Source organism: Onthophagus taurus, chromosome 7 (genome assembly GCF_036711975.1).
Source record: "Onthophagus taurus isolate NC chromosome 7, IU_Otau_3.0, whole genome shotgun sequence".
In the NCBI taxonomy this organism is placed as follows: domain Eukaryota; kingdom Metazoa; phylum Arthropoda; class Insecta; order Coleoptera; family Scarabaeidae; genus Onthophagus; species Onthophagus taurus.
The window spans coordinates 37,932,910-38,189,885 of record NC_091972.1 but is presented as its reverse complement, the minus strand read 5'-3'; the positions used below and the strand labels follow the sequence as shown (position 1 = coordinate 38,189,885).

At 32.8% G+C, this 256,976-nt stretch overlaps 9 protein-coding genes and 1 long non-coding RNA gene across 12 annotated transcripts; 7 read left to right on the top strand and 3 right to left on the bottom strand.

The window, feature by feature from the left end:
* Nucleotides 1-34,731: 34,731 nt before the first annotated feature.
* Nucleotides 34,732-50,556, bottom strand: LOC111416401 (UBX domain-containing protein 4-like). Of its 2 annotated transcripts, none has more exons than XM_071197264.1 (5): nucleotides 50,356-50,556; nucleotides 50,104-50,238; nucleotides 43,399-43,551; nucleotides 42,342-43,341; nucleotides 34,732-35,166 (listed from the first exon to the last, which is right to left on the bottom strand). In XM_071197264.1, the coding sequence occupies exons 1-5, from the start codon at nucleotides 50,435-50,437 to the stop codon at nucleotides 35,037-35,039; spliced, it is 1,500 nt and encodes a 499-aa protein (XP_071053365.1). In that variant the 5' UTR covers nucleotides 50,438-50,556; the 3' UTR covers nucleotides 34,732-35,036. The 2 variants fall into 2 exon arrangements, with proteins under 2 accessions (XP_071053365.1, XP_022904174.2); XM_023048406.2 differs by having other exon boundaries at nucleotides 42,366-43,341.
* A 218-nt stretch (nucleotides 50,557-50,774) lies between these two features.
* On the top strand, nucleotides 50,775-64,918 carry LOC111416402 (uncharacterized). The gene is made up of 3 exons (XM_023048407.2): nucleotides 50,775-50,887; nucleotides 57,060-57,591; nucleotides 57,649-64,918. The coding sequence occupies exons 2-3, from the start codon at nucleotides 57,415-57,417 to the stop codon at nucleotides 57,922-57,924; spliced, it is 453 nt and encodes a 150-aa protein (XP_022904175.1). The 5' UTR covers nucleotides 50,775-50,887; nucleotides 57,060-57,414; the 3' UTR covers nucleotides 57,925-64,918.
* A 7,936-nt stretch (nucleotides 64,919-72,854) lies between these two features.
* On the bottom strand, nucleotides 72,855-241,560 carry LOC111416400 (uncharacterized). 2 transcript variants are annotated; one of them, XM_023048405.2, is made up of 6 exons: nucleotides 241,372-241,560; nucleotides 127,893-127,946; nucleotides 92,164-92,234; nucleotides 91,516-91,617; nucleotides 74,428-74,730; nucleotides 72,855-73,503 (listed from the first exon to the last, which is right to left on the bottom strand). In XM_023048405.2, exons 3-6 carry the CDS (start codon nucleotides 92,230-92,232, stop codon nucleotides 73,417-73,419), a joined length of 561 nt encoding a protein of 186 aa, XP_022904173.1. In that variant the 5' UTR covers nucleotides 92,233-92,234; nucleotides 127,893-127,946; nucleotides 241,372-241,560; the 3' UTR covers nucleotides 72,855-73,416. The 2 variants fall into 2 exon arrangements, with proteins under 2 accessions (XP_022904173.1, XP_071053459.1); XM_071197358.1 differs by lacking the exon at nucleotides 241,372-241,560 and adding an exon at nucleotides 231,293-231,368.
* LOC111416403 (serine protease inhibitor swm-1-like) lies at nucleotides 106,859-107,403 on the top strand. Its single transcript, XM_023048408.2, has 2 exons — nucleotides 106,859-106,921; nucleotides 106,984-107,403. The coding sequence occupies exons 1-2, from the start codon at nucleotides 106,888-106,890 to the stop codon at nucleotides 107,364-107,366; spliced, it is 417 nt and encodes a 138-aa protein (XP_022904176.2). The 5' UTR covers nucleotides 106,859-106,887; the 3' UTR covers nucleotides 107,367-107,403.
* LOC111423118 (zinc finger MYM-type protein 1-like) lies at nucleotides 123,792-125,279 on the top strand. Its single transcript, XM_071197561.1, has one exon. The coding sequence runs from the start codon at nucleotides 123,792-123,794 to the stop codon at nucleotides 125,277-125,279; it is 1,488 nt and encodes a 495-aa protein (XP_071053662.1).
* Nucleotides 152,627-153,818, bottom strand: LOC111416399 (uncharacterized). The gene is made up of 2 exons (XM_023048404.2): nucleotides 153,129-153,818; nucleotides 152,627-152,854 (listed from the first exon to the last, which is right to left on the bottom strand). Exons 1-2 carry the CDS (start codon nucleotides 153,736-153,738, stop codon nucleotides 152,742-152,744), a joined length of 723 nt encoding a protein of 240 aa, XP_022904172.1. The 5' UTR covers nucleotides 153,739-153,818; the 3' UTR covers nucleotides 152,627-152,741.
* LOC139430498 (uncharacterized) lies at nucleotides 183,746-184,957 on the top strand. The gene has a single exon (XM_071197560.1). The coding sequence runs from the start codon at nucleotides 183,746-183,748 to the stop codon at nucleotides 184,955-184,957; it is 1,212 nt and encodes a 403-aa protein (XP_071053661.1).
* Nucleotides 216,044-216,826, top strand: LOC139430657 (uncharacterized). Its single transcript, XR_011641047.1, has 2 exons — nucleotides 216,044-216,597; nucleotides 216,667-216,826. It is a non-coding gene; the product is annotated as an uncharacterized lncRNA (long non-coding RNA).
* LOC139430497 (piggyBac transposable element-derived protein 3-like) lies at nucleotides 221,601-223,128 on the top strand. The gene is made up of 3 exons (XM_071197559.1): nucleotides 221,601-221,996; nucleotides 222,056-222,186; nucleotides 222,245-223,128. Exons 2-3 carry the CDS (start codon nucleotides 222,066-222,068, stop codon nucleotides 223,126-223,128), a joined length of 1,005 nt encoding a protein of 334 aa, XP_071053660.1. The 5' UTR covers nucleotides 221,601-221,996; nucleotides 222,056-222,065.
* On the top strand, nucleotides 231,369-232,393 carry LOC111416398 (farnesol dehydrogenase-like). The gene is made up of 4 exons (XM_023048403.2): nucleotides 231,369-231,523; nucleotides 231,574-232,026; nucleotides 232,075-232,227; nucleotides 232,280-232,393. The coding sequence occupies exons 1-4, from the start codon at nucleotides 231,428-231,430 to the stop codon at nucleotides 232,334-232,336; spliced, it is 759 nt and encodes a 252-aa protein (XP_022904171.1). The 5' UTR covers nucleotides 231,369-231,427; the 3' UTR covers nucleotides 232,337-232,393.
* Nucleotides 241,561-256,976: the final 15,416 nt, after the last annotated feature.

Here is a 256,976-nt window from a genome sequence, read left to right as displayed (position 1 = left end):
AATTAAAGTATCCTGTTTTTGATGAACAAACCCGTTTTGAAAAATAACTTTTAGTTTTTGAGAAAACAATATTTGAAGTTTTGATAAAATTTTCGATGTTGCAATTTTCATCGATAATTTTCAAAATTCGCTATAAAATTAACTTCTTGAAGGATCCTTATGGAAATATCACCAATTATTAATTAAAGTATCCTCTTTTTAATGTAAAAACCCGTTTTGAAAAATCACGTTCAGTTCTTGAGAAATAAATTCTTGAAATGATCAACAATTTTCTCAAATTTTACAATTTTCGCCGATTAAGTTTTAATAATTCGTATAAAATCCAGTTCTTGGAATATGAGTATGAAAATTTCCCAAAGTGTTAATAAAGCTGTCCTCTTTCCAATGGAGCAACCCGTTTTGAAAAATAACTTTTAGTTTTTGAGAAAACAATATTTGAAGTTTTGATAAAATTTTCGATGTTGCAATTTTTATCGATAATTTTCAAAATTCTCTATAAAATTAAATTCTTGAAGGATCCTTGTGGAAATATCACCAATTATTAATTAAAGCATCCTCTTTTTAATGCAAAAAGCCGTTTTGAAAAATCACTTTTAGTTCTAAAGAAATAAATATTTGAAATAATCCACAATTTTTCGAATTTTGCAATTTCCGCCGATTAAGTTTTAAAAATTCGTATAAAATTCATTTCTTGGAATATGAGTATAAAAATTTCCCAAAGTGTTAGGAAGAGTGTCCTCTTTTCAATGAACCAACACGTTTTGAAAAATAACTTTTAGTTTTTGAGAAAACAAAATTTGAAGTTTTGGTCAAATTTTCGATATTACAATGTTCATCAATAACTTTTAAAATTCGCTATAAAATTTAATTCTTGAAGGATCCTTGTGGAAATATCACCACTTGTTAATTAAAGTATCCTCTTTTTAATGCAAAAAGCCGTTTTGAAAAATCACTTTCAGTTCTTGAGAAATAGATTTTTTAAATAATCGACAATTTTTTTGAATTTTATGGCAATGTGTGGTATCACTTCAGAAATGCACCAGAAGTTATAACCATAATGGCCGGAAGATATGCCGGATATCCATCACTAGTACCTACTATGGCTCCTAAGCGAAAATGGGTAGTTTTAACATGGTGAAAGTGTCACTTTGCTAGCTAATGAGTCGATTCTACGATTTAGTGGAATAGCATCCTAAATTAAAAAAGTTTGAAAAATTAGCTGGACCTTAGGAAGACCCATAGAAAAACAATGAAGTCGAGTCCGAACTTTTAGTCAAGTCGAACGTGTGTATAACTTGTTTTCACAGTGCGTTAAAAGCACGCCAAAAAGATTGTTTATTGTGATTAAGTTTTCTTCCATTGAAATTTTACGTAGCTTATTAAAAGAACTGCAAGAAAAGCAATCATGTCGACTTATTTATTGAATGTTTGCTTGAGACTGAAGCATGTTGCGCAATGTTTTAAGATGGCGCAGATAACTATGCTTAATTGTTTGAAAGATTATTGTTAAAACATCATCAACATACCAGATTTCTGGTATGGATTTCGCAATCACCATTCTACATAGAATAGATCAAATGCATAAAGTGACCACCGTTATTAAGAATGCTGTTATTGAAAAATTCTGTTTTAACAGGTGTTTGACATCAGCAAGAAAAGTTGTCTATAAGTTGGGAAAGTGTTGTCAACTACTAGAATCATATCTTCCTGAGAAGTGAGTTTGGAGTCACATGAAGAGGAATACTCAACATTCCAACCGATCTTGGCTGAAGTTCCACAAGATAGTGTCAAGATAGTGTTAGACATTCCCTGATTATACAGTTGTTATGATAAAAGACTCAACCGAAATGAAAGCCGTGGAAAAACTTGCAAAATACTTTTCTTCACCATTTCTCAAGCAGAATCAACAAAATATTTCGGTCTCCACCTTGATGGCAGACTGAGGTTGAAGCATCATGTTAGACGAAAGCTGAGCAGATCAGACACAAAAGTAGACAAATGTCAGTAGATGATTCCAACATGATCTGCGATCAAAGAGACAAGTTTATCAGTCCATAATTAAACCATCTGGTCTTCCAGATACCATCCAATTATTTAATCATCCAACGCAGTCAAATAAATTTGTTACCAACACTTATCTTTATGTACCCAATCAAGAACTGTATAATGACCTCGTAATCAAATAAGTCTATGAAGTAATGCAAGATTTCGCAGCACACTCAAAAGATTGAAGAAAACTAAACTTTACAAACTTTTATAGTGTCAAAACTAAATTTAGTTTAAGTATGATTTAATTTTGGAATAAAGCATATTCCAAACATTTTCGTTGGCGATCAATGACAAGTTTGCCTTTGACAACCTAACAGTAAATAAAATGTCGCCTGCGGATAATTCGTGTAAAAAGTATTCATGGAATCCATGTTGTATATTGAGTTGAAATTATGAAGATTTTGCTACCAGCATAAAAGAATCGGAACAACAATATTTAACAAATATAGGTGAAGAAAATATTGGTACTCCTTCTGAGATATCCAGTATTGAAACATAAAAGGCAAAATTGTCCCCCATTTTCTTCAAAACTGCTTTAAAATCTCTAACTCTTTAAATTTGTAAACTTTGACATAGTTTTTTAAAAAATAATAAGAGTAAATAAAGTTTTAGAATTAAATTTTACATGAAATGAGGTAATAATGTATTAAATCCGCCAAAAGGTTAAAAAAGTCTGTCCAACTTTTGGAAGCCATCACCCATAATCAACCCTATGAAATGCCTCAATTGAACTCAACTTGCTACCAATTATTATTTTTTGTACATTCATAACGTATATCAAATTTCTAGCTTAATATATTATTAAGATATTGAATGTTTTAAAAATTTAAGAGCCAACTTTGCAGGCCTATAACTCCTCATGGGTAGAACTTAGTATAGAGGTAAGTTGCGTTAAATCACCTTAATTTATTGTCGCCGTGTATATATGTTAACAAAAATTAGGTATCAAAACTAATTAAACAGATCCCATCACCTATTGTTAATACATTTTGGGCATTTATATGTTGAGAGGTTAGCATTATTTCTGATGCCTTCACACTTATCATGCACACATTTTGAACAAAATTTACATAAAGACATGATCTCCGTAACTGCAACTCGTGTCCGTGGTTGTGCTTGGCTGAAAATCAAATTCTTCCCTTCTGGTGTTGTACATTCAGAGCTTTTCTTCGTTCTTGTTGCTGGAATTTGTCAAGATGTTTTCAGGGCCTCGAAGCAGTGAAGTAGTGATTACGTTCGCCTTAGAGTTATATAAGTTATACTGTCTTACGTCCAATAGTATGTGTGTTTTTCCATTCTAGTGTGGAGAAAATTGCTGAAAATGGTGTTAGACTCTTGATTCATCAGACGTTGGTCTGTTACCATTTTGGTTGAAACTGCTATGAGTTAATTCTGGAGTCTCTTGTGCATGTATATTGTATATTTCTAATAGTACTATTTCCACCAAAGAGGAGACACTGAGATTATTTTTAGATTAGGTAAACTTAGAAGTGACTTTCATCTTTTCTTGAAGTGAAACATGTTGAAGGAGCAAAAACAGCCTTAACGTCATAACGTTATTTACAGTCAAAGCTCTTGTCCAAGTGGCTCTTTCTCAATTTGCTGGTTTTGATCCTATCACAGAACAACAAAATTTCTTCATCACAAAAGGATTTAAATGGTTTGAAGACTGCTTTATCCACAAGTTGCAACTCATGAGTTAAATTACTTGGAAGGTAAGACAACGTGATGCCATGTTTACGATGTTTTCATCCAGATGAGATGACTCCATCAAATGGTTGCATCACTTTTCTCTTTCTCCATTTTTCCACTCATTTTTTTTTATAGTTTTCTCCTGTTGGCGTTGCATTTCTTGTGTTTACTTTTTACCAGCAGATCGCGAGGTATTTCGAATGGGTGAGATATATTGCCAAACTCACTCAATCGAAATATACCAGCACAGAGTTCGTGTTCCATTCCGATACTAAGATATGGATTGCGACCAAGCTTTCTGACCTGTGATCAGAAAATGATTGTTAATATGTTCGCATAGTGTTTTCTCCTTGAATTAGGTGCATGTCAGAAGCTCTTTTAACGCTCATTTCATCATCGCTCAAAAGCCTTCAACTGCTTTTCTTTCCAAAGTGGTCTTTTTGGCATTTTCATTAAACATTAAATCGTATATAAAGATCATTAACACCAGCCTGACTCATATACACTAAATGATACGATTTTTTCTATACCATATTCATTTTTACAAATACCTGCTAACTTCTCTGCCTAATAGAATCTTCTGCACTCATATCTGAGCAGCATTATAACCTAAAATTTGATTTTTAAGTATAATTCAACAAATAAGTTTGTGTTCTTTAGGCATCATTTTCCAAAACTGGTTGTTCATTTCGATTCTTCTTTCATACAGTCTTATTTTACATAGTATTTTGTTACCTTGTTCATATTCTGCACATCTGCTCCTTCTTCTCTTTCTAATTGAACATAATCTGGACCATTTTTGAACTAGCAAATATACGTAAGCAGTTCCATGCACGTTTAGAATACTAACTTTTTGCTTCTAGAACAGTGATGAAATACATAAACTATAATGATTTAACGTAACTTACGTTTATAACGAAGTATACATTTCTAAAAATAAATAACCTAAAAAGCAACAATCAATACACTTATTATCAACAATTTCAATCCTAATTAATCTTGATTAGGAAATAATCTCCCTCTTTATACAAGTTAAATACATACGAATCATTCAGCACGTAACCATTTTACTCTTAAACAATCTTCAAATTATTGTTTATCTATCGAAATTATTTATATTATCACGTGATGTAATTTACTTGGTTGACGTTAATCCACGATTACTTACAGGTGTAATTTACGTTCGATAATGACTTTATAATCTTGTTTTGAAACCGACGATAATCATTTATTAATTTTTTAACGTTAATTTATAATTTCAAGAAGAATTTGAAGGTTGTTTGTTTTATTTTGGAAGTCGAGATCAAGGTTACGAAGAACAGAGATAAGAGGGGATTTAATTTGATCCGTTAGGAAATGTAGTAACTGGCATATAAGTTGTGATAAATTACATCTTTATCTTGTCCAATAATAAAAATTTGGGTTTTATTATTGATTATTTGTATTAATCCCGGTATTATATTTCGATAACAATATTAAAAATCGCTAAACGAAATATAACCTCATTAAGTTTACCTATGATTTTATATTCTTATCTATTTTGTGAAACTAATTCGTCAATCATTTATTGCTTATAGTTTTTTAAACGCAAGATTAAAGTTTTTTAAATTTATACTGGATTATAGATAGTATTGAATGTAATCTTGTTTAATTTTTTTAATATACCTAATACATAGCCCATAATGGGTTTTTATACTTTTTTTCGTGTGAAAAAAAACTATTTACCGTATTTCTTGATAGTGTCATTAGGAGTGATATGAACAAACAGAATTGGCGTCAAAAAGATAGGAGGATTATAATCGAAATGCATCAGCCAAAAACCCGCTTAGATAAGATCAAGGAGAGGCACCCACTCTATTATTCGGTATCTCGACAAGAGAGACAAGTAATTATTCTGTAATTGACATATAAACACCGTGCGATAAAACTTTGGTAATTGATTGTTATAAAGTAATTAATCAAGTTCAACCGAAACGGTCCACACAATTCACAAACAATAAAACGTTTATTTGTCGCATCAACGCCTTTCGATCAACTCTATTTTCGTCATTATTGTCCTGTCAAATGATTTTCTCCTTTTTATCTATATTTTTAATTTATTTTTTTTTTAAATAACATCAAGATTAAAAATAATACGAATGCACTTTCTAATGCATCGTTTAAACGCGATAGAATTTAACGAGAAGTATTTCACGGATTAACGTTTATCTTAAACGGTGATAATGTTTTATTTTGAAACTAATTTATTTCGTGTTAATAAAAGAATTTTTAAGATTTTAGATAAATTTTTCATAACATATTTTACCTAGTTTAGAAATATTTGGAAAAACTCATAACATATGATGATGTGAAATCACGATTTAATCATTGAAAGCGAAAGTTGTCACCAAGTCTCTCTTTTTACTGGCATTTCTGGTTGGAAATTGTAGCGTCCAAGGTACTAAAAGCTTAATACGGTGCTCTAACACATCAGTATCTTAAAAATATACTCAGAATTGAATAACAGACATTCAGGGGAGTGTTCACAAACAAGGAAGAATATCATGAAACTCATTCTGCACAATATGCTTGTAAAGCATTTTCAAAAAACTAATACATATGTCATAATGAGATAACAGCATACATGAAGATTTAATGGCCTACAAGAAAGACAGCTGGATACAACATATTGTATATAAGAAAACGTAATATAGGATCTAATCCTATATTACTACATCAGAACTGTTGCGTAACAAACCCACAACATATACAACACTATACTGATACCTACCAAACCTTTATGGTTAATCATTATTTAATAATAATTGAATAAACTTGAAGTTACTGTCAATACGTTACACTTTTAAAATTTCATAATTTGGTCCGAATAGTGTCTAGTAACATGCACTTACTCCGAATAGCTCCTAATTGGCTCCAATACCTCTCTCTTACTTTCACTATCTTCTAGATATTCCCTTTACATAGTCCATTTAAGCCTTTTCAATGCTTTCTGATTGCTTTTACCGATTGTTGGTAGGTCGTGAAAAATTAGCAATGGCTGTCGGTATACCCCAATTACTCCCAATGTCTCGTATTATGCAAAGATTAAGGTGCTCTTAATAAGATTCAAATTTTGCTCTGAATGGCTTCTAATTCTAATATACAGGTGTCCCGCAACTATTGTACAACACTTTACCAGCGTATTCTCTGATCGAAAATAGACAAAAAAAGTCTAATAAATATCTATCAATAGGATGATCTAAAGATCTTCTGCCGCGTGTCAAATCCTAGAGATTGTTCTTCTCTTCAGCGTGATCCATACGAACTTGCTCAATATTGTTGCACAAACTTCATCACCATGAATCATAGTAAATACTTTACAATTACTTTTACAAAAAAGCCTGGTCCCATACGCTTTGACTACATCATTGGAGGGAAGTTGTTGAACAGGGTTACTTCTATAAGAGATTTGGGCGTGACGTTTGATAGTAAGCTATTATTCAGTGAGCACGTCGATTCGGTGGTTAGCAAGGCTTTTCGTATGCTTGGTTTCGTCATGAGATGCTGCTGATTTTACCGACACTAATTCATTAATGACTCTGTATTATACGTATGTATTTAACATTTTGAATTATTGCACTGTTGTATGGAATCCACAATATAATATATTTGTGGAACGACTAGAGCGTGTCCAAAAGAGATTCGTTCGTTTTTTATGCTGAAAATCTCATACTACCTATGCTGACTACAACTCGGCGTGCCAATCTTTCCATTTGTTACGACTCGGCCAACGGCGACTTGCTAATGATATAATACTTTTATATAAAATAATTCGCTTCGTTTTGATTTTCTGTTCTTTACTACAACTCCGCGCACTAACTCCTATCAGCAATCGCCATTGCTGCGCTCTGCTCGCTCTGCTGACCGTCTTGCCATTGATAGATTTGCATACGATGCCTTAATCTCCTTTAAAAGAGCGACCCTCGCTGCTGTTGGGAACATGCCGTATATAGATTAATTTATATAGATTGATTTATACTTACAATTAGTTCTTGTCCTTTCACGTGCTGATTGTTAGATACCTCGGTTTTTTTCTTGTTTTTTTCTGTTATTTTTGTTAAATTACTTATGCAATTTGAGATACTGATTTAAGTTTTTTGTGTCCTTTTTTTCTTTCTTATTGTATTTTTTAGTGGCACAGCTTGAATTGGGTTTGTCCTGTGCTGTGTCCTGTGAGCGTAAATAAATAAATAAATTAAGTCAATTCATACAGTTTATTAATAATTTAACAAAACAAGTAACAAAGATTGTCGAAGAAAATCTTTCAACCAGCAAAAAACAACAAATATTTAACAAATTGGAAAAGAATCATGTCATAATAAATGTTCAATATGCAAACCATTTACTTCTAAGCACAAACGGATGCGTTTTTTAACTGAACTTCTAATGCGTTCCAAGATACTGGGAATTTGTTTTACTGCGTCAAATGCATTACTAATTTTATTTTTTAAATCCTGCACATTTTGAACGTCTTCAGAATAAACTATTTGTTTTAAATGTCCCCAAAACCAAAAATCTAACGGATTTAAATCTGGTGAACGAGGTGGCCACGGAACAGGACCTCCTCGGCCAATCCACTTATTGCCAAAACTGTTATTTAAGTATGCTCGAGTAGCGCGTGCATAAAGTAGCAATCTTCTAGAATTTGTTGAGGTAATTTATCAAATGCCTCTGTAAGCTCATTTTGTAAAAAAATGTATGAAAGAATCGGCTGTCAATCTTTTTAGCAGAAAAAATGGATCTAATAACTGATCACCTATAACTCTAGCCCATACATTAACACTGAATCGCCACTGATGATGAATTTCTAGTATTATATGGGGATTTTCATCACTGCAAACGTGCGCATTGTGAATATTAAAAATTCCGCTTTGAGTAAATGCTGCTCATAGTAACCACTTAATTATTATAAAAACAAATTAAAATTCATGATGTTAACAAGTAGTATAGATTCGCCGATTCTAGAAGCGTTCTAGGAGGAGGTTCTTGAATCGGCAAATTTTTTGGGGGTCAGAGGAAGTTATATATATCAACTTATGAAACTAAATCTATTTTCGGGACAACCTGTATAAGGTAGTGCCACTTTTCAAGAGTAGTGACAAAGCGAATTGCGCTAATTACAGGCCCATCGCAATACAAGCAACACTATCCAAGGTCTTTGAACGAGTAATAAAGAAACTCACAACATATTTAGCACCGAACAACACGGTTACCGAAAGCTAAGATCCACTGTTAACAGATGTTACGGGTCGTTTGGAACTGATAGCGAATGGCTTTTGATTGCGTCGACCACCAGATTCTGCTTGCTAAGCTAAAGTACTACGGTATAAGGTTATACTTCTACTAGAGTACTACGGTATATACTTCACTTTCACTCTTCAGGACATATCTGCAAGATAGAATACAAATGGTTTACTGGAAAGGAAGATTCTCGGCAAGAAGACAGATAGGACAGGGAGTGCCGCAGGGATCTGTTCTTGGTCCAGTTTTATTCCCGATCTATACCAATGACTTACCACAAAACTTTCATTTACATTCCTTTAAACGACACAAAACTTAATGGCTGATTTGATGTGCCTTTTCGGTGATGATACTTCGCTGTCCTCGGAAGGTCCGAAGAAGCTGGAAGCGAAAGAGTGGTTCGCCAGCAATAAGCTAAGACTGAATGGAAAAAAGACGCAATATGAACATTTCCAATTGAACTTCCAGCAAAAGTTCCAGCAAAAGGAAGCCCTTAGAGTTCTGGCGTGTGCAGAACTGCGACATAGCTGCAGAAGCATATTTAAAGCGATGCAAATATTAACTGTCCCTAGCGCCTACATATTGACGGCAGTTACCCTTCTGCATAAGAACAAATTGAGATATTCATTCCATAGTGATATCTACCAACATGACACTAGGTAGAAGAACAGGATCGTCATTTCACAACACCGTATCAAAAGAGCATAACAAAGCACTAATTATATGTGCATAAAATTATATAATAAATTGCCACCAGCCTATTCTGAGTTGCCGTTGCCCATTTCAGAGGGAAAGTGAAGCGATTGTTACTACAATACTCCTTCTACTCAATAGAGGAATACTTAAATTACATTTTTTATTGAATATTATTTTCTTGTATTGTTGACTATTGTTTGACTACACATTTCTTTGCGACAAATAATATTTCTCAATTACATTCATTATCTATTTCTTGCAATCTTTTCACTATTTTTCAATAATTATAATTTTCAATCATTCAACAATTATATTGGCTTATAAATGTTCACAATGACTGCAAGACATTATCTTTCACAGACTCCGAATACCTTGTAAAATGTTGGCAATATATTCCATTATGTCCCAATTATTCCCAATATTTTTTATTTTTACTAGCATTAATCTCACCGACTCCGTACATGTCGTAAAAGCTGGCATTAACTCCTAATAACTGTATCACAATTGGATCCAATGTATGTTATTATTACAATCTTGACACTGCTCCACTACTCTATTAAAGGTTCCAAGATTGCTCTGAATGGCTGCTTATATCTCTCCGAATCTCTTCCTCTCTTTATCCGATTACGTTCTTATTGCTCTCAATACCTTTTGTTAACACTTTTCATTCTTTTTAAGCCGTTCATTGTATGTATGTAGGAAAGCGGAGGGTATGCTACGCACACAGCACCTAGGCCCCAACGGGCCCCTTGTACATCCTCCTACACTGTCTCCGGCTACATCAACCAGCCTAAGGAATTTCCGAAGGCTAGGATACAGCTCAGAGGTGTGTTCCTGATGCCATCTGTGGTCGGCCATTCCTCTCCGAAGTCTCTCATTCTGAGGTCTTGCAGAGTGGGGCATTCACACAAGATGTGTCGGACCATCTCCTCGCTCTCTTTACAGAGGCGACAGAGAGGACTAACAGCAAGCTTAAGGTTATAAAGATGCTTGTTTACCTTACAGTGACCCGTGACGAGTCCCGTTACAGTTCGTAGAGCGTTTCTACCAAGCCTTACGAAAGACAAGGCTGCCTCTGCTGAAGGATAATGTAATACTTCCTTAGACAGATGGCAACCCTTAACCCTATCCCACCAGTTCATGAACTTTTTGTGGGTAAAATCTTTAATTATCTCAATCTGAGTTGATAAGGACGGAGCGATTATCGGTTCAGGCGAACATGGCGCTCGCTTGGCAGCCCTATTGGCAAGCCTATCAGCGTGCTTGTTACCTGAACAAGTCGAGTGTCCTCTTATCCATTGAAGTATGACACAGTTATGCACTGCAGCCTTCTCCAATGTCAGATGACAACCCATAACAAGTCCTGAGGTAATTGTTATTCTACTCAGGGTTAAAATAGCTTGTCTACTGTCAGTATAAATTATAAAAGTCTTACCTACCAAGTTGGATCTGACAATAACGTCAGCGGCAAGTTGTATGGCGATTAACTCCGCCTGTATGACGGTGGTACTTATACCTAAAGGTTCAGATACGTGGAGTCGGAGATCGTACGAGAAGACTCCGGCTCCAGCTCCTTCCCGTCTCTTTGAACCATCAGTGTAGATTTTAAGGCTGTTTTTTACCTCTACTTCTGTGGAGCTTGGGTGGGTGAGATATTTCTTCGTAAAAATGTGTTGTAGGGGTGTAAAGTCCGTTACACACTCCAGAATTGGTGAGTAATCCACCATTTCATACCAGAGATTGGCATTTTTACTATTTCTCTCACCCATTAGAATTCCTGCTGCTCGCAGTCGAGTCATGGTCACCAATGCCACCTCTTGGATGAACAAATGAAGTGGCGTTAGGTTTAACATGTTTTCCATGGCTGCAGTGGGGGTAGTCCGCAGCGCACCTGTAACGTGCAAACACGCAAGTCTCTGTACTTTATTAAGTGCAGTAGTGGATGTAGACTGTAGGGTTTTTGACCACCATACTACTGCACCATAAGTAAGCATAGGTCGGATTACAGCCGTGTAAATCCAGAGGGCATTTCTGGGTGACAAACCCCATGTCTTACCTATAGCCCTCCGGCATTGACCGAATGCAACGTACGCTTTTTTTACTCTATTATCTAGGTGGGCTCTCCATGTCATTTTATTGTCGAGTGTGATGCCCAGATATTTAACTTCTTTTGACAATACCAATGGAGTATCAGCAAGGGATGGCATTCTGGGATTGCCAACCTTCCTCATCCGTGTGAAAAGAATCAACTCTTTCTTCTTAGGATTCACAGAGAGTCTTTGTTCGTCACACCAAGTCTCTATCAGTTTGAGAGCTACTTGCAACTAGTCAAACAGCACGTTTATATACTTGCCTTTGACGAGAATGGTTAAATCATCTGCGTAACCAACTGTGATAAAGTTGGCTTCGACGAGGCGGTTCAAGAGGCTATCCAGGGTGAGGTTCCACAAAAGTGGGGATAGTACACCCCCTTGTGGACAGCCTCGAGTAACTCCTCCTTGAAGACTGACATCGCCAGCCCTAAGCTTAACTATCCTATGTTTAAGAGTGTTCTCAATCCAACCACAAAGAGTCGGTGGAACATTATGCTCTAACAAGGCATCGTTAATACCAGAGAAAGTTGTTTTATCAAAAGCTCCCTCTATATCTACGAAAACCCCCAGGGCGGACTCCTTTAGGTCCAGCGCCCCACCGACAAAGCTGGTCACTGAGTGAAGAGCCGTTAGTGTGGACTTGCCCTGAGTGTAAGCGTGTTGATTATGATTTACTGGTTTAGTTGGAAGACAGAAATCTCTAATATAGCGATCACACAGTCTCCCCAGAGTTTTCAGAAGAAAGGAGGAGAGACTGATTGGTCTAAACGATTTCGGTGTGAAATAATCAAGCTTACCCTACCTTTAAGGTTTTGGTATGAAGTTCACTGTGACCTCACGCCACCGACTGGGTATATAGCGCAGCGCCAGGCATGCCTGGAAGATTTCCACCAGGTGAGGTACTAAATCCTCCAGACCCCATTGTAAAAGGGCTGGTATAATACCATCTGGTCCTGGTGTCTCGAACGGCGAGAAACTGTTGATGGCCCACCGTATTTTATCCTCCCTGCAGATCTCTTCGGCTGAAATCCAATCATCTGCAGTAGGTTCATGGTTGGTGTCCTGTTGTATTTGTACGGAACTTCCGGAACCTGAAAAATGCACCTCCATTAATAAATGAAGACTCTCCAAAAGGTTGTCGGTATAAGAACCGTCAGCCTTTTTTAGTAAGCCAATTCGTCGTTCAGGGTCTGAAGCCAGAACCCGATTTAGCCGAGAAACTTCGCTGCATGAGGAAACTTCCTCACAAAATTTCCTCCACGTTTCTCGTTTTCTGTGACGAACGCTTTTTTTGAACTCCGCTAATTTTCCTTTATACCCTTCAAATCCGTTCATTATCTCTCCTACAAATTTGAGAGGTCAACAAGCTGTCGGGTACCATCTTCAAAGGAGGCGGAAGGAGCAGAGTCGTGGACTACGCGGTGATCTTGCAATTGTATTATAGGAAGCAACAAATTATGCAATAATTTACAAAGCTAAGTACTCCAACAAAAGAGTCGAATGCTTATAAAGTATGGGCCTCAAGTGGAGAAATCAATGACAGAGGTGGTTATTTTTGAGGGGAGAAGGAAACAATGATATTACCATTAAAGTGCATGATACAACATCTCACAATAAAAACCAGTAAAAAGAACTTTTAGCCCAATAACTTGTAAAAAACCAACTCCATTGTTTAAATACTACAACAAATTTTTTGAATTTATTGTTACAAGCAATGTGGAATTACACGTTATTCATTAATACGTATTAATACACATAATATTTCATGTTATTTTTCAACGCATTTCATATACACATAAAGTTAAGTGTAAACATTAAGATTTATATGAGTCATTTATATAAACTACATCCATTCGTTCAAAAATTCAAAAATGGGGTGATAATAAATAACCTAAAGTCAAAATAAATGTGTTGCAAAATACAAAAATTTAAAAAAGCTCGAATTAATCAAGATTTAGGAAAGCTAAAGTTTATAATTTGGGAAAGTCGTCGCGTATAAATAATTTCTAGCTGCCGGTTGCACCGGATTTAATTGGACTGTAATGAAATAGTCGGACAACGAAATATTTACCTCCCCCATTCCCCCGTATAGAGCCAACAAATTAATCAGGCATTAAACATTTTACTAACCGAATTAACAACTAGTAATCGACTGCGCTATTCAAATAAATTTATGCTCGTGAAATACTTAATTACAACCGGGTACGGCTGTTATTTGCACACAAAAGCCGGACTCGAACGGCACTCCGAGAGTTGGAACTGTTTTGGTCGAAATTCTCTTCATGATGTTGGGTGCGTAATTTTAACTATTTGACCAATTTGTTACAATATGCGTTAGAAATGCCGTTGTCATTTTGTGGACGCCAATTTAGCGAGTTTAAGTTTTTGGTTAATTAAGTTTCGATAATAAACCGTGTTGCTAATTGAAAATTGATACAATATATTTTTTTCCTTTTAAAAGCTTTTAGTAATAGATATAAGTTACATTAATAACCATTAATACTAATCTAACCGATGAAGTTTGCCTTATAAATTAACCAGGTAAATTTGACATCAATAATTTTCCCCCCCAGAATGCGTTTTCGAGAGCCACTAAATTACTCTATTAAAATAATTTCAATGTGACAGATGGACCATTCCACCAGTGTCAACAATACATCAGATGCTACCGTTCGCGTTCCAATCGTCCGTCGATGTTTTCAATGCGATAACAAAGTGGCCGACGCGTTTCAACGTGATTCGAACGATTGGACGGGTATCGGATGTTGATAACGCGTATTTAAATGACACTTAGGTTTTAATATACCTATAGCACCTACCGCCCGATTACATTTCCCTTGTTTCCAAATGGGAAATGTCAATACAACGATAATAATAATATATTTTCACACAGTAGTCGTTGTAATGGTGGATTTTGTACTCAAAACTTGTATTTGTTTAAGAGTGTTTGTCGATGCTTCCGTTAATGCATTAATGGAATAATATTTGATGTTATTTTTTTGGGTGGATAAGGAGTTACTAAGAAGTTTTTATTAATATAGAGCGGCGTAGAAAATTATTTTGAAACGATCGTAAATAAATATTAATAAACACAAAGACCTAGCTTATTTCAAATTTTCAAGCTGTTATATAAACTTGGCATAATCTATTAGATATGATAGTGCCTTTTTAAATTATTTAAAATTGATATCTTAAGTTAAATATTTATCTTATTGAAATAGGTATCTTAATATATTTTATATAAAATAAGTAATTTCTTTAGAAGAAACAAAATCATATTTTAGTAAAAAAAACTTATTTTATTATATTGTGTACCCTGTTTTATGACTGTTGTACTATCAGGCTATTTTTAATGTTCTTCATTAAGGCCCGCTTTTACCACCTTTAGTTAAACTGGTCGTTAGTCTAACTATCGGATAACGTTTATCTATTAGTTAACTGCGAAACGACTTTTACCATTTCGATCTAACTAATGGATAGGCTATCTAGTAGTTAACGTAAAAATCTAGTGGAATATTATAATGACTGTTGGTGACTACGTGTAAAAGAGGTATTACAGGTTTCTATCTCCTTTGTCCGTCAGTAATTCGTGGGTAATTCTCATAAACCTGTCAGTTCTGTTAGTGGCAATTAACAAATTTTTAACCTGAAGAAATAACACTTTTACTTGACTTGGTGGCGGATCATAAAAATGTCCTCTAAAATAAAAATAGCCACGTTAGTACGTGGAAAATAACGTTTGGGTTTTGCAAACAACAAGGAAAAGTAAAAGTACAATCAAAATACTAACTAACCTACTATGTATTTATAAAAAATTTATCTGCTTCATATGGTGTAGTGTCCAATAAAGGTGTGCACGATACCTATAATAATTTATTAAAGAAAAGATTAGAGTTAACAACATTAATGTTAGAAAATGAGAAGGAAAGAGATGGATAAAATTGAAAAAAGAAGTCGAGATAAAAAATTATATATACAGGTAAACGTCGTTTTGCGCCGGTTCGGTTTACGCCGATTCACAATTACGCCGGTTGGTGCCGGCGTGGGATTCCCCGGTTCGCCTGACATCAGACGACAATAAAAAAATATAGAGAAAATGGAAAAAATGTTGGCATTGTGGGTTGATGATGCCAATCAAAAGAATATTCCTGTAACACAAGCAATCATATGCGAAAAAGCACAGTTGATTTTTTCTGATTTGAAGGCGCAAGAAATCACTGACGAAACTTTCTTGGCAAGCACTGGGTGCTTCACGAGATTCAAATCTCGAACCAATATCCGTTTAAACCTCGAGCTGCGAGCGCTGATGTAGAAGCAGTAGCAGCTTACCTTTAAAAGTTTCAAAAAATTGTGGAACAAGGGAATTACCCTGTAGATCTAATCTTCAATTTTGATGAAACAGGCCTCTATTGGAAGAAGTTGCCACCGAGAACATTTGGAACAGTTGCCAAGGATAGACTGACTGTTCTCTTGGAATCAAATATTTCTGGTTCTTTAAAATTTAAGCCAATGGTAGTGTACCATTCCCAGAATCCACGGGCTTTTAGAGGTCTTGACAAAAGCTAAGAGGGACGAAGTGACAAACAATTGTTTAAACGGCGTTTGGTGTAAACTTCTTCCTGGATTTATACAAGGTGCAAGTGTAGAAGTGGTAAATAACATTAACATAAACGAAGACATTATCAAGTTTACACGCGAATGTGGATTCGAAGACGTAACAACTGAAGATGTGACCGGACTGTTAGACGTGCATGAATAACCAATCTCAAATCAAGAATTAGAAGAGTTGATGGAGGCATATGATCGCCCTCAATCAGAAAATCCCGAAGAAAAAGAGGAGGATGAGAAAGAAAATGATAGGAAAATCCTAAAAACCGACTATCTAACTCGTATCCTTTCGTCTATAGAAAAGTTAACAGGTGAGCTCTGTGACATAGATGGGGATTACAATCTAAGCGGAAATGTTAAAAGAAGTGTCATAGCTGCCCTTCGACCTTATGCTATGATTCTGCAAGAAAGGAAGCAACAATCAAAGCAAATGAAACTGGATTTTTGGATTTATTTCAAAAAATTTATTATTTATATCAAGAGATTATTATTTATTTTGAATATATATAGGATATGTATTAAATAAACATAACAGGAACCTAACCTTATACTGTCCATTATATTTGTGTTCATTTTACGGCGATTTTGTTTACGCCGGTGTCTCTCGGAACAGAACCCCGGCGTAAAACGACGTTTACCTGTATTGATATATAAATAATAATAATGTACATATTTATTGTAAATAATGTTTTCTTTTATTATTTTTTATAATTATAAAGTTTATTTTTATAAGTTCCGAAAATAATTGATAACTACTAATCTTCTATTATTGACCTGAAGCTAATGATTCGCTGATTCCACAAAAGTCGGCTACATCCAATAACATGTTGCCTGTAGCAAAAAATCTTAAAGTAAGCAACAATCTATTTGAAACAGGCAATGCAGAATTTCTAAAAAAAATTAATTATTAATTCTTCTACTGATAAAAACTAGGTGCTATACTACATTATCAATTTGTGCTAAAATGTGGTGAAAACACACATTCCTTTGATAATCGAAATCTTTTAATAAATTCATCAGTTTGATGGTGGTCTATTCTGTCTTTCTGTCTTTTATTACGCGTCCACCCCGAATGGGAAATAGATAATTAATTTTCTCCAAGATTTCTTGCTCATCAATTTCAAACCTTTCGAAATCCAAGATTTTTTATTCTATCGCTGTGTAACACTGTTATAACACGACAATAACACTGTTTTAATCACTATTATGGAGTTTTGAGCGAACGTAAGCGTTTATTATGATTTTAGGTTAGATTTATGTTACGCCATCTGATTAAAAATACCTTCAACCAAGTTTATCAATGAGGTAAATATTTAACCCGACCCCCAAACCGATAGTTACGGATAGACCGAAAATAACTATTAGTTAGCGCTATCAACAAGGTAAATACAGTGGTAAAAGCCAATTTTTGCGCTAACCGTTAGTTAAAGTTAACAACCACTTTAACTAGAGGTGGTAAAAGTGGGCCTAACTAAGGTTATCTCTCGAAATGGTGATTTCCAAATCTACGGATATTAAAAACTTATTACTTAGTACTCCACCATTCACAGGAATTAGTATTTCTTTTAGGTGTTGGACACTGCAGAGAATAATCAAGTTCAACCTCAATAGAACTTTTTTCATTTAATACAACTTTATTTACATCAGGTTTGTTATTAGCAACCTCATTGTAATAATCCCAATACGATATATAAAATCTCTTGTTGCAGTTTCGTCTAGTTTTCTTCTCTTCGCTTATAATTCATCATCACATTCATAACTAACAGAACTGTCGCTGTTATCACTATCGATTAATAATTAAAGTATCCTCTTTTTAATGCAAAAAACCGGTTTGAAAAATAACTTTCAGTTCTTGAGAAATAAATTTTTGAAATGATCGACAATTCTTTCGAATTTTCCAATTTTCGCCGTTTAGCCAGCTATTTAAAAATTCGTATAAAATCCATTTCTTCGAATATAAATATAAAAATTTCCCAAAGTGTTAATAAGAGGGTCCTCTTTCTAATGAACCAACACGTTTTGAAAAATAACTTTTAGTTTTTGAAAAACAATATTTGAAGTTGTGATAAAATTTTCGATGTTGCAATTTTCATCGATAATTTTCAAAATTCGCTATAAAATTAAATTCTTGAAGGATCCTTGTGGAAATATCACCAATTATTAATTAAAGTATGCTCCTTTTAATGCAAAAAGCCGTTTTGGAAAATCACTTTTAGTTCTTGAAAAATAAATTTTTGAAATGATCGACAAGAAGAAAAACAAATTTTATTCTGTACCCACTACATAAAACAAAATAAGAATAACAATAAAAATATCTATATGTATATACAACAAAAATAAAAAAAGTTAAGGGGTGAGAATAGGGCTACCGACCAAGGTCTTTCTGCCCGTGATTTTTGTAGTCGGCGGCTTGTTTCAGTCTTCTTTGACGGCTAGGAGTCTTTGGAAGAGAAGAGGTGGGTTGTTGCGAGGGTGGAGTAATCGAGGCGATATAAGCGTGTGTTGCAAGGCGTTGGTAGGAAAATTTAGAATGGATTTATCGGACAAAGATTGAAGACGGGTATGGATAGGGGGTATATCGGTAAGTTGGTATAGCAGACCATTGCTAGGGTTAAAGAGGGGATTACGGGGGTTCCTAATTCGGGTGATGGATCTCAGTGCAGATCTTTCCGCTACTTCCAGGTGGTACTTCGTTCTTCTTGGTGCGTTGCTTAGCAGTATTGATCCATATTCTATGATGGGCCTGCATATGGTCTTGTAGATGTGCGAGGCACATGAGGTAGAGATTCCGCGACCGCTGAACGAGAGAGATTTAAAGTGTTAGGCGCGTGTCTTTACTTTCATCTTCACCTTGGTTGCATGAGTGGAAAACTTAAGCATTCTGTCAAGTATTATGCCAAGATACTTGCAGGTTGGTGAGACGGAGATTGCCGTTGATTGGATTGTAATTGTGGGAGAGGGAGCGCGGGGTGAGAGGAATGGGACAAAAAATTGTGTTTTTGTGGGATTGAGTAAGATGCGCCATTTTCGGTACCAATTTTCCGTTTCGTTTATGAGCGCCTGCAACTTACGGACCGAGGAAGTGATATCCCTACTGTGCGAGACCAATGCTGTGTCGTCGACGTAAAGAAGTGCGTATGCAGTGAGGTTAAAGGCGTCTGGGTTGTCGTTGTAAAGATCGTGGCAGAATAGATTGTATAGAGCGGGAGAGATAGGCGAACCCTGAGGAAGGCCTTGCTGAGCGGAGAAGCTGTGGGAGAAGTGATTTTTCAACTTCACGATGGAGGAGCGATTCGACAGGAATTGGTTTATCAGGGTTAGAAGGTAGTATGGCGTTTTTAGCTTATTCAGTTTAAATAGCAATCCTTTGTGCCACACGGAGTCAAAGGCCTTTCGGACGTCCAGAAACACTGCTGCAGATTTCAGTTTTACAAAACGTGCCGTCTGGAAGTTGGAAACCAGAATAGTTAGTGGCTGGGACGTTGATTTGCCGGATTGGAAGCCAAATTGGTAAGGCGGAATTTTCTTTGATACCGCAGCCAGGAGCTTGTTCTTCAAGTGCGTCTCGAAGAGTTTTCCAATTACGGGGAGCAGTGAGATGGGGCGATAGTTGGCTGGATCAGATAGAGAGGAATCCTTCTTGGGAATACAAGTAATAATTGACGTCTTCCAGTCGCGCGGGAAATGCTGAGTCGTAAGGCAAAAGTTGATTATTTTTCTGATAAAGCCATGGATGTTAAGATCTAGCCTTCTAAGCAGTTTCCTTGTGATGTTATCATAGCCGGGAGCGGTATCTTTTCCCTGTCCAAGAAGAGTAAAATATTCGTCTTCCAACATGAGAGCATCTTCGGGTGTCTCGAACGGTGTCAAAAATGCGGATTCGTACCAATCATCTATAATGCTTTTGTTGTGGGAACAAAACGAAACATCCTCGGTAAAGGTGAATACACCTTCTAGGTAGTCAGCGTGTATGTTGACAATCTATTCAGGGTTGGAGTGCACACCGCCATCGGTAGGATCAATGAGCTCCTCCGTTCCAGGTGTCTTTTGGTATCTTGATAGTTTTCGAATTTCGTGCCAATAGTTTCTTCCTTTACACAGTTTTATTTTGTCACAGGCTTCCATGTACTTTTCCGTTCTGTATTGCTGAATTAGTTTCTGTATCTTTTTGTTGAACTCATTAAACTTCTTTTTCAACTCAGGCACTTCATATACCCTGAAGTCTCGATATAGGCGTCTTTTCTCTTTGATGAGTCTGATAATAAATGGAGGTAGCGGAAAACTGTAGTGTTTGGTGGTTCTGGATGGGCTCGCTTTGTCTATCGACTCCTTAAGACATTTGTTAAACCTTGAAATCGTGTCAACTGTGATTGTCTGATGTGCTTCTATGAAGTCTTTCATTATTGGGTTAACTGTCTCCATGTCGCAAAGCTTATAGTTTTTAATTAAAGTCGAAACAGGTTTAGGTACGTTGGTTGTGACGTTGACATAAACTAAAATGCCCAAGTGATCGGAGCATAAATCCGGAACAACTTCTACCTGTGTAATTATACCGCGGATGTTTCTTGTGCAGAACAGTAGATCAGGAGAAGAGTTCGGATTGTTTTCCATAACGTACGTGGGAGGAGTCGTGATTTGTACGAAATTGGACATATTCAGGAATTATGAACGACAATTTTTTCGAATTTTGCAATTTCCGCCGATTAAGTTTTAAAAATTCGTATAAAATCCAGTTCTTGGAATATGAGTATGAAAATTTCCCAAAGTGTTAATAAAGGTGTCTTCTTTCCAATGAAACAACCCGCTTTGACAAATAACCGTGGTTTTTGAGAAAACAATATTTGAAGTTTCGATTAAATTTTCGATGTCGCAAATTTTCATCGATAACTTTCAAAATTCGTTATAAAATTCATTTCTTGAAGGATCCTTGTGGAAATATAACCAATTATTAATTAAAGTGTCCCCCTTTTAATGCAACAAGCCGTTTTGAAAAATCACTTTTAGTTCTTGAGAAATAAATTTTTTAAATAATCGACAATTTTTTCGAATTTTGCAATTTCCACCGATTAAGTTTCAATAATTCGTATAAAATCCAATCCTTGGAATATGAGTATGAAAATTTCCCAAAGTGTTAATAAAAGTGTCTTCTTTCCAACGAACCAACCCGTTTTGAAAAATAATTCTTAGTTTTTGAGAAAACAATATTTGAAGTTTTGATAAAATTTTCGATTTTGCAATTTTTATCGATAACTTTCAAAATTCGCTATAAAATTCATTTCTTGAAGCATCCTTGTGGAAATATCACCAATTATTAATTAAAGTATCTTCTTTTTAATGCAACAAACCGTTTTGAAAAATCGCTTTTAGTTTTTGAGAAATAAATTTTTGAAATAATCGACAATTTTTTCAAATTTTGCAATTTTCGCCGATTAAGTTTTCAAAATTCGTATAAAATCCATTTCTTGGAATATGAGTATGAAAATTTTCCGAAGTGTTAATAAGAGTGTCCTTTTCCAATGAACCAACACGTTTTGAAAAATAGCTTTTAGTTTTTGAGAAAACAATATATGAAGTTTTAATAAAATTTTCGATGTTGTAATTTTCATCGATAACTTTCAAAATTCGCTATAAAATTCATTTCATGAATCATCCTTGTGGAAATATCACCAATTATTAATTAAAGTATCCTCTTTGTAGAGTTGCTTCGTAGCATCAAAAATGTTCATTTCGTATCTTGGATCCAAATAAGTTGACATATCTTATCAGCTTTCTTATTAATTTCATTTTTATTCAAATATCGCAACAATGTGACAATGTAGGGTATCACTTCAGAAATGCACCAGAAGTTATAACCATAATGGCCGGATAGATATGCCGAATATTCGGCCGAAGGAGATGCCGAATATCCGGTATCCGGCTTTTCGCAAAATCACTATCCGTTCCATCACTAATTATAACTATTCAACAACATTATAACTAAACTACAACTTCAAATCAATTCAACCACATAGTAACTTCAAATTTACTTACCGTAACCCTAAAGTAAGCCAATCCAACACATTCGTGCTTTTGTGGTCTTCCACATAATATCCAGGTAATTTTTACGTCGCTAGAAAGATATCACTTTCTTATCCTAAGGTCTATCTTTTTGAATAGAGGTAAATAATAAATTAAACAAGCATATAATGTCTGTATTAGCAATTTTGAGCAAGAAGTCTGCTCTAACTTCTGGTTATTTATTAAGAATCTGAATCAACAGTGTGAATTATACAAGGAGATCGCCATAGCGTTCGGAAAGTATTTTTTTGTCGGTGTTGAGTGATGAGCATTTATATCAGTTTTACAAGAGAGCGAATCAGTTTTGGCATGAATGTTAATGACGAAATAACTGACAATGATATATTTTCCTGTAAATGCATTCACTAATAAGTTAAATTTTGTACTTCGAAACGCCAACAAAGTATGAATTCTCTACTTTTAACTAAGTAAAGTATGTTGCAAAAATCATAACACGGTATAAATAGATTTGTCATTAAATAACACTGCTCAATATTCTTTTCCAATTGTATTAATAAGCACGAGTGTAAATGTTGCCCGGCGTAATATGTCTCGCAGGACAGATGATGTGGCAGATGTGTACACACAACGTAAAATAGAAGCCAAGAATATTGATCTTGAAATAAATAAAGAAAAGGTGAAGATACTAACGCAAGCGAGATCAAGAAGCCGAGGAAAATGTTGAAGAAGTGAGGAGTCAAACTCAATAGAGAAGGATCGGAGAAACTAAAAATACAAAATAGAATAATAATATATAAATAACCGCGAAAAGAACTTACTTTGCTCTATCAAAGGGATTCCGCTCTAAAATTGTACAGTCTATAAAACCAACCTCTACTGTACTATGGATACGAGATATGGATTATGACAGAGAGCGCAAAGAATAAGCTGGAATTATTTGAAAGAAAAATACCGAACAAAATAATTGGTCCAAATGGGATACAACGTGGTACAGTGTGATACGTAACCATCTGTTCAAGGAAGCCCCGATCTCAGAATTCATCAGGTTGCAAAGACTGCTATGGGCAGAGGATAGAATGCCAAAAAGTTTCTTAAACAGCAGAATACAAGGCAAGAGGCCACACAAACAAAGACAGGACGAATGAAGTAGACAAAACGACTCATGAGCGTCAGAACCTTGATGAGAGTACCTCTCGATCGGCAGTATTGGATGCAAAAATGAAGGCCAAAGCTCAATTTGGGATGTGGCATCGGTGGAGAGAGAAAAATAATTTACTCAAAGGATATGTAGGGTAGATTGGGTACGGTTGTGCCAGGGTACGGTTGTGACAGTCGCAATTTTAGCGAAACTATATGGACAACTGGGGTGGTTCAAAGAGGAAAGAGGTGCGATTTGAATGTCTGAACGTGTTTCACAGTACTTCGTCAGCCATCGCGCGACATTAACGCTAACAGAGGCCTTTATTACTTTTTAACGGTCAAATGTAAGTATTTTGATTCAATATCTTTTAATAACTGTTGTAATATGTGTACAGATAGAGTAATGACTGTTTTTCCTCGTTATAAGCTAAACATTAGTAGCTATATAGCAGTAATTACTTTGTACGTAGATTATTTTGTATTGTCATGGCGATTGTTTTTTTTGCGAAGGAGTGCGTTGGGTACGGTTGTGACATATTTCTTGGTTTGGGTTGTGACACGTAAAATTTTGTTTTTTTTTGCTTTTAGATGCCGAGAAAACGCTTGAGGAAGACCGAAAGAGGGCAGTGTGGGATCACAATGAAGACAGCATCCGTATATACCCCATACGTCGCTCATAATAAAGTATTCTCTGAGAAACAAGAACAGCAGCTGTCAAGATATATAACACATTACGCAGAAATATATTTTGGCCTTTCTCCTAAAGAGGTACGTAAGTTAGCTTTTGAGCTGACTACCAAATACAATCTCAAGCGGCCTGGTACTTGGGATGAGAATGAAATGGCAGATGAGGAATGGTTTCGTTCATTCATGAATAGAAATCCTTCACTGTCTGTTCGTGTGGCTCAAGCTACTAGCCTTCCAAGAGCAACAAGCTTTAACAAAACAAATGTGGAAGCTTTTTATGACAATTTGCAAACTGTTATGGACAGGCATGAACCACAGGATATATACAATGTTGACGAAACAGGCGTCACTACCGTCCAAAAACCTGATAAAGTCGTAGCTAGACGTGCCATACGATAAGTGGGATCCCTTACTTCAGCTGAACGAGGCACACTAGTGACGGTTGCTTTTGCAGCAAATGCCTTGGGCAATACTATGCCTCCTTTATTTGTATTTCCACGAGTCCGTTATCACGATCATTTTGTTCGCAATGCATCGTTCCTAGTATTTCTCGAACATTTTAAGAAGTTCTCTAATGCTTCTCCAACACATAGAGTCTTGCTAGTATTGGATAACAACCATTCCTCGCATATCCATATTAATACATTAGATTTTTGCACAAAAAATGGAATCACTTTGCTTTCATTTCCTCCAAACTTCAGCCTTTGGATCGATCTGTTTTCGGACCCTTGAAGAAAACTATAAATACTGCTTGTGATGGATGGATGCGGAGTCATCCTGGAAAAACAATGACAATCTACGATGTACCAGGTATTATCAAAACTGCTATTGCAAAGCTGGTATTCCGTATAATCGTAATACATTCCAAGAAATTGACTTTCCACCATCTTATGTAACTGACAGACTAAATCCTGACACTGGAAGAAACAATCCTGTAGCTAACAATGAAATACTGCCGCATCTAATACAAGAATTTGGCTTTTCACAATCCTTCGAAAGAAACGGACCAAGCCTTCACGCTGGAGAGAACAATCCTAACGGTGAAATACCGCCACTTTCAGCTTCCTTATTGAGCGAATCTTTAATTTCAAATCCAAGTAAAGTTCAACCAGTTGTGTCATCCTCAGGCATGTCACCTGTTTTTTCTCCTGAAATTGTTCGACCTTTTCCGAAGGCCATCTATACAGATACGCCTGAAAAGGAGGCTGTCAGGCAAGAATATGAAGAAAAAGAAAAACGGATGAAGGCGAAGCAGGTAAAAAAAATCTTACTGAACCAAAAGGAAAGCAAAGAAACGGAAAATATCACCACCGTCATCGGACGAAGAAGAGTATTTCTGTCTGGTTTGTGCAAGCGCATAATATTCTGTAAGTAGGGCTGGCGAAAAGTGGATCAAATGCGAAGGAAAATGTGAGCTTTGGTCACACTTAGAGTGCACAGGTGGTAGTCGCCATTACATTTGTCATAACTTTGATGAGTCTGACTAGATCTCAGTATCTTAGTTTTCAGTTTTTAGAACCAAGGATCAACCTTAGGTTTCTTCTGTTTTTTTTATGTTTATTTTTTCTTGAAGGAGATATTTTCAGCTCTTTGTTTCACTGATTTTGATATACCATTTATTAATATTGTTTTGCATTTTGACACAGTTACTATGATGTATAATTAGATATGTTTAGTTAACTCATCGTAATATGAAGACTGTTATAATAATTATAGATAATATATATTACTCGCAATAAAAGATTTTAGACAATTTTGGTGTATTTTTGAACTTGTCACTACCGACCCCAAGCACTGTCATAACCGCCCCTGGGATGTGGTCGGTTGTGACATTTTTTCTTTTTTTTCTAATTTGCTCCTATGAGTTAACCATTGTACTTAGTGACCAGATTTTAGTATTTACTCGTTGACAAATGTACACTTTACTATAAAAACTCCTTTCTGTCAGCTAACTGAGATACTAACAAAATTATGCGCGATCAAATGAAAATTGTCACAACCGTACCCAGTCTACCCTATACTTCGTTACTTCAAAGCAATGACGAAACAGATTTTTTTGTGATGTGCTTCTTAAAATTAGATATCATCTTCTGGTCCATAAGCTGTTTGGTTGAGGTTTCTGTCAGAATTTTGTAGTTTGATCTTGCCCTCATCGCTCTTTTTTGTCATTACCACACACTGCAAGAGTTAGCGTATTTCATTTTGATTGTTAGATTGAATGGTACGTTTATCACCAAGCATCTTTTACTGTTATATGACTTTTCAATTCTTTGGTGGTTTCGTTCGCTTGATAGAATCTGTGTACTTGTCTTTGCAAGCCATCCTCAGCTTTAAAGTTATTAAATAGGACCTTTTTCCAACAAATTTTTCAGCTTCTATAATTTCAGCAAAAATTTTAAGAGAACCTTCATCTAGTTATCCAAGCTTATTGTACACATAAATATACCAATCTATCACATAAGTGAGGAACGAATTTTCAATACGATTACGGAACCAGGAAGAATGCTTATCAGGTTCTAAGATATCTTGATGATATTTTTCCATCTGAACGGTGTTCTTTGACAGCTTCCACTATTCATAGTTTGTCGAATACACGATGGTTCTCGTCAACCGTTAATCTGGTCGAAATAAAATTGTTTTTAAGTATGTGTTTGTGCAGAACAGATTTGTTTACTACTTTTATGAAGATAAAAACTCTGAAAAATCAATAATTTCGTATGATTTTGTTGTTAATTTAAATTGAAATGAAAGCAATAAACCGAATGAACGCGATAAATCCAAACAAATTAGCAGATTACGAGAGCAAACTGAGGAATAAAATTCTGGTCCCCAGCTACCAGTACCATTAATCCGGAAGTAACTCTCGCAAGATGGCGCCGTAAAAACAGTTGATTGTTCATTTAACTTTAATTAGCAACCGGTGAAATCATCTTTACGCCCCTCTCGCTTCGAGTACACTCGACGCGAAAATCTCACCATTCAACCGAGAAAATCCATTTTCAAATTTTCGTCCCCCTTAATATTTAACTCAACTCATCCCATTTCTACTAACATCCAACTTTCTTCTCAGTTATAAATTCACCTCGACGCGGCGATGATTATTAAATAAAAAATGGAGATCGTCTCGCGTCGCGTCTTCTTTTTTAATCTCGGGTTCGGCGTAAAATTAAGACCGCGACGCTAAGATATTGCCCTGGTGGGAGTAACTTTCCGTTGAGCGTCCCATTTCTCATAATTGCGTCTCTGGATTGTTTCATTAGCGACGTCGTTAAACTAACGACTCCGTTGTCTTCTTGCCCTTGTCGCACCAAATTGTCTCCGCAGTTCTTGCGCCCTCGAGTTTACGCCTTGGATGGCTTTATCCCCTCGACGAATTCATACTGCACCTTAGAACAGTGTCATAACTACTTTTGGGCAACTTCCAAATTGGTCAAATCTCGTATGGAAATTTATATTAGGAATAATTTATAATAATTATAAATCCATAAGAAATTATGTAATTTTCAATTCTGCCAACAGTTGATTTAAATAAAGTATGACCTATATGTATGAATCAACATTACTGGGATACATAAAAGTTGGTAAATTTCGAAATCGTGAGCTTGCTTTATGGGGTTATGAGCCATTATTCTAGGAATAGGACCCCCACGGGACCGTGAAACGCAAACGTAACAGGGTTTTAGCCCCTAGTAGACTGATTACCACCGACCGCAATGTTAATTGCAGCTATAACGCTCTAAGGCAGAACTGAATACTAAACGCTATATTATTATTTGTTTTCTCAGGAACCATATCCCTCAACATTAATGTATTTCGGTTAAAATATATTCTAATTTCGTAATTCATATATTCATTTAGAAAAAAATAATTGATCAATACGATTAAAACTAAAATCGTATGGATATAGAAAGGGAGGGTTAGAAAGAGAGAAATTTCGATGGTTGTGTGTGGGGGGCATCGAAAGAGGATGATCTTCACCGCCACCGTAGCGAGTGGAGCGCCCCCGGTGGCCATTTGTCTAACTGCTCCATTCCGCCAGGCGCACTACACTTTTAATTAACAGAGCTAAATCGTTTAATGTGTCCCCTGACATTACTTTAATCTGGTGCTAATTATAACATCCCCTCCACGTTGCTCGGCCCGAGTATGGCCGTCCCGGATGGACCCCATTCCGCTGCCCCCGTAGCAGTTTAATGACTCCTCCACTTCTCCATGTAGACCCCAAAATTCGAACCGTCTTTCATTAAAATGGACGCCATAAAATGTCGAGAATGTTTTTTTGTGTTTGTTTGTTTTAGGGTTATTTTATTCATTTAAAAATTTTCTTCCGAATATTTCTATTTATTTCAGGCAACTTTTCTATGTTTATCATCTAACATAGCAACATGGAAACGAGCACGTATAGGTGTGCTCAAATCCTTCAAATTTTTTATCATAAATAATTCAACTTTTAAGCGTAAATATAAATTAACAAAAATGGTGAAATTTTTAGCATGGTAATATGAATTTAAAAACATTGTAAAAAAGAACTCTTATTATATATTTTTTTAATCCTGAATGTTTTTCATATACACCATACTTCACAGAACAAGAAAGTGAAGGAATAGCTAATTATTTTTACAAAATCTAGTTTCCAAGTGACTTTGAAGTTGAACGTTGCCATAACGCAACATTGGAACCTAGCCACTACCAGTAGAATATACATATGAATTGCATTTGTAAACTTGTTTGAAGTTGTTTTTGTGACTGCAAACAGTTGGTTATGGTGGCATTCACAGTCGTTTATTAATTAAATAAAAATTAAAAATTACTATCTATAATAGAAAGAATATAATATATATTTTATCTACGACTGCTTGGATAAGTCATCATTACCGCACTCATTTGAGGTGATTTGAGTTACGTAATGAAGTTCATTACCGCACTGGTTTCATTACGTAACGCATTTTTAGCCTAATCAGAACAGACTTAATTTATTGAAACGAGCAACAATACAAAAGAAAAAGTGCTATCTACTTACAGAGAATCAATACTATTTATTATAAACATTAATTGTTATGTTTTTACATTTCAAAACACTTATTCCAGATGAGTAAACATGTTGTTGAAACTGACAATTCAAAATTGTCAATAATCATTTCAAAATATTTTTATAAATGTCAAATAGACTTCTAAAGAAATTGATTTTTTAGTAATTTTTAGCAGTCGTGGATAAAATGCTGTATATCACACGTGTGATTACACGACTCGGTCTACGACCTTGTCGTGCAATTCTCCACACTCGTACTGTAATTATGTTTCTAGCCCACTTGTAATATAAATAACTATTAATTATGTTTATTCGACGAGCCGGGTTTCATTTATGCCTCAAATTACAACAAAATTGGGAATATTATTGCTAGTAATAAATAAAGCATTTAAATACATATTTTACTGAATTTAGGTAAAGAGAAGAAAAAGATTGTTTACGCAAATATAATTTTTGATACCTTTTTGATCTTTCCAAAGTAATGCTTAAAAAAAGTTCACTATGTACATGTAATATTATAACTTTTGTAATAAGTGTGGAAAAGTGAGTACATCACAATATTGTGACTCAAGAACATTTTATAATAGTATGTACAATTTTATAGTGGTGTAAATATATAGGGTGGTTCAGTTTTTAATCGGGAAACTTTACTAGGACGTAGTACTTGCCAAAATAACACAAGTTTTTTATATAAACATAGGGTCGCAACTCTTTTGTTTTCGAGCTATGAGCGATCAAAGTTGAGCTAAAAATTTACATTTTATTATTTATTTCGGCTATAAGTAAACCGAAGAATTTGAAATTTGGTATGTATTTACTACTGGTTAACATCTTGTTTTCTAGCATACCTTAAGCTTCCCTAGCGCCCTCTAAGGGGATGAAATTCACCACCCCCTTGGTTCTTTTTAGAAGAACTTTTTAACGCCATGGAGTATTAACATAAAAAATATTGGTTATAAAGCTCATTCTTTAATGGTACTTTTTTGTCTCTTTAGTTTTTTTCCTAAAATTGATAGTTTTTGTGTAAAAAAATGGAATGTCGTGCCATGTACCGCCATGCTTAGCTAAAATTACTCTAAAAGTTGGCTTTGATTTTCAAAAAACAATTTATGTTTGTATTGAGACGAGCTGTTAGTTACGTTAAATCCTCTTAATTGTTGACAATTATTGAAAATATTTCTTGATTGTTATTAAGTAAAAGTATCATTATTTTTTTATTGTTGATCATTGTTTAAAAAACTAGGAAAAATTGATCATGCCACGATTATTTTCGACAGAAGAATACGCAGACATTCATTTTATTTATGGTTTTTGTGATGGAAATGCGGAAGCAGCATCTAGAGAATACGCTAGAAGGTTTCCTAATAGAAGATGTCCTGATCCTCAGGTATTTATCAATACACATCAACGTTTTCGACAATATGGTTTAAATACCCAGCAAGTACGAAATAATCAAAATAACAGAAACCAAAGAGCAATTTCAAACCTTTTTGATAATGACAGCACATTAAGCAGTCGCATAGCTGCTAGACTACTTCAAGCTCAAAATTTACGAGTCTCAAGAAGTACAATTTTACGAACTCTGAAGAAGGACCACAGGAAACCCTATCGTTTTCAACCTGTACAAAATTTAAGACCTGAAGATGGTCCTAAAAGAGTAACTTTCTGTAGGTGGTTTGTACAGTCTGTTGAACGTGACCAAAATTTTTGTAAGAAGATTTTGTGGACAGATGAAGCCACGTTTACAAGAAGGGGTGTCGTAAATTATCATAACTTACATAGTTGGGAGCATGAAAATCCCCATGCAATACGTCCAAAAACCTACCAAACAGAGTTTAGTTTTAATGTGTGGATGGGTGTCATTAATAATAACCTCTGTGGGCCTTATTTTTTGCCACCTCGTTTGAACGCAACGATGTTTTTAAATTTTTTGCAAAACGATTTGGCGGAATGTTTATCGGACGTTCCTCTAGGTGATCTGGAGCAACATTGGCTTCAGATGGATACGTGCATGGTGTAACGCACGTTATGGACATAGACGGATAGGACGACTAGGTCCTGTCAATTATCAAGAGGCAAACCGAGGTCCCGTTGCCTGGCCACCAAGGTCTCCTGATCTTAACGTTTTAGATTTTTTTGTGTGGGGCTATATGAAAAATCTAGTTTACGCCGCTCCAATAAACACTCGGGAAGAACTGTTGGGAAAAATAAAAGACGCTGCTAACACTTTAAGGAACAATCCGTTTCAAATATTAGCAGCAGTTAATTCTGTTGTTACAAGATGCCAAAAATGCATTGATAACAATTTTTAAATTAATTGTGTTTATTTTTGTAATGAGTTTTTTTGATAAATTTGTTTCATTTTGATTCTTAATTAGTTTTCTGTTTGTTTTTTAACATTTTTCTTTTGTAATTTCCATTTTTTTAGTATACTATTTAATTTATTATTAAATGTTACTTATCTTTTGAATGATTATTTTAACTTAAATTTAATTAAATTTTTTATTACTTTAATGAGAAAACAAGTCAAGAGACAAAATCGTAAATAATTTGTGTTATTGTGTTAGCCCAAAATCCTGGTAAGTTTACATCTTCCATAGCCAACTTAAAATTTTGTTTTTTATTTGTAGGTAGCGCTTTGCCGCGCAATGTAACATATTTTATTTTTTTACGCAAAAACTATCAATTTTAAGAGAAAAACTAAAGAGACAAAAAAGAACCACTAAAGAATGAGCTGTACAACCCATATTTTTCTATGTTAATATTGCATTGCGTTAAAAAGTTCTTCTAAAAAGAACCAAGGGGGTGGTGAATTTCATCCCCTTAGAGGGCGCTAGGGAAGCTTAAGGTATGCTAGAAAACAAGATGTTAACCAGTAGTAAATACATACCAAATTTCAAATTCTTCGGTTTACTTATAGCCGAAATAAATAATAAAATGTAAATTTTTAGCTCAACTTTGATCGCTCATAGCTCGAAAACAAAAGAGTTGCGACCCTATGTTTATATAAAAAACTTGTGTTATTTTGGCAAGTACTACGTCCTAGTAAAGTTTCCCGATTAAAAACTGAACCACCCTGTATATGCGTCAGGGTATATTTGCGACTTTAGAGTAGCGTCAAATATCAATATAATCCCAAAAGGCCTTTAATGCTGAATGAACTTGAAGCAATTTTTGAAGATCTTGATCTTAACGAAGTAATTGATATTGGTTATGTTTCACACGAAGTTGACAACTTGAGCAATGAGGAGGATATTTAGAAGAAGCTATCGGTGGAATATAAGATTTGCCATTTGATATTGTCGGAACATTTGAAATACTATTACCAGGGAAAAAATGGTGGTTGCCATTTATAAATATGTTAGACTCCGCCATAGTAAATGTTTGAAAAATGCACAGGCAAACAATATAATGACAAACCAATTTCTCAGTTGGGAACTTGAAGGAAGCCTTATTAGTGTCAACAACAGTTGACATGGTTCCACAATTTTTGGAACTATAATGTGTTATACATAATTCAAAAAACATTGAAAAGTGGAGACGACGCTGCAGGGTATATCAAAGCACGACAGTATTTATGTGCATCAAATGTAAATTTCCAAGGAGTTGGTTCCAATGTTGTGTTAACGCAACGTTCAAAAAATCTACCAAAATGTATTATGTTGTATTTTATATTTTAAAGATTGTTTCTAAAGACCTAAAAAGGTTTATTGACAAAAAAATTAGAATTTTTCAATTATTTCTATCACTGATCCTTAATGAGTTAATATGAATAAACTCAGTGCAGAAAGTCTATGATTACGTCTGATTAAGCCGAGGTTGCTTGTGGACAAGACTCTACGATTAATATCATAGTCACCATCGACTATAAATAATCTCGGTGATATTATTATGTTGAAGAATATACTCTAAATTAATACCTAAGGAAAAGACTTACAGTTAAATACGCTACAATGGAAGTAGTAGGGTCGTTTAAGGAGTTGGAAGTTAAGAAGAAAATCGCCGAAGACATCATACTCAATGTGGTGCTGAAATGCTGGTGTATAGCAGGCCAGGTTTCCAACAATTTACAAAGTGGCCGAGATTCTCGTACAGCAGAAACGGGAGCCCAGGGACAGAATCCTGCCAAGATTATTTGAACCAATGTGCCTGGAAAAGCTTCTGAATGACTCCATGTCCACAAAGAAACGAATGATGGGCTGTATTCTGGGCAATATGTTTATAGAAAAGGTTGATTGACGGAAGACGTTAATAACAGAGCAATCAAAGTCAGTGAATAATTTCAAGCTAGGACAGCTTGGTCCAATTTACAGATATCTCGGTGGTTTGGAAATGAAAATCCCAGAATGAATTTGTATACTAAGTAGTGTTATTAATGAGAAATTATCGTAAATTATATTAATAGCAAAATTTGTGACAAGAAATACTAATCAGCAACATCAATTGAGCATTTAAAGTGGGAAATAGCAAATATAAACAAGGTATCTTATAGATGGATTTGCAAATAGCAAATACATGTATAAAACGCATCTGTCTTCTAATACGAAATCCATTTGAATATTCTATAGTATTCATTCCTTGCAAATATAATCTCAGGAACAAATTTCGCTCACAACAACCGAAGATAATCGTACATAATCCACATGATTATGATAATATTCTATTAACAATCTTTGATTGATCTAGCGATCAATCTCGAATCATTAAGGTTTTTGATTCATCATAAATCATCGACATCTTCCGTTTAATATCCTTATTGAAATGATAAAGTTAATATTTACTTTTAGTTTTCATTTCGTGTATAACAATTGATTTATCCGTTTTCACGGATATTAGACGGGCATTAAATTAATCAAACGGAATCGAAACAGGGACCCTCAATTAAGAGCCGCCGGTCGAATCGGAAAATATTCCGGGAAAACCGCCTCAGCCCCATCGTTCGGATCGTACGTCTCGCCTCGCCCCCTGCGCCTCGTTTTTAATCAGCGTGGCCCCCGGGTTCGGGGGGAGGGCGCTCCGCCTCAGTTTTTCAGGCCGCCGGACAATTATAAGCTCCCCGACAGACTAGTTAGTACGTAGTCCGTCCGCAGCGGCGCTGCAGGCCAAATTAGTCCCAGATTAAAACTGCGATGTCCCCCAACGACCATTAACGGTACAGTCCCGGGCAGCATAATCTCCAATTAAGGCATCCGACGCTTTCGGTCGTCTCGTCTCTTTCTCGTTTATGTAGACGTCGACGTTTCTGTGGGTTCTCTTTGTCTGATTCGTTCTATGGCTACGAGTCCTTTCTTTTTGTCCATTTCGGCAAACGCCCCGGTTTCCTCTCGAAATTGAATTTAATAGATACCCACGTTACAACGAGATTTACTGCTAACTAAGGACCATTAAGAATTCAAACTTTGGGGGGATCTTAAGTTAAGAGGACAATCACCACCATAGTTATTAGTTGCAAAAAAAACATTTATTTAATTCATTATTTACAACTTCCAATCATTGCATATTAGCAGCAAACAACTAAATAATCGAGATAAATGAAAATTAAATAATAATCTCTTTTATAAAGTAGTTGATTGCTGATAAAATTATTATGAAATAATGCTAATAAATATCTCTTAACTTGAAGATTTTTTTTTCATTAATTTTAGGAATAAAATAGTAAGTTGCATCACACTCGAATATAGTAAGGCAATCTTCAAACAATGTGATAATCAGCAAGATGGATAAATTCAATTATTTAGAAAATTCTACATTTGTTGGGTAGAATTTCCATTCCAGGTGTTGTTATCATCATCGCTGTCCGTTTTATCAGTTAAACGATGAATGTTTCCTTGTCTTCTTATAGCGGTCGTTTCTCCAGCTCTTCGTTTCGGAGACCTAAATAATTTAATAAACTTTTAATATACAGGTTGGTCCATTTAACGTGTGACAAGCGATTATCTCGAAAACGCCAAATGAAAATTGTTTTGTGCGAAGGGGAAACGATATGACGATAGCTTTTTTGACCTTGACCTTATTTTCAAGGTTATATGAAGGTCACCACCAATTTTTTAAATGGCACCCTATACAGGGTGATTTATAACATACGGAGGAGACTAAATGGGTAGGTACTTGAGGTCAAACTGAAGAGATTTTCTTAATAATGTTTTGTTAAAATCTTAATAGTTACATAGATATCGCAAGTTAATTTTTTAAATAAGTTAGCGTTAACTTTTAAGAACCGCTGATATTCACTAAAGAACAATTAAAATACTTGTCAACGCCATCCTCATTTTTGAAGGAGCTGTCAAAGTAGACAATTTAATTGTTTAGTTTTAATACGTAATTTATGAAAAGAAATAATAGATGTTAATTTATGAAACGGATAATAATAATGTTTTAAATGCAAAATTACAAAATCTCTAAAACAAGAAAATAACATAATAATAATAATAATAATCTCTTTATAACATATGTTCAAAGTGCTGTCCTTGCATTTCGACGCACAACTGCGCACGACGAATCCAATTTAACGATACTCGAGGAAATCGTGGACTTATGTCGTAGTTCGTCGATTGTATTAACCTCGGTGGCATATACTCTATCCTTCATGAATCCCCATAAAAAAAGTCCAATGGGTTAAGATCGGGACTACGTGATGGCCATGGAATAGGTCCACCTCGACCAATCCATTTTTGCCGAAAAGGATTATCGAGGAAATCTCGTACATTACGACTAAAATGTGCAGGACAACCGTCGTGCATAAATCACATCTCACGTCGCATAAGTAGCGGAATATCTTCCAGGAGTACTGGCAGATTTTCTTGTAAAAACTGTAAATAAGAAGTTCCATTAAGAGTTCCTGGTAATTCGAAAGGTCCTATTAACGTATTGTTCACAATTCCCGCCCTTAGATTCACTCTGAATCGTTGTTGAAAAGAGCCTTGACGAATAACGTGTGGATTTTCGTCCGACCACACATGGGAATTGTGAACATTTAGAACACCATTTCTGGTAAAACAGTATTCATCCGTTACCAGTATACTGTCCGCAAAATCTGCTTCTCTGTTGGTACGATTTAGTAGCCACTCGCAAAATTGCAACCGCAAAGGATAGTCAGTCCTTGCACTTTTTGAAAATGATAGGGGTGTAAACCGTTACTTTTCAACGTACGCCAAACAAAATTCTGGGATACCTCGAGTTGGTGAGAAATTTGACGAGTACTCGTGCTTCGATCCGCTTCCACAATTTCTAGAATTTCTTCTTCCACATTCACTCCATGTCTGTTTAGTCTACCGCCACCAAGACCTTTCTTAGGTTCCAAATTTCCTGTCTCTCTTCCCCGCTGGATTAACCGAAGAAAAGTGTTTTTAGAAGGGATCTGTCGATTTGGATATCGTTCTAAATACAGACGTCTTGCGTGTGCAGCGTTTTCTCCAGCAGCTCCATAAATAATACGCATATCTACGTATTCTTCGTTACTGTACATTACCATTGTATTTTTTGATTAGTAAAAATTCTAATTTTGACGTTAAATGACATTGATTATTAAAATTAAATGACATGTCCGTTGCTAGGTAACCAAGTCAACTGGATTGACAGCAATAAAAACATGGTATCAGCGGTTCTCAAAAAACAAACACCAGTTTTTGAGTGATTTAACAAATTTATAAATAGCCGTAACTGCCATATTACAAAGATTTTATTATTGGTGCTAATCAGGCATTGCTTAAGTAACCCCGAAATATTCGCAGTTTGAATTTAAACGTAGTGTAATACCGTATATCGTAAGAAATGCTGGGCAATTAATTCAGCTTTAATGCTCTATATCTTTGTGATTATTACGTTGTAGTCAAAACATTATTAAGAACATATCTTCAGTTTGGCCCCTAGTACTTGCTCTTTTAATCTGCTCCGTATGTTATAAATCACCCTGTATATTTTAATGTAAAATCTCAATTCTTTTGAAAAAAATTGAAACTTTTTCAGAAACAATTAACTAACGTTTATAATCTAGCAAGAACAAATAAGATTTTTGAATTTTTAAACATTTTCCTACCCGTTTATATAATAATAATAAATGCCTTTATGGGTGACCCTTAATGTGTTACAGAATAAATCAAATTAAATTACCCAAAATAAACTAATCCACAAACTACATCAAATTCAAAATTAAATCGTTCAAATTTAAAACTATTCAAAACTAAACTAAACTATATAAGTTACAATAAGGGTCCAAATGGTGTATTATCAGGCGCAGTGCCCGGTTTTCGTATCGCACCACGAGAAAAACAAAAAAAAAAGAACAAAAAGAAAGAAAAACAATAATTAATGATAATAAACTATTGTGTGAGAATGTCATTATACAGCCTGTTTCAGAGTAAGTGCCTTATTTTTTTTTTACGCACTATGTGTACTACTTTCAAAATATTTGGCAGTAATATGTTTTAGGACATTCTCTACACGATGGTGATACCAGATTTTCAATTGGGCGAATTATTTCAAAACGGCGACTTTCAATTTTTTTTTTTAAATGGAATGCCATAATTTTTCTTTATTGTTGAGATCCTAAAAACATTCTTTTTACGATAGTATTTCGTTTTCCTTAAAAAATCATGTCTATCCTCATCAAAAAGCTACTAACATTTTAATCTAGTAGCGCATGAATGTTTTACTCGATGTTATTTTTGTAGCCGTTGACACAAAAAAAAACAATTAAACTTTATTTTGTAATAAACATCTACTTTTTGAAACTCAAAATTAAAAATTTACATCAAATGAAAATTAGGTATTTACAAAAAATTCTCGAAATGTTTTCCTTCTTTTTCAATACATAAATTGAAACGTCGTTCAATGGAGTCAATAGATTGATAGCATTGGTTGACGTTTGACTACTAGATTAAAGTTCAATTGTTCTTTTGTGTCTACCGCTACTTGATATTTGGACAAAAATAACATCGAGTGTAAAACATTCACGAGCTACTACTATCCGTGCAAAAAGTCAAGGATCCTCACTTTAGAGATCGATATCTTCGCAACCGCTCGATAAAAAAAATTGCGACAAAGTTTGCTGTAATCACTGAACATTTCTACGTAACATATGTTAATTTGAAAATTTATCGGGAGTTAAATGAAACAGAAATAAGCTCTGCGGTGTGACGGTGGTTCTGTCCAATCGGAACAGATGGTGCGTCCCAGACAGGACGTCGCGCCTTATTTCTTTATGTAGGTAAGATAAAGGCGCGACGTACTGTCTGGGACCCGCCATCTGGTCCGATTAGACGGAACCTTCCTCTCCCCGCATAGCTTACTTCTGTTTCTCTTTAATTTTTAATTCCATTAAATCGCTCTTAAAAAATTAGGGAGCCTTAATTTTGAAAAACTGATAACGGAATCCGACAACCGATATTATTTGACATATTTTGGTAAAAATCGCGTTGAAATCCGTCAGGCCGTTTTCGAAATAACCGCATCCTACTAAACCGCACTTTTCCAAAAAAATTATTGCATTCCATGTAAAAAAAGAAAGTTGAATGTCGCCATTTTGAAATAATTTATCCAATTGAAAATCTGGTATCACCATCGTGTAGAGAATGTCCTAAAACATATTACTGCCAAATATTTTGAAAGTAGTACCCATAGTGTGGCTAAAAAAAAATAAGACGTTTACTCTGAAACAGGCTGTACACCTGCTCAACCGTATAGGAAAATATCGCTTATATAACTTATGTTTCGGTATAACAAGAAGTGATTTCCTCCTAATGTTCACATTATGAACGTCCATGCGATGTCTAATAGTTTGTGTATTAAGCAAGCCGTATGTAGTCGCCTCCTGTTAGCCATGTTCAACCAGTTAGCCATAGACAAGGTATGTGAGATCCTATCGTACTTCCTAACCCCATATATGTATCGCAGACATGAGTTTTGAATTAACTGAACTCTCCTCGATGTTGCTACAGTCAAGCAAGGTCCATAAAGTACATCGCAAAACTTAAAATTTGATAATATTAATGCTTCACGTAACATCTTTTTTACATCGCGCGCCAACAAGCTGCAAGCAGGATACAGCGCTTTAAGTCCTCCCACAGACTTCCTAATCAGACCGCTGACGTGAGTATCAAATCGCAGAGCAAGATCAAGCACCACTCCCAGACTCTTCGCCTCAGATCCCATATGGAGCACTGTATTGTTAATGGAGATTTTACCGTTACTAGGCCCGAACAACAAAATTTGTGATTTGCTAGGATTAAGGTTTAAACAATGCTTAAAGGCGGTATCCGTAATTATACGTAGGTCATCATTGACCATGCCCACTATGCTTGAAGTATCTTTGGGACTGAAAGTATGATATATTTGAGAGTCATCTGCATATAAATGGTAATTGCCGGTTATATTAAGAAAAAGTTGAGATGTATACAGGGTGATTCCCAACTTATACGCATAAACTTGGGGATTTATTCCTCGAGACACATAATGGGTAATAGGTGAAAAAAGGTTTTAGTAAAAAATTTTTTGTTTCAGGTACTTCCCGGAAGATGGACAGGTCAAAGTAGCTCATAGGCCTGGCCATCTCGATCGCCCGACCTCAACCTCAGTCTCTTGAAGTTAATACTGAGCAAGGATTGCGAAATCAGGTACAAACTGCTGCCGACAATCCACCAACACCCTGGTTTAGGCCGCGCTATCATATCATCTTCAAAGCGTACAGTCTTTGCTTCCAGAAATCATCTTACACAGCAACACCAAACAATCTCATCTGTTTAGAACTGCCACCACCATACTTATTTCATCTTCTGCAAAAAATTTTTACATACATTTGAATGTATCGTTTGCTCACGTCCTTGTGATTGCACGAGTTTCCTACACAAATGATGCATGGCGAAATTTAGTAACAAGACAATATTTAAGACAATGTTTAATGACATGTACGGATCAGACAATGTTGACGAAAATGTATCAAAGAATCAGATAGAACTCCGGCGAAAAAACGTCAAGCAGCCTTCCTCTGTTTCAGTTTAAAAGAATTAGAACAGGGGAAACATTACAAAGTATGTAATGTAAACTATGGTTAGACTATGAACGATTACAAAATCAAGATTGAGTGCTATGCAGACGATGCCGTCCTCTTGGCTGATACTGCGGATGGCATACAGTGATTAACACAGGCATTTAACATTGCAGCGGAGGAAGTTAATACTAAGCAAGGTAAGGCCGCGCTAGTGGGACATCGTGGATTCGGCGAGCCCAATTGTGTATAGAAAATATTGGAAACAACTTGGAACACTTACTTTGAAGTCATTATTATTATTATTATAATTCCCCAAGTTTATGCGTATAGGTTGAGAATCACCCTATATATGATAAAAAGAAGCGGTCCATTTATACTTCCCTGAGGCACTCCCCTAGAAACCCCCAAAGAACCAGAGCAGCCCACTGGAAGACTGACATACCGACTCCTATGACTCAAATAATTTTGAAAATATCTTATAGCAACCGGCCCAAGGCCGCTATAATGTAACAACGATAATAGCATTTTATGATTTATGGTGTCAAATGCCTTACTGAAATCAAGCAACGTTAACAAAGTACAATTAATTCGACAAGATGTCGTCTGTGATGTCAAGTAATGCCGTCTGGCAGCTATATCCGGCCTAAAGCCTGACTGCTTATCAGGGAGAATACTGTATGAATCTAAGTGATAGCGGACCTGTAAATCAACTACTCTCTCAAGAATTCAAATCTTTAAAGGATTTCGGGTTACAGGACTTTGCTAACGGTACCACTCGACCCTGCGTCCAATAGTCAGGAAAAACATTTTCTCGCAGGCAAAAATTAATAATGTGCAAAATAATTGAAGCACAAATGGGAAGCAAAGCTTAATCATTTGAAGATATATATTGTCGGACCCGTATGACATAGATTTTGTATCTCGAATAATATGAAACAACTACTATCCGTGCAAAAGTCAAGGCCCCTCACTTCAGAGATCGATATCCTCGCAACCGTTCGATAAAAAAAATTGCGACAAAGTTTGTTGTAATCACTGAACATTTCTACGTAACATATGTTAATTTGGAAATTTTCGGATTCACGGTTTTCTTTTTATCGGGAGTTAAATGAAAAAAGTACCCGATTTTTTACGGTACCGGCAACTTTGTTAACTTTACGTTTTTTTTTCTCGAAAACTATCGTCCGAAAAAATTTTAATTTTGAACAGGTGGTAGCCTGATGTGTTCTTAATGAGTGGCATATTTTATTTTTTCGATATTCCATACAGTTTCGCGGAAAATCGCGATTTAGTAGGACGCCGTTATTTCGAAAACGGCAGGGTGGATTTCTTCGCGAATTTGACCAAAACATTTGTTTATCGTACTCAACATCACAGTACACAAGATTATGATCTGATATATCAGATGCGTCTACTGTGCCATGTGAGATAACACTTACCTCGGTGCAAGAAGGGGGTAGCTCCATTTACCAAGAGAAGGAGTTGTACCCTTCTTGCACCGAGGTCTTCAATTACAAAATGTGAAGCTTTAGATCGGGATTATGCTGGGCGATGGATTGGAAGGTGAGGTCCAATTTCCTGGCCTGCCAGATCACCTGATTTAACACCTCTCGATTTTTTTTTGTGGGGCGTCCTTAAAGCTAATGTTTATCGCGAAGTATCGACTACGCCAGAAAACATAAAAGAGCAGATAAGAAATGCATGCAGAAATAGTAGCCAAGAAAACCTTTTAAGATGTAAAGAACGTTTTAGTAGAAGGGTTTATAACTGTATTGAAATGGGTGGGGAAATATTTGAACATTTATTATAAATTTTATACTTGCTGTTAATTAATAGTATAGTTTATTAAAAAATTGGTCGTGACCTTCATATGACCTTGTTGTCGTTATATGTTTTCCCCTTTCGCACAGAACAACTTTCATTTGGTTCATTTTTATATAAAAAGAATCATTTTCGACATAATCGCTTGTCTCACGTTAAATGGACCATCCTGTATATATTACAATACATGCAGGATAAAAGTGGATACACAAAGGAAAAAATGATTTGGATTACGGGATCTTACTTGATAATACGTAGTATTTCTAACCTTGAAGATTCTCCTTGTTCAGTCGACCGCTTACCATTTCCACTACCATCATTTTCCTTAGGCCTTGGCGCTCCAAACAACATTCCCTTAATATAACTAAACAAATTTAAAATAGGGCCTATAACCGACCAAATAAACGCGCTAAATATTCCTGTATTAGAATTTGTAGACACAGCCCCATGAGAAAGTGGCAAAATTAATAAAACTGCACTTGGATACAACTCTAAATCTTTCAACGATTTTTCATCATCTTCCTCTGAAAATTCTTTTCTTGGAAACATCGTTGCCAATAAGAAATTGTTAAACGTTAATGCTATATTTGAACGAATATAAGCTTTGAGATCGCTTAATTTCGTATCTGGGGTAAATTCGTGATTATGGGAGCTTCCATCGGGGAGTTTAAATTGTATACGAACGATGTTGGAGTTACACGGAGGTGTTTTTTGGGCTGGAATGTTTACTTGGGGAGATGTTGGAGATTGATTGGAAAATTTTGCTGCCCTATCCGCTTTATCTTGTTGGATTTGCTCTAAAACTCGTTGTCTGGCCGCTTGTTGTTCTTTCTTTTCTTTTTCTCTAGCTTCGACCATTTGTTTAAATTCTTGGTCTTCTTGCCAACGTTTCATTTTTTGGACATCCTGTCCCATTTTACGACGTTCAATTTCTTTTGATTTTTCTTTTTCTTCTTCCTCTTTTTGTTTCATTTCTCTATTTTTTTCAATCATCTCTTTCGCTTTTTCAATTCTTTCTTCTTTACTTAATTCGGGTTTTTTACATTCTTCACCTTCCATTACACTCTTAACATTTTCTTCATTCGAAACTAGATTTGATGAAGTGGTAGTGTCTGGCATGTCGGAACTAGAAGGTTTTTCGATTTTAGTTTCTTTTTCTATTTCTGGCTTCATTTTACAAACTCCGTTTTCACATTCGACAGCTTGTTGTTCATTTGAAAGGAAATTGGAAACTGCGGTGTTTGCTATAAAATGTTTTCAAAGTATATTTTAATAAACAATTTTTATACATTATAATTTACCTTGAGAATTATTAGTAAATTTAATACCACTTTTTAATTTAACACTTTCAATTTTTTGGAGTAAATCATCAAGATCTTGAACAGTTTCAATGATTTCTAAAGGAACTCCTCCAGCGCCAATAAAAAATATTGAAGGAGCATTAACTTTTTTATCTATTATCAAATTAAGGTTCTTATAAAACATCAAGAATTAAAAAAACTGATTAAAATTTAAATCTTTTGAGTGCTAATAGAACGCTATTCCAAGCAATATCTTTAAACTAAGATGACGATAATCGTTTTATAAAATATAGTTTTAATTCAATGCCACCAAACCAAGTTTATTAACGATATAGTAACATCATGCTAACCACTGATTAGTGTACAATCATGGTTTAACGTGACGTTAATCGACCTTTGTAAAGCTGTTTATAAATGAAGGTTCAATTACACTTTTTTAAATTTATATTTGAGATTTAATGCGATATTAACCTAAAATTAACATTCGATTAACTTCACGTTAAGCGCTGATTAGTGATCCAGTTTGATTGACGCTGAGATTATGTTAATTATTTGATTAGCGAAGATTTAACTGGTTTTAATTAAAAAGTAAACGATGCTTTTGCTCAATTAACGTTCAGTTAAATATAACGAGATGTTATACAGGTGTGTATAAATTGGTGGAAAAGCTACACGTGACGACATTCTTCGTTTGCTTCTGAAGTGAAAATCTTAATGCCAAAATGTTGTATCGCTTCAGAACTCATCACAGAACTGTTCATAGTCATCCTGAAAGGTCGCAAAAGTGTTGAGGTTGTAGAGGAAATAGAAAACGAAGGATTGCTGGACGATGCTCAAGAGGGGAGGAAGGTTTGCAAAATGAGATGTGGTTGAAGCAGCTAGTTAGAACAAAAAATTAAATAGGATTTTGACGAGGGAAGGGTTCGTTAATAATATTTGTTTTACAAAACAGCGACTAAATAAACAATATACAGGAATTCTGTACGAAAGACTGGGGAAGAAACCAAGGAGAGTTTGTGCCAGATGGACAAACAGCTTTTAGAAGAAAATATTTCAAGACGATGTTAGACGTAAATGGTAAATAAGCGAAAACCTTTGAGCGACCAAAAGACTGAGACTGGGATAATTAAACTCAAATATCAGATTTGAGTGTATACTGGAGATTTAGAAGAAGGGATTCAAATTAGTTGACATGATAAAAATAGTAGTAGCCATTAGCAACTGTGGTAACCAATTATTTTAAACAATTTCTTAAGTGTCAAAAAGTGATAAAAAAGCTTGTTGAAGTGTGGTGGTGCGCCATCTTGTTACAATAACTGCCGTTGGATTTGACTTGGGTCAACATTATGATATCGTTTCGAAAAAATCTGAACATCTCTCCCCAGTTAATGTTTCCTAAAAAAAGTTAAGACCCAGGGCAATACTACTTTGTTGCACACATTGATCTATTGCGGATATTGGTTGTGCAACTCTCTTGTCCACTCAATGTAGATGTTCCCTCTTCGGAAAAAATTATGTTTTTGACAAAGTCTTCGTCATCGTTGCAAAAACTACGACTCATTGGTCGTGAATGAGGTTATAGGAATAACATTTTGCGGTTTTTAAAATGAGAGTTTTCTTGTGCCACCAAAACCAGGTTTAGATGAACCTCCCCGGAAATATTTGGTCGGCCAGACTTCGAGACGAGGTGCCTATGCTTTTTAAACTTAATCGTAGCTAGGCTTACTATACTTTGGCTAATGCGTTGGCGATCAGGATATGTTCCATTAAAGAGGTCAACTACTTACTAAATCAGTATTCAATTTAAGTATTCATGGAACTACTTTCGAGGTGTACTATATTTTAAAGAAAATGCAGCTAAATCATGTATGGGTTGTAATCAAAACCCTTATCATCAGTTGTTCTGAACATCTCATTGATTACTAAAAATCATGGCAATATTGAAATGTAGTCAACAGAAGTCTGAGTATTATGACTCTTTCCCAAATCAACAAACAAGTAATTAACTGTAAGAATCTGAAGTCATGAAAATCAAAATTGCCAAAACTTCCTTACAGATCAAAATATGGAATACCCAATAAAAATAAAAATTGCCCAATGGCTTCTAGACAAGACCAATAATCAAATCAAAAGCTAGCAAGAGTAAATCAGTAGGTAGAACTGAATAGATTAAATTATTTCTGAAACAAAACGAGACCTATGCAGTGCCCAAAGAGAATAACTGTAAAGACAACAGGGAAAATCCTGCAAAAGTTGTGGAAAATTACAGGAAAATGTAATATGAACTAGACTACAACAGATTATTTGACTTTAATGCAAAATTACAGGCAAAGATTTAATGGTAATAGGTTTTAAGTTAAAAATGTTATCCATTACATCAAGTACATTAACCATAATTTCGTGATTCCGCCATCAAACCGAAGAATAAAATTTCGAAAAATCCATAACAAGATCTATAAACGTTGAGAATCTTTAAACATAACAAATATTTCAAAGTGGATATGTTTCGTTCTGCAAAACTATCAACAGGATTTAATGTGGTTGAAGTTAGATTCAGATTCGAATCTATAGCTGATTCAGATATTGGGCCAACCATAGATAGCGAGTTGTATAGAAGGGACAAAAACAGATTACGGAGAGTGCAGAATTCGTGCCTTCCAATGATTCACGGGATTCGACGCCAAAATTAACATTAGCTACATGAGAAAATTTTCAAGAAAAATTGCCTTAAGGGTTCATGACTCATTTGAGGTAGAAAAATAGTAGTAACCATGATAACCAGTTGCTTCAGATACTTTATTAAAACAATGATAAATTTTTGATATCTGAAACAGTTGGTTGCCATGGTTACGCATGGCTAGTGCTATTTTTCTACCACAATGAATGGAAAATAATGGAACTTGACAATGATAAATTTTTGATATCTGAAACAGTTGGTTGCCATGGTTACGCATGGCTACTGCTATTTTTCTATCTCAAATGATTTGTAAATAATGAACTTTCTCGAAATTTTTCTTATGTAACCAATATTAATATTGACTGTACTAGATTTAGAAAATAGTCCTCTTTCATATTCCGTAATAGAAATGGGGTATTGCTATTTGAAAAACATATCGATGACGTCATTACTCGTTTAAAAATGGCGGAAAAAACTTAAAATCTATACCAAATAATTGCAAAAAAATTATATCTTTAGATCCGTCTCAGCGATTTTGCCATAAACTGAATACCGAATTTTAAAAAATTTTTTAAAATCCAGCTAGATAGCGGATAGTTACCAAATATCAGCCTTTGGCCAGATATTAAAAACCTATTACTCAGTACTCCACCATTCACAAGAATTAGTATCTCTTTTAGGTGTTGGGCACTGCAGATAATAATCAAGATTAACCCCAATAGGACTTTTTTCATTGAATACAACTTTATTTATATCAGGTTTGTCATTAGCAACCTCATTGTAATAATCCCAATATGATACATATTATAAAATCTCTTGTTGCAGCTTCGCCTAGTTTTCTTCTCTCCGCTTATAATTCATCATCACATTCACTACTAACAGAGCTGTCGCTGTTATCAATTTTTGTTATTAATTAAAGTATCCTCTTTTTAATCGTTTAACCGTTTTGAAAAATAATTTTAGTTCTTGAGAAATAAATTTTTGAAATGATCGACAAATTTTTCGAATTTTGCAATTTTCGCCGATTAAGTTTTAAAAATTCGTATCAAATCCATTTCGTGGAATATGAGTATGAAAATTTCCCAAAGTGTTAATAAGAGTGTCCTCTTTCAAATGAACCAACACGTTTTGAAAAATAACTTTTAGTTTTTGAGAGAACAATATTTGAAGTTTTGATAAAATTTTCGCTGTTGCAATTTTCAAAATTCGCTATAAAATTAATTTCTTGAAGGATCCTTGTGGAAATATCACCAATTATTAATTAAAGTATCCTCTTTTTAATGCCAAAAGCCGTTTTGAAAAATCACTTTTGGTTTTTGAGAAATAAATTTTTGAAATGATCGACAATTATTTCGAATTTTGCAATTTTTGCCGATTTAGCTTTAAAAACTCGTATAAAACCCATTTTTTGGAATATGAGTATGAAAATTTCCCAACGTGTTAATAAAAGTGTCCTCTTTCCAATGAATCAACCCGTTTCGAAAAACAGCTTTTAGTTTTTGAGAAAACAATATTTGAAGTTTTGAAAAAAATTTCGATGTTGCAATTTTCATCGATAACTTTCAAAATTCGCTATAATATTAATTTCTTGAAGGATCCTTGTGGAAATATCAGCAATTATTAATTAAAGTATCCTCTTTTTAATGCAACAAGCCGTTTTGAAAAATCGCTTTAAGTTTTTGAGAAATAAATTTTTGAAATGATCGACAATATTTTCGAATTTTGCAATTTTCACCGATTAAGTTTTAAAAATTCGTATAAAATCCATTTCTTGGAATATGAGTATGAAAATTTCCCAAAGTGTTAATAAGACTTCCTCTTTCCAATGAACTAACACGTTTTGAAAAATAACTTTTATTTTTTGAGAAAACTATATTTGAAGTTTTGATAAAATTTTCGATGTTTCAATTTTCATCGATAACTCTCAAAATTCGCTATAAAATTCATTTCTTGAAGGATCCTTGTGGAAATATCACCAATTATTAATTAGAGTATCCTCTTTTTAATGCCAAAAGCCGTTTTGAAAAATCACTTTTGGTTTTTGAGAAATAAATTTTTGAAATGATCGACAATTATTTCGAATTTTGCAATTTTTGCCAATTTTAGCTTTAAAAACTCGTATAAAACCCATTTTTTGGAATATGAGTATGAAAATTTCCCAACGTGTTAATAAAAGTGTCCTCTTTCCAATGAATCAACCCGTTTTGAAAAATAACTTTTAGTTTTTGAGAAAACAATATTTGAAGTATTGATAAAATTTTCGATGTTGCAATTTTCAGCGATAACTTTCAAAATTCGCTATAAAATTCATTTCTTGAAGGATCCTTGTGGAAATATCACCAATTATTATTAATTAAAGTATCCTCTTTTTAATGCAACAAGCCGTTTTGAAAAATCACTTTTAGTTCTTGAGAAATACACTTTTGAAATGATCGACAATTTTTTGGATTTTTGCAATTTCCGCCGATTAAGTTTTAAAAATTCGTATAAAATCAATTTTTTGGAATACGAGTATAAAAATTTCCCAACGTGTTAATAAAAGTGTCCTCTTTCCAATAAACCAACCCATTTTGAAAAATAGCTTTTAGTTTTTGAGAAAACAATATTTGTAGTTTTGATAATTTTAATTTCTTGATCCTTGCGGAAATATCGCCAATTATTAATTAAAGTGTTTGTTGTTTCTTAACTTTTTGTCGCCACTGTTCTTTACAGCTTAGGATGTCTTTTTCATTTTAGTTGAACTTCTTACAACTGTGCTTTTTTATATCTAACACTAGTTCTTTGATATTATATGAATAATTTTTTTCAAAGTTCGAACAAACCTTCCATCCAACTTTTAAATATGTGTTGCTGGCTAAAACGTTCTTTTTTACAATTGTAACCCAACATTCTACATTAGCATTCAATGACACAACCTCTTCTCAGGGAACATAATTTAAAATCTAAATCTAAAGAGGTACAATTTTGATGTTCAATGTTAATAATATGATTTTAAAATTTTTACTGTGACAAGCCAACCTTTTAACTTGTGTTGTCACTGAAGTTTTAATGAGTTTGTCTGCCCTTTTGTATAGTGGTACTACCATCAGTTAAATTTTCTCACATAGTTCTAGGGTGCTACACTCTCTACACATTTCAGATTCAAACCTACATCTAACTTCAACCATATCAAGATATAAAACTTTACACATTTGGTTTATTATATTATTACGCCAGATTTTAAGTTAACTAATTGAAACAGATATAACCAATAACAGAACTGGGAACTTTGGAATTAAACCAAAGATTTTTGCAGCAAACATATTTAAAAATAAGTACTAGGTAATGGTTTGATTGTGATTAAGTACCACTTCCCATTGAGATTAAACTCAAAATTTGTTACAGATTTATGATTTCAATGCATACTAAATTTAGGCACCACATTTATGTATGTAGATAAACACACAGGGATAATACTAAAAATAGTTAAAATAGATTTAGGGTCACTCAAAATGTGTTGATGCACAAAAATTTAAATATTGAACCTGAAGCTCAAAATATGGGTCACCATTCTGTTGAAATATATCTTCAGTCCCTGGAAACTATGACTCAAGCAGTTTCTTAACAAAGCATCCTGTTGAAATTATCATCATGAAGTTTGTGAATCATATGAACCTGGTAAAGTAGCAAAAACATACTTATGTAGCATAATAAACCATAAAACTTAGAGATAACATACCTTATATGAACCAAAGTTTTCATTCTTTAAAATTTTGTTAACCACATACTCTAAAGAGAATTGTAGCAGTTCTTCTTGAATTATGAAGTGAATATTTGTACTCAACCCAATTGATTTTAATAATCTTAATAGTTATACCCTTATTGAACAAATTGTTTCATTTTCACAGTTTATAAAGAATATTAAGCACTCAAAAGATTAAATATGATTTAATTTCCAAAATTATTCTAAATTAATTAATTTCCCGAAAAAATTACATAACACACTTTTTATTTTCACCCAAACACCTTAAATTCTATAGAAAGGATACAAATTTCCGCAAATTGTTGATGAGCAATTGATCCGGCATCGATTTTAATACTCACAAAGTGTTCACCGCTCAATTCATTCGTTACTTGTTCCTCATCGATTAATTTCGTTATTTTTACAGATTCATCACATTTACCTAAAAATGAATTGTTCAAACCAGTATAACTTACAATTTTGTTATAAAGAAAATAATACGGAAGATGTCACGAAAATAATTTAACGTTGACGGTTAAAAGTTAGGTTAGAATCGCACCTTCAACGTAAACGACGAATATCGAGCCGTTTTTTCTAGATATCGTAACGGCTTCGGCTATATCTCCTTGAAACCAATGCATCTTTAAAAAATTCTTTTAAGATTTCTTGAGTAAAACGGTTTTTGCGAATGGAATTTTTTGTATATAATGACAAAACAGTTAAAGTAATGACAGTTTAAAATGTTTTGACGTTTAGAACTGACGTGTGGTTTCAATAAACCTAATGTTTAAAAGACCTAAAAGTTACTACTTATGTATAAATAAAAATTATTTATGAATAATTAATAAATTTGCTTTGTTATTTAAGGTTTTTGGTATTGAAGAAATTAAGTATGTTGTACTTTAAAAAATAAATATGAAATATTTTTTGGTGATACAACACTAGCGACGCTATGACGTCTAACGGCAAATAACCGAACATTCTGCGACGCATTCTTACCTAATGTTCGAAAATTTCGATTTTCGGCCAAAATGTGCGTGTTTTTTACTTAAAAATTGCATCATTACAACAGCTGTTACTTTATTTTATAGGTAAGTGTATAATTTTTATGTTAAATACCTAATTATGATTGAAAATGTTTAAAATCGGTTTCCATAAATGATTTTTTTTTGTTACTTAAACTTGAAGTTTTTAATGAAGATTAAATAATTAAGATTAAATTTGGATTAATTTTGATTAAAATTTTGAGAATAATACAATTGTAAGAACAGAATTATGTAGAAATTACCCCTACTCTAAGGAAAATAGATCAATACTTGCTAGGGTTGGGTTTGCACAGCTCATGTGCTGTACATTTTCTATTTATTTTATTTTTCTGCACGATTAAATTACAACTGGATGTAGAGTTTATTGACTCCTTAATGATTAATAATATAGAATGCATCAAAATTGTAATGTTTAAACGAATCTTGCATACCGAGAAGTTAATGTATTTAAAAATAAGTATTAATCTTTACTTTTTGATAAATTTAAAAGCGGAAATAAAATTTTCCGCTTATATTGTGTATTTATTTATTATTTCAATAAAAGTGTTATGATGAATTTCGGTTTTGTAAGATTTAGATTTCATAATTTACATAGAAATGCTAAAAGAATGAGTAACTCTGGCACAGAAACGCTTGCTGAGGTATTTAACAAGCATGGAGAGAGGAAACAATACGGAAAAATGATGCATAATTCCATTACATAACAGAGGAGATAACAAGGATTGCTCAAATTATATAGATTTTCGATATAAATTGGGCAAAAGGTTGTAGAACCAATATTATCCGAATCACAAAGTGTATTCAGGAATCAGGACCATGTATTTACCACAAACTAACTGGCAAAAAAAGAAACACTTCGATTTTTGAATCAAAATGCTTTTGATAGAGTACTCAGAGAGAAAATTTGACAGAGACTGCAACGTAGAGGACACCAAAACCTGCAAACAGTGTATGCATTTGCGTATGATGTGCAAGCAATATTAAGGTGTAAAATTAGTAGCCAAACCCAGCAACAAAGGCACAGAAGTGGAAAACTTAACATTGAAAAACTGAAAAGACTGAAACATAGAAGTAAGGATAAATGAACCAAACGATAGACGACCAGTGGAATAGGCATCGTAGAAAGTCCTGGGAATCGCGGAGAAGCACAAAAGAGCGACCTGGTTTAAAAACGCATGTGCAGAGAGCATTGCAAGAAGAAATGAGGAACACAATAAATTGATAGCAAGACTAGCATGATACTAGGAGTGCGTATAAGTTTGTTAAATTGTTAAGACAAGGATATAAACCCCACACAGCTCTATGCAGAAACGAAACAGGCAAGATAGTGAGAGGTGAGGATGAGGAAAAAAACACCTGGAAAGATTACTTCCAGAACCTATTAAATATGGTATCCCATACGGAGGTGTACAATGTTACAATAAACCAAGAAGAGGAGAAGACCACGGAGCCCATATCCATCGATAAGGTTCAAGACGCAATAGCGGCGCTTAAAAAACGGGAAGGCACCAGCGATCGATGGCATATCAGCTTAAGTGCTGAAGGCTGGAGGTGAGGAGTTGGCAAGGAGAATTTATACACTGTGGCACTTCAGAGGGTTTGGGAAGAAGAAAGTTTGCTTGAGGAGTAAAGAAAAGCGGTAATATACAAGGAAGGAGACAATTATGCTTGTCGAAACTACCATGGGATTGCGCTGCTATGTACGGGTTATAAACTTTTGATACATATCCTGAACCAAAGACTGCAACCTTTTGCCGAAGACATCATAGGCAAGTACCAAATATTTACCATTAAGCAGATACTAAATAAAGCCTGGGAATATGATGTAGATGTATATAATATATTTGTGGACTTTAGGCAGGCTTACGACTCCATTAATAGACAACATCTGTTCAAGATCATGGAACACTTTGAAATCCCAGCAAAGTTGATGTCAGAGCGTGTGTACGCACACAGGGCCAACTGACAGACGACTTTCAGGTTTCGTAGGGTTTAAAGCAAGTAGGGCTGGCCCAAACCCATTTTAACCTGGTGCTGGAATATGTAATAAGGAAAATGGGGTTGGAGGGGACAGGTTTGATAATCAACAAATCAGTGCAGTTGGCGGCGTATGCGGGTATAAACATAATGAGTCAAACACTAAGAGCGGTAGAGGGGACGTATGGATGCTGAAGGATGGTGCTGAAGCGGTGGGGCTTAGGATTAACACGGAGAAGACAAAGTTACTGCTACAGACGAGGAGAAATATCAACAACATAGAAGTGTTGTGCTGTTATTAAAGTACATTGAAAAACAGCTTACATAACAAGGTCACGTTCAGAGCATGACTTGAAAAAAGTATTGTATAATAAATTTAAAAAAACGCGATGGAGGAGAAGAAGATCGAGAAGGAGCTGGATTGAGGTGATTACCGTAGGATAACGAAAAACTTGGCATGAAGCAAGGAAGATGGGCGAAAACCGGATATGTTGTAATTGATTATGATGACGAAGTTTCAGCAACTGCTGTAGAGAGGAATTTCGACAATTTAGATCTTTTCATTTGAAGTATTATTGTTCTTACGTTATTTTCAAAATTAGCATTGATGTTCCGGAACATCAAGAATTTGATATAATGAATATCATATCAATGAAAAACTCATCAACATATTGACACGCCTCTGAGGCTGAGGCTAAACTTATTGCAGAGAATTTGTGACATCGTCTGATTAAGCCGAGATTACTTGCGTCCGAGGTTCACAATTAATATTATATCAATCTGAAAGTGATAGAAATATTACAGCGCCTTGGTCGTAAATGACCTCGGCTAAACTTAGAGTATCTTAGAGAATCTATGATTTCGGCTTTATTAAGCAGAATTCTCTTACCTGATTAAACCGAAGACGCTTACGGCCACGGTTTTTCAACTGATTTCATATGAATATAAACTGACCAACCCATTACAGCATTTCGGCTAAACTTAGTATAATACGCCTTTAACTTTATGATTAAGCCGATGCTCTCAAATTAATTAATATAATATTAAATCATATCAACCCAAAATTGGTTAACACCTTGTAGCGCCTTGACCGCAAACGACCTCGTCTAAACTTAGAGCAGGGAATCTATGACATCCCCTGGTTATACTGAAATTGCTTGCGGTCGAGTCAAGGTTGATCAACATATTGCAATGACTCGCCCACAAGGGACTTCAGCTAAACTTAGAGCAGAGAATCTATGATATTTCCTGGTTAAGCTGCGTTCGCTTATTGTCAAAGCTAATAATTAACATCGTATCAACCCGAGACTCAATTTTTCTCTTGCATCCAACTCTGTTCTCTGATGCTCTTTTCCAGTTTGCAGCTTTTCCGCATCTCATCCCCCCATTATGTTCTGGGTTTCCCAATCGGTCTCCTACCTCCAGACTGTTCTTGTAGTGTTTTCTTTGGTACTCTTTCATCCGGCATCCTCTGGACATACCTTGCCCATGTCAATCGTCTGAGCTTTATATATTCTAAAACTCGTGGTTCCTCATATAGTGGTACAATACGTGGTTAATGTCCGTTCTTCACATGTTTCCATCCCTGGATTGTGCCATTATTTTTCTTAAAGTTTTCCTTTGTCTCTCTGTGTCTCTTCCATACGTTAGTACTGTAGGGATCGTGGTTTCATACACTCTAATTTTGGTTTTTCTGTGAATGTATCTGGATAGTAGTATGAGTAGTGCGCCATAATATGTCTTATTTGCTGCATTTATTTTCTTAATTACCTCCTTTGATTCGTCGTTGTTAGGTGACATGTTAGATTCTGGGGCTGTGAACTCCTTTACAACTTCAAAGTTGTATTTGTCTATTGTGATGTTTCGCTCTACCAGATTTCGTAGTTGCTTGCTCTGCACTAGAAGTTTGGTTTCTTTCTCATTCATTTTTAGGCCTATTCCCTTTGCTACACTTTTAAGTTCCGTAAAGCACTCATATCTATTACCTTTTGTGCTAATATGCTGATGACTCATATTATCAGCATACTCTATGATGTCTTATCAAAAAGGTGCCAAAAGGCGTCTTTAACGATGTTTGTGAATACAATACAGAGCGTGCTAAGTAGTGATATGCCTCTATAGTTTTCGCATAGTATTTTGTCTCCCTTTTGTGTATTTGTGTATTTACATATCCCACTTGTTTTCCATTCCTTTGGAATCTATGTATAGTAACCATATTTTATTTATTAGACTGTGCATAGCCCTTGAGCCTTCCTCATACTTGAAGAGTTCTGCTGGGATATTATCTATTCCTGGTGTTCTTCCATTCTTTAGCGATCTCAGTACTTTCTGGATGTCTTCCGATGATGGTGGATATATAGCCAGTTCGTCTACTTTCTGATTTATCCTATAGTCCATATTCAGTTCAACTTGACTGTCTGTTGAGTTTAATAGTTCTTGGAAGTAGTTTTTCTACCTTTCTCAAATACTCGCGTCATTCGCTAATACTTTCTCCTACTTTTTGCAAAGTGACGTTTTTGGCAAGTCTACCTCGGGTCATTGTCTTTAAAATCTTCTTAAATTATTATGTTTTCTTTTCCTTCTTTTCAGCATCCTGTTAGTTTGTTTTCTCGGTTCTTGATGTATATCTTATTTGGCTCTTATTGGTCTCTGTATATATTAGACTGTTAAATCATTTCTTTTTTCTATCACTTTACGACAATTCTCATCAACCAGTCACCAGCCGCTTGACGTCTTCTGCCCCAATGTTACTTCCTTCACTTGCCTCTCTTCATTTTCTATATTCCCCGCATTGCTTTCTCTCTCCAGTCTTGTTCATTATGCTAGAGGCATTTTTTGTCTATGGTTATATGGTCGATCTGGTTGTGTGTGTATTCGTTAGGTGATGTCCATGTCCATTTATGTATATCTTTCCTTGGAATATATGTGGAGCTTATAATCATGTTTCATGACATCACATATTCAATCATTCTTCTGCCAGTATCGTTGCTGTGGCTATGTAGGCTGTTATTTCCAATTACATCTCTGTATACTTCCTTCTTACCTACTTTGGCGTTGAGTTCCTCGACTATCATTTTGATGTTTGAGAGCAGTGTGTCCTATATGTATTTGCCAATTGTCTATAAAAACTATCCTTTGTTTCCTCGTCCTTTTCCTCTATTTCTCCATTTCCATTGATTACAGCGATGTTAAAGAACTGTGTTTTTATCCTTAGTACGCATATCCTCTCACTCATAGGTTTGAAGTCTAGAACATTAGGTTTGACTAAATTGTCCACAACAAAAGTGGAGTTTCTTTAAAGTTCCCGTTCTATAGAGAGTGTGTTCCAAGTTCCAACCGTAACATATAATTCTTTTTTTGGTGTTGGGTTGTTAGCATCATCTGCTAAATAACGTGCATCCGTTGCACGACATGCACTAGGATATCATGGGACAATTGTCTTTGGAAACGTGAATGTAGGGTTCGTTGACAGAGCTGCTATCGATTTCTTGAACGCTCCGAGTAGAATCTATGGCTTCGCCTAATTAAGCCGAGACAGTTTGCCGAAAATTGTCCAATACCTAGTAAAGCCTCGGCCACAAGCAAACGGTGTGATGGTATGTTTACGACCAAATAAGTAGGTATAGTCTGTTACTTGCTCTATTATGTGCCTGGTAACTTTTAGTATACATGCGTGGTTTTCTAGCTATTATCATAGCTTTTATTTTGGTATCATTTATCTTGATATTAACATTTTCAGCCTGTACTCTAAAATCTTGCGGTAGCCTTTGTAGTTCATCCTGTGCGTCTGCAATCAATGTTGCGTTGCCCACGTAGCATATGATATTTAGTTCGTCTTGTATCCATGTTTTAGTTTACGCACTTGTTCTATGATCCCATTCATTATGATGTGCAACATCTGCTATTTCTTCTGTGCTAAGTGTCTGTAATTATATTCTTGTGATGTTGTTTATATCAATAACGTATTCTGCACAATGTTGCATTAAACTTTTAATATTTTCAGATGCAAAATAACTATATATTATTAAAAGTGTAAAGTTAGTCTTTCACTTTATTTTACTAAATGAACACAACCCTGCATTGGTTAAGAGATTTCTCACCGGATTTACTAATAATAATATTTTTTAATCTGCAGTCTCTAAGAATGATTTCATAAAAAATTGTTCTAATAATTATACAATCTAAGTGTGATCTTTTTTATAATAACTCCTTAACACATTTTTTTATTAATCTTTTTCAGATTCGACAATTTCTATAAATGAACAGTTAAAGATAACAAAACCCAGGTTATATATAAATCTTCATCTCTTTCTATCTAAATCCCAACTCTATAAACCCAACTTAATCCTTCACATTTTATCCATTCCTTTTCTCAACTTCAATAATCAAAAAAAAAGAACGACTTAAAAGTGAAGAAAAGATAAAAGTAAGCAAAAAACTATCTTTGAAAAGGGAATTAGGTCGGTGAAATAAAAGAGGGTGGTGGGTGTTAATCACGTGTTGAGCTTCTGGGCATCGCCGCCAGGTGAGCCGAATCGATTTTCAACCCCTCCATAGAGTACAGCAAAGTGGCTCCGTTCAAGTTTAAATTCAGGATGTCCAAGAGTAACTCCTCGACGAGGAGTAACTCTGTGGAAAGTCCCGATCATTGTGAATCAGCGGGAGATTTGGGGAGTCCACAAAAACAGAACGTTCCGGCTATTTTAGAGGGTGCAGAAGGGCAAGAAGTACCATCGAGTCCTCCACCATCCTACGAGTTCGTTCTTGAAGAGGTTAGTTCTATCAAATTATTAAATAATAATATACTTAATTTTTTTTTTAATTTTTAGACCAGAAAAGCTCAAGCTGAAGCGACAACATCTCCAACAAAAGGACCTCAAATTTTGCACAAATCAAGTAAAGAACTTTATAAGGCAGTGGCAAAACAATTTGGAATTACTTGTAAGATGAGCGATCAATGCCGATGTGTTGATTGTCAAATTCATTATTTCGATTGTGATTCTGACCAAAATGAGCATCAAAAATCTGATGGAGGATTATCCGCTGGAACTCCGCTATTCGTTTCGGAACTAATTCATGGATCTACTCCGTGTTCGATATTGTAAGTTAAATCCAAAAAAAAAACACAAATAACTTTGAATTTTTGATTATGTATAAAATTTATGTAAATAAAAACTGTGGCAAGAAGTACTTAACAAAGTAGAACAAAAAAAAATTAAAATTAACAACGTAGGATAGTTTAATAAGCTTTCTTACGATCTCATAACATATTAGAGCTAGCTGAGGGCTTAAATGTAAATAAAAAATTAAGTTTTAAGAAAAAATAATCTCAAAAAAAAAATCTGTTGCAAAAAATTAATTAATCGAAAACAATAATAATAGATTTTTTTTCTTAGTTAGAATAGTGGTGTTACATAGTTGATACAAAGTTTAAAATCAACTTAGATCGGGTAACGTGGAACCAACATATTTTCATAACTGCTACTGAACGTGTTAGATACGAATTAAATTAACCGAAAAGATTAAAAAGGATGTATAAGTATTTAAAGTTCTTCTCCAAAAATAAGATCGATCAAAAACACCGAACGGAGAGGAACAGTTTTTGCTGTAAACCCGAAACTTCGATGACATATCATGTATATGCCTTATATTTCTTAATGGGTATTAATTAAAAAAACATTTTCAATCGTTTTATTTAATTTCGTTAGTTGTTATATTTTTGTTATAACTACTTACATCAAAATAAAAGTAACCGTTCATGCAAACAAAAATAAGTAATTAGTTAATGAAAAAAAATTTAATAAAGGTTGATTTAAAAGTATTAGTGTGCCAAACAAAAAATGTTATTCAATAATTAAGGAAGTAACCAAGAACAAGTATTATTCAAGCGTTACAACTACTAATTGAGTCCTCGGTTTTATAACTATAGCAGCTTTTGGTGAGTCAATGTAAATGATTTTGCTGTCAATGAGTCAATGGACTCTTAATAAATGTAGCAAAAAGCAGTGTTTGCTGGTACAAACACTATGTTTGTACCAGCATGAACAAGACTAATCAATAAACATAAAAGTCTTTGAAAGGAAAATTCTAAATCAAGCACAGTGTCTAAAAGAAATCGCTTCCAAATACTACACCTGCAGCTCCTTGCGGATGAAAGTTAATATTTATCTATATCACACAACATAGCAGCAACCATAGTACTCTGATACAATTAATGAATAACTAAAACACTCTGGTGTTGACTTTGCCTTCAAGGTTGAATGGTCTATGTAATATTAAATTCTATGGTCTAATAAATATTGATGATGTCTAACCCCAGGATCTATAACCGTTGGGGTAGCTCAGTTCATGAATGGCATGGGTAATCAACAGCTTTTCTGGATTTTTGCGCCAGATTAAATCTTCATGGATGATATATTAATTTGTGAATATTTACTTAACTTGTTTTTTTGTGATCTGGTGCGATGATTTCCTGGATAGGAAGTCTGGCTACTCGAACATTTCTCCAGGAAGCTGTTCCATTGTGGATTTAAACTCATAGAAATCGAAGAACTGAAATTCGATGAAAGAGGAGATTTGTTAACAATTGCCTCTCCAGAGCTTTTACAAAACTATTCAGTTTTGGTATCGATATGTTACGAATGCACTATCTAGGCTGCAAATGACCTGTGCTTAATTACTACACTATCTGCCAAGAAGTACTTTGACACATGTAATTGAAAAGAGATATAACCTTTATTAATATTACTTGATACAGTCTTAATTCTCCTTGGCATGCTTTCCACAAGTCCTTGTGCAATGGCTACTGATATTTTCTTCCACTCGGCTTGGAGAATACAAACAGAGGGAGGATACAAGCACTACGTTAGTACCAGCATAAACAAGACTAATCAGTACATATAAATGTCTTTGAAAGAAAAATTCTAAATCAAGTCCAGTGTCTAAAAGAAATCGCCTCCGAATACCACACCTGCACCGTCTTGTGGATGTGATAATGTACTGTTATAGGAATCAGTAACGTGTGTCTGACCCATGAAAGTTTGAATACTTATCTATATCCAACCAGATTGAATATTAAGGTGAGGTATTAGAAATGCCAACAGAACATAGCAGCAACCATAGTAATCTGATACAACTAATGAGTGACTAAAAAACTCTGGTGTTGACTCTGCCTTCAAGGTTGAATGGTCCGTGTAATATTGAATTATATGGTCTAATAAACATTGATGATGTTCTGTGTTTAACCCTGGAATCTCTAAACGTTGGGGTAGCTCAGTGAATGAATGGCATGACTAATCAACAGCTTTTCTGGATTTTTGTGCCAGATTAAATCATCAATGATGATATATTCATTTATAGATATTTGCCTAATATGTTTTTTTGCGATTTGGTGTGATGATTTCTTGGATAGGAAGTCTGGCTGCTCAATCTTTAAACTCCTAGAAATCGAAGTCCTGAAACTCGTTGAAAGAGGAGATTTGTTAACAATTGCCTCTCCACAGCTTTTACAAAACTGGTCAGTTTTGGTATCGATATGTTACGGATGCACTATCTAGGCTGCAAACAACCTGTGCTTAATTACTACATTATCTGCCAAGAAGTATTTTGACACATGTAATTGAAAAGAGATATAAACTTTATTAATATTACTTGATATAGTCTTAATTCTCCTTGGCATGCTTTCCACAAGTCCTTGTATAATGGCTACTGATATTTTCTTCCACTCACCTTGGAGAATACAAACAGAGAGAGGATAAAAACACTACGTTTGTACCAGCATAAACACGACTAATCAATACACATAAGTGTTTGAAAGGAAAATTTTAAATCAAGTACAGTGTCTAAAAGAAATCGCTTCCAAATACCACACCTGCAGCGTCTTGTGGATGTGATAATGTACTATTATAGGAATCAGTAACGTGTGTCTGAGCCATAAATGTTTGAATACCTATCTATTATATCCAACTAGATTGAATATTAAGGTGAGGTATTAGAAATGCCAACACAACATAGTAGCAACCATAGTAATATTATACAACTAATGAGTGACTAAAAAACTCTGGTGTTGACTTTGCCTTCAAGGTTGAATGGTCTGTGTAATATTAAATTATATGGTCTAATAAACATTGATGATGTGTAACCCTAGGATCTATAAACGTTCTGGTAGCTCAGTGCATGATTGGCATGGCTAATCAAGAGCTTTTCTGGATTTTTGCGCCGGATTAAATCATCACGGATGATATATTCATTTGTGGATATTTACTTAACTTGTTTTTTTTACGATCTGGTGTGATGACTTCCTGGACAGGAAGTCTAGCTACTCGAACCTTTCTCTAGGAAGCTGTTATACTGTGGATTTAAACTCCTAGCCATCGAAAAACTGAAATTCGTTGAAAGAGGAGATTTGTTAACAATTGTCTCTCCACAACTTTTACAAAACTGTTCAGTTTTGCTATCGATATGTTACGGATGCACTATCTAGGCTGCAAATGACCTGTGCTTAATTACTACACTATCTGCCAAGAAGTACTTTGACACATGTAATTGAAGAGAGAGTCCTTGTATAATAGATGCTGAAAATGATATATTTTTTCGCTCGGCTTGGAGAATACACTTAAATTCTTTCACCGATTGCCGTGGTGCCATAATTTTCTTAATTCAGCGATTTAAATCGTCCCAGAGGTTCTCGATGGGGCTCAGGCGCAGGCCAGTCCATTCGGGTAACTCCGAATAATTCACGTTTGGTACAATGGATTCGGAAAGGAGGTGTTCTGTAGGATAACACCAGACCTATACCCGGCCATAAGAATGATAGAGGGCGAACCTTGGTTTATAGCTCCAGAGAACCTGTTTCCACTTATTCACAGTCCACTGTGATGTTTTGCAAAATATTAACCAAGTAACTCGGTTAAATTCACTGATCTAAGGGTTATAGGCTGCAGATGTGTTTCCTTACGGATGGTATTCATCGAAGTAACATCAAGGGATAATTGTTGAAACTCCTTTGAATAGTGCTTGCTGGTCTCTACTTCCCAGTTTTGCGAATCTGCCAACTTGATAACAGACAACTCTGTACTGCGTGGTATCTTGTATGAGAATTAAGTCGATGTTCTATGCTACACGATACGAAACGGTAGAGAACGTGACGGGCATCTGAACCACAGAAATCAGCATTGGCATAGGTGTCCAAAGTAGCGATCAAATATAAAATGTTTTAAAAGCTGATTCATAGTCAGTATGGGAAAGAATGAAGTTATGTGATAATCCTGAGTCATATATAGTGGATGTGTTCTCAGGGCAAACATCTATTCTAACTGTATTTAGACATTAGTCAGGTCTTTCTTGAAAATGTGGATGTCCCAAGTGTTTTTTATGAACACAAATATTATGTTTTCGATATCTTTTAATAGAATCATAATGGAACGGCTCCAACTGAGCGGATTGAAGCGACTCTGAAGTTGAGCGTCCATAATGACTTTCAAGTACTTGACTTAATTGTGGCATGCGATAATTTCGCAAAATATTGTGAGTCGGGCAGGTTGATTAGTCTTTTATATTGTTCTCGAGAAAAGCAGCGTTGTGCTTTTTCTTAGATGGATGTGGATTGTCTATCTTCAGCATCATGCCCCATATTCTGTAAAGCTTGTGTATATGTACAACAGAGAACAGTATCGGTGAAATTTGTCAGTGATACTATGATATCATATGATGGCTGGAATAAAAGTACAGTTTCCCCCTCTTTAACTAGTTTGTATAGAATGATATTGTCAGCAGCCTTGTCTTAGGTGAGAAAGAAAGTTAATCTTCGATAACTTTCCAGTTGGACTGGTGATTATGCTGGTTGTTTCAATACAATGATTTCGTGATTTTCAGCATTTCTATGAGTTGACAAAAAAAACTCACTAGCTTTTGCCTATGGTCGCTTAATGACTTCTGCTCAACAATCGCATCTGAAATGTTTAAATCTAGTCCTAGGCTTCATTGGTTAGGTTTTGGGATAATCTTTATGCCATTGAGTCGATAGATTTTTATAAGAATTTCGTGGTTGGAGATCGAACTTCTTTGAGCAGCTGGTATTGCAATGTTAAATGTACTTCTGTGCTTTTGAGGCATCATTGAGCAGTGTGATTATTTTCCATTACACGGCCTTTTGAGATTTTATACAGCTTTTGGGTGTTCTTGGATTCTAAAGTTGATACAATAGAGGTGTAATATCTCTCTCCCAGAAAGATATTTCTCAACTGGATACTTTCTGCGATTTCTTGGTGAGCAGTAGAGAAGCATGTCTCGTAGCCTCGTATGTCTTGTAGCTTTTGAGACTCTTGGGTCTGATTGATTGTTCATTGTTCCTTTTCTAATCGTGATCATTCGAGTATCTACACCGAAGATTGTTGTTGTTGTTATTGTAGCTCAAGAGAATACTAATTAAGCTTATTAGATTTGTATTATGATACAGAGATCTTTCAAGACATCATTTTTAAGTGTAACATTAGGTTTAAAAAAAGTTGGAGGGTCCTCTTTGTAAGGGCAGGACAGATTCTTAAGTGTCAGGATGTAGCAGGTCTTGGTAAAAAATTTTTTTTTTTAAGAAATGTTTTCTGTTGAAACATTTTTTAAATAAACAATTTCCATTTGACACGCAACTTTTAAATCATTCTTTATAACCATAAATGTTTAAATGTAAAATTATAATCAAAATTTAATTTTAGAAAAGTAGATGTAGTGAATGTAAAATGTACAAATACATATTTCTTGATTCGCTTTTCTAAAATAATCATCACAAAATTCTTTGTATTCAAAACTAATGTTATTTTTTTTGCAAAATAGGCAGGGACAAATTAAGTAACATTCATTTTAGCAATATATTTATTTCTAATGCGGACAAAAGACATGTAAATATTAAAATAACATGAAATTAAATTCAATTAAAATCGTATCGCTGCAACAAAACACGCCTGTAGATCATTGAGATCGCCTGATTTGTAAATATTAAGAGAGCAACAAAGAGAAGAGATCGTTAAATTTATTGGTGACATATTCGCATAACCAAACCAAATATTTATCGTACAATATATTTAATTAAAAAGCAAATCCATACTTCGAGAAACATTCCAAATAAAATCCAAATCAACTCAAACTCAAAGTCGAATAAGTAGTTGAAAATATTAAATTAATATCGACTGATCTAATTGTACTAATCTAAGTAGTATGTGTAATAATGCATTAATATCTAGTTTTAGAGGAGAAATTGTATATTATACAACATTTAAATTTGTATATGTATAGATAGAAATAGATAGGAGAAACAAATTACATCAAAACAAAAATAGCATCTTTTTAAAAATTTCGTTTTTATGTTTGTATTTAAATTTGTGTTTATTGCAAAAGAATATGAAAATATTTATGTAAATAAATATATTTCCCCAAAAATAAAACAACCCAACCTGTATCCCAAATGTGTCTTATATAAAAAATATAAAAGAGATAACATTAAAATTTAACTAAAATAACTATATTACTATAATGTAAAATGTAGAAAAAACGAAAATAATAACATTGGCAGAAAGCGACAAGAAACCAAAACAATTTATTTAATTTAAATAGAAATGTTTTGGTAAAAAAAAACGAAAAGAAACAATTAAAAAAGAGGAAATTAATAACGAAATAATTATTGTACATACTATACGAGAGAAGAAGGCCTATTAAATACTCATAAATATATTTATGATCCTATATACAATTTACATGTGCGTAATCATTCTATATAAATGTATAGATGTCTTGGCACAAAGCTAAATTTTTTTATTGGAACGTGTATAGCAAAAAAAATTAAAACGATGGAAAAAAGACTAAAATACATGCGGTGCGACGACGTCGGAAAACGATTCGAAATCTCTAATAAGAGAATATTTTTTGTAACGTTTTACAAAAGAAAGAATTTTGCACGCGAGGCAAAATCGAATTTTTGCAAATTAGAAATGAATTATTAACTTGTATAATAAAAAAAATTGTTTTAGCTCTGTACGATGACTGTGTATTGTGTATATATGATGTAATAACAAATAAAAGTAAATAAAGAAAATAGTATTGTGTCCTAAATATGATGAGTTTGTTTCATAATCCTAATGATAAAACAAAATTTTTGGTTCCATTTGGTTAACTCCAACCAATCTTAATATCGTAAAAAAGATTACAGATTTTTGTTGAATGTAGATCTAAGTCTGCAAAGGGTTGGCTCTGTTTTTATATATAATATTGAATAATAACACATAAAAGGATTGTAAATATCAATAAAAATTCGAAATTGTTGTTGAAATTGGGACAGAAAAGTCATAACGCGAAAATCTAAAAAATTCACAACTTCCTTCATGATTGCATTGGAGTCATGAAATTTTTATGAGTGGTATTAAAAATGTAACTACACCAAAAGGATTTCAATAAGAAATACGAAATTGTTAAAGAAGTTAGGATAAAAAAGTTGTATGCCATAATCTAAAACATGTGGAAAATGAATGAAATTTATAGTTTTAGGGATTAAAAGAATTCACAACTTCCTTATTGATTGAATTAGAGACATGAAACGTTTATGAGGTGTGTTAAGAATAAAGTAGATTCTGATAAAGAATGCCACTTTGGATGATAAAGCGAGGTAAAATATTTAATGGCAGACAAACTTAGAATATTTAAAAATGGATAAAGTTGCGATTAAGTTTTAAATTAAAAAGTCATAACTTCTTTAAATATAGAATTGAAGTCATAAAGTATTCGGTAACTAAACTAAAAGGGATGGAGTTTTAAATAAGAAATGTGAAATTGATAAAGAAATTGGAATAAAGAAGTTATAATGTAATAATTTAAAAGAGCGAAAATAAGCATAGTTTTTGGTTTTCAGGAATAAAATAATTCATAACCTCCTTACTGATTGAGATGCAGTCATTAAATTTTTATGAGTTGCATTAAACATAATGCAGATTCTGATAAAAAATGTTAATTTGGATGAAAAAGTGAGATAAAATAGTTGTTGGCACTTAAAGTTAGGAATACCCAAAAATGGATGAAGTTGAGTTTGAGATTTAATTAAAAATTCATAACTTCTTTAAAAATAGAATAGAAGTCTTGAAATATTCGGTAATTATACTAAAAGGGATGCAGATTTCGATATGAAATACGAAATTATTAAAGAAATTGAGATAAAGAAAGTTATAATGTAATAATTTGCAACATGTGGAATATGAGCAAAATTGTTGGTTTTTGTAATTAAAAGAATTCACAACTTCCTTAATGAATGAGATGGAGTCATGAAATTTTTGCGAGTTGTATTAAAAATAATGTAGCTTCTGATAGAGAATGCCAATTTGGATGAAGGAGCAATAAAAAATAGTTGTTGGCAGTTAAATTTAGGAATACCCAAAAATAGATGAAGTTGAGTTTGAGATTTAATTAAAAATTCATAACTTCTTTAAAAATAGAATAGAAGTCTTGAAATATTCAGTAATTACACTAAAAGGGATGCAGATTTCCATATGAAATACGAAATTAAAAAAAAAAATGAGATAAAAAAGTTATAATGTAATACTTTGAAACATGTGGAAAATGAGCAAAATTGTTGGTTTTTGTAATTAAAAGAATTCACAACTTCCTTAATGAATGAGATGGTGTCATGAAATGTTTGTGAGTTGTATTGAAAATAATGTAGCTTCTCATAGAGAATGCCAATTTGGATGAAGGAGCAAGACAAAATAGTTGTTGGTAGTTAAATTTAGGAATACCCAAAAATGGATGAAGTTGCGCTTGAGTTTTAATTAAAAACTCTTAACTTCTTTAAAAATGGAATAGAAGTCTTGAAATATTCGGTAATTACACTAAAAGGGATGCAGATTTTAATATGACAAACGAAATTACCGTATTTTCTCGAATCTTATCCGCACTCGAATCTAATCCGCACCCCGATTTTAAAAAGGCATAGTGGTAAAAAAATTTGGTTTGCGAATATAATCCGCATCTTTCTTTGAGCAATTCGACAACACCAAAACGATGCGATGCTTGTTGTTAACTATAAATATATATTTTTTCTGTTGACTGACGCTGATGTACCTAAAGAAACCTTGCTTACGACGAGTTTTTATTAGACTAGACTTTAAATTTACCAAGCCAGAAAAAATTGGAAAATAAATATAATTTTAAAAATATATAGTAATGCCTAGCACGAATTCCGTTCATATACTTCCCTCGTAGTAGCTCGAACGTGGTGTGTACTTAATTATACATATAATAGCGTAATTATAAAAAAAAAGTAGCAAAAATCTAAAAGGTTCTTCTAAACAGCAAAGTTTAAAGAGATGTTATTAAGTTAGCGTTAAGGAAATCGAAAAGCTGGTATAATTTTTGCTGTTAATGAGAGTAACGTTGCGGCTGTTGCGGAAAGACAAGGTAGCTATTGTAGACTGTGAGGCATCGTGCAAAAAATTTACCGGGCCAAAGAAGAGATGATTTCATGAAATTGACGAGGCAGTTTTCTAGTTCTCTCAAGAAAAACGAAAGGAGGGACTAAAAAATTTTTAATACTAGCTAAGGTTGGACTGTGGGATTTATGCGCCGAATGGTGTTATCGTTGAGGCGCAGAACTACAATTTTCCAAAAGCTCCTAATGATTTTCAAGAAAATTTCAATTTGTCTCAAACTTAATTACACACTGGAAAGAAGAGGTGTGTGGGAAATTTCTTTATAAACGAGTGGTTCCGACAAATTGCGCATAACATTGATGCTAGCAGTAACAAGTGATAGGGAAAAATTGTCGACATTATTAATATTGAGAAAAAAACCATTCTGAAATCTGAAAGACTTCCTGAATGACGTCCTAGTTAGGGCACAACAAAAAGGATGGATAATGGAAAAGCTGATGATGGAATGATTAAGACAAGTATGGAGTCTTATACCAGGAGGATTATTAAATAAGGATATTAATTAATCATAGACTGATTGCCCTTGGTTTAGACTTCTTGTCATAATAATAATACCTGGTGGAATAACATCCATACTACAACCTGTGTATGTATATGTATATTAACAAACTCGAGAATTAACAAAACTGGGAGCAATTAAAGGAGCTTCTGAACTTGTTCAGTGAGTGTAGGCGACATGGAAAACGATCCCTGAAAACAATATTATAATATCATTTAAGAAGTTTTGTATAATCCGAATTGATCCGTATTGATCCGAAGATGACGTAATATGGGAAGAAAATGATACATAAAAATGTAAATATCGTTCTAAAACCCTTAATAATGTGTTATTGTTATAATGTGATTTTATTTTACTATTTTCCAAATTGCAACTATGCGACTGCGAATCTAATCCGCACCCGATTGTAATCCGCATTTGATTTTAGAGCACATAAAATTTGTAAAAAAGGTGCGGATTACATTCGAGAAAATACGGTATTAAAGAAATTGAAATAAAGAAAGTTATAATGTAATAATTTGCAACATGTGGAATATGAGCAAAATTGTTGGTTTTGTAATTAAAAGAATTCACAACTTCCTTAATAAATGACATGGAGCCATGAAATGTATGTGAGTTGTATTAAAAATAATGGAGATTTTGATAGAGAATGCCAATTTGGATGAAGGAGCAATAAAAAATAGTTGTTGGCAGTTAAATTTAGGAATGCCCAAAAATAGATGAAGTTGAGTTTGAGTTTAAATTAAAAATTCATAACTTCTTTAAAAATAGAATAGAAGTCTTGAAATATTCGATAATTATACTAAAAGCGATGCAGATTTTAATATGACATACGAAATTATTAAAGAAATTGAGATAAAAAAAGTTATAATGTAATAATTTGCAACATGTGGAATATGAGCAAAATTGTTGGTTTTTGTAATTAAAAGAATTCACAACTTCCTTAATGAATGACATGGAGTCATGACATTTTTGTTAGTTGTATTAAAAATAATGTAGCTTCTGATAGAAAATACCAATTTGGATGAAGCAGCAAGACAAAATAGTTGTTGGCAGCTAAATTTAGAAATATCCAAAAATGAATAAAGTTGCGATTGAGTTTTAATTAAAGACTCATAACTTATTTAAAAATAGAATAGAAGTCTTGAAATATTCGGTAACTATACGAAAAGGGATGCAGATTTTAATATGACATACGAAATTATTAAAGAAATTGAGATAAATAAGTTTTAATGTAATAATTTGTAACATGTGGAAAATGAGCAAAATTGTTGGTTTTTGTAACTAAAAGAATTCACAACTTCCTTAATAAATGACATGGAGTCATGAAATTTATGTGAGTTTTTTTAAAAATAATGGAGATTCTGATAGAGAATGCCAATTTGGAGGAAGGAGCAATAAAAAATAGTTGTTGGCAGTTAAATTTAGGAATACCCAAAAATAGATGAAGTTGAGTTTGAGATTTAATTAAAAATTCATAACTTCTTTAAAAATAGAATAGAAGTCTTGAAATATTCGATAATTATACTAAAAGCGATGCAGATTTTAATATGACATACGAAATTATTAAAGAAATCGAGATAAAGAAAGTTATAATGTAATAATTTGCAACATGTGGAATATGAGCAAAATTGTTGGTTTTTGTAATTAAAAGAATTCACAACTTCCTTAATGAATGACATGGAGTCATGACATTTTTGTTAGTTGTATTAAAAATAATGTAGCTTCTGATAGAGAACACCAATTTGGATGAAGCAGCAAGACAAAATAGTTGTTGGCAGCTAAATTTAGAAATATCCAAAAATGAATAAAGTTGCGATTGAGATTTAATTAAAAATTCATAACTTCTTTAAAAATAGAATAGAAGTCTTGAAATATTCGATAATTATACTAAAAGCGATGCAGATTTTAATATGACATACGAAATTATTAAAGAAATCGAGATAAAGAAAGTTATAATGTAATAATTTGCAACATGTGGAATATGAGCAAAATTGTTGGTTTTTGTAATTAAAAGAATTCACAACTTCCTTAATGAATGACATGGAGTCATGACATTTTTGTTAGTTGTATTAAAAATAATGTAGCTTCTGATAGAGAATGCCAATTTGGATGAATAAGCAGGACAAAATAGTTGTTGGCAGTTAAATTTGGAAATACTCAAAAATGAATAAAGTTGCGATTGAGTTTTAATTAAAAACTCATAACTTCTTTAAAAATAGAATAGAAGTCTTGAAATATTCAGTAATTACATTAAAAGGGATGCAGATTTCAATATGAAATACGAAATTTAAAAAAAAAATGAGATAAAAAAGTTATAATGTAATACTTTGCAACATGTGGAAAATGAGCAAAATTGTTGGTTTTTGTAATTAAAAGAATTCACAACTTCCTTAATGAATGAGATGAAGTCATGAAATTTTTGCGAGTTGTATTAAAAATAATGTAGCTTCTGATAGAAAATACCAATTTGGATGAAGCAGCAAGACAAAATAGTTGTTGGCAGTTGAATTTAGAAATATCCAAAAATGAATAACGTTGCGATTGAGTTTTAATTAAAGACTCATAACTTCTTTAAAAATAGAATAGTAGTCTTGAAATATTCGGTAATTATACTAAAAGGGATGCAGAGTTTAATATGACATACGAAATTAAAAAAAAAATTGAGATAAAAAAGTTATAATGTAATAATTTGTAACATGTGGAAAATGAGCAAAATTGTTGGTTTTTGGTATTAAAGAATTCACAACTTTTTTTTTTGGTATCCTCAAAAATGGCGATTCCTATTTTATAAAAATAAAACCGTTCCTCAACTTTCCCCATTCAACCATAGGTGGAAATTTTACAAAACTTTAATTACTTTAATAATAATTTTCCAATAATTCTCCAAATTTTATTCAAGATTTTAGTAACAATTATAAATTTTTATTTTATATAAATATTAAATATAACTTTTATTAAAATTTGTTCTAAAACGTGCAGTCTAAGAAATGACGTTAAGACCAAATTTTTGTTAGTAAGGGTATATAAGAAAACCCGGATATGCTTTCATTCTGAATTTTTCGTCAACGTGATAGTATCGATTGTGACAGAATAATTTGTTGGTTTCGACATCATTAAAAAATTTTATAATAAATTTTGAGTCGTGAAGACAAAACGCAAGATAGCGGATTAATTCACAATAATTAATTTTCTTCTGATAATAGTAATTATCATTTACGGAGTTTTCCGGAATTTTTTTTATCACGAAATAAAAATTTATTCGACGTAAAACCTCGTGGAAATTGAGGTAAGATTTTTGTCATTCTTGTTAAATAAAATCATTCATTATTCTTTTTGCTGAAACTTAATATTAACGCATAGAATTTTCATTTTTCAATATAGGCTTTTTTTTTTGTTCCACCATTTTCTCTGAGAGCAAATTATCATCCTCAAATTTAATCCACCGCCATCCAGAGGAATTAAAAGGCTGAGGATTCTGAGATCTTTCGATTTGAAGACGATACCATTAACGTCAGATCGATTTAACGTATTTTTATATATATATATATAAAATATATAATATTATAATATATCCCTCAGAAGTGGCTCACCCCTATATTTTTTTTTATTATTAGTGATATAAGAAAACTATTTGGAATGCATAATTAGGCCGTTATTAGGCCGGCATTACAAAATAAATTTTCTATTGCCTCACGCGTTTATTCGCGTTTTTCTTTTAAAACTAATTTAATACAACTGTTAACTTATACCATTATTAAAAAAGAACCACTGACTAAAGCATAACGTTAGCATAACTAAGCGTTACGTTTAGTAGTTTAGAAGGGTAGGTTGAAAGTACAAACAGGGTCAAAACATGCCCTATTATGAGTTAAACATATTCCCCAAATTTCATTTTCCTAGCGTTTATGGTTTTTGAGAAAAAAAAATGTACCCAAAATTTTCCGCCATTTTTAGAGGGGTGTAGCTCCTTAGGGGAGTCGAAGTCGCCCATAGTTCATATATCAAAGTACCCTTAAAATTCACTAAAGAATCACCCCTTGAAGTTTGTTGCAGTCATTCAGATACACCCTGTATATTTTTTTTATTGTAAAAAAGTTCTGTTTGATTGAAAGACAACATATCTATTATTTTTTTTTAATCTTACTCGTAGAACCCAAGCTTGTGTTAGAGAAGGTTATTAGTAATTTTATTATATTTTTTTCCGTAGAATACAAACAGACTTCGTCAAAATAACAATATTATATAAATAGAATTTATAAAGAAAAACATTGTTTAACATTTTATACATTGTCACTTCTTAAATTTTTTTTATAAATCATTACCTTACAGTGTCTCAAAACATTTTCTTCGTTTTCCTTATACCGCCCTGAGAGTGTAGCAAAGTAGTAAAAGTAGTAAATTTAAAAATACCAAAAAATGAGTAAAGTTGTGATTGAGTTTTAATTAAGAATTGATAACTTCTTTAAAAATAGAATAGAAGTCTTGAAATATTCGGTAATTGTACTAAACGGAATGCAGATTTCAATATAAATTACGAAATTACTAAAAAAGTTGAGATAAAAAAGTTATAATGTAATAATTAGCAACATGTGGAAAATGAGCAAAACTGTTGGTTTTTGTAGTTAAAAGAATTCACAACGTTTTTAATGAATGAGATGGACTTTAAAAATAGAATAGAATTCTTGAAATATTCGATAATTATACTACAAGGGATGCAGATTTCAATATAAAATACTAAATTAAAAAACAAATCAATAAAAAAAAGTTATAATGTATTAATTTGCAACATGTGGAAAATGAGCATAATTGTTGGTTTTTGTTATTAAAGAATTCACAACTTCCTTAATAACTTAGTTGGAACTATTAAATTTTTATGAGCTGCATTAAAAAAATGTAAATTCGGATAGAAAATGCCAATTTTGGTGTAGTCATGAAATCATGAACGAAATGATGTAAAGTAATTACACTAAAAGGAATTTATGTTGATTTCAGTAATAAGTACGAAATTGTTAATAAAATTAATATAAAACAGTTTTAATGCGATTTTAAAGAGTGTTTAAATAAAACGCTGTTTAAATGCAATATTTTATTACATATACAATATAAGTTTTACAAGTAAATATTTACACAGTTAACATAAGTATATTCAAAAATCATTAATTTAATTCTATTCGATTTTAATCAACATTCGAATTATACAAACACACAATTTTAATTTAATAAATTTTTAATTAATTACAAACATTCCTCCTCTCGTACACAATAAACCTTGGTAACTTTAACAATATAAATAATTTATTTCCTCTCTCGGTTTTATTTGTGTTACTCTCATTCGATTTGTCATTCAGCTTTAGCGGCAAATTTAATTTATTTAGCATTATGTTTACCTGTATCCCAAAAAAAAAAAAATTAAATAACAATTTTATTTCATTTAGCGATTTCCTATTTTGTATTGAACAAAGCAAATTTTTAACGGTTTTTATTCCCTTTTATTTCTCTTTTTTTTGTTATACAGGTTTCGAAAAATCGGCCTATAATGGTTCTTTTCAATATATTTTTTTGTTTTATTTTAAAAAATCCTCTTTTTTCGTATGGTATATAAAATAACAGCCTTCTTCGTGCGCGGGTTTTTGTTATTGGATGGAACATGTTGAGTTATGATCCACCATGTATTCACCACTCGAAAATTCTAAATCTTCTTCGAAATCAAAGTAATGGCACTGAAATAAAAAAATAAAATAATACAGTGTTTTTCTTTTTTTGAATTATATCTAAAATAAGTTTTGTGTAAACTCTTGAGACCACGGAGAAAGCTGAAAGCTTCGAGAGAGGAAACTTACTTCCTCGAAGATAGACATAAGCCAACTCAAGGCCTGTCACGCGTTCTGGATAAAATTTAATGCAACGATGCCTCTCGGGGAGTTGCTGTCCGGGGATCGGGATATTGGAAAAGTTAACAGGATTCCTGGTTATTAAACGGGAAGGCATTCCGGGGCGTCGACGACGTCGTCGTGGGACTCCCGAGATCTTTCGCAGGATGCGCTCAGGATATATCAGACCAACTCGTGTTGTAAGACCTTCCAGTTACACGTCAACGCCGAATCTTTTCTCCTTTAAACTTATTTTTCTCTTTAACCAGTACGTTGTTGCGAAGTTTTCACCTTAAATTAAGATATGTAACTGGAAAGACTTTTCATTGATTTCATGTTGATGTTTTTGATAACAATTTGTGTAGGTTGCATGTTTTAATGAACGAAACTTTTAATGAGTAGCTTCATCATGGTGAACGTTTCGCTCATTAACCCGAAATAATTTACTCGGTGAGGCTGAGAAAAACGTTCCGACTCAATTTCGACAAAAGCGATAAAGCTTCAGGACAGCTTTAGGACTATAATATAGAGGAATAAATTAAGCGGATATCTAGTCAACGACGACGAAAGCCATTCTGGCGTCTGTTGGCCTCCTCGTCGTCGCGACGGCGACGCTTCACGTAATTAAAATGTAGACATAAACGACATTCCAGAGGACGCCGATTCTGACGACGGTACAGCGTAAACATCGCCTTCAGACTAAAGGTCCTTCTCTTCCTGATTAATGCAAATTAAGAACTTGATTTGATGCGAAAAAAAAATTTGATTACTAACCTGACATTCTATACATTTGCAATTATCGGTTTGAGAACAAGTAAGTCCCAAAATCGAAGCAGCTTCTTCGTATAGATCTATACTGTTTCGTCGACTTCTTTGCCCATTTTCCGGGTGTATAGAGCTGCAGATGTCGCTGCTACATCTGCTACCACTTCCGGATGGATTACCGCTACTTTCGGGGCAAGTTGTGACGGTGGATGTCGACGTCAGGTTCTGGTTAGAAACGCATTTGCTCAACTCCAAGTTCGATCTGCCGTCATCTGGCGTCGCAGTCTTTTTCGTTTTGTTGTGTATGAAGAACTGCAAAACAAGTGTAACATATGAAATATAAGTCAACTTTATACGGATTTAAAAAACTTATTTCACTAAAATATATCGGTCAAATAATGGTTTTATGGAAACTCACTGGCGAATCGTCCAAATATGTAAATGTGCGGCAGAAACCGAGATGGACAATTTAACCCAGGGAAATGGTCCCATACATGGGAAATTGGGACTCCCAGGGACGAGGAGACCAGGAAAATGGATGTCGGCGCGAAAGGAAAAAGGGACGGCGTTTATCGTTATCTAGCCATTTTTCACTTCGTTCGGCCTCGACCGCCTCCCGGTTTTACGTATGTGTGTGGGTATAGTCGATAAAACGAAATAAGCTCTTCTGACCGAAAATTGAGTCGGGAAAATCCGATTGAAGAATGGGAGATAAAACTTTATGGTAGTTTGAAGATAGATTTCACTTAAAAAAATCATAAAAAAACACTTCTTCATTAAATTTGCTTTTTATTTCAATTTCGAAATGTTAATTACATCCCAAGGAAAAGAAAATCGAAATAATCGAGAGATGTAACAAACAATCTTATAAAAACATAAAATACAATGAGTATATATGATAGAATAGCAACATGTCCAAAAATACGGCTATCGACTTTGGTCTTTCTATTTGGAAATATTAGGAAATCTCTGGTAGATTGTTAAATGGTTACTGTAGGAATGACGGTGATTCAGGAGTGATAACAAATGTTTCAAGAGGTTTAATGGAAAATTTGTGGAAACTAGGGGTGGATAAAGCTTGTAAGTGGGAATGGATAGGGGTAATTTTAGTAATGATATAAAGGAGTTCGTTACTATGATTAAATAATGGCTTATGAAGATGCAACTTTCTGTAACTTATAGGTAGTACTTAAATCCTATGGGCGCGTCTTGAAGTACAATCGATGCGTATACAATAATTGGTCTGCATATCACGTTATAAATGTGTGTAGTGAATTCAGTTGATAATCCGCAACGTCTGAATATTAGGGATTGAAAGTGCTTTGCGCGGTTCTTGACTTTCATCTTTACTTTGATGGCGCGATCAGAAAATTTAAGGGTAAACATATTTGCAGGTTGATGTGGGAGAAATGGTGAATGATTAGATTGTTATTTCTGGAGAAGGAGTAATAAATTGAGATGAAAGGAACAAAAAACTGAGCTTTCGATGGCTTGACTTGTATACGCTATTTATAAAACCAGATTTCCGCGGGATCAATAAGCGACTGGTATTTTCGAACTGAAGTATAAATGTCCGGACCATGCGAGACCAAAGTTGTATCATATATCAAGCATATCAATATGTCCCCAGGTTGAATACATTGAAGTATAGATGTCCAGACCATGCAAGACCAGGGTTGTATCATATATCAAGCATATCAATATTTGTCCAGGTTGAATACATCTGGGTTATCGTTGTATATATCCTGACGAAAGATATTGTATATAGAAGGTGACATTGAAGATCCTTGTGGTAGGTCCCTATTTTAGGGCGTATTGTAGTTTCAGCATTTTTAGCTTATATAGAAAGCCTTTGTGCCACATCGGATTGAAGAATAAATGAAGGAATGTAGATCTTTCCGGTAGAAAACCGAATTGATGTTATCAGATTAGTCAGCAGCCTGTTCTTAAGGTATGATTCAAGGAATTTTCTTATTACTAGCAACAGTGAAATGGGGCGGTAGTTTGCTGGCTCGCATAATGAAGTGTTTCAATTTTGTTGGAGCTGTTGGCTTGTCAGAGAAAAATTTAATTTTTTTATGGTGTAAGACTGGATATCTAGATCCAGACTTCTTCTTTTTCTTGAGATATTATCATGTCTGAGGACTGTATTCGTTCCTTGGTTTAAAAGGGCGAAACAGTTATCTTCTTATATAAAAGCGTCCTAAATTGAAGAAAAAGCAGATTCATACCAGTCGTTTATAGTTCTTTTGTTGTTGGCGCAGAATAAAGCATCTTCAGTGAACTGATATTATATTTTCAAGATAGTCAACATGCAAATTAACAATTTTTTTCACCAGGATTATAATGCCTACAACTATCACTCTATCACTGGAATCAATAAGTTCTTGTGTTTTTTGCGATTTTTAGTATTTGGAGAATTTGCGAACTTTTTGATAGAAATCTTTCCCTTTATTTTGGTTGATGTTGTCGCAGGTTTTCTTGCACTTTTCCCTTCTGTATTACAGTACTAACTTTAAAATTTTTTATTAACCTCGTTAAACCTTCTCTTCAGCACAGGGATCTCTAACACTATAAAGTTGCGCTATAATCTTCTTTTTTCTTTGATAAGGCTATTAATAATAGACGGCGGCAATGCTTTAATGTTCATATAATGCTTTTAATTTAATTCAAATAAAGCAATTATATTATGTGTGTTGAGATGAATTATTATTTACTTTACTACATATAAGATAACACGTAGTTTTGAGCTAAAGTAGTTAAAGCTATTTTCTGCATTATACTTTTCAATTTCCTTCTTGTTCTTTTATGTCCTTTTTTTTGTTCTTTCTGTTTATTAAGATTGGCCACCACGTTGATTATTATTTTTATATTGAAGGTTATTTTGAAAATCTGTGAAGTTAGCTGTATATTTTAAATTTAAATTATTATTATAATTGTGGAATGGTAAGGCAATTTATGTAAATATTTTAGAATTGAAAAGGAATTATATCAGATGTAAGAAATTGAAAGGAAAGGGATGTTGGTTGCCAAGGAACCCAGATTGTTGCGATTTTCAAGCTGCAACCGTGATTTCAATCCTCGTTCTTCTGGTGGTTTTCGAGGAGGGTTGTAGGGGGTTCGTAAATATGTGTATAGTGGCTTTGTGGTTGTTGTAATCCGATCATTAAGACATATCTTATCTGGATTGTTAAATTTGAACTTATTGATTTCATAGTTTTCAAGAGTTTCCATTAGGTTGCCTTTGTTCCTGTAGTGTATGATGAAAGAATTTTTATTTTCGTTGAATTGATGGTCGTTATTGAAAATTAGGTGTCTTCCGAAGTTCAATTTATTTTGGTTTTTATGTTCTCCTATTCTTGTTTTTAGAGACATACCTGTTTCACCTATGTATGTTGCTTGGCATGTATCACATACTAATCTGTAGACTCCATTGTTGACGAGTTTGTTAATTTTGTCCTTATTGTTCATTATTATTTCATTAATTGTGTTGTTGCTTTTAGAGGTGAACTCTGGTTTATAATCATTATTTCTACATATTTGTTTCGTTATTGTTGATTCCTTCTCTGTCTCGTTTTCTTTTAGTTTTATATCTAGAGTTCTGTTTATGTATGCTCTACAAGCTGCTAATTTGTGTGTGTAATCATGATGTAAATCTTGCAGTATTACTGTGTCTGTTTGCGTCTGTTCTCTATAATTTCAAATTGAAGTTCATCGATGATCTCTTTTATTGTCATGTCTAAAAAGTTTATTTTATTATTATGTTCTACCTCCAACGTGAATTTAATGTATTTGTGTAGTGTGTTAATATATGAGTGTAGATTCTTGATTATGTTGTGGTCTCTTGTATTTAAGATAACAATAACATCGTCTACATACCTTTGCCATAAAATTATGTTGTTTCTATAAGGATTTTTGTTGTTAATGATCATTTCGTTCTCAATATTGTCAAGAAAAATATCTGCTATCAGTCCATCTTCGGTCTCCTTTATTACATTTTTGACTTGTTTGTGAAAGGTGTTGCAGGGTTCTTTGAAGTAGTTTGAAGTACTTTATCACTTTCGACACCACATACAAGAAACTTGCCTTAATGCAACGGGAACTTCGGGTATTCTACCATTTCCTTGAGCTTGATGAGATAATAGTAAGGGCGAAGAATGAAGCGATCATTTATGGATGCGAGGACAGGAGGAAGAAAAACATGAAGTTTGAAAGTCTTAAGAAGAGAGAAAGAAAAGAAGATGTTGTAACAAATTTTAAACAAAATAATTTAAAAAACGTTAATGTGAAGAAACTTCCTTTTTAGAAAGAGGTCACAAATTTGCTCTTCCCCCTAAAATTAATGTTTCCGAGGTCTCTATCGACTTTGACATAATTATTAAAAACCACCCTAATTATAACGAAATAAAACCCGAATTAATGCATTTCTTAAATAAAAACAATAATGTTATAAATTCAAATAAATATAAAAATGATCATTTTGATAAATGGAAATTAATTAAATCTATTAAAGAAAAACTTAAAGATAATAATGCTATTTTTGTCAAAGCCGATAAGGGTGCAGGTTTTGTGATCCTTGACAGAGATGTTTATATTCAAAAAACTTATGAATTTTTAAATAACAATAATTATACCAAATTGAAAACCAATCCTGTAGATAAAATAATTAGAAAAAGTAAAGAAGTAATGAACCACTATAAAGATACTCTAATCGAATATACTCCACACCTTAATAATTCTAAAAATAAGTATTTTTCCACCTCATTGTTTTTACACGTGAATTCTAATATTCCTAAACTTTATTCACTCCCTAAATTGCATAAAACTGACATGCCCATCAGGCCTATAACTGCTTTTGGTAACTCCCCCACTCAGAAACTCGCTAATTTCATGTTAAAAATTTTTTAAAATATTAATTTCATTCCTAATTTTACTGTACGTAACTCCATTCAATTTATTGATTCTATCAAAGATGTTAATAATCTCATGATATAATTTGATGTGACTAATCTTTATTCTAATGTCCCTATTGATTTCACTTTGGATATAACTTCTAAACTTTTTAAATCCTTTTTCAAGAATAAAAATACTACCATCGAACATCTTAAGATAATTCTAAGGCATATAGTTATGATTTCTTTTTTGTTGCCGATGGGCTTCCTATGGGAATGCCATTATCGGGACTTCTGGCTGACATTTTTCTGAACCACATTGAAAATAATTTCATTTTAAACAGTGTTAACTCTTATTTTGGGAGAGTTACCAAATGGCTACGTTATGTTGACGATATTTTTTGTTTGTGGACGGGAAGTGATGAGGAATTGGTATGTTTTCACGAATATCTTAATGATTTGCACAAAAACTTGAATTTTACTCTTGAAATAGAGAAAGATAAACAGCTAAACTTTTTAGATTTAAATCTAAATAGGAATAACAACAACCTTATTGATTTAAATGTTTATAGAAAGCCTTCAGCCATACCTACTACTATACCTTTTGATTCTGAACACCCTTTAAACCACAAACTCGCTAATTTTCGTTTTCTCTTTAATAGAGCACTTAGTTATCCCCTTTCTCAAATTAATGAAATTAACTACATATACACTTTGGCATAAAATAATAATTTCCCTAAACATATTATTGATAAACTCTTTTACAGAATTCAACAACAGACCCCCTTCATACTAACAATAAAATTAATAAAATTTATAAACCCATAACCTACAACCACGTCACTTCCCGTGCCCGTGTTTTAAAAATTTTTGATAGTATCTTTGGTAATGTTTTTCTCAATTGTGAACTTCATTTTTGACTGTAAGTTTTTTATTTTTATTTTAACATAATTAATTTTTCCTAATTATAATACACTGTTGGACATAATTCACGAGTACACCCTATATAATCTGAACGTGTGAAGATAAATCCATGATATTTGCGGAGCACAAAGGTTTACTGTAGACGAGTTTATTCATCGAGTTTCGAGTTGTTCCGTCGCGGCATTGTTGACTGATTGTGAGCCGCTCTTCCAAGTGGAACATTACGTCGCTATGGAGACCGAAGTGGATGGAAAATACCGGTCGTTTTTAGTGTGGTGTGAGGGACCACATTGTTATCGTACTCTGTGCGCAATGGTTGGGCGATCGCGTTATTTAAGCGAGGAATGTTTGAGGGTATGCACATTGAGGGTGTATCGTTCCGTGAAATTGCGCGTCGTCTCGACCGGTCGTTATCGGCAGTGCAACGGGCATGGCGAGAATGGTCTGAGGTAGAACACACCCCAGCACACGAGGATCGCACTCTTGTGCTCAGCGCTTTAGCGTCGTGTGCGTCCTCCTCAAGGCAACTTGGAGCTGTTTGGCCACCGGCAGGGGAAGGTGCACTCACTACGCGAACTGTATGGCGGCGTTTGGTAGATAGTGGACTGCGCGCGCGTCGTGCGATACAGCGGATTCCAGTAACACCCGAGCACCGCAGCATACGTCACAAGTGGGTCGACGCTAGACATTAGTAGGTTGCCGAGTAGAGGGACATTTTGTTTTCCGACGAATCAAGATTCGAATTGAGCGCCGGTGATGCGCGAATTTTAGTTCGTCGGAGACGTGGTAATCGTCTACTCGAGCAGTGCGTGCAAGAATGCCCTATCCACCGACAACCGAGCATTATGGTTTGGGGTGCTATTACACATGGTGGACGTACACGTCTGCTGCGTGTATAGCAGACCATGACGGATCAACGATACGTAGATGAGGTGCTACGGTCCGTTGTGCTTCCCTACGTTCGGCGGCTTCCAGGTCTGCTATACAAGCACGACAACGTACGACAGCACATCGGGCGTGTTGTACAGACCTTTATGGAAGAGCACCGTATACGAATGCTTCCATGGCTAGCTAGGTTTCCGCATCTGAATCCGATCAAACATGTTTGGGAAATGACTAGTCGGAGACTTCTACGTTATCCAGCTTCCTCGGCTAACGTTGAGGAGCTATGGAGGCGAGTTGAGGTGGCATGGTTGGCCATCCCTCTTGCTACAATACAGCGACTTATAGACTCCATGCCACGTCGTGTAGCGATGGTACGCGAAGCTCACGGGGGATACTGTCGCTATTGATGTTTCTCCTCCCAGCAGAGTTGTACCGCTCTCCATGTAAGAGTAAGTTACACTACTTTAATACTACTTCCATACCAAATTTTATTGCGCTGGACAAACGTGTTCAGATTATACAGGGTGTGCTCGTGAATTATTTCCAACAGTGTAATTCTTGTAGTTTTCGACTGAAGATGAGGTAATACCTCGAAACTAGTATCGAAGCATATAATAAAAAGCAAGTAAGAGGTTAATTTTGATTTTTCATTATTCTTTGAAGTAATTATGAAATTGTAGTCATTCAGAATAGTTTTGGTTTTCTCAATATAGTTTTGTTTATGCATTATTACCAAACCTGCATTTTTATCTGGTTTTGCAATCGTGATATTTCATTTCTTGATTTTCTTTTTCCATTCTTCTCTAATTCTCTTCTCTTTTATTTTCTCTCTCCCTCCCATTATTCTTTTTGAATAGTCTCTTATTAATGCTTGTTGGAGTTCTTTTTGTAAATCGTCTCTATTAGGTATGTTCTTTGTCATTGCTTCTAACTCTATGGTTATTCTTCTTAGGTTAAGTTTCGTTGGTAACGCATATTTTGATCCTTTATTAAGTATTTTTATCTCTTGTTGGTTAAATTTTATATTTATCAAATTTGTAATTCTTTTATGAAAATTGTTTTGGTGTGTGTTGACGTTGTTGTCTCTTTGTGATTCATTGGTCCTCATTTGTCTTATTAGGCTGTACACAATACTTTTGCAATATCATAATATTGCTTTTGCACTACTTTTAAGCTAGTCATTGCTGCTTTTGTGAAATTGGGACTTAAATTCCGTGGATCGATTCATTAGGGGTAACTCCGGAAAATGAAACAATTGTGTCGATTTGATGGAGTTCTATGAATCTATGCTTTAGAGAATCTATGAGCTCTTCACTATTACTCTTGACTATTGCTCTTGGGAATCATGAGGTTTAGGGGAATTTATTTTGACTAGATAGGTATCAATAATATGATCGTGATTGGTGATTCTAGTATTAATTTGATCAGATTTTTTGTTTGGTAGCTGGCCTTATTCTCACATTAGGAACTTGAATAGGTGCTTTGAACCTGTTTTTGCACTTGGGTGACAAAGCAACATATCCTTCTTGGCAACTTTGACTTGCACTTTTCTAAGTATTTTGTGTATTGGCTTTTCCTGTGTATTTATCAATGCAGTATGAACATTCATAGTATTTATTAAATGATACCAGAAATGGTCTTAAATCGGGTTCGTTATTATTCGTATTTTGTATGTGGGATTATTTGTGGCCCTCGAAATTATTCTTTTGCAATATCTATGAGTAATTTTATTTAAATTCAGCAGGTTTAAACTATACGTAGGGAATCTCATCTTCATCAAATTTGATTTAAAATGGTTCTTATATCATTTCGATATCTCAATTACTTCCCAATGAAACGAAAATAGAAATAATCGATTTAATTAAGAAACATTAATAATTTTACTTTAAAAGTAAGCCCAAAGTTTTTAATCCATTTTCGTAAAAGACAATATTCAAAGTTCATAGTCAAGTTTTACTCAATTACAACATGATGAACGCGTACTATAATTATCAATAGAAGCAAAGTTACCTATGTAGTTGATGATATTAAATGCACTAATAGTCAACCTATCATCCTCTCGTGTAGTTTCAAATACAATTATCTGTGAACCGAATTATCGCGATTTCCGGTTCGCTAATAAAGCAAAGATAATTATGTCGCGCGCAGACGTAGCCTCTAGTTAGTAATGGGAGAGAAAACCGTCATGAACAATAAACTAATCCCAAACTAATGTCACCGTTAAGCGGGAACAGATTACGCTAAGCTACAATGAACCTTAACCCCGTTGGCTGTTACCATATTTGCCATGAGCATCTGCCCGACGCCCTATTAGCCGACAATATCGGAATACGGATTACAGGGGAATTATAATTTTCAGGAAGCTAGAATGTGCTAACAAAATCCACACATAGCTCTGTCTGAAAATGATAACGAAACGAGGTGTGTTAGGTAAAAAGGGGAACGATGAAATTGTTTGAAATGTTTTTATCCCATGGGGGAAACGGAGGGTTTAAAAATTTTTAAACAGGGAACGGTGGAACAATTTTCGCACTAATTAACCCGGTTAGTCCCAAAAGTCAGTTAAAATTTATATTATACGTTTTCACATTTCCCTTTTTTTTAAGGGAAGTTTAAAACTATTTTTTGCTAACAAACTTTTTTAACAAAATAATTTAATCCAACATACATAAATTATGCAAAACTTAAAAGTAAGTCCACTTATAAAATCATATTAGGTGTCCACTCGATGCCACGTTAAATATTGACTTGCAAAATCCATCTCTATCGGTAAACATTTGCACCGAACTGCCGTAGGCAGATGGCGTTGTGGTCACATGTCAATTAGGAAGTCGACCGAATAACTTTCCCAGCGCATCAAACCCGCCCTGAAATCAGAAAGCTAAAACCGAATGCTGATTCGATATTTGTTCGTAAAATAGGTGACGAAGTGGTGTCGTCGACGCAGTCCCTCATTGCCGGAAGAGTCGAGTTCGTATTGGAAAGTTTTCCGAGAGGGCGGGCTTAAGGGCTTATTTCCGGAAAATTGTTTACTTCCGTTCTGGAAAACACACTTATCCTTCAATCCACCCGTCCCGTTCCAGTCAATTTAGGCGCTCGTCTGCCGGAGGAAGTAGACTCCGAGATTTGCAAATAAATTCGATGGAAATTGCATGTGCGAGCTTTTCCTGTTCAGGAAAACATTGAAAATATTTACTTTGTTCGATGCGTTGTTTTAATTTTTTTGTTTTCGTCGACGTCTTTCGTCCTTTGGGATGTAAACATTCACTTTTGTGGACAAAGAGACATGTGTTTAATGAGATTGGAGCGTTTACTTCCTTTGTGGGCTTATCAAAACGCCAAAGGCAGGGTAAACAGGAAAGTAGAGAGGTTGACAGAGATAAACATCAAAGCCAGATATTTCCTTGTTATTTTATCAGTTTATGTACCGCATTCTAAATCGGCAGAATAAATGGAAATTAATTTATCTCATTTTAAAATTCATACAATTTACATAATTCATTCATAAAATGTAGTTGATCAAATAAGTAGGCAAAAACATTAAATTTTATTTTTCTTGAAAATGGTTTGGTTTTAAGCATTGAAATAAGAGCACCTTTTTGATGTAGAATACTCTGAAGAATCCAAATTTGTGCTCCAACCTACGATTGAATCAGTAGAACACAAATTAAGAGGGATAAAAATGCATAATTGAGGAAATCGCGAAAGAATTGCACATTGATTATTCCCACCCCAATAACTACTACGCCACTGCTTTAATTTTCATTTCGAATATAAATTTGGATTCCTCGAACATTTCCACATAGGAAAATTGTTATTCTCATATTCCCAAATTAAAACGTTTTAAAAAGAATATATTTAAGTTATATTAAACAAATAATTTTTCAACTAAAAAAGGGGTAACCACAAAACCTTCTTTTTCTTAAAAAAGGTTTTGTTTTAAGCTTTGAAATAAGAGTACCGTTTTGATGTAAAATACTTCGAGGAATCCAAATTTGTACTCCAACCTACGATTGAATGAGTAGAACACAAATTAAGAGGGATGGAAATGTATAATTGAGGAAATCGCGAAAGAATTGCACATTGATTACTTCAACCCCTATAGCTTCGACGCCACTGCTTTAATTTTCATTTCGAATATAAATTTGGTTTCCTTGAACATTTCTACATAGGAAAAGTGATATTTTCATATTTAAAAATTAAATCGTTTTTAAAAAGAAATGTGAAATGGTGTTTAACAAATAATTTCTCAATTAAAAAGTGGTTATACACAAAATTTTCTTTTTATTAAAAACCGTTTGGTGTTAAGCTTTGAAATAAGAGTACTTTATTTGATGCAAAATACTCTGAGAAATCCAAATTTGTACTCCAATCAACGATTGAATCAGTAAAATACAAATTAAGAGTGATAAAAATGCATAATTGAGGAAATCGCGAAAGAATTACACATTGATTATTCCAACCCCAATAACTACTACGCCACTGCTTTAATTTTCATTTCGAATATAAATTTGGATTCCTCGAATATTTCTACATAGGAAAATTGATATTTTCATATTCCAAAATCAATCGTTTTTAAAAAGAAATGTTTAAATGGTGTTAAAGAAATAATTTCTCAACTAAAAAATGGTTAATCACAAAATTTTCTTTTTATTAAAAACTGTTTGGTGTTAAGCTTTGAAATAAGAGTACCGTTTTGATGTAAAATACTCCGAGGAATCCAAATTTGTACTCCAACCTACGATTGAATCAGTAGAACACAAATTAAGAGGGATGGAAATGTATAATTGAGGAAATCGCGAAAGAATTGCACATTGATTATTTCAACCCCTATAGCTTCGACGCCACTGCTTTAACTTTCATTTCGAATATAAATTTGGATTCTTCGAACATTTCTACATAGGAAAATTGATATTTTCATATTCCAAAATTAAATCCTTTTAAAAAGAATATATTTAAGTTATATTAAACAAATAATTTCTCAACTAAAAATGGGGTAACCACAAAACCTTCTTTTTCTTAAAAACGGTTTGGTGTTAAGCTTTGAAATAAGAGTACTTTATTTGATGCAAAATACTCTGAGAAATCCAAATTTGTACTCCAACCAACGATTGAATCAGTAGAACACAAATTAAGAGCGATAAAAATGCATAATTCAGAAAATCGCGAAAGAATTACACATTGATTATTCCAACCCCAATAACTACTACGCCACTGCTTTAATTTTCATTTCGAATATAAATTTGGATTCCTCGAATATTTCTACATAGGAAAATTGATATTTTCATATTCCAAAATTAAATCGTTTTTAAAAAGAAATGTTTAAATGGTGTTCAACAAATAAATTCCCCACTAAAAAATGGTTAATCATAAAATTTTCTTTTTATTAAAAACGGTATGGTGTTAAACTTTGAAATAAGAGTACCTTTTTGATGTTATTATTTTGAAATTATTCAAAGTTGCAGAAATAAGAATGATCTTAAACTCAGATAAACCATTACATAAATCTACATATATCATAACTATCAGTCAAGTAAACCTTTTTGAGGTTTTACTCCTAAAGAGAATACAACTTATCATGGAAAGAAAGAACTGATCTCAGATTATCAGATGAGCTTCAGAAATAAACACTCAACTGTGGAGCAGATCTGGAGATTTCATAGAATATTCAGTGTTTCTGATGATTATTCTACATAGAGGTACTATACAATAAAGCAAGGTGCCTATTCTAATCTTAAACAAATTGGTGGTACAGTACCACAAGGCTAGAGATCCAGAACTAGAGTGTTCTAGAATCTATGGCACACCTTATTTGATAGAAATTAAATGCTAATATAACTGTTACTAATTTCGCCAATAACACTTCATTTTCGTAATAAGAAAAGCAAACATGGACGAAAAAATGGAAAATAGAGTTTAACGTTTCGAAGTTAACTCACATTGACTTTAATAGCAGAAGAGCGGACCATATCTACATATTCATAAATGGATCTATAGTTCCATATGCCAATACAGCCAAATATCTTGATTTTACTGATTTTATTTTATCATCAGCCAGTACATTACCTGATTAGACAAAACTCCACTCCGTCTCTGCAAAACAAAGTAGTGGGAAATAGTGTAATTTTTGGTATATTTGTAATAGTGACCACTACGGAGATTTCAAGATGAGCACTATTCAACGTTTTATTGTTAAATATACCATTAGGAAAGTGATCAACGTCGGGGACATTCAGTCATTGCATACAATGTAGGCTGAATTAGATAACTAAAAAAGATTAAACCTTTTGAATTGGTGAACTGACAAAACGGATAAAAGCAAACTACAGTGCAAATTGTTACACGTTAGTTAATTACGTAATTGTATTGAATTGGACATTATAGGTGTTCCTATAAAATTTTTTGCACAGTTTGATCGCTGATATTTATTCTTGTATGTAAACGATATCAGGTTGATGTTATTGAGGTCTTTTTGACATACACTTTCAGGTACAGGAATAATATTTTCCATTGAACGAGCGGAACGATGATAAAAAACTTGTCTATTGCCTATTAACATGGTAGTCGATAAAACTTTTTTGTCGACTGTTTCGCGTGACTTTTTTTGTGCTTTTGTTTTGTTTCATCGCAATGTAAGTTTTTAGTTATATTTTGATTGAATCTAATTTGATGTTGTATTTAGTTGAAATTTCACCCTGAGGAAGCTTTAATATAAAGCGTAATATTGGTGAATTAAGAAAATTGCCGGTTTATTGTAACCTGATCCTATCCCTGGAACAATATTTTTCACGTTGTTGCTAATGGAACAAAATGTCCTGCTGAAAGAACTTTACAAATTTTCTTAAATCGTTATCAGTTGGTGATTCATTTCTATCAAATTATTGTCACATCCTTTATATTTTTGGAGTTGCAGAATTGTGACTTAAATGACAAATCTCTCCCAGGTATTAAAAATAATCCACTTGTTCTATCTCCTGTCACTCAATTTTTATGTGTAGGTCCTTCATATTTCCGGCAAATACCACAATGTCGTCTACAAATACTTCTTGAGGTACCTGCTAGTTTCTTTGCTAGCGGTTTATATTTCTTAATGACATCGTCCATAAATATGATAAACAGCAACGGGTTGAGATTCATCCTAATTGTTGTAATCCTATTTTTATTGTAAATGTTTCTGATATCAAATTATTTCTTATGTTTTCAGAAAAACAGGCAATAATATTCTTTATGATAAGAAAAATGGCAAGTTTATACCATTTTCGAAACTTGACTAAACAGGTCATCTTTTAAAATTACTTGCCAAGGGTGTTGTACTACTCCTTTTTTTAGAAATCATGTGTCAAACTTGATAGACATAAATTCTTTCAACCTTAACTCAATCAAATTAATATATTTTTTTGCAAAACTAACGATTTTTGTTGTTTGATCTGTGACTTCTACAGTAGCATGGTTCATCAGGAATGCATTATTAAAAAAATCACTATTAAATTACGAACATTTCTGAACGTAGTACCTAAAGATATGATGTACAGGACCGATTTTTAACGTTTTTCAAAAATATATCTATTACTACTTAACTAAGAAACATGGAATTTTTTTCTCAATTTTACCAGAACAGGTATGGGTTGGCCTCTCACCCAGTGCCCGCTTGACGTTGAGTTTCGGGACAGCCTGTATATATAGCTTCGGCTGATGATGGGAAACTGAGTTTTTCCCGAAACTGGTACCGTTAAAATAAATTATAAAAAAAGCAAGTAAGAAGTTTCATTTTCCATTTTCAAAACTTTTTATCTTTATTACTTCGTACATTTTATCTTTTTCAAATCTTTTAAGCATTTCTTGTTACCTTCTATGTTTTCACTTTCCATACGAATCCTAGTTTTCCACTTTCCTATTCATTTCTCGCCCCAATTTCTCTGCTGTTTCTCTATCTCTCAATTTATACGTTTTGATCGTATGATTTGTATTAACAATTAACGGAGAAACTATTAGATGGAACGACTCGGACGAACCGGTTACATATCTTGGCATATTCCTTGACACCAAAAAGTTAATCAAGGTTACGGAAAGTTGAGACAACTGTATCCCTTGATAAACAGGAGAACAAGACTTAAATGCGAAAACACTATTCTAATTTATAAAACACTCATTCGACCACTCATCACCTGTGCCTGCGTTGTCTGGGGAAACTCGGCTAAATCAAATCTTAATAAGGCGCAGGTTTTACAAAACAAAATACTACGCATAGCAGTAGATTCCGAGTGGTATATCTCTAATGATCAACTACACAACGAATTAAAAATTGATAGTATGACAGCCTTTATATCTAAAATGACTTCCCGGTTTCACGAACGCATACAATACACAGAAGTACTACAGCCATACAACCTCAACAAAAAGAACATCTACTGTCGTCTTAAAATTAAACTACCACAAGACATCTACTTGATTTAAAAATACGTTAAATGTTAACATCCAATTTGACTTATGTTTATTATTTTGTAAGTGACGAGGTCCTTTTAGTTATGTAATGTGACATTTATTTAGAATAAGAAAAAGCCTTGTATAGTAATGTTAATTTACTGGTGTAGCAATAAAAGTACTTATGATTTACCGTTTTTTTTTTCTGTATGTGATTTTGTTGTTTGCATTGTTCTCTCTCACTACCAATTTCTGGTCCTCTTCTTACTCTTACATCTTTTATATCCTGCTTGTGTTTGCTTTCTATTAGTATGTAATCGATTATTGATTTTTCGTTTCTGTTTTGTACTTCCTTTGTAAATTTATGAATTTCTCTGGGTGGCTAAAATGTATTTGTTATCATTAGATTATTCCGAAGATAAAAGTCCAGCATTCGTCTTCCATTATTATTCTTAATCTTCATGTTTTCTCATAAACGTTTTATATTTCTCATTATATATTTCAAGTTCAAAGTTTTTGATGAATATAACTTTGTCTTTAAGATAAACATGTAAAATAGTAATGTTTCATAACAGAGCACGTAGATTATGCGTTAGTTCGACATAAATATTTTTAGGGATTCTTCGGGGTGTATTCATACAAAGATATGGGTTAAGCAAAGATTATGTCAGTGGAAATTAATGGCATAGAGGAATTCTGTCAGTATTACAATCATCTACAAAATGCTAATATCGGTGGTTACATAGTAAATGATCTCGTAACTTAAATTCAAGTTCACAAGATAATAGCTGACGTCAATAAGCAGCTGGGAAACGTTTCATAAGTTTTGACATCAAATAATCAATATTATGTTATTAGAGATTGCGCACTTTATTTGATCTTTAGAAGTCTATAATTATTACATTGTTGAAATTACAAACTACATTTATGCATTATTTTTATGTTAAATATTACATTATAATTCATTAAAATATTCATCGATTTACATAATGTTTAAAATCATTATCGTTCCTTATTTTCCTTAACTCAACGTTATTTCTCTAAAAGAAGTTTTATTTGAAGAGATACGAAGTTTACGGAGGCCTAAAGTTGGGGGTACTGGAGATGAGAACTTCTTTATGGTCTGTAATGATAATTAAGGTTCGAGAAAATTACCTTTCATTAGTGGTTATATTTTGTCCTACGACTTCGAGATAACTTTTACGATTACGAAATGAAATTTTCTCTCGAAACTTCTCCATAGATTTTTTTGTTTTAATCTAATCTTTTATACCCATAATGTTAAAATGAAAATTAATAGAAAATTTTTGATAGATTTTCTCGTTTATATGGAGGTTTAAATTTTTTTTAAGGAACTAGTTTCGGGTTTCACGGTTATTTGTACACGGAAGTGTCGCCGAACATTTCAGTTTTAAAGCCCGGGAGATCTTTACCTTTGTAAGGCCATGAAAAATGTATAGCGTACGTAATCTCCAGGGCGGTTGCACTGCCCTCTGGGTTGAAGATATTGGAAGAAAAACCGGCGGACCTTCGGTAAAGGCCGACACGAACTTTTAGCGGCTATTTTCTGGTCTAGATTTCCTCTTTCAACGTGTCGCCGCATGAATTATTCATGGTGCAAGTGTACGGAAACTTCCCCGTGGGCAAAACGTTTCTTTTACGTCCGAATAGATACAATATTCTACAATATCCTCTTTTAAAATTACCTTAAAATTTAATAAATTTATAACAAAAAATGTTAAAAGATTAATGTAGCATTCTTTGTAAAAGTATAAATCTTTTAAATTGATGGGATGATGTAGGACATAAAGGAACAAATACTTTCCTGAAAAGAACGAACTAATGATGCCACTAGGAATTTGAACCTAGCGTTTGCGGAGATTTAAAATGTTCAAAGAGCCTTTATGGGAATAGATAATGTATTATTCTTTTTGGGTTCTACTAATGTTAAAATGTTTTTTTTTCAATCTCTTACCTCAATAGCTGGATTCAATTTATGCTTCAACTTCCCCCTGGGTTTATATTTCACCATCTCCCTTCCCGCTGGTGAAGCAAACAAATTGGCCAGATCCGTACTCTGGAAAATGTAAACCCGTTTAATCAAGTAAACTACATTATTTAACTTTATTAAAATTTCGTTAACAACTATTGCAATTAACTTTCTGTTTCATTATGAATACACCTAAGTCCGCTTTTTGTTTTTGGCGAATACAGTGCCATCTTGAAGTGAATTTCTAACTTTACCAAGCTCGCTAATAGTAATGTTTGTTAGCGAACTTCACCCATTTCCTGAATGAAACAACTTTAGGTTTTGGGATCGGCGGTAAGCTTAGGATGTTCTGCCTTCGAGGATGTACGACGGCAAAACGAGTAAATATTCCATTATATCCTTCATTATTAAAGTCGTTTGCTTCGTGAATATTAAAGCGGATTTTTTTTTCTTTTCGGGGATTTATTTACACCGAGTTATTAAATTTTCCAACTCACTCTGCGTGTAGATTTTAATAAGGTTTTAAAGAGATTAAAGTAGTTAAAAATGTTAATTTAATTTAATAACTTGGATTTACATAAATATCAAAATATTCACAAAATACTTTTAAAAATGAGAATATAAAAAACTTACCTCCGATTTTGTATTTGTCTCGAGGAAATATATATCTTTGTGTGCGTATCCAATTATTTCGCCTTTCATGGCTGCAACAAAAATAAAATACAACAAATTAGACTGGAAATAATTATACCGGTTTCGAACATCGTTGATGAAGACATGCAACAGATTTCTGAGGTTTCAAGTTTTCCCAGTTATTGTTGGTTTCGTCATGGAGACAAGTTGGACAAGTTTAACATCGTTATTACGGGTGTTTCTTAACGGGTTGAAACAAACGTTAACGAGAATTTCGCTTCATGATTGCCTTCATACACGACTGAAACTGCAAAATAAACTAGCGGATCAAAGTTAATGATCTCTGAAAAGACCTAATCCCCAGCACATGTAAAATATAATCTACAACGTGACAATATACTATAGTTTCAACCGAGAAAAAGACAGAGAGATTTAATCAAAACGCTATTTAATAATGTAATGATTTATCTAAAGTAAACTTATCAATAAAGTAAGAAGATAAAAATTAACGTCATATCAAGTAACAGAACAATTATTAACGAATATAAAACATATAGAGATGTCAGCACCATCATCAACGCAGAAACTGTTGAGTATTGCCCAAAGACAACACAAACTGCCTCTAATGTAAGAACAATAAATAAATATATGTATATAAAATCTGAAATGGTAGGAATCATGACTTATGATGGAAGGTCTGGGAAGAAAAAGAGCTCCAAGTCTAGATTAAATAAAAATAGAATATAACGTTAATTGTTGTAATATAAACGATGTTTCAAAACTTGGAGGTGGTAAAACGATCGGGTTATTATTGATTTAGTCGTGGGATGGTAGTGGGTTATGTAATTGGTGATAAATGTTCTAAGAACGAAAAAAGATACTGGTAGCAAAAGTCTAAAAGGGTTTTCGTCTGAGCATTCTTTCACTTATAAAATTTGCTCCTACTTCAGCACACTGGGTGTCTCTTCTGCGTCCTGTAGTATGTTTTCTTGAAAGCTTTATCACATGGTGTTATCACTAATTTTGTTACATATTCTGGCTCCTATCTTGTCAGATCAACACCAAGAGAGCTTTGGCCGGATATTAAAAACCTATTACTTAATATTCCACCATTCACAGGAATTAGTATCTCTTTTAGGTGTTGGACACTGCAGATAATAATTAACTTCAACCCCAATAGGACTTTTCTCATTGAAAACAACTTTATTTATATTAGGTTTGTCATTAGCAACCTCATTGTAACAATATCAATACGATATATAAAATCTCTTGTTGCAACAAACCGTTTTGAAAAATCACTTGTAGTTCTTGAGAAATAAAATTTTGAAATAATCGAAAATTTTTTCGAATTTTGCAATTTTCGCCGATTAAGTTTTAAAAATTCGTACAAAATCCAGTTCTTGGAATATGAGTATGAAAATTTCCCAAAGTGTCAATAAGAGTGTCCTCTTTCCAATAAACCAACACGTTTTGAAAAATAACTTTTAGTTTTTGAGGAAACAATATTTGAAGATTTGATAAAATTTTCGATGTTGCAATTTTCATCGATAATTTTCAAAATTCGCTATAAAATTGATTTCTTGAAGGATCCTTGTGGAAATATCACTAATTATTAATTAAAGTATCCTCTTTTTAATGCAAATAGCCGTTTTGAAACATCACTTTTAGTTCTTGAGAAATAAATTTTCGAAATAACCGACAATTTCTTCGAATTTTGCAATTTCCGCCGATTAAGTTTTAAAAATCCGTATAAAATCCATTTCATGAAATATGAGTATGAAAATTTCCTAAAGTGTTAATAAAAGTGTCCCCTTTCCAATATACCAATCCGTTTTGAAAAATAACTTTTAGTTTTTGAGAAAACAATATTTGAAAATGTGATAAAATTTTCGATGTTGCAATTTTCATCGATAATTTTCAAAATTCGTTATAAAATTCAATTCTTGAAGGATCCTTGTGGAAATATTACCAATTATTAATTAAAGTATCCTCTTTTTAGAGTTGCTTCGTGAGTTAAATCAGCATCAAAAAAGTTCATTTTGTATCTTGGATCCAAATAAGTTGACATATCTTATCAGCTTTCTTATTAATTTCATTTTTATTCAAATATCGCAATAATGTGGCAATGTAGGGTATCACTTCAGAAATGCATCAGAAGTTATAGCCATAATGGCCGGATAGATATACCGGATAACCGGATATCTGGCCGAAGGGCATGCCGAATATCCGGTAATATTATTGTAGGTATTGATTAAGCAACGCAAGTTGTTTTTTGTCATTCATTCATCTAGTAAGCTTCCTCTTGTATTGGTTTAAGTGTCTTCAACCACAACATTTCTTCTAAATTTAGTATCACTAAATTTCTTTTTTAAATTTTTGTGGCTTCCATCCTTGAGTAAGCTTTTATTCCACGCTTTCTCTAAGTTTCACTTTGCGTCCCGGTCCCTCATCTGCCCCGATTTGTTTCCATGCTTCTCCTTTCCTATCTCTATTTTGGTCGTCTATTTCCTTCACTTCATTTAGAATTTCACCTTCTTCTATGCCTTTCTCTTGAGTTTCATTCTTTATTCATTTTGTATTCTTTTTGCTTTTGTACCAGGAACTTTATTCAGGTTTATTGATTCAGGTTTTATGTTTTTATCTCTCTTTTCTCCTGTGTTTAGTATGACGATAGTCCAGTTATCTTTTCTCTTTTTTTCGTAGCTTTTATTAGCACTCTTTCATCCTTTTTTCTTGTTATTACCTCTACCCTTTCTGTCTCTTTTCTCAATTTAATTTGTTTCTTGATTCTTCTTATCACTTCTTTATAAGTCTCTCCTTGTTTCGCAACGATTTATATTTTTCTTCGATCTAGCCTAGCGTTTTAGTCGCTGTTGTAAATATATCTATGTTTATGTTTTTGAAAGCAATTCAACCATTTTTCTTAGTCCTTCCTATGAGTGTTATTTTAAATAGTGTATAGTAAACTTTTCTTCTGTGATGCTTTTTCCTTCATGGCTTCAAAACTTCAACTAGTAGTTTAAATTTTGTGTAAATTGATTGCTGCCAAATCGGATTTCCCTCTACAATATTTATTCGTTTTTAGTGTTTTTTTTTAAGTTCTTTATTTTATTATTCTTTATTATATAACAGTCTTCGTATTTACCCGCACATCTTTACCTTTCCTTTCTCGGTTACTATTTGTGTTTCTTCACTTCATATTTACTCTTGCATTTCTGCTCGTTCTATAATTTTCTCTAATCATTGTAGTTCTCCCACAGCATCTTTTATTTCTCCTTTTGTTTTATGTTCTAAATTTTTCTTAGTATTATTATTAGTTCCAATATTTTAGTTATTTCTAGTCACTAAGCTTATTCGTTGCCATGCATAACGCTGCTTCGTTTTGTGTTTGGTCATCTTTCTCTCCACCTTGTTCTTTTCTAAAATCTTTGCCCTCTTCATTAACTCTGACTGTTTGATACCCCTTCTTCTGAAATCCAACCCAATTCTACACATAATCGTCTGAGGATTGATACATTCCCTGACCTTATCTTCCAGTTGCTTCCCTAGATAGGGTCGAAATATAACTTGACTCTATTGCAGTTAAATCATTTCTGCCATAATTTTTTGATTAAGTTCAACTATCTCACTTTAATATAAGTATTCAACCTTTTTTATATCTAATTCTTCACCATAGGGCTTCTCATAACATATTGCTTGGTAAGCCTTGGAGTCACCTATTTAAGGCAGTGAACATATTCAGATCACCTGCTCCAGAAAAATTATCATAACGACCCTTTCTATGATTTTTTCACTGATTTCCATAGCCTGATCTCTTAAGATTTGCATTTAGATATAAAACACAAACATTTGGACAAAATGTCATTATCGACAACGCTTTTATGATGACCAGAAACGCAATTGGCCATCAATTATAAAAGCAAAGTGCCAAATTGTTTCTTAAAACAAGATAAAACTACTATTTATTATAGAATAAAACAGCCGCTAGTTCGTCTAAAAATTGTTCAGTACTTATGATGAAAAACGAAAATAAGATAGCTATCGAAAAACTGCTCGATAAGTAACTTGAACTAATTATGTGAAGCATAACTATGCAAAACTGGAACCCGGTTGGTCCACTTTACAATGAAGTGACGCGTCTTCCTTAGACGTCTTCGTTCTTTTGATACCTATATCAGGAGTTTCAATCTCCTGCGTTGAATACTAGCATCAATATTTGCAGCAATTTTGCATGGTATAGTGGTTCGTCTACAGAGCTGTAAAGATAACGTTGTCCACGTGGGATGATATCTTTCATTTTTTGTACTGAATCATAGTTGCTGCAAACTGCTAAGCCATTGTATTATTATCTCATTACACCTATTCAAGTTTATGGCTTTGTCAGAAATTTTCTCTAGCATACTGGCTTCGTAATTCGAATGCATTACTATAATAGAATTCCTAGGAAATCCTAGAATTGCTAGGATTAGTGGATGATACGCAGAAGCAAAGTTTTTTAAACCGGTTCAAAAATTGTTTTCGACGCATTTATCGTTTCATACACGTTTTAAGTTCATAACTCTTCATCCATCTGGTAATGTTTTAATTAACTTTTAATTTTTTTGTCGTAATGAGTAGTCAAGAATTGTTTTGATGTATTTCAACTGTCCCGATTTCACTTAACTATAATGTAAGTAAATTTAGAGGTTGTTTTTTCTTGTTAGTAACTTCGTTGTTTTTTTGTAATTGCCTGTAGAAGAAACAATAAAGTTTCGAAATATTGCAAGTAATAATTTAGTTACTTTTTTGGTCTGATCGCCGCACTCACTAATCCTACCGTATAGCCAACAGTTTTTGCGAACAAATACTCCGCCTCACGCTATAATAGAACCTTCACAGCTATGTCTTCGAATAGCAACCCATAAACAACATCTTCATAATTACATCTTTCTGATTTCTAGTTTCTTTATGCGAGGTAAAGGTTTTTAAAGGTTTCAATTCAAGAAGAAATTGAAAGAATTTCGTTTGCGATGTTACTAAGACTGATACAAATCTTCGAAGGACTGATGTTAAATCTATATCTCTCGTACAGGTCATCATTTGAACGATGTAATGTTTAAAACTTAAAGTAAATAAATTTATTTACTTTTACATATGGAAAAATATACCTTTTTGATGATATCTCGTACCATTTTGAATTTTTCTTTGAAAAACTTCTGCTGAATTCTGCACAATACCTTAATGCATAACGCATAAGTTGTAAGATTTGTATTTACTCCAGCAGATTGACCTCTAACATAATTAATACAAGTCGTATTAATTACTTAATTACGGATTGATTAGAGGTCAATCCAGCAGATTGACCTCTAACATAATTAATACAAGTTTGTACATTGCGTTCATTGAGCTAATTAGCCCGTACAAGTGTTTATCCACTTTGGAGATTTCAATAAGAATCATTAATGTATGTTTTAGTCCATTAAAGATATCGCAGCTACTTTGGATTTTGAAAATGTCTGCTTGTCACCTCTCAATGGGTACCAGATCATTTCTTCTTTGAACTCCATTTGGTGTTACAACCCTTTACTCTATTTGGGGCTGAATTCATAGTTTTAGTTTCAAAGGGATAGTTTTATCTTCTTCGTTACGATAATATCAATGACAATTCTTTAAACAGTTTTATAATCGAACATTTTTGTGAAATTTCAAAAAGAAATTTCGTTTGAATTCCCCTTTAATTAAAAATCCTTAAGTTTGATCACAATTATAAAACTTATTATTTTCTGGTAGATACTCGATGTGAACTTCTTAAACTTTTCGACGTCTAACATCTCCCTACAAATTAAGTTGATCTCTTTAGATTTAAATTCTTCAAGTTTAGTTGGTCTTTATTAAATTTATAAATAGATTTAGTTACCCTGGTACTTTACGCAAATAGCTACTTGAAAGATAACAACGTGGTATTTTAGATATTGTCAAGTTGTACATAGTTTAGTAGTTGCATTGTTGCGTGTCAACGTAAATGGAATGTCCACGATAGTTTAGTTTAGAACGTTTGTGGTATTTTGGTCTCTAATGTTAATTAATTTCCGGTAAATCTTGAGGATAAACTTATTAAAAGATTAAAAATGTGAATGCATAAAAAATAAAACATAAAATGTAGATAACACGTGCGATATCTGCTTTAAATCGGATGTAAACGTTGAAATGTCGGAAGCGGAAAAGCATAAATTAAACCGTATGTCAAGATAAAATGTAGTATTGGGTTTTTAATAAATACTGGGCAATAGCTGTGGCGATAAAGGAAATGGAGACCAATAAAACCCAATAAACTGAAATCCCGGCCCCAAACAAAAATAAACGTGGTGAATATATACACACACAAACCAGCATATGTGAATGGGAAAAAACCTCTCGATCGATGCGTTATTTCAATCCATACGCTCGAATTATTTTTTCATCGAACAAGCGATTTTCTGCAAAATGCGTTCCCATCAAAATGTGGACACTGCGTAGATTGTCCGGTTATATAAATCGGTCATCAAGGACCGGTAGCAATTTTCAACACAAAAGGACTTTTTATTACACTGAAAAAGGAAGACGCAACATCAAAGAAAAACCTAAAATAAACCTTTTCATCGTACTCCCACTTTTTTAAAGTACATATCATTTTCCATTTTTTTTCATACATACAATCCCTAAAAATAACAAACACAACCCGGTGTATACCTATATAGTGAGTTTCGCATCAGAGGGACGTTGATGGGCGTAGCGGTCCAAAAGGGAGCTCCCTTTATGTCCTCTATGTATTAACGCAGACATACGTTCGAACGTGTTCGCGATGCTCCCGGCTACAAACACGTAAAGCGAACGTTATGTAACAACAAAGTTGTTGAGATGCTTTCATTTCGGCTACGCAGCATTCCGTTTGTGCCGTATGAAAAATTAGATGAAAAGACTTAATTGGAGTTGAAATTGCAAACTAAAAAAAAATTCATTTACAAAATAAAACTAGGCACACAAATTTATAAATAGCGTATGTTTAAAAAAAAAAAATTGCGAACAGACGAGATATTAGTTTGCAAAATAATCGCTACAACTATTTCGTGCATATTTATATTTTTTTATTTCTGCATAAGTTTGTGGCATTAAAGTGAAAAACATTTAGGTCCGTACAGTTACACTCCCCAACATAAGCATGTTGATACTGCCATAATTTTGTACTATTTATATACTAATTTTGTACTACATTAAAAAAATTTGTAGTAATCATTTAGTATTTTTTTTATATGTCAAAGTGGGGGGTGTAGCTGAACGTTCAGTTACACTCCCCCTCCATATACAACTTCCCTTTCAAGATATCAGCATTTTGATAGTGCCATAATTTTGTACTACATCAAAAAATTTTGTACTAATTATTTAGTATATTTTTTATATATATCAAAGTGGGGGGTGTAGCTGAACGTTCAGTTACACCCCCTTTTAAGATATCAGCATTTTCATTGTACCATCGTTTTGTGCTGTTTATGTACTAATTTTGTACGGCATTAAAAATTTTTGTACTAATCATTTAGTATATTTTTTATATATATCAGAGTGGGGGGTGTAGCTGAACGTTCAGTTACACCCCCCTTTTAAGATATCAGCATTTTGATGGTACCATCGTTTTGTGCTATTTATGTACTAATTTTGTACGGCATTAAAAATTTTTGTACTAATCATTTAGTATATTTTTTATATATATCAAATTGGGGGGTGTAGCTGGACGTCCAGTTACACCCCCCTTTTAAGATATCAGCATTTTGATAGTGCCATAATTTAGTGCTATTTATGTACTAATTTTGTACTATGTTAAAATTTTTGGTACTAATCATTCATATTAAAATAATAAACAAATAAATATAACTTCTTATCTTGCAAAATTCAATTTATTTTAACGGAACCGGTTTCGACTAGTTTTACTTAGTCATCTTCAGCCGAATCTACAATTATATTTTAATTACAATTTAATAATTAAAAGTTAAAATTCTTATAGAACTTACGGTCAATAAAATAAAATCAACATCACAAAGAGCAGACATATAAATAAAATTTTAAAAAATGTGAAATTACACTTGAAAATATAATATATAAATAAATAAACTGTAAAAAGACAAAACCACATAAGTTCTTACACAAACGATGTACAAAATAACACTAAAATGGATGACCTGTAAAACTTGTATGAAAAAACACATGCCAAGATAGAAACAGGTAAACGAAATGAAAATGCGGCGATTTCGAAAATAAAATCAAATATTTCTTAGACATTGAAAAAGCGGTGTAAACTTCATATCCAATTGATCATTTAACATGATGTAGTTTTTATTTTAACTGTGTTTTGCAATTTCTAATGCTTCCAAAAGATCTAAGCAAAAACCTTTATCACGTTTGTGAATAAGTTTTATATTTTCATAAATTAATTTTGTGTCCGGTTTATGGTTATAGTCAAATGGTTAAGATATGTTGATGATATTTTCTGTGTTTGGGAGGGAGATCTAACCACGTTAAATGAGTTTCATAATCATATTATTATTATTATATTATTATCAACTTCACGATAACTTAAAATTTACCATGGAATTAGAAAGAGATAATATCTTGAACTTTTTGTATTTAGCTATAATCAAAATCGATAACACAATACATTTCGATGTGTATAGAAAACCATCTTCAATTTCTACAATAATCTCATTCGATTCAAATCATCCTTTTTCGAATAAAATGGCAAGCTTTAGATTTCTCATTAATAGACTCTTTAGTTATCCTCTTTCCACAGTAAATCAAAATAAGGAATTGAATTTCATTTTTGAATTGGCTAAAAGTAATAACTATCCTGTAAGAACCATTAACAATCTAATTAACAAAATTAAAGCACAACATGATCCTTTGTTTACGAAAGATACACATAATAAAATATACAGATCACTTCCTTTCAATCACTTCACTTTATCGCTTAAAAAAGTCTTTTCGGAATATAATATAAACTTAACTTTCTCTAATAATAGCACTATTCTGAATCTATTATCTAATTTTCACTTTAATAAATACAACATACTTAAGGAATGTGGAGTTTATTCTATCAATTGTTATAATTGTAACAGTATATAGGTGGGACAAACAGGACGAAAGCTAGAGAACAGAATAATAGAATGCAACTCTAACGTGTATAAACATACAGTACAAACCGGACACAAAATAAATTATGAAAATATAAAACTTATTCACAAACGTGATAAAGGTTTTTGCTTAGATCTTTTGGAAGCATTAGAAATTGCAAAACACAGTAAAAATAAAAACTACATCATGTTAAATGATCAATTGGATATGAAGTTTACACCGCTTTTTCAATGTCTAAGAAATATTTGATTTTATTTTCGAAATCGCCGCATTTTCATTTCGTTTACCTGTTTCTATCTTGGCATGTGTTTTTTCATACAAGTTTTAAAGGTCATCTATTTTAGTGTTATTTTGTACATCGTTTGTGTAAGAACTTATGTGGTTTTGTCTTTTTACAGTTTATTTATTTATATATTATATTTTAAAGTGTAATTTCACATTTTTTAAAATGTTATATATATGTCTGCTCTTTGTGATGTTGATTTTATTTTATTGACCGTAAGTTCTATAAGAATTTTAACTTTTAATTATTAAATTGTAATTAAAATATAATTGTAGATTCGGCTGAAGATGACTAAGTAAAACTAGTCGAAACCGGTTCCGTTAAAATAAATTGAATTTTGCAAGATAAGAAGTTATATTTATTTGTTTATTATTTTAATATTTGAACGAAACTTGCAACATGGATATCAACAGTACTAATCATTCAGTTTACATTTTATACAATTGTCCCAACTTTTTGGTACCCCCTTTTTTCTCTTAAACTATAACTACCACAGATTTAAATGTAACGATTTTTCATTCCATGGAAAGACGAAGGAGAAACGCATTTTAAAAAACGCGAATTGTTTAACGCTAAAATAATCTCAAATTGATGGCAGAAATTTTAGTGTACACAACACTTGCGCATTTGATTCTGTCAGTTAGTTGTTTTTAAAATCATTGAGAAATGAACATACCAGAGGAATTGTTGAAAATTGGGATAATTGCAATAATTTCAAATACTTGATTAAATTGTATAACAATGGTAAAGAACTTTTCAGTTGACATGAGGTTTGTCCCAACAAGCCAGAAAACCACTCAAAAACGGTTTTAGAATAAAATATAATAGCAATTCGGTTTCTGGAACATTTTTGTTCGCATAACTCAGTACACTCAGTGACTTGAGCTAACATGACTACTCTCAATTCAACTACCGTAATAACATAATATTTCTGCAATCTTTACTAAATAGTTATTTATGTATTAAAGCAATGATAAATAAATAATTAATGGCACGTTTGTATAACAATATACGTTTTTTAATACTCACGTGCCTTTATTACAGTTTAAAAAAGACCGGCTTTAAAGCATTGATACATAAATAACTATTAAAGATATCACACAATAAAAAATACTGTAATGATTAACTTATTGATTTATATCCGCATATTTAAGGTATTGTGTCCAACACATATTCTACAAGGACAAAAATTTGGAAAGATATAATGCCTGAAAAGAATCAAAGAGTGGTAGGCGAAACGACCATTTTAAAATGTGAATTTTCGGTGGGTGTGCTTGTACCACTTTTATTTAAGGGAAATCCGCTTCTCATGGAAAAGCGACATTGTATGGGCTGCAATTGGTCACAAAACTTTCCAATACAAAGTTTAGCTGTGAACACCGACAGTATAAAATTTTTAGAAAAAACTTGTATGGAAATTTGTGAAGAAAAAAGGTTTCCTTGTGTGCAATGCGGCAAAAATGCTGCAAGTAAAATTGCATATTACGGTAAGTGTCTTGTTAAAACAAGGCTCGCAATTTTTGTTTGCTCAATAACCTCTAAAATACAACTGAGACCATTTTGAATTAAGTAAGTGATATAGTAACAACAGTAACTTCATAAAGTAAACCTTTTTGTCCTGTATCGATGTGCCAAATATCAAATCTGTGGTAGTTATAGTTAGTAGAAAAAAGGGGGTACCAAAAAATTGGGACAATTGTATAAAAAAAATACTAAATGATTAGTACCAAAATTTTTAACATTAGTACAAAATCAGTACATAAATAGCACTAAATTATGGGACTATGAAAATGCTGATATCTTAAAAGGGGGGTGTAACTGGACGTCCAGCTTCACCCCCCACTTTGATATACATATATAAAAAAATATACTAACTGATTAGTACAAAAATTTTTAATGCCGTACAAAACTAGTACATAAATAGCACAAAACGATGGTACCATCAAAATGCTGATATCTTAAAAGGGGGGTAACTGAACGTTCAACTATACCCCCCATTTTGACATATATAAAAAAATACTAAATGATTAGTACAAAATTTTTTAGTGTAGTACAAAATTAGTACATAAATAGTACGTAATTATGACAGTATCAAAATGTTGATATTTTGAATGGGGGGTGTAGCTGTACGGACCTAAAACATTTTGATATGAACCGTTTAGCTATTTGTCTGTGTGCAGAATCTATTTATTATAATCGATAATTTGGTTTATTGAAAATAGGTATCTGTGAAATTTTCGACATGGAGTTCTCAGCTATTCTTTATTTCATCATCACATATTCATTAGTGTACTTAAGTGATTTAGCAACACCATTTGATTGCTTCTGTCCTGAGAAGGATCAGCAGAAAAGTCAAGTAATTACCGCTTGTTCTAGTGGACACTAGAACCAAGAAGGAACAATAGATGATAGATAAATAGATAAATATACTTTATTCAGTGCAATAAAAACATTACATGAAAGTCGATTAAAAAGAAAATATATACACAAATTGCAAACACTTTAAAATAAGATAAAGACATGTAAAGGGTAGGTATACAATTCAATATGCATTGTTATAATTTAAGAACCCGTGTATGGTATAGAAACTGTGGTTAATTAATAGTTTTTTCACTTCTTTGGCAAACTGTTTGGATTCTAAGGCGTGGTAATTTGGTATCTTGTTATACAATTTTGGGCCCCAATATTCCACGTAATTATGGGTTGTGTTGGTCTTGTGATATGGTACTTGTAGAGCATTTTTGTTTCTTGTATCGAAATTATGTTTTAGTTCTTGACATATTTTTCTTTGCTCTCATGCACACATTTCAAACAGGTGAGTATGTAAATACAAGGCAGGGTAAGTATTTTTTCTGTATTAAAGTGATCTTTGCAGCTTTCATACGGTTTTAGGTTGCATAGTGATCTGATTGCTTTTTTTTTGAAGAGTGAAGATACGAACTGAGTCCGATGCCATATCCCAGAACAGTATTCCATAACTTGCAACACTTTGGAAATTTGCAAAATAAGCTATCTTTGCTGCTTCGTGAGTTGCGACCATTTTCATTCTCCTGATAGTATATATTGCACTGGCTAAATTGGAAGCTAAATCCGATATATGTGACTGCCAAGTAAGTTTGATATATATTTTCATCCCTAAGTACTTGATATTACACACCGTTGGATCATTTTTTGGTGCAAATTTTAAATACTGTGTTTTCTCAGTATTAATTTTCAATTTGTTGTTATGGAACCATATTTCTGCTCTTTCCAAGTTTTTATCGCTGCACCTTTTCACTTCTTGCTCTGTTTTTGCTGTTGTTATAAATGACGTATCATCGGTATACACACATGTTACCTCTGATATTAGATTGAAAGGCAAATCATTTATATACATGTAAAAAAGTTTTGCTTGCAGGTCAAAGATAGAATATCTGGAAAACTGTCTCTTTCCAAAATATCCAGATTTAGGTCCAATTGAAGTTCTATTAGGTGCCTTCTAATTATTGTAATAGTTTCGCTAATAGGTACATTAGTGTAAATGTTTTTTATGTCGAATGATATGAGTTTAGTTCCGTTATTGGTCTTAAAATTATCTAGCTTATTGATGAGGTCTTTGGAGCTTTTGATAGTATGTTTAAAATGTTTGTGAAAAACATCATATATTATATGATGTTATGTGTATTATGTTATGTGTATTATATGAAAAATCACTTTTAGTTCTTGAGAAGTAAATTTTTGAAATGATCGACAATTTTTTCAAATTCTGCAATTTTCGCCGATTAAGTTTTAAAAATTCGTATAAAATCCATTTCTTGGAATATGAGTATGAAAATTTTCCAAAGTGTCAATAAAAGTGTCCCCTTTTCAATGAACCAACCCGTTTTGAAAAATAACTTTTAGTTTTAGAGAAAACAATATTTGAAGTTTTGATAAAATTTTCGATGTTGCAATTTTCATAGATAACTTTCAAAATTCGATATAAAATTCATTTCTTGAACGACCCTTGTGGAAATGTCGCCAATTATTAATTAAAGTATCCTTTTTTGAATGTAACAAGCCGTTTTGAAAAATCGCTTTTAGTTTTTGAGAAGTAAATTTTTGAAATGATCGACAATTTTTTTAAATTTTGCAATTTTCGCCGATTAAGTTTTATAAAATCGTATAAAATCCATTTCTTGGAATATGAGTATAAAAATTTGCCAAAGTGTTAATAAAAGTGTCCTCTTTCTAATGAACCAACCCGTTTTGACGGCCGAAGGGGATCCGGCTTTTCTCAAAGTCACTATCCGTTCCATCACTAATCATCCACTAAGGATGTCGTTTTAACCACGGAAATAGAAGCGGTTTGTAGCGATTTAAATAGAACAAGTCCAGATTGGAGAAGTCATGCAACGAATAGTAGGGGAAGAGAATTGAGGAATACAATTAGGAACAATAAGGTCGAAGTTATGGAACAGATTCTGTTCCATAACTTCATCGCTGCATCTTCTGGTTACCAGCGACAGTATTCACGACAAGAAGATGCGCAGATATAATCAATGTATTCAAAAGAGATAAAATGAAATGAAATGAAAGAGTTGACTGAATTGAATGAGATCAGCAAGAGAATCGACTTACTAAATCTAAGAAAAGCTACCGGAATGAATGTGTTAATTAGATTTTCATTTACATTGAATTAGAATTAAAAGAATGTTTCACTAATCGCACTAAAAATTTATTCACATATTGTTTACATTAATTTGAATACTGAATAAGATATTTTTGAGAAAATTGTTAAAAATCAACACGCAGTTTCGACCACATAACGAGTGCATACAAATAAACAAAAAAAGGCATATTTGATTAATTTTGATAAATTTTGAATTATAAACTGGACTGGTAGAAATCGTACATAAAAGGAGATACTTATTGTATAAGTATAGATACTGCTTGTTGAAGGAGAAATTGTCATTGCAGAACACTAGTAATTGTCTAAGGAAGACTAGATGCATAGCAAATGTTTGCAGAAGCTAGATACTGCTAGCAGAACAAACCCTTAATACTGATATCAGAAACCTGTTGGTTGCAAAACTGTTGTCAAAAATCGAGTTAACAGCAACACTTAATATGGCATAAATTATGCTTACTTAATATTACATTTTATGTAATAACATTCAATAAAAACGCTCAACAAATTTAAACATTTTACGATTTTACATGTACGTGTTATTCTTGGTGTTCAAAAATTTGTTCTTACATACGGTGAAGTATAAAAACGTCTCAAACAGCGTTCAAGATTAAGTTTGATTTTTCCAAATAGAAGGATCTAAGCATATTTAAAAATGTATCCGATTTTTGCCATAGTTTTGGTTTGTGGTAAATTAAAATTAATAATATTAAGGAAGTGTTATTTTCTAAACGATTTTTTATTTTTTTAGGTGTTGCTGTTTTTGGGGAAGAATGCGGCCGCAATCAAGTATGGGACGATTGTGGGTCCAATTGCGTTGATTATTGCAATAAAGAAGTTGATCCTTATAAAGTTTGTACGTTGGAATGCGTACCTGGTTGTTATTGTGCATCTGGTTTTATTAAAAAAGCGGTAGATTCAGATGAATGTGTAACAGAAAAGAATTGCCCTGCACCATGCGGTCATAATAAAATTTATAGAGAATGTGGAAGTATGTGTCCTAAATATTGTGGTCAACCGGATGATATTCTTTGTCCGGCGGTATGTGTTTCTGGATGTTTCTGCAAAGATGGATATGTTTTAGCAAATGAAAATAGCGCCCATTGTATCCCAGAACATCATTGCAATGTTTAACATTGAAGATAATTAAGATATTCTGTATTAAATAAAAATAATAAAAAAAAAATTTTTCATTGAGTCTGCTTTTCATTGATGATTTATTGCAAAATAAATAAAAATTTAAATATAAAGTGCCTATTAATATTTAAGATTACATTGAAAATTAAAACTTAAACCTGGACTAAAGCAAGTAAATTTATTATTACTAATAAATAACAAAACAAAATAATACAATAATCACTACTTGGTATAAAAACGAACCAAATCAACATTCAAATCAGTTCGAGTTTGATCTTTTAGAGAGAACAGACATAACATGACAATGAATAAATCATTAGCTTTGGTTGCTTTATTCTTAGCTTTGGGCAATTATTTAATTCAATATTTCTCTAAATTTATATGATCAATAAGTAATTTTTAGCTGCCACTGTTATTGCACAAACATGTGGTCCAAACCAACTGTGGAACTCTTGCCGATCTGCTTGTCCACACTAATGTAATAAACCAGATGGTGGAATTTGCACCATGCAATGCGTAGCAGATTGTTTCTGTAATGGAGCTACTGGTTACACCAAGGGAGCAATAGATGCGGAAAATGAGGATTACATTCTTATATCTGAATGCCCTACTTGTGGTACCAATGAAATATATAAAGTATGTGGAACTGCCTGTCAAGATTATTGTGGAAAACCAGAAGGTACTGCGTGTACGACTCAATGCGTTGAAGGATGTTTCTGTAAAGATGGATACGTACGTACAATAGAAAATAACACTTCCGTTTGCATCCCCGTGGAAGATTGCTCTTAAGAGTTAAACATCATATATTAAACGGAAAATAGAAATTAATTAAACATCAATTTCGTTGTTTTTTGACCTTATCTTTTTTGTTTATACATAAATTTATTTGTTAATGTGTAGTGTTTCACGGATGGAGAAGTACGTGTTGCTGTGGTCGGTCCGAGATTTCATCCGTTCTTCTTGTTGGTTCTCTTTGGAAAGGGGTAGACCTTTTGCCAAGATCTCACCTGGCATCTTCAGTGCGTTGTCGTAGTTTCCTGTCGGCAGACTACGACTACGACAGGAGGAAGAGCTGATGAAATGTCGGACCGACTACAGCAACACATAAATTAATTTATGTATAGCAAATATTTACGTGGAGTCTGCAACACCATTTTTATTGCCTTTATGTATAAACAGAATGGTGTCCCAAACATAGCAAATTATGAACCGTGGAGAGTTTCCAGAATCGTGAAAAGATGCATCACAGCCTGGGAACAAGAGATCTATCAGTCTCCTGACTATTTTGTCGAAGATTACTGAATGAAGTCTGCTGGAGGGACTGTAAGAAGAAGAAGAATGGAACGCAGAGTTTACATATTAGCACGTTAGAACTTGCTCAGAAGAAAACCTGGTCAAGTTGGTAGAGAACTTTACTTCCAGGTGAAAATGAAAGATAAGGTGTCCAGCATAAGTAGACATAAGAGTTTCCTGGTTATGTATACAATATGTTTGTAAACAATACCACGGCTACGTTGGCAAAATAAGCTATACTTTTTCATAAGAAGACAGTTTCCACTTGCAGCAACAACAAAGATAGGGATAATAGAAGCCATAATAACGCCGCAATTAACATATGGAGTAAAAAATCCGGAAAAGTCACGTTTTTAAATGAATCGGTTAGAAATAGAATAATGCGTTTAGCAACGAATACTCCATACTAAGCAACAGAGAAGAAGGTGAAATATGCTAATAGAAAAAAAATCACAGTCTCCTCTGTGTTAGCAACTCATTGACGAAATTATCGTAAGAAAAAAGCGATTCCAACAGCAGAATTTCTATTTCTTCCAGCCTGAAGTGAGGTTTCATTCCATTTGCTCAACTTGGTGTTTAATACTTGGTGTCTGAGTTATTTGTTTCTCTTTTTTCATTCATATTCGTATTCCATCTATGTTTCGCTCAATAACTCATACCCGATTTTTGTATGTTACATTTGATATCCGTGTCCATATATCCATCTCGTATATTTATTTTCTCGTCTCAGTCTTAATTTAAACTGTATCAGGTTACTCGTATACTCTGTTCGATTACTTTTCAATACGCTATCCTCTCCCGCTTTATTTACCAATCTAACATCAATATTTAACGATGTAGTTGCTCTTCTTTAATAACTGGGAGAGCTGGGATGCTCGTATTTGCGTCGATAGTTAATACAATTGGCTGGTACGTTGCCACAAATCAGAAAAGCTAATGTTATTTTATGTATAGGTAGATTTATGTCGTTAAATATATTGCTTCATGATTATTCAATGTCCATCTTTAAAGTAATGATTATTTTCAAGGTCACATTGAACATCATAGATAGCACTTTCGGGTATTCACCCTTTCTTATAATCCTTGTGCAACAAAATTGTTGAATACACACGATGTTGAATTTCTTTTCTTTCGTAACTTGTTAGTAGATCAGAAATAATTGTAGAACATCCTTGTGTCGTTATTTGTCCAACATTCAGTTCGAGTATTATGGATGCCACCACTGCTTCTTTTTTGACTTTTCTGCTCTTAATTTATCTCTTGTTGTTGGAATGACACTTTACATAATTTCTATAGTTAGAAACTTATCCGTTGTTCACAACAACCTTATCTTTTTCTTGGTGGTCACTGTCCATAAGGTCAAATAATATATCACGAAATTGTCCTTATAAAACAGTTCTGTCAACCATATCATACCTCCTACTCAAACCTAACTGGTTACAGCTACCAGACCCAAACCTAGCTGTATACGGAGTTGCGTTCAAAAAATTATAATAACTAAATTAATACGAGTGGACATCTAATTGTCAATGCACTTAAAACTAATTAAATTTGCGTTGAAATGATTTTTGTTTCATAATGACATCTCAAATAGTTATTGAGATACGATGTTTTAAAGTTCGGTTTTCATCAACCTAACTCAATAACAGCAGAGTTGAAATTAAATAATCGTAACAACAGTATTCATCGGAATGAAAGAATGACTTTTGCCTTGTTGCATTTTGATTAAATCATCTTTAAAATGTTTTATATTTCATGGCGATATCTCAGTTATTTATCAAAATACGATTTTTTAAATCTCCTTTTTAAACCCAACACCATAGTTATATATGCAGAGTTAAATTCAAAATATCATAATGGCAAAATTAATAAGTGTGGGGAAACAATTCTCGATACATTTAAAACTAATTAAATTTGCGTTGAAATGATTTTTGTTTCATAATCACATCTCAAATAGTTATTGAGATACGATGTTTTAAAGTTCGGTTTTCATCAACCTAACTCAATAACAGCAGAGTTGAAATTAAATAATCGTAACAACAGTATTCATCGGAATGAAAGAATGACTTTTGCCTTGTTGCATTTTGATTAAATCATCTTTAAAATGTTTTATATTTCATGGCGATATCTCAGTTATTTATCAAAATACGATTTTTTAAATCTCCTTTTTAAACCCAACACCATAGTTATATATGCAGAGTTAAATTCAAAATATCATAATGGCAAAATTAATAAGTGTGGGGAAACAATTCTCGATACATTTAAAACTAATTAAATTTGCGTTGAAATGATTTTTGTTTCATAATCACATCTCAAATAGTTATTGAGATACGATGTTTTAAAGTTCGGTTTTCATCAACCTAACTCAATAACAGCAGAGTTGAAATTAAATAATCGTAACAACAGTATTCATCGGAATGAAAGAATGACTTTTGCCTTGTTGCATTTTGATTAAATCATCTTTAAAATGTTTTATATTTCATGGCGATATCTCAGTTATTTATCGAAATACGATTTTTTAATCTCCTTTTTAAACCCAACGCCATAGTTATATATGCAGAGTGAAATTCAAAAAATCATAATGGCAAAATTAATAAGTGTGGGGAAACAATTCTCGATACATTTAAAACTAATTAAATTTGCGTTAAAATGATTCTTGTTTCATAATGATGTCTCAATTAGTTATTGAGATACGATCTTTTAAAGTTCGGTTTTCATCAACCTAAGCTCAATAACAGCAGAGTTGAAATTAAATAATCGTAACAACGATATTCATCGGAATGAAAGAATTACTTTTGCCGTGTTGAATTTTGATTAAATCATATTTAAAATGTTTTATATTTCATGGCGATATCTCAGTTATTTATCGAAATACGACTTTTTAAGTCTCCTTTTTAAACCGAACGCCATTGCTACATATGCAGAGTTGAATTCAAAAAATCATAATGATGAAATTAATAAGTGTGGGGAAATAATTCTCGATACACTTAAAACTAATTAAATTTGCGTTAAAATGATTTTTGTTTCATAATGATATCTCAATTAGTTATTGAGATATGATGTTTTAATAAAGTTCGGTTTACATCAACGTAAGCTCAATAATAGCAGAGTTAAAATTAAGTAATCGTAACAACGATATTCATCAGAATGAAAGAATGACTTTTGCCGTGTTGCATTTTGATTAAATCATATTTAAAATGTTTTATATTTCATGGCGATATCTCAGTTATTTATCAAAATACGATTTTTTAATCTCCTTTTTAAACCGAACGTCATGGTTATATATGCAGAGTTGAATTCAAAAAATCATAATGGCAAAATTAATAAGAGTGGGGAAATAATTCTCGATGCACTTAAAACGAATTAAATTTGCGTTAAAATGATTTTTGTTTCATAATGATATCTTAATTAGTTATTGAGATATGATGTTTTAATAAAGTTCGGTTTACATCAACGTAAGCTCAATAATAGCAGAGTTAAAATTAAGTAATCGTAACAACGATATTCATCAGAATGAAAGAATGACTTTTGCCGTGTTGCATTTTGATTAAATCATATTTAAAATGTTTTATATTTAATGGCGATATCTCAGTTATTTATCAAAATACGATTTTTTAATCTCCTTTTTAAACCGAACGCCATGGTTATATATGCAGAGTTGAATTCAAAAAATCATAATGGCAAAATTAATAAGAGTGGGGAAATAATTCTCGATGCACTTAAAACGAATTAAATTTGCGTTAAAATGATTTTTGTTTCATAATGATATCTTAATTAGTTATTGAGATACGATGTTTTAAAGTTCGGTTTTCATCAACCTAAGCTCAATAACAGCGGAGTTTAAATTAAATAATCGTAACAACGATATTCGTCCGAATGAAAGAATGACTTTTGTCGTGTTGAATTTTGATTAAATCATATTTAAAATGTTTTATATTTCATGGCGATATCTCAGTTATTTATCGAAATACGATTTTTTAAATCTCCTTTTTAAACTCAACCCTATAGTTACATATGCAGAGTTGAATTCAAAAAATCATAATGGCAAAATTAATAAGAGTGGGGAAATAATTCTCAATGCACTTAAAACGAATTAAATTTGCGTTAAAATGATTTTTGTTTCATAATGATATCTCAATTAGTTATTGAGATATGTTATTTTAAAGTTCGGTTTTCATCAACCTAAGCTCAATGACAGCAGAGTTGAAATTAAATAATCGTAACAACGATGTTCATCAGAATGCAAGAATGACTTTTGCCGTGTTGCATTTTGATTAAATCATCTTTAAAATGTTTTATATTTCATGGCGATATCCCAGTTATTTATCGAAATATGATTTTTTAATCTCCTTTTTAAATAGAACGCCGTAGTTATATATGCAGAGATAAATTCAAAAAATCATAATGGCAAAATTAATAGGTGTGGGAAAATAATTCTCGATACACTTAAAACTAATTAAATTTGCGTTAAAATGATTCTTGTGTCATAATGATATCTCAATTAGTTATTGAGATACGATCTTTTAAAGTTCGGTTTACATCAACCTAAGCTCAATAACAGCAGAGTTTAAATTAAATAATCGTAACAACGATATTCATCGGAATGAAAGAATGACTTTTGCCGTGTTGCATTTTGATTAAATCATCTTTAAAATGTTTTATATTTCATGGCGATATCTCAGTTATTTATCGAAATACGATTTTTTAATCTCCTTTTTAAACCGAACGCCATAGTTATATATACAGAGTTAAATTCAAAAAATTATAATGGCAAAATTAATAAGTGTGGGGAAATAATTCTCGATACACTTAAAGCTAATTAAATTTGCGTTAAAATGATTTTTGTTTCATAATGATATCTCAATTAGTTATTGAGATACGATGTTTTAAAGTTCAGTTTTCATCAACTTAAGGTCAATAACAACAGAGTTGAGATTAAATAATCGTAACAATGATATTCATCAGAATGAAAGAATTACTTTTACCATGTTGCATTTTGATTAAATCATATTTAAAATGTTTTATATTTCATGGCGATATCTCAGTTATTTATCAAAATACGATTTTTTAATCTCCTTTTTAAACCGAACGCATGGTTATATATGCAGAGTTAAATTCAAAAAATTATAATGGCAAAATTAATAAGAGTGGGGAAATAATTCTCGATGCACTTAAAACGAATTAAATTTGCGTTAAAATGATTTTTGTTTCATAATGATATCTCAATTAGTTATTGAGATACGATGTTTTAAAATTCGATTTTCATCAACCTAAGCTCAATAATAGCAGAGTTGAAATTGAATAATCGTAACAACGATGTTCATCGGAATGATGAAAGAATGACTTTTGCCGTGTTGCATTTTGATTAAATCATATTTAAAATGTTTTATATTTCATGGCGATATCTCAGTTATTTATCGAAATATGATTTTTTAATCTCCTTTTTAAACCGAACGTCATAGTTATACAGGTGTCCAATTAGTGCGATATCGGACGATATCTCCTTACAGGGTGTCGCTAGAAGAAAATGTTTATATATAAAGTTGTTTGGTGCTCGAAGGTGCATAACCTAAAAATATTTTTGTTTATACAGGGTGTTGCAAAAACAAAGTACAAGGTACAACTTCGTAAATTTAAATGGAACACCCCATATTTTATTGCATTTTTGAATTACCCTTAAAATTCGACATACTTTTTGTTAAGCATTACCTATTAATAATGTAGGTAATAATAATAAGGTGGTATCGCACTAATTGGACACCGGTATATGCAGAGTTAAATTCAAAGAATTATAATGGCAAAATTAATAAGTGTGGGAAAATAATTTTAACGAATTAAATTTGCGTTAAAATGATTTTTGTTTCATTATATCTTAATTAGTAAAGAAGATACGATTCTTTAAAGTTCTGCCTTTATGGTGATACCTATTTGTACTAGTGTAATACATTAAATCTGTAATCTTTAAACCGTCATTTATTCTGATGCATCACCACTATCCATCATTCACCACTCATCCATTGCCTTTTCATCGTATCGAATACATATAATACATAGGGCCGTCGATATTTCACTTTGATCATTTCGATTTGAGAGTGAGCCAATAGTATCTTGAAATCCAATTTCGGTTGCACCATCTCGGTGATTAATATCGGAACGATCGGGGGAGAAAGAAAATTTATTGGTAACAGTTTTCCAGTGGGAAGAGAAAAATGCCAGTTTGCTGCGTAAGCGTGATTCGGCTCGTTTTTCCGCCTCCACCGCCGAAAAAAAAAAATAACAGGGCAAAATGGGGGGACGGATTGGCGATTACGATCTGCTTTATAGCCGGTCCATCAGTATTGGGGCGGGTTAACCCAACCTGAAGGTCATCAGTTACACGGGCGTTTACCCGGCTAACCGGCGAGAATTTATAGGAGGAGGTTATGGTGATGGAAGAATGCCGAAAATTCGGAGAAAAACCGTTCGCTGATATTACCTTGGTGTTATATTACCTTCTGGTGACGGATAAACTTGGATGTAAGTTCTCGTTTTGGAACGAGACGTCGACTGACTTTATTATTAATTTAACTAGACAGGTTTAGTGCTCTTAATCCGGGAGTTAACTCGTCGTCTTTTGGGTAATGGAAAATAGATGGGAGTTAATTTTAGTTCACAGGCGTTGACTGTTCACTTGCATGATGAAATTCATGAAATTCGAATTGAATTAAGTAATTAATACACTCTGCAAAATAAAAACATAAAATGAAGAAGTAGATTTTCACTGCAGTAATTTCGCAAAGGTTTATTAACGCCCGCTTTTTTCCCCTTTGCCCAGCGTTTTCCATTGTACTCCAGAGATCATTTCTTTCACGGACCCTGTTGAACTTTTAATTGAAAATTTTATTACCCTCCCCGAAGGGAAAGAAATATGAAGGTTTTTTTATTGTAAAACTTTCCCATCAAAAAAACAACCAAAAAAAAAAATAACCCAAAAATAAATCAAGCAGACGTGTCATAAAATACACGTTCCACGTATAAAATTCGCGGTATCGGTTATGCAGAGTGGAAAGAAACTTTGTAAAAAGCGATCTGGCGTAAAAATTAAGGTACTTTGTCAACGCCGTAAGTCGTCGGGCCAATGGAAACTTGAAGTAAAAACTCTCCGAGACGAGAAAAAGAAAGAAAAAAGTAAAAAAGAAAACGGCTTTGCTGTAGCAAAAAGGCTTCTTGAAACAACAGAATGCAGAAAGCTGGGAGCTTTTTCAGAACCGGCTGCACATTAATTAAAGCTCTAAAGCCTTCACGATGCAAACACCGTGTTTCTGAATTAGCCGAATCCCGTGAATTGTAATACCCGCAGTGGGTGTCACAACATCGTTGTGTTAAAATGTTCTTCGTTTTTGATTACATTTGGCTTAATAATATCTTTATAAAAAAATGTATCGAGAAAACCAACTATAAATGTTATTTGACTTAAAACAAAGGTAAATATTTTTCTGTTTTTGATATATACCGCGTTGCGACAGAAAGTTCTGCATCAAACCATCATAAATCGTCTCTCAACGTTGCCAAGTTACCGATTTGGGAGTCTGAAATGTATCAGACAAAGATAAACGTACAGAAAAGGGAACGTTTTCCCTGACCAATAATATGACTGAAGGGATTACTGTTGCTACATTTAGAACGTTTGTTTTTGGGAACCAACGATGGCGTTGCGTAAGCACCCCCTTAAATCATGTAGTTTCCAACTTGTCACTAGCAGTCCCACTCTACACATTACGTTGATATATGCTCATTCGTGCCGAACGGAAGCTAACGTGTCCTATGCAGTTCTAATTAGTGATTTAATACTGATGACAATAAGATTGGGTTTTTAAAATCAGTTATATTAAATGAAACGAGATAAAAATGTTCTATTGGTATGCAATTTTGTTCGAAAACTTCGATAACTTGAGTGACTTATACAAAAATCGGAACTAATTGAGATATAATCATAAACTAAAGTTCGTTTTAAAGAAAATTTAATGACTATTTAGTGTACCGTACATAATTTGTTATTTCCAATAAATTTTGTTGTTATGATTTTTTAAACTCAACTATGCACATAATATATAATTTTTATAGATTTAATACAAATTAAAAACATCGTATCTCAACAACGACTTGGGATATATTAATAAAATAAAGAACATTTTAAAGGAAATTTTATGTAAATTTACTGTGCCATAAACAATTTCATATTTTTCATAAACATCGTTGTTATGATTTTTTAAACCCAAATCTGCACATTTGATTGTTATAGAATTAATAGAAATTAAAAACATCGTATCTCAAGAACGACTTGAGATATCTTAATAAAATAAAGAACATTTTAAAGGACATTTTATGTAGATTTACTGTGCCATAAACAATTTCATATTTTTCATAAACATCGTTGTTATGATTTTTTAAACCCAAGTCTGCACATTTGATTGTTATTGATTTAATAGAAATTAAAAACATCGTATCTCAAGAACCAAATGAGATATCTTAATAAAATAAAGAACATTTTAAAGCAAATTTTATTGTGCTACAAACAGTTTCTTATTTTTCATAAACCTTGTTGTTATATTTTTTAACTCCAACTCTGCACATTTGATTGTTATAGATTTAATAGAAATTAAAAACATCGTATCTCACGAACAAATTGAGATATCTTAATAAAAAAAGAACATTTTAAAGGAAATTTTATGTAAATTTACTGTGCCATAAACAATTTCATATTTTTCATAAACATCGTTGTTATGATTTTTTAAACCCAAATCTGCACATTTGATTGTTATAGAATTAATAGAAATTAAAAACATCGTATCTCAAGAACGACTTGAGATATCTTAATAAAATAAAGAACATTTTAAAGGACATTTTATGTAGATTTACTGTGCCATAAACAATTTCATATTTTTCATAAACATCGTTGTTATGATTTTTTAAACCCAAGTCTGCACATTTGATTGTTATTGATTTAATAGAAATTAAAAACATCGTATCTCAAGAACCAAATGAGATATCTTAATAAAATAAAGAACATTTTAAAGCAAATTTTATTGTGCTACAAACAGTTTCTTATTTTTCATAAACCTTGTTGTTATATTTTTTAACTCCAACTCTGCACATTTGATTGTTATAGATTTAATAGAAATTAAAAACATCGTATCTCACGAACAAATTGAGATATCTTAATAAAAAAAGAACATTTTAAAGGAAATTTTATGTAAATTTACTGTGCCATAAACAATTTCATATTTTTCATAAACATCGTTGTTATGATTTTTTAAACCCAAATCTGCACATTTGATTGTTATAGAATTAATAGAAATTAAAAACATCGTATCTCAAGAACGACTTGAGATATCTTAATAAAATAAAGAACATTTTAAAGGACATTTTATGTAGATTTACTGTGCCATAAACAATTTCATATTTTTCATAAACATCGTTGTTATGATTTTTTAAACCCAAGTCTGCACATTTGATTGTTATTGATTTAATAGAAATTAAAAACATCGTATCTCAAGAACCAAATGAGATATCTTAATAAAATAAAGAACATTTTAAAGCAAATTTTATTGTGCTACAAACAGTTTCTTATTTTTCATAAACCTTGTTGTTATATTTTTTAACTCCAACTCTGCACATTTGATTGTTATAGATTTAATAGAAATTAAAAACATCGTATCTCACGAACAAATTGAGATATCTTAATAAAAAAAGAACATTTTAAAGGAAATTTTATTGTGCTATAAACATTTTCTTATTTTTCATAAACATCGTTGTAATATTTTTTAAATCCAACTCTGCACATTTGATTGTTTTAGATTTAATAGAAATTAAAAACATCGTATCTCAAGAACGAATTGAGATATCTTAATAAAATACAGAACATTTTAAAAGAAATTTAATGAAAATTTAATGTGCCATAAACAATTTCTTATTTTTCATAAACATCGTTGTTATATTTTTTAAATCCAACTCTGCACATTTGATTGTTTTAGATTTAATAGAAATTAAAAACATCGTACCTCCAGAACGAATTGAGATATCTTAACAAAGTAAAGAATATTTTATTGTGCTATAAACAATTTCTTATTTTTCATAAACATCGTTGTAATATTTTTTAAATCCAACTCTGCACATTTGATTGTTTTAGATTTAATAGAAATTAAAAACATCGTATCTCAAGAACGACTTGAGATATCTTAATAAAATAAAGAACATTTTAAAGGAAATTTTATGCAGATTTACTGTGCCATAAACAATTTCATATTTTTCATAAACATCGTTGTTAGATTTTCAATACATGTTTTAATTCGTAGCGAACAACCTGAAGACGATTATAGAATAATCGAAACCGGTCGTTGAGAACAAAAAAATTTTTAAATAAAATTTAATCTTCAGAAATACATTCTGTATTATTTTCACCGATTACTATAATTCACCTGAAGACAATGGAGAAATTCATTAATTTATCGTTGTTATGACTTTTTAAACCCAAATCTGCACATTTGATTGCTATAGATTTAATAGAAATTAAAAACATCGTCTCTCAAAAACGAATTGAGATATCTTAATAAAATAAAGAACATTTTAAAGGAAATTTAATGAGCCATAAACAATTTCTTATTTTTCATAAACATCGTTGTTATGATTTTTTAAACCCAACTCTGCACATTTGATTGTTATAGACTTAACGGAAATTAAAAACATCGTATCTTACGGACAAATTGAGATATCTTAATAAAATAAAGAACATTTTAAAGGACATTTTATGTGCTATAAACAATTTCTTATTTTCATAAACATCGTTGTTATGATTTTTTAAACCCAACTCTGCACATTTGATTGTTATAGACTTAATAGAAATTAAAAACATCGTATCTCAAGAACGAAATGAGATATCTTAAGAAAATAAAGAACATTTTAAAGGAAATTAAATGAAAATTTAATGAGCCATAAACAATTTCTTATTTTTCATAAACATCGTTGTTATGATTTTTTAAACCCAACTTTTCACATTTGATTGTTATAGATTTAATAGAAATCAAAAACATCGTATCTCAAGAACGACTTGAGATATCTTAATAAAATAAAGAACATTTTAAAAGAAATTTTATGTAGATTTACTGTGCCATAAACAATTTCTTATTTTTCATAAACATCGTTGTTATGATTTTTTAAACCCAACTCTGCACATTTGATTGTTATAGATTTAATAGAAATTAAAAACATCGTATCTCAAGAACGACTTGAGATATCTTAATAAAATAAAGAACATTTTAAAGGACATTTAATGAAGATTTATTTTGCCATATATAATTTCTAATATCTCATGAATTTCGCTGTTATGATATTTTAAACCCAATTCTGCACATTTTATTGTAATAGATTTAAATAACAAAAATTTAAAATATCGTATCTCAGGAACGAATTGAGATATAATAATAACCTAATGATCACTTTAAAGCAAATTTAATGAAGTGAAGTGTGGCATAAAAAATTTGTTACTTTCCATAAACTTCGTCACTACTATTTTTTAAACAAAACTAAGCACATTTAATACACAGGCTTCGTGAGAGAAATTTAAAAAATCGTATCTCAGGAACAAATTGAGATATAACGGTAAACTAAAGATCATATTAAAGGACATTTAATGAAGATTTAATGTGCCGTATGTAATTTCTTATTTCTTATGAATTTCGTTGTTATAATATTTTAAGCTCAACTCTGCACATTTAATTATTACATGTTTAAAGAAGAGATTTAAAAAATCGTATCTCAGGAACGAATTGAAATATAATGATAAATGATAGATTATTTTAAAGGCACTTTAATGAAAAATTTTTGTGCCGTATATAATATTTCAATATATTTCATTGTTATGATTTTTTAAACCCAACTCTTATTATTATTATTATTATTATTATTATTATTATTTCTAAATCGTGATGTGTTTGATATCACTTACGTATTCATTTCAAAAGATATTAGATGACGTGGTGTAAGATGAGTTACATATAGCTTGTAATCTTGCAATTGGATAAGGTGTGGATTAATATGTCGTAATCACCGAATTTTAGCGCATGCGTAGTGAAATAACTACTCCCGATCATTACTTGCGTTTGCTTGAATTTTTTCATAATGAAATTTATATCATTGGGCAGAGATCACATTGCGTCAATGCTACTTTGGGCTATTGTTTTAATACATGTTTTAATTAGATAGTCAAATGATGAATCCCAGCAAAGTTAATTCAAAAGGTAAATTTTTAATGCAACAGATTTTGATACAAGTATTATATATGTATATGGTGCCATTGTAGGATTGAGATTTACAGGCTTATAACGACAAGCTTCACGAAACTAAACCAATTCAATACGTAGAAAATTAAATACATTCAAAAAGACACTTGTAACACCAACGACTCATGTAATTATATCGCTCGAAACATACGAAAGCTACATACGCCCTCTGCCGTGGTCAGTGGAAACGGGGGTTGAATTTCACGGGGTCATTGCGGGCCCTAATCTGGTAGGAACAATACCCTATTAACTGTATTAACAGTAATTCATCTCCGATATCACATGGTATCACAATTCAGTCCTGTTACTATTGATTACACCTGTTCAGTAGATGCCAAACTTTGCTTATATATTTTGACTCGTTTAAAACACTCCATCGTTCATTCCCCTATGGAGAAGAGTCTAGTATGTTGAGAAATCGGGTTGAGAAGATGTTATCAAAAAACGCTCAACCTCGGTTACATAGCCGAGTATAACCGTTTCTCTCATAAGATCAAGCGAATTACGTATGAACTCAAAAACTACGATTGGGGCAACGATAGGAAACGATGTGCTGAAAACTCAAAAACCGGAGAACAAATATATGCCGGATACAGAGACTTCGTGGAATGCCATATTTACTTTCTTTAATTAATGTCCAATTACATTTTTAATAAATGGCAAAAAATGGCCAATAGAATCCAATACACATCATTATGTTGACAGAAACTGGCCAATTATTCCCTGGATGTGAGAGCTACCAACTATTCAATTTGTTTCCTGCTCTATGCAATACTTCTGAAAAGAACAATCTAGCCATCTAGCGGATGAAGTGGTAGAATTATATATAATGTGATATTTGTTGAAAGGGACTTCCTTAAATACTTGACAATATATTCACTGGAAAGGTTATTGTACGTATGTTGCTGCAATATTGTTAATTTAAGCTATTGTTTAAGCAATAATGCTGAATATGGATAAACGATAGAACTGGCGAACTGGAAAAAATGTGGGATTCGTGAAATTGTTTATGGAAACTGTCAGACATCTTATTGTGTCTAAATCAGGATTTTCAGAACTGAATAATGTAATGTGTGAATAATGAATTTTCTGCACTTTGGCAAGAAGTCGATTCAACCTACAGTGGATTGCTAATGTTTAATGAATGTGAGATGGCTGAATTGAGGTAAAGTTCATGAGCGATTTGTGGAATGTTTTGACGAAATTTAATTTGATGTTATTTACAGATTTGTCTGTTCATATGAATGAACTAAACTTAAAATTACAAGGTTTTGGCAAATGTATTGATGTTATGTTTGGATACATCAAAAAAAAAAATTTAAACGAGATATTGAATCGAAAACTTACAAATATTTTCCTCGGTTAAAAGGTACTTTGAGAAGACCATTAATGTAACGGAGTGTATACTTTTTTACCAGAATATAATTTCATTATCTGAACAGTTCAGCGAAAGATTTAACCAATTTAGAAGCCTGAAAGAGAACATTAAAATAATTAAATATCCGGATGTAGTTACTTACAATACTTTGGATTTAAATGATTTTCAATGGTTGGAAATTGAAAATTTAGAAATGGAACTGGTAGAATTTCAAGAAAGTGTTTGGAGTCATATATTCGTTGAGTTAAGAGTGAAGCTAGAAAATTTTGAGCGGAATCGTTTAAATAATGAAAAAGAGTGCAACTACGAACAGGAAATTTTGAATGTTTGGAACAGATTATCTGACAGTAACATTTAGTAACATAAAGAATCTAGTAATGGCGTCATTAACAATATATTCTTCAACATATTACTGTGAGATGTTATTCTTTGGGTTAAATATTGCAAAAAATAAATCTTTTTTATTTGAAAATACCAAATACTTATTAAAATTTTTATATATGACAGCATATTGTTTATTAAGAGTTTTGAAAATTTTGACACGTCCAGCTCAAAAGGTTCGCCATCACTGCACTAGAGCATCTTCAATATTCTGAGATTTAATCGAGATGTTTAGTGCAGGATGATTAAAGTTTTTAGTAAGTAAGAGTGCAACGTCACGCTCTGCAGTTACTTCGCAGTTAAAGTTAGTAAATACTAAGGCCCACATTTACCATCCTCCTGATAAACTATCTAGGGCAGGCCCGGTTCTACCGAACGTGCGAAGCGTGCATGCACGAAGGCGGCCGAACATACAGGGCGGCCGGCCGTCATATGCACAGACGAAATATTTAAAAAAACCACATTGAAATATTCAGTTTGCGCCATCATATGACACGACGGAAATTACTCAAACTTCGAATGCCTTCAGGGGCATCTAGTCGCCGAAAGTAAAACTACACCGTGCTACCAACCATAAATAAAAAAAATTGGTTCTGATTTTTTTGTTGGCAACACTTACCTCTTTTAAGTAAAATTTAAAATCGTTAAAAATGTTTCCTAACCGGTCAGGGCTAACCTCTAAATCACCATTGTTTCCCAAATGTTCAATGTATTAATATTTGGTTTATTAACTTAGTTTATTGTGAAAAACCTGCCGATTCGAAGGTAAATAAAATTCCTATTTACTTAGACACTAAGTTAACTAAGGTGGATATTATTTCTTAACATAAGCATAAAGATCGAAGATGTCAGAAAGGAAGACAAAGCGTGAATCTGGTGCTTTTTATATAAAGCGTAAAACGGAAAAAGATAAGCAAGAAGAAAAATTACGAAATTCTATGCTTAAGTTTGTTAAGTTAGATGAAGATAATAAACCAGTTTCGACTTCAGCGAGGAATTTTTCTATCGACGCAGCAACATCTGATAATATTAGTAACATTACTATCCCAACTGATGACATTACCAGTATTACCACTAGTCCTGCAAGTTCCGCGTATGAAAAAAAAAAATACTGAAATAGAAATTGATAATGTATCTTCGACCTCATCAACTATAAATCTACACGACCCCTCTACTTGGCCAGCAATAATCAATAACCGATTATTGGAAATTCTTGTTGAAAAAGGACCTCCATCGATTCAACAAAACATAAAATTTCCTACAAACACAGACAGCGATGGAAGATCGTTCTCACCGTCACAATACTTTCGAATATTACCAAATGGTGAAAAGAGTGAAAGAAAATGGTTGGTGTACTCACTCAAGGCAAACAGCACATTTTGTTATTGTTGCAAATTATTTTCCATTAAATCAGTGAAATTAACAGGAAAAGACGAATTTTCTGATTGGCGACATTTGGCTACACAATTATCCCGACATGAATCAAGTATTGATCATATGTTCAATTATCAAAAGTGGAATGAATTGAAAAAAAGACTTAGTAAGAATTGTACTATAGACTGTGAACACCAACCATATTTTGAGTCGGAGAAAAGAAGATGGCGTGATATTATCACCAGAATTATTGCAATTGTACAGTATTTAGCAGGACAATGTTTAGCTTTTAGAGGTGATTCTGATGTATTATATGAACGAAATAACGGAAATTTTCTAAAAGGTATAGAAATGCTGGCGAAATTTGATCCAATAATTATTTCAAATCATATCAATAATATTCAAAAAAGTAAGAAGTACAGTTACATGCCTCATTACCTAAGACACTCTTTCCAAAATGAAATTATTACGGAACTGGCTAATTCGATAAAAACAAAAATTCAAGAGTTAATAAAAAAATCGAAATATTTTTCTGTTATTTTAGATTGTACGCCAGATGTAACGCATGTTGAACAAATTTCTTTTGTAGCCAGAATAGTGGATATAAGTACATCTTCTATTGAAATCAAAGAACTATTTCTTGGGTTCTATCCAGTATTGGATGCAACTGGAGAAGGATTGTTTAATTTCTTTACCAATGAATTATTAAGTACTTATGATTTAGATGTACAAAACATACGTGGCCAAGGATATGATAACGGTTCCAACATGAAGGGGAAAAAGAGTGGTCTGCAATGTAGACTTAAGAATGTAAACCCAAGGGCTATGTATATACCTTATGCATCCCACTCGTTAAATTTAGTGGTAAATGATGCAGCTAAGCAAACTTTTGAAATTGTTGGCTTCTTTAATATCGTACACGAATTATATACGTTTTTTTCTGCGTCTCCTTATAGATGGAATATTTTAAAAACAAATATTACTAAACTAACATTACAACCAGTGTGCGAAACTAGATGGGAGAGCAGAGTAAAAGCCATAAGACCTCTAAAATTACAATTAAAAGACGTCATAAAAAGTTTAAATATGTTGCTAGAGGATGACTCCAGAGACGTAAAAACGAAAGTTGCAGCAAATGCTTTATTAAACAATATATCTACTTTTTAATTTATTTGCTCAATTTTAATATGGGATGATATTCTTTCAAATATTAATATTGCCAGTAAGCTACTACAATCGTCCACAACAACAATTAATGAATCTGTGAAATCACTCAACAAAATTATTGACTTCTTAAATTCATCTAGGTGTGATGCAGCTTTCAATAAGTATATTAACGATGCTACAACATTAGCAACCGATCTAGATATAGAGATAGAATTTCCTTTGAAGAGGCAGAAAAAAAAAGTTCGTATTTTCGATTATGAATGCCATGATGAACGGATTCAAGATCCAAAATTATTGTTTAAAGTGGAATTTTATTTTACACTTTTGGACACAGCTCTAAATTCTATTCAAGAAAGATTTACTTCGTTAAATGAGTGCAACGCATTGTTCAAATTTTTAATTGAATTCAGAAATATGTCTGAAGATGATCTAAGAAAATCTTGTGCAGACTTTGATATAGCTTTGCAAGTTCGAAATAACAATGATATCTCTAAGGATGTTGACGGTGAAGATTTGTACAACGAATTGATAATGTACAAAATACTTAATGAGGATGTTACCGACCCTTTAAAGAATTTACAATTCTTTCAAACCAGTGGTTTAATTTCATCCTTTTCCAATTTTTCTGTTGCCTTGAGAATATATTTAACACTACCAGTCACAGTTGCAACAGGTGAAAGGAGTTTTTCTAAGTTAAAATTAATTAAATCATATTTAAGATCATCTATGTGCCAAGAGAGACTTAGTAACTTAAGTTTAGTAGCAATAGAAAAAGAATTGTCAGAAGAAATTAATTTAGATACCGTTATTGACGAACTTGCAAATAAAAAAGCACGAAAAGTGCAATTTTAGTGCAATATCAGTTTTTTACTTTTTGAAAATTTTTTTAACTATTTGAGTTTTAAGCGATAAAGTAAACGTTTGTTAAACATCAAATCAATTTTTATTCATTCCTTTATCAATTCCTTATTGTTAAAAAAAAATTAAAAATGCGCTACAATTAATAATAAATACAAGATCTTTAAAAAGGTGGCTCTGTCGGGGTCGGCTGAAATTAAATGGCACGATAATGACTTCATCCCTAGAACCGGACCTGATCTAGGGGATAGTTGCCATGGTTACGGCGGTTTTTTAAGCGTTCTCATTGGCTAAGGCTCGTTACTACTATCTTCTGGTTAAGCTATCTAAGGGATTATTACCACGGTTACGGCCATTTTACGCACTCTGATTAGCTAGTAGATGGGTTTATCTATAAGATAAATTTAACTAAAAGATGGTAGTAATGGACCTAAGAGTTGGATTTATCTATCGGATAAATTTATCAAGAGGTGGTAAAAGTGGGCCTAAGTCGAGTATCCTACCTCTAGAGTTGTAGATATTATGTTGAACTAGGTTTAAAGTATCAACAAAGTTCTTGAAAACGAAAGATTTGTGATCGAGGCTATTCTCGGACATCACAAAACGAAAGCAGTTAAAGACGCCACAAATTATAATATTCTTCCCAATCAAGCTGATACTAAGCGAATCAAGAAACAGTTCTAAAACATCCAGGGGAACATCAGGAGGTATGTATAGTGTAATAATAAATATGCTGATCGAGAAATAGACACATTTACCAACAGCTACATCAATTATTAGCGGGGCAAGATTTAAAATCTCGGACACATCACAGTTAAATACCTACTTTGATATTATCATCATTATCAGATTATCACTATGACTTATATATATTATATTATAGGTCTTATATATATATTTTTCTCGACTACCTTTGTTTTGACTTCATCACCAATAACAACAACTTCAAACGTAATGAATTAGATTTTGTTAAACGAAAACACTACGTGGGGAGTGTTTGAATGTTTGTAATTACTAAATCTCTCATAAATTTATTTCAAACTCGTTCTGTAAAATGATGTAAAAACACAAAAAATAGTGCTAAAATAACAACGCCAAATTATTCCATTTTTGTTCATTTTTAGTGGTGCTTTTTTTCGATGTGGAAAAAAATTTTAAAACTCATTACCAAATTCGTTCTAGGTATTTAAAAACGATAATTCCTATAAAGCTCTAAATGTGCCATCGCGTTCTCGTGCAAATTCCGGTATTTAAATGCAAATGAGATTGCACCCGCGCAAATTGGTCAGTAAAAACGCGATTATATTTTCAATTGCATGCCTCGTACGGAACGAACGAGCTTTTTTAAAAGCTCATTGCCATAAAAGTTTTTGACGGTTTGTCGTAAACCCATAACCGTCGCTTACTAATTCGACTTATTAATTAAAATTATAAGCAAATTGGTTGCATCTTCTTAGAAAAAATTAGAGGGAAAAAATTAAAAAAATATAAAAGGATTCACGACGACGTTAAAGCTTTATTCCGTTGGGTTTTGTCGAAAGTTTTAATTAAAAAGCGGGTCGCAACCGAAATTATAACAGTGGAGGTAACGTGGATTAATCCGGTAGTTGAGCTTTTCGGTGGTGGTGGGACCGGAAGTTTCCGATGCAATTTCACGATGTTTTAATTTAAAGTTTTAGGAGTTTCTGTTGACTCCAAGAAAACGGCGACGTTCAAAGATAAAAGTAATTCTTGTAAACGTTTAAAATAGCTTACCTTGGGCAGTGAAGCAATTCAGAAAGATCTTCAGTGTGATTTATTTCTTGGAACCTGTAAACAAGACATAGAAATGATCAAAAAAAGTGCAATATTTAAAAAACTTCTTTTATGTTTACGGGTTAAAATACACCAAGAAAGTTTTTAACTATCCCAAAGAAAACATTTCAAGGTTTAAAATCGCTCGAGGAGATTTCCACAAAGAAACTCAGGAACCCGTCTAACAAAAGATAACGGGGGAAAAACGGAAACTCTTGCCAACTCGTGCTATTAAGTACCTTGAAATTGCCCATGTTGAAGTATTACACAAGCAATTTGCAAAAGACTACGCCTTCTCCCTTCAATTATAACATCTACCTCAAACGATTATTATTTTTAATTTATTTTTATAGTTTCAAATTTTTAAGCCATCTTTTTGTTCCCATAGAAATTCTATCACACGAAATAGGCTCTTTTACTTTGAACATCTTCAAAGCGAAATTTACATGTAGATATGTCTCCAGATTTAGCATTAAATCCCTTCGCCTCTAACGAAAACGTGACAAATCTTAATTGGAAATTCTACAAAAAGGCGCAGAAGGGGTAGCCAGAATACGGCCGATTCTATTAGTATGCTAATACGTAACTTTCGTTTAACTTTCGGGTGGATTAAGTTCATTCACTTAGACTTTAAACGAATTTTTATAGGGTAATAAAAGTTAGTTTTTTTTAAAATAGAGTGTAGATGGAAATGAATGGGAAGTAATTAAGATGTCACGGTGAAACTTGAAATTGAATAAAATTCCATTCGTATGATTGACGTGGATATTAAAATTTTATTACTCGAAACAATTAAAGGTGAAAGTATTTTGTGTCGAGGCCGAAATCCAATTTTATCTGAATTATACTCCGTCATGTTAACGAATCAACGTCAAAAACGTTCATCTATTAAGAGAATATTGAAAATTTCATTTAGCAAATTCATTGAAATATTGATAGTTTTATATTAAAACTAATTTATAATTTCTAAAATGTTTTAACTCTGTCACCAATTGGCACAGATCTTTATTTTTGACTTTCGTATGAATATAAGAAAAAGCTGTATTTTTGAAGTTTGCTTCTAAACGTAATTGGAGCAATTATGGTCAAAACATTAGAAATAAGCTTCTCCTTTAGCAGGGTGTCATATCCAAGACGCTTTGTTGTGAAGGATTTATATAAAAACTATGTGCAAAATGAGGATCCTGCATTATCACATTTAGGTTCAATCATCAAGACTTGTCCGTCTTCTTTCCTGTTACCACGACCAATACTCCAAACAGACCTCTTTATTGAACAGCAAATACAATCAAAACGTCTGGACTCTCCCGTTTCTGAACCCTGCCGAGTAGCAAGATCAAAACAAAATGAATTAGTAGCTCATTCTGGGACAATATGAGACTACCATGTAGAAATTGTAATTGCTACAACACCATCAGAGAACATTTTATCAAGCTTAATGTTTACATGCTTAAAAAGAGAAGATATAGGATATCAATTATTTCTAATAATGGGATTGAGGGTGCAGGAGATCCTTGATGAGTACATACTGCTTATTCTATCACAACTACTAATTCGAATATTCTGGCAAAAACAAAGATCAACTGCAGTGATTACTGCTCATTCGCGAAATAATCCTAAACTATACCGCAGGTATTACATCTACAGTTGATAGTCGATAAATAAACTTCCTGTCCAGCTATCATTTAGGACTTTCACGGTGGACACGGATGATATAGGCCAAGATCGAAATAAGGTAATGTTATCATAAACCTCCTGACAAAAGAGATATTACTAATAACTGAATTGATCAGGCGATGAGAACGTATCTAAATCATTTATGAAATCTTGCAATAGTTGGTAAGCCTAGCTTTATCATAATGGTTTGAATTGGTGATGGAACGGATAGTGATTTTGCGAAAAGCCGGATACCGGATATTCGGAACCCCCGTTTCTGAAGTGAAACTTCCTAGATATGTCAACTTATTTGGATCCAAGACAAAATGAACTTTTTTGATGCTGATTTAACTCACGAAGCAACTCTAAAAAGAGATACTTTAATTAATAATTGGCGATATTTCCACAAGGATCCCTCAAGAAATGAATTTAATAACGAATTTTGAAAATTATCGATGAAAATTGCAACATTGAAAATTTTATCAAAACTTCAAATATTGTTTTCTCAAAAACTGAAAGCTATTTTTCAAAACGGGTTGGTTCATTGGAAAGAAGATCCTTTTATTAATACTTTGGGAAATTTTCATATTCATATTCAAAGAACTGGAATTTATACGAATTTTTAAAACTTAATCGGCGAAAATTGCAAAATTCGAAAAAATTGTCGATTATTTCAAAAATTTATTTCTCAAGAACTAAAAGTGATTTTTCAAAACAGCTTTTTGCATTAAAAAGAGGATACTTTAATTAATAATTGGTGATATATCCACAAGGACCCTTCAAGAAATTAATTATATAGCGAATTTTGAAAATTATCGATGAAAATTGCAACATCGAAAATATTGTCAAAACTTCAAACCTTGTTTTCTCAAAAACTGAAAGGTATTTTTCAAAACGGGTTTGTTCATTGAAAAGAAGATCCTTTTATTAATACTTTGGGAAATTTTCATACTCATATTCCAAGAACTGGATTTTATACGAATTTTTAAAACTTAATTGGCAAAAATTGCAAAATTTGAAAAGATTGTCGATCATGTAAAAAATTTATTTCTTAAAAACGATTTTTCAAAACGGCTTGTTACATTAAAAAGGGGATACTTTAATTAATAATTGGCGACATTTCCACAAGGGTCTTTCAAGAAATGAATTTTATAACGAATTTTGAAAGTTATGTATGAAAATTGCAACATCGAACATTTTACCAAAACTTCAACTATTGTTTTCTCAAAAACTAAAAGTTATTTTTTAAAACGTGTTAGTTCATTGGAAAGAGGACAGTCTTATTAACACTTTGGGAAATTTTCATACTCATATTACAAGAAATGGATTTTATACGAATTTTTAAAACGTAATCGGCGAAAACTTCAAAAGTCGAAAAAATTGTTGATTATTTGAAAAATTTATTTGTCAAGAACTGAAAGTGATTTTTCAAAACGGCTTTTTGCATTAAAAAGAGGATATTTTAATTAATAATTCGTGATATTCCCACAACGATCCTTCATGAAATTAATATATAGCGAATTTTGAAAATTATCGATGAAAATTGCAACATTGAAAATTTAATCAAAACTTCAAATATTGTTTTCTCAAAAACTAAAAGTTATTTTTCAAAACGGGTTTGTTCATTGAAAAGAGGACACTCTTATTAACACTTTGGGAAATTTTTATACTCATATTCCAAGAAATGGATTTTACACGAATTTTTAAAACTTAATCAGCGAAAATTGCAAAATTTGAAAAAATTGTCGATCATTTCAAAAATGTTTTTCTCAAGAACTGAAAGTGATTTTTCAAAACGGTCTTTTGCATTAAAAAGGGGATACTTTAATTAATAATAGAAAGTGATAATAAAGTGACAGTTCTATTAGTAATGAATGTGATGATGCGAAGAGAAGAAAACTAGACGAAACTACAACAAGAGATTTTATATATCGTATTGGGATTGTTACAATGAGGTTGCTAATGCCAAACCTGATGTAAATAAAGTTGTATTCAATGAAAAAAGTCCTATTGGGGTTGAACTTGATTATTATCAACAGTGTCCAACTTCTAAAAGAGGTATTAATTCCTGTGAATGGTGGAGAACTAAGTAATAGGGTTTTAATATCCGGCCAAAGCCAGATTTTCGGTAACTATCCGGTATCTGGCTTATGTGGTCATTTTTTAAAATCCGGCCGGATACGGGATAGTTGCCGGATATCCGTTCCACCACTAGTTTGAACCATATGGATCTGCTGATTAACTGAGAAGAAAAACTGTTTTTCTAAAATTTCGATACTTCAGCATTGTTTGAATATAACAATACATATATAATATAATTAACTTGTGTTGGTCTCAGCGATCTACTCCACATTAGTGATATAAGAAAACCATTTGGAATGCATAATTAGGCCGTTAAAACGGATTATTACGACAGCAAATCATTTTTTTGTGCTTCCGGTTATACCGGAAGTGAGTACTAATTTTTTAAATCTATAATTTTTTTTTCTTCAGTTGGGCAGACAGCATAATTTCACATAACTTTTACATGAAAAAATTTTCACGATCGCTTATAATTGTTGGACCTAGTACCTAGGTTAATAGAATAAACTACGTTATGTTCATCTTGATTTGCTATTTCTCGAGCAGTGGTTCTTTTTTAATAATGGTATAAATTAACAGTTGTATTAAATTAGTTTTGAAAGAAAAACTCGAAACAACAAGTAAATTTAATTCAATTATCAATACAAAAAAACTAATTTTCTAAATTTTCCCTCGATTTTGACATAATTGTATCTTCCGTATTGTCGATCCAACAACTCGACGTAATTCCTGTGGAGATATTTGGGTAATACAGTTTCTAACACGATTAAAAAAAATCTAAAGGTGTGAGGTCAGGTGATCTGGAAGGAGAAATGTGAGAAAGAACCGGTTTGTTCTCACCGTGGTGGCTACTTTATTGGTCCATTATTACCAATACAATCGTTATTGTACTTTTTGCTTAAAAAATCAGTAACCACTCTGCTGTTGTGAGGTAGGGCGCCGTCTTGTTGGAAAATTAGTCCATTATAAATTCCAACTGGTAGGTCCTCCAGCAAATCCTCAATTCCAGGTATCTTTCCCCTGTACATTACATTACATTGCATCGACTACATATCGGGTAGGCGGACTAACCAACCTTGCACCGCGACCCTAAGTATCTATTGTACCCCGATAGATATCGTTATCAAATTTCACCGTGCAGTCCAATGCTCTTAACGAACATTAATACCTTGCTCTGCGAAAGGTCATTCAGATCCCTTGAGGAGATAAACTGCGACCCAAAAATCGAGAATCTGATACGGTTAACTGCAGGGCAGTGGCATAAAACATGCTCAACTGTCTCTGCTTCCTCCGCACATAGTCGGCATTCAACATCGTCGGCTAAACTCAACAAGTTGAGGTGTGCTTTTAATTCGCAGTGCCCAGTAAAAACACCCATTATAACTTTTATGCTACTACGGGCAAGTCCTAAAATATTCCCGGGTTTGACAGTGGCGATGTTAATAAACACCTTAGCATGTCTCATTCCAGGAGAACTGGTTCACAGTAGGCGAAGTCTCTCTTCAGCCCACAGTCCAATCCTATATTTGGCCATCGCAAATGATACACCAACTGCTGGTTCCGGCCCCACAAACGCTTCAGCGCTGCAATCTCGTGCTAGCTTATCTGCCGCTTCATTGCCAGCAACCCCAGAGTGACCCGGAACCCAGATCAGAGAGACTCTATTATCACAACTCAGTGTGTTTAATGTTCTCTTACAATCATTAACCAGAGCCGACACCGTTTTCACGGCTTGCAGCGCGTGGAGAGCGGCTTGACTGCCTGAGAAAATTCGTACTGTCATGTTCTTCACCCCTTTTCAAGAAGGATTTTAGCACCCATGTCAATAGCAAATACTTCCGCCTGGAATACAGTACAGTACGTACCCAGGCTGTAAGCTTGCTTAATTCGAGGTGCCTGGCAGTATACTCCTGCTCCTACCCCTTCAGGGGTTTTTGATCCATCTGTGTACAAGCAAATGTCTGCCTGAACCAGATAATTTTCATTTTCGATCCAGGACTGCCGCTCAGGCAGTACAATCTGGTATCGAGCATTAATCACTGATAGTGATACCGCCAAATCTGACGGCATTGATAGCACAGTATCAGTGCTTATAATGTCTTCCGCAAACCATTGGTAGTACACGTCGGAACAGTTTTGAGCATATTGCTTAAATCTGTAAATGGTTGTTCTAGCCACTTTCTCTATATGCAAATGCAGAGGAGACAGGCCAAGCAGAACCTCCATTGCTAGAGTTGGCGTTGTGCCTATCGCACCAGAGATTGCCAATCCAACTACACACTCGTTGAATTCGTGAAAGTTTACTGATAACTGAAGTCTGTCGGACTTTCCTATACCAGGCTGCTGCTCCGTATGTGATCATAGGTCTAACCACAGTCACATAGAGCCAGTACAGTCTTTCAGGGGTAAGACCCCAATTTTTTAAACAAAGACTGCGACAAGTCCACAAGGATAGTCTAGCTTTGTGCAAAACTCCCTGCAAATGTCCATTCCATGATAGGTTTTTGTCTAGGATTACACCTAGATATTTGACTTCCTTTGAGAAAGGAATTTCTTCACCTTGGATTAGGCGGATTAGTCCATCCAACTTTCGCTTCCTGGTGAAGGGCACAACAATTGTCTTTTGCGGGTTTATTGAGTGGTTCTCTCCCTTACACCAAGCGCAAATGGTATCTAGGGTCACCTGGAGGACATTAGATATCCTCGGCAAACAGGTTCCTTTGACCATAACGACATTGTCATCAGCATAAGCTTGTATTTCCACACCAACGGCTTCGACTATCGCAATCAGATCGTCAACTAGGGGGACCAAAGCAGGGGAGATAACACCCCTCCCTGCGGGTAGCCACCTCCCGGCTTGAAGCGTAGCACACTCCAATCCGTATTTGAGGAGCGCTCTGCCTTGTAGGAATAGCCCGCTGTTGCATTATCGGCCCTCATCATCAGGCTTTCTGGGAGGTGAGTCTGCATGAGAAGCTCCAACGAGGCTTTGCTAGAGTCCGTAAAACTACCGTCAGGCCGCCTAAGTGAGCCCAGGGGTAGTGCCGGATACCTAGCGAGAATCTTGTGAATTCTTGCACTGCTGGGTGTGTCTTTCACTCCCTCACAGAACCTCCTCCAAGAATCTCTTTTTGCCATACGTATATTTTTGGTGTAATTCGTTAGAGCCTGTTTCTATTCTCTGTTTATATTTCTCCCATTCAGCTAATGTCTTGGCCCGGTTAAAAAGCTTCCGGGCCTCTTGTATTTCGGAGTTAAGAGATTCGTTCCACCAGGGTATGCTCCGATTATTACTTTTCCCCTGTAAGATGAACATCAAAAAATATTGGACCCACCACTCTTTCTCTAATGATTCCCATCCAACAATTAAAACCAAATCTTTCTTGGAAATTCGCTTCCTCCATCAAATATAAATTTTCTTGTGCCCAATACCTTTTATTATTTCGATTAAACATACCCAAGTTAGTAAATCGACTCTCATCTGTATACAGAATTTTGAAGGGAAATGCGTTATCGTTTTCGTATCTTTCTAAATACCAATTACAATACTGGAGTCGTCTTTCATAATCATTCTCGTACAAATGTTGATGTAATTGGTATTTTGTAAGAACGAAGTTTATGTTTTTTTAAAATCCTAAGCAATTTTTTTTATAGCCACCTTGATAGGTTTTAATCAAAATAAAGTAAACAATCCAAACCATAATGTACAACGGACATTGTACATTGTAATTTACTATCAGCTACAAAACATTTAGTGTAAAAGAACAAAAAATAAAAAAAAAAGATCAAAAATAATTGAATTAAATTTAGTTGTTTGTTCGAGTTTTTCCTTTAAAACTAATTTAATACAACTGTTAATTTACACCATTATTAAAAAAGAACCGCTGACTAAAGCGTAGCAATGATCACTGCTCGAGAAATAGCAAATCAAGAGGAACATAACGTAATTTATACTATTAACCTAGCTACTATGCGTCAAAAGTTGTAATACATTTTCCGAAGATACTAAAACGTTGAAAAACAACGAAACTAACTTTTTTTTCAAAAATTATAAGCGATCGTGAAAATTTTTTCAAGTAAAAGTTATGTGAAATTATGCTGTCTACCCAACTTAAGAAAAAAAATTATAGATTTAAAAAAATAGCGAAATTAGTGCGATATAACCGGAAGTACAAAGAGAATGATTTCATGTCGTAATAATCCGTTTTAACGGTCTAATTATGCACTCCAAATGGTTTTCTTATACCACTAATAATAAAAAAAAATAGGTGGGTGAGCCACTTCTGAGGGTCACCCGGTATATCTATGACATTATATCACACGTTTCAAATTATATAGTGGCTACTTGTTTTATGGGATATTATTAAAATATGCAAAATAAATCTGCGAAATGCATATTTGCAAATATATCCAACACGAGCCATCTAATGAAACAGGATTTGCAAATTTCAGCACGAGTCATGACGATTGCGCGGAATCCGCTTACGCCATACATATTCGTTAAAATGCGGCAAACATCCCTCTGGTTGTAGTCGAGGTGTTGCCGCCCGCTGTTCGGAAACTTTCTCGACGTACACGCTCTCTATTTCGCAGCTGGATTCCATTTTCTGGTGCCCCACTTTCACGAAACACGCTTGGAACACACAAATCCATCTAGTGTAAAATAAAATTTCCGAAACTATTCGCATCCCCAACAAAACAATAAAAATTTTACGTAATATTTCATACAAATGTTGAAATAACCGAAAACTTTCTATTCTATATCTCCATCTATTACAATGCAAGTGACTTTCTTTACTGTCGAAACTAATGAAGTTTTAATTAAAATGAGTCCAAAAGCGAGTTTTAGCAAGTCGTGGAAATCTCCCAACATTAATTCATCAGTCCCCGGGTTAGATCTTTCAAGGAATCGGTCTCTCGCTCGAATTCCGCCGAGTTAACTGAAAGTAAAACGCGGGATTAAGCAGGCAAGAGCAAACTGAAAGCTAGGGACAGGATTCCGTAGTGTAGGGAATCAAAACCCCTAAGGCTTTGTAAGGACTAAATCTGGCGGAAATTCTCATGTTGAGGCGCCTTCACGAAGCAAAAGAAAAAGGACGTCCCCACTACGAAGCAGCAAACAAACACCCCTCTGATGTATCGAAATTAATTATCCAAGTTTTATGAAAGTGGGGCTTTAGCTTCACGTTGAAAAGCGGTTATTTTGAATCAAAAATACATTAGTTTCATTTAAAATTTAATATACAATTTTATTTAGCTACCAGGAAAACGAATTAATTATTCAATACTACTTACAATTAAATAAGAAAATTGAGGTTGTGGTGCATATTTAATAAACCTCCCTCTCTATTATTCCGAGAAAATTATAGCAAGTAAATTAATTTGGTCTCTCTTTATTAGCACAGTAGAAAATAATTTCCGGTGCTATTCTTAATAGAAATAATAATCGTTTTGTTTTGCTCTACGTAAAGCCGTTGTTTCAACTTCCCGTCACGTTTAATTAAAATTGAATACCTTTATTTATTTGCTTTATTTTTCACCCTTCAATGCGGGACGTAAATTTAATTGTTTCATTTTTTAATAACATCTAGTTCTTTTCATTAATTTGTTTTTCAACGAAATTTTTTGTTGATAAGTATATTTTTTAAGTTTTCTTGATTTGGATTTGAGTTGAGTTACTGTAATGTTGAGAACAATCGGTTTGGCATGCTTTAGGGTAACATGTTTTGTGGTAAAGTTACTTTGAAGTTCCATAAGTGTTTTTGCAATTAGATTAGGTTACTTTAGAATTTAATCCGGTTACTTTGAGGTTGGATTGAGCTATAATCCTTTGTTTTATTTCTGAAATCAAGTAGCGTCCTCAGAAGACTGCCTTCGTTGTTGTCAAACGATAAATGAAGAATGATCAGATGACAACTCTGATGATAACACAGAAGTCGATAAGCTACTTTGACCAGGTCTGAGGGCTAATTTGTTGGCTGACCTGTAAAAAGAGTATTCAGCTTATTGTCTAAAATAACATTGTAAAGCGTCCTTCGTCTGGTGGTGATGAGTCCGACATCCCAGCAATTTGAAAAAATTATAGTTCTGGGCGTCAGTTATAGATTTATTCCAAGAATAAACAGCATATTATATTGTTAATGTTTTATGACTATTGCTAACATTAATCGACGTAGCTTCTACATTTTGCAAATTAACTTTATCAAGTTCGAAATACTTAATACTACTTTTGTGAAGACTGCGGTCCCGCCATGCCCTTTTTCTGCGGAATGTTATGTGCGATATACACAATAATTCGGTGGGTGGGCTTCTGATATTACCATGACATGGCAATTATGAAGCTTCATTAATGTTAATCTTATTGTGATGTTTGGCAATCTTCGTTTCAGACTTGAGGATGAAGATAATTTGTGATAAGTGGCATGATTACGAGCACAGTTGTTGCTTCTACGGGTACTTTATGTTACGCGATTAAGCCACCGTGATGAAATTTGATTGAGAAGTTGTCAGATTGGGTACCTATTACAATATACCTTCTAATAACCAAATGTCTAGCTTCGTTGACCTTGCTTATGTTCATTATAGGGACGATCAATGTCGATTTTATTTATAAAAGAAATAAATCGCGAATACCTTAGATTGCACTTTGGTTGCTCTGTTATTGTTTAGTACTACAATTTGCACTATTTTAGGTACTTACATTAGTACGAGTGATATCAGATAGTATTTACCTATTAGGCGCAAAGGTCAGCGTAATTGATCTCATTCTGGGTAGTTTCGAGGTTTTTGATCTTTCATGTCACTTCTGTCTTTCGGTTTTTGTTGCACTTTATCGATGATTCTTATGGCTCGTTTCCATAATTCATTTAGTTTTTCCATATCCGGTATGTCTTGATGTTCTTCAAGGACCATAATTACATGGTTTTGTAAAATATTAATATATAAATATTAACAATTAATATCTCAAAAACTAAAAGATGTTTTGAAAATACGTTTCTTTCATTGAAACACGAGTGAAAATGGTTGTTTAATGCAAAAAAATTAAAATTTCTCTAACAGTTAATATCTCAAAAACTAAAAATTATTTTGAAAATCCGTTTCTTTCAGTGGAAAGTTCATAATTTGTAGAATAAGTGCTGATAGTTTCATAATGATTTATTGAAATCCCGATCTGTTATGATTTTTTGAAAATGAGTGAAATTAGTTGCTTAACCCAAAAAATGGGAAACTGTCTAATAATATCTCAAAAACTAAAAGATATTTTGAAAATTCGTTTCTTTGTTGGAAAGCTCATAATTTGTAGAATAACTGCTGATAGTTTCATAATGATTTATTGAACCCCCGATTTGTTATGATTCTTTGAAAATGAGTGAAAATGGTTGTTTAATGCAAAAAAATTAGAAATTGTCTAACAATCAATATCTCAAAAACTAAAAAATATTTTGAAAATCCGTTTCTTTCATTGGAAAGTTCATAATTTGTAGAATAAGTGCTGATAGTTTCATAATGATTTATTGAAATCCCGATCTGTTATGATTTTTTGAAAATAGTTGCTTAACCCAAAAAATGGGAAACTGTCTAATAATATCTCAAAAACTAAAAGATATTTTGAAAATTCGTTTCTTTCGTTGGAAAGCTCATAATTTGTAGAATAAGTGCTGATAGTTTCATAATGATTTTTTGAACCCCTGATTTGTTATGATTTTTTGAAAATGAGTGAAAATGGTTGCTTAATCCAAAAAAATGAGAAACTGTCTAACAATTAATATCTCAAAAACTAAAAAATATTTTCAAAATCCGTTTCTTTCATTGGAAAGTTCATGACTTGTAGAATAAGTGCTGATAGTTTCATAAAGATTTATTGTTCCCCCGATTTGTTATGATTTTTTGAAAATGAGAGAAAATGGTTGCTTAATCCAAAAAATGAGAAACTGTCTAACAATTAATATCTCAAAAACTAAAAAATATTTTGAAAATCCGTTTCTTTCATTGGAAAGTTCATAATTTGTAGAACAAGTGCTGAGAGTTTCATAATGATTTAATGAAATCCCGATTTGTTATGATTTTTTGAAAATGAGTGAAAATAGTTGCTTAACCCAAAAAATGGGAAACTGTCTAATAATATCTCAAAAACTAAAAGATGTTTTGAAAATTCGTTTCTTTCGTTGGAAAGCTCATAATTTGTAGAATAAGTGCTGATTGTTTCATAATGATTTTTTGAACCCCTGATTTGTTATGATTTTTTGAAAATGAGTGAAAATGGTTGCTTAATCCAAAAAAATGAGAAACTGTCTAACAATTAATATCTCAAAAACTAAAGAATATTTTCAAAATCCGTTTCTTTCATTGGAAAGTTCATGATTTGTAGAATAAGTGCTGATAGTTTCATAAAGATTTATTGTTCCCCCGATTTGTTATGATTTTTTGAAAATGAGAGAAAATGGTTGCTTAATCCAAAAAATGAGAAACTGTCTAACAATTAATATCTCAAAAACTAAAAAATATTTTGAAAATCCGTTTCTTTCATTGGAAAGTTCATAATTTGTAGAACAAGTGCTGAGAGTTTCATAATGATTTATTGAAATCCCGATTTGTTATGATTTTTTGAAAATGAGTGAAAATAGTTGCTTAACCCAAAAAATGGGAAACTGTCTAATAATATCTCAAAACCTAAGAGATGTTTTGAAAATTCGTTTCTTTCGTTGGAAAGCTCATAATTTGTAGAATAAGTGCTGATAGTTTCATAATGATTTATTGAACCCAAGATTTGTTATGATTTTTTGAAAATGAGTGAAAATGGTTGCTTAATCCAAACAAATGATAAACTGTCTAACAATTAATATCTCAAAAACTAAAAGAAATTTTGAAAATTCGTTTCTTTCATTGGAAAGCTCATAATTTGTAGAATAAGTGCTGATAGTTTCATAATGATTTTTTGAACCCCTGATTTGTTATGATTTTTTGAAAATGAGTGGAAATGGTTGCTTAATCCAAAAAAATGATAAACTGTCTAACAATTTATATCTCAAAAACTAAAAAATATTTTGTAAATCCGTTTCTTTCATTGGAAAGCTCATAATTTGTAGAATAAGTGCTGATAGTTTCATAATGATTTATTGAACCTCCGATTTGTTATGATTTTTTGAAAATGATTGAAAATAGTTGCTTAATTCAAAAAATGAGAAACTGTTTAACAATTAATATCTCAAAAACTAAAAAATATTTTGAAAATCCGTATCCTTCATTGGAAAATTCATAATTTGTAGAATAAGTGCTGATAGTTTCATAAAGATTTACTGAAAGCCCGATTTGTTGTGATTTTTTGAAAATGAGTGAAAATAGTTGCTTAATCCAAAAAATGGGAAACTGTTTAATAATATCTAAAAACTAAAAGATATATTGAAAATTCGTTTCTTTCGTTGGAAAGCTCATAATTTGTAGAATAAGTGCTAATAGTTTCATAATGATTTATTGAAATTCCGATTTGTTATGATTTTTTGAAAATGAGTGAAAATAGTTGCTTAACCCAAAAAATGGGAAACTGTCTAATTATTAATATCTCAAAAATTAAAAGCTATTGTGAAAATCCGTTTCTTTCATTGGAAAGCTCATAATTTGTAGAATAAGTACTGATAGTTTCATAATGATTTATTGAACCCACGATTTATTATGATTTTTTGAAAATGAGTGAAAGTGGTTGCTTAATCCAAAAAAATGAGAAATTGTCTTACAATTAATATCTCAAAAACTAAAAAATATTTTGAAAATCTGTTTCTTTCATTGGAAAGTTCATAATTTGTAGAACAAGTGCTGAGAGTTTCATAATGATTTATTGAACCTCCGATTTGTTATGATTTTTTGAAAATGATTGAAAATGATTGCTTAATTCAAAAAATGAGAAACTGTTTAACAATTAATATCACAAAAACTAAAAAATATTTTGAAAATCCGTATCCTTCATTGGAAAATTCATAATTTGTAGAATAAGTGCTGATAGTTTCATAAAGATTTACTGAAAGCCCGATTTGTTGTGATTTTTTGAAAATGAGTGAAAATAGTTGCTTAATCCAAAAAATGGGAAACTGTTTAATAATATCTCAAAAACTAAAAGATATATTGAAAATCTGTTTCTTTCATTGGAAAGTTCATAATTTGTAGAATAAGTGCTGATAGTTTCATAATGATTTATTGAACCCCCGATTTGTTATGATTTTTTGAAAATGAGTGAAAATGGTTGCTTAATTCAAAAAATGAGAAACTGTTTAACAATTAATATCTCAAAAACTAAAAAATATTTTGAAAATCCGTATCCTTCATTGGAAAATTCATAATTTGTAGAATAAGTGCTGATAGTTTCATAAAGATTTACTGAAAGCCCGATTTGTTGTGATTTTTTGAAAATGAGTGAAAATAGTTGCTTAATCCAAAAAATGGGAAACTGTTTAATAATATCTCAAAAACTAAAAGATATATTGAAAATTCATTTCTTTCGTTGGAAAGCTCATAATTTGTAGAATAAATGCTGATAGTTTCATAATGATTTATTCAAATCAAGAAATAGACAAGTCGAAAGATTAAACCACTTGTCTATTAGCTCTAGGAGTTGCGTAAAATTACTTCGACATATATCTTCAAAATCACATGCTGTATAGGCGGTTCCTTTATCTGTTATTAGTTTGTCGTACTATTAATGATTCCAGTAATTTCTTTCATAATTTCCACTTTTTAGTTTACTTTTCGTATTGTTAACTGCTCAGAAGTTATCTTCTTGCCTGTTTAACCACACGTGTGCAACGGGCCGTAATCTCTTATTGTGGGTGTAAATTCTATTTTGTTATTTTATTTGTTTATTATATTAAAAATAAAAAATGATAAAAGATAAACTAAAATTTATGACGAACGCGATTTGAGAAAAATAGTTTTCCCGGATGTCGTATTTGTTCGTTTTTATGGAATAATAAAGATATCTTTTTACGAACTCGAATATTCGACCGCCATAAACACCCCTATAAATGCGTATCCAAAAGGCATAATAAAAAGAACCGAGTAGGAAAAAATTCATTCACGTCCGGAGTCGAATGTATTATAGAGGAACCTCCGACAAAGCCATAAGTTTCCCGAGGGCATACTTCCACATCCCGCGAAGTTTAAGGCCCGAATTGTTTGCAAGAGTCGGTCGTGTCGGTTAAAGTGCCTCCTTCCTCAGACACCGAGGAATTTCAGTTCACTTCCACGAGTACGGAAGTGTCACACCGCACGGGATTTACAACTAAAACGTATGTAAACAGCTCAAATTTACACCCTTAACTAACAAAAGAGAAACAAAAAGGTTTTCTTCACAAACTTTTCTTTTTTGAAAAGTTTCTATTATTTCCGCACATTTACTTGTTAGCGGGTATTGTTGCTTTGTAAATTACGTGGAAATAGGTTTTCCCTTAGTTTACAAATGTCGAATTATCAAAGTCGAAACTCGGAGACTCTCTGAAATATGCATTCGCCCCGGAGGGATTAATTCAACCATGCTCTATAGCAAATTTACATCTTATTCTGGAGAGTCTCGAATTCGTTGGCCGTCCTGGTGGAATGTTATGCAAACTACACTAAACAAACCGTGCCGTTGAAGTACTCTCAGGTGCCACTACACTATATAAAAGTTACTTCTTAGGGTTGATGTTTAAAACAATGTGTATTATGTAGTTACATTTAAAATTTATTAAGTTTATTTTGGATAGCATCGTGAGAAGAGATGAATATCAAATTTGGAACTTACCTAAGATTAAAAGAGACTTATCACCTAAGACTTCTGTAATGGAACTATTACCAGAAGTAAAATACGTTGCAAAAATTAAAGAACTAGAAACAAATTGACATCAAGGAACGATTCAGAAGTGATTAATATCATAGTAATGATTTAAAGTATATCATACTATCCAGTCAGACATTTCAATTAAAGGCAGAAGTGTAGTTAGAGACATTATCTTAGAAATGAGAAACGAATTGGTAAAAAGCAATCTAACAAGTTGAAAGAGCTTATTTCTTTCAGTTTAACTTTTAAATACTTTCCACAATTCTCTATGTCAAGACCACATTTATTTCTTATTGACATCTAGCTGATATTGTTTTGCCTTATAGTTTGCGCGAATTTACCACTTCACGATATGTTTTTCCTATATGCAAAAGAAATTGGTTTATAAATTCAAAGATTGCTACTTGCTCTAAGATATTTCAGAATAAGGCAGAAAGGAGAAGTAAAGGCAAAACTACAAGAGTACTTATACCTCACAGATACTGGCAACTGGAAATGATCATGATGTAGCTAACAAAAAGCTACAAACATCTCCAGATCAATTGAATACAAAGACCAATGTATGGTCAACTATAATTGAATGAAAACAATTCTATCCATAAAATACTAATCAGAGTCTCTACTCTAAGAATTGTACTTGACAAAACTCTGCTGGAGAGTCCGTATTAAATTCGCTTCGTGTAAAACATAGAAGTATATACAGGCTGCCAAGAAAATACTCCAAGTTGCCACCATAATCATCATTCATTTCTATTCTATCTATTATACCACTATTTCTGCCTGCGTTCATTATTTCTTTAATGCTTTATTTTTAATGTGGCTCTTCGTCGGAGAGCGTCCATTTCTAAGGCCCAAGTTTCTGAGCAATATAATGTAATACTCTCTCTAAGTTGGCCTCCTAATTTCTGAGAATGATGTTTAGATTTGTTATTTATTTCTACCTGAATCGTTTCTCTCAATATTATTTGTAGGTGTTTCTCGGTGATAGTCTTAATTTGGCTTAGCCGTCTAGAGAATTGACGCGTTTGTGCTTCTTGCTACCCAGGGAATGCACAACATCCGTCTCCAACATCACATTTCAAAGCATCAATTTAGTGTTCGTCTGAAGTTCTCAGCTGCGTATAGAAATATCTTCGTGTTCCTTATTATTTGTTTGTATGATGGTATTTTCATCACTTTCGTAGCAGCGCTGTAGACGCTTAGGATTTTATTTCTTGCTAGCAAGTACTCTTACTCGAGATTAAAGATTCGAGATAAACAAACTCAAGGATGGTTTGGATTTGTGGGGGGAGGTGCTGTATTTGGAGGGTATTACTTCGTTCCATTATCATTAGTTTAACTTTAGCGAGATTTACATCCCGTTCCAGTACGCGCCTTGTATACTCGTATCATCATAGTAGAGGAGATTATTTAGTTTCTTACCGACGATTAGCAGCCCTCCGTCGTACTGCTCAAGGGCATATCGAATTATTCGCCTTATGCGTTGAACAGTCTAGGGAACAGTACACATCCTTGTCTTACGCCCTTTTCGATATAAAAGGAGCCAGACGTTGTGTTATCTAATCGAATTATACCGCCGCTTTTCGTTTTGTGCAGGTTTTCAATCAAATTCACAAATGACTTGAAATATCCTATTTCCACGAGCATTTTTTAGAGGCATATCGATTTTACACAGTTGAACGCCTTTTTGTAATCGATAAAGCATATTTGCATTGGGGAGTTAAATTTTCGTGATTTTTCTATCAGCTGTCGAATATTGAACATCTGATCTCTAGTTCTTCTTCCTTTAATATATTCTCCGTTTAGTGCAGATCCTTATTCCTTTAGGCCACCATATGCCGTCCTTCCCACAATTTGGAGTTTGACTGAATAAAGACCACAAGTATGTACACTCTGTGCACCACCTTATTTGGCATTTAAGTATTCTGTTTTTTCTATGTTTATTTCAAGACCCCAGGATTCGTATTCTTCTTTATATTTGCTTATCTTTTATACTGTATCTTGTCTATCTGCAGCCACAACAAGTTGGTCGTCTATGAACAGTAAAGTATATGAAAATCCGTACTCCCATATTCGAGTCTTTCCTTGTCTAATCTTTGATTGCACAGGATACATATCTATGTATAACAGTGTAGGCGACAGACAACACCCTTTGTAGTTGGAAAACTTTCTGACTTGGTTTGATTTAAGTTTACTGCCGATGTTATAGCGCTATACAGTTCTTTGATTATCCTTACATAGTTCAGATTTGTGCTTGTATTGTGTAGCACTTCAAACAATTTGCTTCGTGGCACACTTTGAGGTCTATGAAGACTAAATGTGTTTCCTAATTCCTAGAATAGTGCTTTTTCATCATTCCAGATAATATAAAAATGCTAAGGTGTCATAAAAATCCGTAATTTACGCATATCTATTCATTTCAGTATATTTTGAGTATTCCATGAATTCTAACTAGCTGTCATCACATTTCTGACTATCCAGCATTATATTTCTGACCTCACTAATATCATTCTGACTTGTCAACAGAAGATTCTCAACAGATAAACACTCAGCATGAAAAATCAAAACAAGCAAAAAACTTATCTAAGAGTACATTGGAGACCACCCAACATATTGTGCTTAAAAGAACATCGGTTATCAGTTCTGTTAAGTTGGACGAAATACATTGAAGATTGATGGAATTGCAAATACATCTATTACATTTCTATTAGGCGGATTATAAGAGTGTGGTATCTATAAAACTACAAGATCTAAATGTACGATCACTTGTACCGAAGTTGTTTTTGATTAAGTCACTACTAGTGCACAATAACATAGATGTATTAGCTTTGTCTGAGACGTGGTTGGATGAGGATAGATTTGAAATCGTGAAGAATTTTGATTTTGGTAATTTCAGTTTTATGCATAGAGGTTGTGGGTCTAGGGGTGGCGGTGTCGCTTTTCTTTATTGCAGTGACTTGCGATGCGCGGTCATTGAAAGTTCTATCAAATTTGAACAGCTCTGATTGAGAGTGTCTACTGGGTCGGATATCATATGCCTGGGTTGTGTGTATAAACCCCCTTCTGAGCATTATAAAAATTTCTTGGATGAGTTGGAAAATTCGTTGTCAGGCATGTTGATGTCGACAGATAGAATATTGTGCTGTGGAGATTTTAATATTGATCTGGTAAATTCGCAGAGTAAAGATACAGATTATATCTCGTCTTTTTTTTGACTCTTTGGGTGGCTTTCAGCTGATTAATGCTCCTACCAGAGTCACAATGAATACGTCGACACTGTTAGATCTTATTTTTATGTTAGACGTGTCTATGACAGATTGCAGTGGTGTGTTGCCTTGTGATTTTTCTGATCACGATTTAGTGTACTGTGACTGTAAGCTGAGCAACCCAATGACATAGCCTGCATATAAACTGGTCGGATCACTAAAGTATATTGATCAATTATCGTTCAAATCTGACTTAAGTAATATAGCCTTCAACAAAATATTGTATATGCAGTATATAAATGACAAAGTTTGCTTTTTTACTCAACAAATAATTAATATTTTTGACGTTCATGCTCCTTTACGTTTATGCAAGTTCACAAAGCCTAGTGCTCCTAGGCTAACGGATAATATTAAGTTTATGATGCGCCTAAGAGACTGAGCAAGTCAAAATTCAGAAGGACAGGTATTGCTTCACATTGGAACTATTACAAGGACTTGCGAAATTTTACTACTAACGCTATTAAAAATGAAAAGAGAGCTTATTTCAAATACATTTCGACCAAACGCGATTCTAAGCAGAGATGGGGAGGTTAGAAACATTTGCAAATTAATTCTATGACTCATAATAACAGGCAATTACCCACACAGTTGCAGAATCCTGATGGCATAAATAGTTTTTTTGTTCATAGCGTTCAAGATATCCTTGACGATATTACGATGGGCCATTGAATATCACTTGTAATATGTTTTCATTTCGTACTGTTACCACGTCTGAAGTTATGGAAGTTATTTCAGCGATAAGCTCTTCTTCAATGGGGACTGACTTGGTTGGTATTAGTATGCTTCGGATGTATTGCCCTGTTATTGTACCGTATTTGACACACATATTAAATTCTTGTTTGGTTGAAAATATTTTTCCTGATCAATGGAAACGGGCTGTTGTGTTTCCATTACGAAAGAAAAAGAATCCAGTTGATTATGGGGATTTGCGTCCGATCAGTATTTTGCCAACTATGTCTAAAATCTTGGAAAAAGTAATGAAAAATCAATTAATCCCTTATATTGAACAGAACAACTTGTTACCAGATCAGTAATCTGGTTTTCGGGCTGATCATAGTTGCACTCCAGCTATGCTAAGACTCATTGATGATGTTTTGGGTGCTGCTGACAAAGGTATGTTTACAGCGGTGGTACTCCTGGATTTTTCTAAGGCATTTGACACCATTGATTATACATTGCTTTGTCGTATAATGGGGTTGTTGGGACTGGGTCGTGGTACCGTGGCACTCATACAAAACTACTTAACAGTTGGTGATCGGGAATCGCAAGAAGTTATTGTTGGTTCAGGTGTTCCGCAGGGTTCCGTCCAGGGATCGCTTCTCTTTGCACTCTATACTCCTAGTTTCACTGCCAACTTGCCCTGTTCTAATATTAATATGTATGCTGATGACATTCAAATATACCAATTATTTCGTCGTGGCGAGAGTCATGATGTGGGGACAAATTTAAATAGAAATTTACAAATTATCCATAAGATTGCTAATTTCTATCAATTGAAGATTAACCCTGTCAAATCTATGTGGATATGCTTTGGAAGTTCTGTAGAGAGTGTTCAGGTTAATTTTGATCTAAAATTGGGAAATATACCTTTGCAGCGTGTGAATAATGTGAAGTGCTTGTCCTAACACTTGATAATAACTTTTGATATCGTGGGTAGATTAATGATTTATTATTAATTCTTTATTATTATTATCTTTTTATTTTTATATTATTTTAGTTTATTTTAATTTCTTTAAAAGGTTGGTTGAAACAGATAAAGTCTGAAACCCGCCGTTTGTGACCAATACTACATTATAATTTTGGTGCACAATAAAGTTTATCATTATTATTATATCTTCTTTTCAACGTTTGTTGGATTAATTTCCAATAAATTTCATTTTTATGATTTTTTTAACTCAACACTGCGCATTTAATTGTTATGAATTTTATGATGAGAAATGTAAAAAATTCTATCTCAGGAACGAATTGAGATATGATTCTAAACTAAAGATCATTTTAAAGCAAATTTAATACAGATTTAGTGTGCCTTAAATGGTTATTAATTTTCAACAAACCTCGTTGCTATGATTTTAAAACTACACACTGCCCTTCTTCATTACAATAACCAGAATGGAAGCCTTATTACATTTTCCTGGCCAAATTCATTGAATTACGAACTCAAAAATCATATTTTATATGTCTCTTATTTGCAGCTATCTGATCACCCGAGAAGATTGATATCATCATATCAGACAATCGTGAGGCTTCAGGGGAAGAATTTATTGCTAGGCAAATATAAAAAAATATGCTAATTTCTACCTATGTCCGTCGGGTTGAACTGTGTTGAGCTTTACGTAAATACAACTTGCGGATTTATTGCAATTTCCAGTATTAAATATTCATGCTAGCAAATTGCCATTACTAATTCACATTCTCACAATCAATAATCGTTTTTCATTGTCGGCCTACATCTTTGCGGTGATACACAATCAAAACTTTACCGAGGGATTGCTAAGTAGCGATTACCTGAAATATTAATTAATTAAACTGGGATTAATTCGAAATACTGAAATTTATGTTCCTATAAATTTTTTTCGAGGCCACACGCGAAAACTTCACCACAAAAGTACATCTCCGAGTTCAGTTTAAAGCTTTAGTGTTTAAAGAATCATTAAGCGAAAGCTCGAATAAGGTTGAGTGAGAATCGTTAAAAACAACTCAAGTGTTGTCGTCGAACTATATGAATATTCACGAAAAACGCCGTGATGAGGCAAACAAAAATTATGAATGTTTAAATTTGAAAACATTGAAAACATGTGCCTCAGTTTCATGTAATCGTTAATGAATTGTCGATATTCGATTTTAAAGTTCTCGTTTCTCTCGAGCGATTCAAGTTTTAAATTCCTGCTGCATAGGAAAATTTTAATTCGTGCGACAATTGGAAACTGAACCATGAAACGACCATTATTTTCATTAGAACATGTTCGAATAAAATGTGTTTTCATTCGCTATCGTCATAAACTAGTAATAGGTCGAGAAGAAGCAGCTCAATCGCATCTTTGTTTAAGAACCATATCATCAAATCAATTGCTGGTCATTTATCAAATACTAATAGATATATGTATATATATATATATCAAAATGAAATAAAATTCGCTTTATAGTAAATTTAATATAGTTTCATCACTCCAAAAATAATTCCTTCGTTTCTATAAATGCCGACGGTTATATTAAATAAATCGCAATTTATGTGATTGTACCTCAGGAACGAATTCAGACATCAACATGAGATAAGAATTATTTTAAAGTAAACTTAACTAAGAATGAATGTGTTGAAAATCGTTTCTTTATTTCTACAAATTTCAACGTTATGATTTTTTTAATTCATCTTTGTATATCATCTATTCATGACGGGATAAGATTATATTTGCTAATTTTGAAAAATTATATCTCAAAAAGTAAATGAGATATCAAAACGAAATAACGTTCATTTAATAGCAAATTTAATATAGTTTCTGCACCACAAAAATAATTCTTTAGTTTCTGTAAATCCCGCTGATACGATTATTCTAATTCAACTCTGCGGTATTAAGGTTACGTTGATTAAATCGCAATTTATGGGATTGTATCTCATGAATGAATTGAGATATCACCATGAAATAAGAACTATTTTAAAGTAAACTTAACTAAGAATAAATGTGTTGAAAATCGTTTCTTTATTTCTACAAATTTCAACGTTATGATTTTTTTAATTCATCTCTGTATATCATCCATTCATGACGGGATAAGTCTATATTTGCTAATTTTGGAAAAATTATATCTTAAAAAGTAATTGAGATATCAAAACGCAATAACGTTCATTTTATAGCAAATTTAATATAGTTTCTACACCACAAGAAGAATTCGTTAGTTTTTGTCAGTCCCGATAATACGATTATTCTAATTCAACTTTTCTATATTAAGGTTATATTGATTAAATCGAAATTTATGGGATTACATCTGATGAATGAATTGAGATGTGACCATGAGATAAGAATCATTTTAAAGTAAACTTAACTAAGAATGAATGAGTTGAAAATCGTTTCTTTATTTCTACAAATTTCAACGTTATGATTTTTTTTAATTCCTCTCTGTATATCATCCATTCATGATGGGATAAGTTTATATTTGCTAATTTTGGAAAAATCATATCTTAAAAAGTAAATGAGATATCAAGACGAAATTACGTTCATTTTATAGCAAATTTAACATAGTTTCTACACCACAAAAATAATTCGTTAGTTTCTCTAAATTCCGATGATACGTTATTTTAATTCAACTTTGCGATATTAAGGTTATGTTGATTAAATCGCAATTTATGGGATTGTATCTCATGAATTAATTGAGATATCACCATGAGATAAGAACCATTTTAAAGTAAACTTAATTAAGAATAAATGTGCTGAAAATCGTTTCTTTATTTCCACAAATTTCAACGTTATGACTTTTTTAATTCATCTCTGCATATCATCCATTCATGATGGGATAAGTTTATATTTGCTAATTTTGGAAAAATCATATCTTAAAAAGTAATTGAGATATCAAAACGCAATAACGTTCATTTTATAACAAATTTAACATAGTTTCTACACCACAAAAATAATTCGTTAGTTTCTCTAAATTCCGATGATACGATTATTTTAATTCAACTTTGCGATATTAAGGTTATATTGATTAAATCGCAATTTATGGGATTGTATCCCATGATTGAGTTGAGATATCACCATAAGATAAGAACAATTTTAAAGTAAACTTAACTAAGAATGATTGTGTTGAAAATCGTTTCTTTATTTCTACAAATTTCAACGTTATGATTTTTTTAATTCATCTCTGTATATCATCCACTCATGACGGAATAAGTTTATATTTGCAAATTTTGGAAAAATCATTTCTCAAAAAGTAAATGAGATATCAAAACGAAATAACGTTGATTTTATAACAAATTTAATATAGTTTCTACACCATAAAAATAATTCCTTCGTTTCTATAAATCCCGATGATAAAATTTTCCTATTTCAACCCAGCGGTATTGAGGTCATATCGATTAAATTGCAATTTATGGATGCGTATCTCAAGAACGAATTGAGATATCTTCATGAGATAAGAACCATTCTAAAGTAAATCGAACTAAGATTTAATGTGTAGAAAATCGTTTCATTATTTCTACAAAATTCGAAGTTATAATTTTTTTAATTCATCTTTCCATATCATACCTTCAAGACGGGATAAATTTGCTAATTTAGAAAGTATCATATCTCAAAAACTAATTGAGATATCAAGACGAAGTAAAATTCATTTTATAGTAAATTTAATAGAGTTTCGATTTTTTTAATACAACTTTAATATTTCAATATTTACAAGCTATATATTTAAAAAAGTTTTTCATTTACAAGAAAGGTGTATAAACGATCCAAGTGCCTATAGCGTTAAAGAAAAGCAATTTTCTACTCTTTGAAGTGAGATTACCTACAACATGTGCGAGATCGTAGCGACAGGAGCAGTAAGAAGCAGCTTTGAAAAGAATTTTTAACCTTTCATCTGCGTTTAATAAAGTCACAAAGGGTTATTGTGCTGGGGATGAAACGGTCATTTTGAAAGCGTTCCACTTCGACGGCTTTGCCAATCAATAATTCACCATCGACACAGTCATTGATCTGCCGGCACCCCTAATTATCCGGGAAGGGGGTCAGTTTTGCAGTTGAGTTACACAGAAGCCGGATTTTTTTCTGGCTTTTTGCTCGGATCGTTTAGGAGGGCGACGGTTACATACAAAACCACTCGGTTTAGAGGGCAGTTTCGCTTAGAACTTTGTCAATGTCAGTAGAAATAAAAAACGACGACCGGAAGAGATTAAATGTACGAGAATCTAATTTTTAAAGTATAATGGAAGGACATTAATTACATTTAACCACAAAATGTGTTTCCATGTTACTATTACAATTTTATACAAACATTCAACATTAAATTTTTTTTCGATTATTTCTATTTCTTCTTTTTATTAGGTTTCGCTTGCTTTCCTTTTGCATCTTTAGAAGCACGTTTTTCAAATTGAACATCGGGCAAAAGTCTAAGTTTTATCTTAAACCTCGGATAACCTACAATTACAATTAAACAATTATTATATATGTAGTTGTTTATGTAATCTCTTTGAGTTCGCATTTGCAAATTGCAGTAATATCTTTATCTAAACCGTGGTTTACGTAAGATGCAGGAATAACTAACACGGCAATTTAGTTAAAGCACTCTGTGATGTAGAGTGTTGTGTTGGTTGAATGTAGTATTATGCCGTTTTAGCGCAAACACGTACTGAGTTTATCTTAATAATAAACGTGTGCCGCATTTATCCGCAGGGAAAATTAATTACAATACCTTTCTGCATGTCGCTTATTAAGGTTTTCCCTAGGTAACGATCGGTGATGTAACAAAATGGTTCTGGTTCGTTTCTCATAGCGTAAGCTAATATTTCCGATTCCGTCCGAATTTTTCTTGGTTCTTTAGTTGTTGTCGTCTCGGTGGATTCGTGGCTTACAATTTTTTCTTCGCCTTTCCTAATAATTTTAACATCATAAATGTCTCGTTCCCGTTCAATTCGTACTTCCTCTTCTTTTCTGTCTAAATCCAAAAGGAACGATAAATTATCTTCCCAGGTATCCTCGAAATCGTTTAACAAAATGAAAAAGATCCCACTCGTCATGCACCTTACAGCAGCGGCGTATGTTATTGTATCGTTGATTTCTATAAAATAATCTTTGGAATACCCCCAGAAGATTTTGTAATCGTTTGAAAGATACAATGCAGGATATTTGTCGTAAACTCTATCTCTGAGTTCTTGGAAATCCACAGTTCGCTCATTCATCACACTGATATGATCGCGATCGATTATCTCCGAACTCAATTTACTAATTGTTATTAACGTAACATCGAGTATTAACAAGTCGATTATTGTCTTACTGATATGGGCTACTTCGTTCGGGTACATTACAAAAAATTTTGAAATTAATTTTTGGAGAAAACAGAAATTTTTGATGGTTTTATCGACCAAGATAGAAAGGTTAGAAATATAAACAAACTGTCAATATTACAATCACAGACGACTTTATCAATATGAAATAAAACCGTTTTAATTAAATTTTGAATCTAATAACTCTATTTGAGGCGGTATAGTTGTTAAATAATTGTTGTAAGCTGTAAACATGCATCCTTAGTTAGCACAGTTGTGGTCAAACTTGCACATAATATTGGCGGAATTGATTGATTACAACCTCAAGATTGGGAAGCTTGTTTATATTTGTTTCGAACAAACAAGTAAACTACCATATAACAATTACGTGATAACAATAGTTGTAGATATTTTCTTTGCGATCGATTAATTAATAAGATATAAATTATTTACCAATTAGACGACTACTTGAGGTTACACCCCTCAAGTGTTGGGACAGCACCACAAAATCAATGAGCGAACTGGAAGAGTCGCTCGGGAAACGTAAACATGAAAGATCTAAACGAAACTTCTCCGAAAAAACTAGTCCATAGCAAAAAAAACGTGTTAAATTTTCGATATCAATGGTCAAAATAAAACTAATAACGACTACATCATTAATAATAATAATAATTAATTTTAATCAAAATTAGCCTACAAAAACCACAAATAAAAATCGTAGAATTGGAAAGACATTTAGCCTTGGTAAATATCTCATTTGAAAGGTTATAAAACAGAGAATATTTTAACATAATTTGTACGCCAAATGTATTATTGAAATTTTGAAATGGACGCTCATAAAAAAATAGTTTAAAAATTAACTTAAGTCACGAAACAATTTTTCCCTGTATTTTTAAACAAACGAAATATTTAAAATATTTTTCAACTTAAAATGTGTATGAGAGTGTAGTATATCCAGAGAAGTCAACATGTTGCCAAAAAAAAACTATTATTAAACTCTAAATTCCAATATTTGTAGGAGTATATATTGAAAATGTACAAAAACCAAAAAATTGAAATAATTCCTAAACTATTGAAGGCATATTTGGCTTAATCAATTGCAAATGAGCTCTATAACACTGCATTTCAATAAATACGTTTATGTACCAGTCACCCTGTATTCAATATCGAACCTGAGAGTTACAGAATCACTTAGTAATTTCATATTGGGGAAAAATATTGCTCTAAACGTATCATAATACTTTTATGCGTCTTGTCAAAGAGAGCTTATACTTTTTGTATAATCATATCTTGAGCATGCACTTTCCCAGCACCTATACCTTGTTCAAAATAATCAGTTTTTACACATACCACAGAAAACTGCGTTAGTCACTTGACGCAAGGACAACCACAACACAACGAAACGCAATACCTCACTACCAGAAACCTGCCTAGCATGTGGTCTGCCTAGTTTTCAAATACAGAAGTTCTTCTAACTAATAGAAGGAATTCCTTCTATAATAATAATAATAACTTTATTCAGGCTTCATCAAGTACAAAGAAAATATAAAAAAATATTATACCTATACAAAGGTAAAGAAAATGATAAGTACATGCCTAAGTAAAATAAAATACATTAAAGCCTGAATTTAGGCGGAGTTCAGGTAACACCTGTTCTACCACTAAAACCCAAATCAAAAACAATAATAAACTAAAAAAATTCAATGACAACTGAGCACCGCCATAGGCTAATGTCGAACATGCACAATAGTTAGCCACACATACTATACTATAGAGTGTCCAAATGATATCATACAAGAATCTTATCCCTAGAGGCCACCAAGCACGAGCCCAGTCACACACCCAAAACCCAGTCCCGTAAAGATTTCTTAAATCGGTTCAAGGGTAGACCCACTAAATGTTTAGGAAGATTATTATAAACAGATGTAATTTGATGTGAGAAGCATTTCTTAAAAAATTCCAACCAATGGGAAGGAGGAGTCATTGTGTACGTCCGTTCTAAAGTTAATTCTGTTGAATAGATAAGAGGAGTTCCGCTCTGTAATAATCTTATAATAAAAACATGCTTTGTGAACATACCGATGCGACTTCATATTCATCCATTTAAGTTTCTTAAAAGCAAAAGAGAGATGATCATACTTTCTTAACCCAAAGATCAGCCGGACACAGGAATTCTGGAGCTTTTGAATTTTCTGTTGATGGCGGGAGTCAATAAATGAACCAAAAATGTTATCACAATAATTAAAATGTGATAAGACGAGAGAGTCACACAAGAGTTTTTTAACAGAATTATCAAGGCAATGTCGATTACTGAAAATCAATCTCAGAGAGCCATAAGCCCGCTTCAACAGCATATTAACATGTTCCCTAAAGTTTAGTGACTCATCAATAACCAGGCCAAGGTTCCTAACAGACCCACTCAGAGGAAGAGGCACATTTCCCATTTATCTGTCGATAAAGATTTTTTTCAATTTAGTAGGACCAAATAGGATCATTTGAGTTTTCCTTTCATTAATTCTTAGACAGTATTCCCGAGCCCCACTGACAATACTAAACAGATCACGCTTGAACTCATTAAGTCCTTCTTCAAAATGGCTTTCAGGGAAGGACAAAAATCAACAAAAATTTAAAAATTTATAGTATAAATATTAAACAGGGTGGGTCCCAATACCGAGCCCTGCGGCACCCCAGACTAGATCTCCAAAGGTCCCGAGACGTTACCGTCAACACAGACAGATTGAATACTACCTTTAAGGTAATTGAAGAAGAAATCCAGCGCAACAGGGTCGGCACCAATATGTTTAAGAATGGTAATAAATTCAGTAATAAATTATGATTAAGTGTATCGAATGCCTTCGAAAAGTCCAGCAATCCTAACAGGGTCAGTAGCTATGACAATGTCATCAACTATATGTTATTCAGATCAGACTCACATCCATGTCCCTTCCTGAAGCCAGACTGGTTTACAAGAATTATGCGCTCGAAGTCCAGGAAGTCTATCAGCTGGCTGTTAACAATCTTTTCCAAGACCTTGGACAAGGAACACAATATACTTATGGGCCTCAAGGAAGTATAATCAATAGGATTAGACACTTTAGGTACCGGAATGACAATCGGTCTTTTCCATAGTGAAGGAAAAACACCCTCCAGTAGACAAGTATTAATTATGTTTACTATATGACATAAAATTACAGGACAAGCCAGTTTAATAAAATGAATTCCAATACCATCCGCACCAACAGCATTCGACCTTACGCACTGTAATACATTCATGATAGAACTTTCAGAAATGGGGCTAAATTTAAAGATATTATGGCCAAACTTAGAGTTATTGAAAACGAAATAATAATAATAATAAATAGCGAAATAAACGAAATAATAATCAAATCAACGAACAAAAAACTGAAGAAATTGAAGGCACAATGACAAAGATTTCCAGAATACACAAGCCTATTTCAACCCAACCCAACCGAACGCATGGTTATATGATAGATACCTATATGTACGAACTCAATAAACCTAAAAACTCCAACAGGCAAGAGTTAATTGAAATAAGGTGAAAATTAAATGAACTCTTCCTCAGTTTTCAATAATAGATAAATAATAGATAAAATAATTTAAAAAACTAAAACAACGGAGAAGAAGATTGTAAACTACATGACATTAAACGACGTTCCATCTGGCCAAAGCAAATTGTAAATTCATTAATAGATGTCTCAATTAATGTCTCCATTCCACCATATCATTCAATTCAAAACTTATTTATAACTTCCTTGTGTATATACATCCTCATTCCCTCCTCGGACAAAATATTTTCAACAGAGCATTGCACCAACTGCAGTCGTTCCTGAACAACTCCAATTGTATAAAAAGATGTATAAATCCCACATTTTTGATGTTGCCAGCATCGCTCCGGATGTACCACACGGATAATAACATCGAAATTGTAAAAGACATAAACCTCACGGCAATCTATGTTCATATCAATTAGCAATTAAGTTCAAAATCTTCATCAATCAAACACTTTCAACGCAAAGTAAAACATCAAAATATAATCTACTTAAAACCAACATAGAAGAAGTAATCGAAAACTTAACAACTTTTATACAGAGCTCCAAATTAGTTCCAATCAACACAAACTTGACAGACTTTACAAGATTTCTAGAACTTGGCTCAATGGCTGAAAATATGTAAGGAAATCGAAATGGACTGCGGAAAAACATATTGGCAAAAAAATCAAGAAAGTAACAAAATACAAGAAGACCGGCGATATTCCAACAATATATCATAACAATATAGAATATAGAACAGATCATCAATAATGCGACATACTTGCGCAACGTTTCCAAAATGCTTTTACTCCCAAACCAAATTGCGATTACTATGATTAACACCAACAATTTATATACGAGTGGAACACAAGATTTCTGAACATGTGCAGACACAATCATAATCAAATACCGGAGGTAACGAAGAATACGACAAATATCTAAAAGAAAACATTCATGCCCAGGGTCTGATCTTATAACCAAAAAGTTACTTTGAACATATCTAAGAATTGCATAATATAATCCGTAACATGTTTAACTTTTGCATATAAAATTGAAATTGTGAAAAAAGGACACAATCATAATAATCTCTAACCCAGAGTGGTTAAACTCTCTCCTACAAAGCTACCGTACAAAACACCTTAACACTTATGATTGGAAAAATATTCGAAAGTATTATCAACTTTAGAATAATTAATCCTACATTAAACAAAATCCCCCTATATACCAATTATTCATAAAATTAAAAATAAATAATAAAGTATAATCAAAAAAACAAAAAAAACTCTTTACTTCCGTTATAAAATAATATTTCCACGAGGTAAATGTGAAAAATAAATACTCGTACAATGTAAAGAATGAGAAAACTGGTTTTAAATACATGTATTATTTCAATTACAACCTGCAGGTTGTAATTAAAATAAATGAACGACTTTATAATAAAATTAATAAATTAAAATTTATATGTTAGAAGCTTAAAAAAGAAAACAGAGGATACTCAATGTTGTTGATTTGATGATTTGTTATATTTAGAGTCCTGAGACTATTTTAAAATTTTTGGTTGTTCTAATAGATCCATTCTGTAGTTTTTATTGCATTTGTGTATAGGTTATAATTTTTAAAATCGATGTTATGTCCGGTTTCCGTTGCATGTTTAAAAACATTTGAGTTGCTTTTAGATTTGAGTTCCGTTATACTTTTATTTAGTTTTCTGCCTGTTTGTCCTACATTAATGTTGTTGCAATTATGGCATTTCAAGGTGTATACACTGCTGGAATTACTTTGTTCTTATTTTATTTTATAGTTCGCTAATTTATTGAGAATGTTATTTTTATTCTTGTAACCGGTGTTGATATTGTCAGTTTTTAGTAATTTACCAATTGTATGTGCAGTTCAAATTACTGTATGGAAGAGATGTATATATATTTTTTTTCTTTACGGGTTTTGTTGTATAAAGGTTGTTTATCATTGTTCACGCATCACATTATTAGTTTCTTATTATTGTTTATTTTCGTTATTCGTTATTATTTGGTTTCGGTTCGTTCCATTGATTGAGGGTGGGGGCGAACCAGTTCTTTTTTTTTGGGGAAGTTGGTCTAAATTTTTGGTGACAGTGTGATTTTAACTTTGGTCCAGACCATACCGTCGAACGAGAATTTTAAGATATCGTGTGTCGTGAAGATAGATGAGAACCGTATTTAAAACCGAAACGAGTGAAAACAAAGTGTGCGACTTGAAGAAAGGCTGTACCGATTAATCAAAAGTCTAGCTAGTGAAGAAAAGAACAATTAACAGCGTGGTTAATCAATGGTCGGTAAGTGAATCAGCCCTGTCCCATAAAAAATTGTATTGAATGTTACTGCACATAACAATCATGTTATTTGGAAAATTGTTAATTTTTACAAGTCTTTTAATAACTTCATTAAAAGACGAAAGATTTCTGTTGTTATATTATTTATATCTAGAGGGTATGTAAAAAGTCTGTTGATATAAAATCTGTATGAGGCTAGTTTATGTGTAATAGTGTGGTATCAGTCCCATAGTATGATAGTTTTTGTTGCAGCTTTTCTGTACAGGGTGATTCAAAAAACCGCTGACAGATTTCTAGGGCAGGTAATACATTAAAAATTAAGATGAAAAGTCTTAATACACATGGGGTCGCAAATGCCTCCTTAACGAGATATAGCGGGTCAAAGTTTCTTTAACATTAAACATTATCTGCAATAAAAAGTTCTTTTTTAAAAATATTTTCAACTCCACTGCTAATTTTACCAAACGGGCAGTATTTTCGTGTAAAGTGATCAATTATCTATCAATTGGTCTCTTACAAATTTTTGATTACAGCAACAGTTTTTGATTGAATTAACAAATTGCTTTGATCAAAGTTTTGTAAGAGACCAATCGATAGATAATTGATCACTTTACACGCGTAGAGAGCAATGGCGTAGACAATATTTTTCAACAATTGCTTTTTATAGCAGATAATCTTTAATTTTAAAGAAACTTTGATTCGCTATGTATATTAAGACTATTCATCTTAATTTTTCATGTAGTATCTACTCTAGAAATCTGTCAGCGGTTTTTTGAATCACCCTATGTTAAAATTTAAGTTAGGTGTTTTTCTTTTTATTGTCAAGTCAAAGAATTTACTTTATTATTTATTTATAATTCAAACTTTAAAAAATTGACCTACTCAAAAAATTACGTCTATCCCAATCTGAACAAATTCCAGCTACTGGTCTGGCATTATAGATTAATCGAGACTCCTCCACACATCATGACCCAAAAGAATCTAAACGGAACTGACAAAACGGATAAAAGACTTCAGATCGTCTACATACAAACATTAAGGCATTTCTATAGAATTTGCAACACAAGTTTATAGAAGTATATAACAACACAATGCATGCAAAACTCAACCAAGACAATAATGAAGAAAGCTGAAAGAAGACGTCTAAGAAAACATGGTCGACGCCCTAGACAAATGATGTTAGACACGTGTCTATGAAGGACGACCTAAGTCACTATACAGGGTGTCTCAGCGAGACCGGTCATTAGACGTTTCTGGGGTTCTGGCGAAAATAAAAATTTGAGAATTCAGACTTAAGTATTATCAATTACGATCTCTTCGACTAAAATATTTTCAGATTTCTTGCACTTCCGGTTATACCGGAAGTCGCCACCTACTTTATTTTTTTAAATGGAACACCCTGTATATTTTTACATATTTGGATTTGTCTGTTTTCAGGGTTTATAAATAACTTTACTTTTTGCAATTTGATTCGGCCGTTCTCGAGTTATTCGAATTTTTCTAGAAAAATCTGCTCTAGCAGACATTTGTTCAAAAAATCAGAGAACACTCGATTTTTGGGATATCAATTTAGGATTCAGAATATGCTTAAACAACATGATGGAGTATGTTTTGGTGCCGAGAACGGCTGTCTAGAACGTTTGGTCACTTTACCTAGTGTGCCATGAAAAACAAGCCTTCTCAATGAGTTCTTGTCAAAGACTCACTTGTTTACCTCACTTGATGCATGTGAGCAAATAATTATCTGTAATGTCCCTTAATATTAGTACTGAAAAGAGTGAAAATCGATAACAATAACGAAAGTACTATTTACACAAATCAAGAAATTCTTAATTTATTTTTTATGCATAAAAAGCGCGACAAAGTTCGTAGTATGATTCCTAGATCTTCTTTGGCAGCTCGAATTGAGGTGTTGGGACTGGGCTCGAAATAAGCCAAGGCATTCACTTCTTCCGTTGCATTATCTACTAAAATTTTTGGTCAGTTTAACACGTGATTAATTCGTCCAAAATGCAAAAAATTTGCTTCTATTCTTCTAAGTTTATCTTTTGTCATCGGAGGTAAATGCGGATAATTTTCATTAAACATTCTGCAAGTTCTACTAAGAACTTTGTCGCACTTTTCGTGCACAAAAAATAAATTATGGATTTCTTTATTTGTATAAACATTATTTACGTTATTAATATCCATTTTATCTGGTTTCAGACTCACAAGCATCAAACAACGTAAATCAGACTTTGACGTTTGTCAATAAGTCATTAAACATTTGTTTTCCATGGCACACTAGGTTAATATCGATATGATATGTGAGCATTTTTCAAAAAACCCTAATTATTTCTCAAACTATTAATGTTAGGCATAGGACATATGGAGTATAAAAGATGTAAAATGAGACGCCGAAGACGACTAAGTAATAAAATATGGGGGGTGCTATTTAAAAAAATGAAGTTATGGTAGTTCCAAATTTCGAAAAGTTAACGTGTCATAGTAAAGTGACCAAACGATCTAGACAGCCGTTCTTGGCACCAAAACATACTCCATCATGTTGTTTAAGCATGTTCTGAATCCCAAATTGATATCTCAAAAATCGAGTGTTCTATGATTTTTTGAACAAATGTCCGCTGGAGCAGATTTTTCTAGAAAAAATCGAATAACTCGAGAACGGCCGAATCAAATTGCAAAAAGTAAAGTTATTTATAAACCTTCAAAACAGACAAATCCAAAAATATACAGGGTGTTCCATTTAAAATAATAAAGTAGGTGGCGACTTCCGGTATAACCGGAAGTGCTAGAAATCTGAAAATATTTTAGACGAAGAGAACGTAATTGATAATACTTAAGTATGAATTCTCAATTTTCTATTTTGGCCAGAACCACAGAAACGTCTAATGACCGGTCTCGCTGAGACACCCTGTATTAACTGTTAAAATAGTATATTACAAAACAAGTTTCGTAAGACACGCTTGAAATGCACGAATTCAAGTTGAAACACGAGTGGCGAAGCCACGAGTTTTTTAATGAATGAGTGCTTTAAGTCTTATGAAACGTGTTTTTTATGCTATTTTTTGTAATTCGCGTTTTTATCCTTTTTTTTCTCAAAAATAAAATAAATTTTGGCAATGTAGGGAAATAGGTATGTAGCAGTTGGTAACAACGTAACACTTGAAAATAGAAATTTGAATGACAAATAGAAACTGTCAAAACACAAAACGTATTCACCTGATAAAAATGTTTCATATACACCTCCCAAAATAAGAGAAATTGCTCAGAGTTCAATGCCCTCATCATTGTAGACCTTGTATTCGATGTTAAGAACGTGTTTAAACATCTATAGACAAACATTGTCACATTGACAACTAGAAAAATTAATGACCCAATGTCACCAACTTAAACTGATTCCATAAAATGTTACTAAAATCTCATTACAGCATCGGATGCTGTAAAGAGTGTCATTACAGCACCCGTTTGAGTACTGTAATAGCTTTCATTACCGTCGCGAATTACAAAAAATATTAAACATAATTATTTTATTTAGTAAAGTGAAAAAACTGTAATAATAATAATAACTGTATTTTACTGGTTTATTTCATAATTATTATAAATCTGCTTTATATGTTTCTCTAATACTATTTAATAACCCCAGAATATTTCAATTCTTATTTCAGAGAAAAATATTTTTCTTTAACCTTTAAGAAACCACGACTTCAAACAAGCGAGATTTAACATTTTTCTGAAAAACAATTTTTTTTAACCTCATTTCCTTTACACCTTTTTCCCTATTCCTTTTAGACGCTAATTAATGTAGCTTGTATCATTTCATGAACGTTACATTAAGGCAGGCTACAAATACAAAGGACGACATCAAGTAGGCGTGGTTTCAAGTTCACAAGTATACCAACATTATTAGCCCGAACTGTCTTTGATCTATTAAAGCTACGATTCAAGTTGTACCCTTGGGAGGTGTGGTGGTTAAGGGAATCTTAAAGGGCTAACCCGGTTCGCTTCAACAACCACCGAACCACCTTGTACTATGAGATACGTTCCGGTAACATTTATTTTACTTGTTGCTATTAGATAAAACGGTATACCCACCTCTAGACACTCCAAAGACTTGATATAGGTCGCCACAATTCCCCTTACCGTGTTAATTATACCGACCGTTAGTCTCCCCTTCTCCGATTAAGGGATATTAATTAGATCCCTATTAAACGTAATTAGGATTCATCTTTGCTCCCAAGAGGCGATCATTTACCTACATACGCAATATTGATCTTAATATAAGCTATATAATAAAGATTTAAAAAAATATACATAAATTTGATAAAAAGGTTGAAATTTCAGAGTGACAGTCGGTCTGGTTTATTTTGAGAGCGAATCAGTGGCTCGCACCGGTAGGTCAAGTTTTTCACGAACATGAAATTGAATTTCAGGCGCGTTTCAGGCGTCAGGTGTCATACGCAGCGTCGCGCGCCTAACCCAAAGCGAGCAAAAAAATAAATATATGAGATATGAGAATTTTTGCCGAGCTAGGCCGAGAAATATATTAGAACGAATGGATCCGTAGTGGAATTGGAGCTGCAGTTGCGAAGAAAAGTGGGACGTAAAATGTGTAGTAAGCCAAAAAGGGGGCTCTTTGAAATAGACACGTCTCGTTGTACTCTATATAAAAGGGAAACGGTCGCTAATGCCTTCAGGAAAACTGCTTCGTTTTGTTACTTTCGCCCTTTTAGGCACTCCGAGCGTGTAACTGAAACTGCTTTTCTCTATTCAAAAAATTTATCTCGTATTTCAAACACAGAGTATGGATAAAGTTTATTGTTTTACCTTCAAAAGTCAATTCCAAAATTGAGATTAGTTACTTTACGTGGTCTTATTTCGAAACTAAGTTCGCTTCCAAAAGCACGATGCGGACTTTCATAGGCAAACGGTTCCCTGAAAGATGTGCGGTGTAAGCTTGGAATACGAATTAACATGATGAGCCTTTGCCAAGAACGGCTGCTTCTACTGCCGGGAGGTGCTGAATATAGTTGGGATAATGGTTCCCGTGGGAAGAGACTCCCTGCTTGAAAATGTTAAGCTTGCTCGTGATAATCCTCATTTATCAGAGGGACGTGTAACACGTTTAATGTTTAATTGTTAAATTCTAAAAATAATTTCAGTTTTAACACGACTCAATAAATCTATGATATAAACATTAAAAGATTCAGTACAAATTTTAATAAATATTTTAAATCGGTGAAAGCCAAAAATACACAAAACGTGTTCAGGTAAAACCCGGTCTACCGTTCTATAAAACAGTGCCGCATCAGAGATCAAAGTTTGCGCACTCTATTATGTCGACGCGTCAGAACCGGAGCTTTTGCCAGGCGATAATAAAGCCCGAGTAGCTTTTGCAAACAATTTGCAGGGACAAACGGCTCGAAAATTTCGATAAGCTCCAACTCGTGGACATCGAACGACCAAAGAACAATGGGTGAGCTGTTTGGTCGGAGAGCTTTTGTAGCCCTGGTCCATTCAAATTCGCTTTTGGTCCGGCGTACTTTTAATTCGCACCCGCGCCTGATTTATGGCCGCAAAAATTAGCCCTCAATTAATCGGTACAAACTTTAAAGAAGCCGCTAAGTAATCGAACTTCGCCGAGTTTGTCTTTTGAAGGGAAAGTTTAAAATTTTTCAAAGCGTTATTGAGATCGATCTGGAACGGCGAGATTAGCAAAGTAACCAGTGGGGTAGAAGGGGTTGTTTTTAAGATTCTTTTAAAACAAACTTTGAAAAGATTTAAATTAAACCCGAATTAAAATTGATCACAGACTTTTCGTTCGATTCTTTTTTAATGAAAGGTTAATGTGGCGAGTTTCAAAGAGCGTTACTCTATCAATGATTAAAGAGAGATTTTTACTCTTTTTTTTTCTATCCACAGGTTTAACTTCAAACAGTGAAATTGTAAAGTGTCGGGAATTTCCTCTCCCATTTTGTTCTTCTTGTTTGTTTAGAGTTTAGATACGGTTCGTCGTAAGTTCGTTGCAAGGTTCTACCTTTTTAAATTTTCTATCGGTTCTGCATAATTAATTGACTTGGACGTGGTTTCCTTCGCCTTTCATTTCGAAGAAAATTTCCGATCTCGGACGGTTCCTTCTGTTTCCAGCGTCGTAAATTGCATTTTCTTTTTCACCTCTTATTTTCGTCTTTTGTTGGGTGCATCGCGTTCGCCTAGATAATAAGATTTTCAGTGTTGGAAGACAAAAATGAAATAACCAGACTGTTCTTATTATTATTAGCTGGGTTATTTATTCACGTTCTATACCAAGATTTAATCTCACAATAATTAAGTAATTGTATCATTAATTACCAAGACAAGCAAAATATTCTTTATATTATTTACAAACAAGAAAATATTGTAATTTGTTCGAAAGATATATGAGGTTGTTACTTTTTATGTCTATAATTTTTATATTTGAAATGTGTGTGCAAGCATCAGTGAAAATAAGAATAAAAAACAAACTAAAAATGTAAATACTGCCACACGTTTAGAACCGGCACCACACGGATTAACGGGCTTTACCTTATTCAGGTTGACAGTGTAGTGTGTTACACCAGATTAAATACAAGAAAAATCTAAATTTTTGTCGTACGATACTTATTCATTAATTTATATATGTCACAAACAACTGTAACCCACTTAAAAAATCACTAAATTACTAAATTAGAAAGAAAAGTATTAAAATAACGAAATAAATCATCAAAACTTTTTAATCTATCCATATGACACAAAATAAAAACTTTTAACTTGGTGTTAAATGTTTACCACTCAACCAATTAAAGCAAGTTATACGACATTAAAGTCGTTGTTATTTATGTCTTGCTTTAACATATTGATGAAAATATCTGAATTTATCCAAAAGATACAAGAGGTGGAGTCCAAGCTTAATTTTGATTGATTCAAGCTCTTTTGTGTAACCTTACCTTACCAATGTACTTTCGTGATGTCGTATTTCGTTGAATTCCTTATTCATTAAGTTCTCTATAAAAGATAATAGCGATTTTCGCTATTGTAAGCTATAACGAGTAACCTTATTACATATTTTGAATATAAGAATGGATGCCGCGTTCCATCTTATATTTCACGTCAAACCTTGTCAATTAAGTTTTCGTTTAAAATATTAATCATGAATACTCGTCAATCTATCCACGTCATACAAAGTAATAACTCCATAAATAACAACGATTGTGATGTGATATAACGCATTTTAATCCATTACATGAATCGTTCATTATCATGTAAATTCGTAGAGCTACAAATATTTAACACGAAATTTGGAAACTTAATGAATTCAACGAAATACGACACATTATATTTCAATAACTCTACATTGGTACGATTTTCTTTAAAGATATTACACAAAATACATAGTAATATTTCATTGAATTCCTTATTAATTACGGTTTGTTTAAGGTATTACCCATTGAAATATCTTAATTTTCACAACGGTTATTAAAAGCAGTGATGGAGAATGCGATTTTCTATCATTTTAAGCAATTGCATGTAATCTGATTAACATCCCAGTAAACAAATTTGCGTTTCAGAAACATTTCTGATACATATTATTGAAACATGAAATATTTCTTCGACATATTTCTGAAACATAGGTGAAACGTGTCTGAAACTGCTAATGTCCGGCCCTTTTTATGTTTCATTGAAACGTTTCTATTGAAATGTTTCTGCAACATACAGTTGACAATTACGGTAGATTACTAAAATGTTTCAATAACGGTTTTGAATTATTTCTGAAATGTTTTGTTTACGTTTACATTACATTACTAGTATGTATCATAAACATTTAAAAATAATTTCTGAAAGGTTTCGTTGACGTTTCAGAAAACTTGAAGATATAATTTTGTTGGCCTTTAGCATCTGCATCCCAGACAACATGCTCATACATGCTTCATCAGAACACATGCATATGCTGAGGAAGCATTTCTGAGCATACCACCCGGGGCGCAGACGGTGGATGCTGCAACAAAATCATACCTTAAGGTAGGAAAACTAATAATAGAAGTGCTATACTTATTACTTACGCCTACTGTGCCAAATTTCATAATTATCAATCAATAATTTCTACGATTCTGTTTTCTCATTGATTAGGACAAATAAAGTAAGTATAAGAGTATCCGCTTCAAGTCTTATCCGCTTTTTCATGTTTTCTGGCGTAGTCGGTTCTTCACGATAAACATTATCCTTAACGACGCCCCACAAAAAAAATCAAGAGGTGTTAAATCAAGTGATCTGGCAGACCAGGAAATTGGACCTCCTCTTCCAATCCGTCGCCCAGCATAATCCCGATCTAAAGCTTCACGTGCAATATGTGAAAAATGTACTGGACTCCCAACATTTTGCATCCACATATTTTGTCTTTCTTCCCTGCTCAAATCTACAAGTCAGGTTGGTAAGACGTCATCTAAAAATTTTGGTACTTCTCCCCATTCAGCATACCATCAATAAAGTATAGACCGATCAATTTATCACCAATTATGCCACACCAACATTAACCGACCAAGGTCGATGATGTTCTACATCACGCAACCATCTCGCATTTTCAACGCTCCAATAATGCATGTTATGTCTATTGACTTGTCCTTTGTTTCTAACAGTAAACTCATCCGAGAATAGCACGTTACCAAAGAAATTAACGTCCAACCGCATTCGTTCTTGTGTCCATTGACAAAATATTAATCGATTTTCAAAATCACCTCCATAAAGCTGTTGATGCAATGAAATGTGGTATGGATGATACTTGTTGCGCTTTAATAGTCTTAAAATGCTGGTCTTCGATATTCCGGCGTCAAACCTATGTCGTCGAGTGCTAACTTGAGGATTTACCTCAACGTTAGCTAATACCGCAATTTCCTTTTCTTCCGTAGTTACAGTTGCTCGCCGAGTTTTTTTTCTTCATTCCACATTTCCAGTGTTAGTAAAATCATTCACAACTCTGTAAAAGGTACTTCTCGAAGGCGTATTTCGATCAGGAAAATCTTCTCGATACAAAGTTATACTATTAGCAACATTTCTGCCACTTTCTCCATAAATAAAAATCACTTCGAATTTTCTGCCACACTTAGAGTATCCATGATTTAATGACTTAATGTAAAACGATGGAAAGAATTCAGAATTTGTTGCCAAGCAGTTTTTATGCAAATTTAGTGTTACCTGTTACATTTTAAAACAATTCAACCAATTAAATCTCTGAAAGCGATATTCTGAAAATGCCGACATAAGCAGTTCCAGGAACTCTTGTTTTTTATGCTTAATCTATTATCAAATTGACAAAGGCAATCCAAAGGTATTGAGCCAGGTCACCCGATGTACCTCTTCTGGATTTTTTTGTTGAGCATTCTTAAATAGTATTCTAAGAATTAAGATTTAAAGACAATGTATTGAAGCGGGTAGGAAAATGTTAAAAATTCTAACATTTTATTTGTTCTTGCTAGATTATAAACGTTAGTTAATTGTTTCTGAAGAAGTTTCAATTTTTTTTAAAAGATGTTTTGCCATTGTACTGGCAAAACCAAACAGTACATTTTTTTAATTTACAGATTCAGATTTTACAATAAAATATATAGGGTGTCATTTAAAAAATTGGCCGTGACCTTCATATAACTTTGAAAATAAGGTCAAGGTCAAAAAATGTTATCGTCATATGGTTTTCCTCTTCGCACAGAAGAATTTTCATTTGGTATGAGTAGACGAAAGAAAGAATACTAAAAGAAAATAACAATATTCTTTATTATCGTGTCTCATCTGCAAACGTGCTTACGTAACATTCCTTCTGCTTACGTAACATTCCTTAAGGAATGTTACGTAAGGTTAGTTCTGTTTACAAACATTAATTATAGCGTGAAGTTTTCTTTAGTAGTTAGTAATGCCAATCATAGCGTGAAGTTTTCTTTTGAAATGCCAATTAAACCGTGAAGGAATGTTACTTAAGGTTAGTTCTGTTTACAAACATTAATTATAGCGTGAAGTTTTCTTTAGTAATTAGTAATGCCAATTATAGCGTGAAGTTTTCTTTTGAAATGCCAATTACACCGTGAAGGAATGTTAAGTAAGGTTAGTTTTGTTTACAAACATTAATTATAGCGTGAAGTTTTCTTTTGAAATGCCAATTAAACCGTGAAGGAATGTTAGGTAAGGTTAGTTCTGTTTACAAATATTAATTATAGCGTGAAGTTTTTTTTAGTAATTAGTAATGCCAATCATAGCGTGAAGTTTTCTTTTGAACTGTCAATTAAACCGTGAAGGAATGTTACCTTAGGTTAGTTCTGTTTACAAACATTAATTAATGTTTGTACATACGTTCACAGGCGGTGCTAAAGATATTCCAGACATGTTTCAGACACATTTGTAGCGAAATGTTTCAAATGAAATGTTTCTGCTACATATTTTAATGATATTTCATAAATATTTCTACTGAAATGTATTTGATACATATCTTTAGATACGTTTCGTAAAAATCGAATCTGTCACGTATATGAAACGTAGTTCTAAGATGTTTCATTTAATTCACTGTATATTAAAATTGAAATGTTTCACAGAGGTTTCTTGTTTACTGGGATCTTTGTAAATATAAGAATGGAATAAGGCATATCACGTTGAAAATCTTTTCAATTAGGTTTTCGTTTAAGAAGAAAAGTTTAACTAAATTTTCAATAGTTATCAAAAGGAGTGGTTTGAAATGTGGTTTTCCCCATTTTAAGCTATAACGTATAACCTTGATTATAAATGGTCCAAATGTAAGAATGACGCGAGACATATCATATAGAAATTCTTGTCAATTAGGTTTTCGTTGACGATATAAATCATCAAAACTCCTCAATCTATCCACGTGATACAAAATAAGAATTCCAAATTTGCTGTTAAATATTTGATGGTTTAACAATTAACATGCCGATGAACGATTCATGCACTGGATTAAAACAAGTTATATCACATTAAAATCGTTGTTATTTATGCTTTCTTTTAAGATATCATACGTAAACATTTCTCAATTTATCTAAAAGATACAAGGGGTTGAGTCGAAGCTTAGTTTTGATCGATTCAAGTTCTTCTGTATCATTTGAGCTTACCAATATAGAGTAATTGAAACATAACGAGTCGTATTTCGTTCAAATCCTTATTAAGTAAGCTTTTTTTTGAGATACTAAACATTAAAATATCTTCATGTTTCCAATAGTTATCAAAAGAAGTGGTATGCAATGCGGTTTTTCCCATTTTAAGTTGTAAGATGTAATCTTGATTATAAACGTTTCAAATGTAAGAATGACGCGAGACATATCATATAGAAATCCTTGTCAATTATGTTTTCGTTTAAGATATAAATCATCAAAACTTCTCAATCTATCCACGTGATACAAAATAAGAACTCCAAATTTGCTGTTAAATATTTGACGGTTTAACAATTAACATGCCTATGAATGATTCATGCAATGGATTAAAACAAGTTAAATCATATTAGAATCGTTGTTATTTATGCTATCTTTTAAGATATCATACGTAAACATTTCTCAATTTATCCAAAAGTTACAAGGGGTTGAGTCCAAGCCTATTTTTGATCGATTCAAGTTCTCTTGTATCACCCGTCCTTACCAATATAGAGTAATTGAAATATAACGAGACGTTTTTCGTTTAATTCCTTATTAAATAAGCTTTCTTTTAAGATACTACCCATTAAAATATCTTCATGTTTCCAATAGTTATCAAAAGGAGTAGTATACAATGCGGTTTTCCCTATTTTAAGTTATAACTAGGGCTGGCAATACCGGACCAAAATCTCAATACCGGTATTCGGTATTCAAAATTTTTAAAACCGGGATACCGGTATTAATACCGGTATTACTATAAAAAAGTTTACTCACTAAATTACAATCACTAGATAGATATTATATCTATCTAACAACAGGTTAATTCCTACTATATTGTTAGATTGGCAACAAAGCATAAGATACAGAATCTGAGAAGATAATCAAAAAATGGAAAGATATTAGGAATCTGTACAAAGTACCAATAAAGTTAAAGGTCTAGATACCATTATTGTTTTCTTGTCTTTCACTTGGTCCAACGGTTCAACATCACTGCCGCGTCAAAAAATGAAATTACACTTCATCATCTGAAGCTCTGTGGAATTCTTTCGAATTCCTGCTTTGGAATTATCTGGAAAGGTACAGATTCAAGCAAGAAACTTTAACATAATGGCTCTTAGTAGTTTGTCAGACTTATCATACTACTGTTATACTTGGTGGGACACTACACGAATCAATCTGACCTGAAGCACCATTATGGAGTAAAAACTCCAAAAATAGTTGTATGCAGAGAGTATTTTATTGTTGGCTAGGTATGACAAATTTATTGAACACGAACATTTAATTGTCGTCATCAAAGTTTGTGTCTTCGTTATCTTCAACATTTTGTCAGAGTGCAAAATGATATTTCTTGTAGACGGTATTCACACTGATCAAAAAATGTCACTTGAAAAAATGAGGTTAGTACGGACATAAGATGAATAACAAATTTCTGTTTGGTCAACATCATTTTCCAGCACAGCTTTAAACAAACACGGCTGTTTTCGATCGGTCGCGTCCGGCTAGCATTTTTTTAATGAAACGTCAAAAAATGTGACTTGAAAATGTAAACTTAGAACGGTCAGAAGATAGATAACAAACAAGAATCCTCTACGTCATTTTCCAGCACATCTTCAAACTAGCACGGCCGTTTTTGAAGACATCGGCCGCCCCCAACCATCGAGGGTGCTAAATAAAAATAATACCGAAATACCGGTATTTTGCCATCAATACCGGTTTTTAATACCGGACAAAAATTGCCCGGGGTCCCGGTTTTCGGGATCGCGGGATCCCGGTATTGCAAGCTCTAGTTATAACGTATAACCTTGATTATAAACGGTCCAAATGTAAAAATGACGCGAAACATAGCATATAGAAATCCTTGTCAATTAGGTTTTCGTTGACGATATAAATCATCAAAACTCCTCAATCTATCCACGTGATACAAAATAAGAATTCCAAATTTGCTGTTAAATGTTTGATGGTTTAACAATTAACATGCCTATGAACGATTCATGCAATGGATTAAAACACGATATATCAGATTAGAATCGTTGTTTTTTATGCTATCTTTTAAGATATCATACGTAAAAATTTCTCAATTTATCCAAAAGATACAAGGGGTTAAGTCGAAGCCTAGCTTTGATCGGTTCAAGTTCTTCTGTATCATCTGACCTTACCAATATAGAGTAATTGAAATATAACGAGCCGTTTTTCGTTCAATTCCTTATTAAATAAGCTTTCTTTTAAGATACTAAACATTAAAATATCTTCATATTTCCAATAGTTATCAAAAGGAGTGGTTTGAAATGTGGTTTTCCCTATTTTAAGCTATAACGTATAACCTTGATTATAAATGGTCCAAATGTAAGAATGACACGAGACATATCATATAGCAATCCTTGTCAATTAGGTTTTCGTTTAAGATATAAATCATCAAAACTCCTCAATCTATCCACGTGATACAAAATAAGAACTCCAAATTTGCTGTTAAATATTTGATGGTTTAACAATTAACATGCCTATGAACGATTCATGCAATGGGTTAAAACAAGTTATATCACATTAGAATCGTTGTTATTTTAGCTATTTTTTAAGATATCATACGTAAACATTTCTCAATGTATCCAAAAGATACAAGGGGTTAAGTCGAAGCCTAGCTTTGATCGGTTCAAGTTCTTCTGTATCATCTGACCTTACCAATATAGAGTAATTGAAATATAACGAGCTGTTTTTCGTTCAATTCCTTATTAAATAAGCTTTCTTTTAAGATACTAAACATTAAAATATCTTCATATTTCCAATAGTTATCAAAAGGAGTGGTTTGAAATGTGGTTTTCCCTATTTTAAGCTATAACGTATAACCTTGATTATAAATGGTCCAAATGTAAGAATGACGCGAGACATATCATATAGAAATCCTTGTCAATTAGGTTTTCGTTTAAGATATAAATCATCAAAACGTCTCAATCTATCCACATGATACAAAATAAGAACTCCAAATTTGCTGTTAAATGTTTGATAGTTTAACAATTAACATGCCGATGAACGATTCATGCAATGGGTTAAAACAAGTTATATCACATTAGAATCGTTGTTATTTATGCTATCTTTTAAGATATCATACGTAAACATTTCTCAATTTATCCAAAAGTTACAAGGGGTTGAGTCCAAGCCTATTTTTGATCGATTCAAGTTCTCTTGTATCACCCGTCCTTACCAATATAGAGTAATTGAAATGTAACGAGACGTTTTTCGTTTAATTCCTTATTCAATAAGCTTTCTTTTAAGATACTACCCATTAAAATATCTTCGTTTAGTTTTCAATAGCTATCAAAAGGAGTGGTATGCAATGCGGTTTTGTCCCATTTTAAGTTATAACATGTAACCTTGATTATAAACGTTTCAAATGTAAAAATGACGCTTTGGTTTAAACGAAAAATGATGGTTTTCGTTTAAAATGCTTTTTATAACATATTATAATCTTATATGCTTCATATTGTGTTGAATTCCTTATAAATTAAGCTCTCTGTTAAGATATTATGCATTGAAATATTTTGATATTCTGCATAGTTATCAATATAAAAACTCCCACTTCGGTAGTAAATAGTTAAAGCTCCACCGATTAAGTGAATAAATCCTGCTTTGACACATCTACCTACAGATTTAGATTGTATAAGAACCACATCGGACGCTTCCACAATTTAGACATCAATGAAACGCATTAAATAATGTACGCTAGCTAAATGTTTCACCGAATTCAAACATTACGCATTAAACAGCGGCTACCGTCCCCTAGTGCTATTAATTAGTCACGATCGATGCCGCGTCACATGCAAAACGTACAAATAAACGAAGCTTAACGTTCTCTGGAATAAAAAATATTTAAATCTGTCGTCAGTGATTTACACCGAATCCACTCATCAATTAATACACTTTGTGTACCTACAGAGATTTTTAAAGAATTATAATTTAATCCATTCTACCAGTTGTTAATTTTGAAGTAGGTGAATAATTTAGAGTTAGATTTTGTACTTTTAAACTGGTTTTTATTTTATATAGAAATTTAAGTCTAACTAGTTTCGGCCCTTAGCCATCGTCAGAGACTCTTTTTCTTTTGTTAAAAAGATCACATATCAAAGTTGAAAATGAGATTATTAGTTACTAAATTTACAAAATTAAAGTTCAAAAAAGTTGTGAAATAAAATTAAGGTCGAAGTGTTACAAGTTTACACATTAAAATTTAAGAACGTTGATAAAACTGTTTATATTGAAAGATTGTCTCAATGATTAAGACATCTATTCAAAGTTGTTCAAAATGAGTAGAAACCACTTAGTGTTATCTAGTAGATAAGCATTAAAAACCTGCCTAATGTTTGTAATTAGGTCTGTAATGAGTGGGAGCTGTATCTAGAATTATTCAACATAGGTTAGATTTAAGGTTAGGTTGGATATTAAGAAATTTTTCCAAATGTTTGAAAATTTATTGGTAATTATCGAAAACTTGTCGCAATAAGTGAGAAATCTATGTAGAATTGTTCAAAACAGAGTTATAAGACACAATTATTTAAAATAATTGAAAGTTCGTTTATAATCTTTAATTAGATGTATAAATTATTGAGTACTAGATCATAGCCTATATAAGGTATGCACAATGATTCAAAACTTGTTAATAATTGAAAACTTTCGTAATGGCGTTGTTTGACTGTTAGCGTCAAAATTTACGTGTAAATATCTATTGCCATAATCGGCTTAACATGTCTACTACCATAGTATATACATCGTTCTCTCACCTTAGTTTTTAATTTAATTAAAACAAATACCAATTCACATGATAAATTTTCATATTTTGAAGTAAATGTTATTTCTAATTTTTTTAGAATTTATTTAGAATTCTTTAACAATTTTAATTATGCAAATCGTTTCTTCGTATCTCGGCTAGTTTTGAAAAACGGTATTTTACAGTTAATCTAAACATATTCGGACCGACACATTTGGATGGTTTGATTCAAAATACTTCTTCTAGTATATTTGTGAAATTAGAAACACCAAATTTTGTGGGTTAAAAGCTGAAAAGCGTATTATGATATCTCGATTAGTTTTCGATAATGGTGGAACGGAAATCCGGCTATCTGGTCATTTTTTAAAAATGACCGGATAGTTGGTCATTTTTTAAAATACGGCCGGATAAAATCTCTTATTGCAGTTTCGTCTGGTTCTTCTCTTCGCTTATAATTCATTTATATTATATAGGAATATTAAATAAAGTATCCTCTTTTTAATGCAAAAAATCGTTTTGAAAAATGACTTTCAGTTCTTGAGAAATAAATTTTTGAAATGATCGAAAATTTTTTTGAATTTTGTAATTTTCGCCGATTAAGTTTTAAAAATTTGTATAAAATCCAGTTCTTGGAATATGAGTATGAAAATTTCCCAAAGTGTTAATAAAAGTGTCTTCTTTCCAATAAACCAACCCGTTTTGAAAAATATCTTTTAATTTTTGAGAAAACAATATTTGAAGTTTTGATAAAATTTTCGATGTTGCAGTTTTCATCGATAACTTTCAAAATTCGCACAAAATTCATTTCTTGAAGGATCCTTGTAGAAATATCACCAATCATTAATTAAAGTATACTCTTTTTAATGCAACAAGCCGTTTTGAAACATCGCTTTTAGCTTTTGAGAAACAAATTTTTTAAATGATCGTAAATTTTTTCGAATTTTGCAATTTTCGTCGATTAAGTTTTAAAAATTCGTATAAAATCCATTACTAAGAATATGAGTATGAAAATTTCCCAAAGTGTTAATAAGAGTGTCCTCTTTCCAATGAACCAACACGTTTTGAAAAATAACTTTTAGTTTTTGAGAAAACAATATTTCAAGTTTCGATAAAATTTTCGATGTTGCAATTTTCATCGATAATTTTCAAAATTCGCTATAAAATTAATTTTTGGAAGGATCCTTGTGGAAACATCACCAATTATTAATTAAAGTAATCTCTTTTTTATGCAACAAGCCGTTTTGAAAAATCGCTTTTAGTTTTTGAGAAATAAATTTTTTAAATGATCGACAATTTTTTCCAAATTTTCAATTTTCGCCGATTAAGTTTTAAAGATTCGTATAAAATCTATTTCGTGGAATATGAGTATGAAAACTTTCCAAAGTGTTAATAAGAGTGTCCTCTTTCCAATGAACCAACACGTTTTGAAAAATAACTTTTAGTTTTTGAGACAACAATATTTGAAGTTTTGATAAAATTTTCGATGTTGCAATTTTCATCGATAATTTTCAAAATTCGCTATAATATTAATTTCTTGAAGGATTCTTGTAGAAATATTAGCAATTATTAATTAATGTATCCTCTTTTTAATGCAAAAAGCCGTTTTGAAAAATCGCTTTTAGTTTTTGAGAAATAAATTTTTTAAATGATCGACAATTTTTTCCAAATTTGCAATTTTCGCCGATTAAATTTTAAAAATTCGTATAAAATCCATTTCTTTGAATATGAGTATGAAAATTTCACAAAGTGTTAATAGGAGTGTCCTCTTTCCAATGAACCAACACGTTTTGAAAAATAACTTTTAGTTTTTGAGAAAACAATATTTGCAGTTTTGATAAAATTTTCGATGTTGCAATTTTCTTCGATAATTTTCAAAATTCGCTATAAAATTAATTTCTCGGAGGATCCTTGTGGAAATATCAGCAATTATTAATTAAAGTATCCTCTTTTTAATGCAACAAGCCGTTTTGAAAAATCGCTTTTAGTTTTTGAGAAATAAATTTTTTAAATGATCGACAATTTTTTCCAAATTTGCAATTTTCGCCGATTAAATTTTAAAAATTCGTATAAAATCCATTTCTTTGAATATGAGTATGAAAATTTCACAAAGTGTTAATAGGAGTGTCCTCTTTCCAATGAACCAACACGTTTTGAAAAATAACTTTTAGTTTTTGAGAAAACAATATTTGCAGTTTTGATAAAATTTTCGATGTTGCAATTTTCTTCGATAATTTTCAAAATTCGCTATAAAATTAATTTCTCGGAGGATGCTTGTGGAAATATCAGCAATTATTAATTAAAGTATCCTCTTTTTAATGCAACAAGCCGTTTTGAAAAATCGCTTTTAGTTTTTGAGAAATAAATTTTTTAAATGATCGACAATTTTTTCCAATTTTGCAATTTTCGCCGATTAAATTTTAAAAATTCGTATAAAATCCATTTCTTTGAATATGAGTATGAAAATTTCACAAAGTGTTAATAGGAGTGTCCTCTTCCCAATGAACGAAAACGTTTTGAAAAATAACTTTTAGTTTTTGAGAAAACAATATTTGCAGTTTTGATAAAATTTTCGATGTTGCAATTTTCTTCGATAATTTTCAAAATTCGCTATAAAATTAATTTCTCGAAGGATCCTTGTGGAAATATCAGCAATTATTAATTAAAGTATCCTCTTTTTAATGCAACAAGCCGTTTTGAAAAATCGCTTTTAGTTTTTGAGAAATAAATTTTTTAAATGATCGACAATTTTTTCCAATTTTGCAATTTTCGCCGATTAAATTTTAAAAATTCGTATAAAATCCATTTCTTGGAATAAGAGTATGAAAATTTCCTAAAGTGTTAATAAGAGTGTCCTCTTCCCAATGAACGAAAACGTTTTGAAAAAAAAGTTTTAGTTTTTGAGAAAACAATATTTCAAGTTTTGATAAAATTTTCGATGTTGCAATTTTCATCGATAATTTTCAAAATTCGCTATAATATTAATTTCTTGAAGGATTCTTGTAGAAATATTAGCAATTATTAATTAAAGTATCCTCTTTTTAATGCAACAAGCCGTTTTGAAAAATCGCTTTTAGTTTTTGAGAAATAAATTTTTTAAATGATCGACAATTTTTTCCAAATTTGCAATTTTCGCAGATTAAGCTTTAAAAATTCATATAAAATCTATTTCGTGGAATATGAGTATGAAAACTTTCCAAAGTGTTAATAAGAATGTCCTCTTTCCAATGAACCAACATGTTTTGAAAAATAACTTTTAGTTTTTGAGAAAACAATATTTGAAGTTTTAATAAAATTTTCGATGTTGCAATTTTCATCGATAATTTTCAAAATTCGTTATAATATTAATTTCTTGAAGGATCCTTGTGGAAATATCACCAATTATTAATTAAAGTATCCTCTTTTTAATGCAATAAGCCGTTTTGAAAAATCGTTTTTAATTTTTGAGAAATAAATTTTTTAAATGATCGACAATTTTTTCTAAATTTGCAATTTTCGCCGATTAAATTTTAAAAATTCGTATAAAATCCATTTCTTTGAATATGAGTATGAAAATTTCACAAAGTGTTAATAGGAGTGTCCTCTTTCCAATGAACCAACCCGTTTTGAAAAATAGCTTTTAGTTTTTGAGAAAACAATATTTGAAGTTTTGATAAAATTTTCGATGTTGCAATTTTTTAGTTTTTGAGAAATAAATTTTTTAAATGATCGACAATTTTTTCCAAATTTGCAATTTTCGCCGATTAAGTTTTAAAAATTCGTATAAAATCTATTTCGTGGAATATGAGTATGAAAGCTTTCCAAAGTGTTAATAAGAGTGTCCTCTTTCCAATGAACCAACACGTTTTGAAAAATAACTTTTAGTTTTTGAGAAAACAATATTTGAAGTTTTAATAAAATTTTCGATGTTGCAATTTTCATCGATAATTTTCAAAATTCGTTATAATATTAATTTCTTGAAGGATCCTTGTGGAAATATCACCAATTATTAATTAAAGTATCCTCTTTTTAATGCAACAAGCCGTTTTGAAAAATCGCTGTTTGCTTTTGACAAATAAATTTTTGAAATGATTGACAATATTTTCGAATTTTGCAATTTTCACCGATTAAGTTTTAAAAATTCGTATAAAATCCATTTCTTGGAATATGAGTATGAAAATTTCCCAAAGTGTTAATAAGAGTGTCCTCTTTCGAATGAACCTACACGTTTTGAAAAATAACTTTTAGCTTTTGAGAAAACAATGTTTGAAGTTTTGATAAAATTTTCGATGTTGCAATTTACATCGATAATTTTCAAAATTCGCTATAATATTAATTTCTTGAAGGATTCTTGTAGAAATATTAGCAATTATTAATTAATGTATCCTCTTTTTAATGCAACAAGCCGTTTTGAAAAATCGCTTTTAGTTTTTGAGAAATAAATTTTTTAAATGATCGACAATTTTTTCCAAATTTGCAATTTTCGCCGATTAAATTTTAAAAATTCGTATAAAATCCATTTCTTTGAATATGAGTATGAAAATTTCACAAAGTGTTAATAGGAGTGTCCTCTTTCCAATGAACCAACACGTTTTGAAAAATAACTTTTAGTTTTTGAGAAAACAATATTTGCAGTTTTGATAAAATTTTCGATGTTGCAATTTTCTTCGATAATTTTCAAAATTCGCTATAAAATTAATTTCTCGAAGGATCCTTGTGGAAATATCAGCAATTATTAATTAAAGTATCCTCTTTTTAATGCAACAAGCCGTTTTGAAAAATCGCTTTTAGTTTTTGAGAAATAAATTTTTTAAATGATCGACAATTTTTTCCAATTTTGCAATTTTTGCCGATTAAATTTTAAAAATTCGTATAAAATCCATTTCTTGGAATAAGAGTATGAAAATTTCCTAAAGTGTTAATAAGAGTGTCCTCTTCCCAATGAACGAAAACGTTTTGAAAAAAAAGTTTTAGTTTTTGAGAAAACAATATTTCAAGTTTTGATAAAATTTTCGATGTTGCAATTTTCATCGATAATTTTCAAAATTCGCTATAATATTAATTTCTTGAAGGATTCTTGTAGAAATATTAGCAATTATTAATTAAAGTATCCTCTTTTTAATGCAACAAGCCGTTTTGAAAAATCGCTTTTAGTTTTTGAGAAATAAATTTTTTAAATGATCGACAATTTTTTCCAAATTTGCAATTTTCGCAGATTAAGCTTTAAAAATTCATATAAAATCTATTTCGTGGAATATGAGTATGAAAACTTTCCAAAGTGTTAATAAGAATGTCCTCTTTCCAATGAACCAACATGTTTTGAAAAATAACTTTTAGTTTTTGAGAAAACAATATTTGAAGTTTTAATAAAATTTTCGATGTTGCAATTTTCATCGATAATTTTCAAAATTCGTTATAATATTAATTTCTTGAAGGATCCCTGTGGAAATATCACCAATTATTAATTAAAGTATCCTCTTTTTAATGCAGTAAGCCGTTTTGAAAAATCGTTTTTAATTTTTGAGAAATAAATTTTTTAAATGATCGACAATTTTTTCCAAATTTGCAATTTTCGCCGATTAAATTTTAAAAATTCGTATAAAATCCATTTCTTTGAATATGAGTATGAAAATTTCACAAAGTGTTAATAGGAGTGTCCTCTTTCCAATGAACCAACCCGTTTTGAAAAATAGCTTTTAGTTTTTGAGAAAACAATATTTGAAGTTTTGATAAAATTTTCGATGTTGCAATTTTTTAGTTTTTGAGAAATAAATTTTTTAAATGATCGACAATTTTTTCCAAATTTGCAATTTTCGCCGATTAAGTTTTAAAAATTCGTATAAAATCTATTTCCTGGAATATGAGCATGAAAGCTTTCCAAAGTGTTAATAAGAGTGTCCTCTTTCCAATGAACCAACACGTTTTGAAAAATAACTTTTAGTTTTTGAGAAAACAATATTTGAAGTTTTGATAAAATTTTCGATGTTGCAATTTTCATCGATAACTTTCAAAATTCGCTATAAAATTCATTTCTTGAAGGATCCTTGTGGAAATATCACCAATTAGGTGATATAGGGTATCACTTCAGAAATGCACCAGCAGTTATAACCATAATGGCCGGATAAATATGCCGGATAACCGGATATCCGACCGAAGGGGATGCCAAATATCTGGTGTACGGCTTTTCGCAAAATCACTATCCGTTCCATCAATAATTTATTGCCATAGTGCTTAACATGTCAAAACAAATACCGATTCACATGATAACTTTTCATATTCTGAAGTAAATGTTATTTCTAACATGAATTATATTAAAAAAATTAAACTTATGCTTCAAGTTTGATTTAGAATTCTTTGACAATTTTAATTATGCAAATCGTTTCTTCGTATTTAGACTAGACCTACACTTTTGTATGGTTCGCTTCAAAATATTTCTTCTAGTATATTTATGAAATTAGAAAGACCAAATTTGGTGGCTTAAAGCTGAAAAGCGTATTATGATATCTCGATTAGTTTTGGGGAAACCAATTTCAAAAGATCACTTAAAACTGCTGTTTCATTTCTTCAATTATCTTAGTAATTAAATTTTAAAAGATAAGATAAGAGATAATTTATATTAAGATGAAGAAAATTTTAAACGTTACAATTGGAGCGATCTAATTACTTGTAATTGGTATAAAATACACAATATTGGAATGTTTCACGTTGATTGTGTAATAAATTGCTGCTTGTTGAACTTCAATAAGGTTTAAATTACGATGGTTATATCCAGGAACCTCTTTGATCAAGATATCGAAAAGAGGTTGGGGGAATTTTAAGGCAGATAATAAAGTACAAAATCAAATTCTAAATTATTTACCTACTTCAAAAAAGATATTTTTAATTTTATTTTACCCTCTTAATACTTTTTTCATTAATATTCGAGTTTATTTATATAATTCTTTGACCAATATGTACCTTCATTATGAGTGATACTAAGTTTGCCTCTCGAGAAAAGGGAGAAGTTTGAAAATCATGATTTATTTAGAAGTAGAGAGTACAGGGATTAATATTAATAACGTCGAAAAGAAAAGGTCAGGATGAACGGCTTGCTCCAAATTACTTTCGACGTTGGTTTTTTCATTCGTTGCGTTGAATGCCAAACCAATTCATCACTCGGGAATGACGCAAGAATTAAAATTTCCCATCGGGGTGTCTCGCATAACTGATAGCCGTAGTTTATGTCGGAATTTCCGGTAGCAATTCCGGAAACTCCAGTCTAGTTTCCGAGCATTAAGTTTCCAGCGATTGATACTACTAACTAAGATTGATCGTTTATATCTAAATTTTATTTTGATTTATTTTGTTTTACTTTTAGAGAGTGGATTAATTTTAACTTTGAAGATACTTAACTCTTCAATGAAACTTTAAAGATTCAACAAGACACGATGAGAATTTAAAATTGTTTTCATCGCGACCGAGATTGGCTACTCGTCCGATAATTGTAATTAAACTGTAAATTTAGGTCCTTGTTCAAGGCGAGGGTAACTGGTCGAGGAAGGAAGAACTGAACTCCTAGAGTAAAAGTTTTAATTAAAGCGCATGATCTACTGTAATTAGTTGGTCTTGGTTTGGTTTTAAAAATTCACCAGCAAAGGGAACTTTGGAAGAACATCCCTTGGGGTTCTTTGGGTCAAACCGAGATGAGCGATGTCTTGCTGAATTTCCGGTGGCTCACAGGAACGTTTTTGCGAGTTCCGGCTCGGGTCTAAGTGGCTTTTTAGCTGTTTTCTTTCGAAGGTTTTAGCTTGTCGTTTATTACCAAAAGGTCATATCCGTCATTAGAAGCCAACACGGCGACGAAAATGGGGTAATTATTAAGTTTTCTTATGTCTATAATAAATCTTTTTGTTTTATTTTCTGTGTTTTTGGTGAGACGAAATACAAAGGGGTTTTTGTTATAATTTGAGCATCAGGTGCACGAACGTTGGTCCGTTAGTTACGTTCATACTCCAGACAGGCTAATGCAGTTTAATATTAACTTGCTGTAATATAGTAGAGCGAACATCGTGTTCTCTATGTTCACGTGACCTGTAATGGGAATGAACGTCGGTAATAGACTCACAAACTGTGTGAATTATTGTTCACGTAGGCGAAACTAAGTTGTTATCAGATTTATAATTTTATTGTTGTAATGTATAGAGAACTTGAATGCGCATGACTGCAAACAGGTTTGGGGTGATTACGAGTATCAGAAGAATGAGTCGTTATAAAAGCGTCAAGAAATAAGATGGTAAAAAGACATGTAAATTAAGTGAGAATAAAGTTTAGTTAAAATGAAATGCCAAATCAGCAAGGAGAGGAAGGTTCGAGCGGCGGAGCACAAGTATTGGGCCAGTTACGCGAATTTAAACTCCATGTATCTGATTGGAATATTTACAAAGCACGTCTCAATAATTATTTTCTGGCTAACACAATAGAAAATGACGATAGGAAAAGAGCGGTGCTACTTAATATGCTGGACGAAGACGCCTACAGGCTCGTGTTTAATTTATGTATGCCGATTGTACCGGAATTAAAATCCTTCGATGATATAAAAGAGGTAATGGATGGATATTTTACGCCGCAGACGTCGATTTTTGCAGAAAGGATAAAATTCTACGAGTCGCGGAAAGAAAAAAATGAAGCTGTTAAAGATTGGGCAACACGTGTTAGGAGTTTAGCGATCACGTGCGATTTCGGCGATTATCTGGAGGTAGCAACAAGAGATAAATTCATCACTGGATTCGAAAGGGGTGCAGTGCTCGATCGTTTGCTGGAAGAAAAGTTAACAGTGACATTTTTAAAAGCGGTCGAAATAGCAGAATCGAAAATGGCTGCTCAAGATTCCTTTAATATCCAAATCAAGAAAGAAGAGGTTTATACTATCCGAGGAACCGGTACAGGAGGAAAACGCGCAGGACATGGTACGAATTGGGAACGTCATCATCAACGTCAGAGCAGCGACGGCGCAGAAGAGTATCAACAAAGAAGACGTCAAAATTTTACGAAGAATAATCGTGGAGGAGCCGTAAGATGCAAAGTATGCGGTTACGAAGGACATGTAAAAGATAAGTGCAATTATCGTAATTACTTTTGTAAAATTTGCAATAAAAAAGGCCATTTAGCTAGAGTTTGTAGACAGAGAATCGGTAGAACAAATTTTGTAAATGATGAAACAGCTGATGACATCGTGTTGTACAATGTAAACACATTTAAATCCGTAGCTCCGTATTTTTTGAATTTAATAATAATGGGTAAACCATTTAATTTTCAAATCGACACAGGATCGTCGTTATCGCTAATTTCGGAAGAATTGTATAAACAACAATTTCCAAATGTGCCGTTATGCGACAATAAAGTAAAGAGTTTGTTTTTTTATGATGGGTCAATGGTTAAACCGGTTGGTAGTTGCAGATTGAAAGTTAAATATAACATGAAAACATTCGATTTTGATTTTCACGTATTAAAAGACGGTGGACCTCCGATAATTGGTCGAGATTTTTTTAAATAGATTTGAGGTTAAATTCAATATGGGGTTTATAGATAATGGAAAATCACAAGTTTCACAATTGTTAGAAAAATATAAAGGAATTTTTGATGATCAATTAGGGAAATTTAAAAAGGGTCTTGCTAGTATTAAGTTAGTTGATAGTAAAATTGGTCCCAAATTTTATAAACCTAGACCAGTACCGTATGCGATTAGAGAATTAGTTAGCGATGAAATTGATAGATTGTGTTCTTTAGGAATACTAGTACCAGTGGATTTTAGTCGATAGGCGTCACCAGTTGTGCCAGTTCTGAGAAAGGATGGAAAAGTGCGGCTGTGTGGCGATTATAGAATTACGATAAATCCACATATCGAAGTAGATAAACACCCGCTGCCGAGGATAGAAGACCTATTTAGCAAGTTACAAGGAGGAAAGAAGTTTACGAAGCTAGATATGGGACAAGCTTACCAGCAAATAGAGTTGGACGCGCAATCACAGGAGTTGGTAACAATTTCGACCCATAAGGGATTATTTAAGCAAACGCGATTACCTTTCGGAGTATCGTCAGCCGGAGCTAAATTTCAAAAGATCATGGAATATTTACTAGGCGGCATGAAGGGCATAATAGTATTTTTAGATGATATTCTGATAACGGGCGCATCGGATACTGAACACATAGATAATTTAGAAAGAGTTCTTAGTAAATTAGATGAAGTTAACTTAAAATTGAAACGCGAAAAATGTTTTTTCTTTAAAGAACATGTAGAGTATCTAGGGTACGTCATAGATGCAGAAGGTTTACATCCGTGCAAAAAGAAAATAAGTGCTATTAAGAATTGTCCGAGACCAGAAAATGTAACGCAATTAAAGTCATTCTTAGGTATGGTTAATTATTACGGTAAATTTATAAAAAACTTGTCTACAGTATTATACCCGTTATATAATTTGTTGAAAGATAAAGTTAATTGGCATTGGTCGCAAAAATGTCAAGAATCTTTTGACGAAATAAAACAGTTAATGTTATCGACCAAAGTTCTACTACATTTTAATCCAGAAATGCAAATAAGATTAACAGTTGATGCTTCTTCATATGGAATAGGGGCTGTTCTCAGCCATGAGTTCGAACGGGGAAAAGATAAATCCATTGCTTTCGCGTCGCGAGTGTTAACGGCAGCCGAAAAAAGGTATTCTCAAATTGAAAAGGAAGCTTTAGCAATAATATACGGGGTACTAAAATTTAATCAGTATTTATTCGGAAAACGGTTTAAGCTAGTAACCGATCATAAGCCATTATTAACGATTTTTGGAGAAAAGAAGGGAATTCCGGAATTTGCTGCAAATAGATTGCGTCGTTGGGCGGTAATTTTGTCTAATTATCAATATGATATAGTTTATGTTCCTTCTAAAGACAACGTAGCAGATTGTTTATCACGTTTACCATGTAAGGAAGAAAATACGGTTAAAATAGAAGATGTTGAATTAGATTATTGTTATTTTTTTAGTAAAAGCGCTGACCTCAATTTAGATTTGAACTTGATAGTAGAGGAAACGAAAAAAGATCCAGTTTTGACGAAGGTTAAAGAGTTCATTTTAGCGGGTTGGCCTAAATATGTATATGATAAACGTTTAAAACAATATTTTGGTAAGCGCCATGAAATGGTAATTTCAAAAAATTTAATAATGTGGAATCACAGGGTAATTCCGCCAGAAAAATTAAAAACGAATATATTAAGAGAACTCCATGCGACGCACATGGGAGTTGTAAAAATGAAGTCTTTGGCACGTGCATATTTTTGGTGGCCTTACTTAGATGAAGCAATAGAAAAAGTTGCAACAAGTTGCGAAATATGTTCCAAATTAAGCAATAATCCTCCCAAAACAGAGTTGAAATGTTGGGAATGGCCTAAACGCGCTTGGGAACGTCTGCACATTGATTTTTTAGGGCCTATAGAAGGTAAACAATATTTGGTTATCGTGGATGGATACACCAAATGGATAGAAGTTGCTCAGACGAAATCGACCGATACGCAGTCAGTAATAAGAGTATTAAGAGAAATAATAGCGCGATTTGGATTGCCCGATTACATTATATCAGATAATGCCACATGTTTTTCAGCGGAAGAGTTTAAAACATTTATGAAAAAGAATGGTATTAAACACGTGACGTCTGCTCCCTATCATCCGCAATCCAATGGAGCCGCTGAAAAGGCGGTAAAAATTATCAAAACGGCGTTAAAAAAGGCTCACGAAGAATCAGTGGATAAGCAGCTGGGATTATGTCGTTATTTATTTGACTATCGTAACACAGCCCACTGCACAACTGGTGTATCGCCGGCTGAATTAATGTTTGGAAGAAAACTAAAAACTAGGTTTGATATAATTTTACCGGGTAGGAAATATAAAAGTAACAAAACGGTTCGAAAAATAGTAAAGACTAAACAAGGTAAACAAAAAGAATATTTTAGACTTTATAAATTGCGAAAATTTTATAAGGGGGAGGATGTTATGGTTAAGGATTATAGAGTTAAGTCAAAATGTAATTGGATACGAGGAAAAATTAAAGAGTTATTAGGCAATGTAATGTATTTAGTTGAAATACCAGAGATTGGAGTGTGGAGAAGGCACGCTAATCAAATAAAAAAAACCTGGCAAGGTAATATAAAAAAAAATGATAATCATGTTAATACCGCGGAGAAAACGACAAAAACATTTGAAAGTCGAACAAAGCGTAGATCTGATTTTATGTTAAGGCCGAGAACTAATTTAAGATCTCCTGATAGATTAAAATATGATGTATAAGGTATAGAGTAATTAGTTTATGTAGTATATAAGATATAGGGTTAGTTTAATGACTATTTAATTTAGGGGGAAGTGATGTTATGTATAGAGAACTTGAATGCGCATGACTGCAAACAGGTTTGGGGTGATTACGAGTATCAGAAGAATGAGTCGTTATAAAAGCGTCAAGAAATAAGATGGTAAAAAGACATGTAAATTAAGTGAGAATAAAGTTTAGTTTATTACAAATCGAAGTGTTTATTATAAACCATTACAATTGTCTATGTAACTCGACTGCGGATATAATCCAGTTAAAGATGTGCTAATTTGCAAAATTAAAAAATAAATGTATCGCTTAAATTTATAGGTTGTAATTTTTAAGTACATAAAGTTTAAAACCCTGTTATATAAATCTGAGTGCTTCGCGAGTATTAAATCTGAAATTTACCACCGACCATTACTTCCGCCAGCTACCACCTCATATACTACAACATAAAGTCTTGCATAAACGAAACGCGTTCGCTCCCTTTCAATTAAATTTTCTTCAAAAAGGCCTGGAATACATTAGAGTGTCCAAAAATAAACAAGAAAGGTCTCCACCCGTTCCGGTACTCCTAAAACCCTTCCTGATTTACCGCTTTGGAAAACGTCGACCCGGTTTAGGAGTCGGCTGTAGTATCTTACGAGCTTTTTATTTATCCATTTCAGGAGCTTTTAAAGAGAGACTTTAAGGCGTCGCTGTCGTTTAGCTTTTTACCGTCCCTTTTCCATCCCCAAAGACAGTTTTCTGCCGCGTGTTGTTCCCTTTTCAAATGTACGTCAAGTAAATATGGAGGGCAAAGGGATTGGAATTGAATTAATTTTTATCTCGAAGTTTCCGGAGGACCTCGCACGTGATCGGCGTACGCGAAACTCGCCCCCATTGCAAACTGAGGAATTACGTTAGAAATGCTATAAAGCGGATCGATTAGAATTTAATTAGAATTTATTGGAATATTTAGGAAATTTTCTGAAATAATGATTGTATTACGAATCGTTACGTTTAAAAGAGAACTTTCATTTAACTATTAAATTACCTTAACTTTCAACTGGAAAATGGGCTATAACCCAAGATAAGTAGATTGCAACTTCGAAAGCCGCTTTCTCTTAAACTTATCGTAGCAGGTGCTAACTTTCCTGAATTACTTATTAAACAGCAGTCAGTTTGGTTTTCTCAAAGACTTAAATTGATTTAACTATTTTATGTAATACGACGTGATAAAATGATTTAATGGATTATTGAAGTGGATTAGTTTTTAAAAAAATGATTTGATTCATATTTTTACATAAATTATTACAAGTATAACGAAGGGGAACATTTTGTGTAAAGTAAGACATAGTTCTTTAGCAATTAGGACATGCATTTTTCAATTTTATTGTATCCTAAATATCGTCATAAAATAATCTAATATAATAATAATAATGTTTATTCACATAATACAGTATTACAGTGAAAAGTCAATAGCAAATACAAAAATAAATATGTATAGTTATAAAACAAATTAACTTTGTTACTCCACAAACTGATCCTGCATATAATTAGAACATACATAATAGGCTTTCTTGACCAGATTAGACATCACACATTTTTTGAAGTGTCCTCGTTCCATAGTTTTTATTTCTTCTGGCAACTTATTGAAAAATTTAACTCCCCAGAAATCAGCATATCTTTTAGTTGCTTCTATCCTATGTAACGGTAATCTCAGTTCATCTTTGCCTGTTGTGTCGTGTGTGTGAAAGTTTGCATTCGCATTAAATTTACTTCTATTGTCATAAACATACATCAAGATAGCCAAAATGTATGCACTTGGTACGGTAAGTATACATTCTGTTTTAAATACATCTTTGCAGCTGTCAATAGTTATAAGATTCTTCTGCAAACCAAAAATTCTTCCTAAGCCAGGTGAATGACCCCAAACAACTATGCCATATGTTGCAGCAGCATGAAAATTTGCAAAATAGACTATTTTGGCCACTTCATGAGAAGCAATTTTGCTGAGACGTCTAATTGTAAAAATTGCTGACGTTAATTTTTTACTTATGATATCAGTATGTGGATTCCATGTCAACTTGAGTTCAAGAGATAAACCCAAGAACTTCACCGCGGGTAAGTTTTAGGGTAATTTCATATCAATGACAATTGATTCTGTTTTATTTTCATTTAGTTTCAGGCAGTTGTTCATGAACCACTCCTTTGACTGAGTTAAAGCAGCGGAGCTTTAACTCAGTAGTAATTGCTGATCAGAATCTTTTATTAATACAGAAGTATCAACTGCGTAAATACACAACAAACGTATGCAAAATGCATAAATCCTCACCACGTGTCAGACTCGTGATTTTCTCTTATGGCACAAATTTGTTACCACACGTCAGACTCATAGTTGTAAGCCAAAGGCCGAAAATGGCCTTGGCCTTATTTAGTAAGGTTGTAAATCTTTTTAGTAATTATACTGAGGTTGCTTATGGCCGATACTCAGTCATTAGTGTCGCATACCCTTTATCTTAATAACTGTAGTTATGACCACTTCTTATTGATTTATTAGAGATAGATGGATTTTTGTTTTCAAATGTTTAAATATTTGTCTTTCATCAACACTAGTTAGCATAACTTGAGTGTGTGGATATTAACAAGCTATATGCCTACATTAAAAACAGCAACTGAATTGTAATAAACAAATTTTTCTCAAATACGAAATTCGTTTGCATTCAAAGAAATTTATAACTGTTCCGAATTATTTGGGTTAGTTCAGTTAATTGGTAATCATTGTAAACTATAAATCAACGTAGTAAATATTAGTCATCTATGGAATGGTACCTAAATGATTACAAAGTGGTTTGTTATTATTCATGTTGTTCAAAATGATTGAAAACTGGTTGATAATTAAGGAAATTTAAATTTATTATAAGGTGTTCAAAATGATTAAAAACTAGTTGGCATCCAAACAAATGAGTGAGAACTGTATCTAGAATTGTTCAACATAGATTTATAACGTGCCAAAGTTATGTAAAACGTTTGTTGAGTAATATTTAGCAATTTTCCCAAATGTTTGAAAATTGGTTGATAATCATTGAAAACTTGTCGCAATGAGTGAAAAGTCTATTGAAAGTTCGTTTATAATCTTTAATTAGATGTATAAATTATTGAGTACCAGATCATAGCCTATATAAGTTATGCACAATGATTCAAAACTTGTTAATAATTGAAAACACTCTTAAAGGCGTGGTTTGACTGTTAACGTCAAAATTTACGTGTCAATATCTATTGCCATAGTAATGAACTGCTACCAAAGCTACTGTCATCGCTAGAAAATTTTCTACTTTTGGTATAGCAGTAGCATTATACGTAAATTGCAGTCGGTTGCTACGTCGGCTTAAATGAATGAGAAGTAGTTCATAGCTTTCAATATTATGCAAAATGTTTAATTTTCATTTCATTCTGTCCTATATACCTATACATCAGCTTAGTCAGTTTCAACGGCAACCATTTTTCCTTTTACCTTCTTCAAAAATAGTAATGTTGTTATTAATTGTTTAAAGATTTTTATATTGACTTTAATATCTTTACATAAAGCATGGTTTTTTAGACCATACTTACATCCAAGTTAAATCTACTCTGGGGACTCTTCACTCAATGACTATAAATATTGTAATGTTTTTCCAAATGGACCGCAAATAGTCCCTCTTCTTTTGAAAAGAATTATTTTAATGAAAACAACATTACTAAATTTTATAATAATTTGTTTTTTATTAAATTGAAAAAAATTTAAATATTTAAACAGAATTGTCGTCGAATTATCTCAGGGTTAAAGGCAGGTTCTGGTAATACTGTCAAGACAAACATATGCACAACTTAAGGTGCAATCAAATTGAGATGTTGTCGACAAAATTAACAAAATTTACTGATTATATAAACAAATATTCTAAATTAGTTGATTCAAAGTAATATTTATCAACTCGGATATGTTATGGTCTTAAACAACTCGTCAAATATTAAATTAATTAGGAAATTGTAATCGTAATCTCAAAATTTATATTGAACTTATCAAGAACTTCTCGTATTGAAGGTAAGAAGAGTTTTTTTCTTTAAAAAATGTATCAACAAAAACAATAAATTATAAAAAAAAAATAACTTAGCCAATTTGTTTCTATGGGAACTTTGGAAGTCAAACTCAGAATATTTTCTTCGTGACAGGAACAGTTGGATTCAGGATTGAGAACCAATTTCTCTCTTCACTAGTGATGATGGTTTCTACCAGAAACGGAACCAATTGCTTTACTTGATCAGGAGCGAGTTTAATCGTTTCTTCGAAATTATTGAACAGGAACGGATATAATTTTTTAAACTCGTTAACACGTTGATTTAATTAATTTTCAGCAGAGCAAAAAAAAAACGTGTGTGTTTCTTTAGACAACAGGAAGCACCCTCTTTTTGTTGATAAATTCCGTTTTTCGGAGGATAAATTTCCAAATAACCTCTCCTGATTGGTTAAATTTATGGATTTGGAATTTGTGTCTTAGTTTTTTCAATGTAGCCAACTTTGACATTTGAAATGTCTCTAATTCAATTTGTCAAATTATTATTTAAATTTTTAAAATTATTTATAATTATGCGTGATATTTCGTAATTTTGATGCTCTTTTAAATCAATTTTCAAATCTCCATTCATTTTCTTCTGATCTCAACGATAAATTTTCCAATATGTTCAAATTAATTTTGTAAATTTTCATTCAAATTTCATTATTCCATACAAATATTAATTATTTTCTTTGTTAACCAAGTTAAGTTTATCGTTCTAAATAGGTTTGATCCGGGTAGATAAAGATTTAAATAAATAATTTTGAAAAATTTAAATTGAGGTTATCTGATATCGAATCTTTAAAATTACTTCGCATCGACTTTACAGGTGATAGTTTATGATTAGAACATTAAAGAACAATAAAATGTACCGAAATTCACTAGCGTATAGTATCTAACATTATTTTATAATTGTTCAAAAAAAACTCTTCTACGATCAATACGATAATCAAACAAGACTAAACTACTGGTAAACGGTTATTATTACAATATATATAAATCAGAGGGGGACACAACTAGAGGTAGTAATGCTTCGGGTAGGATAACTTCAAAACCATATGTGAAAAAAGGTGTTGTAATACACTTTTCGAAAGGAAAGCCAAGTATAACCCCAGTAGCTGGGATCTCTCGTTATTGCAGACAGTACTCATCAAAACTATCTTCCTAACATACGTTTCTGCAACATAGTCCTTTACCCATAAAGCAAAGGATTAAATAGCTATAATTCAATTCCACGGGCCAAACGAGTGTGGCCTAAACTTCCATAAAATTTCAAGACTATATGTGTTGACTAATGTTACACGATCTATAATTAGGTTATTAATCCGTTAAGCGCCTTGATACGCTGCAGGTAGTGGCTCTCCTAGAGGCCACGTATTTTAGCAGCTAACCTATGTATTCGTCGTATCCATCAAAAGAAATTTGCTTTTCCTCATATCCACCACACAATTTGTTTTTTACGTTACATTCATCTTATTCTATTCTGTGACAGTGTTTAGGATTGTGCACAATGTTTAGTAAAATTTTGTTGAAAAATAAAACTTTGTACTCATTATTTTAACTAGAACTTGCAAAGAGGAAGGAGAAACTATGGGTTGTAATTATATATTGATTTTATGAAAAATATTATATTTATTATTTCACAATATAATATTTTTAAGCCTGTTTCTTGCAGAGGAATAGAAATGTAAATTACTATCAGCCAAGTCTACTCTTCCCATATTGGCATTATAGTCTAATACTACTTCTGGCTTCTCAACTAATCCTCCTCCTCTAACTGGTACAGGTCTCTTCGCGTCATCATGCAAGCTGCTTGCAAATAATACCTCTTTTTTGTCGTACCACTTCAAAACCAGTTGTTTCCGTTTATACATAGATATGTGTTCTCCTTTTTGCAGCTTCTTGGTTTTTACTTCTACAGGAATATTAACGCAACTTTTTCTCACTGTACCAATGCAATCAGTTAGTTTTCTTACTAACTTATCTAACAAGTCAATACTAGTATAATAGTTGTCAATATATAGACAATATCCTTGGTTCAATAAAGGATCGATTAGTTCTAACACAATTCGTGACGAGATTGGCTCATTGGCATAGTACGATTCTCCATATATATTGTACTTGCACCAGTATATATGAAAAAATTATATTATTATTATTATTATTGAAAAAAAGAAAAAAATAGCGCTTCGACGTCATAGGCCATTAGCACTCACAATAATTTCACTCAGGACCACATAGTAGCACATTCAAAGTTGGTCGAATAGTTGTATGTCTTTAAAATATTTGATCAGATTCAATGAGTTTTCATAGGCAGACTCTATGCTTGTTTTATTATAAATATTTCTTGCTTGTTCGTATAATGTACATCCTACAATGATGTGTTCTAAAGTGAGTTCCCTATTACAATTTGAACACATAGGTCTCTGCTCCCCTTTTAACATATATTTGGAGGTCAACGATGTATGGCCAATGCGCAATCTACTTAGTTTCACTTGTTCTGACCTGCTTAATTCCCTTTCGGAACTTATTCGATAGACATGGGGTTTGATTTTTTTTTCAAGAAACTTGGATTATTTTGCCATTGTTCTTCCCAGCTGTTATAAATCAAGGATCTTACATGTTTTGCAATATCTTTATATCTGCAAAAGTTCACATCCATTGTTGCTTTATCTGCAGCCTCGGATGCTGCACAATCAGCACGTTCATTCCCCCCAATTCCAACGTGACTTGGCACCCATATAAAAATAACTTTATTATTTGTTTTGTGATGCTGTCTAGTGTGCCTAAGATTTGTTGTAGCATTGCTTCTTTTGTGTACAGGTTTTGTAAGGATTTGATACTACTAAGCGAATCACTTATTATTAGAAAACTGCGGTTATTGAGGTTCATATTTATGTATAGTAGTGCTTGGAATATTGCATATAACTCTGCAAGAAATATTGAGGAACATGGTTGAAGCGTCCAGGAATGTTCTGTATTATCGACTGATATTGCACTACCAACACCGTTTTCTTTTTTTGATCCATCAGTGTAAACACAAAAGGCATCAGGATAAGTATGCACTATGTTGTGAAAATCAGCAAGAAACATTGCATGGGGGGCGTTTGATTTTGTAAATTTAGTGAGGTCCAAACTAGCTTCAATGGAATTCAACAACCATGGAGGCACTTCAGAATATTGGTAGGTAAGTACCTGAGGTAATGCCATATCTAAAGATTGTATCAATTCTTGTGCACGAACGATAGTTGGTCTGGTAGCTGTCAATCTAAAGGTAAGTGTTTGTTGTTGGATTATTGCGAAAATTGGATTATTTGGTTCAGCTAACAGAAAAAATTATAGACATATCCACTTACGCTTTCACAAAGGGCGAACATTTTGATCCCAAACCTCCGCCGGCCGCCGCTGTTTAGATGGTTCATCAATAGCAACATTTTTCTCTGGAATGTATATAGACATAAATTTATTTCTCAGCTAATCTAAGATTGGCGCAATTTTATACCATTTTTTTGTTGTACGAGCAGATGAAAATTCTTCGTTATTACAAAAGTGTAAACATTTTTGTATTAGGAAAAAGCGTTCTTCGGTTATTATTCGAAAAAAAGAACGGTGATACTTTCACGTCTTGTAAAATATAATTTACTATCGAGATTTGAATCAACTCCTTGAATAAGGAGCAAACCAAGGAATGCCCTAATTTCTTTTACGTTTGTATCGTACCAAAGATTAGTTCTAGATTTAGGTTTTATATTTTGTTTTTTGAAAGAAGAATTTGAACCCCAGAATTTCCTGTGAAAGGAAAAGGATGTCGTGGAATACATGCAGAAGTCCATGCTACATCAAATGACGTAATTTCTGAAGTTGCCCCATCATCTGAAGCGTCGTCTTCACTATCATCTTCGTCATCCCAATCGCTGGTATTCTCTTCTTCTTCAGAACTCCAACCCAAATCTTCATTATCATCGATTTGAGACAACCAGATTGGAAATAGTTATAGTTTATGATTACTTGGTTCAATAAGAACAATTTTATCATTGAGTATGAGATAATTTAACTAATAATTTTATCAAGTCAACAATTATCACCTTTCTACAAAATTTTGATAGCTAGGTTAGAATTTGTTATGGATCACACCTATTTGGTTCAATGCGAATAATTTTTATTGATGTCATGGTACTCCATCAATAATAGTTTTTCACTTTACTATCGTCCTCAGTTTCCGAAACATTACTAAATGATGCATTCAGAAATAACTAGATCATTGATAATAGCCTCAAAAAGTTGTTAGTCCTTAAGAGTTCTCTTCAGTCTAAGGACACCCTCAATGGGTGACTTAGTTTCTAGAAAACGTTTGCTAACCATTGATTTAAGGCCATCGAAAAGAAAATCGTTGATTGAGAACTGCTGCAATCTGGAATGCACCTCCGAACTGGATTCTGGCATTTCCTCTGAAATCTTACATACATACAACACTCCTCAAATTATATGGTACGTTCTCTTTTATAATCATGTAGTACCAAGGCTAATTCTTACAAGAACCATATGCAAGTAGATTTTGGCAACGTTCTACACCCTCACAGTTGTTATTACCAAAAATTGCCACATTGATTGATAACAGCATTGCGAAATGATAAATAAAAATTGAAAAAGAGGGTGCGATCAACTGTAACATTGAATTACTGGGCCCAATCCACTTGGCCAAGTTACTGTACTCATGCAAATTAAACTCAAGAGCTAGTTTACAACTTGGAGATAATTTAATACTACGTAATTAAGCTTGTGAGCCAAGCTTTATATAACATTTTATTTATTGTTACTCGATAAAATACGAACACAAGAAATAAGAGAATCATCGATGTAAGTAATTAAAAAAGAATCGTTACGAAATCATATAGATTAATATTGTTTCACTATTCTGTCGTTTTAAATCAATCGAATCGTTGTATTTGGAATCTGAACCGTTTGCACAGTCAGCAATCGAGATCTGGTATGGTTTTGTAACCGTGATAAATGTTTCATCAGCGTATATCGCATTTAAAAATCGCGTTTGCGTTGAATCAGTGATTAATAGCTGCAGGTAATTATTGGACCGTTTGCTGTTCCCTCTCTAACGAATGTTTAAAAGGGGTGTTCAGTTTCAGCGAGTTTTTCATCGCAGCGTTTGAATTAGTGGTAGAACGGATAGTGATTTTGCGAAAAGATATTAGATATTCAGCATCCCTTTCGGCCGGATATCCGGTTATCCGGGCATTATGGTTATAACTTATGGTGCATTTCTGAAGTGATACCCTACTTTGCCCCATTATTGCCATATTTGAAAAAAATTAAATTAATAAGAAAGTTGATAAGATATGTCAACTTATTTTGATCCAAGATACAAAATAAACTTTTTTTATGCTGATTTAACTCACGAAGCAACTCTAAAAAGAGGATAGATTAATTAATAATTGGCGATATTTCCACAAGGATTCTTCAAGAAATGAATTTTATAATGAATTTTGAAAGTTATCGATGAAAATTGCAACATCGAAAATTTTATCAAAACTTCAAATATTGTTTTTTCAAAAACTAAAAGTTATTTTTCAAAACGGGTTGGTTTATTGGAAAGAAGACACTTTTATTAACATTTTGGGAAATGTTCATACTCATATTCCAAGAAAAGGATTTTTTACGAATTTTTAAAACTTAATCGGCGAAAATTGCAAAATTCGAAAAAATTGTCGTTTATTTCAAAAATTTATTTCTCAAGAAGTAAAACTGATTTGTCAAAAGGGCTTTTTGCATTAAAAAGGGGATACTTTAATTAATAATTGGTGATATTTCCACAAGGATCCTTCAAGAAATTAATTTTATAGCGAATTTTGAAAATTATTGATGAAAATTGCAACATCGAAAATGTTATCAAAACTTCAAATATTGTTTTTTCAACATCAAATACGATATTAGAAGAACAAATGTAGAAGAGTTGAATAAAGATTTAGAAAGTTTTATAAACGAACACTTTAGTTCAAATATGGACGAATCATTAATAGAGAAATTCCAGACATATATTACTAATAAAATTCAACAATATACACCACAATCGACGGTATCCTATTATAAAAATGTGCTTCCCAGGTATATTTTAAATAAGATCCATGATAAACGTAGATGTTACAGAAAATACGTACGTACTAAGCACGATTTGTTAAAACGACATCTCAATCAATTAAATAAAGAGATACATGTGTTGGTCAAAGATTATCAATTGAAAAAATGGCTTGAAGTTTGTGCATAGCTAAAAGGCGACAAAGGCATTTTGGACCAAAGTTAAAGGCATAACCAAGTACAAAAGATCAGTATTGATTCCTACGTTAATATACAACAATTTCTTATCATACAGATAGTGAAAAATCAGAAGCTTTTGCAGAACATTTCATAACCGCGTTCACACCTTGTAATAATCCCTTATTTGACAAAGCTAATGAAAAAGTGGTAACAGATTGGTATAACAATTTTAATGCGGCAGCTGAAAGAGTAGTAAATCAAGAACCAATATCTGATGTAGAGGAAGAGGAATACATACCGTATTTGTATAAAGGTGAGAGCACGTCTCCCGGTTATAATTTAACAACAAAGTGTCTACTACGGAAACTTGTGACAGACTACGGAAGAAATTTTTAGACAACAGATACAATTATGAAAAAATACATAAATTATGTTTAAAAAGACAAGCTGCACAGATAGACGTTGATCAGAGGAAGACAATATTCGAACTTTTTTCATAAATACTTATCTGACAATTAATAATAATATTGTTAAATTCTTTGTTGTAATTATAGCCAGCGGAAAGACCATTAGGTTGATAGCTGTAATAAAGATTTATTTCTCTGTTTTCTCAAAAACTAAAAGTTTTTTTTCAAAACGGGTTGGTTCATTGGAAAGAAGACACTTTTACCACACTGATATTCCAACAACTGGATTTTATACGAATTTTTAAAACTTAATCGGCGAAAATTGCAAAATTCGAAAAAATTGTCGATCATTTCAAAAATTTATTTGTCAAAAGCAAACAGCGATTTTTCAAAACGGCTTGTTGCATTAAAAGGAGGATACTGTAATTAATAAGTGGTGATATTTCCACAGGGATCCTTCAAGGAATTAATTTCATAGCGAATTTTGAAAATTATCGATTAAAATTGCAATATCGAAAATTTTATCATATCTTCAAATATTGTTTTCTCAAAAATTAAAAGCTATTTTTCAAAACGTGTTAGTTCATTGGAAAGAGGACACTTTTATAATATTTTGAGAAATTTTCATACTCATATTCCAAGAACTGGATTTTATACGAATTTTTAAAACTTAATCGGCGAAAATTGCGAAATTCTAAAAATTGTCGATCATTTCAAAAATTTTTTTCTCAAAAACTAAAAATGATTTTTCAAAACGGCTTGTTGCATTAAAAAGAGGATACTTTTATTAATAATTGGTGATATTTTCACAAGGATCCTTCAAGAAATGAATTTTATAGCGAATTTTGAGAATTATCGATGAAAATTGAAACATCGAAAATTTTATCAAAACTTCAAATATAGTTTTCTCAAAAAATAAAAGTTATTTTTCAAAACGTGTTAGTTCATTGGAAAGCGGAAGTCTTATTAACACTTTGGGAAATTTTCATACTCATATTCCAAGAAATGGATTTTATACGAATTTTTAAAACTTAATCGGCGAAAATTGCAAAATTCGAAAAAATTGTCGATCATTTCAAAAATTTATTTCTCAAAAACTAAAAGCGATTTTTCAAAACGGCTTGTTGCATTAAAAAGAGGATACTTTAATTAATAATTGCTGATATTTCCACAAGGATCCTTCAAGAAAGTAATTTTATAGCGAATTTTGAGAGTTATCGATGAAAATTGAAACATCGAAAATTTTATCAAAACTTCAAATATAGTTTTCTCAAAAACTAAAAGTTATTTTTCAAAACGTGTTAGTTCATTGGAAAGAGGAAGTCTTATTAACACTTTGGAAAATTTTCATACTCTTATTCCAAAAAATGAATTTTATACGAATTTTTAAAACTTAATCGGCGAAAATTGCAAAATTCGAAAAAATTGTCGATCATTTCAAAAATTTATTTCTCAAAAACTAAAAGCGATTTTTCAAAACGGCTTGTTGCATTAAAAAGAGGATACTTTAATTAATAATTGCTGATATTTCCACAGGGATCCTTCAAGAAATTAATATTATAGCGAATTTTGAAAATTATCGATGAAAATTTGCAACATCGAAAATTTTATCAAAACTTGATATATTGTTTCTCAAAAATTAAAAGTTATTTTTAAAAACGTGTTGATTCATTGGAAAGAGGACACTCTTATTAACACTTTGAAAAGTTTTCATACTCATATTCCAAGAAATGGATTTTATACTAATTTTTAAAACTTAATCGGTGAAAATTGCAAAATTCGAAAAGATTGTCGATCATTTCAAAAATTTATTTGTCAAAAGCAAACAGCGATTTTTCAAAACGGCTTGTTGCATTATAAGGAGGATACTTTAATTAATAAGTAGTGATATTTCCACAGGAATCTTTCAAGAAATTAATTTCATAGCGAATTTTGAAAATTATCGATGAAAATTGCAACATCGAAAATTTTATCAAAACTTCAAATATTGTTTTCTCAAAAATAAAAGCTATTTTTCAAAACGTGTTAGTTCATTGGAAAGAGGACACTCTTATTAATATTTTGAGAAATTTTCATACTCATATTCCAAGAACTGGATTTTATACGAATTTTTAAAACTTAATCGGCGAAAATTGCAAAATTCTAAAAAATTGTCGATTGTTTCAAAAATTTATTTCTCAACAACTAAAAGTGATATATCAAAACGGCTTGTTGCATTAAAAGGAGGATACTATAATTAATAAGTGGTGATATTTCCACAAGGATCCTTCAAGAAATTAATTTTATAGCGAATTTTGAAAATTATTGATGAAAATTGCAACATCGAAAAGTTTATCAACACTTCAAATATTGTTTTTTCAAAAACTAAAAGTTATTTTTCAAAACATGTTAGTTCATTGGAAAGAGGACACTCTTATTAATATTTTGAGAAATTTTAATACTCATATTCTAACAACTGGATTTTATACGAATTTTTAAAACTTAATCAGCGGAAATTGTAAAATTCGAAAAAATTGTCGATTGTTTCAAAAATTTTTTTCTCAAAAACTAAAAGTGATTTTTCAAAACGGCTTGTTGCATTAAAAAGAGGATACTTTTATTAATAATTGGTGATATTTTCACAAGGATCCTTCAAGAAATGAATTTTATAGCGAATTTTGAGAATTATCGATGAAAATTGAAACATCGAAAATTTTATCAAAACTTCAAATATTGTTTTCTCAAAAACTAAAAGTTATTTTTCAAAACGTGTTAGTTCATTGGAAAGAGGAAGTCTTATTAACACTTTGGAAAATTTTCATACTCTTATTCCAAAGAATGAATTTTATAAGAATTTTTAAAACTTAATCGGCGAAAATTGTAAAATTCGAAAAATTTGTCGATCATTCCAAAAATTTATTTCTCAAAAACTAAAAGCGATTTTTCAAAACGGCTTGTTGCATTAAAAAGAGGATACTTTAATTAATAATTGCTGATATTTCCACAAGGATCCTTCAAGAAATTAATATTATAGCGAATTTTGAAAATTATCGATTAAAATTGCAACATCGAACATTTTATCAAATCTTCAAATATTGTTTTCTCAAAAACTAAAAGCTATTTTTCAAAACGTGTTAGTTCATTGGAAAGAGGACACTTTTATAATATTTTGAGAAATTTTCATACTCATATTCCAAGAACTGGATTTTATACGAATTTTTTAAACTTAATTGGCGAAAATTGCGAAATTCTAAAAATTGTCGATCATTTCAAAAATTTTTTTCTCAAAAACTAAAAGTGATTTTTCAAAACGGCTTGTTGCATTAAAAAGAGGATACTTTTATTAATAATTGGTGATATTTTCACAAGGATCCTTCAAGAAATGAATTTTATAGCGAATTTTGAGAGTTATCGATGAAAATTGCAACATCGAAAATTTTATCAAAACTTCAAATATTGTTTTCTCAAAAATAAAAGTTATTTTTCAAAACGTGTTAGTTCATTGGAAAGAGGAAGTCTTATTAACACTTTGGAAAATTTTCATACTCTTATTCCAAAAAATGAATTTTATACGAATTTTTAAAACTTAATCGGCGAAAATTGCAAAATTCGAAAAAATTGTCGATCATTTCAAAAATTTATTTCTCAAAAACTAAAAGCGATTTTTCAAAACGGCTTGTTGCATTAAAAAGAGGATACTTTAATTAATAATTGCTGATATTTCCACAAGGATCCTTCAAGAAATTAATATTATAGCGAATTTTGAAAATTATCGATGAAAATTTGCAATATCGAAAATTTTATCAAAACTTATTAAAAGTTATTTTTAAAAACGTGTTGATTCATTGGAAAGAGGACACTCTTATTAACACTTTGGGAAATTTTCATACTCATATTCTAAGATACGGATTTTATACGAATTTTTAAAACTTAATCGACGAAAATTGCAAAATTGGAAAAAATTGTCGATCATTTCAAAAGTGTATTTCTCAAGAACTAAAAGTGATTTTTCAAAACGACTTTTGGCATTAAAAAGAAGATACTTTAATTAATAATTGGTGATATTTCCATAAGGATCCTTCAAGAAATTAATTTCATAGCGAATTTTGAAAATTATCGATTAAAATTGCAACATCGAAAATTTTATCATATCTTCAAATATTGTTTTCTCAAAAACTAAAAGCTATTTTTCAAAACGTGTTAGTTCATTGGAAAGAGGACACTTTTATAATATTTTGAGAAATTTTCATACTCATATTCCAAGAACTGGATTTTATACGAATTTTTTAAACTTAATTGGCGAAAATTGCGAAATTCTAAAAATTGTCGATCATTTCAAAAATTTTTTTCTCAAAAACTAAAAGTGATTTTTCAAAACGGCTTGTTGCATTAGAAAGAGGATACTTTAATTAATTATTGGTGATATTTCCACAAGGATTCTTCAAGAAATGAATTTTATAGTGAATTTTGAGAGTTATCGATGAAAATTGCAACATCGAAAAATTTATCAAAAGTTCAAATATAGTTTTCTCAAAAAGTAAAAGTTATTTTTCAAAACGTGTTAGTTCATTGGAAAGAGGAAGTCTTATTAACACTTTGGGAAATTTTCATACTCATATTCCAAGAAATGGATTTTATATGAATTTTGAAAACTTAATCGGCAAAAATTGCAAAATTCAAAAAAAATTTTCGATTATTTCAGAAATTTATTTCTCAAGAACTAAAAGTGATTTTTCAAAACGGCTTTTTACATTAAAAAGAGTGTACCTTAATTAATAATTGGTGATATTTCCACAAGGACCCTTCAAGAAATTAATTTTATAGCGAATTTTGAAAGTTATCGATGAAAATTGCAACATCGAAATTTTTTTCAAAACTTCAAATATTGTTTTCTCAAAAACTAAAAGCTGTTTTTCGAAACGGGTTGGCTCATTGGAAAGAAGACACTTTTATTAACACTTCGAGAAAATTTCATACTCGTATTTCAAGAAATGGATTTTATACGAATTTTTGAAACTTAATCGGCGAAAATTGCAAAATTCGAAAAATTGTCGATCATTTCAAAAATTTATTTCTCATGAACTAAAAGTGATTTATCAAAACGGCTTGTTGCATTAAAAGGAGGATCCGTTAATTAATAATTGGTGATATTTCCACAAGGATCCTTCAAGAAAGTAATTTTATAGCGAATTTTGAGAGTTATCGATGAAAATTGTAACATCGAAAATTTTATCAAAACTTCAAATATGGTTTTTCAAAAACTAAAAGTTATTTTTCAAAACGTGTTAGCTCATTGGAAAGAGGAAGTCTTATTAACACTTTGGGAAATTTTCATACGCATACTCCAAGAAATGGATTTTATACGAATTTTTAAAACTTAATCGGTGAGTTACAAAATTCGAAAAAATTGACGATCATTTCAAAAATTTATTTCTCAAGAACTGAAACTGATTTCTTAAAACGGTTTTTTACATTAAAAATAGGATACTTTAATTAATAATCGAAAGTGATAACAGGGACAGTTCTGTTAGTAATGATGTGATGATGAATTATAAGCGAAGAGAAGAAAACTAGACGAAACTGCAACAAGAGATTTTATATATCGTATTGGGATTGTTATAATGAGGTTGCTAGTGACAAACCTGATATAAGTAAAGTTGTATTCAATGAAAAAAAGTTCTATTGAACTTGATTATTATCTACAGTGTCCAACACCTAAAAGAGATACTAATTCCTGTGAATGGTGGAGTACTAAGTAATAGGTTTTTAATATCTGGTATCCGGCCGAATTTTAAAAAATGGATACCGGATAGTTGCCGGATATCCGTTCCACCACTAGTTTGAATCAAGAAATCTGGAAAATAATCGTTTTATTAACATTATTTTTTGATTATGTGTTCTAGGTGTTATGGTTTACATGATCCCTTCTATGTTAAATTTTTTTATCTAAAACAAGCTTTTTGTAATGAAATCCGATAAAATCGCCTATAAAACATTTCCAAATCCGTTCCTATTGCTAATATTGTTGAAACGAAATTGCAGCTGGTGCACCTTCGCGTTCCAAAACAGCGATGCAAAGCGAGCCAAAACACGTCCAAAAATAATATTTACGACCAACGTAATTCCGCGCAACGCATACTAACGCTTTGCGTAATTCAATCGGCCACCACCGAGTGAATATTGCAATAATAGCGGCCGCTCAATTTGTGTGACCCATTGTGAATCAAAATATAAATAATACACTATAAACAGAAATCTGTATATACATGCATCAACGAAATAATGTTATGAATATAACTTATTCATGTTAATAGAACTATTTCATTTGAAATTCAAATGTGGAAAATGTACAACGAAAACGTAATAGATCACAACTGTAACTTGTCAAACTTTTCGGTTTCTTCTGACCGCAACAATATACAAGTATAAAAACTTGTTCCACTTCTTGAAGACTTCACCGGACTACCTTATTTGTTCCCATCGCAATTTGCGGCAAAACTTGTAGCGTTCGTGACCCGAGCCGTCCTCATAATCGTTCAAAGTCAAGATAAACTTGCAAAAGAGACACTTCATGCCCGCGTCCCATTAAGAAATTGTTTATGGCCATTGGCTTAAAGGGGCATCGTTCCTTGTCGTCGGTACCCGGACCGTTTAGACCACAAATAGCCCCTCAACGCAAAATAGTTACTTTGATCTTATCCATGTGGGAACCAACTTTATATGTATACACCTAACTACTACATGGTTTCCACGTGGTGGAAAGCGTCGCGACGCTCTGCGTCTTGCAACCAGGCAATTACCGTCGTGTGACCCCTTTCCGTGTCATTGCACTCGTATCGTCTGTCCGCAGTCTGTTCAATGTAATTGCTATGAAATTGGGTCTTGGAGACGGAGGCTACGTTGCACCAACCAACAATTCTCAAGCTTCTCCTACAACGAAATCATTACATACTATTTAATGATTAATTTTAATTTCTTTAAGTTAAAATCTGTTTTAAATCTACTTAAGTTTGAAAAATACGATAAAGATTGGGATGAGGTGAAATAAGGGTGTATGTTATCGATCGATGGACAACAGAGGGCGGTAATAAAACTTGTAACGAGTCATAAAAATTCCTCGTAAACATCAATCTTGAACGCGGAGGCCCCGTAAAATTGTGGCATCTCCTCACGCGTACTCCGACATTATCCACTTTGCCATGTCGAAATATTATGAGCTCTGCGACCGTTTTATTAACACTTTTATTGGTCGTAACGTCCGGTGGAGTGTAATTAAAAAATTCGTCTCCGCTCTGGACGCTTTAACGTTCTAAACTCGTCCTTCCGGTGTTATTCGGCGAACGTTGTAAATTGGATGTGCTTTATATGTATAAGGTGGAATATGTGGATGGCACAGGTATAAGTGGGTCCTCGCTGAGAACGGGAGTGGAAAATTTCATATCTCGCAAATGGGGTCCTTTTTCAAGGACTGCTGCTCCCGCAAACCACTCGGAGACACTTCACTGCTCGTATAACGTTCATTATCTGCCTTAAAGTTCCCCCCAACCTCTTTTCGATGTCTTGATCAGTCCTCAAGAGGTTCCTGGATTTAACCGTCGCATCTCTAGCATTTCGTCGTAATTTAAACCTTATTGAAGTTCAACAAGCAGCAATTTATTACACAATCAACCTGAAACATTCCACTGCACAATATACCAATTATAAGTAATTAGATTGCTCCAATTTTAACGTTTAAAATTTTCATCATAAATTATCTCGCTAACAAAATTCGAATACTTGTTTGTAGTTGAAGCAACATTTTCATTAACTTTAAAATCTTGTTTTTCAAAAACTAGTCGAGATACGAAGAAACGATTTTCATAATTAAAGTTGTCAAAGAATTCTAAATGAATGCTCCAAGTTTGATTTTCACAAATTAACACATTTATGGCAACATGGGTTATATCTCAAAAATTAAAAACTATGGATGAGAACAATACTAACAAAAATTGTTCAAAATAGATCATAAATACGTAATCCATAAACGATTTTTATATAACCATTTCGAATTTTTACTTATAAACCCTAAAATCGTCAAATTTCTAAATTGACGTTTTTAGATAATAACTTTTATTATGACACAAAAACTACAACTGCTCGGAAAAAATGTTCTGGATGCAAAATGTATATAACGAACCGACATAATATGATCCGGAACTAATTTTAACCCATTTATGATTATTACTAAGTAATTTGACTTAAAGTGTGGAATACGTCGAATTTACTACATTTATGCTAACATGGGTTTTATTTAAAAAATTAAAAACTATGGGTGACAACGTTACTAATAAAAATTGTTCAAAACAGATCATAAATACATAATCCATAAACGATTTTGATATAACCATTTCGAATTTTCACTTATAAACCCTAAAATCCTCAAATTTCTAAATTAACGTTTTTAGATAACAACTTTTATTATGACACAAAAACTACAACTGCTAGGAAAAAATGTTGTTGATGAAAATTGTATATAACGAATCAACATAACATGATCCGGAAGTAATCTTAACCCATTTTTGATTATTACCAAGTAATTTGACTTAAAGTGTGAAATACGTCAAATTTAATACATTTATGCTAAGATGGATTTTATTTCAAAAATTAAAAAATATGGGTGACAACGTTACTAATAAAAATTGTTCAAAATAGATCATAAATACAGAATCCATAAACGATTTTTATATAACCATTTCGAATTTTTACTCGTAAACATTAAAATCCTCAATTTTCTAAATTGACGTTTTTAGATAACAACTTTTATTATGACACAAAAACTACAACTGCTAGGAAAAAATGTTGTTGATAAAAATTGTATATAACGAATCAACATAACATGATCCGGAAGTAATCTTAACCCATTTTTGATTATTACCAAGTAATTTGACTTAAAGTGTGAAATACGTCAAATTTAATACATTTATGCTAATATGGGTTTTATTTCAAAAATTAAAAAATATGGATGACAACGTTACTAATAAAAATTGTTCAAAATAGATCATAAATACAAAATCCATAAACGATTTTGATATAACCATTTCGAATTTTTACTCGTAAACATTAAAATCCTCAATTTTCTAAATTGACGTTTTTAGATAACAACTTTTATTATGACACAAAAACTACAACTGCTAGAAAAAAATGTTGTTGATGAAAAATGTACATAACGAACCGACATAACATGATCCGGAAGTAATTTTAACCCATTTATGATTATTACCAAGTAATTTGACTTAAAGTGTGGAATACGTCGAATTTCCTACATTTATGCTAACATGGGTTTTATTTCAAAATTTAAAAGCTATGGGTGACAACATTACTAATAAAAATTGTTCAAAGTAGATCATAAATACACAATCCATAAACGATTTTGATATAACCGTTTCGAATTTTTACTCATAAACCCTAAAATCCTCAAATTTCTAAATTGACGTGTTTAGATAACAACTTTTATTATGACACAAAAACTACAACTGCTAGGAAAAAATATTGTTGATGAAAATTGTATATAACGAAGCAACATAACATGATCCGGAAGTAATCTTAACCCATTTTTGATTATTACCAAGTAATTTGACTTAAAGTGTGAAATACGTCAAATTTAATACATTTATGCTAATATGGGTTTTATTTCAAAAATTAAAAAATATGGGTGACAACGTTACTAATAAAAATTGTTCAAAATAGATCATAAACACATAATCCATGAACGATTTTGATATAACCATTTCGAATTTTCACTTATAAACCATAAAATCCTCAAATTTCTAAATTCACGTTTTTAGATAACAACTTTTATTATGACACAAAAACTATAACTGCTAGGAAAAAATGTTATTGCAGAAAAATGTATATAATGAACCGCCATAACATGATCCGGACGTAATCTTAACCCATTTATGATTATTACTAAGTAATTTGACTTAAAGTGTGAAATACGTCAAATTTAATACATTTATGCTAATATGGGTTTTATTTCAAAAATTAAAAAATATGGGTGACAACGTTACTAATAAAAATTGTTCAAAATAGATCATAAATACATAATCCATAAACGATTTTGATATAACCATTTCGAATTTTCACTTATAAACCCTAAAATCCTCAAATTTCTAAATTAACGTTTTTAGATAACAACTTTTATTATGACACAAAAACTATAACTGCTAGGAAAAAATGTTATTGCAGAAAAATGTATATAATGAACCGCCATAACATGATCCGGAAGTAATCTTAACCCATTTATGATTATTACCAAGTAATTTGACTTAATGTGTGAAATACGTTAAATTTACTACATTTATGCTAACATGGGTTTTATTTCAAAATGTAAAAACTGTGGGTGACAACATTACTACTAAAAAATGTTCAAAATAGATCATAAATATATAATCCATAAACGATTTTGATATAACCATTTCGAATTTTCACTTATAAACCCTAAAATCCTCAAATTTCTAAATTGACGTTTTTAGATAACAACTTTTATTATGACACAAAAACTATAACTGCTGGGAAAAAATGTTATTGCAGAAAAATGTATATAATGAACCGCCATAACATGATCCGGAAGTAATTTTAACCCATTTATGATTATTACCAAGTAATTTGACTTAAAGTGTGAAATACGTTAAATTTACTACATTTATGCTAACATGGGTTTTATTTCAAAATGTAAAAACTGTGGGTGACAACATTACTACTAAAAAATGTTCAAAATAGATCATAAATACATAATCCATAACAATTTTGATATAACCATCTCGGATTTTTACTCATAAACCCTAAAAGCCTCAAATTTCTAAATTGACGTTTTTAGATAACAACTTTTATTATAACATGACACAAAACCTACGACTGCTAGGAAAAAGTGTTGTTGATAAAAAATGTATGTAACGAACTGACATAACGTGATCCGGAAGTAATCTTAACCCATTCTTGATTATTACTAAGTAATTTGACCTAAAGTGTGAAATACGTCAAATTTAATACATTTATATTAACATTGGTTTTATTTCAAAAATTAAAAACTATGGATGAGAACAATAGTAACAAAAATTGTTCAAAATAGATCATAAATACATAATCCATAAACTATTTCGTTCTAATTATTTCCAATGTTTAGTTATAAATCATAAAATCTTTAAATCTGTAAATTGACGTTTTCGGATAAAAACTTTTTCTATAACAAAACAACTATTATTATGACAAAAACTAGTAGTGCTAGAAAAAAAAGTTGTTAATGAAAAATATGCATAATGAACCGACATAACATGATCCGTAAATAATTATAACCCAATTATGATTATTACTAAGCTATCTGTATTAAAGTGCGAAACATCAAATTTAGTACATTTATGCCAACATGCGTTTTATTACATAAATTAAAAACCATGGGTGATAACGATACGTCCGAAACGTTTCATTGTGTTAAAGTAAAATGCTTCAACTTTAATTTGATGTTTCAAACTGATTCGTAACTCAGATTCTAATTATGTGAGGCAAATATCCCCGAGAAAGTATAGTTTATTGTTTGCTTAATAAATTTGTGAACCTAAACTTCAAACAGTTTATCCAATGTACACAATATTAGAGTTTTGACGGGAAATTTAATAAGCACGTTCAATAGATTAGGTTAATATTAGTTTTTATTAATCATAATATTATTTTTATCATATTATTTCGTATTACTTTTGAGAGTGATTTGTGTTTCATTGAAAATTGGCATTTATATTGAAATAGAGATGTATTTAATTGGATTATTGGCACGATAATAGATATATAATATCAATTCGTTATTGTTAACTTTGTAGTAATCCAATATATTTCCGTATATATATTGTTTTGCTTCACTGCAAATAATTAAACACAATCCCACTGTAATTACAAATTCAATGAGGAATCTTTTGTCAGAATTCAGTGAAATAATATTACATAGTGGAGAATAGAAAATATAAAAGATAGATTTGTTTCTTTGAGGCTTAGATACTTTAGAGATCGTAAATATAAGTAATTGACGTATCACTTGACAAGGGAAAAGATTTAACTGTTCCCAAGGCTGCAATCAAGCTCGACCACACTACGAAAAAGCTGAAACGCTGTAGGGTTCTCTGAAAATCGGAGTGTTTGATGAGTGAGAGGGTGAAAACCAAGTAACAAATTGACTCTGCGTAGGTTTCGTGTCCTTTGTGTTTGCCAACCATATAAGAAATTTCGAACGAAAACACGTAGAGGCGATGGCGTCTGAATAGAACGTTCGTTGAGATAAGGGATGCTATGTGGTAAAAAGGGGATTCGTTTTTTTGCTTTGAACCATATCCCACGATATGAATACGCTTATTATTAATGGAAATGTTGGAAGCGTAAGATTACAAAACCTAATAAATTGTAGATGAATTTGTTGATGACAACTTTATACACTGTAATATTATTCATGATTAGAGAGTACTATTTAGGTTTTCATCAAAAGAAAAAAAAATGAGCGAAACCGCTTACCACGATAATGAAATGGAAATGAAGTAAATTGCCCCTCCATTACCCTCCACCCTTCTATCCTCCTTTTTACCCATTTCCGCATCACCGACCATGCCATAAAAATTATACTCGATCGAAATTTTAAAATTCCAATTCAACTCGCGCTGGAATTAATTTTTGAAACTTCGTATCGTCAACGAAGAGCTCCCATTTTGCGAACATCATCTGTCACCATGCCGTGACACTAATAAACCGGATATTCTCCATATATAAATCGTCTTCCCCCCAAATCCGGGGAAATCTATCGCATAAAAGTATAAAAGATATAGTTGCGTGAGTTGTTGGAGGTTCATTCGTCTACACAAAGGGTGATATCCATCCCCGTCTCACGGCGCATATCATTTCACGCAAGCGAACGAACGGGTTACTCATAAATAACAACCCGGAATGCCACGGAGAGGTGAGCTTTCTTAAATTGAACGCCGTTTTGTTGGCCTCGCTCATATGTGACGGTGATATAACTCTGCAACGTTACTCACGCTCGCCTTTGTTCCTCGGCATGGCTTATTGAGGCTATAACTTTAGTTTTACGTTTGGTCATTTTTATAAAAGAAAAAATTTAATATTTACAAATTTAAAAAGAAAAACCATATCACATATTTTCTTTCTATCCATCAAGAGACTTAATTAAACTTTAATTAACAAAGAATCTGAACTAAATGTCAAAATCTAATCTCACATTAGAATTATTCAAAACAGTTGTAGTCTTGCTTTCGATTAGGATAGAATTTCTGATTATAACGAATTTTTGTAATAATACTACGATATATATTATTATTATGATAAAGATTTATCTTTCCTCGTAAACTTGATCGGACGGTAGTAAATGTTTCAATCTTTATTCTTTTATAATTCACTGAAACGTAAGCCATTAATTATTAATTCATTGACTCTGATTCGCACTCCTGCATTATGTTTGAATTATGTTACAGATGTCATCAGTTGCATAGCTGCAATGTCATCAGCATATGTTGCAACAGTGATACGTTTCATTGTTGGCATATCTGACGTATATAACAGATACATTACTGGAACGAGAATGCTATCTTGAGATATTCCTGCTAGCACGGGGTATAAATAAAATATTCACTATTTTGTTTCACAAAAAAATGCATGTCTGATATTTCAGCAGTTGATAAGACATTTGACTTACCAAAGGCTTGAAATATGTGTGGGAAAGCTGCAGAACAACATCTTTTAGCATTTAGATTCTTTTTTAATTTGGTTGATTAATCGGTGAACTTGCTCTATTGTGTTTGTCGCGAAATTGATGAATCGGAATTATTTCCCAATCTTTTAATATAGTATTGAGTCTCTTGATATATAGCTTTTCGAAGACTTTGGAGAGCACAGGTAGCAAGCTTATACGAGGTGATCTCATCTGGCTTTTTTTCCGGGTTTATAAAATGACATGAGTAACTTTCCAGATGCTCCAGATGTTTTCCAGACTTTGTTTTCAGAATCGCATTAAATATGAAGGTTAATAGTTTGTAACATTTTTCGGATAGTTCCTGTAGAATTTTTCCAGTAATAACGTTTTTATGTTTATTTGTTTCATTATGATTCTATTCCATCCTCCGTAGATAGCTCAGAAATAGAAAAGGTTTCAAATATATAATCTATTTAAATTTTTACCATATTAATGATATATGTATGGAATATTGCAATTTCCACCGATTAAGTTTTAAAAATTCGTATAAAATCAATTTCTTGGAATATGAGTATGAAAATTTCCCAAAGTGTGAATAAAAGTGTCTTCTTTCCAATCAACCAACACGTTTTGAAAAATAACTTTTAGTTTTTGAGAAAACAATATTTGAAGTTTTGATAAAATGTTCGATGTTGCAAATTTTCATCGATAATTTTCAAAATTCGCTAAAAAATTAATTTCTTGAAAAATCCTTGTCGAAATATCACCAATTATTAAATAAAGTATCCTCTTTTCAATGCATTTTGCATTTTTCGGCGGTTAAGTTTTAAAAATAGATTTAAATTTTTTGTAATTTTTTGGTGTAGATTACAGATTTTTTTCGCCATTTTTAATCGAGTTATGACGTCATCGATGTTTTTTTCAAATGGCAATCCCCCATTTTTATTGCAGTATATGAAAGAGGATGTTTTTCTGAATTTAGTACAGTCAATATTAATATTTGTTACATAAGAACATTTTCGAGAAAAATTACTTTAGCAGTAGCCATGAGTAACTATGGTAACCAATCATTTTAAACAATTCTCTAAGTTTTATACATAAGTGTCAAACACTGATTTGGTAAAGCTTGTTGTTTCTTATAGCACTGATTTAAACTGTTCTTACATCACTTTTGAATTAATTTTTGTTTGTTTTCGTAGTTAATTTATTAAAATAGAATGTCTGAATGTCTGAGATCTGTTCGTGCATATTTAAATCAATTAGTTCCCAATCAATGGATTGGGAGAAGAGGGCCAATTAATGGCCTGCAAGATTACCTGATTTGACTCCGCTGAACTTCTTCATTTGGGGATATCTGAAAAGCAAAGTTTATACCACTAGACCAAATACTTTGGATGAACTAAAAATCAGAAACCGAGAAGTTCAGAATAACTCCTGATATCTTAGAGAATTGTCAAGAAGAATTTAAAAATCGTTTAGGTTACTGTCAAGCTGCCTATGGTGCACTATTTGAACACTTAATTTTAATTTTTCATTTATTCATTTAATTTATTAATAATTTTATGTTTTATTTATAATAATTAATCCGATTGATATTCATGGCTACTGCTATTTTTTCATGTCAATCGAATTTGAACTAATTAAACTTTAAAGTAATGTTTTTCGACAATTTTCTTATGTAACCAATATTAATATTGACTGTACTAGATTCAGTAAATCATATTCCGTAATAAAAATGGGGGATTGCCATTTGAAAAAAATATCGATGGAGGTATTGCGCACCGCTTATTTTGCGCTTTTTCAGAGTCATCTTAGTTACAGACTACTTGCCTGGAGACACGCCGCGATTAATAAAAGAATATTTAGTATACAAAGAAGAGCCATTAGAAATATAGCCAAATTAAACTATACTGAAGACTGCCGCTCTTCTTTTATCAATTTAAAAATTTTGACACTGCCTTCATTATATTATATCTTTGAATGTTTGAAATATACAATGTTTAAACATTTAAAGTTTTTGTAACTAGGATTAAGGATGTTTTATTGTGTAAAGCATATTACTCTATTGAAGAATTGTTGAATGATTTACAGGCCTTTGAATGTGTTTAGTATAAGAACAGATTAACTTTTTTCCCTGCCACTACTGTTCTGACACGGATTATTATGACTGTGTATTTGAAGGGTTCAGGGGAAAAACGTGATAAGTCCTAGTAATCTTGTAGTAAAAATTACGACCTACAAGATGATCAATGAGTTTTAGATAAAAACATGTTTAGTCTTGAGATATTCGCAAAATAAGTTTAGATGTACAGAGGAAAAACATAGTAAGTCCATCTAAAACAGTATAAAAAACCGTTAAGTCCAAAAAAAAACATCATTCTTTGTAGTTAATAGTATCCCAAGGTATGTTAGCAGACTTTTTTTAGTCCATATAAACGAATAAAAAATATACAATGACAACAATATTTAGGTTGGTATTATTTGTCATTTATTAAATTTTTAGTTGACAGTGACAGTCGGTAAACGTAATTCAAAATGATTTAAATACTTTAATAAAATTGTAATAATTGCAGAAAAAATATAATGTGTATCGCGGCATTAAGCCCTAAATAACTATTATTGTTGCAACAAAACGTGTTCTTTTTCGCCTTGACGACGTAATCAACACATTGTTAGTAACAATATAGTAGTTCTGTGGTTTTTGTGTTGTATAATATCTCAAAATGTCTGAAAGTCCATCTGTAGGTTTAAGTGAAGATGATAGCGGTGGATGTAAAGAGTTGAAGACAAAGAAAAGAAAAATATTTGGAAGAATTACTGAGGTCGGTAAGAAATTGCGGTTACAAACCCATGAAACAGGAAGAGCCTGCACATGCAGGAAAAAATGTTTAGAACAACTATTATCTAAAGAAAGTAAAGAAAAAATTATTAATCATTTCATTAAATTAAAGTCAAATGACGAACAAAATTTGCATTTGGCAGGATTAATATCTATATTGCCAATTCGGCGAAGAAGGAACAGAAAACCGGAAGCAGAAGTGTTATTTCGGGAAGCTAGTTACTGTTATAAAGTCCGCGTAGTCATGGATAAAAATGTGGAAGAAAAAGTTGTCTGTAAGGTAGCATTTATGGCTCTGCATGGTATAAGGAGATCAAATGTCGATTATATACTAGCATCGTTAAAAAATTACGGAACAGCACCAAAGGATAAGAGAGGCAAACACAAAAATCGCCCCAACAAAATTTCTGAAGAGGTGAAGAGTGCTGTTCATGCTCATATTAAATCTCTGAAAGGAAGATCTAGTCACTACAGTTTGCACGATTCCACTAAGACATATCTGCCTGAAGAATTATACATCAAAAAGTTGTGGCGAACTGAAGATTTCTTATGAAACATATAGAACAATCTTCAATAATGACTTCAACATAGCGTTTGGTTACCCACGTACCGATACGTGTAGCAACTGTGATGAGTTTGCAGCAAGAAAGAAGAGTTTACTATCACAAATAAGCAATGAAACGGATAGGGAGAAACATTTAACACTTAAAACTGAAGTCGATCGCATAGCAATAGAAAATAAACTTCATCTTTTAAACGCAGATACCTTTTATAGAAAAAAGCGAAATTCTAGGAAGTCGTGTAAGAAATCTGAAACTAGAGAAGCAATCTGCTTAGATTTTGGTAAAAATTTGCCAGTCCCCAATATACCGACCAATGATGTTTATTATAAACGACAACTTTCTGTATTTGCTTTCAATATCCATATATTGTCAACTGGTGAAAGCGTGTTTTACGTCTACCCAGAAACTGTTGGTAAAAGAGGTAGCGATGATGTTTGCTCCTTACTTCACCACTTTATATATAACATTTTAGACACTAAAGTGAAAGAGCTTGAGATATTTTGAGACTCTTGTGGTGGCCAAAACAAAAATGTGACAATGTTTCGTTTTTTACATCACGTAGTACACGAAGAACGCAAATTGACATCATTGAAAATGACATTTCCCATAAGGGGACACTCATACCTAGAGTGTGATAAGAACATGGCTCTTGTGAATCAAAAGATTAGGGTGGAACATCCCGATGAATGGCTGGAAGTATTTAAAAATGCACGGAGGACGCCATTTCCCTTTCATGTAATTCCAGTTCAGCAATATTTCTTTCGATGCTGGACCGTTTACTTGGACACTCTTTATAAAAAAAAATTACCGTTTAAATCAAGACCCGTCAGAATTATAGATATTAACCAGGAAGATTCTGATGTTATATGGTACAAAACTGCCTATAATGATCCTTGGTTCAGTGAATCACTGAAAACTTCTAAAAGGAAACGTTCTAAACCATCTCAACAATTACGTCCAAACGAATTCTCATTACCACAGCATTTATACGATCGTATGTTTAAATTAACTATAACTTATAAATTTCTATTCTATATTATTAAAAAATATTATTGTTTCTCAGGTCTCCTTCCAATCTCGGCCGAAAAATATCAAAATTTACAGTTCCTCAAAAGGTTTTGTGGCGATAAAGCTGCCGAATATTTTTATTCTTTACCACATAAATAAGAACATTTATTTGTTACAGATTTCGTTAATAAAATTGATTTTGATACTTTAAATAATGTAGTTATATTTTTTGTTGTTTTATAAGCACCTGTGTTTATTATTGCATTGATCTATCCTCAAATATTAAATTTTTTTCCATTAACTCTTCTTTGGTAAAGAGCAAAAAGATGATAAGTGTGGGACTTACCGTTTTCTTGCATTGCAGTTCTATTTGTTACCCTAGTCTGACTTTATTTACGCGTAGAACGCAAACATTTAAGAATTATCGTGTTCACAGAATCAATAAAAAATAAATTCGAATATTAATTACCATAGCAAAATCGAAGAATTACTTCCCATCGACCTATAAAAAGTCTGGTAACTTTAAAATAGTTCTCTTATGAAATTACGCATTTGTGACTTATCACGTTTCAAACTTCATTTGTTTTTATGTAAATGTTACGTGTAATATTTTATATAGGTATTATATTTTATTATATTTTTCGCCTTCTTGTAAATTTTATATTGACGAATGTATGCCTTCGGGTTATTAGCATAATAAAAATTATTATTATTATTATGGACAATAGTATATTCTAGGGAATTTAGCAATAAAAGCCTTTATTACAAACAGTGTACTATATATTTAAGTTTTCTTTTCTTTTTGGACAATCCCATTAAACAATTCTCATTAAAAACAACCGATTTTCAAAGCGGTCTTCATCTAAAGTTTCGTAGACAGACCGAAAATGGAATGGGGAACGGTTGTCCGCGCAATCCGCAACGAATTGTCGGGGCGGAAAACGCGCAACTTTTCCCGTCTACTCCTGTTCCGGCGACAAATTGCCTAGAAAACGTAAAAATAAAACGAGAAGCAAACAATAATGGGTCCCGGTCCGTTGTGGTTTCGTATAAAACTTCTCGGGGACGACCGCTTTTAGTGACGTATATGCTCGATTGCGACCGCAGCTGTGTACCCAAAATTTACTTATTTTACCCTACGACCAAGGGAAGCGACTAACGATAATGATCTGCCGGAACATTAATGTAACAGATACCCTCCTCGAAATTAAACATTAAATTAAAATTTATGTTTTTATTACCTCTGCATTTTTAATACGAATTTCTATTGTTATGCATAACGTTGATATTGTGTAAAATATTTAGGTATATACCGATCAATGACAAGTACAATATGTACATACATGCATATATGGTAATGTATTGGAAATAATTTATGTTGAATTGGTCAATGTATAGATATAATTTATGCCACTTGTACTCGATGTACCATCGTAATGCAGCGAAATGAGCCCATTCCACGAAACGTTGCGTTTGAAATTAATTCGAGAGTGGGTCGACACTTTGCGTTTTAAATTAAGCGTACATCATTTATGTGGCGATTTATTGATTCATACCACGATGGTTGGATTGTAAAATAACACGAGAAGATTGGAAATGTAAAATGAGCCCGGTTGCCGCTGGGGTTTGGTGATTGTACTGCAATCGCGTAAAGTGTTAAAAGGAATGCGGGGAAAACGAAGACGAGAAAAGACTTCGGGAACTAACTGTGTCACTTAAAAAGGTATAAAAATTTCAATTCCATTCCATCGATTGCTATCCTAGCAAGGGACGCAATTTCCTTAATAGGTAAGGGAGTTCCAGTGGAGCATCGACGAACCTCGCCCTCTAACGTAACTTCTATTGACGTTTGGCAACGTTGTGAGCGCGGTCGAATTCGGTCCACCCCCGCTTTTTATCGAAACCCTTCCGTTTGGATGGTATCCAATTACTCTCGCGGAATGCCGAGTTTTATGCAAATCTACCATCTGGAATTGCTACACCAGCAATAAACTGGTGCTAACTTATTCGAAGGAAATGTTTAAAAAAAATTTTATCAAATAAATCGATAAAATAAATCAGAACGTTATTATTTATTGAAAACACTAATGGATTTTACCCCGTCAGTTATTTTAAGCTAACAACATTGTTTCCAACATGTAGTTATTTATTTATATTTCAGTTATTTATAATGGATGTATAAACGATTTGATTAAAAATAACGAGAAATTGAAATCGTTTATATTTCATGATGTTTTGTTAACAAAACATCACTTTTAAAATTTGTTTATGACCCAATGCTTCGTTGTATTAGTGTTGCAAAAATAAACACTTTTTCTATTAAAATTTTAAATAGTTTTTTTTTAAATTCACTTAAAAAAAACAAACGAATCGTTACCCTTTAAATAAAGATACAAACTCGTTCGGTTAAACGAACCAAACTTCAACGAAAAACGACATCAGGCTTCATTTATTTCACTGTTTAATGGACCGCACTAGCCGATAAACACAAGACGATTCGAAACAAAGACGATAGTAACGAGGCCATCTTCTCCCGAAGGACAAGAAGAAGTAGAAGAAAAAGCTTTTTTACGATTAATTATCCAAGTTTTTTTTTCTTTAAGCTTTGACCTTAACAACAACCCAAGCGAAACTTTCCCCACGTTAAAGTTGCGATTTCGAGCATCACTCGACAAGTCGCTTCGGTTTTTTGTATAGTTGGGGTCGGCGTTCGTCTCTCTTGTATGAATAATATTAGGCTTCGTTCGGGGCAAGACGACGTGACGACCGTAATTTATAGGCGAAGCTGGACAGGGATGTTATCTAGAGTAAGATTTACGACCACACTCAATACCATAATCGCGAGAGAGACGAAATTATGGAAAGAAGGAGACTTCCGATGCTTTCTCTTGTGTTGGTTTAACGTGTTATGTTGGATGAGTGTCTATGACAATTGTTCGGATGTAGTTAATGATTTATATCATCAAATATTAGTCGTAACCTCAAAAAAAATGAGGATATAGAGGTAAATTATTAATATAAAAAATGGTGGAGGAGCCGGTGGAACAATTAAATAGATTTGTTTAATATGTAAAATTTAACATCCATAACGACATCCATCTTTGTAGATATTGTCACCAGCAAAAATGTTATAATTGTTAATCCCATGTCCTTTTAAAGATGAGCTTTTACTGATTTAATATCCGCTTCCCATTTTCGTCTTAGGCTCGTTACTACCATCTTCTGATTAAGCTATCTAAGGGATTATTACCACGATTACGGCTATTTTACGCGCTCTGATTGGCTAGTAGATGGGTTTATCTATAAGATAAATTTAACTAAAAGATGATAGTAATGGACCTTAAATGGAGTAACGCTGGCGGATTAAATTTCCATTGAGTTCATCACAAATAAGCAGATCTATAAGGTTTCCTTATAAACATCCGGCTTCACAATCAAGGTTAGCTCCACAATCTATGGATAATCTTGGTGTATGGAATTGATGATGTTGATGTGAAATTACAGTAGTTTAACCATTTAATTTTAGCATTATTCGATGCTCATGCACCTGTAAAGAAGGTAAGGCTTAGTAAAAAATCTGCCCCTTGGCTTACTCCCCTGCTTAGAGACATGATTAGGCTTAGAGATGGTCGTTACAGCAAATACAAAAAGTCTAACACTGAACTAGCACTTAATGAATATAAATCTTTTAGAAAACATGTTGCACGCGCAGTAAAGAGCGAGCAGAAGGCGTACTATGAATCATCTTTTAAAAATAAAAGTTCCAGAAATCTCTGGAAATCATTAAGCCATCTGAATGTTACCAAATCAAAAGAGCAGGTACTTCCACAACATTTGAATGACGTTGAAGGCATTAATGATAATTTTTTGCAAGCTCCTGAAAATTTAATGATTGCTGATCCAGACTTAATTCAGGCTTATATTGCTACGAAAAGGTCTACCTTTAATGAATTGTTTGCTTTTGTGCCTGTCTCGGAGCATATTGGAGCGGGCCATTTGTTAAATATCAAATCTGGCAGTGTGAGATATGATGAACTCTCGGTTGTGATGATACATTACTGTTGTCCTTTCATCATTCCTTACGTCACACATATTATTAATATATGCTTATCGAGGTCAATCATTCCAAAATGTTTGAAGAAATCTTTGGTAACACCTTTGCCAAAGATTAAAAATGCTATGACATTTTCGGACCTGCGACCAATTAGTATTTTACCTATTTTGTCTAAAATTGGTAAAAATTATGAATGATCAAATTTGTCTACAAACTTGATATTTTGCCTAGGACACAGTTTGGATTTCATGCTAACTACAGCTGCGATACAGCATTAATGCATATAGTTGATGACATATTGTTTGCAGCGGATCAAAATAGTCTTACTGGATTAGTTCTGCTAGATTGCAGTAGGACCTTTGATACTGTCAATCATAGAATATTATTAGCTATCTTATCCTTTATTGGGTTCAATGATTCTGCTATGAGCATGATTGATAGTATGTGTCAGACAAACAACAAGCGGTTAAATTGGGTGATCTGAGATCTGAACTGCGAGACTTGAAGTCAGGAGTGCCACAGGGTCCTATCTTGGGACCTCTACTGTTTTGCATCAACACTTCTAATCTTTCGACAGTTTTCAAATATTCATAGTCACATTTTATGCGGACGATTCCCAAATCTATCTATCGTTCTTGCCTACGGACATGGCCATTGCTTAAGTTAAATTGAGTGAGGACATAAATAATCTGATAGATGTATCCACTAAACACTCGTTGCGGGTAAATTCAAATAAATCAGTAATTATGCTCTTTGGCAGGCGGGGTTGGGTTGGGTTGGGTTGAGATTCTCTTGCAGAAAATTTTAAAATCAATATTGGTGGTAAATGTATTGGTGTTACGGACTGTGCTAGAAATTTAGGATTACAGCTCGACTCGAATCTTAGGTTCGAAAAGCATATCTTGGACAAACCAAAAATTTCATTTGCTGCTTTGAAGCTAGTACACTACAGTGTACGCCAATTTATAAGCTTGTAAATAGAAACTGGAATACAATTTTAACCATTAATTCCTAACGTGCACTTCTAAGTACCCTATAGAACCGAACTACCGAACGTGGTGGTATAGAACTTTCATACTAAAATGTAAGAAATTTTTTACTGGCGGCAACCGGAGAATTTGAAAATTGTCGTGTTGGTATCGCTACTACCTTAAGTTCTTTACTGAAACCGTGTTATGGATCATCGGTAAAATTATGTGTTGAAGTGAATAGTATGTAGATAACGTCTGATGTAGTAGTGAGTCGATCAGTTTGTTTATTTTTTTAAAACTGCGTTGTAAACACTTGTACACCACAGTGCACATCGGGTGTTATTGGAGTATTTATAAGCTGTAAGTTATAACCTTATATTTTGTTTATTATATTGAATATTGTTTATAATTTCTTACAGTTCATTAAAAATGAACAGGAAACCTTTAAAATACGAAGAATTGGTTAAACTTATAGAAGAAGGACTCTCAGATATAGAGTGTCTAAGCGGTGAGGAAGATGAATGTGAAATTGATTTATGTGAACAAAGAGGTAAATTTCAAATAATTGTAAACCGTGTGGACCTCTAAATATTATTTTATGTTTTTAGACGCAGGCGGTGATATCAGTGATAACGAAGAGCTAGAGGTGAATGCACACGAACCAACTGATTTGGCTGAACACTCTGAAACTTTGGAAGACAACGAGACAGTACCCGTTGCAAAGAAAGGAAAAATTGGTAAAAAAATGCAAAAAAATATTTATTATGAAAATAATGAACTAACTCCACCCACAAAAATTTGCTGGCGTAAGAATGTGACGTATATAACACCAGGAATAAATTGGTACACACCTCCTATTCCAGCAGATATTGACCTAGAAAGTTCTCTGCATTTCTTTAGACAGTATTTTACAAAAGATTTGTTTGAACTTATGACAGTCAATACGAACCTTTTTGCAGTTCAGCAACACGCACGATTTGCAGCAACAACTCAAAATGAATTAGAAGTATTTGTTGGCATGCATATTTTGATGGGGAACTTGCCCTATCCAAGACTTAAGTGTTACTGGGAAAATAAACTACGTATCCCAACTATCGCCGATGCAATGCCTCGTGATAGATTTCACAAATTGAGGTCATTCTTACATTTTGTGAACGTAGAAGAAAAACCACCTGAATGCAAAGATAGATTTTGGAAAATACGACCACTCTACAATACAATTCGGAAACGAATATTACAATTGCCACTGGAAACCAAGTTGAGTATTGATGAACAGATGGTTCCTTTCAAAGGAAGGTTAAATGTAAAGCAATGCATGAAAAATAAGCCCAGTTCTTGGGGGGTAAAAATTTACACATTATGTGGAGCAAGTGGTGTTGTGTATGACTTCATAATCTATCAGGGGACTACAACAGAGTTCAATTCTGATCAAGTTGAAATCTTTGGTGTGGGAGCCTCCGCACTGCTCAAGCTGTCTGAACGAATACAATAAGTAAACGTGCAGCTATATTTTGATAATTTTTTTTCAAACTATCAGTTGCTGCAGTATTTGAAGCACAGATATATACATGCTGCTGGAACTGCAAGAATTGACCGCTTTCACAAGCCCCCTTTTTCTACTGACGCTGAATTGAAAAAATGTCAATCAAACTGTCATAAAAAATTATAATATAAACATGGGTGGAGTGGATAAAATGGATTTTTTAATCAGTATTTATCGCACTAAAATACGATCACGTAAATGGACACTTCGGATGTTTACACATTCTATTGCTTTAGCATGCGTAAATTCTTGGTTAGTGTATAGGGCCAAAGCTGAAAGGCTTGGTCTACGTAAGAAAGATATTATGGATCTTTTACATTTTCGTGCATATATCGCAGAAGGGCTTATTGGAGCTAATAAACCCCCAACTTTGAAAGCACGCGGAAGACCTCTAAAAGATTCACCACTTTTATCATCATCTATGAGCCGACAAAACCCGGAATCTTTACCTATCCCCGACATACGCTTAGATGGTCTACACCACCTTCCAGTGTTTGATGACAAAATTTTTGCGTCTAGGTGCAAAATGATGTCGTGTAAGAGCAGGACACACATCAAATGTGAAAAATGTCAAATCCACCTATGTATTGGCAAAAAGCAAAATTGTTTTGCCACTTTTCATACGAAAAAATAAATTACTTTGTTCATTTCCGTTTTACTTGTTCTTTTGCTGTTTTTTTAAATAAATGGTGAAATACACATATTTAGTTCTTTATTACACCGAAAAATTTACGACTTTTAATACCAGTGTACACTATAGTGTACATACGCCTACTCCATTAAATCCCAGTGTGCACTGTAGTGTACACATCAAAAGTCAAAAATTAAAAAGTTTGTGAGTATGAGACAAAAACCAAAAATCATAAAATAAATTAAGTAACTGTTATGCTAAATTTTAAATTTTTTACTCATTCACAAAAAAAATCGGGGTCGAAAGGGAAATCGCAGGACAAAGATTATGCGTTGCGATTCCTTAGTGCTGAGCCATTTTAGCTTTTGTGATACAGTATATCATAGTTGTCTGAACTCAAAACCTTCACAAACAGTTCAGCGTGTTCAGAATTCATGTGTGGGAATGATTTTCGGACTTCGACGAGGGTGCCATGTCTCACACAGGCTGATCGATCTTCGGTGGCTGAATATGTTTAATCGTCGCATATACCATATGGTTTCATTTTATCATAAGTTACTGTTGCTTAAATGTCCATCTTATTTGTATGTTAAGATTACATTCTGCACTGATGTCCATAACTTAAATGTTGGAAGCAAGGGTATCGTCACACCACCGCTACATGTTACTACATTATTTGAGAGATTATTCTCTTACAACTTACCTAAATTTTATAATAGCTTACCCCAATCATTAAAAATGTTGAGCTTGCCGTCGTTTAGAATGCGATGATTTGGTTTTGCTTTTTATGCAGCTGTATTAATATCTTTAAAAATCTTTTCTTTCGTTTTATTTTTTATTGGTGTACTATTATTATTAGTTTTATTTGTACCTCGTTTAGTTTTGTTTTGTATTTTTCCATTTTTCTGTTTTTTTCTTTATTATATTTTGTTTACTTTTATGGCAGGTTTGAGTGGAAGAAAAAACGATTGTTTTAACTTCGCCCTTGCCAATCAGTTAAATTTATATTGTTATTTTGTGAAATTCCATTCTAACAAAGTCTATTGTTATTATTATTATTCTTATTAATCGCTCAACATACAACGTTCACATTTTCATGGTACAAACCCTGAGGATGAGCATGTCCATTATCAATTAAGACAATGGCTTTAAAAAAGAATCCCTTTTTACTTAAATATAGTCAGATTCCAAATAATCCAGTTTCCTTTAATAGCCATCCAATAAATAAGAACAGCAAAGGCTTGTTTTTGCCTTTACTTTATGTTTATTCCTTTAAATGGTTTCATTATATGGTGGTCTGATGCGTCACTTGTTTATCTATGAGTTTTGTCAAATAGATTCTTTGTGGTATTGTTTTTCCAAAATAAGCCCTTCTCATGAGCATAATAGACCCGGTCAGAAGTATGGAAATTATCAGAAATAATATCAGTGATTTTTTCTAGATATTGTTGTACTGCGTCTGAATCAGCTGATGCTTGTTCACTTTTCAATGCAACAGTATGTAAAGACTATCTTTCTCAAGATAGATCAAAGCTTGTTATCGAAATTGTTATTTTGCAACTACTTTCTTTGATTACTCTGATATTCTCCATCATCTGAATTGGTACATATTTGAGATATTGAATATTCTCACAAGTTTTTCAATTTATAGTCAAGATAACGCCTTACATTATATTTTATTATTTTTAGAATTGTAAACTTCAATCCAACAACTTACGAAATCAAACGAAAAAGTAGGGTTGAACGTTCAACAACTACTCCAATTTCTTGATTGAAATGTAACTGCTGCATTCGTGAACCCAAAACATTAAAGAACATTTTTATCGAAAACTCTCATATACCGATTGCTATTACACGATGGTAGTTGGAGAGCGAATATTTCTTTTTAAATTCGAAACTGTTTGCAATCATTTCAAAAGTTCCATCGAGACTAGTGTTCCTTCCGTCTAGACCATCTAAAGTTTACCTCTATTAGTTTTTTTTAAACGAGCGTAATAAATTATGTGTAAAAAAAGTGGAAATAATTTTTATAAACATCTAGTTACTGGAAATCTGCATTTTAGGACTACACATTCATCTGGTATTAAAAGAATCGGCATATTAAACTTTATTTCTTCATTACGAGATTTGTTGTCGATGTCAGATTGATTTTATTTGCTAAACCCAAATTACCCAAATTGACTACATTCTTTTAGAGGGATCCTCCACGAGGTGCATTGGATAAGATGAGATGTAATGAGTCAATATTGTGAACTCTGATAGTCAGGGATTTCGTTGAATGAAAAGTTGGGTTAGGTTTACAATCTACATGTAAATTCTCGAACTCCTTGATCCTGTTAAGAGATAGCGATGATTTTTCCAATTTATCGCTTCATGCGGAAAACAACATTGATGTTTGCGACTCTATCAATAATTGAATTAATATGTTTGTACATTCCAATCGTTCAACATCGGACAGGATGTTATCAGTCAGTATGATGACAAAGAAGTCCCAAAATTTAACCCAATTCGCGTATTTTCCGTCGAAATAGTGAAGAATAATTTACAGTAAATGTCGCGAGGGCGTCGACGAATGAATTAGCTTCGTTACATTTCCAACAGCTAAAAGCTCAGGCAATAAAAAACGATTCCATCAGATCCAGAATTGTGCCCTTTTGCATCAAATACGCCCTCTCACACACCGAAAAAGATCATTTGCAAAGTACACAATGTAACGACCGATATTGTAATAAATATTTATGGGTTTTATTATAAAAATGCAATAAAATATTTTAAGTTATTTCATACTGTTATTTTACTATTTCCGTTATGAGAATTGGTTTATTATGGCAATACCCAAGGTAATTTTCCGAAGATTAGTAAAAAAAAGTAAGATTTTACTGCTAATATACAACAACTTTATTGCTTAAATTATGTAGATACTGAAATAGAAATACTTGAAATGATCATTGATTATAGTAATAAATAAACAAGCATAAATTATGTATACCTATATAATCGTACGATCAATAAGACGGTGGCCTATAAGAGTTTTTTGTGGTATATGAAATCGTTAGATATGACTATTTTGAGAAAGTGAATAAAGGAAATAATTGAGAATCAGTTTGAATACACAGAATATCTAAGAGGTACTAGATCGACTGTCACAGCTAATTACTAGTATTTTATACTTATAATTGATATTAAAAAAAGTTTGGTAAATAAATCAAAAAAATCTGTGGAAAATGTATGCGAATCTGTTGTAAACCTCTTTAAAAGTTTGGAAATACTCCAGAATTTCTTTTTAATGCACGGAAACTTCTTATAAATCCAGATCCGTCACCAACAAAATCCAGAAACTCTTATACTACCTTAAAAATAATTAATAATATCTCAATTCTTCAGAAAATGCTTAGATGTATATTGATGATCATCTCGAAATTCTTTTACATTTTAAATAAAACCTAGAAATTATAAGAAGTCTTACTTTCTTCATAGTCTTTCTTTTCTTTGACTAATTCCTTTTTCGCTATGTCAATTTCATTCCAATTTTTGTTAACCAACATATATACAGAACAATAACAATATTGGGGAGCTATCTACATAGCTTTGTACAAAGCTTGTTATGTCACTTTAAGATATTTATAAGATTTTTAAATGGTGCATGGTGATATGAATGTTATACAGTGTGTCCCCGGATTGTGTCCCCGTAAGGCATAATTGACGATAAATTTTTGAATTCAAATTCCATCTTTTGCAATTAAAGTCTGGATGTCATAAAACGAAATATAACCAAGTTTTACGTCAAATGTCCTCAAAGTACCAAACTTAACGCAAGAAGTTTGTTAACCATTGCAGGTAAAGTGGTCTTTCTGAGCAATGTACAACAAAAGTTGATTAAGATAAAATGTTTGTTATGTTAAATTATAGCGATATGCCGAATTTTATTAATTTAGGATATAAAAGCAAAATGCAGATTTTTAAATCATAAGATTAACAAAACATTTTCGATCTAAGCTAAATTAACATAAAAGCTTATTCAATGATACCACCACCGACACTAACACATAATTCAGCCCTTTTCCGACATTGTTTATAACTTTTTCTAATATGGTCCAACGGAATTTCTCTAATAACAGTTTCAATTTTTTGTTTTAAACTGTCTAAATTGTTATTAAAATTTTTAGTGTACACTTTTTGTTTTACATAACCCCAAAAATAAAAATCCATAATAGATAAATCCGGACTTCTTGGCGGCTACGGTTGCGGACCATATCTACCAATCAATTTTTTTCCAAATAACGTATTTAACAAATTTCTAATTAAAATAGTCGAATGTGGGCCGCAACCATCTTGTTGAAAATATAATTTATTGCGTTCTTCTAAATCCGCGCCGTCAAGATAATTAAATAAACAATTTTCTAGTACTTCCAAATATCGGTGTTGATTCAAATTGCCGTTTATGAAGTAAGGTCCAATAACACCGTTCAACGAAACAGCACACCACACATTCACTTTCTGGGAATACTGGCGTTTACAAACTATGCGATAATTTGGATTAATCTTTGACCAGAATCGACAATTTTGCGATGTAACCACTCCATTAGTGGCGAACCATGCTTCGTCCGAAAATATTATGTTTTTTAAAAAGTTCTGTCTTTCAAAGTTTTGTACCCAAGCCACAAACAATAATCTAAACGCTTTACTTCATCACCTAATTCGATAGTGTGGTGAAATTTTGGTTTATACGGCAATATTTTATTTTCTCGATAAATTCTTTGTAATTGGGATTTACTTATACCAACTTGAACTGCCCTTTTTCTTAACGACACCTTACCGTAATCCATTGGATTCGTTAATGCAACAATCGACCCCGCATAATGTTCATCTAAAAGCTTCTTTTCCTTCCTATTATTTTCCACATTGCCCGATTCCGAAAATCTTTTAACAACTCTCTTAATTGTTTTCTTATCTACTGAAAATCCAAATTTTTCCTGAAATTGTCTTTGCGTTGTAACTAATGTTCCCCAATGCACTATAAATATTTTATGTTGTAATGTAAACATGATTAATTAATACTTGACAATAGGCTAAAGCTAAGCTATCAAATGATAATTGTTAGTTCACTCAGGTCATTTGTTTTTGATGTAAAACGGAATATTAGAAAAAAAATTTCAAATTTTCGGCATATCGCTATTATTTAACATAACAAACATTTTATCTTAATCAACTTTTGTTGTACATTGCTCACAAAGACCACTTTACCTCCAACGGTTAACAAACTTCTTGCGTTAACTTTGGTACTTTGAGGACATTTGACGTAAAACTTGGTTATATTTCGTTTTATGACATCCAGACTTTAATTGTAAAAGATGGAATTTGAATTCAACAATTTATCGTCAATTATACCTTACGGGGACACAATCCCCGTATGAATTTTTTTGAATCCCCGGATGATTCAAAAAAAACAATCAAAATACTATCTATTATTTTATAATTTAGGTCCAGCACTCGACTTACTGAAATATGTTTCAGATGCCACGAAATTACCAAAGAAAGACGGAGATCAAATACAAATTAGAAAACTTAGAAAAAGCCATTCAAGATATCAAGAACAAAACACTTATTCTGTCTGTCTAAAGGACCATACATGACCATCTCAAGAAAAAAGTTATAAAGCAACCAAAAACTGGAAGAAAGGCTATATTTTCAGACGACCAAGAAAGAGAATTAATAACCATAGAAATGGCGCGGAAAATAGCTTTCAAATTATAAGAAGGATGAAAGATTAAAGATAATTAAAGAATATAATATAAGAAGGCGGCTATAGTTCACAGATTATATTCAATGTAGACGAAACGGGCCTTTTCTAGAAGAAAATGCCTCGAAGAACTTTTATTGCACGTGATGAAAAGGTGTTTCCAGGATTTAAAGCAGCAAAAGATCGATTAACGCTTATCCTAGGTGGAAACGCTGCTGGCGATTGTAAATTGAAACCATTATTGGTGTATCGATCTGAAAACCTAAAAAATAAATCCAAATCAAGATTGCCAGTAATTTGGAAGTCAAACCGAAAAGTTCTGGCACTACTTCTTTATTTGAAGACTGTTATAATAACATTTAAAGCTTATTATACTCGACGATCATTTCGACGTTTAAATGAATCTATGTATGAATCACGATGACAATTTATCCGTTAAGGAATTATGGATTAAGTTTAATATTCTTGATGCTATTAGATTTTTTATTAATCGTGGGCCGAAGTTTCCTCAAATACACTGAAGGGGGTTTGTAAAACACTTTGCCCGGACTTTTTCGCTGACTCACCAGAAACAGCGTCAGAAAACGATATAACCGAAGCAGTACTAAATATTGTTACTTTAGGAAAACAAGTCGATTTGGTAGTTGATAATGAAGATGTCATTGTGCTCTTGGAGTCGCATGATGAGGAGCTTACTGCGCAAGATCTGATTGAAATGCAAGAACAAAATGACGGTGAAGAAAGTGATGTTGAACCCGCACAACCGGAAATAACCATCGCAAAATTAAGAGAAGGGCACAAAAAATTGCACAAAAAATGGTATAAAAGTTTTAGAAGAAACAGATAATGAAGAACGCATTTTGCCAGTAAAGAGAAAAATAGAATAATTAATTGTCCGCTATCAAGAAATCCTACGTGAGAAGAAAAAGAATTTACCATCACCAGTTTTATAAAACCGTCTAATTTAAATGACTAAATCTAAATAAATTAGTCTACAAAACTTAAATAAAATATTAATTTTTTTTCTGGTTTGTTTCATACTGTTATTAGAATGCATAAATAAATTTGATTTAGAATATGTTTCCAGTTTACCTTTTATTGTACATAAATTTTGCTTCAACCTATCCAGATACTCGATTTACATAAGTTTCGACTTATGTAATCCTACCCGGTCTTACCTATTACGTAACTTCGGGATATTACTCTATCTAAAGATTTTTGTAATAATTGAAATATTTTAATACAATGTTGTGTAAATTTGGGCGCATTTTAAGTGATGGTTGAAGAAGTGGGAGCGCAGAATATTGTGGGAACCGATCGAGATGTTTCTGCCGTTCAAAAAACAAGTTCTTCCAAAAATAGTATCAAGGGCAAAGTGATTAAACCGGAATTCGTGAAACCAAGAAGCGGTTGAAGAGTCTCAGAATTTAGTCCCAAAAAATTCCTTAAAATAAAAAATTTTGCACAAAATACGATTAATTTTTCCTTGGTAAATTGATAGATTATGATTCAACATTTTTGGAATGTCATTAAACTTATTTTAAATAAATTTAATGTTATGGCAAACTTTTTAAACCGATTAGAAGACTTATCTAATCTAATAATGTCAATTAATATTGTTGTTGCATCATCTTTCATAACAAAAATTATCATTGCTTTCCATCCTTATTTATTAAAGATGCTTAAATATATTTGTACAACAAAGCAAGATATACCCAAAATCATCAAGGTCATCAACTCACCGTTAATTATTTCCCTTGCTCCTCTCGCACCAAAGCCTACCATATAAATACTCCTCCCAAAACGAGATTTCGAACAGTCCATTTCTTTGTTTCAAGACATCAAGAACTTCGAATTTTTAATAAAAAAATATTTTTATGATGGATCTTAACAATAAAGTAGCGATTGTAACAGGTGCTAGCGCCGGTATTGGAGCCGCTACAGTCAAAGCTTTATTAAAACAAGGAATGAAGGTGAGATTAACTTAATAAAAACTCAAAAACTATTTTTTTAAATTTTTTAGGTCGTTGGTTTTGCAAGGAGGAAGGAAAAAATCGAAAACTTAGTTGAAAACCACGATGGAAAATTATTTGCTGTTAGCGTGGATGTAACAAAACCGCAAGAAATCCTCGCCGGTTTCGCTTGGGTTACCAAAAATGTTGGTCCCGTGCATGTTTTAATTAACAACGCTGGGGTATTAGGTAACTCAACAGTTTTAACGGGGGATTTAGATACTTGGCAACAACTCATGGACACCAATTTTATGAGTTACGCAATCACCACAAAAGAAGCTGTAAAAATAATGACAGCCAATAACATTAACGGTTATATTATTAATATTAACAGCACGATTGGTTATTATGACCTTTTGATGCCTAATAATGTTATGTATCGATCTTCTAAAATTGCGTTGAGAGTTATGACGGAAAATGTTCGAGTTGAATTAGCTAGGATGAATAGCAATATTAGAATAACTGTAAGTGCTTTAGTTTTAATTATTAATTTTTTAATTAATTAGAAACAGTCTTTAAGCCCTGGTGTCGTAAAAACCGATATTATGGCTGCAACTTACGGCGAAGAAATGGGTAAAGAGATGCATTCGAATATTCCCTACATTTTGAGCGAAGATATTGCGGATTCCATCCTTTATGTTTTATCAACACCTCAACGTGTTAATGTATGTCATTAAAATCAAGGAAAATATCATGATTAATTAAATCAATTTTTAGATATCCGAAATTATGATAAGACCAACAGGGGAAGACATCAGAAAACTATCCGTTTAAGCTTATTCTTAATTTTATGTTAATCTCGCTTGCTAATAAACTTTGAAATTTGATAAACTGTTGCGTTTGAATGACTTTGAGTATCACGGTTGGTGTGGAAGTTTTGGGGGTCCGACAATGGTTCAGAAGTGCTTATTATCGAACTGTGGTCGTAGCGAACTTCGGGTATAATTCCCAATTGAACCGGGAAGGGTTTCGGTCGAAGATGCGGAAATCCAATCTGAAATTCAGAACGGAAAGGGGTTCCGTCAAAATCCCTCAGCTCCAATGTGGCAGGCCAACAGAAAAGGGATTCGGTTACGACCGGCGTTTGAATGTAATCGAGATTAGCTCTCCGGCTTTGATTTTACCCTGGACAATTTGGATACGGAGAATCTATTTAAATTTAAGAAAATAAACTGATTTTGTTATAATTTTTATTAAGGGAAATAAAGCGGTTAAGAGGCACTTGAAATTCGAATTGATGATGGTGATCCTCAACACAAATTGACGTGTTTTCGAGAGTATTGACGTTTCTGGACGGTGCAGAGTCACTTGAACTCGAACAGGACTGTTGAGTTTATTGCCACGTCCCACAGTTATTCATCGCTTCATTACTGTCTGTGGTTTCGTGATCATTGTCTACCTTCCTTGGTGCGAAATTCCGATTAATCAACGGAATTGCTGAAGCGGGAACCGAACCACCTAATTGGATGATTACTTCACTAAAATTTTCTTTTAAACTCAACGATTAATTAAAATTTTAAATTACCATAAAATTTCCTTTTTTTTACCTCGAAAGTAATTATGTAATGAAAATGTTAATTAGCAATCTAAGAAATGAGCGTCAAAATTTCCATCTACTCTTGAATAAGAAGGAGGACATTGTCCTCCCCCACAAACCGGTTGCCATTCCTCCAACATCAATCAAATTTAATTCCGGTTTGAACTGAAACGCTAATTAATTTCCATCCAGTTGGTAAATGGCACGGAAGGTACGAATGCAGACCGAAGTAATTAACTTTGAATTTATCTTGTTAATTGCCTCAGAATCCGCGGTGCGGTTGGATCGCGTCTCGAGTTGCTAAGTACAATTAGCAAACTACCCCCCATTACTTCTCAGTATTTGATACTTTAACGATGAAAATCTAAAAAAAAATATAAATTGAATGTTGAGAATATAAATTTAGATATTACCCCGGCTCCTCCACCCAAATATATATCCCAATACATTTAAATCATCAACTCAATTATCGAAAGATTATTAAATGGTGTACGTGTGCTTTCACGGAGACCGGGTTAAATTTACATTCGAGTATTAGATCGCCCTGTTTCTATCAGGGTACCTGTCTGAAACAACCCCCCGTCAGCCTAATATAATTACCGGCTGCAATTAATAGTACAATACGTTAATTAGTAACCGGGACGCTGAATATGGCCAAACAGATGGGGTGATTTGGATACGACGACATATGTACAATATCTCATCACAAATTCAGTTTAATTCATAACAAGCATATCTGAAATTCTCGGAAATTTCTAAAGCAATTTCGTTCAAAATTATATAATTATATGTGTAAATTAATTGTAGATCAAAATGATTTATTAACCTTCGTAACTCACATATGTTTTAGTTACACCGAGGTCCCTCTAATTACACTGTGCTGCAAGATTTTTGTACTATTCTCGCGGAAATTCACCGGGGATCTTTAAATAAGGTGGTGGTTCTTTTATTGAAAATAAATGATAATAAGTATCAAAAAATTAATTTTGATGAAGTGAATTTTATTGAATTGATTACCAAAAAATATGGAAAATATATAAATACCTTAAATTAAGATGAATTTGCATGTCGGTGGACGTTGCAAGAGAGAGGTCTTATAGGTGGAACAAGCTCTTTTATATAAAAATCGTGCAAACAAAGTTGCCTATGTAAACAAATGTTAAAATAAATAGATATATAAGGGTTACACCGGAAATTGTTACTAACTTCACTATTTTTAAGAAAATTTCAAAATTTTATTTAGCAGTTGGTTACATAATGCAATTCTAAATAAGTTTTATTTGAAAAATAAAATAAAATAAAATTTTAAAATTTTCTTCAAAATGATGTTAATAACAATTTCCGGTGGTTTCCGAAGATCACTAAAAGATAGATTTCTTTACCTTATATCAAGGTACCAAATATCAAGTTCATTGCATCTATAGTTTCCCTATAAAATCCTAACTCTCGCAGCAGTGCGAAGCCTCAATAAAAAAATACGTGACGTGTTACAAAAAAATGAAAGGTAACCTCACTCTGCCGATGTCGCTACCGGGTGGGACAGTAGATCTTACTGGAACTAACTATTTCGTGTTGATTAATCAACACTAGCACCTCGCCCGCAAGCGATCTCGGCGATTTGAAGCGAAATCGTTTTTTATACATCTTTGTAAAGAAACAAAGTTTTCTATTAGAAAACATTCAACCTCACTCTGCCGAGGTTAATTGCGGGCGAGGCAATAGACTTTCTAGAACTGACTATTTCGTGTTGATTAATCAACACTAGCGCCTCGCCCGCAAGCGACCTCGGCGAATTGAACCGAAATCATTCTTTATACATCTTTGTAAAGATTTAAAGTCTTCTATAAAAAACATTTAACTTCATTCTGCCGAGATTGCTTGCGGGCGAGGCAATAGAACTTTCTAGAACTGACTATTTCGTGTTGATTAATCAAAAGTAGCGCCTCGCCCGCAAGCGACCTCGGCGATTTGAAACGAAATCGTTCTTTATACATCTTTGTAAAGCTACAAAGTCTTTTATAAGAAAACATTCAACCTCACTCTGCCGAGGTCGCTTGCGAGTGACACGGTAGATCTTTCTACAACTGATTATTTCGTGTTGATTAATCAACATTAGCGCCTCACCCGCAAGCGACCTCGGCGATTTGAAGCGAAATCGTTCTTTATACATCTTTGTAAAGATACAAAGTCTTCTATAAAAAACATTTAACCTCACTCTGCCGAGATCGCTTGCGGATGAGGCAGTAGAACTTTCTAGAACTGACTATTTAGTGTTGATTAATCAAAACTAGCGCCTCGCCCGCAAGCGACCTCGGCGATTTGATGCGAAATCGTTTTTTATACATCTTTGTAAAGATACAAAGTTTTCAGTAAGAAAACATTTACCTCACTCTGCCGAGGTCGCTTGCGGGCGAGGCAGTAGAACTTTCTAGAACTGACCATTTCGTGTTGATTCATCAAAACTAGCGTCTCGCCCGCAGGCGACCTCGGCGATTTGATGCGAAATCGTTCTTTATACATATTTGTAAAGCTATAAAGTCTTGTATAAGAAAACATTCACCTACACTATGCCGAGGTCGCTTGCGAGTGGGACAGTAGATCTTTGTACAACTGACTATTTCGTGTTGATTAATCAACACTAGCGCCTCGCCCGCAAGCGACCTCAGCGATTTGAAGCGAAATCGTTCTTTATACATCTTTGTAAAGCTACAAAGTCTTCTATAAGAAAACATTCAACCTCACTCTGCCGAGGTCGCTTGCGGGCGAGGCAGCAGAACTTTCTAGAACTGATTATTTCGTGTTGATTAATCAAAACTAGCGCCTCACCCGCAGGCGACTTCGGCGATTTGACGCGAAATCGTTCTTTATACATCTTTGTAAAGATACAAAGTTTTCTATAAGAAAACATTTAACCTCACTCTGCCGAGGTTGCTTGCGGGCGAGGCAATAGAACTTTCTAGAACTGACTATTTCGTGTTGATTAATCAAAACTAGGATCTACTGTACACAAATAAAAGTTAAAGTTTGCAGCACAGTGTTATTAAAAGTCGTTAATATGTGGATAAATTTGTTTGATCTATGTATTCAATGAATTATCAAGCATCGAAATACAAAATTGATTGTTTTGGGGTGATTTTTGTCTGGCAATATGAAAAAACGGTACAAAAAAAGGAGTTCCTCTAACATCCACACTCTCTTCTTGTCACACATCGGTTTATGACAAACATGCCATGAATTTTTTGACTTTATGTCTCTGGAACAGAACACATACCTGACTTTTTTTTCGTGGTGCCTAAGGTATAGAAGTATAATATTAGAGCAGCAAAATAAGAGTTAAGTAGTTTGCTGAGGCATACACGCTCTTTGGTTTTATTTTGCGACGGAGTTATTATACTTTGCCTTTTCATTGTCCTCAATGTCTTTCTAACCTGGAACCCACCATAGAATAACTTCATTGCTCCTGGCGAGTTCACACATGTAGGTCTGAATTGCCTTTAGGGCGGCCTGACTGCCCGTGAAAATGTTCATCGATGCACCTTTCTGTCCCTTTTCCAGATTCAAAACGGAGCAGAAGTTTATAGCAAGAACTTCAGCTTGAAAAATGATTATCCACAAATGCCCATACCTACTCCTGATCCAACTATCTTTGCAGAATTTTTGAAGTCTTGGTGTACCAGGCAAGGGCTCCTCTTTTGAGTTGAGGCTGACTCTTCGACCAATCATCGCTGATTTTAAATATGACCTTATATGGCTGGTCGAAATTATATCCTGTCGGAATATAATCCGTTTTAATTTCAATTAAGTGGTTTAGACCTGGGTCGCTGAGGATTTCGAGGTGTCCGCTGAAGTTACTCTGCATCAACTTGAGTGAAGAGCATGTTTTCAGTGATAAGGCAATTAAAGCTGCCTCATTTTGTATATATGCGCATTTATTATATTAAGACATGCTAACCGCTAAATTTGTGCCAGCTGTTGTTGTGCTGTCTTATGATTTGTTTTTGGCCATCAAACCAGTGAGGCATAGGCGATCCAATTATTGTCACATAGGTCCAGTGGGCCAATCGTGGTTTAAGACCCAAGGGTTTTCCTTTCAAGGAGCCTGCGGTAGATCTGGTTGCCCAGGATGGCCTTTTTCAACACTTAACTATGTAGGAGCTCCAATTTAATTTACTGTCCAGTATTGCTTCTAGGTATTTGATTTCTGTTTTGAGAATAATAGCCCTGCTTTTAATGGAGGGTGCTCTCAGTTACAGTTTCATTGTCCGAGTGAAAGCGACTATTTCTACGAGCAAGTTCTTTAGTAGTCGGTAGTGAGTTTGCCCAATAATTATAGAATAGCTTTTAACATATATTAAGTCTTGGCGTCGTTCAACATCATGATTTTCATCATGATTTCCTCAATGGTGCAATATTCAAACGGAGTGTAGTATTTTCTCTAACTTGCGGTAAAGTTCTCTCCATTTTCACGAATGGGAGCAAAGCTGTCCCTCTCCCTTCTATCTATACTTGTTTCTTTGTGTTCAAACTTCAAACATCAGGTTAAAAAATCCGAATCTGCGACATAGCGCATTTGAACTGCCCTCATAGTCTCATATCAAGTCCAATCAAAACTTTCAACTCTATGAAATTCAAATAACTACAGGGTTATTTGAGTTTGACAAGGCCATAATTCGGAAAGTATGACAGATAGAATAGTAAATGACATGTCTTTAGACAGTGACAACATCTATGTTTGTCATGCACACGCCCAAGTCACGTCCGCAGTCAAAATGCAATAGAAAGCGTTTACCAATTGTTACAGTGTAACGTGCATTCCGAAAGGAATACCAAATCCTCCAGGTCATCAAAGCATTATACGATGGTATCGACAATTCAAGACCACAGGTGTAGTTGAGAAACGTAAAAGCACCGGAAGACCACGAGTATCTGATGAAATAGTGGATGGGGTTAAACAATGTTTCGTATGTTCGCCACAAAAGTTCATCAGTAACGTTACTCGTGAACTTGGTATTCCGCTGAAAACTGTGTGGAAAATTTTGTACTAACATGCAGGAAGCAACGAGGAGGATGACGAATTTGCCAACTACCTGGTGTTCAGTGACGAGCCACAACATTCAAATATGGGGAACGAAAAATCGTCATAACATTACCCAACATGAAAGGAAATATTGAATGTTTTCTGTGCCGTATCTAGCACAAAAGTGTATGGACTGTTTTTCTTTCATGAAAAATCTGTGAACGGTACGTCGTACGGTATGACGGATGATTCCAACAACTTTATATACCAACAAGATGGAGATTTGGAATTATTTGCGTGGCCTCCCAATTCACCTGATCTTACACCGTGCGATTTTTATTTACACCACTACCTACAACACTGGGTGAACTTAGAAGACGCATTACTGATGCTGTTAACAGTATCGACCGAGAGATATATGGGCTAAACTTGACTATCGTTGCCGACATAGATTGCACGTAGAACATTTGTAATATGATACTTAAGTATTTTCTCTATCTATAGACATGTCATTTACTATTCTATCTGTAATACTAACTGAAAAATAGCTTCGTCAAACCCGATGATTCCTTTCTACTAAACCTGTATAATAGGATTGGATATTAAAAGAAGTCCTTCGCGGAGAAATTTCATCATTTCTATGAAGAAAAATTGTGGAAGTCCAATTGTAAAAACGTACTGTTGACGTATTTTGGTTTTCTTAGATGGTTCTGCGTCTTCTTCGTCTTGCATTACCTTATCTGCGCTTTCTTCACTATTTGGTTCTACCTATATTTCGAAAACATCGGAATCTCCATCAGTATCATCTCCGTCAAATAATTCATTACTAACATCATTATTTTCCTGTTACTGGAAAAGTTCGGCATCGGTATCACAAGATCACCATGCATAAAAATATCAGTTGTCATCAAAATACAGTGTGAAATACAGTGTACCCGACGTCATCATTGCAAGTATGCAACTAAATACGCAAATCGCGTATTGTAACACCAATACTGTGATATTGGTTGCATACTTACAATAATGACGTCGGGTACGATAATTAATTAACACAGTGTACTTAAATCAGAGTCACTTAAATTATAACATTTACAACACGGATTCATATAACACGAAATTTATCTACCGTGCTTTAGGGGGGGTCTAGTGTATTTCCAAATACACTTAAATAGATCTCACCATGGGGTCATATGTATCCGACAACTACATTGAGTACGTTTGGAAACAATACCAACCGCATCTATATAGAGTAAACCACTACAGGTGTACGTGGGTAGGGGTACTAATTGAATTTACATGAATTAGTAAAAATGAAAATTTATTTGGAAAATGTTCAGAGGTCATTTGAACCGCAGTGTGAGGTGCGAAACATAAAAAATTATGTTAAAAAATCACGATACTTACAAAAATGATGTTGACTTTAATTCGGGGTTTCACACGACAATTTATATTTTAAATTGGAGCTAAATGACTGTATTTTATGATAATGAATAAAAACAACCGACCTTTACTATAAAAATTTCCCGCAAAAAAATTCTTAACAAGAAACTTACTTTCCCATTCGCAAAAATGCTAATAAATTAAAAAAATTATATCTAATTTATTTCAAGTCGCAAACCAACGATTTATGTTTGAAATTATAGAGAGAAGATGATATTTTGTGATAACTTTAAAAAATGTACATGATAACAAAATAGTATTACAAAAAATGTCAAAAAACAATAAATTTCAATATATCATCTTGATATCATTTCAGGGTTTCAAGCGACGATTTATATCTGAAATTGAAGCTGAAAGATTGTAATTTATGATGAAATTTTATGACAACGTTAAAAACATACATGATATTGATACAAAATAGTTCTACAAAAAAAGTCTATATATCGAATTTTTGTTGTAAACTTTTATAAAACCACCAAAAACGAAAAGTTGAGAGTTAAAAGCTTGCGCTGACGAACAATTTCAGATAAGAAGATGCCTAAGGGCGAAAAAGGACCACAAAAATTTTGTTGCTTGAAGGAGAAGACACAAATAGGATAATAGATAGGTAGATATCGTGCTCGTACTCGGAAATACCAGATCTAAGGCAGGAAGTAGACCCCCAAATATCAAAATGTTGAGGTAGAACTGAAAAGCGTACACAAGTTGATCTTATTTCTCTCAACAGTTAAGGAAAAATGATTGTCGTGGAGAACTTGACAGACAAATGGTGTTATAAGCTTGATCGATGAACGCTGGTGAGTATTTTAAGAAATCAAATGATTCTATTATGCATTATTTTAAGATTTAATACCTAGAACTTTATTACCTTTAGAAATGGTATCAATTTCTCGAAAAAAAATAAAAATAAATAGTTGTTTAAGAACGTTAAGCATTTAATGAAGAAATTTACTCATACTCACTAAAAACACAATTCCATGATTTCCTTTATAAAATCTTTTCGATTTCAAACGTAATTTAAATAACTAGATTACCAGATTTTTAAATTCCGTGAAAAATCTCTTAATACTCCCGATGTATTTTCCAAGTTATTTTCCTTTCATTCTTTCTTTCAGGAAAGCGGAAAAAGGGGGAAAATTTTTAAAGGCTTCAGTCCGTTCGAACTTCGCGGATTGGAAGTAATCGTATTTATGCGATGCGACCTCGCAGGTTGAAAAGAAATGGGCACCTGGTAAGTGCCCTTTTGACATTTCCCATTCGTCCGCCTGGAAATAATTCTTTGGATGTAGCGATGATAAAGCGAAAGACGAAGAAACTGTAATGACTTTTTTTATTTTGGCTCAATAAAAAATGTAGATCGGACGTAAAGTTTACCTTTTGTTGTTGCTTTTGTAATATACTTTTTATGTCGCTTTTTATAAAAGATGTGTGTAACAACAAAGAATACATAATCTAAGAAAATATATATCAAATCAAAGAATCCTTAATGTACAGAACTTGTTCATACTTTGTAAAGTTTATGACGAAATAACTTTCGAGTTACATCGATTTACTAAAGTGCCAATTACTTTAATTAAAAGTCAATAAATTCCGAGTGACTATTGACACAGCTTTAAAGCTCTTACAAAACTTTATGGTGGAATTCTTGTAAGCTTTAATTTCTTATAATACTAATTTAGTCGTTTCATTTTAAAGGATAACAATTAAAAATAAATCATAAAAATATTTATAATTAATATATCAATGATTTAAATTTATTTAAATTTTTAAAACATCAAATTCAAAAATTTTTGGTTAAATATATTAAATTCTTACCTTTAAGATGAAATAAGATTCGTCAACGATGTTGAATATCGTTGAGATACGAATGAATTTTTTTTCGTTTTTGAAAGCTCACTGTAAGCTCATCCGCGTGCAGATGATGTCGCGTGATTTCGAACGGTGACACCCTCAGACACAGTTGAACCCGTTCGATCAGGACGCCAGCTTTTCCCGGATGGAACTGGGGTCGGATCCGAATAGAGCGAGCTTTTACGTTGGCCCGAGCTTTCGGACATGTTCGCGCACAATCGGCCATTATAATGCCCTCCCGGATCGTGGGGCATCCTCGGTACTTCCTACACTCATCTCACAGAAACCACGACTCAAGGATTACGATGATCTGTAAGGATAATTCCGAGAGTTTTCCTTAAAGTAGGATTTATCATTTTTTCCCTTCAACTAGAAATTATATATCGCCGAGCTTAAGTTATTGCGGATTTTAAATCCTCGCGGTAAAGCCGCGAGAGAGGGCAGTTTTGTTTGTATAATTAAGTTAGCGTCGCGTTGAAATCTACGTGGATTAAAACCATTCGGATAATATAATTGCGTGGATTCGTTTGCGTGGTGCAGAATATAAATTTAGAGTTTGTAAATGGGTGACTATGAAAAGTTAAGGCGAAGTTGCAAACTACTAAAGTTTTCAAGTGAATTCGCAAGTCTGCAATAGAAGATATAACAGCCGAGGGAACCTGTTTTATTGATATTTCGAACGAATGCATACAGAGTGATTTTTTTGGAGCGAAGTTAATAAATGCAACGTTGAGCTACATATCGATTTGTTTTGGTATCAATGATTGAAAAACAAAAATGTTGGAGGGAACTCTTGATACTAGAAAAACTTTATGTAAATAACTGGTTGAGGTGAAAAACAACCTCGAAAAACAAGGATATTCTAACCGATTCTAAACAAAAAAGCAAGAAAATATGTAGAAGTACCCTGATTGGCTACTAATTTGCAAAGATAAGTTCGGATTACAATGATCAGGTACAATGTATAAGAAAAGTTTAGAACTTGGCTAAAACATCTATAATTATATTGATAAGATTATATACTCCAAGGAGAAGCTTGAAATTGCGTGGGCATAAGTCCAGATTTTATGAAAAAGTGTTGAATGACACTGGTAAAACTTTAACAAAATATTACAAATTATTTTGACCGATTCCAAACTGCAAGAAACTATCTGGATTTATGACCAGAACCATATGTAAGCCACATGTATATGATAAGGAGAGATTGCGAGATTTGTAATGCAGAGACGATAACTAATAAAAATATTAAACACTCATCACAATGAATAATAAAAAGTACCTAAAAGCAGCTTACTGGGACTCTATAAGCGTCATAAATAAGAAAACAGAAACAAGAGTATTCCTAAATATATTTCTCATCCCAGAAACATAATTTAAACCGCAGTACATTCAAAATATACCCAACAATACCTGCACAAACACCGATTCAGCCTTCCGTACGTCAGTTATGAATAAAAAATAAACAACCTCAAACGATGTTGAGTCGTAGTTGTAAAAACATTACTGCCAGTTTTTATTACATTTGAAGCAAGTTTCTGATTAGAAAACATCAACAGAACGTTACAGAGACACGTTGGAATTGTACTTTATGATCAGAATAAAGCTTAGACGCCTCATAAACTATGTGTCAAAAAAAGGGGAAAGAACTGTTAGGATTTGCTATTCCAATGATTTGGAAAAGACCGAACGAGCACATTACCAATTGCTTCAATTCAAAAAATTACAAAGAAATAAAACCTTATGGTCTTGATCCGATTATAGTTATCCTGAATACGCCGACTCGTGCAAATAGTGATATGTCTGTGTTAGAGTATGAAATTGATGGTATTTTATAGCTAACAAATTTAAAATTTAACTTGTTTACTCAAGCTGAGCTAAGTGAATCATTTGGGATTTGAGCTTAACAAAGGAGATAACCGAATTACTTGGCTGCTTCAGTATATAGGCGACGAGATGAGAAATTTGGCAGATATGTGTTAATTTAAAAGTAGTTGTACGAAATGTCCATGTTTTGTATGTAAATGGGACAGTTAGGCAAGAAATCAACATTGGTCCAGGAAAAGTTAGTCAGGTAAAAAATCTTTAATGCCTGGAGAGGAAAACATTCTCTGCAAGAACCTTGTGGATCCGAAAAATATTCTACCACATTTCGGCATACAAAATTGGAACTAATAAAACTGTTTTTGAAAGACTTATCCAACGATTTATAATATTTTAAATATACATAGTTGCGAGATATTTCCTCATCTGACATATTTATGGTACCTGTGACACGAAAATTGATGTTCGATTCCAATTTTGAATCTTTTGATTTGTAACGTGATCATTGGTTTTCGTATAAAAACGTGAGTAACTTGCTTTTTCTACCCCAACCATTGTCGTACTAGTTTTGTTCTAAAGTTTTTCAATATCCTTTTCCACGTTTATGAAGGAAGTATCGTCCGCATAAAAACAGAGTGAATCCGATGCTACAAAATCCAGCAGATCATTTATGTAGATCAAAAAAAGAATCGGTCCAAGAACCGAACCTTGCGGAACTCCTGTTTCGACTGCCTTCCACTCCGATGTTTCACCTTTCCAGTGAATTTGTTGTTGTCGCTGATCCAGATATGAAACTAGCAGGTTAAAGGCCTTGTATGTATGTATGTATGGATTGGGGAGTGCATGCAAAACCGCACGCCACACTTAGGCCCCATTGGGCCCCTTGTGCATCCTCCCATTACACGCTCTGGTCACATCAACCAGCCTAAGGATTTACCAAAGGCTAGGACAGCTCCTAGAGGTGCATTCCTGATGTCATCTGTGGTTGGCCATTCCTTCCCGAAGGTCCTCATTCTGAGGTCGGTCAGAGAGGGGCAATTACACAAGATGTGTTTAACCGTCTCGTCATCCTGTTCACAGGCTCGACAGAGAGGAAAGTCAGCAAGCTTCATGTTTTGAAGGTGCTTATTTACTTTACAGTGTCCCGTGAGGAGACCTATGGCAGTGCGAAGGGCACTTTTACCGAGCCCTACGAAAAACTGGGCTGTTGCGGCTGAAGGATATTTTAACAATTCCTTAGCGAGATGACAGCCCGGGGTACGGTCCCACCCGTTTAAAAAATTTTTGTGGGTAATGTGCTTTATTAACTCGATATGAGGGGCTAAGGAGGGGGTAATTATCGGCTCGGGTGCACAGGGCGCTCTACCGGCAGCACGTTTGGCTAGCCTGTCCGCGTGGTTGTTACCCTTGGAGCCGGAATGCCCTTTAATCCACTGGATTCTGACAGAATTGTATTTCGCGGCCTCCTCCAGTGCTTTGTGACAATCCATAACTACTGCAGACGTTATAATAACTCTGCTTAAAGCTAAAAGAGATTGTTTACTGTCTGTAAAAATAGTAAAACACTTACCCCGCTTGTTGGATTCAACAATGCAGTCAGCAGCAAGTTTAATAGCAGTTAGTTCCGCTTGTATGACGGTGGTGCTGGACCCTAAAGGTTCTCAGAGGCGAATCAGGGGATCGTGAGAGAATACCCCCGCGCTTGCACCATTTCGTCCTTTTGAACCATCAGTGTAGATCTTTAAGGTTCTATGTACATCTACAACTGTGGGACTGACGTGGGTGAGGTACTTCCTTGAGAAAACATATTTTGCTGGTCTGTGATCAGTCTTACACTCGAGTAGGGGTGTGTCTAGCACTGCTTCCCTCCAGAGTGTTGAACTGCTGCCAACGTCCTCATCCTTCATAGTTCCTACTGATTGTAGTCGTTTCATGGTTACCAACGCCACTTCCTGGATATGTAGGTTGAGTGGTGGTAAATTTAACATGATTTCCATGGCCGCTGTGGGGGTTGATCGCAGCGCACCTGTAACATACAGACACGCGAGTCTCTGTATTCTATTAAGCGCAGTGGTGGCGGTAGACTTAGAAGTTCTAGTCCACCATACCACCGCACCGTAAGTTAGCATTGGTCGAACAACGGCGGTATAGATCCACAGGGCTATCTTGGGAGACAGACCCCAAGTCCTCCCGACAGCCCTCCGGCACTGGCCGAAGGCGACACAAGCTTTATTAACTCTATTGTCTAGGTGGGATTTCCACGTCAGCTTACTGTCTATTATTAAGCCCAAGTACTTGACTTCTGTAGACAGTTTAAGTTAAAGGCCTTATCTCTTATTCCGTATTTATTCAATTTCTTAGTAAAAATATCATGTTTTACAAGATCAAAAGCCTTGCTAAGGTTACAAAAGGCGATTTGAGTATATTTTTGTTCATCAAAACCTCTTATGATCACTTTTAATACATTAAGCAGTGCCGTGTTTGTGGATTTTTTAATAAGTTGTCGTAAGTCAGATAATTAAGTAAGCTCTTCTTTATGATAATTTCCAAAATTTTGGACATTGTAGGTAGGACAGAGATTGGTAATTATTCAGGTGATTGGGATCTCCAGGTTTCTGTATTGGTATAATTTTCACGTATTTTAGCTGTTCTGAGAAAATTCCCTTTTTGATACATTTATTGAAAATGTCTGTTAGTTGTTTAGAAACACAAGTTATTACTTCTTTTAAGAGTTTTGTTGATAATCCGTATATGACCAATGTACTCGCTTTTTTCAGGTCTTTCACTATTTGTAGCAGTTCCTTTTCCTCTAAGTCCGTAATCTGATTAAGCGATGTATTTGTTTGTTTCTGTTTCGATAGTTGAAATGAATTTGTATTATTCGAATTGTTGCTAGAGTCTAATTGCTTACAGTTTACGAATGAGTATTTCAAAATGTTTATGTCTAATTGTAAGTTAGAGGGCTTTTGCGATTTATTCTCACCTTTTCCGCATTCTTTCTTTAGAAGCTTCCAAGCAGCTGTGACCTTATTCTCAGAACTTTGAATAAAGCTACCATTTCCTTCTTTGCCACATCTATTCTCCGTACTTTTTTCAAATTATTATAGGTATCGTTTAGTCTGAGGTCTTGAGTTACGGTTATTATTGTGTTCAAGGCATCTAACTGGTTTTTCATTTTTTTTTTAATGTTTCTGTTTCCCATTTTTTACAATTCATTGTTTCCTCTTTTGTTATGATTTCAGGAAAAGCTGAATTATAGCAGTGTAGGTAGTTAGCGTGGAAATGTGTATAGCTATTTTGTGCATCTGCATTTGCTATGTAAGACCAGTCACAATCTATCAGCAAGACTTTGAATCTTTCAATATTTCTCATCATACAGTTGCGGCGCGGCGTTTAATCGTTTTATGTTTTCTTTTTCCAGGTACCAAGCTAAAAGTCAGTATTTGAGCAAGATGGTCTCCGAGGTGAAAATTTACTGTTTCCAACTTAAGACCTGATAAGAATTTGTGTGTAAAAATATTATCAACACATCTCTTACCCTCAGTCCGGGAAGCTTCACAAAATAACGGGTATAAAACAAATTCGATCATTGTTATAATAAGATCATTCTTTAAAGTTGTGTTTTCATTTATACATACATTAAAAACACCCATAATAAATATTCTTTTATTCAATTGTGTATCTGTTATATAATATAATATATCATACAATCTATGCATGAACTCTTCTGATCCCAACTGGGAGAGTTGTAGTTAGCAATATACTGGAGAAATTTATACAGTTAGGATATTTAATGAACAGTCTCCTTAATTATTCCCAAAACAATTTCAGTGATGATATTGACGTGCAAGGTTTCATCAATACTTCAAAATGATGCAAAGCCAATATCAGACTGAATAATAATATGATGGGAGACTACTAATGGTCATTATACCGAGGCATTATCCAGCGACTTACAGGACAAAGAAAAACTCTATCAGGAGAAGAGGGAATATATGAAGCCTATGTAGTGTCAAAAACAATTAATTATTGTGTTTATGCCCAAATAAGTTTTCTGGTTCATAATATAATATTACTGTATTTGATCACTTTTGAGATATTCTTTAGGAAAGTATAATTTCCGTTTTATTATTTCGAGATGACGTCACATTTGCAGTTTTAAAGGCAAAGGTCAATCATAACTTTCGACAAATTCTCCGTATACCTCACATTAGAATGAACACGTAGGAAACTCCAGATAGAAGAGACAATATGGTAATCCAGATAGAAGGGGACGCCCTAGCGGTGTTATAATCCGTTACAAAGTTGGGAACATTATTAACCAAAGCTCAATTACCTAATAATCAAAAAATCAAAATTAAAAAAAAAGGAAAAATATAAAGAATGTAAAACGACATTCCACCCAGAAATAAAGGACAAGAAACAAAAAAATCGAAGAAAAATAAGGTTAAAACACTAAAAGTCACCGTAAAATTAACCAAATCCTGACGAGAAAAGCAATGGACTAACAAAAATGCAGATAAAATCGAAATCGACATCCAGGTATGACTATTCTAACCACATCGCAAATGTAATAATCAACGCAGCTTTAATAAATCTAAACCATGATGAGCAATAAAAAGCGTTATAGGCACGCAAGTTTTCTACACATACGTCATTTTGCAAAACCTTGAAAACACGCAAACATCATCCTCATCAGATGCCAAATAAATCTAATTAAGGACTATAGTAGTAAGGCATATTACATAAGTGTTTAGAACAAATCGTACACAAACGTAATATTATTCCTGATCACCAAAAAACCCTTCTCACTTTACACAACAAGTCACTTCATTTTGCACAGAGGTACTATCTGTTTCAAACATATGTATTTAGAACACTTCTCGCAAACGTATTTAGTTTTTCGATCTCTGTTTCTTGGGCATGTTGAACTTGTACCCTGTTGATTTCCACGATTTGATCGCTTCGGAGATGTTACGCTGGCACTAGTACTAGGTTAGCAAAAGTTGCTAATTTGGCTAATTTAACTTAGTTTTCTTTTTTAAATACATGTCTGTTTTTCTTTTCTGAAGATGATCTTTGATTAACTCTAAAGCTAGTTCTTTTAAAAACATTCGTCTTTTCACTACATTTTGTGTATTTAAGGTGTCTTGAATTAGTGTCAGCCACAATCAAGAGAGTGAAGAAAATTGTTAGCGGCCATCTTATGCGTTTCTTGCGGTATCATATGTAGCACATAACTGACCGGGTGTATACACGCCGCTCTTTGTGCGATTATAATCGGAAATTATTTGAGGTTTACACTTTTCTGCAGTATCTTCGTCTATTGCAGAGTCATGATTCATGGTAATTATCAAAATAACATTTTTTGTTTCTTTGGAATGTATGATACCACAATAATATATTCTTGAAGTCCGAAAAGAGATGTATATTCTACCTTTTTATTTGTTATCAAAAATTCTGGTGGAATTTCTTTTTTGTTTTTTCGAATTGTTCCAATAAGGGTTAGATTGTAATTCTTTAACAAATCCTCTGTTAGTGACACACTGGCAAATTAGTTGTCTATGGTCATATTTCTTCCTGTTCCAGCGAGTGTATCTACCATTCGTTAAACAACACTTTGTGGAGAATGGGTGATTTCATAAGGACCAGGTGGTTGCTAAGCCAAATAAACTTCCATGTTTGAAATATAAAATGTTTTGCAATGTTTTGGGCAAATATTGCCCAAAAGGATACCTTCCTCTAAATGCCGGGAGCATCTCGTCAATTGTGACATATTCAAAGTTGGTGTAATTGTTCTTACAATTAGAAACAAACTGTCTGATCTTTCGACACGCATTGGAACATCATCAAAGCGTAAATACTTCAATAGAAATCTAAATCGTTGCAGGTTCATCGTCGCGCGAAAAATTTCTACACCTGTCCCATCAGTTTGTCATAAGTCTTCACGGCTTAGTCTATTTGTTCGAAAAACCCCTGCAAGATATAGGTGACCTATGTAAGCTTTGATTTCTGATTCACTAGTTTTTTTGGTTTTGGAAGGTTCATTATGGTTTTCTTGTTGGGCTTGTATGTGTACGTTAGTATATCTTACAATCATTTCTATTATATCAGTTGTAAATAAGCATGACCAACATTCAAGTTCAGATTTAACATTTTTTGAAGGGCCTTTTGGCCCGGGAAAGTGACATACAATATTATGCTTTCAGGTCCGTACATTGGTTTGTGGAACAGTTTTCAACCACTTTGTTTTTTTGTCTTTTCCAATATGTAAAGCACATTTCTATGTGGACGACACACAAATGTATCATTCCTTTTCGGTTCATGATGTTAAAAAGGCATGTGTGCATATTAACAGCGATCTGCATTCCTTATGTGACTTTTCTTACCGCCATAGACTTAAACTTAATTAAATGACATCGAAGGTGATTGTATTTGGTCCGAAGAGACAAAAACAGATGGTCTTAAAAGAACTACGCATTATAGTGAACAATGAAGACTTGCCAATTCAGAAATCAGTTAAAAATTTGGGCATAGTGATCGATGAGAGTCTGAGTTTCAATGAGCACATTAATAAGTGCATTCAGAAAGCTTATAGCAGTTTAAGAATTATCTATAGCAATAAAGCCTTTGTGAATAGTAAAACAAAAATTCATGTATGTGAAAGCTTAGATCTATCCATATTTAACTACGGTGATGCCCTGTATGCTCCGTTTTTGTCATACATATCAAAAAATAAAATTCAAAAGGTTTAGAATAGTTGTATTAGACTGATATTTGGTTTAAAACGCAGAGATGACATAAACTGTAAGTTGGCCACTTTGAAATGGTTAGACATGCAGAGGAGAAGGTCACTACACACCTCATTTTTATACTATAAAATAATGACCTTACAAAAACCTCCGAATCTGTGAAAAAAGTTCGTTTTCGTGAGGACGTGCACTCAGTCAATGTTAGATTTAGGGGTAGATTATTTCCACCAATATTTTATACCGCAAGTTTTAAATGATGTTTTTCATACCAGATATACAAAGTATAACTTCCTCCTTGGTGTGGATTGGCTGAGTGTACGTCAATAGCTATTTTCAGAAGACGCTATTTTTTTATTTGGGCATCAGTGTTCTTGACCCCCTTCATGCTTTGTTTTTTTTTCTAATTGTGGAGCACCCTTTCAGACATGTTTATTGGAAATTACGAGGAAACTTTACTTGTAAGATTCGTGTAACTTCTTTTGATTTTTTTATCGCTTCAGTAATTAACTTCTGTTTTTCTCTTTTGTTCTATGGTGAGATGGAAGATCAGTACATATTGAACCTCACCATAAGTTTAATCATCGTAGATATTTATTTTAACTATTTTGTTCTTATATTTGTATTTTTTTTTGTATACACCTGATGATCAATAAACCATTATTATTATATAATACGTATCCAAGTTAAGTGGTCTACCAAGGTTGAGTGATCTACCAGTAATTTAATTATCGTTTTCTACTTCTCTTGCTTTTTGCTTCCCTGTGACTGATCAAAAGTACACCATAACTTTACGGACACACTTTATTTTATCAATGCGACCTGAAATTTGCTTCTATATACACAAATTAGTCTTTATAAGTACGAAGGCTTTCACGGCCGGTGTGAATTAAACTAAAATTAGAACTAAAACTAGAACTAACACTAGAAACTTTCGGGTTTTGCCGTGCGTCTTTTAAGAAAAGGTTTTACGTTTCGGATGCCATGTTGCAACCTTCTTCAGAAACTGGTTCGAAGTGACCACTTCGACACACGAAGTGGTCGAAATTAGTCTTTGATGTGAACATGCTGTGTAGGGACATTACAGGATTTTTCTTGGAAATGTATTACATCGCTACCTTTATTATAATTCCCAACATCCATTATGTCTTAGAGGTGTGTTACTTATTAAACAACAACAGCCTTCGCTCTCAAAAATTCGTACTATAGCTTTCCTGTTTCTCTTCTATCAAGGAATTGTGAATTAACGAAATATCATAATCTTCATCTTCATTAAATATCCTTTCAGAGGTCTTCTGATGAGGTAGTATCATTACTTTAATTTATATTAATAAATATAAAGCAAACAGATCCCGCTGAAAATTATTGATTATAAGAGCTTTTCACAAATACCTACATTCAAATCTTTTCTAGAATAATAGCTAATCAATGTACTTACATCAAATAATGAATAAACGCGCTTTTTGCAAGAAAAATTTCCTAATTCAGTAACATCTGCGTTTAATACCGCATGTTTAACACTGTTTTCATCGAACGTAAATGTGTTACCGCGTTTGGAAAAGTTCTAATCAAAAAGCTAATGGTATTTTTAAGGCTGTTCGACTGTTTCGTGGGAATAAATTCGTTGAAAGAGAAACGAAAGTTCAAAAAAGGATAGCATATATCGGTTTGACAACGCCTTTGCTTTTCTATTGGTCGAGATCAGTTGTTAACATTTTTTTATCGTTAGTGTTCAAACTCCGGGCAGGCCAGATATTTGAAAATGTTTGGGAAAAAAATAAACTCCGGGCAAGCCAGATATTTATTTTGGAACGGATTAAACTCCGAGCAGGCCAGACGTTTAATCCAGGAAGGAAATGAGCATTACGAAGATATCAATAATACTGTTTATTAATTCAAAATTTGGGGTTTATATACAAATCTTAATGCTAACTTAACAATTAATAAGCGATTAAAAACTAATTAATTTAGGTCGCATAATTGCGCGCGGTGTGCGTTACGCAATTATGCGGTGCGAGCGATGCGTTTGGTCAGCGACGTTTGGTAATTTGTCTGCTGACCTTATTAAAAGAAGTAAAAAAAAATTAAAAGAAAAATTGAATAAAATATTGTTTAATCGAGATTAAACAGTTAGTCATACAACAGATGTAAAGAAGAAATGTCTACTATAATTATATTGAATGTTTTTATCGCGTAATCCAATACATTTAAATTTAAAAAATTTTATTTTAAACCCTTTGAAAAATTTGATTGTAATTAATCGTAGCTACTACGATTAAAAGTGTATATGTATTTTCATTCTCTTAATTTCTTTTTTATTATACGAAAAAGATAATCATAAGAAACCTTTTTTTTCTAAAACTTAATATCTCTATCAATTCCTACAACTTAATACTCATTCAATAATATTACTATAATCGAAAATGATAACTTTTTGTGATAACACTTTTTTTTAAAAATCATAAAAATAATTGCAGACTAAATTTTATTGGTGAAAAATGTCATAAATATTCAGATATAAATAAACACATCGAGAAAAGCTACAATAACAACAGTATCATGATTGTTTAATAATTTCATTTACATTTGATTTTAAAAAAATAATTTTAATTGGTTTTTCATTTATAAGTACCAAATATTACAGTCTACACTTATTTGTTCTATATGGAGGTTCTGTCGGACCCCACACAACAAAATAACATGTTTCCTTTTTCGTTATGTGAAGTTGCTCTTGTATTTGGTAAAAATAATTATGTTGTGTTTTTAATTTTTATTCGCCGTTTTGCTGTTGAAAAATATTATTTTTTTTTGGTGTGGATGCCATCTTCTATGAATATATTTCTTAAATTATATTGGCATTTCACTTCTATTATGGAATTATCGCTATGGATTACCCCATTGTTAGGCGGTATTGATGGTTTTCTTTTGCACACTACTCCAAAATTTGAAACTGTTAATCTATATAACGTTTCTTGTCTCCAACAATTATTACTATGTTGACATCTAGCACGTTGTTCTATTCTATCTGCTTCTTCTTTTGTTTTTTTTTTCAATAAATTGAATATCACTTCTTGTCTTCCATGAATTTCTTCTTGTGGTGGTAATTGCACATCTCCATAGTCGCTGTCCGCTTGTAGCCCAATTGGTCTAACCTTTTTGCGTTTTTTCCTTGCTGCGTCTTTCGCCGTTTCACCAACATGTTATATTTTTGTTCACAACTCTTTTCAGTGTAGTGTTCTAATTTCTTTCCCATATTTTCTGCAATTTTGTTTAAATAATGCGCACGACAAGTGAACAGAATTGCTGCAATGTGGCATCTTAGTTGGTAGGATCCACTATCAAAAACGTTATTAAGTTCCTATAACTAAACCATACTAACTTTTTTTTTAATACACTATGTAGCGAGCTATCAGCGAATCAAATTACCTTTTGCTGTTACTTAAATAATAAAGCGATTCTTATGTGGTACACGCTCCATACACTGCTAATAAAGTTGTTCACAGAAAAGAGGAAAAAACACAAGTAAAACTTTAAAACCGACTTTTACTGTTTTACTACCTTTACTACCTATATATTGCCACATATGAACTTCTATTTTAAAGGAATGCTAAAGTTTCTAATTCTTACCATTTGGTTTCCGATAAAAAAGCCACAATATAAATACAGGCAGTGCTTGCAAAAACTCTCAAAAAAAATTATTGTGGAGTTATAGAGAAAGATTGGTTTCTGAAATTTTGCATGGATACTATATGATACCTTCTCTAGTGGGCACGCATATTATTTTTTCGCTTATGATACAATTTACGCGTATTTAAATAATTTAATTGTTGTATGTTTTTAAAATAAATAAAGCGGCATGCGTGCCCACTAGATTACTGTTTCCTGATTTCAAAGCAGAAATAATCATGCATTTTGCTCTCGTATTAACCGAGATATATTGTTTGAAAGATTACATATAAAAATTGTTGGCGGTTGAACAGCCTTAAGTATTGACTTAATAATGCTCCTCAAATGATAGAATATGTGATTTTAATTAGTAAAGTTGATGTATTTCAACGACCTTTTACATTATCTTTTGAAAGTGTCTAAATAATTAACATAGCATATTGCTATTTTCATATTTTAACCCTTTGTGTCCCAAGAAGTCAAACATTTTGAAACTTTGTGACAGAATCAGACAGAATTAAAACGCTATCAAAATACACTCACAATCAGTTCACAAAGGCCTTTGGAATAAAATTTTAATTCAATTCAAAAATTCCTGGAAACCGTGATTATTGAAATTAAGAAATAAAACTTATTTTAAATTGAAGCTTAAAGATTTCTGTTTAAATCGATGTATAATAATCGATGGGTTGAATTAGAAAAATATTGAGAAAAAGAGTATTGAGTTAAAACTAACATTTTCGTATAACCTAAAAGTGTCAAAAAAGATGCTAATTTAAAAATTTCTGGAAGCCGTATTTATTGAAATTAAGGAATGAAACTTATTTTAAATTAAAGCTCAAAGCTTTCTCTTTAAAATGATGTATAATAATTGTTGGGTTGGATTGGAAAAATATAGAGAAAAAAAATGTTGAAACAAAACTTACATTTTCGAATAACCTAAAAGTGTCAAAAAAGATGCTAATTTAAAAATTCCTGAAAGCCGTATTTATTGAAATTAAGGAATGAAACTTATTTTAAATTAAAGTTCAAAGCTTTCTCTTTAAAATGATGTATAATAATTGTTGTGTTGGATTGGAAAAATATTGACAAAAAACATGTTGAAACAAAACTTACAATTTCTTATAACCTAAAAGTGTCAAAAAAGATGCTAATTTAAAAATTTCTGGAAGCCGTATTTATTGAAATTAAGGAATGAAACTTATTTTAAATTAAAGCTCAAAGCTTTCTCTTTAAAATGATGTATAATAATTGTTGGGTTGGATTGGAAAAATATAGAGAAAAAAAATGTTGAAACAAAACTTACATTTTCGAATAACCTAAAAGTGTCAAAAAAGATGCTAATTTAAAAATTCCTGAAAGCCGTATTTATTGAATTAAGGAATGAAACTTATTTTAAATTAAAGTTCAAAGCTTTCTCTTTAAAATGATGTATAATAATTGTTGTGTTGGATTGGAAAAATATTGACAAAAAACATGTTGAAACAAAACTTACAATTTCTTATAACCTAAAAGTGTCAAAAAAGATGCTAATTTAAAAATTCCTGGAAGCTATTTTTATTGAAATTAAGGAATGAAACTTATTTTAAATTAAAGCTCAAAGCTTTTTCTTTAAAATGATGTACAATAATATAGTAGAAAGTACCGACTGCTCTAAATGTGCCGAATAGATAACTACAGTTTAAAATTAGTGTTTAAAACTACTGGTACTTTAAAGTACCTTCGGGACACAAAGGGTTAAGAGATTTCGTTGACAGCAAACAGTTCAACATAGGCAATATTGTTAATGAAAGAAGAGAAATTTGTTTCGTAAGTCTGAAATAAAACTGCAATTTATCCCATGTTGATTAAAAACAGATTGATTTAAAGAGATTTAAAGCAATCTGGACTCAAAGTAAACTTGTTATTTTTAAATCGCTAATTTCCACAGAAAATAAAACGTTGGTGATTAAACCTTGGACGAGAGAAAACGGACGCTCGAGCCATTAAGATCTAATCGATCCTAATTAGTAAATCTCGTGAGCGCAAACGTTTCTTGCTCGGTTGTTCCACCTTTTGTAGATTTATTTAACACAACTCAATTCACCACTAACGATATTTTTTAATTATCCATCTATTATTTTAGAAACAAAATAAAACAGACGTCTTGATTACCCCAATTACATTTGAGATGTTACGTTTTAATCAGTGACCCATCCAATTATTCGGGGAATTGGTCTACCTACAGGGATCAAACAGCTTATATATCAAGTATGACTGGTCAAGCATGAATCTGGGTTAAAATCTGGCACTACGCAATCTAATTTGTCCACTGGGCAACGTCCAGAGCGATTAAGGGGGGCATAGTGGAGTGCTACAGTACGATCACATTGTGGGAACCAGATTATCCAGTCCAAAGCTCCCCTTGGGAAATGCATGCAATATTCATTCGGCATGCGGACTTTGAGAGAGGGAGGCCAAAAGCTTCTTTGAACCAGAACCTAATGTACCGGCTTCGAACTTACTGCTTCAATATTTGAGATGCAAAAATTGCTAAAGAAAAAATAAAACGTTTCAAAAGAAACGGACGCCTTTTTGAATAATTAAACGAAGGAAGTAAAATTCTTTGCCGTATACCGGAATTTTCATATATTTCTAAGGGTTATAAGAGTAACCGCGACACGTCGACGTCCGCAATAACGCGTTTATTAAAGCGGTTCCGGCACTAGGAGAATTGTTAACGTCCGGTTTTGCCAGAGATGAAATTGAGATTCTTGCCAATTTTCGTACACGTACGTAAGCTTGCCGCACGACACGAATGCACTCTTGAATATTCAGTTATTCAAATTGGGTGGGCTGAAGGTAAGAGCCACCCTTCAGTTTAACCAACCGACGTGTGCGATTAACTTGAGCGGAATCGTCACTTCACACGAGTCATGAAGGTTAAAGACGTCCTCTTAATCAATAAGATTTCCACAAGACTAATAGCTAAAAAAATTTATAAAGATTTTTAATAATTTTAAGAACGTTTTTTATTCGCCGAAAATCGATCATCAATACGTCACCTCTGTATCAGATGGTAATATTTTGAACGTCACGTGCACTCAAAACGGTCGTGTGACATGTCGACGTGAAAAAAAGGATGCAAGCAGCCTATCGAACGCTGTGTGACATGCATAATGCATCAGACAAGAGGCTCGTAAACACTTCATCATACTTTATGTGCTGCTCGCATACTCGACACGTTTTTAGTGGCTATTCGTCGTACGTCGGTTTTACACAAAATACAAAATCAGCAATTTAAGTGAAATAGATGTTGGCACATTTTTCCCAATTAATAAATAATTGTACTTG

What these genes read in the sequence shown, in the direction of transcription:
- LOC111416401 (XM_071197264.1), bottom strand. Translation starts at nt 50,437, where the DNA reads ATGCATTGGTTTCAAGGAGATATAGCCGAAGCCGTTACGATATCTAGA. An exon ending in TCAACAATTTGCGGAAATTT is followed by an intron (nt 43,552 to 50,103) that starts GTATCCTTTCTA and finishes ATTTGATAATAG; the next exon opens with ATAAAAAAGTTAATGCTCCT. An exon ending in GAAATACTACGTATTATCAA is followed by an intron (nt 35,167 to 42,341) that starts GTAAGATCCCGT and finishes TAAATTATTTAG; the next exon opens with GTCTCCGAAACGAAGAGCTG.
- LOC111423118 (XM_071197561.1), top strand. Translation starts at nt 123,792, where the DNA reads ATGACATTACCAGTATTACCACTAGTCCTGCAAGTTCCGCGTATGAAA.
- LOC139430498 (XM_071197560.1), top strand. Translation starts at nt 183,746, where the DNA reads ATGCCAAATCAGCAAGGAGAGGAAGGTTCGAGCGGCGGAGCACAAGTA.
- LOC139430497 (XM_071197559.1), top strand. Translation starts at nt 222,066, where the DNA reads ATGAACAGGAAACCTTTAAAATACGAAGAATTGGTTAAACTTATAGAA. An exon ending in TGATTTATGTGAACAAAGAG is followed by an intron (nt 222,187 to 222,244) that starts GTAAATTTCAAA and finishes TTATGTTTTTAG; the next exon opens with ACGCAGGCGGTGATATCAGT.
- LOC111416398 (XM_023048403.2), top strand. Translation starts at nt 231,428, where the DNA reads ATGATGGATCTTAACAATAAAGTAGCGATTGTAACAGGTGCTAGCGCC. An exon ending in ATAGCAATATTAGAATAACT is followed by an intron (nt 232,027 to 232,074) that starts GTAAGTGCTTTA and finishes AATTAGAAACAG; the next exon opens with TCTTTAAGCCCTGGTGTCGT. An exon ending in CAACACCTCAACGTGTTAAT is followed by an intron (nt 232,228 to 232,279) that starts GTATGTCATTAA and finishes ATCAATTTTTAG; the next exon opens with ATATCCGAAATTATGATAAG.
- LOC111416402 (XM_023048407.2), top strand. Translation starts at nt 57,415, where the DNA reads ATGTCCAAGAGTAACTCCTCGACGAGGAGTAACTCTGTGGAAAGTCCC. An exon ending in ACGAGTTCGTTCTTGAAGAG is followed by an intron (nt 57,592 to 57,648) that starts GTTAGTTCTATC and finishes TTTAATTTTTAG; the next exon opens with ACCAGAAAAGCTCAAGCTGA.
- LOC111416403 (XM_023048408.2), top strand. Translation starts at nt 106,888, where the DNA reads ATGTATCCGATTTTTGCCATAGTTTTGGTTTGTG. An exon ending in TGCCATAGTTTTGGTTTGTG is followed by an intron (nt 106,922 to 106,983) that starts GTAAATTAAAAT and finishes TTATTTTTTTAG; the next exon opens with GTGTTGCTGTTTTTGGGGAA.
- LOC111416399 (XM_023048404.2), bottom strand. Translation starts at nt 153,738, where the DNA reads ATGTACCCGAACGAAGTAGCCCATATCAGTAAGACAATAATCGACTTG. An exon ending in AATAAGCGACATGCAGAAAG is followed by an intron (nt 152,855 to 153,128) that starts GTATTGTAATTA and finishes TTGTAATTGTAG; the next exon opens with GTTATCCGAGGTTTAAGATA.
- LOC111416400 (XM_023048405.2), bottom strand. Translation starts at nt 92,232, where the DNA reads ATGAAAGGCGAAATAATTGGATACGCACACAAAGATATATATTTCCTC. An exon ending in AGACAAATACAAAATCGGAG is followed by an intron (nt 91,618 to 92,163) that starts GTAAGTTTTTTA and finishes TACATTTTCCAG; the next exon opens with AGTACGGATCTGGCCAATTT. An exon ending in GCAAATGTATAGAATGTCAG is followed by an intron (nt 73,504 to 74,427) that starts GTTAGTAATCAA and finishes TTTTTATTTCAG; the next exon opens with TGCCATTACTTTGATTTCGA.